The following is a 226,853-nucleotide window of genomic DNA, read 5'->3' as shown; positions in this document are numbered from 1 at the left end:
ATGTTAAATAAACTGGCCATTGAAACAGAAAAATCTTACAATTGATTACAGTAAACCAGTTATTAATGTAGTATAGACATAAGCAATCTAAAGGTTGGTCTGATATTATACCTGACTGCTTTACTGTAGAAAATTCCTTTAGAATCTGGAACACAACATACTAGAGCAGAGCTATGAGAAATAATTCCAATTAAAGGCAGGTTGCTTTTATTAAGGAAGGGATTAATAATCCCTCAATGTATTTTAAAGAGAGAAGGAAGAGCTAGCGTTTCCTCGATATTTACGTCCTGCTGCTTATACATCAGCTGTGTTATCAGAGGGGTTTTTTTTCTTCACTGCAAATTTTTTACTTTCCAGATGTAGAAGAAAATCATTCTTGGGAGACTGGTGGCATGCAAATTTGATTATTTAATATATTTGATGACAAAGGATTCCTAAGCTTTAACTGGGTATTTTCATCTCAGTAGAGTATGTAAATATGTTTTGGTTACTGTGCTGAACAGAATCTTTAGATTCTTTTCCTAACTTCATTTTCCACTTTTATTATTTTCCCCTCATGAGGCCAGTCCCTGGCTGAATTCTTAAGTTTGGAATTCTGTTGTCTGAAAGAATGCTCATTAGAGATTTCAGCACATCTCTCTAATTGGCCACTATAGGCCTAATAAATTAAAATGTTACATTTTCTCTACAGCTGTCAGGCCAGTTAGAAAAAGCATGTCTCTATGTATGAAGTAAAATAAGTTTCTTCTTGAAACCATTTGCTAGATAATAGAACCTCAGTGAAATACTTAAGTAGCGCCTGAACCATTTTTACATTCTGTCCCTTTCTTGTATATGCTCTCCCACCCTCAGCACACACACACACTGCACAGTGGTGAAACTGCTTTTCTTACATTTGGTGCTCTGACCTGCAGATGGTATTTTTCTAAGCTTAATTGAATTGCACATTAATGATTAATCATTAATAAGCAGGTCTTTAGCAAATAAAACCTTTACCCTCCCAATTTTCAAATCTCCAGGAAGCCCAGCATGTCAGTAGCTTGACTGATAAAGGTAGTGTACAAGAGGCACAGCAACTTCAGCTGCCACTTCATCATTTTGAGCATACTCTTTGTACATTCAAAGAAATTGGCTGTAGCATATATTGGTGACCTGTTCCATCTACTGAGTGAAATAATAATCCTTTTAGGTTGCAAAGCACATTGAGGGCAAAATGAACTCAAATTCCCTAATAAACGATGCAGGTATTGGGAACAGGTATTGAAATGCAAATATTAAGATATAAGTATTGCTCTGCTTGAATAGTAATGGAGGACTGTTTAGTTTTGATTTTTCCTGTAATTTCATACCTTTAAAATAGCTTGTGTTTTGTCTCTACACAGCTGAATAGTCAGGTGATTAGATGTGGTCAAATACTGCAATTGTAATTTTTGGAAATTGTTGCAATAGCTGGCCTTTGTTATTATTTGATTTGATATCTTGTGTCCAGAAGCAACTCCTGAATATGGCCATGACCAAGCTTCATGAAATAGAAATCTGAATAAGCACAATCTGTAAGGTACGTGTATAACATAGATGTTCTGAAAGACCAGTGGTTTTCTTTTTTTTCTTTTCAAATTCTCTAGAAACGTATATGTTGGTGAAGTCAACATGAAAAACAGATTCTCATTTAAATAAGAAAAGCAACAAATTTTTTATTGAATGAGTAGTATTAACCAGATTTATAGCTGAACTTTGCTTGCATGCAGATATTACAGATGTATCAGTTCTGGATACAAAAAAGCATGGTAGGTTTATGAGTCTTATCTACAAACTGAAATTTCATGTAAGTAGGAGAAAGTGTTTTCTGAAGGAAATTTAAGCAGTCTAGTAACTTGTAAAGAGGAGATGTCAACTGTTATGAGAGGATTCAGGATTCAGAGTTATTTCCATACAGTTGATGCTGGTTATAGTACTAAATGTTGATTAGAACTCCAGGGACTGAAATCCCACTAGCTCCTGGAACTGGAAACATCATGTAAAACAGCGTGTCAGATAAACAGCTCGGGGCATAGGAGAGGAACAGCCAAAAGAACTTTGCATCCTATCCAGCTCCGTATCGTGTCCTGGGGTACTTTGCTAGCAGGGCATGTTCCATGCATTTTATGACCTTAGAAATATCGGAGTTGCACAGTCTTTTCACTGATCTTTGAGCTTTTCTATCTACAAAGAAGAAAACAAACTGGAAGTATTTGTGCAACATTCTGTGTGAAAGGATTCTTTTCATTTACAGGTTTTTCTACAGCTTCTGTAGATTTATAATAAGGGTTGTCTTAAACTGCCGGCTCAAGTACTGCAAGTGGTATAGCTGCAGCAGAGCAGAGACAAACAAGTGCTGCGGAATCCAAAGAACCAGGTAAAGAGAAATCTGGCCTACATTCTGAGCCAGATCTTTTCTACTATATGTGCAGCAGAACTTTTCAGCTATCATTAAGCCATAAACATAGGGCATGATCACAGCCCTAAACCTCCTGTGCCTAGATATTCTGCCTCTTAAGTACATAGAAAATAAGGATGGTGGGGCACCATCACATGTCACTGATTTCCCAGGGGAACCAATAGAACTGGTCTCATCTACCATACCCTACCATACACATTGATGAACATCAATGAACTCCTAACTAAAGCTTATGAAATCCTACAAACATTCACAGAATCATAGAGTGGTTGAGGTCAGAAGGGATCTACAAAGGTCATCGTGTCTGAAGCCCTGCTCAAGCTGGACTGCTTAGGGCAGGTTGCTCAGAATCGTGTCCAGGCGGCTTTTGAAGATCTCCAAGGAGGGAGATTCCACAATCAGGGTGACTTGTTCCAGCACTCAGTATTTCCTGATGTTCAGACAGAACCTCTTGTATTCCAATTTTCCTGCCTTGTCCTGTCACTGGGCACCACTGAAGAGTCAAGCTTCCATTATCTCTGTACTCCCCCTTTCTGGTAATTAGAATCATTAATGATATCCTTCCCTGAGCCTTCATACATTCTTTTTCCTACTTACATTCAGAAAAGTATTTTTCTCCATAGGAATCTCTGATCTCATTAGGCAGTCTGTTCCAAAGTCTTAAGAGGTCTCTCCCCATGATACCTGAATTAACGTTTGTGTTGAAGAAACTGTGCCCAATAATGCTTACTTTCACTCCAAAGTGCTGAATATCTCTCCTAGAAGAAAAACAACCAAAACAAAACCCAGAAAGCTGTCTCTGAACACCCAAACATGGCATAGCCATTAAACATACGTAAGTTGAAAGTCTGTCACATTAATTAGTATTTGAGAGTTTCTTGTCTTCAAATGTTAGAATAATTTTATGAGATGTTCAAATTAGCATCACAGTGCTGTACCTATCACTGTAAAAGTGCACAACACAACTAACAAAGCGACATCAGGTAGATTTGCAGCTTTTCTGTGTGATCTGTTTTGGACTGGTGTAAAGAATGTGATACCCACCTCTATCTGTTTAAACTACTCTGGTAGCACATCAGCTTTTAGGAGAAACAGATCATTAAGGTGCTTAGTGAAAAGTCAAAGCGAGAAAAAATTTCCAATTGGGTTAGGACTTTATTTTGCACCTTACGGTGAAATGGCTATGGTTAAATGATTAAGCATTAGTGCAGTAAAGGTCAGAGTGCTTTCTGGCAGCGTGGTTCCCTCTATGAAATTTGAGTTGCAATGCAACACCCTCAGAATGAAAATCATCATTGTTCTATCAGATAGCTTCAAAGACTCAAGCAGCTGGATTCCAAAGCATGCGAAGAAGTTGACCATGTGTACACTAGCCACTAGTTTTTATTATATTGCCTTGGAATATATGCTTCTCTGTATAAGCATTCATAATTGTTTGCAACCAACATTCGTGGACCTTGTGAAGACTTGGCTTGTTGGTCTGCTCCTCAGCCAACCTGAGGCAGTACATCACAATTAGTATCAGTGAAGGCTGCTCACTTTAATTTTCTGAAGTAATGAGTACCTTTGATAATCTGATTGCTGTTTGTAATCACCTAGCTCGGACTGCTGTGAAGCATCAGTGCAAAATGAAATAGATTGTAAACTGGTAACAGAGGAGATTAATAGTTTGGCATAAGTCCTTCATAATTCTGTTGTGAACACACAGTATTTTACTTGCTGGAGAAGTTTTACATAGATGTTTTTTACTGTTATTGCATAGACAAATAATGAGTAAGGGGTATGATAAAACTTTATTCAGTGAGAGGGAAGAGTACTCTGTTACTGAACCCATGTGAAGATAAGGCTTTCTGCTCACCATTGTTCTGCAAAAATACCGGCATTAAGTTTAATAATACTGAAGGTTTTGAAACAGTAGCAGGGGAAAGGGAACTGAAATGCCAACTCTGCACAAACACCTTTAGCAGTGCATGTGTTGAGACAAAAAGTCATTTTCTCTAATTGCTGCATGAGCATACTTGGTGAATTAATAGTCTTTACGGTGGAGAATGTAATAATGCTATGATAAGACATTAGTAAGCCAAATGCAAGGTGACTTTAGTTTGTAGACTTGGATGAACTCCCTAGTAGGAGAACTGTAACCTGGTGCCAGAGTGACTTTTTCTGGTGTGCTTGTTTCAGAAACTATTTGGCAGGGACAGTCTGCAGAAATGGAAGAGGGGCAGAGAGCAATCACTGATCTCTGAGAGCTTAAAAAGGCAACTCAGGGCCTTTGAGATAGAACCAGCAGAAAAGGATATACACTGAAGGCTTAAGTGTCTGAGAATCAGACCCCTGCTGTGAAGTCAAATGTCTTCTCCAAGGCATCTGGCCTTGCCAGATGGAATACACCTAGCACACCTGTACTTTGATTGTGGTCTCTGAAGAACCTGCAGAAGAACCTCAGCAGCTTATTAAGAGCTCAGGGATCTGAGCGTGCTTATCAGAATCACAACACCAGGCTGCTAATAATTACCTTGATTGTATGCTACTAAACGTATTATAGTTGTACACTGCTGTTTGTCACACACAACCTACCAAATGTAAACAACCGTAACTGACATAATTGTATCTGTACTGCTGTGCTTAAGCTATCATGCTTCTATGTGTTGCAGTCAGTACAAACCATTCGAAATCACTGTGTATCTGTATGCTTCAGGTAGGTAATTTCTTTCCTCTTGGTTAACGATAATGAATGAGACATAATTTTGTTTGTAATTTCCATACTATCAAAAGGGAATTCAGACAGGCTCCAGCTGGAAGTACATGCATGTACACTTTCGTAATTCTTATGAGGCAAATGCAACATGTCTAAGGTCCTCATGTTTCATGTACCTACGTCTGGTAATTTGGTACATACCAAACAGCATGTGAACCTTATATACAACGTGTCCAGGAAGCATCTGACCTGGCTAGGCTGTACTGTTGATTCCCTTGTATATATGCAGCAGATTAATGTGCTCTGTAGCTGCGTGCTAGCCATAGGCAAATGTTTCCCATGCAGTTTCCTGGTGGCTGTGTTCATAGTATCCAAAACAGGTGACCATCACCCTTTTCATTTCCTTTTGCTCCTTAGGCAAAATTAACAGAGACAAAATGGAAGAGGCAAACATATAGGCATCTTTCCCTCAGCACATCTAGAATCTGTTCTTGGATTCATGCATGTATTTCTAACTACTCACTGTAACATGTCGGAGAAAGATTCTATGCCCCATTTGGACAAGTTGTAGCCACCCCCTACAAATGCCATGAAGCCGTTAGAATTGATTAGATTGACTACTCTTCCCTCGGCTTTTTTCAGAAGTGGTAGAAGTTTGAGCGTGATTTCAATCAATCCCAGTAGATTAACGTTCAGAGCTGAGTGGAAGTCATCAATTCTCAGCCAGTCAGTTGGTGCTGCAGATGTTCCTTCAGCAGCGTTCACAAAGCCAAAAAGCCCTAGGAAGATTCCAAAATCATTTATTTCTGTATGTGACAATATCTTACCGTTGGGTTTCTTATGTAGCATTGGGATCCAAACAGCCTTGGCAAAAGCTTCAGTAGGATGAAGTCTAGAGCCTCTGCTACAGAGCCTACTCTGTACACCTGTGCTGAAGATCCTAGGCAATTATTCTAAAATAAGATAGGAAAATATTTTCAGTTGGAGAAATGGGATGCGATAGTGACCTTTATTACTTACTCAGGTATGCGGGTTCCTAATGTGCACTTATCTTTTTGTGAAAACTAAGCTCTGTGTGAAAGTGGAAAGGTTGTTTTACTTGAGCTGGGGTCTAAAGGTCTAAACTAAACATAAAGAATTAGTCAATGCTTCTAAAAATGTTAGCTTAACCCTGTGTATTGATTATACTGCTTTACTACCTTATAAATTACTTGAAGAGCTTTAGATAAATAGTGACGCTTCTGGAAGGACAGCCTGTGCCTGGAGGGAGAGGCCGAAGGTTCAGCGCTGCTTCTGTAAAGAGTTGCTCAGAAGAAGGTGACAGCAGTGGTTACCCTGATCAGGAGCATGCTGCTTTCTACAGCCTGGAGGCAGAGGCCTGTGTGAGATCAGCCTCTCTGAGAAGGTAAGCTCTAATAATTATTTTGATTTTGCTCTCATTTTTTGCATTCAAGGATGGTCTGAAACTTTGCATAATGAAGGAAGAAAGTTCCCTTGAGGTAGAAGATATTGTATTTTGCTTTTCTAGATACTAAATTAATTTATCAGCCTACTGAATATTTGATACAACTATGTAGTACAGCTGGTAGTTACAGTGCCTTGATCCCATTTGGCTGCTATTAACAATGCCCTGTCTAAGTGGTTGGCATCAGGAAAGAAACACGTATGTTGTCACAGGTCAATATATTTACCACCCTGTGCTAAAAACAACACTTCAGCCATGCCTTTTTAATTCAACTTACAGGTATCCAAGGACAAACTCTTCTTTGTTCTAGACAAGTGCTTAGAGGTGAATGAGTGATATTAAGTGCTCAGAGAGATGTTAAGAGCTACCTGTGTAACAACTCTAAGAAAACTGGCTGAAAAGGCAAGAATTTAGATATTACAGTCATTACAGTTGTTACTGAGTGCATTACAAAAATCAGACTTGTTCAGCCATGCAAAAACACTCTTCTGGTTACTGTAGGAGCCCTGCATCAGCCATTTTTAACTGTCTGGGCTGGCTTTACTGACAAGAAAGCTTTCTGGTACTGGTTAGCACCCTCCCCCTGCTGAGACTTTCCAACTGCACCAAAAAGTCTGAAAAACACATCAGGGAATGATCTGGTTTGAACAGCTGTAGTTCTAGGCACTCTGCTGGCAAAATTGCCCAAAAGCTGGAGAAAATCTTTCTGAGCTGAGAAGTGGCAGAACTGGAAAGGGAATGTGTTTCATCAGTAAGAGGAAAAACTCATCTGTAGATAGCAGAGAGGCTCCAGAACTCTTAGCTGGACCACATTTGGTTGTACTGAATTATTTTTCTGCGAGCTGACTTTTCCACTTACCTTTGCCTGCTGTTTCCTCTGTGACAAATTCTACAGCCCTGGTGATGCTGCTGGAGTCAGCCAAGTTCAGATTCACTGTCTTCAGGGAGAGTGAGGAGCAGGACCATAATTCTTGGCTGTCTTGTTCAGTGGCACATGCAGCGATAACACAGAATCCTCTTTTGTCAAGCCACTTGGCCAGTGCATTTCCAAGTATGGTGTCACAGCCTGTTATGAAGACATACTTTCCACTCAGGTTTCTAACTCTGTGACGGTCTCTGATGAGCCAGTAAATGATGAGAGAAAGTATGGAAGCCAAAATCACTATGTGCAGTGAGTCTGAAAATGAGAGCTATTAGGGAATGTGTTAGTGATCTGGAAATGCAACAAAGTAAACATGTTAGGCCAATCCCCCAACTTCCTAAGACCCAGTTGCCATGAGGGGCTTTGTTTCTGGTTGCACCCCATCCAGCTCACTGTAAGAGAGCATGGGTGGAGCTTTTACACAATGTGATTGTGATCCATGACTAATGCTTGACTTGGCAAAACATTCTCCTGACCTCCTTTTCAACAGTTTTTCACAGTTCTCAAATTTTACTTGCCTGTCTTCCTAGTCAGCCCCATCTTCTCAGGATATTTCAGGCTGAAAGGAATGACTGCATGGTTTCTCACAGTAGTGTCTGATGGTGACTTTTTGTAGGAAGGAAACTGGCAATTATTTGTGCTAATACTGGAAAGAGAGGGGTTTTTCTGGGAAGAAGGATAATCCTCTTTGACTGTCTACATGATGCCAAACAGTCTGCTCTTCTAATATCTAGCGTGGAAGCAGAGAGAGCCTAGGAATGTCCAGAGAAATCCAAGCTGTAGTGGTGGGTGCTCTAATTTGTTCTGTGATTTGTGCTGCATCATAGTAAGCTACTTACTCTCCATTCCTAAGACAAGAAAGACCTTATGGCAATGTCTGGGCTTTCTGACTCCTTCCTCACTGCCTGTCTAGCACTGATACAGAGTGAACTAAGATGTATTATATGGGAACTTTGTTTGCATCGATAAATGGGGGTGTTCATGGTGCTGTGCTGCTCTCAAAAAAGATGGAGGGAATACAAAGTTCCCTAACGCAGGAGTGAGGATACTCTTTATTTATTACAAATATTTTTTTAATGAGTGTAGCATGCAGTTCTCGACATCTGAAAGTCTTCACAATTGGTTACTGTGTTTGTATTTTCTTTGTGCGATGAAGTATTTAATTAAACTCACATTTATGGGAAAGATGGTCAGCATTTTCTGGATGTCTTGCTAAAAAGAAACTTTTTTACAAGTACTGAACAGTCACTTAGGCTCTATCTGCCTACATTTGGGTCCGGGTGCAGACAAGTGATTATATTCAAAGAAGGAACATGTGATTGTATTCAAATAATTAACAGTTATGTTAAAATGAAGGAGTTTATTATTTTTAAATCCTGGAAGTACTTGAAGAGAAAGCCGGTCTGTGTTTTTTATGTTCTGTAACTCACAGCTGTCTGAAGTTAGGAGTTCGGCTAATTTTCGTGTGAAATCTATGTTACCTTAAAACACTAATGGTAAAGGAAGACCTGGTTGCTAGAGTGGTGTTCTTGTTCTTCTGGTGCTTTTGTTTCTACTGACTTTAGGAATTATTTGGATTTATTTTAATCAAGTCATCGTCTAATCAAGTAGGAGTGGACAAAGTCTCAAACTGTAAGTGAATATTGGACTCATTGAATAATGACATCAGTCACGTAGCTGATGAATGATGAGGTTGGAGGTTTAGGTTGGACATAAGGAAGAACTATTTCTCTCAGAGAGTGGTCAGGCACTGGAATGGCCTGCCCAGGGAGGTGGTGGAGTCGCCATCCCTGGCAGTGTTCAAGAGGTGTCTGGTGTCCAACGTGCTGCGTGATGTGGTTTAGTGCTTGTGGTGGCAATGGTGATGAGAAGATGGTTGGACTAGATGATCTTACAGGTCATTTCCAACCTTGTGATTCTGTGATTCTAGGAGTAACAATGTTCCACTCAATGATATTACTTTAAATAGTTGGATGCTTCTGTAGCCATGGATATGGACCTCTGAGTTAATGTGATGTGCCAGGCAATGACTGCTGGATTAGAATGGAAGCTGGAAACATAGAGAAGCTGCTACCAGCAGACTTTTGTAACCCCAAGTCCATAAATCAAACAGCTACCCAGCAATCTAGTCCTGTGATGCATCATTTTAGGACTTAATTAATCTTTTTCCCAATACTAAATAAAATGACCTAATTAAAAATTTAGGGAAAATATTCTTTTAATTGGAAACAAGAGTAGTAGATTACATCTTCGTTGGCTGTGCTGCAAATGGGAAATGGTGGGCAAAGAGCTTGCACTGCTGGAAAGCAGCTTTAGTTTGCAACAGGGTCTCTGTGGAGACATCTGGCTAGGCTGGGCTCTTGGCTACACATTTACTCCTTGGAGAGAAATGCATGGAACTGTTCTGGTTAGCATCAGTCCCTAAGTTTTGCTAGCAGCAGCTGGAAGAGAGGAGCTGTAAGACTGAGACAGCAGTGCTGTGTGTGGAACCTCATGGCTCATCCATCCCATAGGTGCTGGGCTGTGTGCACATCTGCACCAGGTGGCTCCCTACAGGCTCTCAGTGTCCAAAAGCATGTGGACATCTGCTGCTGGGCACCACAAAGGGCTCCTCTCTGTAGGAATATTGTGCTGGAATTTATTCTGCTGGATGATGTCATATCTGGTAAAAGAAGTCTGGAGTCAGAATCAGAGGAAATAATTTCAGTTAAGATTTTCTTCAGAGAAAATTGTCTGTTTCTGTGAATGTGCAGTGTTGCAAGAAATAGTTTTTGTCTGATAATTGTGTAGCACTAAATGCTGCTTCTCTGCCAGCAGCACATCAATTTTGAAGTAGCTCTTGCAGTAGCAAAGAGTGTGCTTCTAGGGAAAATGTCAGCATGATATTTCAAGAGCTTTGATATAATTCCAAAAATATTGAATTTTTATTACCAGTGTAGCCAGTAAATAGCTAAAGGCAAGTTTTACCTTCCATTAAAATGCTGATATTTGCCTGGCAGATTGAGAACTCTTGGAATAGAGCTTGGCTTTTTGTGCACACACAAGTGCCATTATAAAAGCAATTGGTTTTAAAGAAAAGCAGTGTGACTACACTGTTAGAGTCCTTTAAGGTACTCAGATGACTGCAAATAGCAGCATCCCTCTGTTTCTCTGCAGAGGGGAAGCTGAAGCACCCTGCTTCAGGGAGTGAGACTGTTCTGCTCCCACAGCAGGCAATGCTGGCAGTTGTGCCAGAGAACCTCAGGCTGGAGGAGGTTTGGGGTCTGGATATGTTTTGGATTCCTTCCTCTGGCACTGTGCTCACAGTGCAAACCTTGCAGAAGTCAGTGCTCTGCAGTGGGGTGGCCTGGCCCACCGTCGACACAGAGGAAGAGCTGGCAAAGGAAGTGCAGGGCCTCTGTTCTTCAGGAGCAGCCTCGTGGAACACATGGGGAAGGTTCCACTGTCAGGCTGTGCCCTGTTCAGTACAGTACAGTTCAATACAGACTTTAATAATCAGTCACCCTGCCTGTGCTACAAACTGCCTCGTTTTCAATTAACAAACTGAACATGTACTCAGGCACAAAAGCGTCACACCTCCCACTCTTACATGAGCTATTCCTGTGTGTGCAGGGCTTTGTACTTGTGTTTCATGGGAAAGGGCTGCTTTCCTATCAGCTGTGTAAAGAGGACAACGGCAGTTCAGAGGTCAGCAGATAACGATCTTCCTTAATCTTTCATCTTAAAAGAAATACATATCCAAACTCTCTTGAGTGTTTTGCAGGGACGTGAAGTCAGTCTGGTTAAATGAGGGCTGATTTCTCAGTATCTTTACTTGTAGTGCTCGCAGTTCAGATTTTTTACCATGCCAGGGCAAATAAAGCCTTCTAAACCCTTTGGTGACCAAACCAGTAATTAATAAAGGAGTTGAGAAAGATTCCAGGTTCTAGATGTCCAGATGTTCTAAAGAACATTACTGAGTTAGCATTTTATTCAGACACTGCAGGTGCTTAATAAGCAATAATTGGTTAAAATCCTTACTGGAAAGGAAGAGACTGCATGTTCTCTCATCTGTGCACTCAAAACCAAATGCTTAATTTGTCCTCTTAAACACTCTGCAAATGCATATAATGAATCCTGCACACTGTTAGATACCATTTCTGCTCTTGTGCTGGTACTCACGTTCTGGGGAGACATCTGCAAGCTCACCATGTACCTCCAGGTTCTCATGAGTGGCCTTCACCGGTTATTTCGGTGTCAGAACGTAGAAACTGCTTGAGGCTAACTCATCAGCTTGTGCACCGACAGTTGCACGATGATATAGTTTTCACAAAAACCTGTAAATTCAGCATGATGGTTTTATGGCTGTCGAGCACAGTCGTTCTCCTCGCTATTTATAATGACTTGTGTTGTGGTGCTTCTATCTTAGGGAATTAGTTGTTGTTAATCCTCCACCTAAGCTCCATCTCAGCATATCCTCCCTTTGCTGCATAAGCTTTCCTGGCTATATATAGTCATCTGTAGAGCCTAGGGGACTGCTAAGACTCATTAGGGAATACTAAACTACTGTGCGTTGTGTTGAAATGAGCAGGAATCTTTCCATTGATTTAACTGGGCTTATTTCAGACCTCTCTCTTTACTCCTGCACATGGAATGAGCTGTTATTGATAGGACTTGGTTTTTTTGGAACAAAGGCTGAAGAAAATACCTTGTGTTTAACAACTTGCAGGAACAAAATTCTTTGTTCTAGTCCAAGGGCAGCCTTATGGTACATGAAACAAATAAATTGTGTTTCAAATAAAAGTTCAAATTCTAGAAGCTCTCTGCTCTACAGTTTTTATGAAAAAAGCCTCTGACATATGATGACTGCTAAGAATGCTAACATATGACTGGCCCAAAGTCTGCTGGGCTCTTCTGATCCCTCTGCTCTTTGTCTGAATGTATAAGCAGAGCTCTTTTCCCCCACTCTTCATGCATACAAGTAAATGAGATGTCTGGTTGCAGAGGAGAGTATGCCACCAGAATGTGGCTGTTTGTAAAAAGAGAGATACTTTGGGAGTACATTAAGCAATTGATATTTTTTCTGCATTCCTAATCTAAATAATATACTTAGAGCGGGTGTGCCTTGCTCCAAATTCTTTTTGAACTTTACTTCAGATGTTAATCGCTGCAGTGCTGTAGTCTTGCAGCAGCTGACAGTGGACCTGTGGTCTGACAAGGGCTGATGTAAGTCAACCAAACTTCAGTCCCTAAACCTGATAGAGATCAGAGCAGCCGCTGCCATTCTATACTTTATTTTCCTATTCAATGTCAGTTGTGTAACCTTGATGGAAAAATATACTTTAACTTCTGGAGAGAGAAAGAGACTGTGAGAATGACACCAAGTTCTCTGCTAAGTTCACATAATGAGGGCCTGATGCTGCTGCTTCTGCAGGAGCCACGAATTTCAGTCATAGGGATACCCTGAGCTCTACCTGGAAAGCTAATGGCTCGTGTGAATTGGGTCAGGTGAGCCAGTAACACCCTAGACAGCTATGGCAGCTCTGACTTACACTGATTTTCTATTACTTTTCTTTATAGAAAAACATCTTATTTATTTATTTGTCTCGGTAGGAATAGTTAGTTCAGGGCTATTTACCTTAAATCTGCTTTGGAAAGAATGACTTTTTCAGATAACAGTTATAAATGAGATGACCGCACTGAGTATAAGCTGCACTGAGAAAAACAGAAAAAGTATTTTAGAAGCTTTAAAAAATCTAAATTGAAAACCAGCAATATTAGGATAGCCACTGGGTAGCTTGCTCTTCAGCTTGGCTGTGTTAATGCGAATTGATCAGCGTTGGGAAAATGTTTTTTTTTTTTTTTGTCATTGGCCAATTTGCATGGGAGTAAGAAACAACTCCTGAGCAATGTGCAGCTGCAGACTTGAGATTAGACCTCTGCATTCTGTGGCGACTTTGTCATGATGAATTGCAGCAGTGCCAGATCATAGCAGGCACTTGTGTCAGGAGCTGAGCAAGAAAAGAGCTGCTTTGCACCTCACAAAACACAGGGCCATTGTTGTTAAGCTGAAATATACTATGTTTCAGACTTGAAGTCTGAATAAAAAAAAAACAACAAAAAACAAACCTCAACAAAATACGTAGTTCTTAGTTACCTAAACTGCAGGTATTGGATTCCTGTAGTCATATCTATGATGTACTTTTGTATCTATGGATCCTTTTGCAACACGGAGAAGACCTGGACATGAGAGATCCTAAGGATTTAGCATGCTGTACTACAAAAACAAAAAAGAAAGAAGTAAGGGTGGTTTTTATTTGTTTGTTTTGTTTTTAATAGTAGCAAATTTTGGAGAAGTAGCTGTATTTCTTACATTTATAGGACATGAGGGTGCATTTCAGGTATGGTTTGTACCATGTTAATATAAAAGACAGGTCGTGTGAAATCAGCCCTGTATGCAACAGGGAATATATGGACAAAGGTTTAATTTCTATGGGAAACTGCAGGCTTTTCTCTGTTTCTCAGAAGTAAGAAGTCTTGTACATCTGCAGGCATTCTTGAAAGAGGAGTCCAAAACCACTTGGCATCCTGGCCAACTACATAATGGGCACATGGATGGAGGCTTGTTAGAGCATGCTCCATGCACTCAACGACCAGTGAGATGTCATTGTTAAGGCAGGCATCTGAGAGCTTTTCTTTCTTTGCTGCATCTGTAAAACTCAAACAAAAGATCAGTGACAGCCAGGAAAAGTGACTTTTAACTCTCTATCCCACGTTGATTTGTGAAATTTCACTAAGGAGTTGGTATTTCTTGTTTCTTGTTTTAGAAGAATTCATAGTAATTTCTGAAGATCAACTACCCTGTCCATAATGACCTGTGATACAGTTTACCCCAAGAGCAGTCTAGGTTCTCTTCACTGTGAAACAGCAATGGCAAAATCGCGTAGGTATTCCCCAAGTAACTAGCAGTGATAGTATCTCAGAATAAACCTAACTGTGTAAGAGGCAAATGGAAATAGAAACGCTGTGGTGCTAAGTCTCTTGTAATAAGGTAATTGCTTTGCAGAAATCTGTGAAATGCAACTGTACTAAAGAAACTTGAGGAACAAAAAGCCCAAAGACAAGTAGCTTCTGTTCAAGAAGGTGTTAGCAGGCACCTCAGGAACTATCTGTCAGACAATTTCTGCATGGCATAACTACTGTTGGGGATAGTAGAAGCAAAAGGAAGTTACTCCTATTTGATTACTAAATAAATAATAGTAACAGAAAAACACTGCAAGCACATTAGTTACATCATTAGATGAATGTTTTTTTGCCTTGGAGTTTGCTCAAAAGCTACATGCCAACGCAAATAATTAATCTTTAACTGAGATCTGAATAAAGTTTCATTGCACAAGTTTTTGTGTGAATAGCCATATTGTGATGCAGATGCATTTGAAGAGTAACTGTTAACATGCAGTCTTTTCAAAAAGTCATAGTGATTAGAAGATATAAAGCTACTTTGAAGGCTTTCTCAGTGAGAAATACATTGCTGCTTTTAGTAAAATGCCTGGAAATTACTTCACCTTTCTGAAAATAGTCCTCTCCATATTGCTTTTTAGTGTCGGGGGAAAGCCGATTCCAAATAACCTCCTTCTCTTTCCGAATCTTTGCTGGATCCGTTAGCGGTGTTTTGAACAGCCCAGGTTGAATGCAGGAAACTTTAACTCCAAAAGCTTTCATATCTCTTCTGCAAAGACAGCCCAGCAATTTAATTGCATTAGAAATTCTTATCGATATGGTGGGATGTTTTTTCTGTACTGTTATTTCTGTCTTTACATTGCATGTCAACATCTAAGTACTGTGTGGAAAGCACAGGTGTGAACTTTCAGCCTATTATCCCTAAATGAGAGAAGGATGAACTCTCCTAACTGCTTCACTGAGTGTGAACATGTATGGACAATGACTGGCATATTGTATTTCATATCCCAGTTCCCCTTCCAGTAGTTTGTAATTTGTCAGACTTGCTTGTAAGACCATCTGACTGCCTAAATGTAAGTATCCAGAACCATTTTACATGTCTTAATGAACCCCTCTTGATCTCCATCTAATTCTCCGAACTGGTACAGATTCTTCTGGCCACATCTCATAATTGTCTGCTGTGTGCGTGTCTTATAAACATTTAGAAATAGGACATGCATACATAGGATATCATATGTAGGAGATACGTAGGTTTTTCCTGCAGAGACATCTCAATTCCCTTGAGTGGAATCTCCTCTCCAATAAGGCCCCCATGAGTAACTAAATTACGAGAAGTTACGTATAAATATACAAAAATACCATCCTTATGTGTCTAACAGGATTTGTATCTTAGATTTCAAAAGTGACATAATCTATGCTGAAAAAAAGGTACTTTCAAGAAGACTTATCCCAAACTGTATAATATATTTAAGTTTTATATTAAGTGTCAGACATGTAAATCAGCTTCTATTCTGCATGTGCAGGTTTTCAGTCATCTTTTAGCCTTAGAAAATGAAGAGTGGTCTTTTTCTTGCAGGTGAGTGTTATACCTTAAGCTATCATTAAATCCTTCTACCCCAAACTTTGAAGGGCAGTAGCCTCCACCACAGAATGCTAGCCGACCTCCAGTACTGGATACATTTACTATCCTTCCCTTTGCTTGCTTTATCAAGGGAAGCATATTTAATGTCACATTTATGAGCCCAATTAAATTAACTTCAATTGGCTCTCTAAAATGCTCAATATCCAACCAGTCTGTAGGAGCAGTTGGCCCCATAATTCCAGCATTATTAACAAGTCCCCAGAGACCTGCAAGGAAAAAAAGAAGAAAGTTAGGAAGCAATTTTTACCTAATGTGGTAGATTAATTGAACTGTGTGTGACTTTACAGGAGCAGTGATGGACCAAAATGGCAGTGAATCTATTCCGACTACTAATTGTTTTTTGTGGGCAGAAAAAAATTCTTTTGGCTGAAAACTTGGCACAGTTTTGAGAAAACACAATTCAAACAAATTGTAAGTCATTTTACAAAGAGAGGAAAGGTCACGTGGAAGTTGGAATTTAGGATTAAGTACTGTGGTATGTCATAATAGACCAGATTTAAGGCTCAAAGTTAGCAGTAATTAAACAGTGAACATATCACACTAATTTGGGGAAAACTCACTTATTTTATGTAAAATTTTTTTATGAAGGCAAATGGCCAGGCACTTACCTTCTGACTGGACTTCAGCTTTGATCCACGCTGCTGCTTTCTTAATGCTGTTGGAATCTCTCACATCCAGCAGCACTGTCTGAAGCTGATTGGAAGTTGCAGCTTGTAGCTCCTTGGCTCCAGTTTCAGTCAGGCAGCTGGCTAGAACACGGAATCCCTTTTTATCGAAAGTCTTTGCTGCAATATTTCCAAATCCTGTGTCACATCCAGTGATGAATATATATTTGCCAGTGAGGTTTGCAACTTTTGCCCCATTTCTTGCCTTCCAGTACCACCACAGAGAGCTGATGCTGAGAAAGAGTAGTATATAGAAAAACATTTTTACTGAAGTCTTCTGGACTCGCTCTTCTGAAATGAAAAAGAAAAGCTGATAGTTTTAAAGGTATAATTGGTTGTTGTTTTTTCTTTTCCTCGAGTTGGATAACTGCAGCTGTTCAGAGAAGTGGGCACAACACAGAAGTTGCATCTAGTTTGTGCTAGAAATACAACTAAAAATCCTTGAGCAAAAATGAGAACTTGCGATATGTTGTAAGAGAGTTACACAGCATAATGTATATTATTAGGTGCTACTGTGTCAGTCAGCTCCCATCAAACATACCTGGCAGAAACACCCTCTAGAGAAGAGTAGCAAAAATGAAACATTTGCATCGAAACCTACAGAAATGTTTGCATTTAGTGTCAGTTCACAGAAAAAGACTGGGACAGCTGATAACAAAAGGTAAATCAAGATCAGCAGCACACAGAATCATCCTTTTCTATGGATACTTCAGTAAGGTTAGGCAGGAAAAGTGATTTACTTTCTTTTACTAAAATCCTCTGTTGTCAGTGCCAGACTCTTGAGAAGCAGTGCATCTGTATTTGTTTCAGGAGCATCAGCACTGCAAACCATGTTTGGGAAGAGCTCCCTACCTATGGTTGTGCTCCAACTGACTTAATAGTAAAGCTGTAAGTAGCAGCTGGTGATGGATGAAATTCCACTTAGAGAAAGCAATTCAGTTACATGTCTTCATAAACGCTTATGCCCAGAAAGCAGGAGACACCTAGTGCAATCTGCTAAAAAAATGATTTGAAATTGATGTAAGAGACTGCAGATCTTTACAAAGCTTACCTACCAGCAGTCCATCTCTGCAGGGCAAGGTGCAAAGAAGTTTGCATTTACAATGGCCAAATTCTCCTCTGGCAAAAAAAATTTAAAAGGAAATTGCAAACGTCTGTCATGTTTTTAAGCACTCTGATAGGAACAGGGACATTGATGTTATTTTCTGCAGATAGAGCTGCTTTCTGCTCTGACACACAAGATTTTTATTTTATATGTTTCTTCTAAAAATATTTTGAAACACATTTTTTAATATTTTTATTTTAAAAATAATTTATTATTCACTGTTTCAAAAGTGTTGAAGTTGAATACAGTATCACATTATTTTCCCTTGCAAGCACTGTGGCTTCTCGTGGTGCTTGCTTGCACCAGCAGGTGTAAGCTCTGTGTGCGGGCTGGAAGTGACCCACAGTGTTGCAAAAGCTGCAGTGCACAGTTGCTGGGTTTCGTTGCTTAACTTCCTTTGCAGCATCAGTCTAGCAGAAAGCGTGGTGAGGTAATTAGGCAGCTGCTCTCCCTGTGTGGTGTTTCACTGTTGCTTTGTTAGGACAAGACCCAGCAGAGCGACTGGTTTCCATCCCTTTCTTTCCTCTTTACTTTTGCAGCTCCTGCCAGCCCTGCCTGCACAGCCTCAGCCCTGCCGTGTGCCCACGCACCCTGTTCTGAGCAGTGAGGCGGGAAGCTGGGGCCGCAGCGGGGACAGCCCGAGGGAGCAGCGGGACACAGGGCTGCATTTCCTCACGTGCTGCTTCAGCTGTGACACAGGTGCTAAGTAAAGGGAGAGCAGGTTAGCGTAAGAAAAGCACAGTTTGGACCTGTGATCTGGTCAGTAAATAGAAGTAACGTCCAATCCAGCTAGGCTGCTGGAAGACAAAGCTCAGCCAGGCGTTGTTTTTTTTTCCACAGAATCAGGCACATCTGCTAACATGGGACAACTGGCGGAGCAGTGTGAGGCTAAATTCTGGTCTTATGGTTCGTCGGTGGGCTGATAAGACTTTTTATCAGATTAACAAAGTGCTGTAATGACAGTGCTTTAAGAGTGCTGTGTACAGGCTGTGTTTCCAACTCCAGCTTACAGGTGAGACTGAGAGGTGCAGTGCTGGCCCTCGGGCAGCAGATCTAAGATCTGCAGAAGTAAGCAAAAAATCTGTGTTTGTTTCAGGAGCCACAAACAAAAGGAGCACAAAAACAAAAGGCTAAATCAAGAAAAATTATATTTTCCTTTAGTTTTCTGGAGGCACTGGGTCAGAAGCCCCCAGAACGTTCCAGAAGCATTTAGGAGAGCTGAGGTGCTGAGGACAGGCAAGCCCATGTGAGATGCTATCCTGTGAGAAGAACAGCTGAGGTAACCAACAACTTTCTGAAAGGTTTTTGTTTTACTTTCACTGCATTGAATTGATAAAATTTACAGGTTTTGTTGTTTTGCTTCTTGAAGTCTTGAACCTGCCTTTGCTATTTTTATTTGCACAAAGGTTTGAAATGGCAAAAACACCAGCTGCCAAATTTTGATTAGGTCAAAGGGACAAGCAAATGCATGTCCTGCTTCAAGTATATTTCAATAGCAGGTGGCGAGAGTAACTATAGAAATAGAGTAAGTAACTAGAGGTAATTGCCTTGCTGCCTGCCTCCTAACCTACTTGAGGGAACAGCTCTAGACGTTGTTTTGCAATTCCACGATACTGTGTTTTTGTGACTAAGACATAAACACAGTATGACTTAGTGAGGCTAAACAGACTTAACCATGGAAGAAGAAATGTTTCTTTAATTGTGTGCTAGCTTCCCACCTGAAAGCATCCACCGGATAATCACCAGTTTGGACTTTATACTTTCCATAGCAAGGGAAAATCACACTCACATAAACAAACCCATTTACCCAGAGGTACTTTCCTTGTTTCACTGTAAGAAAAGTGTCAACAATTTGCCATTTCATTATGAAGAAATGTAATCTGTTTACAAAACAGGAAAATGGTTTCTTGCCAACAAAGATCTTTTTGTTTGCAGCAAAAATGATAAAACCCATTGAAAGAGGAAGTCTTACTTTTGTCTTAGGTGCAGAAAGCAGGTTTGTACGTAGAATACTTGTTAAAGATCTTCTTTGGAAAAGGTAGTAACTTTTTCAAAAGATTTACGTAATTTCCTTTTTAATAGCATAAATCTCAAATCAGCAAGCTCCATGTAAAATTCATTCTGCTTTGTACAAAGTGAATGCTATGTTGTGTTTGTATAAATGCTGTGTGCCAAGAAAAGGATGAAGACATGGAATGTGGGTACTTTCCAACCTGACCAGCTTTGTGCCTATATTGATTGTTCCTACAGCTTCTTAAATCCTCTAGGTTTTGCCCTGATCAGAGTCTGAGAGAAGGCTGTTCTCTTTTGGCCTGATTTTGTTGTCTCTGTCTTCTGAATATCTTTATTACTGACATTTCTTTTTTTCAAATGAATTTTGTAAACAATGTGTAACTATGGATGCTCCAGTAACAGGTGTTGAAGTCTTCTGACTAATGTTTCAATCTGCAAACTGTATCAAAACTGCATTTTAACTAAAATTTCCCTTAGTTCAGGGTACCAGAAGAAAGATTGAGAGTTCGCTTCAACTTAATATTATTTAGGTTAAAAAAAAAAAGTGGAGCGAAAAACAATAAGAAATAAGTTCAAACACCTGGAGAAATAAAGATGACAACAAATTGGTTTGCTTTGTTTTTAAAGGATCAGAAGAAGGGAAGATAAAGCACAGTGCAGAAGCAGAAGCATACTATAAGATTGAGGTCTGCTTTGTACTTCTCACCATCTGAAGTGCTATATCAGTGTGGCACAGTTCAGATGGGGATATTATACACAGGAGAAAGTCATCTCATGTTTGGCTCCTCGACCTGGGGACTACTGTATGCTAGCTGTAAAAATTAATTTGGTTGTGAATGCCTACCAAATAAATTAATGAAGCGTAAAAAGCTATTTGCTCCATGCTTTCTGTCCAGCAGACTAGTCCAGACTGCTTTATTTGCATACGTACCTCAATCACAAAACACTGAAAGAAGCTGAACAAACATCTGACACCTCAGTCTGCAGTGGCAGATTGAATCTATTTGCCTGGTAGAAAAGTATAGTCACCTGCTACTGTGAGCATACAGTGCTAAATTTCTGACTATCTTTATGAAGCTTTGGAAGTGTTTTTTATTCAATTGCTAGCTGTGTTCTACTAGCTCTGTTCAGTACTGTGATAAAAATCAGTATGTTGTAGACTGCAGCTTGAAGTTGAGGAGTCAAAGTGCCAAAAGAGCACTTTGACTTTAATTTCTTACAGAAATTATCTGCTCAGGAATAAATTAGAGTCATTTTTATTCACTTTTCCCTGTGCATTGCTGGAAAATATCCTGAAAAGAGGGTAGCTCTGATAGTATACTGGCATAAACATCTACTCAAAGAAGAAGCAGTTATTTTACTGCAGTTGGCTCAATGAATTGTAATCTTTTTCTTCCTGCGTAAGGAAGTGTAAGAATGTGTGAACTGTAATCAGAATGTTTCCCCTTCAACTCAGGGCAGGACGAGGGGACTTAGCCTGACACTACTGCTTATGTTTCATGAAGTAAATATCCATTGCCTATTTTGGTTTGGAGATCCTGCATGTGTTCCCTATCAGAATGCAAGAATGGGAGCATCTGTTCTCTGTTCCTTCTGTTGCTTTCATCTTTCAGTGAAGCATCTGTAGGACTGAATTTAGCAATAGAGAGTTTTCTCTTCCCAGAACATCAGAAGGTGGCAAAATGCAAGAAAGATGGAGGGGACTGCAGTTTTTCCACTTGTAGTTGTAAATCAGGAAGGTGACTCTGTATTACCAAAACTGAATGCTTTGTGTTCTCTACCTTCCATGCACAGGTGGATGATTTTTCAGCATGCATTCATTTTTTTCTGGCCCGTGTCATAAAGTCAGGTTAGAATTTATTAATCTTCAGGACTTTCTATGTTAACAAGTTGAGAAAAGTGGGGATTTAGCGGAGCCCTTTGTAAGAACTAAGGTAGTCTGTGGTGTTAGCTCCAATCCATCACTGTCTTCATCCACTTCACTAGCAAAGCCTTTAAGTGGAAAGACTGAAGTAATTTGTGTATAGTTTAAACTGTACTCTGTCTCTGTAAAACCAAGACTGAACTGGAGATGCTGGACTGTGTTTAAGTGTGACTTTGGTTGAGTGCTTTGGAAAGGAAAACTGGTGCAACTGTATGACCTTTGGACACAGTGGTCCTGGAGAAATTGCTGGGGGATAATGAAGTGGATGTCTTCTCTGCTGTATCATTTTCCTTCCATCCAATCTACTTGTATGCCCTGCACTGCATGGAATTATTTTTTCTCATGATTCTAGTGTATGGTGGATGAAATAATCAGTTCTGTGATGTTATCTCAGTGTTATTTACCAAGTTATGCAGTATGCATTAGCAAAGATGTAGACTTCTTGTCTACACTTTTTGTTATGAAAGTGGGAGATGACAGCAGGTTTGATAATGCTGTTGCTAAGTGCGTGGGACTGATTCTAAACTAGAAAAATAGAGTTCGGGTGAGCTACGTTAGATCCTGAGGCACTTTTTTGCAGGAGGTTTGTCATGGAAAGTCTGAGGGCACAGACCTGAGGGGAAGCCAACAATGACTAAGATTAAGGTGTTACCTTTCCATCTTATCATATCAAACAAAGATCTCTGTAATGAGAATTGATTTCAGAGGAGAACTAAACCGTACTTGTTATTTCTCTCTAAACCCTGCAGATGTCATTGGTTGGGGCCACAGCATTGTCCTCACCAAAGTCCCTTATTGAAAAATCCACCGAGAGACCATCTCCAATGAGAATTCACTATTGCTAAGTGTTTTCCTTGCTTAAAAATATTCATCTTTTAAAGGAGAAGTTGTAAAAAATTTCATAGCTGTGGAATTGGGGTGAGCTGTGGATTAGAAACCACATAGCTAATACAGTAATTCTATACTGTGATATAGCATAAAATGAAGTTATAATAGTCTCTTTCCATACGTTCGTTGTGAATATTTTTTTTTATTTATTTATTTTTTTTTTGGTAAGAGAATTGTCTGGTCTCTTCATGTATAATTGCTTTCCAAGAGGTCTGACTTGAAGTTGTGAGATTACATTAGTCAAATTTAAACCCGCCGTTAAGTGTCAATGAACTGTAACCAGTGTGACCACAAGGTTATTGACCCAGGTGCAAATAGCCAATGCTCAATTTAAAGATGGGTTAGAGTAATGAAAACACGATGGGAAGTGTTTGGGTGCTTCACTGATTGAACGGGATTCTTCCAATTTTCTTCATGTTCTCTCGCAGCCACGGGTGAGTAACGTATCCATCACACTTAATGTGTCATAGATTACTGATGAAACTTCTTGAACTGAAGGGTGCCTGTATTTTTCCTTCAAAATAATCCAAGTTGAATGCTAAATTTAATCTGTGCAATTAGAGTTTTTTGAATTGGAACTATGATGGATAAATTGTTAAAGTTATATTTTGAAGCAGTGTGTCTTTCTGCATGTATGCTGTCATTAATGTCTGATCAACCAGGATTTAAACAGAAAAGGAAAGACCATAAGGTCAAACGAGGATCTATTCTGCATAAAGATCTGATCTGAAAAAGATTTCAAATGGTTTTGGAGAAGGTCTGAATATAGTTTTATTCTATAGCATTCCTTTGTTTGCGTTTTCAAATGATTTCTCTTTAAAATCTGGATTTTTTCCTTAAATGTAACTGTTTATAAAAACCCCAGCAGTCATAACTTCGCTGGTAGTGGTAAAATGCAAATTCACTTCAAGGGAATTTTCTGACATATTCTCTGTTGCTAGTTTTTATTTAGCACTCTCGGGTAGATTGGATGATGTAATCTTCTGTTATCTCTGATTTTTGTTATCTAAATCACTCTTAATGGAGACATCAGCATCATAATTTTTCAAGGTGTAAATGGTCCCCATATGAACTTGCAGACCCAAAGGAATGTTGTTTCAGTATTCTAATTCAGCATGCTATTGTTCTGTATTAATGTAAGCTAATGAATGATGCCTGCTGGCTGTGGTAGAATATGGATAATATTTTATGTTCTGAACCTCAGGAAGGAAAAAGTGTATTTTCTTTCAGAAATGTGGAACAGTCACTTTTTTTTTTAAATTGACAAATTTTGACCATTCCAGAAAGCTTAGCTCTAGTGAGTGTTTGTAACAAGAATCCCTACTCTAGTCATTCATCTTTTTTCTCCCACTTTTCCTATTTAAGACAGCATCAGAATTCAGACTAAAAAAAAATAAAAAATTGTCATATATGTCATAATGTTAAAATATGGTGTCAAAGCAAGCACTAAAGTGAGACTTCCCAGCATCATGCTCTATGCCAGCATTGAAAGGACAAATTGATTTTTACAGTGTTCCATCACAAAATTTTATATAGATGTTATGATTACAAGGTCAAATAATAAATACTTAAAAGAGGATGAGGCAGAGAATGACGGGGCTTTGCTTTACTTCTGCCATTTTCATCAACCTACAGCATGACATCATCTTTTATCATTCTGAAACAGAAATGCACTTTTATTTATTTTATAATCTGGGTAACAATTTCAGTAACACTGACTTCAGTGTAAAATCAGCTGTTAGATCAACTTTGTACGTTTCCATTACTTGTTTGCTAAACAAAGCAAAGCAGTGCTTACTAGATTTAGGAACAAATTACGGCTTCTGCGTAAGGACAAACTGCTGATAAAATGACCACTGTGATGAACTTTTGTAGTAGAAAACTTCTGTTGTTGATATTTCTATTTGCTGTGCTATTAATTGAGTGAATGATGACTTAATTTTCTGAACAAAAGTCTGTAAGTAATAAAAATAGCCTTTCTCACGCATAATTTTCTTTAAAACTTCTAAATAAGTTTTGTGTTGCTTTTTTTTTTTTTTAAAGATGAACTAAAAACACGTATCCAGGATTGAAAGGCTGACAAGCCATAAGGTCATTGCATATTTAAGCTGTGTTTTCCTTAGAATTACTTCACTGTGAAGTGTTGGCCAGTCTGTGCTACCATTGTCAAACTTGTTATATTTTGTAAGTGGAGCAGAGAGACCATGTCTTGGGATCTCTAGTTCTAACCTCTCACCTGAATTCATGCTTAAAATAAATAGTCTTGACAATGTGATCATTGAGAAAACTGCCAGAAGTGAGCTCACTGAGAATCTTCCTATGTTGTTTTTTTTTTTTCCTCCCCTCAAGGTACTTCTGCATCTTTAGGATTGTTTGAACAAGCAGTTTTTGGAGATCTGTCTAAGACTACTTCAACTGATCAGGTACAGCAAAAGGCAGGGAGGAGAAAGTAGAACAAGTTTTTACTGGAAGACTGAGTTAATATATATTTTTTTCCATTTGGGGAAAATTGTCACTCTCTTCTTCAGTGAAAACTCAAGTGACATTAAACTGCCAGGAACATATGCTCACTCTTTATGGGAAGCTATGTTTATTTCAATATTAACTGAATGGTCTTATCTGGAAATTAATTCTTTGCTAAATCCTTTCCCATGTGCTCAACACAGCTGAGTGAAATGCAGATGATGTCTCATGTGAAACAGCAATATGTGTGTGATGCTTTCCTTTCTAGTTGGAAGCAGGTTGTGTGTGTTTTCTGTCATATAAAACAGCAAAATGTGAACTTGGCAGTGCAGACATGCTTGAGACTTTAACTAAGGAAGTAACATAGCCTTGTTTGACCCAGTTACCATCTGTTTGGGGGAACAGGAAAAAAAAAATTATTAAGATTATAAATTATTTCATTGTGTGTGGAGATGAATAATTAAAAAAAATCCCAGTAATTTTACTTTGTGAGTGACTGTTGTAGTCCTGATCAGATTTTTTGCTGTTACAGTGGTGATTTGGCTTTATCCATTTCCTTAAAGAGAGAATTTGGTTCACAGAGCAGGGCATCGTGTAGTGTGAGGGGATCAGGATTTACTGACATCAGTCAACAAACATGGATCAACAAATTCTGCTCATCAGATACTTTCAGGCCAGAAAACTACATCCACAGAGCAGCAATCAATGATTTAATGTCTGAATTAAGAGATGTATTGATTGCAGTTCTGCAGGTGCCTGTCTTGCTTCTGGTATAGTTCCGTAATATTGACAAAAGCAAGGATGGCATGGTGGATAATATATTCACTAAGTTTGAGCATGATGTAAAAGTAGGATAAGCTGCAGATATGCTGAAAAACAGGACTAGAATCCAAACTTGTCTAAGCAAACAGAAAAAATGGGCTGAAGAATGTGAGATGTTATTAAATGCTGATAAAAGCAGACAGGAGTAATCAACTGTGAAAATACAGTTTGGAAAACAGCTGGCTCTGAAACAAATTGCTTGCAAAACAAGAGTTTTTTTGTGGAACACGGACTGAATCAACAACGTGATACTTTTGTTAAAAAAAAAAAAGCCATATATATATATATCATACTGTGTTGTGTAAACAAGAGTATAATCTGTGAGACATGAAACAGTCTTTCTCCTTTGCTCACTGTTGGTAAGACTCAGTACTGTTATACACTCATCACTTCAAGAAAGAATCTGGAGAAGACCAGTGAGGGTTATCATAGGTTTGGGAGATACAGCCAACAAAGGGAAATTGAGTTGAATAGCTTTATTCATATCAACAGGGAGACTTCCTATCCTTCAAATAAATAACAACCTATTTGCAAAGTAGAAGAGAACTGTTTTTTCCCTATTGCACAAGAAGCAATGGGCTTAAATTCTGACATGTAAAATTCAAATTCGACATTAGGAAGAGTTTATTTTAGCAATAAGGATAGTGGAGCACTGTAATGCTCCTGGACGTCATTGGGCATCTTTGATAAATATCCGTTAAAATGACAGAAGAATAATTAAATTCTGCCCTGGATGCTTAGAATTAACCAGAAGAATTAGGCCTTTACATCCTGTCTTCCTGATCATTCCTGTGCTAGAGATATACGTGTAAAATTTAGGAACAGATGATAAATAAGGAGGGTTTCCCGTGTCATGGTCTTAGTGATCAGCAGCAGCTGGGCCGGGCTGGGACAAAGCAGAGCAGGTCTCTGCCCACTGCTCCCTTGTAACGGAGCAAGATCTGTTATTAATATCTTGGGCTGTAATCCATGGATGGCATCTACAGAAAACCAATGGTTGATTTTAAGATGGCCATTGATGGCGAGAGGGCTGTTTGCATCAAACTGCAAAGCCCATTGGGGCAGCTCATTTAAGGCAGAGGTGGTACTGAAGCTTTTTAAAGGAGTTGCACTTTGGGCTGGCTTGGACATACTTCTCTGATGTGTTTTTCTACTCTAGTTCCACTTTTAGAATTTGCACTGCAATCAGTGGCATTGCCTTGGGATGATGGCAAAACTTGAGTTAAACAGGAGTCTAATGTAATATAGTTATACTTTCAAGGACTAATGTTTGCTAATGCTATTTTTCTCCACCCCCTTCTCTTAAGGATTTTTGATTTGATCATCTAATCATCATGTCTGATCCTGTTATTCTGCGTAGCATGAAGAAATTGGGAGAAGATAACTATGCTTTTGACTTGGACGGTAAAAGTAAGATGTTTATTCTTCAGTCGCCTGATTTTGTCAAGCATAGAAGAGGTGGTGGGTGGTCTAAGTGGAGCTAATAGTCATATAGAATAGAAAGGTAATAGTCTGTGGAATAAATACAGTTATGTGGTACCCGCTGCTGTTCTGTGAACCTACAGGTGTGCTGTCTGCAGAGCCTTTCTGAAAAAGCTGTTTATAACAATTTCTCCCTTTGGATGATATTTTCTTATCACATATTCAAAATGTCTACCTAAGTTCTTAGGTATCCTTAGGTACCAAGGCACTGCCTACTCAGTGTCTTGGCGTACAAGTAAATGGATAGAAAATCAGAAACTTGTCTTCCCTGGTTTTTAGAGGTTCTTTCAATAAATGTGTATGTGCAGCCATACCTCTTTAGGCAGAATACTGAAGAGATATTGCTCTGTGTACATCTCATTTCAAGAATCTGCATTCTTTTTCTTCATCAGAGTTTTTCCTCTTTTCTTCCATTTTTCTCTGGTAATGTGCCTTTTTCCAGTTTGTATATGCAAATGTAGCAAGAGTAAGGTAGGAGAAAAAATGAAGAGAAATTGCTACATAAATATTTTGAATTCTGTTTGTAAGACTTGAGAAGAGCAGACAAAGGGAGAGGCATTGCAATTTTATGTTAAATGCATAATGCGTAGCAAAGGCAAGCAATAGCACATTAGGGAAAATAAAGTGCAGTACAATTCAATGTACATCTGTATCTGCACACTACATAGAGTAAAAAGGGTCTGCAAGAAGATTCTGTAACTCAAGTATCACCAGATTGCCTAAGTAAGCATCTAAGCCTGTATTTTCAAAATCCCTGCCAGCTGTGCCTAACTCTGGATTTCTTTGAGCTTTCATTAAAAATCTTCTCCCAGGGAATAACAAAATGCTTGAGGTCATGCAAAAATAGGCCCTGTAATAACGTGGGCCTTTTTGGGATTTACAAATATGGCATTCACTCCCAGTTACACCTGCTTCATCAAAAAAATAGGTGGTTTGGGCAGGCTCTGAACAAAACAGATTGATGAGTAACTTTTTATCTTGGGTTCTCTTTTTCCTTTTACTTCATCAGCTTTTTAGAGCAGTCAGATGGGATAGTGATGAAGACCGTAGGGATTTTATTTTGTGAGAGATTACTGAGAAAAAATTGAACTGTGTTCAGACTAACATTCAAAGGCAGACCTTCTTGGAGGTATTTTTCATTAACAAAAATATCAGAAGAGAAGTCGCACTAATTTGCGTTATGTTAAATATTTTCTCCCCAGCTTAGATGACATCTTATGTTTATGGTCCTCCTTCAGCAATTTTAGTTCTGTGAGAACTTTACAGTGATGTTTTGTAGACTAAAATTGTGGCTTGCAGAAGAATTTATCACATAACAACGTATATCATGAAATTGCAGCCAATAATTGAACTTTTTCAAGACTTACTTTTTTTTTTTAATAACACACTTCCTCAAGCCTCTTTCCCTGCTGTATGGCAGTAGAGTGTACCAGCAGTGATCAGTGATCTGTCTTCACTTTAAAATACCTAGTAGTTGCTTGTTAGTGCCAAGTCTGGATTTCTAATCTACTATAATTCACTGTTTGAGTTTTGCTCTCAATCTTTATCTGAAATATGACATATTATAGAACTGTGAGTGTGATGGTAGCATCTGAAGACATTTGGAGTATTCGGTCTGGCTCTGGGCTTGATTGCATTGATTTTTGTTTTGTAGAGTTTGTCAAAATCTTCAAGTATAAAAGCAGCTGTTCCATTAGTAGATGGTACATGTGATTTTTTTGGTCTTTATGTGCAAAAGGTGCTATGTTCCCACCTTCTATCTGCCTGTACTAGTCAGATAATTCTTTGGTTTTAACCATCCTTGTCAAATGCTTTGCACTTTGCAGAAATTATTGTTCCTGTGCTAGCTAATCTCCTTCCAACAGAGTCAAGTGTATGCTTTTGCTGGGAACTTCAAATCTGTTGTAACTGCTTCCAAGAAGACAGTGTGGGAAATTATTCTCTTAGTAGTTTGAATGTATTCCTAAAATCAAGACTGGTATGGCAGATTATGCAGCTGATTTTAAAATTTGCAATAGAGCAGCAGAAACCACAGCTCTATGATTGTGACAGAAATAGACGTGAACGTATTCTGGAAGTCCGATCTCTTCCCCAGCTATTGCTACCCCAGCATGCTGCCCTGCATCCTGCTGAAATGAGCAGCTATTTGTGTGCTGAAGCTGTACAGACTTCCCACTCCCTTTCCCTGCAGTGTTTTGAATGTTTAACTGAGGCTGCTGGCGGAAGGCAGTTTCAGTTCTTGGAGTACTTTGAACTCTAGTATTTATTGAGAGGGGAGAGAAGTGAAAAGGGAGTGAACAGGTGAAGGGGTATATCCTTCTTCTTCAGGGACAGAAAACTTTTTGCCTGTTCTAGCTTCTCAGAAATTTTCCCAGGTAGCTAATATTTATCCAGTTGTGCTGGAACAGTTGTTCCTTGTCTATTAACTTGTCTAATGTAGTTGCTGCTTTTACTTCTTCTGGGACTTCAACAAAAGACTTTCTATTGGGACCAAACCTCTTCTTTTTACAGCCGGGATTTTTTTTGTCTTATAAAGTGTTGTCTCTGGTTTCTCAATTTCCTTGGAAATGCATTCTTCTGCTGAATGTAGCGAGCAGTTCATTGAATTGTTAGAGCACCTTTCCAAAAGCAAACATTGGTGCTTTAAAATGCTCCTGGCAACCTGCTGACTGATCTCTTCTGCTCTATAATCTCCAGCAAGGTTTGTTTCAATAACTGTCTCTTGTACATATTACTAAGTATTAGATCTTTCTGGATCAACAGCAGAACACTGCAACTGTAGGTATAGTTAATAGCCAGCTTTACTTGGGAGCCCTTTGGGGGTGCTTTTTCATTTGATTTAAGTATCAGATTTCCTCAGGCTTACTTTTTACCATGTTCACATAACTGCAGTAAAGCCTCAAATTCTTGACCACCTTCTGCAGCTTTCCCTAGATTCTGTGCTTCTTTCAAGCTGAAAATTTTCCTAAAGCATTCAAACATTACCGTTGCTTTTTCCCTAGGGTTAATATGTTGTTTAATTGTCCCTACGTATTTTTTGCTTGCTATGAAAATCATACTTTGTTCTATTTTTCTTATTTTGCAATTGTAACAGTGAACTATTACATATGTTTCTTTCCTTCAATTTAAGTACAGATAATGTATTTAAATTGAACTTACCAATTGTACTTCCAGATTTTCTTCCTGCATAGAAACTGTTGGCAAATGAAAGCTGTACCATATTTCCTTGTTCTCTTGAATAGCATTGCTACGCTCTTGTTTCCCTCTTCAAGTTTATAGGTTAAGATTTCTTCACCTTTAAAGCATGCTTATTTTGCTCTCTAAATCAGTTTCTATTTCAGCAGATCTTTTGTTTTCTCTTTAAAATCCCTCCCAGCAGCCAGCTTGTTCTTTGTGTGTTTGTGTGTGTAATACACTTGGCATTACCAACCTGCAGAGGAAACTTCCTCTAAGGCTTTTCTTATTCTGTAAATCCTCAAGGAAAGGTTTCAAACCATTACAGCTGTCACCAGCTGCCAAACTCTAACAAAATGAGAACAGCAATTTTTCTTTCTTTTCTAATACCAAATTATGCTTTCTAATAATAGTTTTACGAGTATGAATCCTTCTTTGAAATGTCTGGGATTCATAGGATATACTTATGTAACAAACAGAGCAGAATGGAACCATTATTTGCTAAAGCCAAATAAAGTTACTAACCCCTAAAAGGAGTTGTAATTAGATGTTCCTTCAATCCCAAACTCAGACCACTTATTTCTAGCATTGCTACCTTGGAAAATGCAAAACCATTTAGAAACTAAGGAGCTGCCATACAGCACAACTGTATCTTGTAATATAATTCAATTTCTCTAAGTTATGGTTTTTCAGAATGTATCCCAGTGTCTATTCTTACTCTCTAGGGGCACAACTGCCCCTTTTCTGCAGGATCTGCCGTCTCTAAGTTGTTGGAAGGCAAGAGCTACAGCTCTTCCTCTCAGAGAATGCACATGGGCAATGAGGCAGTGTCCAAGTGAGCTACATAGCTGCATACTGGCAAACAGTTTGCAATGAAAATATGTTGACTTGTGGCAAATGTTTAATTGGTGATGAATAATGTATTTAATGAAACACACTCTGTCATCTTGGGAATCGAACTCTTGAGACTATTTCTTCAAGAGAAAATAGGCATAAATAGGTATTAACTTGCCAGGGCATTTTTAGACTTCTGTCGATTCTTGTCCCTGATTGGATATATTAGAGGGAATAAAATGCTTTATAACTTAGGAGCAGTCAGATCCCATGGGGTTCTAGGACTTGTTTTTCATACCTACGGAAGATGGTATTTGTGAATGATAATTATTATTAACCGGACTGTGCGTTTATTTTCCCTAACAGGTAACAGCTTCAAGAAATCAGAGTAAGTCGTATACACAAGTGCAACAATCAATATTTCTAGGAAAACTCAATAAAGTTAATGTCATCCAATCAAATTGACACACTTATAGAGTATAGGGTATTTAATAAGAAGCTGTTCTCTAGGAGGAAATCTGCCTTAATTAAGGAATATGAATTAGCCTTCTTTGCTTTCTCTTCAGGCTTAACTTTTAGACCGTAAGTGTGAACAAATTTCTGACATAATTAAGATATTAAGATTTAAACCATAAACTTCTAAGCAGTTAATGACTTAGAGATCTTGATCTTCAACTATGATCTGAGATGTGAATGGGGATAAGAGGAAGGCCTCTTCCTAGATCCTGGGACAACTCTGTAGCTGACTGGAAATGCTAGTGGGTATGTAATTCATGCCAGCTATTTCTGGCACACTGTATGCAAATAGAGAGCTACTGTTGACACAGGGAAGGGAGACCATCTCTTAATTTTTGTCCTTGCCATGTTGCCCATACCAGAGAGCACTCACCCAGAATTCAAAATCTACTATGGTCCTTTCATTTCGATGGCCCTTTATTTCGAAACCCAAGCTCTCTCGGAATGTTATAGAAACAATGGAATCACAGAGCTGTAGGGGCTGGAAGGGACCTCTAGAGATCCTTGAGTCCACCCGCACTGCAAAGCAGGCTCCCTAGGCCAGGTTGCACAGGTAGGCATCCAGGTGGGTCTTGAACGTCTCGAGGCAAAGAGACTCTACAACTTCTCTGGGCACATGGAGTTCTAACGTACACGTATGAAGCTTCCTTCAGGCTTTCCAGGTTCTGGTTTCTGAAAAATGTGCACAGCAAATACTACTGGAATTCATCTTTCTAATAAAAAAATATCTAAATACAAAATTCCCTACTTCTTCATAAATGATGGTGATAGTTATTATAGTATGGATGCTGTCCATTATAGTACAAGTAGACATTTAGAGTTTTATGGATCATACAGAGCAGCAGCAGATAATGCTAGCACTTGAAGAGAAGCTGTGTAGTGGTGTGAGAGATTCTGCTGCTACTAGGGGAATATGGATGTTCAGATAGTGTAAGAGGGAAATGGAAGAAGGATTCTCTGTCTTAAATAAGGACTTAAATAAGCCAAAAATAAATAGTGTTTTAAGGAGCTGATTATGAAACAGTGCATAAAGCTTTAAATCATTTTAACCTAACCTCTGTTCAACTCGCTAACTAAACTTTAAAATTACCATAAAATCACTGATTCCAAAGAAATCTGAAAGAAACAGCTTGTCTCTTTAAAACTTCTTGGCAAAATGTCTCAAATAAAATGTAATTTCAGAGAACTAACCAAGAGAATAGAGGAATTAATGTGAAAACTTATCCTTTCTTTGCCAGAAATTTCTATGCATATGAAGAATCTTCTGTTAAGAAGAAAAATGATAAGTGAGTTAAGTTCAATTCTGTGTACTATCTTTCCATATAGAACAGAATCTGTACTAAATGCAATTTTGTAATTGTATGTTTTCTGTTCTTGAAGGTCATCCAAAAAGAAAGAAAATGTCGTTCGCGTTGGCTTCTTTCAGCTGGTAATGAAAGCAATGGATATAAGTGGCTGTATGGTTTTGAAGAATAAATGATAGTAATGTATGCGGTGTTTTGGAGAATAGGTGTGAATAAGTCGAACTTGTAAGAAATTAAACCACTTGGCATGAAATTCTACTATTCAGTAGGAATTTAATAGAACTATTTCTTTGTTAGCTGAGTATTAATTACCAGTATCTGTGTAATAATCATCTGTTAAACATGTTATATAGAACCTGCAGGTTACTATAGAAAACTTGGAAATGCACAATGCTGTGTGGTATATGTAGCCATAGGTCGTATATTTGATCTGTCCTGGAGAGCCATAGAGCGTGTCACAATTTCGAAATGAACATAGTAGAGAGACAATCAACCCAACAGCATGCAGCAAAGAGATTTTTAGCATTTTTTATCACACGTTGTTTATGCAAGTAGCCTGTAATGCGTCCAAACTAAAATGATCCTGAATAATATTGGACACAAGCAGTGGCATCCTGCTTGTACTTTACCTGACTAGGTATCTCAGATCTTAGCTTGAGAGAACAGTCTGTTCATGCTTGCCATTGTGGATGTTCCCCAGGTCCCCAGGGGGAGAACTGTGGCGTTCCTTTCTGCCTTATGGCTGTTGCAGGATGAATCACAAGTCTTTCCATCTCTAGGAACTAGCTTTCTGGTTTGCGAAACAGTGCTTCCTTTTTTTCTTTTTTTTTTTTCTTTTTTTTTTTTTTTTTAAGAAAGACCATTTGTTAATTTCTCTTATATGTTGACTTGTTTTTCCTTTTATCGTTTTTCTGTCCCAATAACCCTTTTGATATGTGTTCCAAATTCCTGCCCCTTCTTCTCTCAAACACATTATAACACCTACAGAACCTAGACTGGTTCTTTAGCTGGCCAATAGCATTTGATATTAATATTCTGTAAGTACAGTTTAGTCTATGTATTTATGCCTGATTTTAACCCGAGAATCAGGCTTCACATAATCATGACCAAAGTAATTTAGGTCACTGTAACTTAGCTGAGTAACCAGCTGTGTGTGTGCATGCACTTGGCCTGTGTAAGCAGTAGTGATTAGCTCAGTCCCTTTTTTTACTGCATGCTAAGTCATATTTCTATATATTTCTCCTAGATTAAGAGTCAGTGCACAATTACCCAGTTCAACCAATGCAATTTAGGCCATTAACTATGAGAATTTGTTCTGAGATTTTGAAATGGATTTCTACCACAGCACCCAGTTTTGAGAAACTGGATAGTTCTGTTCAGAGTCTCTGCAAAATGTCCTGAGGCTTTTTCATTCCTTCCTTCTCCCTCTCTCCTTTCTCACAGGAAAACTGCAGAGGTGACTACATATGTGGATTATAATTACTGTTCTTAAGATAGTCTGGAATGATGATAATGTGGAGTGATATTGCCTTATTAATATTGTATGATAATACTATGATTCTATACATTCATTCACATGATCAGATTCTACTGTCAAATACTTAAAGGGAATTCATCATAATTTATGAGACGGTAATTACAGGTACAATTCTATTAGAGTGGAGAGAGATATTTCTCTTCTCTCTATATTGAAGAAATGATGACTCTTAAGAAGAAAGGTTTTGTATCTGATCCACCTGATTAATGATTTATCAGCATACAAGCAGCATGAGACCATTTTTTTTTTCCTGTCTCTTTAGTTTCGATTTTCTTCACCTCTGGAAATTTTAATGATGGTTGTTGGTAGCTTCTGTGCTATTCTTCATGGAGCAGCCCAGCCAGGCATGTTGCTCGTGTTTGGTGCAATGGCAGACACGTTCATTGAATATGACGTTGAAATGCAAGAGCTTAAAAATCCAAATAAAACATGTGTAAATAACACCATAGTGTGGATTAATGGTACTGTTCATCAGAATGAAAGGAACACCACAATAAGATGTGGGTAAGTAGTAGAAATGCTTGTTTCTTTTACTGTGTTATTGTGGTTTGTTTAGAATGTATTCTTACAAAAGACCTGGCTCAGCCTTTGAAGTTTACATGGGTAAAGGAGGGATGGTTCTTGCTACAGAGCCTTGCTTCAGAGCTGAAGGGAGAGAAGTCCAGCTTGGGTCTTGATCTTTCAGCTATAGATGTCAGCAAGGATATTCTTTGATAGTGATGATAATGTATGTCTGCGTGCCTCTGAAATCATTGATATGTTTTCTTTGATGACCCAATAGGTAACAATGACTTCTGAACATTTTGGTTAGCACTAAGGTGTCTATCTTACAGGTGCCAGCTGGCATCTGAGCAAGTCAACTAAACTTTAGTCATTGAAATGTGCATTTCTGGAATGCAATTCGTCTTGGCTTATCGGAGATGTCTAAGGCAGGTCTGATGAACTGTCCTTTAAGACTGCCTTTTTCTTTCTGTTTATTATAATAAAGACAGTCCAGATGAATCATTCATGTATACATACCTGTCGACAAATCTGAACCTGTTAACTGTTCTTAGGGCTTGGTTTTCAGTACATTGTTCCAAAAGTTCTCTAGTCATTGAGTAATAGTAGATTAGGTGTGTAATTGGAATTAAAGCTTACTTCTTTAATGATCTCTGAAATTCAGAGTGTATGGGAAGTGATCTGCATTCCAAAATGTAGGTGGCTGGAGCCAAATTATTTGATCCAAGCTGTCCAAGCCAAACCCTGAAAAGGGACTGGTAAATATAATACAGAATTTGCTACAGACCTCTGCTCCTCTGAAGCACCAACTAGCTATCAGGCAGGATACATAAAAACATTTAAAATGGTGCTAAGTATTTATGTTAAACACCTGAGTTATTTTCATGATTGTATTTTGCTGGAAATCAAGTCAGGTACATACTTTCCCTTCTGGCTTAAAATGGGAGAGTACCAAATTCTGGGCCTACGGAATAAACTTGCTCTCTGCAGAATGTTTAAAAAATATCTAAAAGAATATCCAGTAACTAACCAAAATGTTTGTTTCAAACAAACAATAGTCAAAGTGTAATACCAGCAATTCAGTGCACTTTACAGATATTAGGAGTTATTTGATAGAACTATTTCTGCTAAAAGAGATGATCACTTGAGGTAAGCAGGAAAGTAATATGTGAATATGCTTCAACCGCCCTCATTTCTCCCTGTAGAACACTGCTTAAATTTGAGTGTTATTCATTGGTATAATGGTACAAAATAAGGTAATTCAACATCTAATGAAAATTTGCTGGACAGGTGCTGCCTAAAACACCTTTCTTACCTGTGCTGCTACCAAACACACAGACCTGTGGGGCTTCTCATCTGGCCCTTTCACACTGTAGGGCCGTTGCAGGATGCAAGATTTCCTGGTACCTGCCAGCTCCCAGCCCTGTGCCACAGGAGTATCAAGCAAACCAGCACCTGCTAACAATAGCCTCAGGACCAGGAAATTGCTTCTGGTAGCAAAACAAACTGACTCGCCAGCTGACTTGACTCTAAATTTGAAGACACACCACATTAGAAATATGTGAGAAACTAAAAACTGTATTGCTAATTCTTTTTTTTTTTTCTATTTTTTTTAGACTGCTTGACATTGAAAAAGAAATGACCGCTTTTGCAGGTTACTATGGAGGAATTGGTTGTGTCGTACTTCTGTTAGGATATTTCCAAGTCAGTATTTTCCTCTCTATTTTGATTTCAAGGTTTAAATCACTAAATAATTAAGTTTGCTATAACTGTATTCCCTTTAACTGCTTAGTCAACATCGTATTTTAGCAGGATAGACAAGCCCAGTTCTGAACCTATTGGATGAAATATTTTAGATCTGATTATCTGAGACTTAGGATTTGTTCATGCAAACCTTAGTACACAGATGCATTTAACCCAGTGAGATGACTGCGTGCTGCTGCTTTCACACCAGAAGAAATATTTGCTTGAATGTGGTTACTATGGAAGCCACATGCTCTCCTGCAAATAGCTAAAGGGCATGCAGTTTCCCAAGTAGGCTAATTGAGCTCTGTGTTTCTGTAAGGGAGATATTACAGAGTAATAGAGTAAAATTGGTGTTGGAATAGAATCACACTCTATATGTTCTGTGTACTGATTCAAACCGTATGACTGAGATAAGCTACAAGCTTGGACAATTCCAGTACAATCTGCTTGAATTCACTGCTTTTGAATCTTTTTATAATCACAAGAAGCACTTGTCGTTCTTTTTTCTAAAAGCTATGTGAGTGCTTTGCTGAGGTAGAATGGCTGCCGTACCTCTATTATTTACAGCAAATGGACAGCTGTTTTCCTATGACATTTATGTAACAGTGCAGACTAACTGACCTTGCATGTTCTGTCAAAACTGAGATAAAAACTTCATCCAGAGGCTTTAAGAAATGTTGGATTATTTAAAGATCGAGATCATAAAATTGCCCAATGTCTGTGTGTGTAGCTAGTATGTATTTTACCTGATGCTGAGCTTATTGATAGTCAAATTGCTTTTTTTTCTTTTTTTCCATGTTAGCCAAATTGCTTTTTCCTGTTTGTAGAAACTAGAAAGACTTTTCACTGCAATTTGTTAACTGCATTATATTCTTCCTAGATCTGCTTTTGGGTTATGGCTGCAGCTCGTCAGATACAGAAAATCAGGAAAGCTTATTTCAGGAATGTTATGAGAATGGATATAGGCTGGTTCGACTGCACGTCTGTAGGAGAACTGAACACAAGAATTTCTGAGTAAGTAATCTGGAAAAAATATACTACATAGAACATTTTTGCACTTCCAGACACCAGAGTGCCAATTTAGGCATTTAACAAACACCTTCTAGTACAAAATAGAGAGCAGGGACGAGGCTAATTGTCTCCCACGTGTTGGAAGTAAATGCTATGCTACAGTTATGTTTCTTTATTTTATTTCTTTTTTTTTTTGTTTCTTTTGCTACCTCCTCCTTTGTCTTTTCCTGTACCCAGCCCTTTCTGAGTCTCCCATTAGGCTGCCAGCACGTATTCCTCTGAGGTTCGAGTTAAGGGTTTCAGCCTTCTCACTTAATGGAAAGGAAAACTGCACACAAACTATGCTCTTGGCTTTTGAAAGAAAAGAGTGAGACTTGCTTAATCTTCTGCTAAAGCAGCAGTTACAGGCACTTACCTTCAAAAATCCAGGATCCAGGGTAGATGGAGAAAACGTCTGGGTAAACGTTTAGCTCTGAGAAAAGCTGAGTTTAAGGCTTGCTTCTTTGCTTTGTAGTTCCTGTTTACTTAAAGAAGCTGCAAGATGAATATGCTGACTCTAGGTGGCTCCCTGTGCTCTGTCATGCCTGCATAATAATAGGGACAGCTGCAAAAGATTTTCTGTAGTTGAAGGGAATATTTTGTCTTTACTGACAAGTAGTAACTATGACTTTCTGTGTTGTTTTTCTTGTTTTTCAATGAAGAAGAAATACAAAATGTAATCGGCTGTGAGGAATATGACTAAAAAGGTGAAACAGGCACGTATTTCTTGAATAAATAACACCTGGTTCACTGATTGTTAGGATAACACTGTCTTGAGCCTTCTAAAAGCTTCCTGAATGCAAAAAAAAAGTTCTTAAGAAAATGTAAGCATGTTATTGAACTCAGCACTCTCACATTTCAAGTAGAGGACTGTACTAATAAATCTGCACCTTAAACATCAGTGCCACTTGCTCCTTTTTGTTCCAAGAGCTCCCGGTTCGCCTGTTCTCAGGGGTGAGAGTAGCCAAGAGCAGCAGAAGTGTAATGACTATTTTGTTTTGAGATGCTTTTTCTGTAATGGCAATGGATAAATGAGACCAAATGAACTCTGCATCTGCATGGGGTTTGAATTATGTTAACCATTGCACCGCTCTCCCACGTGACACAGCTGTCATGTTTTCACAATACTTCCAGCCATACTGTATCCCTCTATTTTTCCACTCTCTCATATTCAGAGAACAAACTGCCTGGTGTAAGGTTGAATGATGAAGAGAGTTAAAGCCTTCCTCCTACCTCCTCAGCAAGGCTGCAGTTAGTGCTGTACAATGGGGATATGCCATATCAGTTATACTATCAAATGGCTGCATCCAGCTGAGATGTCTCTGCTCCTTTTGCATCAGCTGGGGCACAGCGGTGAGCGAGACTGCTGGCAGGATGGCTTTTCCTGGGAAAAGGCAGAATTTTCTCCGTAGTATTCATGTGTAAAATAAATGCCGTTTGCCATTGTAAAGGTTCCAGGTTTTCTTACTGTAGCTGAGCATTTTTGGAAAAGCCTTCTGCAAGGGAAAGCAAAATGTGGCAATACAAAGGAAAGATATGCAGATACACTCTCACTGACCTTTCTATTTTTTTTTCCCCTACTCTCACAGTGATGTTAACAAAATTAATGAGGCTATTGCTGATCAAGTAGCAGTCTTCATCCAGCGCTTAACCACCTTTGTGTTTGGATTCCTACTGGGATTTGTCAGTGGGTGGAAATTGACTCTCGTTATCATTGCAGCCAGTCCCCTCATTGGGATTGGAGCAGCTGTCTATGGCTTGGTAAGTGCATAGTATGAGGTTCACTCTCATGAGGTGCTGTTGTGTTTTAAGCCTGCAGGTGGTTAAGCACCACACAGTTGTTTGCTCGTTCTCCCGCTGCCCAGTGGGATGGAGGAGAGAATCAGGGAAAAAAAAGAAAAAAGAACTTGTGGGTTGAGGTTGAACTATTTACTAAGATAGACAAAAGGAAAAGGATAATAATTATGACTGTATATATGTATGTGAGTGTAAATAACAAGTGATGCACAAGCAGTGCTCACCACCCCCTGACTGAGGCCCTCCTCACCCTCTGAGCAGCAGAAGAGAGATGAATTCCCACACCATTCAAAACTCCTTCCACTTGATGTCATATGGTATGGAATATCCCTTTGGCCAGTTTGAGTCTGTTGTCCTAATTCTGTGCTCTCCCAGCTCCTTGGGCCCTTTGCTGAGAATGGCCTTGGTTCTGTACAACACTGCTTAGCAGCAGCTACAAACACCAGTGTGTTGTTTTTCTCCTAGAACAAAAACATAGCATCATACCAGACACTCTGAGGAAAAAAATTACATCCCAGATGAAACTAAGACAGGTACATTGAACAGGGAAGGTCATGCCATAGAGCTAGGGGGAATGCTGGTACTTTTTAAAGTCAAGAGAGTCAGATTCTGGCCACGGCAGAACTGATCAGTTCTATGATTTTGTGATGTGTGTGTGCTAAGGAGGAGCTTCACTCCTACTTCACTTATTCTCATTCCCAGAATCTAATATCCAGCATCTAAGACAGGAACATAAGCATTGTTTCTGTGGGGGCATGTGCAGGGATAGTGGGGTTGCTGGTATTAGAACAGGCCTGCAGCATCTGTCTATTACTCCATGCTGGATTTAAATGGTTATTAGACTTGGGACTTAGTTTTTCCACCTAAGGTTTTAGAGATGACCCAGTCTTGGAGCTCTAAAACAGTTCAAAACAGCTGCTCAGACTCACCTCAAGATATCCCTACTCCTGGCAACTGCTGTGTCTTTTCCCGGTCATTCTGGTTCTGCTTCTCCGCCCACACCCTGCACCTCCCTGTGACTGTGTAGAGGAGCCAGGTGGAAGAGGGGAATCACAGGATCCTATGCCTTATCATCTCCTTTCCCTTCCTCAGCAGTTCCTGCTCCTCGTGCACATTCTCATGCTCTTCAGTTTGTTTCAGCCCCCTGTCTAGCTATCTCTCTTCTTCCACATAGGAACAGTTGCTGTCATTTTGCTATCAGCATTCTGGCCTAACTATGACAAATTTTGTTTCTTCCTGCTCTCCTTTTGCTGTCTGCTGGCTGCAAAGAAGATGATATGAATGATGACTCAGTATAAAGTGGAAGAGCAATGTTCTGGCAGGGAAAAAAATCAACTCCAGAATGCATCTTTCCTTTGTTTGCAATTTATTTCTGACCTCATTCCCTTTATGCTTTGTCATTTTCCCCATTTCAATTCTTTCTCTGTCCCCATGTCTTTCACGTACCCACACTTAAGTCTTTCCTCTTTGTGAACCTTAGCTCAAGTTTTAGTTTTTATCACGAAGCAAACAGACTTAACGTCAGTTTAGCATGGTTTCATCTCAGAAAGTGACTAACAGATGCTTAGGGTAGAGTATTTGAAGAACAAAAGCAAATAATGACATTACAATTTCCAGGAACATTTAATTCTTGAACTAATATGGTATGTTTACATATAACACTCAAGGTGAGCACTTTTTGAGCCCAAGTAAGCTTTCAGCATCCAGTGTGCTCTAAGGTGCTGTGCCCAAGAGACAAAGCATAGTGATGGGCTACATGTATTTTCTTTCTCCCCCATTAGTACCATTACCTGTTCTTCCTGAATCTAGCTCTGCTACGCTGGCTAAACTCCCCTGCTGCTCTTCCTGCTGATCCTACTCCTCCTGCCATGATGGACACACGCATGATCATTCAATGATCTGCTAAAATGCAGCTAGCAAGAGAGAGAGAGAGGAAGGGAGGGACAGCATTTGTTGTCTGCTGCTCTTTCTAGGTATTTGAAGCAGAGCTGTTGGGATAATTGTTAGACAAAACGCATGCTACAGAAATATATGTCCTAACACTAGAAGACAAACTTTTGAATGAGCAGTGAGCCCGGTGGCAGGAACAGGGGAGGTGACCTCATGCAGCACTGTGTGATGGTCAGAGCTGCTTATCATGGTCAGGTGTAATTTCCTGTGGTTTTACAGGCTGTGGCAAAACTGACAGGCCGAGAACTGAAGGCTTATGCAAAAGCTGGGGCTGTGGCTGATGAAGTGCTCTCATCCATCAGAACAGTAGCTGCTTTTGGTGGCGAGAAGAAAGAAGTTGAGAGGTTTGTTCAGACAAATTGTCAAGAGTCTCTGCATTCTTTCTTCTGTAGAAACGTGACCGTAGCAATTAATCTTAGAGTTTTGAAACAACGGCCATCTGTTAGTTTTGAGAATTATATGCATTTATGTTGCAGAAATGTAGTTTTCAAGTAACATTCTTATGCAAAATCTGTTCATAATGCAATTGGTGAAGTAGAACATAAGTGATACTATCTTCAAGCCATTCTCCTTTGTAGGAACTTATTGTTGAACTTTGCTGCACATCTGAAAATCTTGTGTACTTTCAAGATAAGTAAGAATAGTATTTACAGAGTACCATAGCTCCCACAAAGACCTCAATTTATTGTGCCCGCTGTAAATTAGGAATGTTAGCATGATTAAAAAAACGGTTGGATTGGGAAAGAGAACTTTAATTTCATTTTCTTGCTGTTTGTTCATATTAATTCTGCTGTCAAGTTCATTTCATTCAGTTTTATTTTTATGTCTTTTTACAGATATGATAAGAATTTAGTGTATGCTCAACATTGGGGAATCAGAAAAGGAATAATAATGGGATTATTCACTGGTTACATGTGGTTTGTAGTGTTCCTGTGTTATGCATTAGCCTTTTGGTATGGCTCTAAACTTGTCCTTGAAGATGATGAATATTCACCCGGCACTCTTCTACAGGTACCCATGCAACTTTTTTCTTGACTGTTTCTTAAAGGATTAATTCTGGGACGTAGTATTTTCATATCTGTTTACTTATAAATAAAGTCATTACTCATTATATGCATGAAAGTAGATGATATACCAGAATAAGATTTTTAAAAATCTGTATTTACTTAAAATGCCTCCTAGTGTGCTCTGATCAGAATAATGTGCCTGATGCACCATGGCCTGAAACTAGCTTTCCCATAGCGTGGGCTGGCATGTGGCTTCTACGGTAGTGCCATCTCAGGAGAGCTTTTATTTTGTTGATAAAGGTCAAAACATTGTGATAACGAAGAACCCAACCAAAGAAAATTTTATCAAATCTAACCTCTCTCTCATGGTTCCAGGTCTTTTGAAGCACCATTTCTTTTGTAGATTTCCCATACAGTGCCATAGATAAGCAACTTGTAAATACGTACGCTATCAAGACACATGTAGCTACGCCTCCTGTATTTTAATACAAAAAAAAAAAAAAAAAAAGGCAGCATATTAATCTCCTGGTGGTCTTTTGCACAGTTGCTGTTTAACACATCGATGACATAAATGCAATAAAGCCAGCATCTATAGATGTCTCGGTTGTTCACTTAAAACCAAGGCTGCCCAAGTATCAAGCTCTGGTCCAGAACCAGAGTAATTTTCTTCTGAACCTTGATATGTCCTGAGTGTTCTGATCAGACATCTGTTTCTGGTTCTTCTCTACCAATTGCCCAACATAAGAGCTCTCTACCACCAGCAGCCTACATGCAAAACTTCCTGTTAAGTGAAGCTTGGTAATTTATTTTGAGGACATAGTAAAATTGAGTCATTCTGTTCAAGGAAGATGTCCCTCACAGGAAATCATTTGCAACTCCTCTTGACACCAGTGATGATACAACGTAGTGCTGTAAAAAAGATATTTCCTTGCCTTGTACACAACCATAGTTCAGTGCTTTCTAATGAAAAATAGCAAAGAGAGGGGAGCTGCCCAGTAGCTGAAAAATGGAAGCTGTAAACTGAGAGGTTATTTATTATCCTCCCCTTTCTCTTTCTTGCCAGTCATCTTTCTTCTACTTCATGTTTTCAACCATACCCTGGAGGTCTGGAGTGAGGGAGATATATGTAGAAAATATTTAAAGATTATTTTCCTAGTCCCTTAAAAAAGCGTTGTGCACCAACGATTCTGGTGCCTTTAGATACACTAAGAAAGTCCTTGCCTTTTTCTTCTAATCAAAGCTACAGAACCTGTTCTCCTGTTCTTGATGGATTCTGACATGCATGTAATCTACTTCCCTTGGGACTCATCCACACTAAGAAGTTATTTTGCAGTATGAATTTATAGCATGATCTGCATACCACCATATAGATGTTTGCAGAGTACAGCCTTTATACAGTAGATTCTTTCATTTCAGCCAGTCTAGTAAACACCAGTGTGCTTCAAAGTAGGACTGAGTCCTGTGTGATTTTATTTCTTTCTTAACAGTAGTGTTGTTTTATATAACTTCTGCTTGTATCTTGGCTACTGTCTGTTGAATTCAAAAGACTAGCTGAGTTATAACCTGGACAGGTGTGAAAAGGGGGTCCACAAGGCCGTAATGAGATTCAACAAGGCCAAGAGCAAGGTACTGCACTTTGGTCATGGCAATCCTGGATAAGTGTACTGACTGGGAGGGAGAAAAACTCATTGAGAGCAGCCTTGCAGAGATGGACCTGATGGTCCTCCTTGGGTGCATGAAAAGATTGATGCGAGCCAACAGTGTGCACTTGCAGCCTAAAAGGCAAACTGGGTGGGGCCAGCAGGACAGGAGAGGCAGTTATCACCCTCTACTCTGCCCTTGTGAAATCCCACCTGGAATACTGTGTCCAGGCCTTGGGACTCCCAGTATAAGAAAGATGTAGAGCTTTTGAAGAGAATCCAGAGGAGGGGCCACAAGGATACTCAGAAGGCTGAGCACCTCTCCTACAAAGACTGGCTGAGGCAGCTGGACTTGTTTAGTCTGGAGAAGAGAAGGCTGTGGGGAGACCTCTTTGTGGTCTTCCAGTATTTAAAAGGAGATTCTAAGATGTATTTGTTTGCCTTTTTTTGTGTGCTAATTATAGTCGTGGTGAATCACTGTAGATCAGTTGATGCACAAGAACTCATTAATCCATTTTAGTTTGATTTGCCTGCCTAAGTTCTGGATTGTAATAAAAACCTGATGTCAGATTTTCTTAAGTTCTTCTTCCACTTCTACAGGTTTTCTTTGGTGTTTTAGTAGGAGCTTTAAATCTCGGTCAAGCATCTCCCTGCCTGGAAGCCTTTGCCACTGGACGCGGGGCTGCAGCAAACATTTTTGAGACAATAGATAGAGTAAGTAATACATTCCTAAGCTGTGTCACTGGTGGAAAGAAAAATAAGTAAGTCTCAAACAGAAGTAGTTTGTCTGCAGTGTAGACTAGGAAAAATGAGAGCAATTAAAGAAAAATTAGATGTGGGATAGAAAGGTTGATTGGCATGCACACATCCTTAGAGAGGGTGTTGAACAGATTCCTTAACTATCCTCTTTCTCAGAAATGAAGCTTTACCTCAGCTACTGCTGTTTCTCACTTCCATACCTCCTTGCACACAGTTATTGATCGGTGCTGGAGCACACAAAGTGTACAGGCAGGAAGCAACAGTTGCCTTACAGTCAGATTTTCAGCAGGTACCTACCTCACTGTCACCACATAGTGTGAAATGTGATCCATTTGACATTTGCCAGTAGGAGTCTCTGTCACTCTGGGTCACCCATCCTAGAGCTACCCAAAATCAAAATGGCACCCAGTGAGCACAGGGAGAGGTCTCACAGCATTCAGAAATGTTAATTGCAGTATTCTCTGTACGGATGTGTATTTGAAATACATATCTGTACATTTGAAGATGTAATGTATGATTGTATGTATGACATACATAGCTACATTTCTATGTCAGAAAGGTCTGAGAGCTGCCGGTGTTTATTCATAAAGATTCCTTTCTGTATCTGCATTTATTTAATGGCTGGCAAAACTGTAGATTTCTTAATGGTACTTAATGAATCTGGTCATTGATGGGAGTTATTGTGCTGAAAGTGTGTAAACACATTAAAATGCTGCCTGTCTTTTACAGATCACATAAATGTATATAAATAAGGCTAAAATAACTATGGTAACACTGATAGACTTTTTTGTAACCTTTCAGTGTTCTATAATAATGATAACGCATATGTCTTATAGATGCACTTAATTATCTAAAGATTTTCCTTTAAGATAATTGAAAAAGAGATGAATAAGAAGTGTTTTTTAGAGAAAAAAATTAAAAGCACAGAAGATGTGCAACAGTAAGGATTAATCGCAACGTTCAAGATAGTCAGATAACTGCAGGGTAAAAAGAAAACAGAAATGAGATTTTTTTCTCATCTAGAGAAGGGTGATAAATTAGATCGTCTGCTTGCTGCATTTGTAGATTTGTAACTGGATACTAACATCTCACCTCTGCAGTGATGAATGTTCTCTCTGGCACTTAACTTTAGTGTGATCATACTGATGTTCTCATTTGCAGGGTCAGTGAAACTCTTTTCTTCATAGCTTAATATCAGAATTTAAGTAGAACGTATTCATAAAAGAAAGCTTTTAGCCACTCTTAACATCTTAGAACACATTTCTAATATTAAAATTCTCTTCTATCTGCTAGGCTCCATTTAAAAAAAAGTGTTTGTCCGTTATCAAATACTGATATTATAGTTTTAATCATAGTTTTATTGAATTTTCTTTATTCTGTGGTTAAGATTTTCCATAAATTTCCTTGTAAAGCTATCCTTAAAAAAAATGATTTCTTTGGGATTCCTCAAATTTCTCTTACTTTTCTGCTCATGTTGTACAGTCCACAACATCTGAGCCTGGCCAAAAGTATATGTGACCCAAAGCACATCATAGAAAAGCTTCAGGATTCCTTCTCCTAGGATGGGGCATTCAGGGATGAACGTTTGAAATGCAAAATGACGAAGTGTGCAGTATTTCAGCAAGTTATTGTTTCCTCAGTGGTTTAAGAGAGAGTTTATACGTGCAAAGTGCTGTCATTTCAGTCCCAAGGGCTGCCTGAATTGACTTAGTTAAAATGCTTAATTCATGCAGCTATTCTGTTCCGGGAAAAATAAGCTGAGTGGTAGGCTTTGCAAATGCAGTAAAGAGGGTGCATTCATCTTGCCTGCACTACTTAGTGGGGACAATTCCCTGGTTATTTTAGCCTATAACATCATGTCCCTTACCTGTTAGCCCTGGGGCGGATTCTGCTGCTAGCTCAATTCAACCAACTGCTTTTCAGAGATGTTCTGGCTTTGTACGGTGTTGAAAACATTTATCTACTACTGCAACAGTGTTGGCTGTTCAGGAACAAGTAAATAACACAATAAATTTTACCCTAGAAACCCACAATTGACAGCATGTCTGAAGAAGGCTACAAGCTGGATAAAGTAAGAGGTGAAATTGAATTTCATAACGTAACATTCCATTATCCCTCCAGACCTGATGTAAAGGTAATTATTTATCATCCCTTTTGTGAATACATTTACTGAAAACAAACAAAATAACCTGCCAGCAGCTTCTAGATTTTCAATAGGGTTCTCTTTCTGCAATTTTAGACTCCCTGTTTAAAAGTAAACTAAGTAATTCATCTATCAATTGTGTTCCTCTATTTACCATTGTTTGTTTTACCATTCTGAAATATCGTCATATATATTCCTTGCTGCAGAACATAAACTTGCTGGGTTTGGACGATTTTATCTGCACATAGTTTTATGCACATGTATCAACATTAGCTATAATAGGGCACAAAGTAGTCAGCTGGACAGAGTAAGGAGATTTTATAGAAATCTTCCATTACCCCAGGAATGCATTATATGACAGTTAACATCTGGGAAAAGGTATAGGAACCCCGGCTGTACACCCCACTATTTGCTGCTGTGTTTGAATTGATAAATCCTCCAAAAGAAAGAAAGAAAGAAAGGAAAGAAAGAAAGAAAGGAAGGAAGAAAGAAAGAAAGAAAGGAAGAAAGAAAGAAAGAAAGAAAGAAAGAAAGAAAGAAAGAAAGAAAGAAAGAAAGAAAGAAAGAAAGGAAGGAAGAAAGGAAGGAAGAAAGGAAGGAAGAAAGGAAGGAAGAAAGGAAGGAAGAAAGGAAGGAAGAAAGGAAGAAAGAAAGGAAGAAAGAAAGAAAGGAAGAAAGAAAAAAGCATAATATTGGGTAGACCCAGAAGCATGAAGAATTACTGGAATATTCTGTATAATTTCACTTCTATATTCTTAACATTTGTCCTTGGACAGGCATTCTTAATTCATATAGACCCTTCCTTAAAGTGGATTTATTGCCAGGCTCTCCAGTGGTATTGACTTGTTCTTATTGATGAACAGCAAGAACAAACAAAGATCAAAATGTGATGCCTGTCATAGAAAACAGCAGTCTGTATTTATAAGGTCTTCAAACAATGTAAATATACTTAGTTTTGTTTTTCTTCTTAGTTTTTTTATTTTTTAATTTTGTACATTTGCTTAGAATCTGCATTTTCAAAGAAAGAACATAGAGTGGATTTCCTCCTGCTGCTTAGCTATATTGCTATGAGAGAGAATGGATGGATTCTTTTTCTTTCTTTTTTCCCTCCAGATTTTGGACAACCTTAGCATAGTTATTAAAACAGGGGAGACAACAGCTTTTGTTGGAGCTAGTGGAGCTGGAAAGAGTACAATAATACAGCTCATCCAGCGTTTTTATGACCCTACTGATGGCATGGTGAGTGTCTCATTCTGGCAGGGGTTCCTGTATTACTGGGACTTGAAAGAGTTTCTTCTCTGAGAGGGAAAGGAAGACTCTGACTCCTAATGTTTATTTTAATCATTCAAAAAAAAAAAAAAAAAAAAAAAGAGTGAAAGGGGGTGCTGAATAAATATTATCAAGAGTAATTATGTGAAAGAAAAAAACCGTTAGGGTGAAATAAAAATTCAGTGCTAACTTGAATGAAGACAGTACCTATGGATAATCCATCTTATGTTCTGGGAAACACAGTATTGAACATTTAATCATTATTGGACAGTACTTCCAATGTGCTTCTGCATGTGTCATTACCATTGAATAATGGATTGGCTAAGAGTATGAGCTACATTTGTTAATAGGCTCCATTCTGTTTTTATTTCTCTAAATGGCACAAATCACATACGTAGTTACCTGTATTTAAGTGTGTAAGAGAAAAAGAACCAATTTAATGTAGCATAGTATGCCAATCTCATGCATATAGAGCTCAGATTCATTAGTGTGTTCTGTGATTTCTGTGATTTCTTCTTGTGTTGTTCATGCCAAAAGACTAAAGTTTCAATATTCATAAAGAACGCGTCACTGTATAACCTAATGGGGACGAGGAAATGTATGGAAAATACAGTGGCACTGCTCACTGAAACCTTTATTTTTCTTAGGAATATTTTTGTAAAATTTTGCTTGCTATGTTTTACAATAAGGTCTCTTCATCATTAGTTTCTTCCCCAGCACAGAAACAATGGAATAAATTTGTCTAAAAGTATTCTTTTCCATAAATGAGAGGGAGGGACTAGAAAATAAGGTGCATGGACATCTTCTGGGGCTCTGTGAGTAGACTGATCTAGAAAATAGAAATCCCTCCCCCTCAGAATAACACCTGTCTTAAAAAGTGTCTGCAGGGAGATGGTGGAGGATGAGGATGGATGATTTTTCTGCCTTGCATTCCATGGAGCTTTTAATTCAGATTTACTGATGAAAAGCTTTATCTGTGTATGTTCAAATTAGTTAGTCCTTTTAAAGAGAGTGATTTTGATGAGTACTTTCCACTTGGTTTTATTTGTGAGATGAAGAAAAGTGAGATACAGGGAAATGAATCAAGGGCACAATGCCTAGGCACAAGAACTATCAAACACTTCTGCCACTGCACTGCAGCTTTTCAAGTATGAAAGGCATTTTTTATACTGGGCATAGAAAAACAGCACCACGGGTCTTTTATTCTTATTGTGTTTCTTTGTCTCTGAACTGAAGGGAATATGTCCCTGAATTTTATTTTATTTGCTTGCCTTTGCTTTATTTGGATTCTGCAGATTACTCTGGATGGCCATGACATTCGTTCCCTTAATATCCAGTGGCTGCGCTCACAGATTGGTGTTGTTGAGCAAGAGCCAGTGCTGTTTGCTACCACGATTGCAGAGAATATTCGCTACGGTCGGGATGATGCTACCATGGAAGACATAATCAGAGCAGCCAAACAGGCCAATGCTTACAAGTTCATCATGGACTTGCCACAGGTATACTGTGCCTTGAAAGTAAAACTTGACGTAAAATAGAAGAGTCCTTTCTCCTTCCCCTCAATACAACCATCTGTGAAAGGCAGATTAAAAGGGAGAGTAGGCAGCAACCTGCTCTCTTATATGAGAGTTAATTAGGTCTTACTACATGGATTTCACCAAGTTAATTAATATAATGCATGATTATACATTTATACTGGCTCTCTTGACCCTAGGCTGTGTGTTCATCTAATTCTCTAGCTGAGCCTGGTACTATTAGCGTATGATCATGATCAGAGAGACAGTGTTCTTGAGTCACATGCCATCAGCAGACATGTCCAGCTTCGTGGCAAGTTGGTTAGTGAGTCATCTGATGGAGAGTGAGCAGATGTTTCCTCTCCATTGCAGCTCTTGCTGATATAGTTGTTCTGAGCACAACCAGAATGTTTTACTTTTTTATCAATGCATGCTTTTGATTTGGGGGTTGGTACCCCAGTTCAGGCAAAACAATATTATTCATTATGAAAAATGTTATTTTGTGTTTGTCTGATATACTAGTGAGATTTTTTCTGTTTCAAAAATGGAAGATTTTTATATTTTCTCTTAGGACAAGTCTGACAATGTTTATGTTGATTCTTAATAGAAGACTTTGTTATGCAGTGTTTTTTTTTTTTCTTTTCCCAGAAATTTGACACTCATGTTGGAGAGGGTGGAAGTCAGATGAGCGGAGGTCAGAAGCAGAGGATAGCTATTGCTCGAGCCCTTGTGAGAAACCCTAAAATCCTGCTACTGGATATGGCTACTTCAGCACTTGATAATGAAAGTGAAGCAGTTGTCCAGGAAGCACTTCAAAAGGTCTGCTATATTATAGCATAAATCATACCTATAAGAGCGGAAATTATTTTGAATGCACTTTGCAGGCAGTGCTGATGAATTTTGACAATGTAGTGAAAAGCTTTTAATGATAGCTTTTATATGCAGCACTAGAATTTTTGCATTATTAACAAGACATGAACGTTACAATGGGACGTTGGCGGGGATCAGTAGTTCCTGTTGTCCAGAGATAGCTGCTTGTCCTGGGAGATTGTCTAGGCTCCATCTTGTTCAGTGTAAATTATGATCTGGTCCATGTTTTCTTGGTCCAACAATAAACTCCTTATGGCTTTTGGCATGAAGTAAGTAATAAGATGCTAAGGACTGTCAAAATTTTGCCAGCTGCATCCCTGTCAAGAAGGACACTTTTCTCTATTGTGTGTAACACTTGTCTGATTACAACTAAATTTTTGCAGCACAGAGGCCCACTATAAGCTGTGGACTTTGCAGATGTCTGGTTTTGTCTCCTTTTTGGTGGGTAATACATGGACTGTGGATAGAATTCAAGCCAGAGTCAGATAAAACCACTTGAAAGACTCCTTTCAGTTTGGAGAAACTTTATTTTATATAGCATTGATTCCAATTGGTTTCCCTTTGCTCTCCTGGCACTGGGGCTGGTTTTGTTTCCTGTCAGGCTCACCTTGGCCGCACAGCAATCTCGATAGCTCACCGCCTGTCTGCTGTCAAAGCTGCTGATGTCATCATTGGGTTCGAGCACGGAAGGGCTGTGGAGAGAGGAACTCATGAAGAACTCTTGAAGAGAAAAGGGGTTTATTTCATGTTGGTGACCTTGCAAAGCAAAGGAGAGACAGCACTTGCTAGAGCAGCAACAGGATGTAAGTGTCTTGCTTTCTCTTATAAAATTATATAAAACTATATACAATTCCAGAGAATGTAGATTACTGTTATTTTTTCGTAGCGTCTAGTTGTTTTTCCCACTCTCCCTGGATATTTTTATGGCTGAAATTTAGCATTCATCAAAATAATACATTGACAGCTCTATCCAAAGTTTTTAAGGCATATGCACTGAATTGCCTTCCTGATACAGATCTGCCCTGAAACAATAATCCTGATCTGCAATACCCTGCCATTTTATATCTTGATTTTGTGCTGACAGTCCAGACATGCTGCATTTGCAATGCAAGTATTTATTTTACTGGAAGCAAATTTGAATCAAAGCTTTTGGAAATAAAGGTCTAAGAGAATGACTTGTTTTAATTTTGTAAACATCATATCTTGGTGATGATTGTCTTAAAAGAAGAGAGCAATCGCAGTACTGAAATAGGGCAGTAGCCTTCAGGAGTCACAACTCAAGTGAGACAGCCCAATATTTAATTATCTTCATGAGATATACTGCAGATATAAAATTTACAGTATATGCAGGTCGAGCATCAACATTGTATTATATTCCTCACTTTCTACAAAGTATTTCAGTTATGATTTGGAGATTGCACTTTTTAAATAGGAGTTAGGTTGTATGCAAATTTAGCACAAACTGAAGAACTGTATGTACTGTATTCTAAAGCAGCAGAAAATAAAGTGGTTGAGCCAAATCTTGAGGAAGTCCAGTCATTCAGAAGAGGAAGCTATCGTGCCAGTTTGCGGTGAGTCTTAAAAGTCACTGAGTCTCAGTATGTTTTCAGATCTGTCTATATTTTTTCCACCATTCAAAAATCCCAATAGCAGTAATTATTTGCTGGGTTGCATGTTGGTTAATAAGGGGTGAAGGGGCTGCAATCATTTTACTAAGACAAAGTCAACTTGGAAAGAAAGGGCTTAGGTAATCTGTTAATGATTGAAAGCCCATGGATAAATAGACTTTTTTTATTCCACTTTCTAGACAAAGTACCTTTCCCTTGTCAGTTTTGGCTTTCTGTTTCAATGTTCCATTTTTAATATTACAGTCATGTAGCCATGTATTTATTTTACCTAATGCACTTTCAGTCAGTTCACTTGAGGAAAAAAAAAAAAAGACTTGCTGTGTAATTACTTGAAAAATCAATGCAACATATGAGGACATTTATATTATGGTTTTTTTTTGGTAAAAATGAAAGCATTTTACAAGCCAGACTATCTTATACCTAGATGTTAATTACTTCTTTCAGGCAAGCTTGTGTTAGACATTCAAGTGAATACATCTCCTACATTGTAGGGTCACGTTTCATCAGGGAGTGGTGGATTGTTTCTGGACTTTATTACTTGATAGTAATAATGGTGAAGTGACTTGGTGTCTTAACAGTTTTTGTGAACAGAGTAGGATATAGCATGATCTTGGACAGTGAAGGTCACGTATAAGACAGTGTCTGAGCAGAGTAGGTTTTTGAACAGTATTTATTCCCACTGAGATAGTTTCATCTCAAATGTTGAGACAGCATGGAATAAGAAAAAAGTCAGTGGGATTCCCGTAAGTTGCGTCAATGAATCCTGATGTTGTTATGAAAACTACATTTGCTTTGAAAGCAAGAATCGTGTTACTGAGCTGTGAGTAACTGACCATATTTGTCCTCTTTCACAGAGCTTCACTTCGGCAGCGGTCTAGATCTCAGCTCTCTAATGTGGTTCCTGACCCTCCATTATCCATTGTAGGAGATCAGGCAGAGTCTGTGTATCTTAAGTCTTATGAGGAAGATGATGGACAAGCAAAAAAGGTTAAGCCTAATACTTCATTATTAAATTGCAACCAAAAGGGATATATTTTATATTACTTGGTAATGAGAACCTACAGATATGTGCCTCTGTTATAGGCAGATATGAATTTTTGGATTGATGCTTTCTTATACCTGAAGTCACAGCTTCAGGTCTTATCCTCTGTATCTTCTAGGCTGCATTTTGATGGTCCTTATGTTGATTGGTCCAGATAAAATTTCTTGCAGACTAGGAGCTTTTGTGAATTATTAAATGGGCTGTAGATTAAGTTGAAAAAGACATATTCAGAAAAGCTGACTTACCAACAAAAAACAAAATGTTATCAGTGAAGTGTAATAGCCACTTAGCAATAGAAATGCTGTTGCTTCTCATTTAATGTAGTGAGTTCCTTTTCCTCTCAACATCATTTGGAAGCGTGTGAGTCAAAAGAGACCCTCATTGCAGTCTTGCCCATAATTCATTCAGTGGCAGTGCCTTGTGCAGTTAAGTGGAGTAGAAAATAAAGATGGCATGCATTAAAGTTATGTAGAATAGAACCAGTTCTTTAGGAGTACACACAGTGGGTTTCTGAAATGTTTAAGAAACTCCCTGCACCAATTTGCAGGGCCTCAGTTGTTTAGTGCAGAAAGCAGCAGTTTGAAGTCACTGTTATTGCTATTGTTGGGCCTGTTCTGTGGCTAAAAAGAGAGCTTCAGTGCTGTCACTCTGGCACTGGCTTAGAAGGAAGAGAAAAACAAAATGTTCCCACTCATTCACCCTCGCACATTTCCAGCAGATAGGTCTTTACAGGGTCAGTTTTGTCTGGGCATTTCCAGCCGTGTGAACTAAGGGAGATGAACAGGGCTCAGCACACTGAGTGTTACAGAAAAACTGCACAATCAAACTGCAGGGTAAGTTGTAATTTGATGATGAATGTTCTGCTGTTATTGGGAGTAATTATGGGAATTCTGTCTGTAGCCTGAGGATGTTTCACAAAAGGGAGACATAATTAGCATGTATAAAACTTGACTCTAGATATCTGTGAGGTCTCTTTTGTTCTAGTTCTATTGCATACCTATTAATTTGATGCAGAGCCTGATCAGTGTGTCCACCCATAATGCTTAAAAATAATATTTAAGAACATTCCAGGAGAGATTAAAAGGCCCTTGTGAGGAAAAAGCTTAAGTTTTGATACTGAGTGTTGCATCGTACGTCATCTGGAAGCAGCAAAATGGGAACAGTCTGAATTTCAGTAGCAGAAAGTCTGCTCATAATTAACCTTTTAATTTGGAATCCGTTGAGCTGAACAAGGCATACCTAGCCCTGCGAAAGAGCTCCAGTCAGCAGCCAAGGCCCATCGTTGCCCCTTTCCATATAATGCTAGAGCAGCTATTTGAGTAACTGGAGGCAGCCATTTAACAGACTAGGCTAATTACTGTATCTCACTGCCATATGGAGAGCATCACCAGGATAATGCATTTATTTCATAAATCCAATCTTTTTTTCAGGAACTTGTTGAGGAGGAGGAGGAGGAAGTCAAACCTGTCCCATTTGCCCGGATTTTGAAGTATAATGCCTCTGAATGGCCATACATGGTGATAGGATCTCTGGGAGCAGCTGTGAATGGAGCGCTCAGTCCACTCTACGCTTTGCTATTCAGTCAGATTCTTGGGGTATGTTAAGCTGACATCTGAAAGTGTATTGGAGTGCTTAAGCAGAATGTAGGACCCTGCAGCACAGTACTTGGCATGTTGTGGGCAAATCTTTAGGTCCTGTCAAGTAAACAGAGTTAGCCTCCTTATCTATGAAAAGTTATTTGGTAGAGATATGCAACTGCCATTCTGTTATCATTTGGGCTTTCTCTTGAAGGTGCAGGTTTATTAGTGTTTTTCATGTGTGCTTCATCATCTGTCTTCCTTGCTTTCCATGAACTGTTGGGAGCACATTTCTGCACACATGCAGTTTATTTTAAATTAAACAAGATATACCTCAGATCCAGATACAGTGAGGAGGGAAACGTGCAGAGGTCCCTCCACGCGAAATTTTATTCTAAAGTCTTGGCCAGGCTTTTAGGAAAGCCGTGGATCAAACCCAAAAAATATCTCACATTTTTCTTCACATATTTCATTTCTGGAACATCCATCTCTTTGCTGCGTTTTCCCTGCACAATTCCCAGGGAGAGGTAAATTGTTGTAACAGATTGCACACCTGCCAGCAGAAAGCAGACTTGAATGAACAAGTTTGAAAGACAAGCAGGAAACAGGAATGTGTTTTAAACCTTGTCATCTGCTAAGGGATGCATTACCATCACATTCTACAGTCTCACCTGAAACTTTTTAAGAGTTCAGCTGTGACTTTTCTTTCAAAAACTTGTTGGAGTAGAGAGGATGCTTGCTCCTTTTGTAAAATAGTTTTTCGGGGAAAACCTTTGTCAAGTTAGTTGGAAACTGGAGGGCTGCCTAAGGAAATTCAGTACTGCTCTAACTGGTGCCCAGATAAGTGCCCTAAACTTTCAATAATCAGGAGGATTTATGCTGTTTCTTACTGAGTAAACTAATGACGCATTCGCTGGGAAGAAAATGGGAATACTACTATAGTTTTGGGGTTTAGGTAATAATCTGAGATAGGGCAAAACTTGTGTTGTAATCCCCACTTATTCATCTAGGTCATATTAAGTACCTTTGGGTGCAAAGAATGTATGATACAAAGGGTAGAAACACACCTAGGGAGTAGAGGATTAAATCCTTTCAGGTAGGAAAGAAGTGAATGAATGCTCCAGCATCTGAGCTATTGATTAGAAAAGGGCTGAGAAAATGCTCCTAATAAGTCAACAGTCTATGGAAAAAATGAATGACTTTTTGCTTTGGTTTGGCAGGTCTACCCCTGCCAGGAAGGGGCAGAGCAGGAGACGTTCCTGTCCCTGATAATCCACTAAGGTTCACTAGAGAGCAGGGGAGCACTGCTTTGTATAGTCTGCAATCAGTCTAACTTTTAATTCCTTTTGAGAGTTGGGTTTTCCTAATACTGCGAAGTCAAGACCTGAGTCATCCTATGGGATGCTGAATTCCTTTATTGTGGATGAATTCCTTCTCTTGAATGTCTGAGTTCATGAAAAGAAAGAGATTGCAAGAAAAAAAAGAAGCCATAGCCAACATGAGCAAAGTTCAATATCTGTGTTTTATTATTCATAAATTTAAGAAATTTCTGCCTGCTGCCAAGGAAGGCAGGCAGATGGAACAGGCATCTGCCTTCCAAACTGCTTGACTGTCTGCAGTGATGTTGTGCCAGGTATGTGGGCTCATGCTGTGGGAATAATAGACTAGAGAAACAATGGGAAAAGTCTTTACAACTGCAGAATGAAAGAGTGAATTTAGCAAAGTCTGCCTTGAAGGTGCTAAAAAATTAGTCTTAAGAAGTCAGTGAAGAGCTGGATAATACTGCATGTCTCTCTTTAGTTGTTCTGTTCAAATCAGAAGCTTACAACGGGGAACACTTTGCTTGGTTGTTTCTTCTCAGCTGTTCTGTGGTTCTCATTGTGAAACTGTCCAAGCATGGGAAATTAATCATTTTCCAGTGAAATTCAATTGGAAATATGTTTGAACTGTTTGCAGTACAGAGATCTCTTTCCAACCACTGTTGCTTCTTAATTGCAGGACAATTACCGCTCTCAGTTTAGGGTGAGCGTAGGCGTGTACTTCAGTACATGGCTTTTCTGGCTGCGCAGAGGATGGGCTGAGAAGGCGAGAGATTAAGCAATTTATAGCAAGAGAGAAATCCAATTAGAATGAATTTAACATTAGTGGAGAAGTACAGCCACGAGCTGTGGCTTATCCCTGCAAGTAGCATAAGCAGTTCAGCAGTTCAGGTAGGTTAACTGACATAAACATCAACTGTTGTGAGGGAAAGTAATTGGTAAAAATGGCTTCTTAGACGTGTTCCACTGCTTCAGCAGCAGCCAGTAACGCCAGCAGTTGTTGGAAAAGATGAGATAGATATAAAGAACAACAGATAAAAGGAAAATATAATGGAGATTGGAGTGGATGAGGATGGAGGGGCTCTGCTTTAAGTTCTAAAGCTCTTCCTCAAGTAGCCATCAGTGAGCAAATAGCTTGTATCCACGCACCTTCAGTAAAAGACACTGGCTTCTCTTGAAGCCTACTTAGAGCAATTATGGCATCGATTAGTGTTATGCAAGGAGCCATCCTAAGGTGTAATTACTTATGAGTACTTTGTATGGCTCAATAAGGTTGCAGTTGTCATAGATTAGAGAGGAGGTATGGAGGCTGCTGCAGTTGCTTTGTCTCTATGCCATTAATGTTATTGCCCTTCTGGTTATTGACCTTTGGTGTGTGTGTGATTAATTATAACTATGCATGGACAGAAAATAATCAGTATATGCAAACAGAGACTGTAACAAACTTGTTTAAGAGGAGTAAAAAAATCAATATTCTGTACCCAGGTGTAGCCTAGAGAAATATGGAAGTTGGCATTTGTGAGGGGGGAGCCCTGTGTGGTAACTGTGATTCTTGGGGGAGCAGTAGAGTCATGAACAAATGGTTTTGGAAACAGCAATGAACATACAGATGTTTGACCTCCTAGGAACAAACATCTGCCCAAAGGCAGCAGAATAAGCCTTCCTTTTGTCCCCTCTCCTCCTGGCCAGAACTCAGAGGAGAGCAGTAAGTTCCTAGGTCACCAGAACTTGTCCTTGAGCCAATAAGACCAAATGTCCTCTCCCTTGGGCTCAGCTTGTAACTTCCTTTGGTGGTGGTCTTATAAAAACAGGCTCTTCTAATATTATGTTATCCTTATTTTTTTCTTTTTTTTTTTCCCCTGAAGACCTTCTCCATTCTTGATGAGGAAGAACAAAAAGTCCAGATCAATGGTGTCTGCCTGCTGTTTGTCTTGGTTGGAATTGTTTCATTTTTTACACAGTTTTTACAGGTAATAACAGTGCAATGTAAGTAAATTTTGTTTCTGATCCCATTTTCTGTGTGTATCTCTTTCTGTACAATCCTTTTTGTTTACTGTTTGTGCTCCAGGGATATAACTTTGCCAAGTCTGGTGAGCTGCTTACGAGACGGTTAAGGAAAATTGGTTTCCAGGCTATGCTAGGGCAAGAAATCGGCTGGTTTGATGACCGGAGGAACAGCCCTGGGGCACTGACTACGAGGCTTGCAACGGATGCATCACAGGTCCAAGGGGTAAGACCTTCATAATTCTTTTAATATAAGCACAGATTGAAGGCTTATTTTGACACATCATCACAGAAATTAACGAGCATGAGAACAGCAAAGTCAGCGTAGGCCAGTCCTTGATCAGTCAATTAAGCTTTTGCCGTTTATCATAGACTGTGAACTTGGAACTATTACCACTGTGTTTACCTGAAAGCATAACTAGGATCACAGTTCATTGACCGCTATTGGTGTCTGTATTACCTGAAAATTACACAGAAATAAATTGAATTAATATCAGCCATCAGTGAAACTGGAATTAGCATCAAGGAGCTTTCTTTGTTTTCCTTCTGAAGATGAGTTAGCTCTTTGCCACAGTGCTTATGTGTTTATTTCAAAAGCATGTCAGGCTGGTATTGTCACAAGGTTCACCAGTCTTGTGTACAGGATGATACTGTTCATGCTGTATCAAAGCTGTTCCTTGCTGCTTTGATTTAAAGCGACAGCCCACATAAAGAACCAATTGACAGGACTGGCTGGTGCACCAGCTGGGGATTCAGGCAGCCAGTTTCAGTGTGAGTTCCAGTTTGGGAAAGGGGCCCACTCAACCCACGTGCTGAATTCCTTAGGAGATGAGGATTAAATTATGCTGAGCTATTAGTATACTTCACTGAATGGATGCTTTGTTAGAAGTGAACCGTTTCACTTGATTCCAAAGCAAGTGGTTTTCTAGAAAAAAAGAAGGAAACAGACAGATGTTTCTATTACAAGTAATTGTTCTGATTCATCTTGACTGAAGATAATGGATTAGTTTTTAAAAACTACTATTTCTGGAGGTTCTAAGAATTTAAAGATTAATGAGAGAAGAGGTTCCCAAAAACCCTGTCAGCAGCAGTTTCCAGAGGACCAGAAAAAGGAGCTGCAAACCCCTTCTGTTTGTACAGCCTCTTTCAGGGCACATTTTAATGGAAATAAGCAGATTTATTAAGCACTGCTGACTGAACTGTAGGATAGCATCCTAAAGGAACTTTAAGTTCTAATACATGTAGAGCAATGGGGCAAAGCTGTCCATCCACAGCTCCAAGGGAGAAAAGGGAGATACCTGGTTAGCAGTGTCTTCTGCCTCTCGCTGGTACCTGACACAGAATGCAGTCCATTGCTCCTATTGCGGATAGAGCAGCTCAGCCTTCCTCAGAGGTGTTTCTTAATGATTTAAACGCAGCTAAGACTTTGTTGTGTTAATATTTAAGTTACAAAAGGTTCTGCTTATTATTTAATTCTAGATGTATAAATGGTGGGAGCTGAAAAGAGTACTTAGATGAGGAATCAAGGGGACTCACTTTAATACATTATCTTTCTCACAGTCATCAGAAAGCATTTTCTCAGTTCTTATTGGAAACTTTGGTGATGAGAAGAATGCTAGAGATTTGCAGTCTTGTTAGTACAATTCATAGGAGGCCATATGTCTGAACTGGCTAAATTCCAGTGCAGTCAGCAGCCAGTGAATGCCTTACAGTATTTTAATATCATTCAGAGTTTTCTAAGCTTTTACAGGAAAAATTATTTAAAAATAATTGAAATTACAATTGGAGTACAGGTCAGCCATCTCCTTTTCTTTTCTTTGAAGGCAACTGGATCGCAGATAGGAATGATTGTCAACTCCTTCACCAACATTGGGGTGGCCATCATTATCGCTTTCTACTTCAGCTGGAAACTGAGTTTGGTCATAATGTGTTTCCTGCCGTTTTTGGCCCTGTCTGGAGCTGTGCAAGCTAAAATGTTGACAGGATTTGCTGCTCAGGACAAGAAAGCTCTGGAAGCTACTGGGCAGGTAACATTACTGAAAAACTAACTTATATTTGCAGTTGTGGGCAGTTGAAAACCAGACATTTGAGACCATCAGTAATTCAAATGCATTGAAACTAGCAACTTTTTGCAAATAAGTTGCAATGTTTTAGCTTGTAAAACTACTGAAACACCATTGGGAACTCTGATCTCAAAAGCACTTAGAGCACATGACTTTCCAAATGTTGTTGGATGGTAGACACAACTCTCTCATTTGTCTGTTCCACTTTTATCAGGTTTTATGTAAATGCCCGTTTGCTGATCTCTGGCTAAAGCTCTCTTCCCTGTTACTCTGACTCCAGTATCAGTTAGCAGCATCCCATGCCCTGTTAGCTGCAAGGCCCTGAGGACTGCCCCATCTCCTAGGCTGAGAATAGGTTTATTTAATTTTGCTCTAGCTGAGCAGGCTCCCAGCTCATGTACCAAATAAGGAGAGGGTGAGTATGGAAGGTAAAAGAACATCATATTCTCACAGAGTTCACTCCTAACCACAGAGAGCAGTGGGCTGCTCTGTTGACTTGAAACACAGAAGTTCCTTTGACTTTAGTTCTGAGTCAGTAAGTTCTGGCACATCGCCCAGAATCCGATCCTTCTTAAATACATTTACCCTAGTTCAACATGCAGAAACTGAACTGTATCAGAAACACAGATTTAGAGGACAGGCAACATGAGGAAGACCATGTCAGATATTAGCTCTCTGAGTAATACACTAGCCTTCTCCCTGCTCTTTAGGCTCTCATATTTCTAGCATCAAAAGTGTGCTTTATAAGCTCTCCCAAAACCTCAGAGCTCCTTCCACGGAGCTCCCAGACAATTCTTTATCCTGTCTAGAAATGATTCTTGCATATCTCTCACTCCTGCCAACCCTCCCCATTCCTCCATTCAAATTCTGACCATCAAATGTCTTACCCAGCCCACCTCCCACCCTGCCCCACCTGAACCTTCCTACCCTGCTAAGCTCTCAGAGATGTGTCTTCAGCGTCCTCTTGTCCATATCTGTGCAGCAAATGGGTGGATGGGGCCCTTGCCCTGTTCAGCTCTGCAAGTAGCTCAGGGTGTCCCTTAGAATTCTAGAATTCAAAAAAAAAAAAAATAATAATAATAATAATGCTCACAGGGCACACATGTGGTCCTTTGGTGAGGGCTGTTAGGAACTATCATCAGTTCTAGAAAGCCAAGGAAGAATTATGGCCAGACCAGTGTTTCACAGTCAGAATGGCTTAATTACAAAAAGTAATAAAATGTTATATTGGAACTGATTTGGGGATTTAAACAGAGAGACTTTACTGCTGAGTCAAGCTTTAAGCTTGTATTCAATAGAACAACTCAGAGGCTGGGATGAAAAGGGCATTCAGTGCTTCAGCAGTTTTGGCAATGACTGATTATATCTGGTGCTATTGTCTAATTTATTTCCCAGCATTGCATCCAAATAAAAAGCTTCTCCACTGTGACTGTTCCCCAGCCACATAAAATATAGAAAAGCAGCCTGGAGAAATGCATTGTACCTAATTATTTTCTGCTTCAAGTTGTGTAATAATGCAACAGATGTGACCCTTAATTTTGACCATAAGAAATACCCTGAAATTGAATGGCATACTTTGTAATGGTTTATATATTGAGATCTCTTTCTGTTTGATAAAAACATCCGTGTGCTGAAAACACAGGAAATGTCATACCATGAAACTACTTATGAACTCCAGGCAAACGACAGCATTGTTAAACCAATTTCCAAATAAAATTACTTGAGATAAGCAGGGATAAGCATTTTACTATTCTTTTTTTTTTTCTCCTCCAGATTTCCAGTGAAGCTCTCTCTAACATCAGAACTGTGGCTGGGATAGGGAAAGAAAAAAAGTTTATTGATGCTTTTGAGAAGAACCTGGATATACCGTACAGAGCTGCAATCAAAAAAGCAAATGTTTATGGAATCTGCTTTGGCTTCGCCCAGAGCATAGTGTTCATAGCCAACTCCGTATCTTACAGATATGGAGGCTTTCTGGTTCAAACTGAGGGGCTCCATTACAGCTTTGTGTTCAGGTAAGAGCCTGCATGGGGCCAGGCACAGGCTCCTCTCCTGGTGCTGGTTTGGGCAGAGTGCACAGCTTCCTGATGGCTGCCCAAGAGTAACCATGTTCACTTTTCCTACAGAGTGATCTCTGCAATCGTGACCAGTGGGACTGCTTTGGGAAGAGCTTCTTCCTACACCCCGAACTATGCCAAAGCCAAAACATCTGCTGCACGCTTGTTTCAACTCATCGATCGGCTTCCTAAAATCAGTGTTTATAGCAAAAAAGGAGAAAAATGGGTAAGTGTGAAGGTAGATGAGTGGTATGAGATGTCACTCAGCTCAAAATAAGCACTGAAGTTGCAATAACACTTTAAAAAACACTGGGGATCGCTACTTTACAGTAAGGTTCTTCTATCCAAATAATTGATACATCTGCTCTTTTGGAAGCAATGAGCTCTGTAGTAGGCAGCAAGAGTAACATAAAGCATGGCTATTAGGAATTTATGTGAAACTCCTGTGGATTGCAATAGCAGTAATTTGAATGATTCACCAAACAGTGTGCTTTTGCTTTCTGAGAGTTATTACAGCCGCCTTGTAATGCTTTTTTTTTTTAGTTCATATAGAAGTTGGAAGTGTTCGTGAGAAGGAAAAAAAATTCTGAATAGGACAAAATGAAAATATTTTCGGTCAGTGGAAATCTCAGACGTAGCAAATTAAAAATATGTATTTTTCATTTAGCTTTCTTTCAGCTTTAAAGGAATTCTTGAAATATTTGTCCCAAATACATTAAATTGACCAGAATTCACATATTGTTTTAACATCACAAAGTTTAGTAGATCTAAAACAAAAACGAAAAATTTTCACACAAATATCTTTATACAGTCACCAAATTTGTACTTACACAGTATCTGTATTAAAATGAGTAACTTACTAGTTGGCAAGGTAATCCCACTTCCAGTTGTTCCTTCGGGCCGGTGTAGTACAGGGATGTGTCAGTAGAGCTTCGGTTTAATGACTAATGACTTCACCTTGTAGAACAGCTGTGCCAGTAAGTTTAGAATGACTCTTTCTATGCTAATTTCACGAGCACTGCTATAACATTTTGAATAACAGATGCAAGAAATGAATTTGAGGAGGAGTTGTTTTCTACTTTATGACTCAGTTTTGAGCTTGAGATCATTGCAGTGTTTCTCATTTTTTCACTAGGATGATTTTAAGGGGAGCATTGAATTTCTTAACTGTAAATTCACATACCCCTCGCGGCCTGATATTCAGGTCCTGAAAGGACTGACTGTAGCTGTTAAGCCTGGACAGACATTGGCATTTGTTGGCAGTAGCGGCTGTGGTAAGAGCACCAGTGTCCAGCTTCTGGAGCGTTTCTATGATCCTGAGAAAGGAAGTGTGGTAAGCAAAGAAAACGTGATTTGTTTACTGTTGTCTTCAGCAATGCTACATGGACTCTTCTGACTGTGTCCAAACGTGGAACCTAGCACTGTGTCTCTACACATGCAGCTTGGGTTTTCAGCTCCTTTTCAAAGGAGGACTGTTCAAACTCTGGGCATCATCTCAGATGTACTGAGGAAAAATAAGAACACTACTCACCTCCTGCATTATAAAGGCCTCAGGAAATCACGTTGGTAGCTCCAGTATGAATCATACAATGTGTGGCTGATGTTGCGAGAACACAAACAAGAATCAAGCTTGGCTGAAGCAATGGAATCTGGAACATCACTAACTAATATATAGTTTTAACGTGCAGCTTCTTTGCAGATTATAGTTATCTAGCTTTTATAACTCTTCCTTATAAAAACTTAATCATCCAGTCAGAATCTCATCCTTTGACAAAAATAAGGGTGGTGATCATTAAGCCTGGCAAGGCAACAAAACATGTGCCTAACCTGAGGCAGTAAAAGTTCAGTTGGAGTTAAGAGTAATCAGATGGTATAGAGTTTGGCTGGATCACAGACACAGCTGGAAAGTATTCGTCATGTATAAAGAGGTCAAATGTAAGAGAGACTTCAAATTACCTCATGTCAGTCTTGCTTGTAGTTTATTAACAAATCATTTACTTATACTGTAAACTAACTGGCTTTGCAGGTCATTTTGGAATGACGTTTTATGTTTTCTCCTATTTCCTGGTAGTTAATAGATGGACATGACACCAAGAAAGTAAATGTACAGTTTCTCAGATCAAAAATTGGAGTAGTGTCTCAGGAACCTGTGCTATTCGACTGCAGCATTGCTGACAACATTAAGTATGGCAGTAACACTACGGACACGACAATGGAAAAAGTCATAGAAGCAGCCAAGAAGGCTCAGCTGCATGATTTTGTCATGTCACTTCCTGAAGTAAGTACACCTGAGGCTTGGCTGCGGGACACACTGTTCAGCTGGTCATTGCAGAGGGTTGCACCAAAACCAGTTGAAATTGCTGCAGTAAATATTTTATGTCTTTCCTTTACAACTAGAATGGTAGGAGAAAAGACCACTCTTTGTTTCCGAGAGCTTGGGTGTGAGTTGTTCTGTTTTCTTACACAGTAGGCAAATGTTTCTAAGACTAAAAATAATATGATTCTAAATTAGGAGAAAAGGGAAGATTCTCAAAGCAATTGATAAGAAAAAAGAGGAGGTATTGTTCAGCAGTCAAAGCATTATACAGCATTATTGGTAAGCATTATACAGGAAATACAGATCCTGTTCTCAGCTGTGGGACTGCTGCCCTGCAATTAGGGTACAATACCTCAGTCAAAACACTTGAAGCTGGCTGCTTATGCACACAGGGGAGGTATTTAAATGCACTGAAATCATACAGACATAAATCATAAGAACATGAAAGATACGTATATAATTTATGCACGCAAACAAAGCTCTTGTCCAGTGAGCCCCACAGTCTCTTTTAGCCTCTTCTCCCAAATCTAGGTCAGGGATTTCTTTTGCTTCACACAAATCAATCATCATCTTGCCATCAAATTTTTCAGGCCTGTTACCATACTACGAAACATGGTTCAAAGATATCTCCCTGAACATCTGTATCGCTCTTAAAGTATTTCTGTCTTCCCAGATTCTTTAAGGAGGAGACAGCAATGGTCAGAACTCCCGCCTCTCTCCTCCGCTGCTCCTTGAGCTTGTGCACTTGTTTACAGCTAGATAAAGATCTTCCTTTGGCATATTTTTCAGAAATATGAAACTAATGTTGGCGCTCAAGGATCTCAGCTGTCTCGTGGGCAAAAACAACGTATTGCTATAGCAAGGGCCATCATACGAGATCCTAAAATTTTATTATTGGATGAAGCTACATCTGCCTTAGACACAGAAAGTGAAAAGGTAAGTTTGCAATGATAAGAAATAAGGGAAAATTAATGCAATGGCTTACAAAGTACAATGCCACCTTCTGATCTGTGGAGACATCCTGCTGTACAAAGATCACATTACCACAGCGTAATGGTCATTACATGACCACTGCTAATTCAGCACTTACACTTTTAATGATCTTTTTGAAAGATCTAGGAAGTATGGCTATAAAGTCAATAGCCAGCTACAGAGACTCTTAAACTGTCATTAAGAAGCAGTACTTTCTGTCTACTGTGCATACTAATTCCCTGGGTTTCACAGCATTCAGTGGGAATCTGTCATAAATACAGCTTTTGCACATAAAAACAAACTAAACCACCACAGAAGTGTCTGATGATGAGTCTGAATATCCAATAAAAACAGCAGTGCAGGGAGCTGGAGAGCTGGACAATAAATTCCTTGGCTTGGTCACACTTGGATATTAGAGAATTGGTAGAAATTTAGAAGCACATCCAAGCTGAGCATGTCAGCTGAAAAAAAGACTTTCCTTACAGTTTGATTCTTACTGTATTTTTACCTTTCCCTTTTTAGTACAAATATTGCACAATATAGTTAATTAGTCTGAAGCAATCGGATCTCTCCAGCTCTGAGCCCCAATTTGATTTGCCCATTTTCACTCTGATGCTTTCTTTGTTGCTCTTAGACTGTGCAAGCAGCACTGGATAAGGCCAGAGAAGGGCGCACCTGCATCGTCATTGCCCACCGCCTGTCCACAATCGAGAATGCCGACATCATTGCTGTGATGTCACAAGGAATCATCATTGAAAGGGGCACTCATGATGAACTGATGGCAATGGAAGGAGCATACTATAAGCTCGTTACCACTGGAGCCCCAATTAGCTGAATTGCTGCGATGCTACATTTCAAAGACTGTTTATCTGAATGAGTACTTTGAAGTAGGTATGTGTATGTTGGTACCCCTCTGTGCTAAAAAGTGCTCTGCAGTACTGTGAGTTACACAGTAACTTAAATCTATGTAGCTTTCTGGTTAAGCAGTTGATCGGGCACATGGAGGGGGTTAAGCACAGGCTAATGCATTCAGGAAATAGTTCTCAGCCAACTGCAAAGGGAAGGAAAACCTGAAAATAGGAAGATGTTCACTGGTGAGCTGGGAAATTGGCACCGCCTGCAGTCAGACTGTACAGTTCAGTCCCTCCCTTAATTAGCAGTCAAGGAAGAATCCATTCTGATGTCCTGGAAACTGCCACTTCTTGAGGTAAGCTGTATGAATTAAAAAACAACCCCAAGCACAAAAGTGTATTACTGAAGGGTTCAAATTCCTCCTGATGTTCTGCTCTAGTGAGGATTATCATAGATACCCTCCTCCTGGGTACAAAGCCTTGACCCTTTGCACGCCTTCATTCCATGCCTACTTCAGCTGTGATGCTGGAAGAGGCCAGGTTGCCCCTGGGTACAGAGCGAACACATGGAGCCCTCAGCTTGACGTAGCAGTACCCTTCCAGTAAAACCAGTGCTCACAAAGAAGGCAGCTTCACAACAGTAAGGAAATAAATAACTCAGATGAGGAATATAGCCTGGTAAGTCTCAGTTCTCCTACACGCTGCTTTGACCAAAGCTGCCAAATAGATTTTGAATATCAACAAACGCTTTAGATAAATCAATGTAAAATCCTACAGATAATTGATTGGCACAGTTATTTAAATCACTTCTATTGAGACAATGATAGATAATGTGTTGGTTTTTTTTTCTTCAGAAGGCACAGCAATGCCTTTGGAAATTATTTTTTACAGAAATGGTAAAAGTGAAAAAAAATATGAATTTTTAGCCATAATTAACTAGCTGTTTGTATGAAGCAGATCTAAGAAATAGAACAACAGAGATCAGGAAGTATCTTCCTCTGCCAGAGACTTGTATCTGTAAAAGTTTTTTAAATAAGTACTACTACTTGTTTTCCTGGAATATGTTTACTAAGTATTGGTTGGGAATACTGAGACAAATTACAGTATTAAAATTTAAATCTTGATTTGGAAAGGTAGAGTATTAACTGGAAAAGTAATTCTCAACATCCTGATATCTGCAGTTCACGCGTGTAGATTTCCCCCACTTTGTAACAAGTCACCCCATAAAACTATATATTATAAAACTATGGAATAGTACAACTGCTAAAACGTAAATAAAGGTGGAAGGTTGAAAACTTCAGTAGGATCCATGTCTTAATTCCATGCAGCAAAAAATAATTTCCAGATTTATGCAATTCCACTTACAGAATGCCTTCATCAGAATCTTGTGAAACCACATAATTGACTTTAAAGTGCTATTTGTCCCAAAGAAATTTGTGTTCTGGTCACTAACTGCAAATGAACAAGGAAGTTCATTATTAACCTTCTGTTTTAATTATCATAGCCTTTTTATGTTTCAAAGCAGTAATTAGGTGCGGGGACTATCTACAGAAACTATCTACAGAATGACTGGCATTTCTTACTGCCTTGTGCTTTAGCATCTCTTACCCTTCAGTATCCATAGCAGACAGCAAATATTTGAATGTATTTAGCTAATGTCTGTAGCAAAGATCTGCTCTGCAGTGCAGAACTGTTGAGAAGGCCAATGAAGCTATGCTAGCCTGGGCCCAGCTGGGTGGTACAATTGCTAATTAAGCTGCTCTTCTCAGTGAGGTAACTATTTTTAGGTGACTAATACATATTGGGAGTTATGTATTATACAGACATACTTGCTAACAGAAGGTACTCACAGTATACAAAAGTTGCATTGCTCCTGCCCGTTCTTGGTTGCCACCTCCTGCCATTTTGTAGCTGTGTGCAATTGAAACCAGTTGATTGTAAATTCCTTTAGTACCTGTGTGAAGGGACTAGGGTGCAGTCAGAGTGACATGTCTGAGCAGAGGGAAGGATGTTTAGGCAGGAAGGAGGAGAGGGAGGAAGAGAAAAGCTGCTTATTGGTGAAAATAAGCATTGTGAACTGGATGCAGTGCCAGCTTGAGAGCTAGTTTGTAGGAGGAGTGAGGATCACTTGCCTTTTCAACTGCTACTTCACATAATTCAGCTACAGGTTAGTAAGAATCTTTCAAGATCTTTCTGCAGAGGGACTTTTGGCACTGCATTATCCCAGTTAGAAGATCTCTAAGTCAAGAATAAAAGATTAACTTTCTCCTGGGACCCCATTACTGAGAGCAAGAGAATCAGGTAAGCGCTTTCTCGTTATACAGAAAGTTAATTTAAAACAGCTACAAAAGCCTGATGAAGTTATACTTTAAATGTTTAACAACTTGAAAGTTCCTAGTTAAATTGCCACAGCCTTATTAAAGAAGGCTTGAGGTGTAATTTTCAACTGTGATAAATTCACTAAAGCCTAAGGGACACATAGACTTATTTTGCTGTATCAATGAAATGGCCAACTCCTCATTTACTAATTCTGTCAAAATCTCAAGATTGATCTGACATTTGTTTATCCCACCACTCTAGAAAGAGCTAGCCAATCTGAAGTTTTGGGAGCCCTCTATTGAGATTCTTTAAGGCAGAAGCGCAAAATTCTGTAGCCCAACACACTACAGCTGCTCAGAAAATGCCTATTCTACTGCCATATCAACAGTTTAACTTATGAAGTTATCGGTAAAATGAAACTAACTGCATTTATTCATTTTTCCCATCATGCTTAGTTTTAGTAATATTTCAATAGTTTCAGAAAAAAATAAGAGATGGTTCAGACAGGAAGCTGGTCCCTTTCCCTGAAGCACTGTGGTTGCAGGCTGAATTAATAGGAAGCTCCAAGAAGACAAGTGAGCTTGTTTTCATCTTATGCATCTACATGCTGTATAAAAGAATACTGCAGAACTGTTAGTTGTCATTCTACACATGTGGTTGTCTATGATAATACTGGTTCCAAGAATCTTTGTCAGTACCACAAAGTGCAGACCCTCACATAGCATGAAATGTGTCTACTCGTAATTCCTCTCTTAAAACTGCACACATTGTCAATAGGCCCAAACATTGCTGCAGTAGCCAGATTGCTATGTATAGAGCATCTCCTACTGCTGGCCAGGATAGACAGACAGAAGGACAGCTAGACCAACCTTCTAGCGCTTTGTATGTTACATTCTACTAGGGAATAACCAAGCACTGAAGAGCAAACTGAATGTAGGAGAAATCTTTGCCAGAGCTGTCTTTTAGTTCTTCATTATTTGTTTCCAGTCCCATTAGCTTAGTCATACTTGCTTAAATTTTAAAGACTCGTAATTATAGATAAGGTTGGTTTCAAGCCACATGCTGTGAGAGAAGAGTTCAGAGAATCATTAAAGACAACAATGGCAGTTATGTAAAGCAGAGCACTCTTCAGACTGTTAAAAACTTTTTACATGTCAAAGTAGTCTTAGAAGGCTTTTAAGAAAGAATGTCCCTGAAATTTGTATCATGTGAACTCCTAAGGGACAAATAAAATTTGCCTCGTTTTCCTAATTAAATAAGATTATTTACATCCCACTACTAACTGGAAGTTCAAAGCAATACCACGCTAAGTACAAAGCTATACCATCTTCTAAGCTGTACTGCTATCAGATCACACACACACAGCCCTCATTACCTATTTTATAGCCTTACGCTGCATGCATACTCAGTATTGTAAGGATGATATTGCTTAGAGGTTGGGCAGTGAAAGTAAATACGCAACAGTAGGTGACAAATAGTGAACAAAAAAGGAAAGAAGGGAAAGCATGTGGCTTTCCATTTATAGAATGCCAGTTCTACGTAATAAATTTACATTTAGCATATTAGTAACTTCTGTGCATAAGCCAAGCTTACTCTTCAATCCCATTTTCACGATTTTCAGAAGCAGTAACTGATTCTGACGTGTGACTCTTGAAATGACAGAATTAAACTAATTTACACTTGCAATACAGGAGCATGAACAACATTCTTGAGGGAGTATGCTGAGCTAGTTTAGTGATTGACAGCTTTCTATATTTGTTGCTCTGTGTAGACGTACAGCACTACAATATTTACTACATCAAACTCATGTATTTTCAACATCAAAAGCGTAATCATTATCATTCATGATTTATATGATCATTTTTAAAAGTAAAAATTTCAAAAGTCACAGTAATGCAACAATATATTCTACAGAGTCTAATTGGAACAAATTTTCTTTTATTTTTTTTTTTTTTGCATCTGGCTTAAGCAGAAGCTGTTAGCTCGGGAAGCGCAAGAAGACAGACCTATAGAAATCTTCCTGATAACTGCATTGGTTTTTTTCGCAGTGCTCAGGGACAGTTGTACAGTTGCAGGTGGTGTAATACTGTCACTCCATTAGCTAGCAGTTTAGCACACATCTACACGTTAAAAAATTAAATATTGTGTACCACTATATACCACTGAGGCCCAAAGCACCATCTAGTTGGCAATGGACAGAACTAAAAGGTGACCAAGTAGCTGAATAAAGCTAGCCAATTATACTTTACTTTAAAACTTCATCATGACTCAGAGTATTGTTAGAAAACCATACTGCAGCATCCTTCATTGCAATGCTTCTAGGAATAAAGTCAGCAACTACTTAATATTTCTGAGCTGCCAAAACCATTCTTGAACGCACTGATTTGGGATACACAGGCTACTTACCAGGAGCACATCAAAGGTGCAGTGGCATCCCCCTTGGTTAACATGAGTTAGAACTGCCTTTGTGGAGGGCTCTTGAACAGTTCATATCCTTGCACTTGCAACCATTTGGAAACCTTATCTAATTACTTTTCTTATCAGTTGTCCTCATTAACGTGTGGACACAGTATGGAACCAAGGCAACTACAGTCAGAGGCATAGCTGCACTCTTACAAAAAGAGAGAATGTAGAACAAATACTCAGTGTGAGTAGGTATCTTAACAAAATTATACAGCTGTAGTGTAGCTAAAGAAGCAGCTATACACAATACGCGGAAACTTATCTTACAGCTGTTTTTACCCTTGCAGCTGGTGATGAACATTTCTGAATTAATACCAATACCTAAGCCAAAGAATGCACCTAAATTTCTCACCAGTCCAGCAAAGGGAGTTGTGTCAATGTTTATCCAGTCTGGATTGGCACACCATTTCTTGGCCTTTGGGACAGACCACAGCAAGTCAATATCAAGAAGCTTGAGGACTAGGTAAAAACCAAGGGCAAAGATGAAAAGAAACAAGTTTGTCTTGATGTACATTCTCAAGCTTGCTGTCTGAATAGCAGGAGTGTGCTCAAATGCTTCTGCCACAACAATTCCTGTGGATAAGAAAGTCAGTGTTACAGGGAACAACACACTAATGTTGAGAAAGTACTTCTTACAGTGCCCCTGTAGGAGTTGACTTTTGAAGACAGAATATACATATGTATCCACATGCATTTATATAAATACACATAGATACAAATGTATTCACATACACACAATTTACCACTTCTGTGGTAGATGGAAAGACTTTTCTCTCAAAACTGCTAGGTTTGGAAAAAAAGTGTTAAATGCCAAGCACCAGGTGTTTTTTTTTTCTATAGAAGACATGCGTTAGGCCAGACTGCATCACCCACATGACAACCTTTGCAAAACTAGAGGTAAACTTGAACATTCCTTTTCTAGAAGAAAATTTCAAAGGCTGGTACAGCAATGCAGATTTCAACAGCAGTTCTTACACAGGTTGTGACTACAAAGACAGCAGACACATACTGCCTTACACAGTTTGCAAATTTCACAATTAGACTGTTATCTTCCAGAGACTGCAGAGTACCATGACAAATGCACGTTGAGTAGCATTACTCAAAATCTCTTGCCTTTTCTCATATTTCAGAATTTTCGGATTTTGCATATGTGAAGGAAAGAAAAATTAGCAACATTACCAGCAAATACTCCAAGAATAACTTGATGAGGGAAATGTGTTGCTATGAATACTCTTGAGATGCACACACTGATCTGGATAATCCAAAAAATAGTCCAGAGTAATGACCATGTCAGTCTAGGAGGAAGAAGAAAGATGCTTAAAAATGCTGATATTTCATTTCATAATTTACATCAGGTGCATTTGTGTCAGGCTCTTATTTTAACCAAGCAGAGATTTACAAGTAGAGAAGTTTAGAATCATAGGATTAAAGACTGGAAGTCAGTACTAAAATACTAGCAAGAGGTAGTTAGTTAACTTGCAGCCACATCCAGGGCTGCAAGAATTGACTTCAGTAGTTTCAGATTTTGACACTATCATATTGTAGTGATGAAAGGCAAGTTAAATTAGAACTATTGCTTTGAACATTTTTAGCATCATAAAGGCACATTCAAACACAAAATATCATTAATTTAGTTTAATACAGGGACAGCCTTGCCAAACTTGGAAAGCACAGACACCAAAGTTTACTTTACAGGGCTTCCCCATCGTGCTGAAGAGCTAGCAGTGTGTGTTTGCTTTCAAATAAGGTAAGAATGACTACCATGGAAGCAGTATATTTACTCAGTATTAAAAAGAAGAAGAAAAAAAAATCCAATGTAAAAAACTGACAGAATTTAACATTTCTGACACTAAAGACCTGATGCAGTCTTTAATAGGAGGCTGATTCAGGGAGACCATGATGTAATGTGTGTAAGTTATTAAATACCAACCTATAGAAATGCATAACTTTTCTTAATATTCTTTGTCTTCAGTTGAAGTACATTGCAGTGTTTTGCTTTGGTTTGTGTTTGTTTTTTTTTAAACAAACTGGATAAAACCTACTGTGAATATTTGGTTAGAATAAGTCCGTTAAAAGCATAACATGATAACAAAAATCAGTAAGAGTTACCATAATGGAAAGATACTGACCTGTGAAGGGTAACTGCTGATTTCTCTTTCCACCTCACTGTGTAGCTAAGTGCTGCTGTTACCATTACATACCAGACGCAGGAAGATCCCATGGCATGTCCAGATGGGCTCCCTAATAAAAACAAAAAGGAAAAGTTTAAGCTTAGAAATGATGACTGTAACAGGCATACAGAAAATGTCTACTGGCAGTTACTCAGGCATCTGATGATTCAGGAAAAACCAAAGGCAGAAAGAATATTAACTACTTTTCAAGTTTGTTTTCTCAATATAATTTTTTTAGCAGATTGATCTATTTCTAATCTAGAATATTTGCCAGTAATCAAGCAGGTAACAGCTTACCCATTCTATACCAGCATGAGCCAGTATCTTGATCAGAAAGCATAGCGTTTTTCCATCACTTGGACTGTGGTTAAAAAATAGAGCATTTATTTGCTAGTGGAATACTAATGTCTTTACAAAATTGTCATATTTTTACAGTACTCAATATTATTTTTCCCCAAAGAGTCACGGCAATATAAAGAACATGAGATAACAAGTTCAAGTAATATTTATCTTTTTCTGCAGCAACACACTTACATGGAACGTGCCAAACTGCTGTATTTCTTTAATATACATCAAGTTATGGCATACCTGAGCTAGTTGAAGACACCTGTGTAAATCTGAGTAGCCAGTGGCCTAATTCAACAAATATTCATGCTGAAACTTGAACTGTTATCTTGCTGTTATGAACACTAGAACTCCTCCCAGGGTTGCAGCATATACTCTAGAAATTAAGTATCCATAGGCTACTTCATATTTTTAATACCATACAAAATCATCTTAAGTCACATCCTCTACTTACCCCCAAAGCCACCATACATATTAAATGTTTCAGTGCAATCTCCAACATTTCTTACCTGGTCCAGTTTCACATGTTATAGGAAACTGTTCAAGGCATGGGCTTGACTGATTGGGATAAATCATTGTTTCATGCACCCACCAGTAGGGACGATGGCCAAATAAAATCCTAACGGAAAATAAAATAAAATAAAATGAAGAAGAAATGCAATAAAAAGATTTTTATCTAAGAATCTTAGATAAATAGATATTAGATAGCTTAGATAACCTCAGCAAAGCATGATCAATAACATGACAGCGAACACAAAGGACTATACTGCCAAAATTGTTGTATAACAGTGCTATAGGTTCTTGTCCTAGCAAAATTTCATTTCAAACTTCCATTAAAAATCTTCATCGTGAAACCTTATTTTAAATTATGAGGAAAAGTCTACCCCTACACCATCCACAGAACACTTTCCAAACTTGAGGAACATATGCTAACCATATAGAAACCATAGAGATAGCAAATTTTAGAATAAATACAACTTCTTACCATTTAAATATCAGGTTGAACCAATCACCAATGACTGCCACCCATATCATTTTAGTACCAACCACTTGGTTGAGCTGAAACCAAAGAGGAAAATAAAATGAGAATATATTCCGAGGATCTCCAACATGTGACATAAAATTAAGGAAATCCTGATAAGCCCTGTAGTCTCTCTGTAAATGCTGAATGATAAGCACTCCATTGCTATGAAGGAGATCCATGATTAAACTGATTAAACTGTATTTGAAATATAATAAAGTTCTTTTAATCTTAAGTCTCTACTGAGGGAGAATGAGAACCATAGAAGGGAGCTATTAAAAAGTGAGAGAGAAGGTGATTAACGTTGCCTTTATATTGCATCGGTGTGGCGTGCCCAGCCATTCCTGAAACACGTGGCTCCGAATCTCTGTTAGCACTGGAAAGCTGGTCTGTTTGCAAATTTTAATTGGAGGAAAGTAACCGAAGTACATGCTGATCAGCAGCAAATTGTGGGGAAAGTTTTGTGGAAACACAATGCGTGACTTATGCAATCCTTTGTATGAACAGTTGGAACATGTTTGCTTGAATTTTTTCACAGCTCATTTCTCTGCAGGATGGACATTAGTAATGTGTATACTTTATTAAGTGTTGCCTGTATAAAGAATACACAGTGATTGGCCCTTGCAGAACTGTCACTAAAACTGTACATCACAGTTTGAAGTAGAATTTGGCTACCATACTGCACCTAATACGTTGCACAGCTCATTTTTAATCAAAGTAAAAAGCAACAAGCATCCATACATTAATGATTTTGTTGGACACCAGATTCATTTTTTAAAAGGCAATTTTCTCAGAGCAGTGAAAATAATTATTTCCTTGATGAGGGAGGCCATGTTACCCCCCGTGCTGCAGACGATGCTTAGCCTCCATACCACCTCCTTCCGTATTGCCGTTCACACACCTTGTTTATGACACAAGTGCTACACACCTGTGCCACAGGGAGCTGAACCTGCGCTATTGCAGCCCCCGGCCTGCTCCCCAGCCCAGCAGAAATGCTCCACACTGCCTCACAATCCAGTGTACTTCCAAGAGAAGCACTTGGGTCCACCATGATGAACAGCCAAAAGGAGATCCACTGAGATCCTGCCAGACAGTCCGATTTTAAATACACGGAACAAATAATACAGTAGCACACATCAGACCAATCAACATTAGTATTACTAAATTTAGCATAGGTAAAGATCATGCTTATTTATAAGGTGACTGCATGACAAATGCTCTTCCCCAGCGATAACATGGATACCAAGCATCTGATGATAGCATCATCTCATATGCAAACTGTACACAGCATGTAATTCTGTGCATTCATTGAGCACCTTCACTGCTTTAAGGCTAACCCACACAAGCTGTGAGGCAGATAGTCACTGCTCCCCTGGTTTTGCTGCGAGGAGAATGAAGCTCAACAGGGCTTTATGATGATGTCAGGGAAGTCACACGGAATCATTAAGTAGATTCAACAAACAAGGCATGATCACTAAATGGACTTAGAAGACCTCTCTTCCTGACACAGACTCACCTTTACTTAGCCATTAATAGTTTGCTTTTAGAAACATTTTACCAGATGTAAAACCTATACCACTTACTGCTACCAGTTGCACTGAGCCACACAGAAACCCATAAGTTTAAAAAAGAGAATGAAAATTATATGAACTGTACAGAAAAGTACTTTTCTGTACATTGACTAAATTATTCACTTGATTTCAAGGAAAACTCTTTGAAAAACAAAATTCCAAGATATTTCAACACAAGTATTTCCTAGCCTGATCACTGCAAATATATGGGAGGGTTTGTTTCTTCTTAACCCTATGGCTTGCAGCTCGTCAGGGTGTCAGAGAAGGGAAAGCCATGCAAGTAACCTGGTGAGAACTAACATTCTGACCTCTCCCAGATCCTTCCCAAGAAATGATCAGTTCAGAAACATCTTTTTCAAATAACTTTTTACAAGTTATCACTAGAGGAAATGCCTTTTCACTGCAAATTTAAAGCATCTCTCCTTTAAAGGTAAGTAGGACTTGCAACAATAGCAACAATCACTCTTTTGTACAGGCGTGGGTGTAGCACATAAAAAATACAGAGAAACTGAGGTTTCACCTGTTTTTCAGTCTAGTTCATATAGAATAACTAGCTTTAAGTATAAATCTAACAGCAACTGTAATGAGGTAAGTCTAAAAAAGTACTGTTCTGTTAAGAACAATGTTTTGCACTAAGTTCCAATCAGGATACAGTTTAGCATTCTCAGGAGAGACCAAGCAATAAAATAGTTCACCTTCCAGTTTCTCTGGAATGTCATCATTACATAATGGATCAGAAGAATAGCTTCTCTGACACGAGACATGCAAGACCTTTCCATTAACTTTTTGCATGCTTGTACTACTTCTGGATACCACTTGGATACAAAAATACACCAGGACAGAACCCTTCTGCTCAGGCAGAACCCTGCCTCCTCCGCTCAGATCTGCTCAGGCACTCCTTTGGCTCTCCAGATGCTCCATTGACACAGAGCCTGAAGGAGCTTGTCTCAGCAGCCTCACTTCAGTGAGGTACCCTCCTCAGGTACAAATGCTAGAGCCCTGACATCCATTTTCACTGTAAATATTTTGCTGCTGATTCATATGTCGATAATTATCTTTCTGCTTAGATAGACAACCCATTACAATTACTGAATACACCATTATGCTGTTAACAGTTAACAGCAAACATATAAATAAACTTTAGTTTTCTCCTACATTCCTTCTGACTGTTTCAGCAGCTCCTACATTCAGATCTAGGATATACAGGAGATGTCATGTTTATAAAAGTATTTTATAGACATTATAATTTATAAGCATTTTTTGTTTTCAAAAAAAACCAACCCAACAAGTCCACATCTGACAAACAAAAAGCAGGAGGGGTTGGGAAGAAGTAAGCAGATTTCTGTGAGATAGACAGCTCAGGTGATGTTTTTGTGGTGCCTGGAAGCTCTCATGATCCTGCCTTGTCCAGCAGGCATGGACAGCTGATGTGTGGGTCACTGCTGACCTGCACGTGGCATCTAGCAACCCACAAAGGGCTGAGATATCCAAGGCTTTCTTAATTCCTGTAACCAGCAGAGACAAGACAGAGAAACACCTATTGTAATACTGCATTTAACAACAACTTTGAACACCAGCAATGAAGAGCTACTTCCTCAATAGGCTTTTCCTTCCTGTTCTGTGTAGTGCTCCCAGTCTTCTGAATCGCTTGAGATAATACATAAAATAGAACTATTTGCTGTATTTTAGCAAGTGGAAATGCAAGGAAAACTAATGATCTGCATAGAAAGGAAAAAAAATAATTCAAAACATGTTCTGACATCAAAGCTTTTGACATGAAAAACCCTTTAAAATCGTTTCTGCTCACATAAAAAGATTGCAACTTGCTTCATTTTTCCAAGATATGGAAAAACAGAGATAATCAAAGATGTTCTATATTATTGGTAGTAACACAGAAACAAAATCACGTTGATGAACCACAGGAGGATGAACAAAATGTTTACAGCTACTTTACACCTACACATGAGAGCAAACATTACATAACCAATGTCAGACGTTGCAAAGCAAATGTTTGCAAGGGAAAGAAAAGCCGTCAAAGCAAACATCTTCTAAATCACTGTTAATGGGAGCCTATGTACTGGGCCTAAATTTCTGCTCCATTATGTTTAGTTAATGGAACAATAACATTAATTTCCACGTCAGTGTTTTCATTGGCACTGGACCAGCTACAAGGATTAACTAGAAAACCCTCCATACAACAGTGGACAGCTATTTTCTTGGGTATGGATATTCTCCAAATGGAGCCACCGAGAAGATGCATGTTAATTTCAGATATCAGAACAGAAGAGTCTTTCAAGAAGCTCTTACTTTTCTTTCACATTTCATGCCCTCAAGCACTCTTTGTTGGACCAAGGACCCATGCTGCCCTGGTGAACATTGGACTCCTGTGGGCTGGACTAACCAGTGGAGAGTTAGCAAAAGCTAGCACAAACTACTTTCTCCTGGTTCTGATCTGATCTTAATCTGATCTTTCCTAGCCACTGCAATTCTTCTTTCCTTGGTATAAACTATGCAAATAGGGGAAACTACAGGAACTCCATTTCCAACAATAACTGCCAGACTTTAATATTGTATATATTCCTGTTTGCTTGTACATGTAATGATGTAAATGATACAAACAAAACACAAAATACACTTCTGGCATGTTCCTGAAACAGTCAAAGCTAAGGGATGTTATTATAGTTTCAAGTATGAGAAAGTACGTTTTTGGTACCACAAGCAATCAAGAGTTTAAGAGCGAGTAAAAGGTATAACTCAGCCTTCAAGTTTCATAAACTGAAGGAAGCCATGGAGTCTGGACCCATTAGGGCAACAACCTCCACTATAATTTTTTTTCCCTTTCCAATAAGATCACTCTGCCTTATTTATTGCTATTCTCTAGCCTCTGAAACTAACCCTATCAACATTAGCCCACTGAGATTAGAGGCCTGCCACGCTGAGTCTGCTTACGAGCACCAGCTCCTCAATTTTATGTAACCGGAGCAGTTTCCATCCAAGCTGCAGCAGCTTCTTGACCTTGAGCTGGAACTCTCACCTAACCTTGTCTTCAGCACCACAATATCAGGTAAGGACTTGCAGCTAGCAATACAATAAAGCTACAGACTTTTTTGTTAGGAGAAGCATGCCTCTCAGCCTGGTTGCAAGCATCTGTCACCTGCTGTTGCCATCACCACAAGTTTAACCACATTTCACACACATACACCCAAAAAGAACTAAAAAGTACAGAAAGGGGGAAATCACAACAATTGCATTGCCTACAGCAAATCTCACAGAGATACAAACAGGGTAAATCACTGTCAAAACTTTCTTCCATGCATTACTGCATGGCTTGAGTACATCAAACATTTAGAAAATAACACATCTGAGAACAAATTCCTGGTCCAGAGTTAGGTTGGGTTAGTTTTTGATGGAATCGGACTGTCAAAAGACATTAGAGGTTAGCGTTTGTTTAGATTAGTTGAATTTGTATTTGCTTAACAACTAGATTTAGGAAAATAGCATATTCAGACAGTTAGGAGCCCAAAGAAGAAAGGCAGTTGTGTCAGGGGCAACATTTAAATGTTATACTGACAGTTTTCACTCAGTTCACTCAGTTAGGTCTAAGGTTGGGTTGGGAAAAGAACAGAATCACAGAAAGCTTGGGTTGGAAGAGACCTCAAAGATCATCTAGTTCCAGCCCCCTCCCGTGGGCAGGGTTGCCAACCAGTAAATGCAGCATGAGGCGCTAGATAAGGCTGCCAAGGGCCACAACCAACCTGGCCCTGAAGAACAGCAATGGTCCTACTTTAAAAAGCCATGTGTTGTGCCCAAATCAATACATGGCTTGATACTCATAATAACCAGCCCAACCCTAATGCATACAAGCCTCAAGAATATAGGGAACACCAGTCTAATGTTAGTTTTGGGACTGCTGGTGCTAGGAAACTGGAGAACAGGTGTCCAAGTCAACTGAGACAGAAACACAACGGGGTTTACAAATACTATCCACCAGCAGTAACTTTGTCCAAGAATAACACAACCACCAGTGCCTTCAGCTGAGATTGCGCTTAGTGCTTCATAATTAACAGCTTCAGATAGCAATCCTCAAAACAGTAATATTTACATTATTTTGAGATCATACAAACGGCACTAAATTAAGTAAAAGGCAGGAAGTCATTAGCCACGGCTTCAAGCTGATTGCTAAGAAAGTCCCACGACAAACAAAGGCTGGTACCTGGGTCACAAGCAGTACTCAGCCAGAGCCCAGAGGGAGCACTGGCACTGGAAAGTGGTCTGTGGTGTCAGTGGGCACTGGTGGTGCCAAAACGTGACTGAGCACAGGCAGCACAAAGAACTCTGCTTCTGCTGCTACCAAGGACTGCCCGGTCCTCGGTCTGTCTCTCTTTAGGTAACAGATGAGTAGCTCCCCACCTACGGGATAACCTGGGTTTGGAGAATTAAAAAGTGATTGGGGTACCACCAAACACCAGCGGGCTGCCCAAGCATGTTCTCGGAACTCTCTAACTGGATACCGAACGAGTTCTGGCTTCGGCGGCGCATTAAGGCGCCGTCCTGTTCCACTGCTGACACTGACTTCGCTCGCCACTGCCCCGCAAGTGGGCGTGCGTAAGCACTGCAGGGGGCGAGCCCCACACGGTTTGGCACCGCGAGCCGCCGGCTCGAACCCGCAGCAACATCACAGCCGCCCGTTCGGCAGCCCCCGCCTCCACAGGCTCTCATCAGCGATAGGCGAAGAGCACGGGGACCGCCCCCGCCCCACGAAAACTCCCAGAGCGCCCCGCGGCTCCGGCCGCCAGCAGGAAGGACGCCGGGCCAATCGACGGCGCGCTTGTTGCGGAGCGGCGTGCGGTGAGCGCGCAGCCGTTAGAGAGGCGGGAAGGCGCCCGAGGTTTGAAAGCTGCGGGTGCGGCCGCTGCCAGCAGCTCCGCGCGGGGGGCGCCCGGCTCGAGCCGCAGGAGCGCGGAGGCAGCAGTACCGCGGGAACTGCCGGTACTGTTCCGCGCGGAGCCTTCTGGCCAGGATAGCCGCCGCTGCGAAGTAAAGGAAAAGGTTATTGGCAACTCACGCGGGACCCTGGAGCTCTCCCGTTAACGTTGGGTACAGTTGCTACGGTTGGCTTGCGTCTCGGCACAGTGTTTGCTTATGCATTGAAGCATCATGTCTGCTGTAAAGACAGAAGATGAAATAACAGTCGTTGAGCGGGAAATGAAAGAATTTTGGACTGAATTAAAAAGCGTTTATGGCACCGAACAGATCAATCAGACTTTAGCACTGAGAGACTCGTGCAAGGAGTCCATACAGGTGCTGTCAGGTAAGAACGCCTGCGTTCATGGCGTCTCGTGTTCTCCGCGTTACTGTCAGAGTTCATCAGGTAACTGCAGTTTCTTCCCTACAGAGAGATGGGCCAAGAAGCTGAAAGAAGGGGACCTGATGATTGATAAAATTCAGGAGTACAGAAATGGTACAGTATGGTGTTTTACTTATTGTCTCACTTTTCTGAAATTGAGTACAGCTGGATGACATACTTCAAGTTTTAAAAGGTAACTTGCAAAGTCACAGTGAAGATAGAATCAAAGCCAATTGCATTCAGACACGGGGTGTAAACTGCAAGTCAGGAGCTATTTGCTGCAGAACTTAATTGCTCATTCAGAAAAGATAAAGGCTGATTAAAAGTTTTCTATACAGTGTTTTCATTGCTGAAGGATGAACAGGGGATTACACTTAAAACCAGAAAGTAGAGTTAAATACTGTGAGGCTACTTGTGCCTCTTAATAAAATGCAGTTGACGGTCTAGGAGTATTAGTTCAAAATATTGTAACTGAATTTCAGAATCTCAGAAAAAAATAGTTGCAATGTAATATCAGGGAGTGTTTCCTTACCTTAGGGGTTTCTGTTGAGTAGTTTATCTGTGAAGATCCATCATCCTCATGTTTTGAAGATGTAACCAGTTCTGGCACCAGAAACCTTCTCTATGTCACTGAAGCATCAGAGGAGCTTGCTTCTCTGTTGCTTTTTTTCTGAACAACTTTTACTTTATGACGATGTTTGATGCTCTCAGTCATGCTGACTTTTCTATCCGGCTGAGGTAGCATGCATTTCACTAGATTTTATTCGAATAAATAATCACAAACTATATAGATAATTACTAAATAGTGGAGACCTACTTAATCAGCCGTAAATGTTCATATTTTCTTGTTTCCTGTCAGAGATTCTCCAGCAGAACAAACACATATCAGAAAATGAAATACATTTGACGGAAATAAAATCTAATCTAAACCACGAAGAAGAGCAAAAGAAGGAGTTGACTGACAGTATACAAAAGCTTAAAGAAGAATTGATGAAGAAAAAGGAAAGTAAGTAGAGTTTCTTAATCAGAGGAGGAATTGTTTTCAGTGCTAGCACTTGACTTTTCTGCTGTTCACAGTGTTGGTGTGTTTTGCTAACCTTTACTTTCATATTTTTGGCGGTTTTTAAAATTCTAGTAATATCATCTAAAAACAAAGCCACTAAGGAGAGAGTGGAACGACTGTGCAAATCTAAAGAGCTGTTTGAAGAGCGGCTTGGATTGGAAATACGCAGAATTCATAGTAAGTTATGTTAGTTTCTTTGTTTTCCAAATTCTCTGATATAATCTGGTTAACACTGGATTATGCAGAGAAGTTGCAGCTGGCACAACTGAAGAATTGCCTGATATATGCTTCCTTGGGCTTCTCTAGTGGGTTATATTGAGTCATTTTCCTTTCTTTCATTACATTTGTATACACCACTTATCACTGACAACGTGCACTGATTGATTAGCAGGCATAGTCTGGGCCTGTGTCTGTGTCACTGTCGCAGTTGCTTTTGTTATGTAAGAGCAGTTTGAATGTCTTTGTAAAGATAAAGTAAAGCTAAGGAAGCAATGTTTAGTAACTGCCAACTCCAAATAAGTCTCTCAAAAGACAAAAGATGGTATATTAAAATACATTTGTCTTGCAAAGAGACTAGGTTTATTGAATTTGCAAGTATTCTAACTGTATCTTAATACTATGTTTTGATTCATCACTTAGGCTCTCCATCCAAAGTTAGTGGTGTTAATGAGTTGTTTGTTTGCTTTAGATGAGCAGTTACAGTTTATATTCAGACATATTGACCACAAAGATCCCGACAAGCCGTATGTGTTTACCCTTTCCATAAATGAACAGGGAGATTATGAAGGTATGTGAATTTTAAGTTCTTAAATTTGAGGACAGAATCTGATGTGTATATATGAAAAAAGGGAGAAACAACTATAAGTACAGTTTACTTGTAACTTTTATCTTCTAACAGAATCACAGAATCACAGAATCACCCGGGTTGGAAGGGACCTCAAGGATCATGTAGTTCCAACCCCCCTGCCTAGCAGGGCCACCAAACATACACATTTAGATCAGGTTGCCCAGGACCCCGTCCAACCTGGCCTTGAACACGTCCATGGACGGGGCATCCACAACCTCCCTGGGCAGCCCGTTCCAGGGCCTAACCACTCTCCTCGTAAAGAACTTCCCCCTAACATCCAACCTAAATCTTCCCTCCTTCAACTTGGATCCATTTCCCCTAGTCCTGCTATTGTCAGCCCTTATGAAGAGTTTACTCCCCTCCTGGGTGTAGGTTCCCTTCAGGTATTGATAGGCTGCAATGAGGTCGCCCCGCAGCCTTCTCTTCTCCAGGCTGAACAAGCCCAACTCCCTCAGCCTGTCCTCATAGGGGAGGTGCTCTAGCCCCCTGATCATCTTAGTCGCCCTCCTCTGGACCCTTTCCAAAATCTCCATGTCTTTCTTGTACTGAGGGCTCCACACCTGGACACAGTACTCCAGATGGGGCCTCACAAGAGCCGAGTAGAGAGGGACAATCACTTCCCTGTCCCTGCTGACCACCCCTCTCCTGATGGAGCCCAGGATCCCATTTGCCTTTCGAGCTGCCAGAGCGCACTGCTGGCTCATGTTGAGTCTCTCGTCCATCAGGACCCCCAGGTCCTTCTCTGCCGAGCTGCTCTCAAGGACCACTCCTCCCAGCTTGTACGGGTGCCTGGGGTTCTTCCGGCCCAAATGCAAAACCTTGCACTTTGCCGTGTTGAACCTCATTAGGTTCACCCGAGCCCAGCTTTCCAGCCTGTCGAGGTCCCTCTGAATGGCATCCCTTCCTTCCACCGTATCAACCGCACCACTCAGCTTGGTGTCGTCAGCAAACTTGCTGAGGGTGCACTCAATTCCCTCATCGATGTCATTGATAAAGATGTTAAAGAGCACCGGTCCCAAGACAGACCCTTGGGGGACACCACTTGTTACCGGCCTCCACCTGGACATAGAGCCATTGACCATCACCCTCTGTCTGCGGCCTTTCAACCAATTGCTTATCCATCGGGTCGTCCACCCATCAAATCCACTTCCCTCCAATTTGGAGATGAGGATGTGGTGGGGGACCATGTCAAAGGCCTTGCTCAGGTCCAGGAAAATGACATCGGTCGCCTTCCCTTCGTCCACCAATGCCGTCACTCCATCATAGAAGGCCACAAGATTAGTTAGGCATGACCTTCCTTTGGTGAAGCCGTGCTGGCTGTCTCGGATCACATGCTCATTCTTTATGTGATCGAGCATGTTGTCCAGGAGGATCTGTTCCATGATTTTCCCAGGCACGGAGGTGAGACTCACCGGCCTGTAGTTCCCCGGGTCCTCCCTGCTCCCCTTCTTGTATATGGGAGTGACGTGACCCTTCCTCCAGTCGTCCGGGACCTCACCTGACAGCCACGACTTCTCAAATATGATGGAGAGCGGCTCGGCAACCACCTCAGCCAGCTCCTTCAGGACCCTGGGATGCACGCCATCCGGCCCCATAGACTTATATTCATTCAGTCTAAGGAGGCACTGTCGGACTTGCTCTGCCCTTACAGTGGGGAGGGATTTACCTCCTTGGTCCCCACATAGAGGTTTGGGGATGCAGGGCTCAGGGACGTGAAAAAGACTAGAATCCTGGCCACCAGTGAAGACCGAGGTGAAGAATTCATTCAGCACCTCAGCTTTTTCTTCATCTGTTGAAGCCAGTTCTCCTTTTAAATTTACCAAAGTAGGTACACCCGTTTTGGCCTGTCTCTTCTGGCCAATGTACCTGTAGAAGGTTTTCTTATTGTTTTTCACATCCCTTGCCAAGTTCAGTTCTGCCTGCGCCTTGGCTTCCCTGATCCCACGTCTGCAAGTCCGGACAGCATCCCTGTACTCTTCCCAGGTGACACAGCCTTGTTTCCAGAGCTTGTACACCCCTTTCTTCGCCCTCAGTTCTCTCAGCAGGTCCTTGCTGAGCCATGCCGGTTTCCTACCTCGCCTGCCCACTTTCTTATTCAGAGGAATGGAGACCTCTTGTGCTTCCAGGAGGGCATCCTTGAAGAGCAGCCAGCTCTCCTCAACATCTTTGTCTTTGAGGGCGGCGCGCCAGGGGATCTTGGCCAGCAATCCATTGAGTAGCTTGAAACTTAAGAGTGAAAAACTTAATAAACTTAACTTAAGAGTGAAAAAAAAATGCAGCACTAATATGTTCTTAATGAAGTTACCCTTGCTTATAAAGAAAACTTAACTGCTTACCTGCACTGTCCTTCATTTGTGAAGTTGCTGTTTACTTTGTATCAAGCAAAGCAGGAGGGAGATGCAGGGACAGGTGGATGCAGCAGTCTTTCTGTGCCTCTGGGTACAGACGGAATAGACTTCATTTTTCATTAACTTAAGTCCAAACTGTGTTGAAGTGAAGAGGTTATCACTTGCTGGGCTACATCAGTTTTCAATATGCCCACCTGCAGAGCAACAAAAATGTTTAGGAATGCATTTCAGTCTTTGAGGCAGGATGCAAATTGCTACAATTGAAATAGGAGCACAGCACCAAGCAGGAGGTCTGGAGATAAAAAAAAAAAAAATAATAGAAATTGTGTGTTCATTGGAAGCTTTGTCTTCACTGAAAGAAAATAATTTAATAGATTCCTCAAAAATAATAATAAGGGAAGGTAAAACAGAACACAGTCTGCAATCTATATAATTCACAAGTCTGGAAAAAGCACATATACTTTTAATAAAAGTGTTCTAATTTTTCTAATCTTTCTTGTTTTAGTGACTTCGTGTACTCCTCCTCTGGATTGTATATCAGAGTTCCAGCTGAAAGTGAGAGAAACTAACAATTTTTCTGCATTTATTGCCAACATCAGAAAAGCCTTCACTGCTTTGTCTTTTAAACAGTCTACTTAAAATTAACTTATAACTGCTTCTAGCTATAAAGCACTTTTATTTTTCCTTCCTGTGCTGTGAAAATATGTATTTATCCATGTCTTACTCTAATTCTCTAATTTCTAAATAAAGAAAAATAATTAAAACAGTATTTTAGTCCACTGTGATAACAGAACATTTTAGATCATTTTTGGAACAACATTATAATCAACTGCTTCCTTAACTAAGTGTTTTCAGACTTCTAAATACGGATATGAAGCAAACAGCTAAGTTTTCATTTAAGAGGTTTACAAAAGATGAGTAATGTATTATTTCTATTTGCTTTCTGAGATTGTCATCCCAAAAGGAAAGTGGAAACCAAATGAGCAGAGGGTGTGAGGTGGGCAGTCATAACAAAAGTCCCAAGCAAACAAAAAACATTTGTGCTAGCTGTTACTATTAACAAAAAACAACTTTTTCTGAAACAGAAAGTTATACTTTCAGTTGGGTTAATAGACCAGCCAGTATTTTTTTTTAAAGGCATTCCACTAGCTCTGTAATTCTTACTTGTCTTCTCTCATAGGAGCTGTGACTACTGTATTACTCATGTGTTGCTGGTACTCCTCCTACCACCTTTCTCATATAGAATCCCTCATCCTCCATGTTACAAATTCCTATCTCTTCGACTTCTCACTAACTGTGTCATCCCTCTAATTCAGAATGCCTGAATTCATTTTCAGGCATGTTCCTACCCTTCTGCATCTGCCTGTGCCAAGCAATTCTTAGTTGCACCGGTAAGAAATATTTAAGAGCTCTTGAGTGCAAGCAAAAAGGCACTATGCAGCCACCTTACTGCCATGCTTTCAAATAGAACTTTCCCACTAGAAGCTTACATATTGCTTAGGTGCACTCTGAAGCATTCGTCTTCACAGGGTGAAAAAAAAATCACTGAAAAAGGCTCTAACAAAGACAAGCACTCAGACTTACTGCTGTTTTCCTTCCATCTGCCATCATTTCTTCTTTTCATGTTCATTCCAGGCATGAGTAGTTTGTTTATGGCTTCTAATGAAATTACTTTGCCAAGATTGCTCTGTACAGAACATAAAATAAATGATAAATGCTTCCTAGGCATGTAAATTCCAGTGCAATATCGGCTAGAAGAGATGTGCCTGGTTGTAAATATTCTGTGCGTACCCCTAAAGCAAGCACTACAGTTTAAAATGTTTATTGTGTGTAATTTAAACCTTTGCAACTCCTTTTGGAATTTGAATAATGAATGTTTGTATTTTCCAAGGCAAATTAGATGTAGATTTTGCTTCCTCTAGAAAAAAGCTAGGCATTCCAAAGGTGGGTAAAGGCTAGAAAGGAATTATATGCAGTATATTTGTTATTATGAAACACAAAGTAGTGTGTGTCACACTTGTGACATCTCAAACAGCCTACATGCTAGTTGAATATTTGTCATAAATGCTTAAAAGTTTTGTGCCTTTAGCAATTGCACTTAAAAATCTTCACACACTGGAATGTGTCAATTTGGAATTTCATGTTTGTTATGAAGTCGCACAACACATCTTTATCCAATAATAGCAGGGCCAACTAGGAATAATAATATATATTGACTCAATGAATGTGATTATTGGGACCCCAGAATACTGAATAGCACACAGACTGAAGTGTCTTAAAGAGCTTATGGGACAAGCTCTTGAGCTTAAAAGCAAAATGCAGCTCAGAGACTATGACACAATCGTCCATCTCCCTCCAGCTGGGAGTGTTCTATCTTTTAATAGGATCACAGCTATCTTGATCAGAGAGATTCTATTTTTGCCAAAGTCAGAGAAGGGTTGTTTTGTTTTTTTTTTTTAATTTCAAATAAATAATTTGCACGGCCCTTGAATATTGCCTTCTCTTTCAAATTATCTACCTGTATTCAGCTACTGAGGCTCAAGCTGAAATTCACTGACCAGCTACTACTACTGACTACAGAGAAAACTGCTAGTACTCATCAAGTATGCTCAGAGCCTCATCAAATTTATCTCATAACAATGCAAAAAATCTAGGAAAAAGTATTGGATTTAAGATATATTAACTGTGAATCATTGTAAATTTGAGGGCAGAATTTGAGACAAAATGAATAAGTATTAGCTACACTCATGATAATTAAGGACACAGAAGTTATGCTGTGCTTCCATCATGTTTCAACTGTTTATATTACTTACTATCTTCCCTGATGCTTCAGTAAACTTTATGAATTTATTCAATACCCTGAAATTGTCTAAATTAGTCCCACTGTTATAATTCTCTAAAATCACTATGCACTCATTTGTGAGTGATTTAAATTCCTGCTGAACTTGATATAACAAACCTATGCATACGTAAGTCATTTAGTCCCACAGGCAGATTACAGTATATGTTCTATCCTTACGAATAAACTATACTAAATAAGTTATTGTAATACTCTCTTACCTTTTTGAAAGAAACAGTTGCAACCCAATTATATATTAGGCTTTACTGCTGAAACAGGATTTTATGGCTGAAATATTTTGGGAAACAGCTTTGATTGCCAGACAGAATTGGTTCTTCTTATTATCTCTAATCAATCTAAAAATTATCCACAAAAAGCACTTCAGAATCTTGAGCTTTATAAGCTCAAGATGTTCCAAGCAAGTTGTTCCAGATGAAGCCTGGCTTCCCACAGATCTGTTTTTGTCCTAAAACAGTGCAATTTCTCTTCACAGCAATATCTCATCTTTTCTTTACAATCTTCCTAGTGAATGTGAGCTTGCCCCAGTCCTCAGTTATGCTATTTTGTTGTCTCGTTGGCTGCTGCTAAATCAGTAGTAGGATAACAGTTGTGCTCTGCTCACCCTTCCTTCAGTGTGGGGCATGGATCTGTGGCTCTCCCCTTTACCTGGCTGCTGATTTCTAATGCAGCTATTGGTGTTTCAACACTATTTGATATGTCATATTTCAGTTGAGCATTAGATTCCTACATTTTTAGGGATACTATGTTATAATGTTTAATCATGTAAGTGCACACTGTTTTTCATATGGCCTTATGTATATTTTAAAGTGTCTGTGCACCGAAATGATGAATTGAAATAAGATGCAATTAGTGTTAATCCAATTTCCCTTTTCTCAGATCACAGTGTGTTGAACAATGCTAATTGCTATTCACTCACTTTTTGGTAACATGCACTTTGGCTGACTTGGCTCAACAAATTCTTTTGCACTAAGTACTGCATCATGGGCCCAGTTCTTCAGTATCCTGTATCTTCTGCACCAGAGCTTCAGCTGGAATAACTGTCTTAGCAGAGAAAGAGGCCTGTTAAACAAATACCAATTATTTGTTGCTATTGCTTTGACTTACTTAGAAGTGTGTTCCATTTACTTAAAACCAAAGGCCGTTACCAAAAAGATTTCAGGCATTTAAGACCAGACTGCATACATCAACTTTTTGACTAAGCAAGCAGAACATAGAAGTGATAGAGAGGAGACCTTGTGAGTGGTGTACTACCTATTAAATAAGTGATTATGTCATCTATTAAAAATAAGAACAGACATGTAACTAATACTTGCTCTTCCAAATGAAGCTAACAAGCTTGCATGTCTAATTCCAAGTCCGACACAGACCCATTAATGCAAAGACAAGGCAGCAAATTGATTATTCTATTATTTTAACATTAGCCACCATTAGCATGACTTACCAGCCTGTATTATCCTATACTTTGCGCATAGACAGACAAGCCATCTGATAAAATCCTGCTTCTACAGGAAAGGTAAATCGCTTCTGACACGCAGTCCTCAATGCTGTCATCTGCAACTCTGCAGCAATTATCTGTCATTTTAGGCTCCAGACTTCTCAGGAGTTAGCCCATGGTTCTGACAGTCTGTTTGGGACTGCAGGCACCACCTTCACTAAGTACTCTACTAGTGGCACTGCAACAAATCAAGAATACCGAATTTGCAGTCAATGTTCATGCAATTTATCTAAGAATATTAGTTTTTCTGCCTCAGCTGGTCCTGCTGAAATTTCCTTCAACTGAAATTTCTCAACCGTACTGTTTGGTACAAAACAGGAAATCCATATATAAGGAAGGAAAACTGAATAAAGAAAGAAGAAAGGGGAGTGATTATAGCACAGAAGGCACCAAAGGAACCTTAACTGAATTAATGGATCTTTGTTTTGTGAAAACAATTCAAAAGTCCTAGTAGCAAACACTGCTGATCTTATTTCTCTGATCAGAGAGTGCACAGCATGTAATCCAAGATGCTTCGATGTTGGCAGCTATAGCAGGGTCAGTATTTGGCTGAATTAAATTAGATTAAAATTACACAGATGAGAGATTAGGCCAATACAACCAGAAAATAGCAAACCCTTCTGCAGCTCTTTCAAAGATACCTTAAGAGAGCAGCAGTAATTAACATGACTGTCACTTGGAGTTAAAAGGGGACGTAATCTTCCAAATGAACCCAGAAATTGGACTGAAAAGTATTAGTTTGGTAGACACAGAAGAGTGCTGATGCAATTTTGATTAGGAAAGATCAGAATTTCTCTCCTGATTTCAGGGTTTCTTAATTATTGATATTTAAGTGGGAAGACTGCAAAAATTGGCTTAAATACAGCACAAAAGCTCTGTTTTGTGCTGGTTGCAAGAGTAGCACACAGACATTTTAAAGATTTAACTGTCAGCAATCTCAGTGGCCACAGGCAGACGCCCTGGGAATTTCTGCAAGGCAGGCATCTGTTTTTCCTGGACCTCTCCTATTTATGGGGTTTTTGACTTCCTGGGTCATCACCTCTCACAAGCAGAGCCCCCAGATGAATAATCAGTCTAAGGAGGTGGTCAGATCTGGTTGTCATTTCTGTGCAGATTGCTATGGAATATAATACTCCAAGAAACAGGAATGTCAACTCTATTTTATGTCTACATTGATTACAGTTTCAGCTGCACAACTTTTCAGTGACATCAAGGCAACTGAAATGTGTCTATATGACTACTAATCAGGGAGGAGGTTAGCTGTGTGCTTAGATGCCTCACTGAACTGAACTGAGGAAGCTGACTCCCAGTAATGGGGTGTGTGGAGGAATCTCTTCTATTTTTAAGGCATTTTGAACAATTCATTTATGCTAAAATACTGTAGACTCAAAACTCTAACTTTGAGAAAATTATTATTTATTTGAACACTCATTTGAGTGCAGATAATCCTTACTTTCAGGCCTAATGCAACTCAAGAGTCTGCTACAATGCCTCTGTTTTTTGATTTTGCATATAAAATGCAGTGTTCGAAGCATTACCTATTTTAAAATATATTAATCAGTCTTTTGATGGCTGCTCTGATATCTCTGAATCAAGAAGGCTACTGAGACCATCAGCACTCAAGCTGTACAGAGGAGACAGTCACCTTTCCTGCTGAACGTTACCTTTTCAGATTGTCTCACAACTGCACTGGCAGCTTTTTCCCCTGACATCTAACAATACAAGCTCTAGTCCAATTTGCTGTGCTTAATGTTCCAAAATTTTTGTCAGCTCTATTTATTTTCAATTTTTTCTCCCACTGTCTCTGCACCTGTAGGGTTACTCTTCCCTCAGAACACTTTACCTCCATCTGTTTATTTTGCCAGCGTACCTAATCTTAGGGGTTTCTGCAGTCTGTTTTATGTGGAAATCCATAGCGTCTCACACTGAACATTAACTCTGAATTTCATGAAAGTAGGACCTTCCAACAAAATCTTTCTGTGCTTTTCTTCTATTAGCATATTACTAGCATACTACTTTCTATAGCATATTTTCACAATGTTCTTCAATGGTTTCCACAAGCACGGGCTGCCTCCTACAGCCAGCCTCACTTGTTTCCTTTGTGCAAAGCAAAGCAAATATTGTGACTCCTCCAACGGACCAGCAGCAACTAACTAGGGAAAGCCAGCTATTCTCTAGTGCTAAGCCTCTGCCCCTCTAACATATGCATAGCTAAGCTTCACAGAACACGTGTAAAAATAAAATAATCTCGTTTGCAGAATTAATTTGCATTTGCCTTGCACAGAAAGGTTTAGTATTATCAAACTTAAAGGCAGCTGCTTAGCACTTAAGTTTTCACTGGGCAATGGCTTTGAGAGTGCAGAGGGAATGTTCAATCACTAGTAAGAATTCTGACACCTAAATTAGCCCAACATGCATTCTAATTTCATTCTCACTACTCATACAATTATTCATTTGATATGTCTTACACTTTTTAATAAAGGGTGTGTTTATACTTTAAAATTCCCCAATAAAATAAACATAGAATCTCTAAAAAAATAACCTGTGATAATCACATTAAAATCATCCAGGGCTCCTCCATACCTGAGCACAAATTGGCATTCTCTTTTGTGAAATACACTTCAGAAGGCAACATACTGACAAAGGTAAACAGTGTAAAATAAGATAAAGGGGTGCAAATAACATCATGCAGAACAACAAAAGAGCACCAAAAAAACATCAGCATGAGTTAGGGAAAGAGCAACCCTCCACTTGCACTAGAAAAGCCTCAACTGATGGTGCAGAGCAGAAAATCCCTCTATGCATGCTCCCAGGTTCTGCCCATCACAGTGTGATGAACTACTGAGTCACATTGAAATTTGACCACATTTACATATCTGGATTCCTTCCACTCACCTCCTGTCCTGCAGGAAACTCACGAACAGCAACCTCTGTGGGCAGCCACTGTTTTAGCTCTTCTGAAGCAGCACAGACCTCCTGCATTCTTCTGAGAACCACCACACTGCTTTTGCAGATTTTTACAGACTTGAAGGCAGAACACCAATAAATTCTTGTTGTTTTCTTTCTTGCTTGCTTTTTAATATGCTATTCTGAACCATTTTCTGTACACACTTGCTGTTACCTGTGCTATGTAAGTTGAGTGGTACATATGGAACAGGAAGAAAAAGACATTAAGCATATAACTGGATAAATTCCCAAATAACTAAATCTTCCAGTACATCTCTTAAATTAACAAGAATTTAAATGATATACTAAATCTGCAAGAATTTTTTTCTACATATTACCATGGTGACATATTAACAACTGCAGTAATTAGTTCTTGAAATACAGTGTAAATCTCTAGACTTAATTGTCTTCCAGAAGAAAAACTTCCACCTGATGTGTGAATATTCCTATATAACTGGTACTTCTGTTTTGCAAAAACGTTACCTAATTTTTCTTCTGAAGTTGTATGAGTGTTTCTATGCATCTCATCATTCAAGTAGTTCCTCATAGTGTTCTAGTGCTGCACCACAGGCTGCCTGATGGTGGTATCTTGTAAACTCTACAACTGTGAGCATAGGAAAGAAATTCCAACTAAGTACACTAGAGTTGCTGCTTTACCAACTGACCGTCTAACCTGAAACATACAAAAGAACATCCATTTTTATAAAACTCCATCTATGAAGTCCATCTAGACTGAGAAAAAGACAGCTCTTCTGAAGCGAGTAAAGCTGGACATTCAGAAATGATAACTTCCAGGATTTTATATTTGAAATCCTAGCAAAATGTCTCTTTTTCAGAGAGAACTTGCTCTTCTAACACTTATTGATATAAACGATCTCAACCAAGAAATACCAGACAATACCACAGTGACAAGCGCTGCAAAGACACATTTGGTTTGTCCTAAAAATGCTGGCATCTGCAGTGGGGATACCAGACTATGAGTCAAAACAAAGGAAAACTTGTTTGCATTTCATGCGAAAGAAGGCAACTGACAGTATATTCCTAATATTTATGTTTATTATGAAAGTGTCTCCAAATTAAAATAACCCACAATATTAATTGGTTCCAGAGACTTCATGAGGAATACTTATTGTCCATAATATAAAAAGAAACAACAAAAAAACCAAACTGAGTCAAACACAAAATAACTCCCAAAGTTCTATGCAACAGCTGTACATAAAATGACTTTCAGCTAGCTAGCACATCATTGTGTCTGGGACTGTGGAGTTCCTACATATCATTGCATTTCTGAAAGAGTTCCTCAAGCACCAGATTGTAATGAAAACACAGCTGAAGTAGTGTCATCTGCCTCACTCTAACCCTGACTTGCAACAGGCAGTCAACATGCACAGTACAACATGAGAGCTTATCTATGAAACTTAAATCCTGGGACTACCAGAAGATGAAGTTCAACAGAAGCTATAAAATGTCTTTAATTACATAGATCATTTTAGGTTAGATAAGAATCTTTTTTTTTCTTTTTTCTTTTTTTTTTTTTCCATCTCATATATAATCACTGTAATCACTGTCAGCTGCAAAACATCATTTCATAGCCTTTTCATCTATTTTTCAAATTGAAAGCAATTTCAAAAACAGAATTCTGTACAGACACATTCAAACACTGTGTTTTCATTGCAACTACAGTCAGAAATCTTTTACAATTTAAAGGCTACACACATATGTCACTTTTCCAAACTTCCATAAATGTTTTCCAAAAAGAAAAGAAATAAAGAATAAGGTTGTCTTCCTGAAGTTCCCATTAGATCCCTACTCCAAATCAAACCCATCAAAACAAGTAATACAAATTGTTTTTTCTTTATGGTTTAAAGGCAATTGTAGTTTGCAGAACACTGAAGTTAGGCCTAACAGGTTTTACATTACAGGAAGGATAAAAAGTATTCAACAGCTTCTCTTACAACAAATGTCACAAGTAGTAGACAAGTAGGAGACATACAAAAATGGGTTGTAGCAAATAGATTAAAAAAATACCAAAGCATCAACTATAGAAAACCAATGTTAGCCCATATTTATCTGAGAATACGGAAGGCTGAGCTAATGAAAAGATGAACATAACAGGCATTATGCTTCTTAGTAGAATAGGCTGCGTAAAACACGCGGTGTCTAAATCACCTCAAGTTGATCACTGACATTTGCTGCAGGGTAACAGCATTTGCCATCATGGTCCATTCAGAACTGTGAAGTGATTTTCATTCAAAACAGACACAGATTTAAGACAAGAATTATTTTACTGTAAGCAAAGCTTTAGTGCATGTACTTGGATCTCAAAAAAGGATTTGGCATCAGCAAACATACAGAATGGTCCCAATCTGAAACAGGAGCTGAACACATCTGAAGCTGTGACACCTGTTTCAGCTCTGCTGGAATTAAATAACGCATAGAAAAAATACAAAATGGCAACAAGGAAACAGCATGGGACACTTTGGTATTATAGAACTAGCACTATTTAACAACAATCAAGACCCAAGTTACTCCAGCGTTCACCATTGTTGTTTCATTAGATATTTCTTCCATTTTCTGCAATGTTTAAGTGTTTGCGTTTGTTTTGTTTTCTTAAGAAAAAAACACAATATATTTATTTTTTTCTGGCACAAAACATGACAATATGAAAAGCAGTAAGCAAAGGGAGACCTGAATTTATTTTAATATACTCTGGACTGGCTAAGAAAAGAAGAAAAATTCCTACCAATTTACTAACAAACTCTACACATCACTTCCTCATTTTTCTACTTCAACATCTTAACCACTGTGTCGTGTACTGTACTATAGAAAGAGAGCATAAAGGTTGAAGACAAAAAGGTTACAGAATACAAACCCTCATTTCTAAATTCTACAGAAGGTATGAATATACATAACCTTTTAAGATATCGCATTTACCATGAGCCATGCGAATCACTTTAATACATTTTCAGGAATATGTGTGATCATCCTTTACATATGTAACAGCCTTCAAAAGCACCTTACAAACCTCTCCAGCAAAGAAGCAAACAAATTCAACTGAAAAGGAAACAAGTGTGTAATATTGTCTGGAAGATGAGGCCAAAGTTTTGACATCCATTGGCCAAAGCAATGAATCAAAGCATGCTGCCAAGTATGATCACTAAAACACCTGGTCATTTTCAGTTAGGACAGATAAAAAATTATATGAATCTCCATCAAAAACTGTTTAGCAAAGTTTAGTTAAGTACTTGAAGCTTCTTTGCTCTCACCCCATTTTCACAAACATGCCTTTTGACCCTGTTACTCTGCCTATTTTCTAGATATATTTATACTTATTCTAAGCTGCTATGAATAGAATTCAAAAAGTCTGTTTTATAGGAGATAAGTTACTGGAGGTCAGATGAACCACAGTAAGTATTTACATGCTTTAGTGCATAACAGATACAACTTATTTTAGAATTCAAACCAATTTCAATCCAAGTTACATTATTTAACAATGGGGATACACTAAGCCAGAGGCAGCTAGTCAACTGCGTTTGTAACACTGACTGTACCACCACTGACTCAATACTATACAAAAGAGCTGGTGAGGATCAACAGGGACCAACGTTACCTGCCTCTTGTTTGGAGATTGTTAATGGGAACTGTTTTCTGTCCAGATACCAAAGATGTTACAATAATATAGGTGTACACTGACAATTTAGAGCAACATTCTGCCCCCATATAAGACAAAATATTTGCCAGAATGCCAGTTTTGTAACTATCTTTGCAAAAGGGAAATCCAGTAGAGATAGAAATGAACATCATGAAGGAAGCATATTCAGGCCTATTCACCAGAAGCTGGTTGGCACTGGAACAATCTCCCGTGGAGCAGTGGTCACAATCTCATGTGGCCGGAATTCAAGGAACATTTAGTCAAGATTCTTAGACATAGGGATCGAATTGTGGGTGGTCCTGTGTGGAGCCAGGAGCTGGACTAAATGATCCTTGTGGGTCTATTCTAACTCTGGTTATTCTATGATACTGTTATTCTCAATGACCAGGTCAATTAGCAAGTCAGATTTCAGAACTAATAACACTTATTCAATAAATCCCAAGATCATTTTGTTTTAAAACCTTAGCATAATCTTAACAGTAATTCTTAAACAGTGGCCATTCAAATACTGTGGATGGGATAGCTTCTATTGCAATCACGGTATCTTCATCTGTATTACATGCTATCTTCATATGTGTTACTTGCATTAAAATCAGAGGCACAGAAGACAGATGAAAAAAAAATTAGAGGCAAAGAAGCTTTTAGAGGAGAGGGAGATTTAAATAAGACTTCCTTTCTCCTTCAGATATGCTCAGGGACATACAAACTACAAGCTGAATAATAAAGGATGCTGTATAAGTAGCAAAACTGACATTTTTTCTCCCATGATTTAGAACTTTTTTGTTTTCTTACCTTTGTTTTCTACTAAGAGGTGGTACGATTTTCATTCATACTATTCTGTCCTTACTTTCAGCGTGTCTTTTGCTAATGTGCAAACGGTGCCTATGAGTAATAGAAGTTTCAGAAGTTTTCAAGACTCACAGGTGGAATAGAACAAAGCTTCCAACCCCCCCCCCCCCCCCCCCAAAAAAAAAGAGAGAAGTGGCAACTAAACTTTCTTCAGTGGACTCTGTATACAATAGAGTCTTTAAACATGTATTATGATGCCAGAAACCATCTTTATTTTACCATTTTGCATAGGTAGAAGGAATAAAAATAATATTTCCCGGACTAGACTTTCTGCTGAAAGCAGCATTCCAGTCCCTTTCAATACAGAAGACATGCCATTAGATTTTTTTTCCTGATTTATTCCTTCCTTCCATATTTTTTTCTTTTTTTTCTTTTATATATATATGTCTTTGGTCTATAAGCACATTGGTTCTATGTGCACATACACAATACTGTTGAACAGTAGGTTGCATAGAGTCTGTTGCCCAAGAACCTTGCCTACTTTTGGCACTGCTATCACAAATCACAGAAAAATGTCCTGCAAGAGTTTTATGATCCTTAGCATCCTATATCAAACTCTGATCTAGGAAGAAGTGAGTATATCATGTTAAAATAATACCTATTTGGGGTATTATTTTGTCTTCTTCAGGACACAGTTTATATATCTTTGATGAAACAGGAGAGCAAAATTATTTTGCAGACAGTCTTAATTTTATTTATAAAAGTGATAGAATAGTGCTGAACCTTCAAAGTTTTATGTTAAGAATTATATTATGTGAATTTTGCTGAAGTTTGCATGCATTTAAACTACTTCTAGTAATGTATGGCATTCTGTCTTTTCTCTCTTCAGCCTACTAAAAAAGTGGCAATGTCTCTAAGAACGATACCTAGAATAAACTGTGTCCAAGGAAGCAATGACTTCATCTGCTGCTTTTTTTCATTCTCTGCTCTCATCTTTATGAACTTGGAAGAATAGTTTCAGGAGTGAGTTCTGGATTCACAATGGTGCACTTTCAACATGGAATCTGTGTAAAAAGCTGATTGTCATAACAGATGTCAAAAATTGCAAGGAAAAATAAAAGGCAAGAATGAGTGCATCCTAACTGCTGACATCAATGCTTCTGGACATTTGCACAACTAATCAAATCTACTTCTAATGCAATTAACCACCAATTCTGAATTTTAGGTTATTCTAAAGTAACATTTCCACAATCACAATGGTTCTTTTTTCCCTAATTGCTAATTGATCATATTACCTAGCATTCAACATATAAATCCAGTCTTTTAAAACTTTATATTGGAGGAATGGCCAGTGTGATTCGATAGGCAGTTTCAAAACCAGCACTTTAAAACACAAAGTAACAAAAATATCTGAAGCAGAACTAGAATCTGCAAAGCTATGTTCTATCTTTTGTAAGTAACAAATAAAGCAGCTATTATTTATAGCAGACTCAGCAAAAGCAACAGGAATGGACAGAAGAGATCAGAGCGTGATACTCTCCACCATTGAGAATCCCAAGAGATAAAGTTTGAGAATAGATGTTCCCTTTTGTCCAGAAGTTCCCAGAAAGAATACAGAATAAATAATATTTCAAATATGGTACAAGTGAAAATACTGCTCCCATTGTGTCAATTACATACACATACAGCATGCCTACCTACGTATACAGAATGAGGTGTCGTCTTCATTCACAAACAGGGAGTATGGCAGTGCACTATCAGAATGCTTCGATACTCCTAATTTTTTTTATGCTGAGATATATGAAGAAACAGCATTCGCAACTTCTAATTTACTTACAGTAGCAAACAGTTCATCCTGTTTATGTCTTGTGACACTCAAAGATTAATGCTCCTCTGAGCATGTGCTACCAGTAAGATAACCATTTGTCCCATTGGCACCACCAGTCCCATTAGTGGTGATAGTACTGTGCAGGGTCTTTGAACGAGGTACTGTTTCTTCCTCATCTGAGCTTGACTCAATGTCACTTCGATCATCCTTTGTTACCTGTAGAATTTGAGAAAAAACAAGCAGTAGACAATTTTAAGGAAAGAACAGAGCTTTTTGATGCAAGCTGGAATCAGAGAACTCAAACAGTTTTCAATTGGAGATTTGAAAGTGGTATCAGATCTGGCACATTTCTCCTCCTGCCTAGAACTCCCTTCAAACACAGCTGCTAGTACATACACTCTTTGTGAGCAGAGGCAAGGTAAGAACTTTGCACTGATGCATTCAAGGTAATATCTCGAGGGAAGAGCACAGTGATCAAGGCAAAGGCTGGTACCTACTAAAGGAAGCAACAATTCAAACTCCCTAGTTCAGCCTAGTCCCCTTCTCTTTGCCCTCCCACTACAACCTTATTTTCTATGTCTTCAATACATTGGTAAGCTCATCACTGGTACAGGGATTCCTATCCTTCCCTTGGGGTACTTCTCTTTGACTTGATAATGTCAGGATAAAGGCAAAATATTCACACTAACCTCTTTCCCTTCACTTCCTAAGTCATTCTCTAGAAACTATACAGCTCACAAGAAATGTGCTGTGGGCTGGCAGTAGAAGGTAGAAGTATTAGCCTAAACATAGCTCACTGAACCAGGTAACTGCAGTCTGATCTTAGAGAAATGATGAGAATGGTGGTTGGAAACACAGGACAGTCGAGTTCCTATCACAGGAACCACACAAGCAATTGAGCAAGTTCAATCATATGCAAAATTTTTCCATTTGAAAGCTGCTTCAAAAACATACTGGCTTTAATTGCTAATGATTTTCTGCTAATTCCCAGCTGAACTTAATTCCTGTCAATTTATACTTATTTACTTTATGAATTCTACTCCATAGGCTAAAGGGTCTACTCTTCTCTTCAGTAGAGCTCGTTGAGGGTCATAAGTGAAGATCATTAAGTTTGAGAGCTGAACACTAGGTCCCTTCAGAATCCCTGAGTTGACTTTGCACCCGAAACAAGTAAAAGAAGTGGGACAAGAAGTGGAGAAGAAAACAACAGGCATGATAAGGAGGAAAAAGGAGAACAGAAAAGAAAATCCTGCAAAGAAAAAGCCCTGCCTGCTCAATTCTTAAGGGTTTGGGGTTTTTTAGTTTTTCTTTTTTTCCCCCAGGTGGCAACAATGGCACAGCCAGTGTCTCATATAATTCCCAATAATTGCCCATAATTCAGGTCAGAAGAGACCTTGGGAAGTCTATGCCTAAACTCCTGCTCAAAGCAGTGTTACAAATAAGGTAAGAGTTTATCACAGATCTCTATCCAGTGTGGGCTTGAAAATCTATAAAAATGGTAAAATTATATCAGATGAACAGAAAGAGGCATGAAGTTGAAGTTGCCTGCAAGCTTAAATATGCAGCTTTCCACTCCTGTTTGTATCCCTGTTTGTATAGCGGTGATTCCTAATTCTGTCAGCATCTACCAATACTGTATAGATCACCACATCTGACAGTTACAGTAGACTTTACAACAGTGAATGGACACAAGAGTTAGAAAACACATGGCAAGATTTTTCCCCGAAGAAATCAAAACAACCACATAGCAGGGAATATCACTTAACATAATTTTTAATTACAGTAATTCTCCTCTATTCCAGAAAGCCCTGGAGGCAATTCTTTTGTCTAGTTGTTGCTTCAGAAATGACTGTTTCCCTTTGGGGTTCCCAGCGCTGCTACTGACCTTATATCATAAACCTGAGCAACACCACTGTTTGCCAGCGGAGGAAAAGAGAAAACACACACCTACTGACACTAAAATCCAGCTATACAGTATATGGAATATATATATACCAGCTACATATGGTATATATACAGGTGTATATATATATTTCCTTATACCTGTATATTCTGGCATCTGTGAAATTGGACTTCAGCTGTGCTTGGAAATTCCACGCCATACTACACAGCTTCAATTAACAGACTACTTTAGTCTCTCTCATATACAGTGACTTTTATATTACAGCTGTTGCAGATATAGAAATACACTTAGAATTACACCTTTATCAGACAAAAGAGAATTGGCTCAACGAGATGTACCTTAGATCAATGTGAGGGGAGATTGATCACCTGAAAATTCTACCATCATTTGAGTTCTCTTAATATAGTAGATTTGCTGTTAAATATTCTGGTAGGGTATACTCAAAAGCCAGTTAATCAAAAGAAAATCCTATGATGTAGCCACTTAAAAAAAATGTAGAAAGTAACATACCAAGGTCTTTGCACTTAAACCTTGGTATGAATCTATATTGAATCAGTACTTAATTCTCTTTATTTATCTCCAAAATAATCAACTGGAGTAATTCCTGAAGAGGGTGTTTTAAAAAAATATATATCTAGGTTTAAAAAACTCTGAAGCATAAAAGAGAGTAAGAAACAGATTATCAGGAGTACTTACAAATTTAGTGATAATAAATCGCTGGGCTGTTTCAAAGGTGGGTAACAGTAATACATTATGCACTGTGATAGCACTGCTTATTTTACTGTAGAAACTGAGAGGATGTGGTTGCAAATGAATAAGAATGTTAAGATCTAGAGAAAGAGTCCTAGATTAATGTATAGGCAGTTTTAACATGGTCACTATCTTGCTGCAAGTGACTGACTCTGCTTTTGTACAACCTAAATTTCCTTGGTTGAACTACAAGGCAGAGGACGTATATTCTCATGTATGCCTTCTGAATGGTACCAGAGTAGCTGTTATCCTGCCAATATTTATGTACAAAAATGGTTGTAACACCAAGATACTATGAATATTAGGTGATGCACAGACAAGATGTAAAAACAGCCTTAAAAGACAGCCTTCCTTCAAATATCTAAATACAAGCAATGAATAAAAATAAATAAATAAATAAATAAATAAATAAATAAATCAGACAGAAACTGCAGAACAAAAACAAAAGCAACAACAAACACTCCAGTATTTTGCAGAATGTATCTTTTGCATAGTAAATGTAAAGAAACTTACATGCAAGGGGTTCCACTTTCCAGCCTTCCAATGCAGCACAAGGGACAGGATAGACAAGCAGAGTAAGAGAGGGTGCAAAACAACAGGCCAAGTTCTGAAGTACATTCAAAGAAAGCAGTTATCTACAGAACAGTTCCTATTCCATTTGGGGGTGGTTACACATCTAAAATAATTACTTATGAGCTCTAGTCCTTAAGGGCAGAGTACACTGTATTTTAGACAATCCTTAGGCATAACATTCATAGTCTAAATACAAGTGTTGTTTCTGCAGACAAAGTGCACACAAAGTGGAATGAGGTTAGCATTTTTTCTGAATTACATCTCCCCATCAAATGTAACAATGCTAACAAGATGTTACATTTTATCTCAAGCAGTCTTGCTGGGGGGGATCCTCTGGTCCTTCCCAGAGTCTCATAAATACTAAAAAACAAAAGAGGTTGTGGTTTGTAACCTTGCCACAAGCAAAAGCAGAAGAATTTCAGTTTGTATTATTATTATTATCACTGTCAGCTGGGAAGCCAACAGTTTTCTAACTAGCATGAAGACGAAAAACAGAACTGGCATGTTTAGTAATGTATTAGGGTTCAAAAAGAAAAAGTACCCCAAAAGTGACCACGTACTGACACTGAAACAGTTAAAATAGTAACAGAAGTCTATCAGTGCTGTCTTACCTTGCCTTTTGAAATAGCTTTGTAGGCTGCCTTTATTATTAGATAAGACCAAAAACAGTGCAGAATTTGAAGAACCACAAGCAGCACGTTGAAGACCCACAAGGCAGGAAAATTGCCCAGAGCTTCATACAGTTCAAATAATGTAGTGTTTAATATCCTAGAAGAGAAAGGGACAGAAAAATCATTACACTTTTTTAAAGCCAGCAATCTCAAAGGATGCGCTTTCTAAATCAAGATGACAAATACGGATTAGATGGGATCTATCCATATAGTTGCATCTTACAGCAGCAGTGACTCGGTGTCTCTAGAGAGAATCACCACCAAAATTTGGCTTTTAGTGCTTAATGTCACTTAAGAGACATTACATACAGGAAAGAAAGATTCTCAGCATGCATTTCTTCTTTTATAAAGCTGGCAGGTGTCAGCTGTCTTAAATAACCAAAATGCTCATTAATAACAATGATTGCTTAATTCCTTAAAGTTTTTTTCATCTCGACTTCCTCCAGACATGATTTGGTACCTGTGTACTACCAACATGAAAGAAGCGGCATATATGGAGACTGTTACTTTGCATGCAACTTCCAAGCACTAGTACCATGTTCTTCAAAACACATTCCCAGGCTGCGATAGGGATCTGCAACCTCTCCAGGGAATAGCTGTATGAATTAGCTGCCAGCCTACAGTCACTAGATGGCAACCGACATGCTTTGTCCGAATGCAAAAGGGACGTAACTGAGGTCCTGCAAGGATTCAGGACAGCAGAGCTCACTTTTGAAATGCTAGGGACACCAAGCTCTACTTTTTAAATAATCACATTTGCCACAGCTACAGTCCGTTCCAAAAACATTAAAATCAGTCCAAGCAATAATAAGTATGTATACACACATTTAAGTTAGAGTACAGCATAATGATTTATATATATACGAATAGCATTGACCACAAATCAGGTAGCGATTTCTAACACTCTGGCCTTGTCGTATGTAAGGCATTTCATAATAAATATTTTAGCTTTTTATTTTTGCTTTATTACGTTAAGATACATGTATGATTCATGATTTAATAAAAGGATCTTATAACCTTATATACAGTTGTGTTTTCAGAATGCTTTATGTTTATGGAGTAGACATTGGAAAAATGTCTTGTAGCTGAAGCAAAACAGTTCTGCATTTACTGTACTGCTCTAATTTAATGCTCAGAACAAAATTAACATATTTTCAGAAACAACTAAACAATCACCATCTAACTTCTCTAGCTGAATAAGCGGTACTCAGGAGGCTATCAGCAAAAGGCTCACATTGCTTATCTGCTGACTCAGACAAGATGACACTCCCTCCCAGCAACTTAATGGGCACAAGTCTTGGATAGCAGAAAATAATTCTTGGTAAGTTGATCACCTGTCGTAAACTTGGGATGAAACAAGGAAAGGGAGGTGAAGGAAGAAGAGATAAAGAAAGAGTTGGAGAGGTGGAAGAGTAAAATGCATGTTTAAATTCATCTGAGAATTGGCAAAATCTGCTGTTTGCTTCCGAAAGGATTTTAGACAAATAAGAGAAGACAAGAAAGAAGGCCATGTGAAAAGAGTAGTTCCAGGCAGGTGGAAAATTCATGATAAACACTGCAGAATGAAGCATAGCAGGGTTACTGCCACGCTGGGCATTATTATCATGTTCAAAAGAAGCAGAAACTGTGCAGCTGAAACGAATGCTAGTACAAGTTGCCTTAACTTCTGCAACATTGCCCAGTGCCCGGCAGACTGCACATGGAATGAGCAGAATGAAAGGCATGCTGCTACTATAGTGGAAAAGGTATAACAAATGTATTAGCTTATTCTGCATTATACATACTAAATAGTGACTAAGACCAGAGATCAAAGAGTTAGAGGCATAGATTCTGTATTTCTATTAACTTACTGTATGATCCAAGAAATTCTCAAGTTCCTTCACCCAGTTTACGTATTGTTAAGGATGTATATAAAGTATCAATGCTTGTCTGTCTCACAAAGATGATGGAGCATGTTAATTAACTTAAATTAATAGGCTTGTTTATAAACCACTATGGGCTACACTGTAACACTAAGAGCATGAAAGTACACACACGCACATGTTGGCCAGCCACAGGATATACTGTCTACAGTTCATCAGTAGTCAAGGTTTATCACTGTTATTTAGACCTTCATAGAAATACAATAGGCCTTCAAATCCCAGGCTGCCCCAGTTACTTGCACTAACAATGCTAAGCTAACTTTACACACAATAGGTGATCTAATAGGTGTTTCTGCATGCATGACCTTAAACAAGCTACCCAACATTTTACCCAAGAAGGGTATAAAATGACAAGTAAAACAGCCATTACGTTCAAGAAAAACTGGACTACAGCAACTGCATATCCCAGAGTTCTCAAGCTGCAGTACAGCTAAATATTTAATTATAGCAAATCCAGTATGTAAAGGTTGTACCACCAACTTCTCACTCTTCTGAGTTTCAGCTTGGCAGAGAGTTGGAACTAGATAATCTGAGCTCCCTTACAACCCAAGCCATTCTATGATCCTACGATCATGCGGAGTTCTGTTCATCCATTCCAGTGTCACACCAGAAAACATTCAAGTCAGCTGAGGTCTGACTGCTCATACAAGCTCAGATGCAGTGCAGACAGGTGGCTTCTGCTCTGACACTAAGCAGCAATAGTACCTCTTTGCAGAAATCACATCCCCAACCCTGAGATCATATTATTTTAAATCCTGTGTAGATCAATAAGATTTCCAATTACTTAAAAAAAAATGCTGCTACAGACAGGAAATTATTCATGTTTGACATACTGTACAAGATACCATTCTGATCAAGCTGTCACTGTCCTATGTTCAGCTGTGCTTTTCTCTTTACTCAATATCTTCTCATCAACAGCTATTGCCCATTAACTGATCTTGCACTAGCGTGAAAATTAGTATTTCTATCCTTGTGGATAGAAGAAAAAAGAAAAGAATACAAGGTCAGAGACATCTTCACAATCCAAGCTCAAACCTCAGGACAGTCTTTCAGTAGACATTATGATATGAAAAGAATTCGAATTTCCTAGCTGAACATGATTATACTCAGCAAAATGTTTTACCAGTACCATATCCTGGCAAAATGCTTGCATGAAGACCTGTGGATTACAGCACACAGCAGAGGGAAATGACTTTTGCTAAGAATGAAACTTCCAAATCTGAGAAATTTCAAGCACATAAAATTTTTATACAAGCAACAGAAAATATATTTCAAGATCCCTTTGCCTGGAGTTCATAGTATTCTCTAAATAGAAAGGCTCTTAATGTAACTACGTAGGACTGTTTCCTATTTTTGCAGCACAAGCTATCAGAAAATAAAAGCCTTTCTGATGCCTCTTTCAGTTAAGTAAATGCAGTACCTGTGTGGGAGGAATATTCTTACTTTTGGAGCACAGACACACTGTGTTGAGTTCAGCTATGTGGCACAGCAAACATTTCAGGAGAAAAGATGATCCAAACTTTCTTCAATGCAGGAACTAAATAGGACTTGTTCAAAACTCATAAAACAGCCACAGCTGCCCCTCTGCCAGACACCTATTACCCTTCAAGTGGCTTACATACCATCAGTAGTAGGAGTACTGCACTCTGAATTCCTTATTTTATTTTTTTACTGAGAACCTGTCCCTGTAGCAACAGTATCATTTTTAAATCCATGCTTCAAAAAGTGTGATGGTAGCATTTATCAGTGACTTATCTTTCAAATAAATGGTGAAAACATCATGGATTATATTTAAAAATTATAATATCATTAAGGTTGGAAAAGACCACTAGGATCATCTAGTCCAACATCAACGCATCACCATCACCCCCACTAATCCACATTGCTCAGTGCCTTTTTCTGAAAACTTCTAGGGACACTGACACCACCACTTCCCTGGGCAGCCTGTTCCAATGCTTCACTCTAGGAACAAGTTTTTTTCTAATATCCAACCTGAACATTACCTGGTGCAACATACAGCTATTCCTTCTTATCCTATCACTGTTACCTGGGAGAAGAGAATGACTCCCACCTCACCATAACCTTCTTTCCAGTTGTTGTAGAGAGCAATAAGGTCTGCCCTGAGCCTCCTCTTCTCCATACTAAATAATCTCAGTTTCCTCAGTTGTTTCTCATAAGACTCGTGTTACAGACCGTTCATAGCTTTGTTGCCTTTCTTCGGACATGCTGCAGAGTCTCAATGTCTTTCTTGAAGAAAGCAGCCCAAAAACTGGGTCAAATTTTTATCTCATCTGTCTCCAGATAAAAATCATGGCCAGCCTCTTTTCCCCTCCTTCCTGCAAACAACGCAATTTTGGAGGACTTCAGATGACTGCCGTCGCTGAGTCACCCTTCAGTTCAGACTCCTCAGCTCAGCCACTGTGCTCTTCAGTCACTGTGCCTTGAGGAGGCTGACTTGAAAGCAGCTAAAACATATAAGAAAGTGCCTAGACACAGTAACATCACCAACACTGCTTCCCTTCTCTTGAGACATTTACACTCATGAGAATAATTTTGAACAGAAGTGCCCCAGCACTTGTTTCTGTCCTGTTTGCAATCAGGTTTTAGAAAGGAAAGTTAGAACACTGACTGAACAGCCTGCCCCAACAACAGAAGTCATTATTACTAGCACAGGGCACAGACTACAAAAACTAAAAATAAGAACTGACTTTGGAAGACCTGATAAAATCCTTTTTCATCTCATTTTTTTCCAATTGCAATCACACATAATTCTTAAAAACTGAAATACTGAACAAATGCCACTTCTTGTTATTTATGCTGCAAAGCTGCAGTGGTGAATGACATACACAGCCTTTCAATTTCTTACAGCCTTCCTGTAAACTCATCACTATTAACCCAGCATTCCAAAGACTTCAGTTTTGCTTCACATAATCCTGAGTTCACAAGTGCTGTAAACAACTTGAGGAAATAAAATTGGCATTATTTGGCATTATTAAGGACATCATCAAGTAGCACTTTGTCAAAAGCAGATGGGATGACATTATACATATTCTGCTACAGAGCTAAGAGTTGAAGTCAGTGCTTTCTTCAAATGTTGTTTAGTTAGCTTGCAAAAACTCTTTATTAAATGCTGCTAAGTGCATAGGCTGTAAGTTGCCTGCTGAAACTACAGGGCACCTGAATTACAAGGATATTATGTAATTTTTGCTGTTACTTCTGCAGCATCCACTCACTGACACCATGAATAACATCAGTAATCAAATACGTTGGATTAAAATAAGAATTTATTCTTTCAATATCTGCTACCCACAATCTAGGTTGTGCATTATTTTGGACAACGTTATGAGCAAAATGAGGTCAAAACAGTGTCAACAATATACTTTCATAATAAGAAAGTAATTCATTTTACTGCAGAGCAATTAGAGATGCTTGTCCAGCTCTATACATAATATCGGTCAGGATAGAAACGTTTTCCCTGGCTTTAGGATCCAGTAAGAATCAGTAAGGCCATCATAAGTAAGATATTGATCATTCAGAATCTAGATGAGGTTTGGGCAGATGGGATTTATCTGGTTACCTAGATTTTCACCATGCCTAGTAAATAACCAGAACTCTTGCTTTAGCTAGTGCCCACGTCTTGTTTTGATGCAGTAGGATGCTTGTGGGTTTGAGCTTTCTGTTTTGCCAATATGTTCAGAGGAAAGAAGCAGGGTGCCTCTGTCAGGGTCCGCATGCTGCCTTCCCACCATACACATGCTCAAAGGGCCAAACAATAGAAAATCTGCTGGGAAAGAAAAACAGATCAAAGACAATGATTCAAATTCCCTGCATGTTAGGAAATGCACAGAAACAGTCAAAATCAGCGAGAAAAAAAGACAAGGCCAGAAAAAAACAGAGGTTCAGCAAATCTCTTCAGCAGCTGCTACTGATGGGGGCTCTGTGCTGCCCTATTAATAACTCAAGCTGTAATTTCACTCAGAGAGAAACAGATTGCATAATAAAAGGAAAGAGACAGAACAGTGCAAACTGGCAATACTGGATCACTGTTTGGAGACCCACTGTGTGCATTAATAACATGGCTGTATCCCACACTGTTGTTTAATGATGAAATTCAGGAAGGGCTAGTCAGCCGGTCATGCAGAGATAAGAGAGATAGTAATAAGTAACTAGAGTTTGTTGCAGCACACCATGGTGAACAGAAGTTAATTCTAACTCAGCAAGGATCATTCTATGCCTGTCTGGCTCATGGATAATCACTGCCATGAAAAGGCAATTACAAATCAGCCATGAACCAGACTGTATTTTCATGAACTTTAAAAATGAAAGAATAACAAGAAAACAAGTAGTTATTCTGAGCACTGGCAGACCTGTGATAATATAGCTTTTGTTGTCATAAGGAGAAAAAAAAAAAAAACACAACTATTTAGTAACTGCACTTTTGAGTCAATGAAAAGACAGGTTGAAACAGTGAGAATTATTATCATTATTATTGACAGAATCTTTCCAAACAGATGCACAAACAGGAGATTCAGTTAGATGCACCAACTAATATTAAACAAGACAACCACGTAGCCAAAGCAGTTTTCTTATCTGTGTTCACAGCTTCTAATGTTTTGGAGGCATCAAGGGTGTCTGAAGAGGCCAACAACAGGGCACCTGGGTAACACCAAATCTACCTAGATGAGATTTTGGGGGACATGAGGAAGATGTCTGTATTCTTTATAATTAGCTTGAATCAAGCTTTCACTTACATTTGTACAGTTAAGTTACTGGTGTTTTACAACATTTGCCAATGAATTTACACTGTGTGACACTGACACTTCACAGACCTAATGAATGCAAACCCCATTACCCTGCTCCCTTTACTTTCGATTGTGGCACCTTCCTGCAACTCGGTTTGTTCTAGTTTTCCTATAACTAATCAAAAGTGGTGAAAAATAACCTCATACTAGTACTATTCTGAGAATCATGAAGGAATCTGAATTTACACAACTTAGCACTGTCCACATGGTAAGCATCAGCCTTGCTTTCATTGGAGCCTTCCCTTCCTTCTTTCAATTGAAAAGTTACACCTTTCTGTAGCTACTTCAACATGTTGTAAAACAGTAAATGAGTATAGGAGCCTCATGTCTCTCTTCACACCAACTGCTTTCCACTCAAGCTCTTTAAAATACCCTGTCACCTTGTGAAACCAGTTTCAGATACTGAACTCTTCACAGCATTATTCAAACTGCTCTGTCAGAAAAAGAAAACACAACGCATATATTCTGGAAGGATAAGCACAGTAAGAGAGTAGTTCTGGGACTCCTCTTCAGCCCAAACTTCATGAATTTCACAGTTCTCAGAGCAAGGATTCTGCAACAAGCAAAGAAAGACTGGAAGTCTTGGCTGCTGTAACGCATTACTTTCTTCAGACCCACATCTCCTGTAATGTAAGAGCCCGTTTGTTCTCTGTACACTTCAAAAAATGATTAATAAATATTACAGCCCCTTAGAGTTTTCCTTTCAGGCTACTGAAATAAAAACAAAATGACATTAAATAGCAAACCATTCCTTTATCAACAGAGAGAAAACTGCACATGCGCAACTGCATCAAAACAAAGTGTTTGAGAATTAGGGAAAAGAACATGCAAGGCTTAATGGAATGAAGAAAAGCATGAGGCAACAGCTTTGCACAGTATGACCACAGTATTAGACCAACCAGGACCTCGACGTCACTTCTGTCAAGTCTTCAGTTTGTGGTTGCCTTCATTCTCTTTACAACTGTATCATTTGAGAAGGCATCATATTCCCTCAACTTACATAGAGTTATGTTTTACGTTGTAATTTGCTAGAACAGAGATTATGCGCAAGTGGGAGAATTTCACAAGCAAAATGTCTTGTCAGTGAAAATAGCAGCTTTACTCCTACATTCACTTAGTGGCAGGAGGAAGAAAGTGTCCTGGGGTTTTTGAATTATTGCTGAAATGAACTCCAGATGTCTGTAGAAAGACTGCTAAATATATACCTAATTGCCTGTTTCTTTTGTCTTAGCCATGCTGCTAAACAACCTTCAGACAACAGCATTTGATACATTCTGAATTCTTTATTAGCACCTTTATGCAGAATTAAATGGCACTTGTGCAAAGCTGGAGCACAAGCTCATGCCTGCGCTTCATAAGCAGCGTTGTTGGAACCCTGCCTTGGATATTCGCCTTCCTGTGTGGGGGAGGTTTTCTTATAAATTACAGCCTTCCTTTCACATTATATGATCACCAATTATTTATTTTATTTTTTACCTCTTAGTTTTTATGCTAGAGGAATTTGCATATTTATGTAATATTAATCAAGCACCAAATTTTGCTGCTTTGAATATTCAGCAACAAGGAAAAGGAGAGCAAAACTATGTATTCTGGCTTGCTGCCACTCCAGTGACTCAAATTTGCCAACATGCAAGTTAATGGGGATGAAGAGATAGCACTACAGCTTCATAGAAAAAGGGGATAGAAAAAGGAGATACAAGCTCATGCATCCCATACTTAATTTCTACTAACCGTGGCTCCCATGTGCAATGCTCCCACTAAGCTAAGAACTAGGAAACTGCGTCCAAACTCTGTGATTACAGATGTTTGTAAGGATAAGCATTAAGTGTATGTAAACTGATACTTTGGTTTGGAGAAATGATAATGTCACTCTCTTCCCTATAACTGAGGCATCCTTGCAACTAGCACTCCAGCAAGAGAACCCTCTGAAGATACCTTTCCATTTATTCCTTTCTGTTAGAAGGTATTTTAGGGCTAACTTGTGATTCATAGTTTAATAAGATTTCAAAAGAGCCTGATACTCTTATTTCTTAGTCATGCAGGTAAGCATATTAAAGACTGCATGAGCTTCAAAGCAAGGACTTTTTTTTGTTAGGAAAAAAAAATACCATCACCACTGTCCATTTATTAAATAGACAAATTTCCTAAGCTGAAATGCTGGATTTTTGTTGTTGTTGTTTTATTTATTTTTTTTTTTAACTGAAAGGGTATAAAAATCAGGTAAATGATAATTTCAAGACATAGACAGAAATGTCAAACACTGTTATGAACAGCATCAGGTTCCAGGTGGAACTCAGAGTGATACAATGCTAACAGTTCCATTTCATATTCACAAGGACTAGGTGAATGGCTAAACTGTTCACAGATTCAAATGAGATAATCATGGCTTTGGTCAGCTAAGCAGGAGGAAAGGCAAAGGGATCGCTAGTGTAATCATTCTATTTGTGAAACAAGAGTACATTGTCTGCTGCTAGCTACATGCAATCCTTCTGCCTTCTCTGATTTTATGAGTCTTTTCTGAATGATACCGCCTAACCACTCCAGTGTTATGATGCATTCTTCTACCACAGGAACAAAATATGGGTATTACACAGGCAGTATGTCAAACAAATTTTACTCTTGTAAAAATAAGTTTGTTGTCTATACCACCTAGCAACTAACTTTGCCCATAGCTGTAATCTGATGTTCTCGTTAAGCCAGTATTCAGTACCAAGGGAGTCAACAACAATACCCAAAGCTACCACACAATGCTCTTTCCTGTCCCTCTTTCCCAGATCTACTCACCACAATTTTCATCCTGCTTTCAGTACACTGGGCCACTGCTACTCTTTAGAGAAGAATTCAGACAGTGTTCAATCAGAAGTGTTATAGAACTGCTGCTTGTACCAAGTATATACAGGAATGGATGGACTTGTCCCAGATGAACAGCACAAAGCGTCATGCCTGTAAAGCAGCGCTCAAATCTCTATGCTTGCTCTGTAACTTAATGCTGTGCTGGTAGTCTCTTCCAGGACTGCAAGTCTGACAGCATTAGGTGTGCATTACAGGGTATGAATCTCAGTTCTGGTTACAAATGCAGTGTTATTTTCAGTGTCTCAGGTTAAAAGTTAAAGTGTGGATTTTCAAAAACTTGACTACCACAGTAGAGATGTAAAGGATGGGAAAATCTTGACCTTGATGATTTTAAGATATCTCAAGAGAAAAAGCATATTGGCCAGATGCTTCTAGTTAAACGTGTACAAGATCAATGTCCTCCTTCAAAATCATGCACCCTGGGAAGATTAATCCAGTCTTCATTGTTCAAATTGTCTTCAAAGCAAGCACAAAGCAGTGATCTGGTAAAGTTTGTGTCTAAATAACAATATTTAAAGTCAGCAGTTCTCTCTTTGCAATTTCAAATAACACAGAGAGTGGTTTAACTGCTCTGCTAGTGCTACAGATAAACACATAAGGCACCTTGTAGAACCACACAAAGAACTGAGGTTGGAGGGGATCCCCGCAGATTATCTGGTCCAACATTCCTGTTCAGGCAAGGTCATCTAGAGCAGGCTGGCCAAGACTTGGACTTTTTCTGTGTCACCACAGGCATCCTTTTTGTCATCTCTGCATTTACATAAGACCTCTTCATTGCCTTTGACATCCCTTGCCAGATTAAATTCTAGCTGAGTTTCCTCTTTCCTAACCTCATCCCTTCATGCTCTGCATTCCTCTCAGGTTAGCTGTATAAAAAATCCCACCTCAAAGCATGCAGAAAAAACTAAATTTATTACTGTTTTTAAATCATCAAAGGAGAGAGAAGTAAGCAGTGGCACTTCTATTTCAAGCTGCCATAATCAGACTGAGCCTTTCCTGCATTTCCCAATATAAAGCAGTGTGCGATGGTTAGATTAAATCCTATGATCAGAAATGCTATTGTTTTTCCTATTTGAGATCATACAGATAAAAAAAGTTAACTTAATTCATCTAGCGAAATTCAATGAATGGCCAAGTTAACTTCAAGGAAGTAATGAGGAAAAGGAAGAGAAGATGCTTAAGAAACAAATCATTGCTCCTTGGAATAAAATAACATGCATTTAAAAAATGCAGTTTGTGTGTCTAACCATTTTCTCCTTCTGTTATGGGGCTGTACAAATAGCACAGTAGGGGTCAGGCATTATCATATTATTTTTGGGGGGTCATTAACCACTAAATGAGACTTCTACATTCTAGTGTTAATCAGAACTGATAAAACACCTTAAGGGCTCCTTAGGCTTATCCTGTTTGCAGTAAACAAAGCCATAAAGAGATACCATCATATAGGATTTGAGAAGAAATTGTAAGAGAGGTTGATACTGGTATCCGTACATCCTCTGCTTAAATAAAGAATTTGGTTGTAATCTTTCTAAATAAACCTCTGCAAAGGGTAACATTTCTGATGCTTCCCAAAACCAAAACTACTGCCATTATCTTCTGACATGATAATGGATCCTTCCTGGCCTCACAGAGATGTGGAAATTTCAGTTAGTTCTGTTCGCACTAGAGAAAGGAAGGATCATGAACATAAAAGAGTAAGGTCAGTGCCTTCTCCCAGCCCTGCTCATATATAGGGCACATGCACCTATAGCAGAGCATTTCCTTTTTTGGCAAAGCTAACTCATACTATAGTTACAGGAAAACTTCAATGAATTTCTCCACCAGTATGGAACAAGTCTGCAGCCTTCTGGATATTGAAGATCCCAGCTAAAGAATCAAATATCTGTGTGTATTTGTATGTGTTCAGGTGTATGTACCTAAGAGAATGTGTGTGCACACGCAAGGAGCTACCTTTGTCTGGGAAAAGGTGAGATTACGTTAACACCAATACAATTACCTTAAAGATGCATGTCCTACAGAGCTTTCCCACTACCTCCAGCAAAAAGGGTAGAAGGGATAGAAGGGTAGAAAATGAACAGCCTGCAGTACTGCAGATCTCCACAACAATAACATCCTTACACTGATTTCAGCAGGGCTGGACTTAGCTCACTGTGCTTTCTTTAAGCTGAACATGTTCATAAAGCACGAGCTGTAAGCTAATGTAAAGATCAAGCTTAGCATCTGTTCAGTGCATTCAGCGACTAATATTTTATTTTCTCTCCTACTTTTTGCCAACACAAGAAACTACGTGCTAAGCCATGCGATTTCCAATTCACTTCTAACTTAAAACCAGCAGAAGCCCCACATTTCTTGTCTAGCACACTGTAAATCCAATGGCAGTCTAGCAAATAGGCAACTACAACACCTGGTTATATCTGAAACACTGTTTGATGCTTTGGGAAACAGAGTAACATCAACGAATCATGTTCAATTACAACACGGTTATTTTCAAATCTGTTTGATGCTTAGCATTTGGTGGAAATGATGTACTTACTCACCATAAAGGATATATGCCAAGCCTACTGACAATGAAGACAATTGCAAACGTAAGGAACAGAAGGTCACTCAGTTTTTGACACTTGCAATAGTTTGCCATTTTGGCAGCCTGTAAAAGAAAGAAATGTCTGTTTACTTCCGTGAGGACAACTGAATTCTCTTGAATTGTGTATAAGTTGTAAAAAAATAAAAATAAATCAAATTTTGATTAAATGACCAACATTTTCATTGGGCCGCCTCACAGAAACCTCAGAACTCCTCTCTACCAAGCAGTTGGAATTTTTTCTTTTCCTGAAAAAAAGTGCACAAAACCAGAATATTTCCTTCACTTCATTCATCTCCATTCCATTTCCTATTTGAAATCCTACAAATCCTACAGTTTCAAATTTACAAAACTCTTAAAAAGATTGTACTGAGCCCCACTATGCTTACGCTATCCTTGTCAGCAGCCTTTTAACCTACTTTCTCTCATTTTTCCACAGTGCTGCAATCCAAGTCTTTCCCACTGGGCTGCATTTTCATTTTTGGCAACTACATATCTTTCAGCTGTCCCATACTTCTGTCTTCCAGTTTTTTGCTATATATAACATTTCTGTTTCAAATGCTCAATTGTGCCCCACAGCCTCTATTCTCCTACAGTATCTCTCCTGCCTTTCTAGCTTATACAGAGCAGTTGCTGTCTTTAAGTTTGTATTCCTCTCTCCAAATCTTTTCCCAAGGTTGTATTGCTCCTATGTTCTCCTCCTCCATCTATAAAACTCTTTTGCTCTCCTAACCTTTTGCCATAAGCCTATGCTCCAGTCATTTGTCTTCATGCAATCTTTTGACTCCTTCCTTGGTCAAGGAGTCAACCAGATACACTTCACTCAAACTCTTTAAAACTCTGATCTTACCTGAAGTTTCCCTGTCCTCTTCTTCCTGAAGAAAACAGCATGCACATACAAACTTGTTTTAAGGCACTTATGCTGCTTCCAGAGTGTTCATATCTTTCTTATGCTTTGTGTCAAAAGTGTACAGAGCCACTGCACCATGCAGTATATCAAGAGATTAATTTAGTGTCCACTGGATGCCTCCTTGAAAAGGGACATGTATCCAGCTCCCCTATCTAAAAAATGCTTGATTGTGAAGACTTTCAGAGGCTAGGAGGGAGAAAAATAACCACAATGCATAGAGAATACTATTCTGAGTGCAGAATTCAAACTAAAGAACTATCTAAAATGGTCAGAGGCAGTCCTGCATTGTTTGATTCTATTGGTATGAACACAATGAACCTGAAAACGCTCAATGCTCACATCAGACAATCCACATGCCAAAACCAACCAGCACTTCTTGATGTTACATAAATATTTCTATTCAAATATTCTGAAATATTTCTATTCAAAATCTGAACATAAAGGATATTCTTACAAACAGAAAACAAATTAGGAAGGTTATGAAATATTTGGAAAGCTTCAAGTGCTGCAAAGAAATCATTAGCATCCTGAATCAACCCTATATTCTTAAAGCCTTCTCAATCAGTCCTGTATTCTACTGGACACGAATGTGTTTCCTAGCAATTTGTACTTTGGCTGTTTTAAGGAAAAGATAACACTTTGGATGCCAACATGTAAGGGAGAGGAGTTACTAACATAATGATTTTCAGATAACTGGAAATTCAGTATTCCCACGATGGCAGCCTAAAAAAGATGGTTTTACAGAGTGTGAAGCTGGTATTGCCACAGCAGCTTGTAGTAGTATTTCTCAAAAACAGTACAGGTGATGGGTTATCAATACTTAAAACACAGATCTACAAACAACATTGATAAGGAAGGTCTAGAAAAAAGTGGTAAAGTGCATGTCATTGGATAGAATTTGACCACCTAAGATAATGTAACACAAAGTAACATAGCGTTCATTAAGTAGGAAGGGAATTGAGTCTGGAAGGTCTCAAGGTCCCACATAAGAGCAGTTTTACACACTTAAGCACATTATTTCCAAGTGTTTTTAACCCGCAAGCTGTACTACATTGCAAAGATAGCCCAAGCCTCTCAAAGAGCTGAACTTAGAAGGGATGCTGAAATTTTCTCTCAGTAGGCTGGATTTCAGCTAAAGATTATATTATGGCTTCCTATGCAAGCCAATGATTCTATGCTTAGTCTATCCTGGCATAGCTAGGCTGCTTTGAGCATCCAAGATAAACTAAACTGAGGTACAGATTTGTGAGTATCACAGAATCTTAAAATGGCTAAGGTTGGAAAGGACCTCTGGAGGTCACCCAGTCCAATCCCCCTGCTCAAGATGTAACACCCAGAGCCCATCGTGCCCTCAACCGTGTTCAGAATCCTTTTGAGAATCTCCAGGGGGAGACTCCCCAGTCTCTGCGTAGCCTGTGCCAGCCTTCTGTAACCCATACTATAAAAAAAGTGCTTCCTGATGCTTAGACAGAACTCCTATGTTCCTATGTGTGCCTACTGCCTCTTGTCCTGGCACTAGGCACCAATAAGAAGAGCTGGGCTCCATTCTCTTTGCATTCTCCCTGAGCCTCCTCTTCTCCAGGCTGAACAGACCTAGCACTCTCAGCCTCTCCTTACAGCAGAAGTGCTCCTGTCCTTTGATTATCCCGGTGGCCCTTCACTGGACTCTTATGTCTCTCTTGCGCTGAGAGGCCCAGAATTAGGCAGAGGACTCCAGGCATGGCGTCACCAATGCTGAGTAGAAGGTAAGGATCACCTCTCTTGTACTGCTGGTAATACTTTGCCTAAGACAGTCAAGAATGTTGCTAGCCTTCTTAGCAGCAAGGGCACATTACTCACTAATGATCGTATGCCTTCCAGAACTCCTGGGACTTTTTTTCTGCAGTGCTGCTTTCCAGTTGGGTGGCCTCCAGTATATACTGATTACTTGGGTTTTTCCTCCCCAGGTGCCAGTCTCTGCACATCACGCTGTTGAAATTCATGAGATTTTTGTCAGCTCACTTCTCCAGCCTGTCAAGGTCCCTCTAGATGTCAGAGTCAGCACTCCCTCCCATTTTGTATCACCTTAAATCATCCAGATAGTTAATGAAGATGTTAAACAGGACTGGATACAGTACTGGCTCTTGAGGTACTCCACTGCTTACTGGCCTCCAATTAGACTTTCTACCACTTGCTACTTCAGGGCTGGCTGTTCAGCCTGTTTTTCATCCACTTTATTTTCTGATCATCCAACACATGATTTGACAGCTTCCCTACAGGAACTCTGAGAATTTTAAGAGGTCAGTGTCAAAAGTCCTGAAGCCCAGGATGACAATAGGAATAGCTTTCCCTTCATCCAGTCCCACCATGAATCTTTTACACATGTAAATGCCTTAAAGTCTATGGAAAAAAACTCACCTCCACTATTTCCACCAATACATACTGCTTTCTGCAATAAGAACAGCAAAACTAATGCATCCCCAATCAGCTTTCCACTGTATATGTTTCATCAAGAAGTGGTAGGTGGAAACAGTTTAATGGCTTCTAGAAGCAGCTTTCCATTTGTACCAGTATGTATCATATAAAACAGGGCAGGTACACAACTGATCCATCACAGTAAGAAATTCTATCAGCTTCTTTTGCAGCTACATATTTATTTTCCTCTGCATTAACAATCCCTAAATAATATCAGAGTTCATTTTGTCTCATATGGCACAGGGGCTGTGACTTACTGTCTTAGCAGAAGAGAGCATGTTGAGTGAGTTCTAACAACCCCCTTAGTAAATGTTTCTCAAGGGTTTTGGTTATGATTGTTATACTTCATAAGCAGCTTTAGTATTTCCAGGTAAAACAAGCTGAAAAAACTGACCAGGAAGACTGCAAAAGGCTGTCTCACATAACAAAATAGACTTTGCTTTATGTTTTCGAATCGTGAGAATAGCAATCTCTCTTTGCCTTAGGGGGACAGAGGAATTGATCAAAAATATATATCCCAGTGTGTTCAAACTAAGATTTTAGCTAGCCTACCACAGCTACTCTTCATTGTTTTCCAGTTCCACAGGCACTGGTCTGATCTGAAATGAACAACATCAAGTATGCCCTTCTGTTGGCAAGAAAATAGGAATGAAGAAGGTTTGGGTGAATTCATAGCCAGCAGAATAGATCTACACACGTTGCTAAAACAGGAAAAAAGCTTGCAAAGATGTAATTATTTCTAATTAGAGAAAAGCAGATTCTTTCTTGCCTTCATTCTCAGGCAGTTGTGTGACTTCTAGATTAAAAATAAATTCAAAAATAAAAACAGGGTTAAAGCACAATCAAACCAGAATGGCAGGACTTCAAGACTGAGAAAAGTGAATAATGCAGTGAAGCTATGTTCTTGCATAAAAGGATCCTTGAAAATACTTAAAAAAAAAAAAAAAAAAAACAAAAAACAAAAAAACACCTTCTAGACAAAAACAATTATTATCTGATCCTGACGGAGAGTCCACATCACAATCTCAGCATTACTAATGAGAAAAATCTCTAAATTGCTGCTAAAGAAGTTACAGATCATCTTTTTACAGATCATCTTGTCTTAAAAGAGTGTAAATCATCTCCCTCTTCTCCAAAGCCATCTGCTTATTACTGGCATCTATATGAGGTGTGGGGACAGGAATTTGGAAGTTGTCCAGAGAAGCAGGTAAGTTCACTGCCTTTGCACAGGATGAGCACATTGTTTCATGCCCTCTGCTCAGCAAAGAACAGCAGAACCAAATCACAACCCCTTGATTCTTCCAGAGGCAGGATTCTCCCTTAGCTCATCACTTCACAGAGGTCAAGCCAGGAGTTTCTATCCCACACAGCAGCCACTTTCCATTTTTCATAATCTTTAGTTTTTGATTTTTTCACGCTATATTTAAAATCTGCAACTCTTCCTGGCAGTGCATCATCAGACTGTTCTATACAAGCAGCTTATCAAAGAATAAATCAGCCTAAAGTCACAAACATGGACTGCTACAAGCGTAATACATTTCAGTAAGGAAATACACTATATTAATCAACACTACCATCTTGAACTGGCCTCTTTGCTTAGGGAATACATGTTCTGCATAGCAAATAGATTCTACCCACTGACACGTGAGCTCTCAGAATAGTAAATATCACGTACATTGATGACACAGGTATTGTCTCACCTCTAGGACAACATCAGCAGCATCATGGAGACATAAGGTCAGGGTTCCCACTCGTGTCAAATTGGTTACATATGAGAAGGTTATCAGGGTGACAGTTACAATGTGATGTGTAAACATGATGCCAAAATCCTAGAGCAGCGAGAAGCAGAAAAAAATAAAAGAAAAAAACAACAATGAAATAAACAGTGAGATTCAGTATACCCACATAAAAATGGATGAATGTTTTTAAATCCAGCATTATGGTTACGTTGCAGGAAGATTCTGCTACTTAAGTACCTACCCCGCGATATTTTTTCCTTTGACTAAATAAAATAGCCACTGTATGATAACAAAAGGAGAAAAGATTACCAAAAGCTAGAAAATAGCTATGTCTCTCAGTTTGTAATAATGTAATTTCATAGACATCCAGACTGCAGTTACTTTGAAAAAACTTATGTACATACAAATCAAATTACACCTTACTTCTAATATACTGAGTAATACACAATCTGCAAAATAGTGCATCATTTACAAGAGTTCAAACAGCTGCAGAGGTACAAGCAACACATTTCCTCAGTGCTATTAGCAATTATTGACAGTCACCTGCCAAGTGCAACAGAGCAGTCTCACAGAGCTGAGAATCCCAAGTTTCTGTTTTCATTTGTTTCTTTCTAATGCTTTGTCTTCACACTATAGCAGGGTCAGAAAAGTCTTCAAATGAGCTAGTGCAGTTCCTCCTACTAAGATCTAAGCTGCTATCTTCCAAATGATGCACATTGCCCAGTCTTCAAACTTCAAACAGAGTCAGCAAGTAACTGTTACTATTGAAAAATATGGGCAGTAGTAAAACTCCTGGAATATCAAAATCCCTGATGCATCCTTAGGAGTGGGCAAAGCAAAGGGAACAACTAGTGCACCTGGCCTACACTCCTAGGCTGATTACAGGGAGAACAGGATACACTGGCATGAGACTCTTTTCTGTAAGGCATAAAATCAGTTTAAAAATAATTAAGTCTTACTGGAGGCTGGAGTTTGCTTAACTACGTTCAAATCTGTGAGAAAGTATTATCAAAACCCTGAAGAAAAGGTCACGGGACCATTTGACTGGGGAGTTCCTCCAGGCATTGGGTGCCCAGGTAGCAAAGCAGCTCTCATACAAGGCTGTTGCTAAAACAGGAAAAAAGCTTGCAAAGATGTAATTATTTCTAATTAGAGAAAAGCAGATTCTTTCTTGCCTTCATTCTCAGGCAGTTGTGTGACTTCTAGATTAAAAATAAATTCAAAAATAAAAACAGGGTTAAAGCACAATCAAACCAGAATGGCAGGACTTCAAGACTGAGAAAAGTGAATAATGCAGAGAGAAAAGATCCAGACAGCCACAAGGAACAGCTCCTCCAGGAAGGCTCATCTCCTCACCAAGTGCTTTGGGAGGTAGCATTTGTGTTTCTTGCAGCAGTTGATTCCAACTAAGCTGTCACCAGCTGATAAGCTCACTGCAGAGAAACAGCAGGGAAACTGAATCTGAGCAGCTGCAGCCTTTTGAGGGACAGAGCCTGGAGGGAAGGTCTGAGGGCCTGCAGGAAAAGTGTTGGTGAGCTCCCAGTAACACAGGGATAGCTCTGGCTATAGCTGCCCATTGCTTGCTCTCTCTAGTGTTTGCAGGTGACTGTTCAGTGCCACCTTGCCTGTCTGTGGTAACGGAGAGGGGCCTGCTGTGCATGGGAATGCACTGCCACTTCTAGGACCAGCCCTTGCATGCACAGCACTGCATACTTGGAGTCTGTGAAAAAACTTGCAGCTTGAGCTGACTCATTAACTACAAAGGGAAGGAACTCTTAACCTACCACTCCATGTTTAATGCTGTCTACTACAGGCTCCTCTGTCCTGCAAATCCGCAACACGAAGAAGAATTGACTAAAAGCTGAAAATTGTATCCTATTTTGACATAGTCAGATTTGGTTTCCAGCAGTCTGGAGCACGATCAAACACATGCAGCAATCATCTCAAACCATTGTTTACATTCCATTTCCTTAAAGAGAACTGAATACAAGGAAAATTAAAGTCTATTTCTCTTTCTGAGGGTCTTAAGTGAGAGCAAAAACATGGCATCTTGGTCAATTCAGTAACCACAAACCCACCCATGGGGACTCTGCCATATTCAAAAAAGCAAAGCATCTACCCTTTTCCCCAGGGCTAGCATTCCCACATGGCCATATTGCAGCCTAGCTCTCTTACCTGCTTCAGTTGCAAATGCTATAGCACTTCTTCATTTTCCTGCTAACTGTAATTACATTTGCACATAGGCAGTCCAAATGAGGCAAGTCTTAAGCCAAATAATTCCTCTGTTTTTATAGATGCCACATTCACGTTCTACAAAGACTAGAATTCCATTCCCTCCTGGGAACTCTTCAAGGCATTCCTGACAGTACAGATTACTCCTAAGCAGACCTAATACCTATGGGCAGCAGTCTTCTGCATCTCCACATGAGACTACTTACAGAAATGCTGTCCAAGGAACTCCTTCTCTGATGTTTGTTGGAAAAGACAGTTAACTGACTCTGTCAGCTCTGAAACAGAGATACTGGTCCAACATACTGAGAACTGCTAGAATAAAGTAGTAGTGATATAAATAAGAAGGCTTTTGTTATTCTAGTCCTTTCTTTCCTGCTATTTCCTTATCTCAGTAATTATTACTATGCTTGAAGAAGCTATGTGTTACATTTTAATTACACATAAGGGTAATGAATACACAGAAACTAATGTTGCAAGGCTACATAATGTCAAGTGGTACTTTCGTTCCAAGCTTACTCAAGTAGTTTTATCCATACACAATAGAATTATAGACATAAAGAATGGCTTCTTTCTTTAGTGTATTTTGAACCATACACGTTTGTGCAAGACACAAACAGCACAGTTTACAGCAGTTATATTATAACCTTAGTTTGTGACTTCAGAAAGATAACGTGCCTTTACATGAAAATATGTTTCTAAGAATAAGAAAAAGACCCTACTCATGAAACACCATCAATGGAAGAATATGGTGCGGACAACAGAAAATCCCATGGGTCTCAATCTTGACACAAACCCTCCAGAAACAAGATTTCTGTTACATAGGGTAGTTTGACAATTCTATCAACAAATACTTCAGGTAACCAGAAAATGTTAAGTAAGCCTGATTACTTTTAAAACTTATCAGAGGCTTGTTAGCCAATCCAATCTTCTTTCTGTGTGTTTTACAAAAGAGGAGTACAGGAAACTGGAGAAAAAATTGAAAAAACAAACACAATAAAACACCAAAACAAATGACAGTAGATCGTAGTATTTGAAAATACAAAACCCTTAAGGGTAGAATATAATTACAGCTACACAGTATATGTTTATGAAGCAAATAACATAACACAAATTATAAAAGTTAACCTATTCAAATCATTGCCTTAACTTAGAGCTTAATATTTTGTTTGTATCTATTCAGTCAGGCAGAGATAATCTGGTAGAAGTTATAACATCTGAAAAAAAAGATAAACAGCTATTTAAAAATCAGTGTAACCATTTGAAATAATGAATTTATTGTTAGGAAAGAAAAAAAAAAAAAAAAAGACTGAAAACCAGAAGTTCATTTATCTTGAGCTGCACAAAAAGACTGGAGCTACGCCAGTGATCAGTGCTGGCACTTTCAGTAAGGACCTACAGCACCTTGCCTTGGGAAAGCTGGATGCATAATAGTGGGTTGGCTGAAATCCTGTAGTGCTCATGTCTGCCAGGGCACTTTTGATCATTCCAGACAACAAAACAGACCTTGTTGTACTTAAAAGTATCTAAAATGATAAGAACAACATACACAACAGTATTCCTCTCACACTAGCAAGAAAACTTCAACGTGTTTCTCAGACTGAGAACCGTTAATCTGTTCTGCATAAACTGTCATGAAGTATTACCATAATGTCTGATACTAGCTGGCGAATTTCCTGCTTCCTTCAGCTACGGTGTCACTGTATCACACATTATATAGCAGATTAAGAAGTTTCCACATTTTTAAAATTAAACATGCTCTTTAAAAGAGAACTACAACAGTGCTGCAAGAGCTGATGTCTCTGTCAAGCTTGTACTCCACTAGGTGGGGGGTTTTTTGTTTGTTTTTCAGAGAAGTTGCTTTTGCACTTTTACACCCTGACCTATTGAAGTCAGAATTTGGTGACGTGCAGAGCACTTCAGGAAACTGGCTTTGAGACCAGTCTTTTGTCTCAAAATCTTTGAAGTGCATGAGTTTGAACCAACATCATGCTTCTCACCTCTGCCTTCCTTTACAGGTTGAGCACTTGTAAAACTTCTAGCCTTTCCTTATTGGTACATATGTCCATGTATTTGATGCTCCTGAGTGTCTGATAGGAGTTCACCTCAGAGCTGAGGCTTGCTTCATGTTTTCCTAGCAACATCTATATTTCCACTAGCTTAGCACATTGTCTGTATGATATCGCTCTACATCCTGAGCTGTCTCGTCAGAGAAGACATTCTGGCATTGTGTTGTGATCCAGCTGACGGCTGCCACTGCCTTGATGCCCAGCAGCATGTGCTACTACTTGTTGTCAACTACTGTAAGCTCTCAGTGTTAACACTATTCAACTCATGGGTTTTCTTGTCAGCTTGCAATTGCTCCTGACCACAGAGCAGTTTTACTGTCTGACACCAGCACACAGCAGCATTTTTCCAGTCCGGTTATCCTAGTTACCAATTTTGTTTAAGCTACAAAAAGAATTAGCTCCACTGTAAATCTGTGACAGTGGTGTAATCTAGCTGCAACCAGACTAATTCACTCCATTTTCTAATTCATCTCCATTCACTAATTCATCTCCATTTTCCTTCCATTTCCAAAACAGTATGCTGAGAAGCCTTTTGTGTGTGTGCGTGCATATATCTATATTTATCTATAAATCATTTATAAGTAAATGAGAGACATACAAAAGACTCTTTGTTTGTATCTACGTATGGACAGTATCAGACTCTCTGTGCTCAGCTCAACAATGGAAACAAACTCTCCAAGTCACAAGGGCAAACGCTATAGCTTTTTCCCAGGAGACATATCAAGATGAAAAATGAAAGCCTACCACAATGGCTCTTTTCAGAACTGTACTTCAGCATACCTAGATGCTGACTGAGTACCTCCAATTACCTTTCACATAAGGAAAGCAACTAGTCAGGAATCTATTAAATATTCTTTAAAAATATAATGTTGCAAATGCAATGCTGTTGAATTTTGCTCTCTCAAGAAGTACACAAAGAAAGGGAAATACAATCAACAGCAGTGCAGAGAGATGAAATGGATACATGGGTACTGATTAGATAAACACAGTCCTGCAGCAGTAATCTGAACAATTCTGTAGCATTGCTGCAGAGGTTTGGTTTTGTTTTATAACCAAGGGTTATATGTAGTATCACTCTTTATTATTAAATACATTTCAGTTTTTACCCTGTCTGTGCAGGAAAATAAATTCAGTGCCTTCACAGATCTTACCAAACGGTACTGTGAATTTATGAGGCAGCCTTGCTCCATCACTGATATCTAATCATTTAGCTCTAAGTAGAAATAATATATATATTTGATCAATTGCATTCAAGTCATTTTATAAGGGCAGCAGATTTCAACTGATGCAATTTCCCTTTGAATATTTGATTACATCAGGCTCTTCATCCCACGTGCAGAAAAAATACGCCCATCACAGTAACAAGGAACAGTGTAAAACAAGCCCTTCAGCATCAGTTTTTCAGCGATGAATATCAAAGCCTTCAGTGTTTTCAGTCTCACTGTTCTTACCTTTCTTTTGATGTCAATGAACTGAGAAAACATTAAGGACCAGTAGAATGATAATTCAGCAATGTAGTAATAATGAAGGTCAGGCATCAGTGGCTGAAAGATGGAGATGAGAAAAGGTTAATAGAGAGTCTGATACGATGGGCACCTGAGGTCTATACAAGAGATGTTTAATCACAGATGGATTACTGTATTATACGTAAGGATCCTATGTAAGAAAAACGATGATGTTTCCTCTTTCAAACTTTGATGGTTCTGGAAAAATATACTCCCAGCCTACCCTCTTTTAAATCTTCACAGTAGTACAATACCAAAAAATCAGGATGCCCATTGGAAACCCAGAACAAACTAAACTCTTCCCACTTATATCACTGTTACAAAAGATTACTTGAAACATCTTGCTGTACATCATTAATGTATGTTTAAAGCACAGCAAAAGAAACAATGTTAGAGTAAATTAAAGTAACACTCGTATATAACCTCATCTGTTTATGATAAAAACCTTGTGAGTTTTAAACAGATTTAACTCTTTCTAATACAAAGACAACTTTTAAAGAATATGACCATTATCTGGTAACACACTAACATCTGTGAAAAAGAAAATAAATAAATTTACCCAAGCATCTTGTTCGATATACAACATGGTTACACAGATGTTTAAAAGCAAAAATATAAATAAAGCAAAATAATAATAAACAATAAAGCAAAAATATAAATAACAATACACAGGAACCTATTCATAACCAAAATTAACTTCAAAGGGGGTAACTATTTAGATCCTAAATAGAGCCTAAGTGAGACAGTCCTAGGAGCTATTCTAATTTCCTCATGACTGTGCTTCCCTGCTAGCCATATCTTCTGTAACAGTGACAATGTTCATTAGCACAGGAGAAGTTCTGCGGGCATGTCCAAAGGGATTAGATGAACCATCTTTTGAACACTCTGCACTGGCTCAACCACACACCCGAGCAGAGTAAGAGCTATTTCAATCAGAAAGAGGCAATTCATTTGTCTCTTCTATTCCCATTCTTTTTTGCAGACCAATACTTTGTAGCCAAACAGTTTTCAGATGCAGACTGAACATCCTATATGGGTTGTTTAAATGTAGATACATATTTATCCTTTATGAGAACTGTGCACACTCAAAATCAGTCTACTAAAGTCATCGCTTGTGCCAATATAATCATTCTCTGGTTTAGTGACACTGTCAGTATGCTTTTAATTAGGTGTAAGGAAAAAAAAGAAGAGAATAAGAGCTAACAGTGGTAGTAATAGGATGCAACTATTACATTCATTTTGCATGAGAACTCACCAGTGAAAAATTGGAGTAAGATTAGCAGATACTTTATTAACAATAACATTAATATTTCTAAGCCCACATACAATGGTAATAGGAGAAGGGGGGATTTTAATGGCATCATAGCTTTCTTCCATGAGAAGATAAATAGTGTGTTTAACTTAGCTGACATATTGGATTTCAGTTCCCTGAAGACTTGAATAGGGCAGTTCTGCTCTTACGTGTAAGTTGTCTTCCAAATGGTTCATTTGACTACACCTACTGTAAGTCCACTTGGATTTCTGCAATTTTGTGCTGAGTAACTTACGAAAGGATTGTAACAAACAACAGGTTAGAACTTTTACCTATTTAAGAAGAAGAACCAAAAAACAAATGAAAAACCCAATGCATAAGGATCCGCACTCAGTACTACTTGATCTGCCCTACTTGATCAGCACTCAGTAGATGTCTTTGTTTCTGGGACAAAGATTTTGAAAATGATTTTTATTAGATGGTCTCATTTCTGATGGACTCTCTTCTCTTCTAGCATAAGTTTAAATACAGCAAGTGTAAGTGCCCCATTTAAGACTAGTAACTAAGTTTCTGAATTTGCCACTCTGCTAGATCTCTGGCTTTGCTAAAACTTCCAGCATCTTCAGAACTATGGCTACTTCTCCACTGTGGCAGATGTTAAAGGTAGATTTCCCAGATTTGTTTTCGGATCATGTGTTTCATGTCAAAACAGGTGTGATAGTTAAATTCCCATTTCACTTCTTGAACACAGGAAGACAAGGAGCATCTAGCAACATTTGAAGCACCAAGTAGTTCGTACTAACATACTGACATAAAGCTCTATCATAATAAAAGCAGAGCTCTTCAGAGATGCCATTCTTGGTTTTAGGCAGTACTTTTACCTGATATGGGTAACCATTCCAGCACTGTCTGGTATTCCAAAGCCAGGGTGTCTGAGAGAGGAAGGAAAATAAAACAAAAAAGTCTGTATGTATAATTTTGGTCAATGTAAGTGTTTATGGTTAAAACAAGTGAGGGACAAAACTATAGATACAGCATAATATTTGCACTTGTGGATAAAGGATCTGAGAACTCAGAACAAGCAGTAGATTCTTTAAAGTTTCACACATATATTAGGGCAAAATACCCATCCACAGAGAATTTCATTTAGTGCACTATGACCTTACACAAATAGCTTTTACAGGAGTGCAGACTGAATACAATCAGCCTGTGCACAGATGGTCAGATCTCACATTACCTTCTCAGCAACACAGGAAATCTTAACCTCAGACTGCAAGAACTTCCCTTATGTATAAGCATCCTTTCACACAATACTTAATCTGAGCCATATATCCACTCCAGAGAGTGAATCATGCCTTTTGCTTTGCTGGCTGACAAGATGACCATCCAGAGACTATAGATTTTGTTGCCATATGGAAAATACTGATATCTTAGGGCAACATAAAAAGTGCCTCAGACAAATTTATTGTCACAAGAAACCACACTCTTCCATTACAAAAGGCAGGACGAACTAAAAAACTTGAGTTAGAGACATGCAACCCTTTTGCGTCTTCTTTTTTTTTCTTCTTCTTTTTTCTCCTGACCGCACAAGATTTACACAATGCTTCTTCTTCAGTGTCACACAAGATAAAGCCATGTAAGTACATGTTATTTAGCTTTTCTCTCTTTTCCTGTGCAACCATGGGACTGTAGATAGAAATTATCATGTGAACAAACTCTTCTACCCAACATTTTCAGCTGCTAAATATTTTCACAATAGGCAATAAGAACACGGCCAAACCAACAGTAACCAAATAACTCCTTTTCAATGTGCATGTCTTGCAAAGCATGGCTGCGTCTCAGGTTATCTCATTAGAAACATGAAAGAAAGATGTGGATTCAGGATATTTGTATCATTAGCTGTTCTACATCCAAGTATAAAGGTTGCAGAACATTGTTAGGTCTCCTGGATTAAAACACACATGCTGTTACAGCACTAAGTACTACTGACACCATGTTTTTTCACACAAACCCCTTGTGCATGAAACAGAGCACTTTCTTGTTTTCACCATTAGGCGGAGCAGTACCGTTCAAGCAAAGCATAACAACACACACACAAAATGCAGTGTTTGTAAGGAGCGTCAAACCAAATAAAAGAAACACTAAAAAGAATGCTGTTCTGGAGTTTAATGCCCTATGATGAAAATCAAGCTGGTAGAGTCTTTATAAATAGGAAGGATTTGTACCATATCAAAAGACTGTACAAATTACAGTCAGAATTGTAGCCCAATTCCCAACTGATGCATAAGTTCTAGTTATGATTTGTCTTCCAGAATATCCTCAGAACCTTTCCTGATTATGAGTGATGTAAATTTGACTATTAGAGGTTCTTCCTACTTTTTTGAATATGTCCAGAGGAAAGAAGGGAAGAGGAGGAGAGAAGAAATTTGTACGTACCCCCCCCTTTTTGCTCCTCAAGTGGAAATGAATAATTCTTACAATAGCTTGAGCAGAATACCAACACTTACAAATAAAAGATCTCTTACGAGTTTCTGATGCATCTCTTACAAGGAGGAGGCTGTGAGAATGGTGAAAGTCCATTCAAACCTCTCCACCCCTCTATTTGGAATAATAATTTAATGTAAGCAATTCATTGGTTTAAACACCTCCTCAATAGTTATTGCAATATGAGTTCCTCCCATTTCACACAACAAAAAAGGTATCTTGAAAGAGATACAGCCCCTCTACCTACAACTCTTCATAATACATCGAATCTCAAATATTTTTTCTGACAGCTGCTTAAAGTAGAGCCATCCAAATATTGTAGGATAACTCAAGTTTAACCAGGCTGTGACTGTCTTTCATATCATATTCAACTAGAAATAAGATATGCTTCCTACCCAATTATTTTACTACCTAAATTACAGGTGCTAGTAAAAAAAAATCCATATTTTTCTCCTTTACTATGACATCTTAAGGCTTCTTAGGAGAGATGCCTGCTATAGGAGCTGCAGATGTAGAGATTACGTTCAATTAAAATACCGAATGCTAAATAAAAGAGGTTTCACTGTAAGAATCCATCAAGACTTTACCACAAATCCTGAAAGGATACCACAAATTGAGAAACAATATAATAAATGCATTATTATTAAGTCTCAGAGACAATACGCTACAAAACATCTGCTTCTGAGCCAAAGGCAACTCAGAAAGTCATGCTACCCTCTCATAAAAAATGCTTCCGATCTGCTGTTTGAAAACCTAATTAGATTCTAAGTGGGCAACAGGCAGGCAACAGTGGCTAAGACTGCAGGGTATCTATACTACTTTCCTACCTCTGTTTCCTTCCCAGTCTCTCCTCCACTTGCCTAAGCTTCTCATAGTCAACTCTAACTGTTGTTCTAGAATAGGACTTGGGTTATGGTTGCCCTGGTGTGCTTTAGTGAAGAGCACAGAGAAAGCACTTAATTTATGCTCAGCCTTCCCCTCTGACCACTACAATGAACCTAGCCGTAGACTGAATTTAACTTCTCCTTAAAGACATAGTATTAGTAGGAGCTATAAGCACCTTGCCTAGTACTCTGTGAACCTTACGACTCTAGGATACTCAGGGCAGGTTCAGCTGGAAGGAGAGAATCCTGAAAGGATCTGTGATGTAACACTTGGACACAATGATGAAGGGTGAGCTAACCAGAAAAGACTTAATGCTGCCTTTCTCAGGACTCAGCTGAACCGCATGCTCAGAGGATATACCTTTAAGTTGTCCCACACAAGACAAACTCACTATTGAGCAAAGCCCAGCTCTCCCTGCAAAGTCTCATGACAGACAGGAAGAAAAGCGCTATCACTTGACTCTGCAACAGATCTTTTCTGGGCAAACATAATGAATGTGCTATCAAATACCAAGAATAAGAAAAATGGAAATATAATGCCTAGGAAAGAGTTGAAGTGCAAGCAGCCTGATAACAAAAGGGCATCCTGAAGTTGAAAACTGCTAAAAGCTTCAGTAACTAATATGCAGGACAAAGGAAGGGCAATTGATGTCATCTTCCTGGACTTGTACAGAGCCTTTAATACAGTCCTGCACCACGTTCTTAACTATAAATTGGAGAGATACAGATTTGAAGGCTGGACTATTCAGTGGATACAGAATTAGTTGGATGGTCACAGCCAAATGGTTGTAGACCAATGGATCCATGTCCAGGTGGAAGGTGGTCACGAGTGGTGTCCCGCAGGTGTCTTGGATCAGTGCTCTTTAACAGTTTTGTCAATGACATAGTGGGATTGAGTGCACCCTCAACAAGTTTGCTGATCACACCAAGCTGAGTGGTGCAGCTGATACAATAGAAGAAAGAGAAGCCATCCAGATGAACCTGGATAAGCTTGAAAAGTGGGTCCATGTGAATCGAATGAGGTTCAACCAAGGCCAAGTGTGAGGTGTTGCAGTTGGACTGAGGTGATCACAGATATATATACAGACAGAGAAGAACTTATTGAGTACAGCCCTGTAGAGAAGGACTTAGGGGTCTCGGTAGGTGAAAAGCTGGACATGAGCCAGCACAGTGTACTTGTAGCCCAGAAGGCCAACAGTATCCTGGGCTGTATCAAAAGAGATGTGGACAGCAGGGAGAGGAAGGTGATTGACCCTTTCTGCTCTGCCCCTGTGAGGTCTCATCTGCAGTATTGCATTCATGCCTTGGGACCCCAGCACAAGAGACATGGAGACTTTAGAATGCCTCCAGAGGAAGGCCATGAAGATGATCAGAGGGGTGGAGCTATCTTATGAAGAAAGATTAAGGCAGCTGGGCTTGTTTAGCTTGGAGAAGAGAAGGCTGCGGGAAGACCTCATTTGGCCTTCCAGTACCGGAGGGGAGCTTATAAGCAGGAGGAAAGCCAACTTTTTACAAAGCCTGATAGTGATAGGACAAGGGTGAATGCCTTTAAACTAAAATAGGGAAGAATTAAGTAAGATGTCAGGAGAAAATTCTTTACTCAGAGGGTGATGAAGCACAGGAATAACTTGCCCAGATAAGCTGTGGATTCCCCATCTATGGAGGCCTTCAAGCTCAGGTTGGACAGTGTCTCGGCCAGCCTGATCTAGTGGGTGGCAAACCTGCTCAAAGCAGAGAGGATAGAACAAGATTATTTGATTATTGGATCCCTTCCACCCTAAGCATGATTCTATGTCACAAAGCACCAGCCCTACAACACTGAAATCTTCCCTTATGTAACATAAAATGCCCAATCAGTACAGTATCAATGACAGTGAAGGATGACAAGCTGCTGTTAAAACCGCTGTCATTTACAGCATTAAGGAAAAAATTTCTTTTATGTTACAGTCCTTACAGGAATACCTGTCAAAAGCTCCAACAAACCTCTCTACAAACTCTGTGATTAAAAGGAATAATTTTCAAGAATTCTTCCAGAAAAAAAAAAAAAAAAGAAACAAAAGAAAAAAAATCCTCTCGAGACAAGGGAAAAACTGAGATGCTTGCATGCTAAGCAGAAGCCTCTAGCTGCCTTTACTTATCTGTAAAGAAAGCTTCTAATTGGGTCCTGGCTTTCACTAGCCCCAAAGTAATGAAAAACTGTACGCCTCGCTCAAAACGCTGCTAGAATCTTCAATGTGAAAGGATAGTTTTTAAAGTAGATGAATAAAAAATAAAAATAAAAAGGTAGCACAATAAACCTCTTCTCATTGTGATCTATTCTCCATACAGTCCATAGTTGATTTGATTGAAAGGCATTACTGTGTGTATTTTATCAGAGAGACAATAAGTACCTGATGAAGTATTATTTTAAAATAACAAATTAAATTCTAGTTCATCACACAGTAATACAAACAACCATGAATATGCCTCTCATTCATATGTGCCCAGCAGAATCCACTGAATACAGGAAACACACAGAGGTCATGGGCTGGATTCTCCAAAACACAGAAGCTCTCCGTGTCTTCCCCACACTGCTGGCAAGTCAGGCATCAAATGTGTATATTTAAGGTAAGTGAATTGCATGCATGTTTTTTATGAACAGCTTGTGTTTTTAAAGATGAACATACTTACATGTGGGTCACACAATTTTGCACAATGATTGTTAGTGTTAGTAGAGCTGAAGTTACTTTCACAGTTCACCTCACTCCACATTGCTCTGTCACTCACTAAACTATCTGTACTTGTGCTGAGCACAATTAGGATCCAAGCAGGCAAGTTGTGCCCACATGTATTGGTGTTGCTTTGCCCAGTAATTCAGTTTCATCCTTTTCATCCTTGGAAGCATGAGTCTATAGATAAATAAGACACGTGTGAAAAAGATGAATAGTGTTGCTGGCACTCATTTTTTCCTTTTCTGCAGCCTATAAAGTTGAAACGAGCAACATGCTAAGGAAACACTTCCAGAGGCACATCTTTTAGCCTAGTGACATCAAACCCCAATTCTCTACAAAACAGCGTCTAGCTGACAGTTTCAAGTATCAGACAGCTGTTATGCACCTGATTCACTCTTGATCATATGGGCACGTTGTAATTCCCAAAGGAGTTCTTCCTCAATTCCCTGGTAAGTAAGAAAAATCTCCCAGCTTTTCCCATGGATGAATAAAGGCAGTGGGCCAGCTGTTTTTGCCTGAATAGAGCATGCAAAAATCCAAGCATGCCATAACAGAATCCCCGCACCTCAGGAAAGCCTACTTATACACAATACCGTATTTCAAACAAAAGCAAGACATTCTCAGTCTGAAAAGATGCCTTTGTTGCCTTTGAAATTAGAATATTTTTGTTCCTATAAAGACAAAAAGAGTACAACACAGAAATTTTGAGCATTCAATGCACACGTAGTCCCTACTCCAAAATCTGAAAAGGCCAAGATTTTATCATGCTTAATACATTTGGATACAGCTTTACAAAATTTTGTCCCTTACAGCTATCCATGATTCTATTTAATGCAACAGAAATTGGCACTATTAATTAAAGTCAGGATAATACATCAAATTTCTACCCACCTTACTCTGGTGCAAACATGAATGTGTCACAGCACTCATACATCTACTTGCATCAAATTAAAGCAGGCCGTTGGTCTTCAAATAACTAAGTACTTCAGCTGAGGCCAGAAGCTTTTCTCTTCGTTAGCATTTATTTGCTGAGCCCCCAAGATACTGTGCATAGCTTGTTCTCATCCCTAGACCTAAACATTTGTCATCTTGTACATGTGTAACTTCCTCTTTTCCTCAGTAGTAGCTGTGTGCTCTCACTGTATTCTGCCTGCAATCTCTTGTTTGTGGGGATGGACACTCCACCATATTCCAAGCTTTACAGCTTATCTACAATTGCAACAGCAGGGGAGGGGAGACTTCAAATCTTCATTTTAAATTTTCCACTTACAGTCTTTATTTAACAGCACCTTTCATAACATCAGTGGAAGTTACTCATAATTAACTTTATTTATTTGACCTTCAACATACTAAAATTAAATAGTATCTCACTCTTCACTTTTTTTACAATTAAAGTTAAGAAACCTACCAATTTTATTCTTATTCAATATGTTAATAAACATTCCTCTTGCACATAATTTAGTTGAATAAGTGCTCACTTAAAGCGATTTACTTGAATTACTTTTTTTTTTTTCTTCCTCTACAATGCATGCAGCCTTTTGGCATGATAAGCTGAATGGCTGTTGACATTAGAAAGTCAGATCACCTTGTTAGCAACCCAAAGTATCCTTCTGTGGTTTCCCACTCTAGAGACACCATACTGCTGTGCGAAAATGACTGCTCCACTATGCTAAAGCCGAGAGACTTGTCAATAAGTGAGTCTCTCAGATTCAAATTTCACAGTGGCCCTATGTTCCTTTGGCCTTTCCCCTTCTTCTTTCGTGGCTCAACAGAGATCAGTGTAAATATAGATTACAGCAATCATTCTTTCTTAAGGAAAATACATACCAACAAAAACCCTTGCTCCTGTGCACAACATACAAACAAATACAGTGTGTTTCTTTTTCTTAGCTACAGAAGAAACTCCTACATATTTATTGCTGTAAAACAAGTCATAGCTGAGTAGATACATGCTGTTTCAAAGGAAAAGCAATAAAGGAAAACAATGAGAAGCTCTTCCTTGGTAACATAATTCATAAATAGTGTATTGACATGTTATTAAAATAAGCAAAATGCATTGAATTGTAACTAGCATCCTTTACTCATTCAGCCTCTTTATTAGCTCTCTGAATGTATTCCAAGCATTGCTTCAACTAAAAAATACCCAAGAAATGCTGAGTAGATACTCTGCCATTACTTTATATAAGCAAAATGAAATTAGAATCCTTGTTTAAATAGCCTCACTGGGGTAAAACAGTTACAAACAGGAGCAAAGCTTGTAGATTCTACTAACCACACAAAAACTGGACTAGCACTAGCCTGTGTTTCCATCCACATACAGGTAGCTAGCTGCATTACTGAAATCAATTATCCTAGTCATACAGTTAATGTAGCTTCTGAGACTTCTGATGGCAAGTTTATTCGACAAAGTACTGGGCAGCTGAGAGACACTTATCAAAACTGCTCCACATCTTATTCATTGCACTCAGCAATAGATCTTACTGGGTTAGCAGTATAAAGTGACAAAGCTGAAAACAAGACCTCCACCATGTGTCATTACTTTAGGCAGGACAGTGACTGCGGAATACAAGGTTTCAAACCCTCACTCTGTGTCAGATTTCTGGAAAGGCTCTCTCAACCAAAAACTCATTTGATATCCTGGCGATGAGACACACACATTCCTGTAAAACATTTTTGAGCCATCCAAACTGATTACTCAGAGAAATTATGCAGCTGGAAACACCCAGCACATATCAGCAGTATCATTTTCAGTTTCAACTGGACAACTAACTTGTATTTTGAACTTCTGGGCAGATCCATGGCTTCATTATGACAATTCAAGCATTAGCTGCACGTTCATGATCATTCGGAGGTTGACAACAGGCTCAATATTCTGACCATAACTCTTTCAGTTTGTTTACTTATTAATTTTCTACAAGGATGTGAAGTTCGTTGTTTTTTTTTTTTAAGCAAGTATCAGCATTTTGCAGCAACTTTATCTCCAACAAAAAGAAAATTCAACTTTGCCTTGATATTTAGAAGATTTGCAGAGGAACAACCAAAGTGCTCTGTGTCAACTTTTGATTGCCTTCCACTAAATTTGCCCAGCCTCCAAGGACTTCATATTTAACATGTCTCAGAAACATTATCTACTCACCTAGAAATGTGTTTTTCTCATCATGCTTCAAAAACCAACGTCAGTAAGATAGAATATGAATCACAGTAATATCACCTGTTGCTATGATTGTATTTATTTTGCTACTAAGGTATTTATCATACCACTTAAAAATTCTCTCGCCCATTTAAAAATTCTATCAGACAGCTTCCAGCCTCCAGTGGCTGCTGTGACAGGTATTTTATGCACAATCGTAGCAGCTGATGGCACTGGCTGGTTTTGTTTATGGCAGGATGAACCACGGAGTCATCAGAAAAGTCTCTCCGCGGGGACCAGTATTTAAATACCTATAGATCAAAATGAGACACATTTCCCCCTACCCACAAAATCAGCAAGAACTGACAATGGAAAACAGAAGAATCTAGAATATTTTGTATCAAGCTGCATTCTCTTCTTTCTAGTGATGCGTGGTTTTGTTTTCTTCTCACAACAGGAATAGCATTTTCATCATTCTTTAACGACCCAAGCAATCATTCATATTTCTTGGCACCATTCACAACATAACTGAAGCCAACATGACACACTGCCAGTGAATCTCCTAAGGTTCTCTTTTCATATGTTATGACTAAGCAAACTGTCATAAGTTTTTATGGAACTTTTATTGTTCTTGAGTATAGTGCTTTATGTCTGCAAAAACAAGGTATCAGAAAAATGCACTTCTGTAATGCAGAAAATTCAGCCCTTCCCCTCAGCAATCTACAGGGCTGACTTCCAAATATAATTAAAAATGATACTTCTATGAACTCAAAATAATAAAATATACAGAAGGACACGCTCCAAGGCCAAGATTAACAACAATCATTGAATGATGCTCTTGACATTTCAGATGCAAATGTATGAGTGCACAAAATTATTTTTAGAAAAATATGAATACAAATCTGAATTTATTTACATAAGTTATATCTGGAAAGGCAGAGTAAACTCAGTGTACCACATACATCCACTTTCCCCTTTAAAAATATAATGTACGTTGGTCTTGTGCTGATAATCCCAATTTCAACTTAGAAATTATGTGGAAAATTACTCCCCAGTATTTTAAAATGAAAACAGCAAAAGGAATAGGTAGTTGTAGAAAAGGGCTCTAATATCTACATAAGGGTAGAGGTGATGGGAGAAAAGAAGCCTGCACCATTTCTTGCAGGTGACACTCAGAGGTCCTAGAATGAAATTTTGCACACTTTAAACAGAACCAAGGAATTCTGCAGCTGGAGAGAAGCTGGTAGCTACAGCATTTCCTCTCTTTGCTCTCATCAGCCAGCCAACAGTCCTACTAGTAAGTCTGGCCATCAACTAATTTGTTTTCATTTGAGTACCTTCTTGTTCCAGCACTTCCTCTTCTGCTTGCTTTTTAGTAAGCAAAATTTCTTTTGTCATGAAGTTGGGCAATCAGTGGTGCTCTGATGGTTTACTGCAGCTGAAGGCCTACGTAAATTTTGTAGAAGCTGGGCTAAAGTCCCAATTCATTTGTGTATAACAGGTTTCCTAGTGACACAACTCATATTTTGTAGTCACTATGTGCACAGTAAGAAGAATGCATAAAATGTAATAGAGCCATTCAGCAGAGCACTCCAGATGCCTTTGGTGAAACAAAGCAGTTGTAAATCTGTTAGCTTTACAGCTGCCTTGAGTTTTTTGATTGCAGAGCCAGACCACATCAATTAACCTAGAATTTGCATCTAAAAGGACGTCTGAATTTATTAAGATAGGCAACATGCAACTGTGGTCCTGGAATCACTTTGAAAAAAGATTGTGTAAACTGCCTAAGTTTACACTTGGTAAACCATAGCTTGCCATGGGAGTGAACTGCAAAGACTTATCATACACTTAAGTAACTAGTAAAAATCCTAAGAAGGAATTATTAAAGCAGATAATTGGTCAGTTCACTCCTAGTAGCTGTGTAATGCTCCAAGATCAGTACTGAATTGTAGTATCTCAGAATGCTCCTTGCTTTCCTGCACGATGCAGCTTCTACAGAGCTCCTGGATTTTCAGAGCACTGGGCTCTGATACTTCAGTTATCCAAAGGCAATTAAACTTACCATTACACATCTACTTTCTGTAATTGGAGTTACTATCTGTGGCTGCTCTGCCGTAAAAGTACCTCTGGCTGATGCTGACCAGCTGCTGACTTCCATGCTATTTGTAGAAGGGAAACATTTATCCCTTCCTACATTTCTCCTACTGACACTGACTTTTAGGAATCCCCTGTGAGCTTCTTTTCTTCCCAGGACTCACTGCGTGCCATAAAGGAGCCATGGCCCAAAATGAGAAGTCTATCTCAAATAACAAAACAATTCTTCCTGAGAGTAGCTCCTTTCACTCCCATTCCTGATACCTTCTGCCTTTTTTTGACGTCACTGAGGTATGATTCCAAGCACAAACCCAGATAGTTAAGGTAGTTGCATGGAAAAAAAAACAGAACACAACACCCTCCACTTTCTGCTCCTGCAATTGCAGTGTTTTTCTGTAGTTTAGCATCAGCACATTGTAGCAAGGTCTCAGATCCCTGACAGTCTGAAAGTCAGCAAGATACGGCAATGGCTAATTTTAAATTTTTTTAAAATAGAAATAGAACTTCTCTAGTTTACAGGGTCAAGATTTAAACCCTGAGGATACAAGAGCATTTGTTGCCATCACAGGCAGCTGGTGAGGAAATCTTTTGGCAGAGATCTCCCCACATTGCTGCCACTAAAGCCTTGACATAACAAGCAGCCTACTCACAGACACACAATCAAGTCTCACATGATGGCTGTGGCAGTAGAGCTTCATCCAGACAGCTTTCTGCAGTGGACAGGTTAAAAGCCCCCATCTTCGCCTACACCAAAGGCAGTCTCTAGAAAGGGAGCAGTTTCTGAGCAATTTCATCCATGGAAACAGCTAAAACAAGGCATAATCTAAGCAACAAAGGAAAGGATTGACTAAAACAGCTCCTTTCACTCCAATTCCTGATACCTGCTGCCTATTTTTGACGTCACATTGACTGGATCAGGGCAATTCACACTTAAGGTGCTGGTGTCCTTTGTAGTGAATTATTTCTTGGTGTATTTGATTTTATGCCATAAGCACTCAGTAGTGCCTGGGAAAAAGCCCAGTGAAGAGAATCTCTCATTGCAATTTTCTCTAACATAACAGAAGCATAGGGGAAAATGCTAATGTAAAAATAAGAATGCCATTTGAAGGAAATTCTTTCCTGCTTTGTTCCGAGTCAGTGTCTGTGAGAACATTTACTTCACTTGAGCAAAGAAAGATGGACATCTTTACAGATTTGGGAAACTATTTTGGCTAAGTCTACACGATCTTTTATGTTAATTTCCTCCTCAATTTTCCCTTTCTCCTCCTGTTAGGTTGTGCATTAAATACAAACTTTCTGGTGTTTCCATTTTTCATCTTCAGATCTATTTGATCCATTTGTATTTTTTTGCTCTTAAATGAAACTCATTATGCTAAAAAAAGTAACAGGAAGAGTGACTGGTAGAGATGAGAGCAGAGGAACTATGCTGGTGCTAAACTTAATTAAATTTTGGATTAACATGAACACTAAGTTTTGTGCACAACAAACAGTAACTGGGTAAGAGAACTGGCTGCCTTTCTTGCTTTCCTAAATTTGTAAATCTGTGGGGAAAAAAAAATACATATAATCCCTGGTGAAAGTGTATTTAAGACAGCAGCAGTTAAAAAAAACAGAAGCAATACTCTGAATTAGATTTGAACCCAAAGGAATATTTTCCCGTGCTAAAGTCTGTCATTTTTAATTGCCAGAAACTGAGACCATCAACAGTCAGGAACGATGTGAACGCCTTAAGATAAAATGATGAGGTAACACAGAAAGGAAATATGAACCAAACAAACAAAAAAAAAGCTTACTGAACTACCAATAATGTATTTGTTTAACTAGCAAGCTTCCTTTTCCTTGTACTTAAAAGGTAAAACAGCAGTTTTATGACTCAAAGCTCTTATACGTAGTGATCTAAAGGCCCACTAACTTAAATGTGGATAAGGATATTCTGCTTCAAGGCACTGCCTCTATAGTGAGTTCAAGTTAATAACGGCAATTCAAAGCACCAGTTGGGTTATTAATAACCCGTTCTAATATAAGATGTCTACTCTTTCCTCAAGTGCAATTAGCTGTGGAAAAAAGGATTGCTTCATTCATCGGAACAGCAAAACAGGAAAAGCCCCTGGCAATAGCAGAGTACTGTTCTAAATGCTTTGCTATAGGTATGAATGAACCATCTGAGTTTCCAAATGAATTTAAATTATTTTAATCCTAAGGTTGCCTAACTAAATCACTTCCAGAAATATTCTATCTGGATCTGCTATTTTTATAAACGGAACATGGAAAAATCCTTATCTTTTAGGAAGTCAGGCTGCTTATGCAGTAGCATAAGGTACGAGCACTGATGAGACTGGGCATGACTCCCTATCAGCTTTACTTTCCAAACTCCTGATTACAGAGCATTCATTTATTACTCTGATGTCAGTGGTAGTTAAATATTGCCAGCTGAATTCCAAACAAAATGAAATTCAATTCTAGATATATTTTTAAATTAGTGTGTTGTTCTCCCTTCCCTTGCTTTTGTAGAATCGCTCATCATTATCTGCATTTGAAAGTCTCAATGCCAGCAGTGCCCTACTGCTGGAATAGGAGCATCACTGATATTCTCATTTTGCCTGTTTCACTCAAAAAGCCTTCTACTTTCTTTCAGCCCTGCTCCTGTTAGCACTTCAGAAATTGTGGTGTACCAAAATAAAACTCCTCAGATTATCTTCCTATTTCTGAGAAATTAAGGGAAAAAATAACTCCTGGAAGGATGAGAAATCTGGTGCATTTCTGCTAGGGCAGAAATGACTACTGACCAAGATCATTAAATCAAGGCCATGTACTGCTATCAGCTTCTTTGGGAAAATTTGTAGATAATACAGAACGGTGATGGTACAAAGATGGCAATGGAAAAGGAAGGAAACAAAGCAGACCTCTTGTTGTCCATAGGACCACATCAAACCTGCAGTCTTCCCAGCATCCCAAATCCATTCCTCATACTAATTAAGGCAGTTGAGGAAGGGCTGAGAAGCAGTGCAGTGATCTGACAACGAAATGTAAGAGAAATATATTGAAATAAGAGTTAGCTGAGAAATATATGGGAAAAGAAAGAGGAGAGTCTTTATAAAATGAAGTTTTGCCCCAGAATGGTCCTGCTGTCTCCAGTGCCAACAAACTCTGGGCCGCACTATACAGAAAAACTGAGCATGGGGGAAGAGGGCTCTTATAACAAGCCAGCCTTTCCAAGAGAATTGCAAGGTGCCTTCCTTCAGCCACTCATCGTCAGATAATCCATGAGATTTCCATGGTCAGTGTTCAAATAAAGAGACTAGAAAACAAATGTTGCATTGCAGGTAGAATCTATCAGAGGTCTCAAACATGTCAAACTTTCCAAGGTCAGGTTATTCTTTCCAAAACTTCATAAGCCAGACCAGAAAGAGAGAGAAACAAGTAAACAATCAAATCCGTACCTTCCATGGCTTCACAGAGGTACAATTAAGCTTCACAGCTTATTGTTTGCAGGAACAATCAATGAAAAAGAACACCAGTGTCAAAGAATAGCCTCACGTACTGCTTGTTTTTTAGGCAAAATAATTTGTGGCATAATTAAATTGCTTTACTGAGTCAGCACAGGGCAGCATTTATATTGTATGCTGTGCAACTCACTAACCTGCTGAGACACTACACAGCTAAAACAGAAACAGGTGAACTGAGTACATTGAAATCTCCCTTTCACATTAATAAAAACACGCGCTTGCTCTTTAAAATAGGAAGAGTGACTCAATTAAGTCTAAGTTTCACAGTATTGCAGATGACTTTGTAATAATACGGCCAGAATGCAATATTCTTTTCTTTGTCATCTAAGAGCACTTTCCATTTAAAGGAAAATTAAATGATAAAAATGCACAGAACAATACAGTAGTAATTTTACAGTAATAATAACTCCTCATTTTTCAGAGAGCACGTGAGCTATACCATTACTCTGGTCAGAAGTCTTTAAAGTATCAGCAAACAGCCCTGATGTACAGATGAGCAGGATACAGAGAGAACAATGCCTGGCAATCCTGTCTTAAAGAAGTTTCTTTTTTCCCTAAAGGCCAAAGAGATCAGATGACTTTGAAATACTTCCTTGGGAAGGAATGGAATGTTTGAAATTAATTCAAAAGCAAATCTGAACATAAGTTCTCTCTATAGTAAGACTATAGAAGAACTCCCTAAAAGTAAAATAAATTATCTACACGGGTGGCAAGTGTATGGGGACTGCTGAATCACAGCCTGAACCTCTGATTGATCACCTAAGGCAAGCACTGAGTCAGCCACGGAGCACAGGTGAAGGCAATTCACCTGTGCTGCAGGAAGGGGTGGAGCCTGGCTGCACCTCTCCTAGACCCATATAAGAGCTGACTAGCAGTGGGGAAGGGTCTCTTCTGGAGATCCCCTCCTCTAGAGTTTCTTAGCAAGCCCAGGATATGGGTAAGCATTTTATCTATTCTGTTTTGGTGTAATAACTGCTTAGCTAAACTCTCTGATATATTTTCATAACTATAACATCTGTATATTCATTGATTATACAGCAAGAATCTAAAGAAAACTGAAGGTGAAACATCAGTGATAAATTGATGCAAGACAGCATACATGGAAGGTACTAAGTAGTTTGATGACAAATTTTAGAATAGCTGCAAAACTGCTAAACAGAAGAAAATTTCCAAAACCAGAATGGTAAATGAGACACTATTCCAATTAAATATTCCATGTCCCCATCTTCTCTTACTTCCCACAGGATATGAACTCAATTTCCAGAGATACCTCTTTCCCCAAATATAAATCCTACAGAGTTGATTGCTGCTGTGGGAATCAATAGCTACTTACTTTTCAGAGGTTAACAATCTCTAAGGTCAAGAGATAAAGATATAACAGTAAACAAATTATTAGTCACCACATTAAGAAGTAACAAATTCTCTTTTGCATTTCAAACACAGGTGGTCTGACATTAGGTCTAAGGTTCTCATTTACAAGCAATCTAAAGTGGCATTTTCAATGGTTTTACAAATCTCCCAGGACCAAAATGCCTATGTGCAGTGTTGTTGCTATGCTGTTCCAGGAAAACAAAGAACACACCAATTCACCTCAGCAGTGGAATGGGCCATCCTTTCTCAAAAAAAAAAAAAAAAAAAAAAAAAAAGCTTTAGAAAGCCAAGTCCTCTCTAAGTGCACACAGAAACATTAGGGTAGTAACAGGCCACATCCTATTTAGCACACAGGTAAGAATAAGCACTTCATAGTCTTCTTTTCAAACACCTAAGAGCTTCAAGAAAAAAGTTCTAGAAGGTCTGAAGTGGAGCTCTTCTCCCATCTTCCACCTTTAACAGTGGAAAATGACATAACAAGAGAACAGTTTGATAAGAAGACGGCTTTCAGTGATTAGGAAGTTCCAATACTTCCAGCAACGTACTCAGCAATTACAGCATGGCAAAAGAATTCATACATCATATCACTTGCAGTTGCTACTACCAGGAGTTGCAAGTTGCTTTACTGGGTGCAGTAAATCATCAGATCTCTTTTTATCCAGATCAGCCATTAACTGCAGAAATGAAGAGTAATGCAAACAAGCTTGCAATGGCATTTTGAAGAGATATACAGCTGCTCTAAATTGCAGCTTTATTAGCTTTCATGTGCCGGGGGGTAGGGAAGTGAGGAGCAAAGCAGAAATCTGATGCATATTTCTTCACATTAGATGCTTAACCAAGTCAGATATAAAACTTCCATTCTAAAAATAAATTAATGTCAGCATGTGCGCCATTAGATAAGTTCGTTATCTAATTACTGCTTATTAAACATCAGCATATCTTCCCAAATAAACTAAATAAGCTTGTCAGCTGTATAAAGCCACCGAAGACATAGTAACACTTTTTGCAAGAATGGTGGTTTGGCACCATATCCTTAGTGTTTCCTCAAGTGATTTGATGGTACACAAGGAAATACAAGTCTATTCTTTTGCTGACATTGCACTGATGCAGTAATATTACCTAATGTAGCTAAAAGGGATGGTGACAGCAGAAGACAAAGTAGTAATGATTCATGTCCTGTGGGCATTATAAGAAATGTGTTTTCAGGAAGAGTCCATCCAGAAAGTGAAATTAGCCTCTGGGCAAGGGGCCAGCACATTGGAAAGGTCCTCAAAACTTGCAATGCTTAAGTAATTGACAGTCTCCATACCAGTCTTGCATGAAAAGATTAACGTCACCTTCAAACCAAGGAAAGTCAATTGTGAATAAAGGCAACCAGTAGGTTAGCAACAGCATAAGCAGCAAAGCAAAGGAGCAACAGGTTAAAAGAAGACCACGACAGGTCAGAAGGGAAGGACAAGAATACAGAGGTCAGAGTATTTCATAGCTTGGTAATCCAAGAGCCAACAGAGAAACTATAAAAGAGACACTGGAATTTGTGTTTTAGGGACAGCCTTTTGTACACGAGCTGATTCACATTTCAAAAACCTCTAGGAAACACTAGGTCCCCCTAAGTCGCCAGATGCCTTTGCATAGGCTTTCACATAGTTTTTCCTTCACCAGCTGAGACCAGTGGCTTTATCATCAGCAATTTATCACAGAAGCATAAAATATCCTGAGTTGGAAGGGATGAGGCACAAGGCTCATTGAGTCCAGTTCCTAGCTCCACACAGGACTGCCCAAAACACAAACCATAGTTCTGAGAGCATTGTCAAAATGCTCCTTGAACTGGATCCAGCTTGGTGCCATGACCACTGTTCTGGGAAGCCTGTTCCAGTGCTCAGTTACTGGTGATAAACATTTTCCTAATTTCCTTGACACAACCCATGCCGTTCCCTCCGATCCTGTTGCTTTAACCAGAGTGCATAAAACAGCACCCGTCCCTCCGCTCATCTGTGAAGAAGCTGTAGACCACCATGGGGCCTCCTCTCAGACTCCTCTCTAGGCAAAAATTATAAAACAGTAGATGAAAGTGCTACAAAAAAAGAAGCAATATTCCAGAAATCAGGAATGAAATGCAGTCACAGCATCTCTGAAATTCCATTACAATCTCCCAGGCACTCTGTAAATCAATTCATCAGTTGAGAGAAGGTTGCACCAACTTGCTAAACAAGACTTTTCAACAAGATCCTGTATTTCCAAGCAATATATTCTTTGTAAAGAAAAAAAAAAATTGTGACAGGATTACTAGAAGGAGGACCTTGAAAACCAGTGTGGCAAATTGGCTTGCTTGGTTTGGATTTTAATTCTTGCAAATCTAGATTTCCCCCCTAAGTGGATCCAGTGAACTCTTTGGTGTCTGATGCGCAGCAAAAAGCCTCTATTTTCTTTTACTTACACAATGTTACTATGAAGATGAGGCAAACTATATATATATATATATATATATATATATATATATATATATATATATGTATGGTCATAATTTTGTTAATTTGTGTACAGTCCTATGTAGGACTGTAAGAAGAAGTAGGACTGTAAGGAAGAAATAAGTATATGTGGCAGAAGACTGAAATAATGACAATGGCATAAAATGATGCGAGACTCATTTACAATACTGGGTAAAAATGAATAATTAAAATATACACAATTACATGGTAAACAAGCTGTTCGTGTAATATCCATCTAATGCTGCAGCAATATACTGAACTGGAAGACACAATCTTTGTGTCATCTCAAGCTGTAGACACTGCTCACAATGATTTGTAACTAAATATGTATTCACTGTATTCTTTTCAGTCTTTAAAAGTGTTAATATGCAGGCTTTTCCAAGAGCAGATACTTTCAAGGAAGCTGCTGCCTCACTACTGTAAGGCTTCAGTTTATTTAGCACATTCCGAGAGTATTGCCTTCATTTTTTTAAATTCAAAGTTGACTAATATAAAAATATTACTCATTGTCTTTCTCATTCCCCAAGGTAGTGGGAAAGAACAAAACTAAGAGAAGTTGCTGGAAAAAAAAAAAAAAAAATCAGTAATTCTGAAACCATGAGGGACGTGAGGTCATCCTCTCAAAAGATGTTAAGCAGTTGGATAGTTTTGGAAGAGTTCTGGTCTATGGCCACTGCAATCACTGAAGCATCTTTTACGTTTATATGAAAACTATTCTTAAGAAATATACTTTTTCCTCACGTTTCAAGACATTTACAACATATTTAACAAAATAAAACACTTTGAGTTTGAAAGAAAAATAAGAAAAGGGCTGCTTTACTTAAAAGAGGATTCTTTGTTTGCTGGATGAAATACTATCAAGAGTAAAATATTTAAATAATTTTGATTTAAAGAAATCACACTGCTCCCTAAAATTCTATTGTGAGCTGAAAAACATTACATCATACATACTACTGTGCCTATGCCAACAAGCCAGAAAAAAAATATACACAATACAGGCATAGGAAAAAATAAAAACTTTTAAGAATTCTTTTGCACCACAGTCACTCTTCCTTTCAAACACTGTTAGAATAATATGACTGTCTAGTAACTGTTCTGCATTGAGCATAAGCATCCTAATAAGTCAGAAGCCAACTGTGAAGTGTACAGCATTCACCATGGTGGCAACATCCAATTAATTGCTTATCATTAAGACTATTTTTGGATTTCCCACAATCACGGGAAAAACTGAAAGCAGAAAACAGAACATTAGGATCATGGAGCATGAGTGAAATACAGAGAGTGGAAGTATTCAAGACGAGGTTGTGCATAGCACGTGGCTTGGGTCCACACAGAAGGCAAGCACGCACACTGCATCTGAGGCCAACCACTGTTAAGTGACTGAGAACAGCTCCAGTGTCCCTTCCCTGCACAGAGGCATAATTAGTCCTGCTGGCACTAAATTTAATCATCTGAGATAATCTCAAGAATCTCAACTGTAAAAATGATGTGTTCCTCTCTCTCACCTAACCCCAGGTTATACTTCTGTTTACAGATCACCAGAAGCACGTAGGATACATCCTACTGAGTCAATTTTTTTGCACAAAACAAATAGTCAAAATTACATAAACACACTGAGACCACACATTCCCCTAAATTCAATCTCTCAGGTTTACACACATATTGCTTGACTTGTACAAAATCTCAGGGAACTAGCAACGCCGTAAAAATCTGCACCATAGATACAGATAACAACAAATGGTTAGGTTAATGGACCTATGGTAAGGGCAATTAGAGGCTATTAATGTCCTTCTCTGTTTTAAATCACCAGAAACATACCATTGATAGGAAACCCCATGATACATCTTTCCAAAGTACACCAGACAAAGAACAAGCAAAACTAGTATAATTAAAATCACTAATAGATTTGGCTTGTTATTAAAAATCAACTTCTGCCAGAGGAATTTAAGTAAGAATGATGCAAAAGCCGAGCTGAATACTTTAGTAAGTCTTACTACCTGTTTAATGTCAATAAAGAAAAGTAATAAAGTGAACTAGGCATCTTGCAATATCCATGGATTTTTTTGTTCCATTAATTTATTGTTAAGCAGTTAGTGCCAATGGCAACTCGTTTTATGAATGCAAATTAAATTTTAATTTTTTGTTCCTGGTGGATGTCAATTTTATGCCTGTGCTCTACATTATATCTACGTAAGGTTGCAGAAGAGTCTGTGACGTGTTATGAAAGCATAATAACGCAAGTGCCTACCTTTTTCAGGAACCGTACTCCATAGGTAAATATATAAAGGTAAAATGTAAATCTCCACCTGCAAAAGGTACAATAGATTAACTCTAGGATACCAGCTTTACACAATTCAACAAACCATTACTTACAGCACCACCAACCCAACACATCCTGGTCACATTAACAGAAATAGAAGCAAAATTCTGGGCTGTTTTTCTACAACTTTCATTATCGAACATTCTGCTCATCTGCCAGCTTTTTCCCAGCTTCCCGCCCACCCTATGAAAATATTATTTAATTTCAAATCAGGAGAAAAATCTTTCAAGGATAATTAAGTTCTGGAAAGTTTTGTAAAAACTACTAATAGAGAACAAAGGACAATTCACAGGTCTGTTGCAGGGAAGTCCACATGTTATTAAATACTAAAAAACCTACAAGCTTATGGAAAACAGAAGAATCCAAGACAGTGCTCATCACTTCTAAGTGGGAAGAACTGTAATGTTATTACTAAGCAGAGAATTCAAATATGAAAGAGATCTGTAACAAGCTGGGATTCATTAATTCCACTCTAATAACACTGTTTCTTTTGAAAACTGCACTCTAGTTCACTAGAATACTTCTGTGTATAATTAGAACTTATTTCAGTAGGTGACAATTCAGTACTTGTTTAAATTAAACATTTGTTCCATACTTCCCAGTTCCATTGTTACTCTGTTTCAGAGGTCTTTAGTGTTATACTTGGTTCTGTGGAGATTCATTTTGAAGGCCTCTTATTTGGGAGAGCAGCATTAACATTAAGCCACTTGTGTGCAAAGAACTTTGATTTTCACATAAAAAATTAATGTCTAGGATTGCTATCACTTCTCATACTCCAGAGTTAATGAGCAATCAGATAAAAAGAAAGATTTACTGCAATTATTCTACAGGACCTGACCTCCTATTTAGCACAACAATAATAAGAAATTGTATTCAGCTCTCAACAGGCAATGTAGACTGCTGCACACAAAATATGGTCTTCAGTGATGAAAAGCATAACACACAGCAAGGAGGAACTGAGCAGAGCAGATTCCAGAAATTCACTCTTAGTTTCAGCAAAAGCATTTGCATCAGATAGGTATGCTGAACATAGGTACATATCTGTAATTTATGTCTGCTTCCAGAAAGATTCCTAGCTACACATTTTCTAGAGAGCTTCCTATTCCAAAGCACACATGAAATAACTGCTGGGCTTCTAAGTCTCCTTTCAGAGACAAACTAAAAGTAAAGAGAACAATGACACAGAAGGAGAGAATTCAGCAAATGACCTAAGAACTCATCCTTGCTACTATGGCTGTCTCCCTTTTACAATAAAAGGCAGCATACTGAGCATTTACCTACCTTCTGACCAGTTACTGGTTTAGGAAAGAAAGGTCAGTGGAAGTATAAGAAAGTAAAAGAAAAGCCTTATGCAATGCAAATTCTTACAGGAATCCCTGTGTGGTTTTTTTTTGTTTGTTTTTTTGTTTTTTTTTCCCCATCCCATTGAATTATCATAGAATGACCTGGGTTGAAAAGTACTTCAAAGATCATTTAGTTTCAACCTCCCTGCCATGGGCAGGGTCGCCAACCACTAGACCAGGTGCCCAGAGCCATATCCAGCCTGGCCTTGAAGGCCCCCCGGGATGGGGCATCCACAGCCTCCTTGGGCAATTTGTTCCAGTGTGTCACCATCCTCTGAGTGAAAAACTTCCTCCTAATATCTAACCTAAACCTCCCGTCTCAGTTTAAAACCATTCCCCCTTGTCCTTTTCCAGAGGGTTGGAGCAATCACACAAATATGCTTGAAGTAAATACCAGTGACTTACTATTCATAACACTCACAGCAAAATGAAATTTAGCTTCATTAGTGAGGCAATACTGTTGAGTGAATCATTCTCAATTATCTATTTTACAGGATAACTTTCTGTCCACATGCAAAACTATTAGCTTACAGCTAATTGCCACCAAAGTGCATTCAGACATTACTGGAATGGTTTCAAACCTGAAAACACTCCTAAGGAAAAAAAAAAAAAAAAAGGTTAATTCAAATCTTACTCTTCAAAGCTACTTTTACAAGTGTTTAGAAGGAAACTTATCAGACATAAATAGCTTTATGACAAGCTGATACAAGAGTGCGTAAGAATATCAGTGAGATTTAAAGTGTGATACTTCAGCTGCACAGAAATTGTCTCTTATCCTGTAACCTCCAGAGCATTGCAGAGATTATTTATTCATTTGGTATTATATAAATACCAATCCCTTGAAGGGTTCAATATCACCAGCAACACAGCTCACAGCCTACATGATGGCAATTTCATTAAGAACTGCAAAAAGAGAGTACTCTGCGGGGTGAAGGGGAGGTAGAGGTGAGAGTAGGTCTCCTGGTAGAAATCTTCATACTACATGGATAGCAGCACGAAGCAAGGTTTTATTTGGGTAACATCTTTCTCATTAGACCAGTTCTATGGCTAGGAAACCTGCAGTTTAAATTCAAAGTCATCTACTTCCTCCAGTGAAAGCTTCAAGACTGCCACTGGAAAAAAAAGAAAAAAAGAAAAAAAAAATATATATATATATAATATATATATATATATATACACACACATATATATATACACATATATATATATATACACACATATATATATATACACATATATATGTATATGTATCACAGAATCACAGAATTGTAGGGGTTGGAAGGGACCTCCTGAGATCATCGAGTCCAACCCCCCTGCCAAAGCAGGTTCCCTACAGCAGGTCGCACAGGTAGGCATCCAGGCAGGTCTTGAACATCTCCAGAGAAGGAGACTCCACCACCTCCCTGGGCAGCCTGTTCCAGTGCTCCATCACCTCACTGTAAAGAAGTTCTTGCGCATGTTTGTGCGGAACTTCCTATGCTGCAGTTTCCAGCCGTTTCCCCTTGTCCTGTCTCCACTCACCACTGAAAACAGTCTGGCCTCGCCATTCTGCCCCCCACACCTTAGATATTTATAGACCTGGATCAGGTCCCCTCTCAGTCTTCTTTTCTCAAGGCTGAACAGACCCAGTTCACTCAGCCTTTCCTCATAGGAGAGATGCTCCAGGCCCTTCACCATCTTTGTGGCCCTCCGCTAGACTCTCCAAGAGATCCTTGTCTTTTTTGTACTGGGGAGCCCAGAACTGGACGCAGTACTCCAGATGAGGCCTCACCAGGGCAGAGTAGAGGGGGAGGACCACCTCCCTTGACCTGCTGGACACACTCTTTTTAATGCACCCCAGTAAGCCATTGGCCTTTTTGGCTACAAGGGCACACTGCTGGCTCATGGCCAACCTGTCATCCACCAGGACACCCAGGTCCCTTTCCGCAGAGCTCCCCTCCAGCAGGTCATCCCCCAACCTGTACTGGTGCATGGAATTATTCCTCCGCAGATGCAAGACTCTACACTTGCTTTTGTTAAACCTCATCCGAGGTTTTATCACATATATGTATGATAGATCCCTCACACAGGGGATTTGGTATGTTACATTTAAAATCCCTTCAATATCACCTTTATTTCACAATTTTCCTACTGCAGCTAGCATCTCAGAGGAATGAGGAGACCTCTTCTTAAGTCTTGCAAATTCAAAAACAATGATTTTCCATTCCACTCACAATCCAAAGTACTGCCACAGCCACAGATCTAAGCTAAAATCCTGGACTACCTCACCAAAGAATTTCTGGAGCTTAGAAGCTTTTGGAGCCAAAAGGTGGGTTTGCCAAAGACCATCAGCTTGCTCCAACTATTTGAGTGCTCCACAGGTGATATACACATACAATATATGATAACGTGCTGTTGGTCTTCTTTCCTATTATTTTTTTCCCCTCAACCCTCCCAAAAAATTGTGTGAGCTAGTTATCAGAATAAAGCAAGGCTCGGAATTAGGTCATAGAAAAAGCAGGTCTGTATGGGAACCATTGAATCATGGCCTGAAACTCTGATTGATCACCTGAGGCAAGCACTGACTCAGCCATGGGACACAGGTGAAAGCAATTCAGCTGTGTGACCGGAAGGGCTGGAGCCTGGCTGCACTTCCCTTAAACCCCACATAAGGGCTGACTGCCACCATGGAAGGATCTCTTCCTGGAGATCGCTCCCTTTGGAGTTTTCCTCTGAGCCCAGGACATGGGTGAGCATTTTCACTCATTTTTTTATTATCCCTTTCCACTGTGATAATCTTTCTAGCTAAACGATCTGTAGATAACAACCTAACCACTCTCAATGCTTGTTGATTATACACAGGTCAAACTTAAATAATTAAAAAAATAAAAGCAAAACATTCATTCCTAGTAAACAACATCTGCAGAAACTAGAGAACCAACAGTTGGCTCGATCAAACTGTTAAGTCAGAATTGGCCCCCAGCTTTTTTGCCATTATTAATCAGCTAGCTCTGGCAGAAGCAGTGCAACAAGGATTTGAGGACTTTCTTTCCTTTGCTTTGTATCAGTCAGCTTGCTGCCTTTTCATGGGCTTCAAAGAAAAACTTTGCCTGAGTCAATACCCACACAGAAGTTCCACGTAGTTTCACATCTTGTTTACCTCTACTTGTAGTTAGTTTCTTGCTGCAATTTATAATTAAACATCCACCGCCCAAGGTCAAATAGATTCATAAGTCTTGGTTTCAGCTGGGATAGAGTTAATTTTCTTCAGGTCAGCTAGCCCCATGGTTTTGATTTAGGATAAGAATACCACCATCAACACACTGATGCTCTAGTTGTTGATGAGCAATGCTTACATCGAGCCAAGGACTTCTCTGCCTTTCATGCTGCCCTGATATCGAGGAGGACAAGGAGTGCATAGAGGAAGTGACACAGCCAAGACACCGGTCCAAACTGGTCAAAGGGATATTCAATACCATATGGCATCAAGCTCAATCATAAAGATTTGGGAGAAGATTAGTTTTAAGTTACTACAGTGTTTTTTATTATGAAGTCAATATACCTGATTTAAGTAGCTAAGAAACTATGTTCAAAACTGGAGTAAATGTTACACGTTAACTATTGCTAATGGCCTTAGCAACATGCTTTATACATAACTGTCTTTTTAAACCTAAAAGTTAGATCCGAGTTATCTACAAATCAACATGCACTGAAATCTATAAAATCCACATTAAATTAAGCCAACAGGTAAAATCATTCACAGAACAAATGCCACTCATAAGGCATTATAATCAGAAGAGATATACATACAGCAAATAGACAAAAATCAATGGCTGTCACTTCCTTCAGCTTCAGTTACAGAATCAAAAAAGATACAAATCTACATCTTTAACTGGTAGATGTACCAATAACAATTTACACAAGATCACAGAGATCACTTCGCTTTAGAATCACACCAGGAATTATCAGGTATTTCTTTACCTGCTTTCCTACCGTGGTGCAGAGCCAGTAATCTAGAACTATCTTGATGCTTTTACTGGTATATGAGCAGTCCTAGTTTTCCCTCAAACTCTCTTTTTCAGTAGCCCAACAGTAAGAAAATCTGCCAGGCTTTGTAAAATCTAGGTTCATTTTTGTCTTGTTACATCTCACATGCCTCTGAATTGTTTGTTAGCCATAAAACTATAATGTATAGGACCATCTCTTCTAATGAAGCTGTTTTATATGGCAGAAAATATTCTATGACTTGAGAGGAAGGACAGGGACTGGAATTTTGTTGTAAAGCTCTACAATTGCCTCAAAAAAATCACAGAGACAAGTCCAGAAGAGGAAAGATAAATGAGGAAAGATAAACACATAATGCAAAAGATATTTGTCCAAGGTGAGCTCTCAGTTCAATTCCTTCACACCAATTACTCTATTTAAATCTATTATTCACAATCTGCAGTATATATCTCTTTTTCCCTCTGTTCAGGTCTCACTGCAACCCACTGATATAGGAAAGTGGAAGGAAAGTTATGAATAGGAAACACATCCACTGTTTCTTTGCTGTACGTAACAAAAGTTAAGAAGCACCAGTAGCAGAGCTCAGCTAACTAAGGAAAAGCACCACAAGGTTTATTTTAAGATACCTTTTGTTCCCCTTCTCCCCCAGCAATACTCACTGGCCCAGTAACACAAAACAGTGGAGGACACTTGGTGAAGCACCCCATTGTGGGTGACTATTGCATCAATTAACATTTAATTGAGAGGGCAGCTGAAACTGCTCTGTTTTGTGAGGATTGCTCTGGCCCCCAGACTTCAAACACTTCAGTCAGTTTTGCACAGACAGAAAATTTGAATAACTCAAATACACTCAAAGCATACTCCTTGAAAAGACTCTTAGGTTAATTTAAATCCAACAAACCCAGATGCAAGCACTCAATGGGCCAGTGTTCTGGAAGACTTGATCTGTCTGCTTGAAATAGAGTTTACAAGGTTCACTCTAGCCCTGCACTATCACATCCTCAAAACTACCCGAGTGAACCAGGTTTGTGCTTGGTCTGCTTGAACCTAGTCATCAAGTCTGCATCCTACCTCTTAGGGTAACTCTTCAAGGTGGGCTGGTGCTCATTAGGCCAGGTGTTCCCAAGTATGGATGTGACACACTACAGCGAAGAGTCATGGTAGAACATGCTTCTTCCATTAGAATAATTTTTGTTTTCCAATGTGGTCTAAAAATGAATACTCTAAATCATTTGGAGAGCACAGCAACAGATCTCACAGTGCTTGTTCAACACATAAGTGCATTCTTGATCCAGAATACAGTTTCAAAACCCCTCAACTCTTTAACGTTGAGCCACTAATGAAATTTTAAATATGCTTCAGCATGTTACAAACACTAAGGCAATGGAAAAGTTGAAGAGCCTCTGCCAATTAAGCTGGTATATCCAGTCATGCTCAATTCAGCAAAAACTATTTAAGTGCACATCTAACTAAGCACTTCACAGATTTCAAGCGTACTTCAGATGAGGTTACCTTTGCCATGCTGCTGTGTCCTTAAAATTTCATAGAATCATAGAATCACCAAGGTTTGAAAAGAGAAAATCAACCCAGCCCAACCATCTGCCTATCAGCAATAGTTCTCATGAAACCATGTCCCTCAACACAGTGTTTAAATGTTCCTTGAACACCTCCAGGGTTGGTGAATCCACCATCTCCCCAGGGAGCAACAGGGTCTCCCCTGAGCCTCCTCTTCTCCAGATGAAACAATCCCAGCTCCCTCAGTTGCTCTTCATAAGGCCTGTGCTCCAGACCCCTCAGCAGCTTCGTTGCCCTTCTCTGTGCTTGCTCCAGGGCCTCGATGGCTGAAGGGCTGGACCTGGCACTTAGTCTTGCTGAGCCTCATTGAATTGGCTTCAGCCCAGTGATCTAGCCTGTCCAGATCCCTCTGTAGGGCCTCGCTACCCCCAGCCAGATTGACACTTCCTGCCAACTCTGGGTCACCTGCAAACTTACTGAGGGTGTACTCAATGCCATCATCTGGATCATCAATAAAGACACTGAAAAGGACAGGCCCCAGCATCAATACCTGGGGCACACCACTGGAGAATAGTTTCAGCTCCAAAAAGTAAAATTAAACTTCAGCTAATAAAAATGAATTGTTTGAGCAATGAACTACAGCAATTTCCCCCAAACACACATTTTGCAGAGCCCAGCACAGCAGGTTCATGCTCTGTCTCAGAAAGATGCCATTTTCACCATAATAAGCCATCCAGCGGAGTGAGCTCAGCACAGCTACTTTACGAGAAAAAGACTGAAAATTGACAACTGTCAACTAAATATATAGCCCCCAAACACAACAAGCATGCTGCAAAACACAATGTCTCTCTACCTCTGTAGATTACACAAGACCTCCCTTGTCAAGAAAGCATGCAAATTTTCAGAGATTTGGAATTGCTATTCCTAGTTGCAATCAGTTTCTTACACCTACTGAAGATATTTAAAATAAACAGCTTTAATAAATCCTACATTTGTTTGTGCTTGAAATGACAAACATATACGTGGAAAACCAAAACACAGAGCAGACTGGAAATACAATTAGAGCATAGCTCTGCCCCACGGCATGCCTTCCACTGATTCAGAATTCAGGCAGTGGAACTCTTCTTCAGTTTGTACTCCCCAGGAAATCCATACTTATCTTGAATGTTGATAACTAATCTCATATGAAGCTATGTAACAGCGTATTTGATGGCAGCAGCCTCACTGTTCCACTATTCTGCCTCCCAACATCTCTTCTAATGGTAATTTCCTGCACTTTCTTAAAGCCTGATGAATGTAATTGGAATTATACAGTTTAATTAAAATTTTTTAAAAAGTGCTCTTGCCCTTCTTGAGTTTAACTGAAGCAACCATGTGAAAAGCAAGCACTGTGGTTAAGAAGTTATTTGAGGAAGGAGAAAGTTATACATAGCTCATTAAGATATTCAAAATAGCAGGTATGATGAATTGAGAAGTTTTCATTGCTTTCCTCTTCAATTTTATGGCTTAAGATTTGGCTGTCATCTGATTTTCCTCTTTGCTGCAATCTGAAACAGTTGTTTAATATTTAATGTTACAGTACCACTTGAGACAAGTGCTGTCCTAAATCTGCATGCTCAAAAAACAGCTCTGAAAGTCTTAAGAGCAAAATTTAGTAGTGCAGAAAAAAAAAGAAACACAGTGATGCAGTTTTATAAATAATAGAACATATTTATATAATTACACCAGAAAATGTGCACGATGTAATAGGTGTTTTGGTAATTCCTTCTAGGTTATGTAGCTTCTGTTTCATGGTTATGCAACTGCATCCAAAAGAGAACAACGTGAAATAAAGCTCTGATAAGACCTCAGAGATCTGTTAGCCCTGCCAAGTTGTCTTACTATCATCTGGAAAGCTCGTGGGAAGAGCACAGAGAAAACTGACTTCACTGCCATACATTCTCTCTCCAACTGACAAAATTGCTTTCCCCAAAAGTGACATTCAACGTACACAGCTGACACAAACCTATGAGAGAACAGATCCAAGGTCCTTATACTTCAAACTTCTAGTCTCCATTCATACTGGTAATTTCACATGCCACTTGTGTTTCTGAACATGGCCCTTCAGCTTTTCTGTGGCAATCACAACAGCTGCTTTGTCCCACACTCTTCCAGTTTTAAAGTAACAAAAACTTCCAAATTACATTTGCTTCTCACCTAGTAATTAGCCTTACTAATCACCTAGTAAAGCTGTGATGGCCACTGTATATGCGTAAGACAACTTTACTGACAGATAACTATCATCTTAGACAAACCAATACTAGCTATTTCCACTTTTTTCTCAGGTTACTTTCTTGCAGCATTATTTCATTTGCTTCAGAGTAGTTTTTAGCCCACAAAAGCAGATACTGGACTTACTAGTGCGGATCTTCCAAGAAGTAGGTAAGGTAAAAGGGTTATTTCTCCACTTTCCTCAAGAAGCCATCCAGCTGTGCAGCTAATTCCAACAGTACAGCAAGTGCTATGTCTGCACAGCAACCATACATCCTTAATATTACACCAGTCTAGATCAGACTTCTGGAGAGGGTTTGTTACTCCTTCACACGCAGTACTGCATTTCAGCTGATAAACCTTGCTGAGTAGCAGTGTTGTCATAGGTCAGACAGAAGGATTAACAAAGTCTGTAAACATTATATTCAAACCTCACACTGTCCTTCATTTTATTGTCCCATTTACATCCTGAAGTGCATTTAGTCTTGTGTTCTCCTATTTCACTATCTCCTTCTTGTGACTTGTTGCATCACTAAAACATTAGAAAAAAAGTCACGATGCTCATTGTAATGAGCAAAGACTTTTTTTGTTGTTGTATTTTTACTGTATGGGGCTGTTTGCTTTTTTGTTTTTGTTTAAGATCAGTACATTATCCTTCAGTATTCTGAGCTCATAATAAAGAAACAAGGACAGGACATTTTAATATGTTTAGTGTAAATGTGCTGTCATAAGAGTACAACTTAAACAGCCAAAATGCCAGTAAATTTAAGAAGTATTATCCAACCAAACTATATCTGGTAGTCTAAAACTTTTTAGATAACTAATATATGGGATAGCATTTGATATTTCAGGGCATGGTTTTTACAGTACCTTTGCACTCTTTCCTGTCTGATAGTCTCTACTTCAGCTGGTTTTGAGGCCTCACCCTAGAAGCTTTATGGGAAGAAAATTTCTCGTGTTCAACCTGCACTCTATGAGCCTTCTTACTGAGACCAGTGCTAGCATACATTCACAGCCTACTGCTTAACTTTTTTTCAGGGTAACAGTATTCCTGTGTCACCTGCCTTACAGTTCTGGACATAATTGGGATGTGCTGTTCACATGTCACAAAAAAAACAACAAAACAACCACCAATAGTCTACTAATTTTTTTTTTTTTTTTTTTGCCTTGTAAGGAAAATTTTTATGGAAAACGTTTGATTGACAGCAGTACAAATGCAGCATTAAGCAGGCATTTTCTTGCCCTAAGACAGTCAACAGCTTTCAGCTTTTAGTTAAAAAACAAAACAAAACAAAAAAGAACAATATATCATAAGCTGCCACACTGGCTTACAAACTATTTACATTTTAAGCAAATAATCAGTTCAGCTTTCTCTAAAGAGCATGAAAGTACATTATCAGACAACTTACTAACACAAAAAGCAATGTAATTAAATGCCTCTAAGGAAAAAATATTAAACATTTGGAAGCTAATTCTCCTCTATAATCACATCTCTGTGAACAGATGCATATAGTACACGTATCTATGAAATGAAAAGCAATTAAATGCATCATAAAACTGTGAGACAACTTAAATAAGAGGGAGAAGAGAGAAGTAAAAGACTCGAATGCCAATTCACTGACTGCTGCACATAAAACAAGAACTTATTGTCACTATTCTTCAGAATGCATATTATTTTTACACGTTGACTGTGATTAGTGATCAGTAGAGAAATCATCCTACTCAAATTTCTATCTTGTGAGGGAGACTGAAACAAAAACATACCAAGTATATTTGGACAACTGAGTCTGTGCTGTTCGTAATCTCACATGGAAGACAACAATTTGCTACAAAATACATCCCTGGGGAGCTCCAGTTGGACGAAACCTGTGTGGATTCAATGTAAAGCTGGCCAATAACGTTTGCTCTATCTACACATGCAGAACAGCAAACAGAAGAAATGCAGTAAAAATAGTATCCTAAATTGTCTGTCTACAAGATTAAAGACATCAAAAGAGGAGAATATTGTGAATTGGGGAGAAGAAGAGAGTGTTCTCTTCTTCCACACAGCTGTTGTACTTTTAAAGGAAATACCACAGATTTAATAAAGAACATTACAGATTTGAGAAATGAAATGTCTTCATTTAATTGATAAGAACCATTTTGCACTACTTGTTATTCTACTTTGGCAATAATGTTTGTGTTACTGAAAATTACTTTTCAGGGAAATAAAAAGCCCTTGAAGTTTAGCAGTAATAAAATATTTTAACATCCCATCTGTATTCCAACTAACAAGTAAAAAATAAAAAAACAAACAAATAAAAAAACAAGCCAACAAGTCAGAGCTGACAGTAATTTAAGAGCAGGAGAAATTGGTACGGAAAACTAGCAGTCAGAAGAAATAAATGTTTCAGACACGCACACTGACATACACTGAAGAAAAATGCCTAAAGTTTCAAATGCGTCAAGACAGAGAAACTCGAGAAGTCCTGATGCTGAATTCACAGATCCTTCACAAATCTTCAAGAGTCAGTTTTTAAACCCTGTGAATCCCATCTGCAGGTGGGAAAATAAAAAGCCCAGAATGAGACTTGAAGCCTGTAGTATCCTAGACTGAGCACTTGCTCAACCTTGATCACTACTGATCACAGAAAAATCCCAGATCTACACATTCTTTCACTTTGAGCTACCATCTGAGACACTTGACAACTTAGTTTCAAAACTGAGACTAACTGAAGAGTCAGCTTCATTCACCGTCAAGGGCTGCACAATTCAAAGGCAAATGGAATGTAAGAAACAAGCAGCTACTGCAGCCTGTGCAGTTTTCCTCTAGTTGGCTTTATCTGCTATATTTAAGCTGTGATTTTAAACAAGTACACGCATTAACTACAATTTAGGGAAGAGTTATTTAATTTCCATAACATAAAATAATGATGAGCATACACAAACCACAAGAGGAAGGAAATCTATTGAATTCATTATAGCCTTGCTTAATGTGCAGTGGTAATGTTAAGCGATGGCATCTTTTTTGCAGGTCTAGTATCTGAGTTAATTTGAAATTATTAATTACATTAAAAATTGTGTCACAGAAGGCAGTAAGAGCAGGGAATTCAAAGCTTTAAGTAATCCAATTTGAGGGAAAAGGGGAATTCCATAGGATGCAAAACAAAAAGTGCTTACAGCAAAGTCTAAAAATACAGTGAGCATCACCTGACGCCACAGCATGGACATTTGCCTGCTTGCTCCAGCAGAACAGCAAAGGAAGAAATCTGGTAATTCCCGACACCTAACAACTCAACTGTCTGTGCACAGAGATGTCCTGAGATTCATCCCACAAAGGTTAAATAAAGATCATAAATGAGATTCACATATAAGAATGGCAGATAGAGCAGGAAAGAAATCATCAGCAAAACTGCCAATGTGGCCCAATTATAGGCTCTGCTTTATGTGTCCCTAAATAACTAGAACATCTGAAGCAGCAGACTAACGAGTAACAAGAAGGCTACCTCTATCTCACCTTTCACACAACAGTTCAGCTTTCTAATGTAGTGGGATAGCAGGGCAGCAAAAGCAGAGGCAGACTCACAATTTTTCTATTGAAAAATTGAGAAATAAGGATAGGAATGCTAGACAGAGAGTATAAACATATTCATAGGAGCAGCTGTTCAAAAGAAAAGCATTGATTCTCTTAGCCATTGTTAATCTAAGCACTTTGGAGATAACAGCATTGGCAGCACTCATGGCATGCCCTGTGCCCATGGCATGCCTTGCCCTGCTCCACCACACTGTATCTTTCCTTCTGACTGTGCCGGAAGGGACACTGTGGATGAGGAAATGCAGCAATGCCTCCTTCTCCCCCCCCCCAACTACTCTGCTGCACCAATACCTAAGAGTTTCTGTCTGACGCCTCCATATCTTCCTTTCTGTGCTCAGGTGCATGTATGTATAACCCCCTCTACCACAAGAAATGACTCTCCAGAATGTTTATATTAGTACCTCATGACCCACACAAGGAAAATCTGACCAAGAAACATACTCTGTTTTTATGCAGGTTGACATAGCTGTCAGCTACGACAAAACTATGCAGCCAGCTGCCTGCTACAGCACAGAGCAACAACAGGTTGAGGACCAGGCCAGGAGGGTCCTTTACAGTTGATGGGAGCAGCAACAGCAGCCTGTGCTGCTAAATGGCAATCTGAGTCAGCCTCAGCAACTACTCTATGAGCCACTGAGAGACAGCAACACCACAAAAGAACACAACAAGTTAATTAAAAAAAATACATAATTAAGCTACTCCTGCCAGTCTGGCCAGCAAAGAGGTGTGAACAGTCCAAAGCCTGAGAATACAAATGCTCCCAGAGGTAAAGCTGGAGGCATAGACTCATTGCAAATCAGATTGTAACTGCAGGGTGTGACACCCAGCCCACTCCAGGCATCTGGAGCCACCAGTGCTGAGCAAGCTGTGCAGCAGAAAGAAGGCACAGATATAATATTCAGTCCTGATTCATCAGACAGTGTTACGGCAGAATTAGAATTTCTCTCAGCAGCTGCACTGTGTGCTTATGATTTTAAAAATCAGGATCACTTGTTTTGCCAGCCATTAACTTATTCATGTATGTGGGGCCTTATGTTGGGTTTACATGGCAAGAATGTGGTAGCAGGGGGCTGCAGGAGTGGCCTCTGTGAACAACACTTCGCAGCTGCCCCATGTCAGATCAGACACAGCTCCAGCTGCTCCAGAGGGACCCACTGCTGCCAGAAGCACGCTATGAGCGAATCTAGGAAAGGAGATTTAAGGAAGGGAAAAAACAATGTGCAACAGCAACCAGGAGAGAGAAAATACAAGAGAAGTAGCCCTGCAGCCACCAACATCAGTGCAGAAGTAGGGCAGGAGGTAGCCCAGGTACAGTGTGCCCCTCCAGACCCCGTGCTCCATGCAGAGCAGATCCCCATCATCCAGATGTAAATCTTACAGATAAAATAGCACTACTTTACAAGCCTACAAGAGACCACAATTGCTTTACTTCTTTCCATATGGTAGTTGCCTATTGCTAGACAACTTCAATTTGACTCCCATTTTTGAGAATTATGACTCAACATCCCTGCTACCTACAGCATTGCAAACTTCCTGCACGCTGAAGGTCACATCTTCCTTGTTCCAGAACAATTTTACAGACTCCAGCTCCCTCCACATTCCGCTGAAGGCCTGCATCTTCCCTCACCTACCTGCCTCACAAACCCAACTCCACCAACACCTCAACCCATACTAACTGCTATGGTCTACAACTCAAACACCGTTTGTTTTCATGGCTCTTCTCTCCCTTACCTCCACACTCTGGTTTTAGCAATCTGATGCTCTGCAATTAAAAATAATGGTCTTTGCAACTGTTTCCTATGCAAGCTATAAATAGCTTGCATAGGAAACAGTTGCAAAGACCATTATTTATATCATATTATAATAATTATATAATATATAATATATATAAATATATATATATGTATACATATAATATATATAATATATAATATATATATAATAATAATTATAATGATATAATATTGCATATTATATCATATATACCATATATTTATCAGCACAATTCTGAATTGTCTTGTTGTTGAAGTAAACAAAACAATCTCTAATTACAAATTACTGCTGAATTATTGCCTTAGGAGAGCAATGAAAGAAACATGAAATCCTGATTAATCACTCAGGGTGTGAAAAATTGTTTTCAGTACTCAATTTTGAGTATGCTTCTTTTCCATTACCCATCTCCTAGTTCTTTCCACTATGCAATAGGCTGTTGACATTTTTCTCTTTGTTCTCTTTATACATATCATTATTTCCATATGCTTCTATCTTTTATTAAGGCAACACTTGCTCTTCGTCCACTGTCTCTGATCTCCAGCATAATCCTTTTAGTAGCTACACAGTTACTGCCCTGAAATTTGTATCAGCAAAGCATTGTACTTTCATGTTCCATCTAATGAAAATTTTAATTTAAAAAAATGGCAATGGAACAATTTGTTCCACTCAAACCAGTCTAGCAGTACACTTGGGGAATGGTGACAAGGAACTTCTCTCAATAGACTTTACAAGCAACAATTATATTTCCTTCAAAGACAGCTTTTCTAGAGAGCTAGCCTCTGCTGCTAACTCCAATACTACTTTCCCATCACCTCACACATAAATCCTTTCACAGACATTTCACAGAGTTGAAGGTTGCAGGAGACCAACTAGGTTGGACTGGTTTATATCCACAGCACTCTGCACTGGAACACTGGGTAGCAGATGCCCAGGATTTATTTTACATTCATGTGAAATATAGCTCTAAAACATTGGGATGACGTGTAGTTGATTTTTTTTCCTACTTCTCCCCCATCATAGTTTCTCAAATACAGAGACTGATGTATACACCCTGCCAGAATAGTGCTTTTATAGTCTCATATCAAGCATGTGCTGCATACCCTGTGGCACAACATGGACACACTAGTCCTGCCTGGACAACAAGACTATCGCAGCTGGAAGAGTCAGATTGGGCATGTTTTATATACCTATCATCTGTTTAGAGTAAAGCCTGTAATGAATTATCTTTTCAGAGAATTATTCTTTCAGTAATGCTTGCATTGCCTTTTGGCAAGGGATAGCAGCATCACTACAGAAGTGATCAGTAGCAGATCAGTATCTGTAAAGTGCAGACCATAGGAGATGGGACCACTGGGCAAGAGCACTGCAGTGAAAGCATACCCTAATTTTCTAGCTTTGTTTTCACTGAGGGTGAAAAAAAGCAGCAACCACCAGAGCTGACTTTCAAGCTGCTATTTTTAGGAAGACAATTAACATCACAAAAAACAACAACAACCCACAACTATAGTAAGAGAACATTACAAGAACATAAGACTATTTGTTATTTAATTAATTCCTCTTCCCCTAGCATTTCCACATTACAAATCACACAGCATGTTTCTTTACTTCCTTCTAACTGTTAAAAGAGTTATCAGTTCCTGCTTTAAGGGCATTTTATGGCTGTTTTAGAGCCACCAATTCACTGTTAGGAGCCCCTGATATGAAGTTCCCATATATTTTAATGGGAAGATATAAGTTACTTAGTTATAAGATATTCAGTAAAAGATGGATAGACAAATAAATAAATAGTGACATTCGGGAAACACCATTAAAGTGGTCTTTATTTGTAAAGGCTGTCAAACTAAACCTTTAAATGGCTTGTCAGGCAATGCTGCAAAAAAGATGATGGCCCAGTTCCTTCTTATTTTGGGTGTACGCTTTGTATTCACATATAGGAGGCAGAACAACAGCAACTCGCCCCACAGGAGCAGCTCTGCTTTCCAGACTTCCCTTGCTCTCTTTTACAGCTGTGAAACAATGGTCAGTTCTCTGCTGCAAGCAGCACTGAAACAGCTGAAAATCTGTATTGACAACTCAGAAGTAAACAGACTCATAATACCATTTACCAGATATTTCTGCTTGCATCTCAAAGATCACTGAATTCAGCAGTGTTTTTTAGCTGACTCAAGTGGGCCTGAGGCTACTCAAAATACGGAGCTAGAAGCTTTTTGATGCCCATTTGTTTTCTAGTGCTTTTTTGCTACACACAGAGCACAGACTGATGAATTCTTTTATGCTCTTTGTTCAGATTTTTATCAGCACTGTTCAGAATTCCAACAACTAAGCAGCTGTCTCAATTTCTTTTCTTCGCATAGTTATTTTTCTTGTACAATTCTGTAGAAGAGTTACTCTGCTGCTGAAGAAAAAAGGCAAGACCAAGAAGCTGCAAACTGCCCATAAAGTTTCCACAAAAACATGCACAAGTGGAAAAAATGTTCTATGCTTATATATATATATATCTATGCACGTGCACACATATAAGAGTAGATATATACAGCAATCTCCCCCAAAGCAGCATTCTTAAACACTGTCATTTCCTTAAGAAAAAAAGTATGTTGTCTAGATTTCACTCCTCAGTATGTGAATATCCATGTTTTCAACACAGACTGTTGCAAAAAAACTCCAAAAACACTCTTGTCCACACATATCTGCCAGCTACTCCTTGGAAACCATGAAAATCTCTCTCATAACCAGCTTACTTCTACCTACGTAGCTGAAGGACAGACAAATCATGTATCTGATGGTATTTCAAAATCCCAGTCTGATAACTTAGGGCAGAGATGTTTTTTCCCTTTGCTTGGACATGGAAGGGGAGCAAGATGCTTGTTTGTTCAATACTGTCCCCCTTTGAGAATAGTAGAGGTGCCTGCTGCCTCATGTGAAGCAGAAGCACAGTACACTGAAATGGGAAAGAACCTGGTAGTCATTTGGAATCACCACTGCATTGTCTTTCAGATATAGTAACAAAGACATTGTGTGTCCTGCATTCTGTTTGGCAGTCAGTAAAACCATCATTCAAGGCCTTCCAGGCATTACATCTTCTCAAATAATCCCCAGCACACCTTGAAGATCCCTTTCCACTAGCTTAATTCATGCCATGAATTCTCATCCTGCTATTTTCAGATATAACGTTCCCCCTTAAGACATATCTGGGATTTTGTTTTCTATTAATGGCCAGACACTTTAAAAATATATATATATTTCTGTGCCAGAACTATGCTCCAGTAGAGTCTTTTGAGCATCTGGTCCAATTTATATCATTGTCTATAAAGACTGACAGCCCTATGTAGAAACAACTGTTATTCTTGTAAAGTACTGCAGATATTCAACATGAATAACATAGAAATTACACAAGCTTCAGAAAAGCTTTGTGTATTCTCATGTGCTGCACATTTAAAGAGCAGAACACAAGGACCTTCCCCTACTCTTCAGGAGAAAGCTTGTTTTTCCTTTATCTTTGGCTGCACCCTGGGCACAGAATAAAAGGAATAAAAAGCAGCAGAAATTCACAGCAGTAGAAAAGTCCACTGTGCACACAGATCACCAATTTTTCTTCTCCTTTATGCTCCTTGGATCTTTAACATGGAGAAAGAAGAAAAACTGCCCGTGGTCCCACGAGAGAAAAAGTAATGCATGACATACCCCTGCAGCTAGTACCTGAGCATTACAAACAGAAGTTGCATGACTTTCCAGCAACTACAAACATTGCATTATTAGCTCCAAGTCTCATTTCAAAATCATCAAACCGTTGAAAAACAACTCAACTTGCTAATAAAATAAATCTCTGCGCTGCATTTATTACTGTCTTTGGAGTAACACTCGATAATGAATCATTACCTGGCGATAACAACAATTCCATTTTTTATATACATACTTAGAACCATAACATCTGAAATCTAAAACAAGTACATGATGCCACTTGAAGCCTCACCCCGAGTGGATTCCACAGCTCCAATAATTGAATGGCACTTTCTCTTTCAGATAGAGACACAAAACTCTCAGAAGTGACTGCTGTTAAGGGTCTCTCAAAAGTAATTTATTTTCATTATGAGACTGTTGCACAGGCAGTGTGTATAAACAGTAATAAAAATCTCCATTTTCATTTAATTTCCATCTGCTTATTCCTTGGATGTGTAATGAAGACAAGCAAGAAAGGATCTATTCAATTTTTTGGAGAAGAAAAATGTAGATTTTGGAATTGCTCAGCACTGTGCTTAGAATCAGAATTTAAATACTTCTGAGGGTGTAGGAAGGAAGGGATAGAGAAACTGAGAAATACATGGTCAGAGAAACATAGAGAATAAGTTACTGTTTCAATATGCTGGGGCCTGGCTCTTGTGTGTCATTCATGACAACCCAAGTGTGTTTCCACACCCAGTCTTCGTCCTACCAAATCTATTCTGCCTTTCACAGTAACCAAGACATTCATTAAAAAGAAAGATTAGGTGCTCAGAAATGGTCCCTTCTGAACAACTGTCTTCTCCACAGGACGGAAAAGTAATTCTGGGCCCAAGAACACTTTCACTAGCTGTAAATTGAACTGACTCCGTATAATACAGTTGGAGTTGTTCTTAAGCAGCTCCACATTTACTGTGGGTTCTGTCACTTTCATCCCCAAGTCACAGCCAATGAAGTCTGTTGCCAGAAAAACTGCAATCTCCTCTAGAAGGACAACAGAAGCTCCACAGCTGAAGGTGTGGGTGGGGATCACTGTTGCTTCACTCACACTGTGCCCACAGATTACTCAAGGGGAGGTTTCACCCTCTGGCAGGCTACTAACCACCCTTCAGCACTGTGTTACTGGAGGACTGGAGTGCTACTGTTCCCACGGCTGCCACAGGAACACACGCTTCTTACAGCTCACAGCTCCAAGATGCCACCCACACAAGGATTCTTCAGACAAAAAAAAAAAAAAAAAAAAAAAAAAAGGCATCCCTGACTTTCCAGTGCTGTGTGGACTGACTGCTGATGACTCTATCCAGTGTGACAAGGGACAGTTGGCAGCATGTGGCACTACTGCAAATGCTCCCACAGGAACACTCCCGTGGCCAGGTAACAGCTTGCTCTCACAGCAGCACGTACACATGGAGCTGCAGAGGCAGCTCGCACCCTCTGCAAACCACGAGCTGAGAGAATCTGAACTGTTCGTGTATGATTTACATCAATCTGCTTCTTCTTGGAAATGCAACTATGTCATTATTGTTAAGTATGCCCATGGAACTAACAGCCAACATCTCTCTCTAAATGAAGCTGGCATATAATTATGGCTACATAAGTTAAGGCGCTCAGAGCTTGATCTCACCTTTCAATTTGCATTCCCAGCTCTTATCCACACACTTTTTCCATAACTTATGCCACAAAGGAGCAAGTTCAGCACCGGTAACTTTCGTAGGCATTACATGAGACTCAGCCAGTGATAAGCGTTTCTCACAACTGATTTCTGCATGCAGTTTCCTGCAAACAGAAAAGCTCTCCACTACTGCTCTGCTGCTCTCAGAAAGGTCAGGCTAGTTCAGCCCTCTAAGTCAGCCCAAACACACTGCCACTCAGGCAAGAGCGAAATCTTTGGCCCCAGTTACAGAAGCTATCAAATAAACCCCCTAGATATACAAGACCTATCAGCAATAAAGTTATTTTTTCTATTCCAGATTCCACAACCTCTCCTGCAAGTTACACAAGACAAGCGCATAATTTACAGACACCATCCTTGTAGAAAAGGGTTGTCCTTCAGTGATCTCAAAAGTTAGCTACTCTAAGACCATCAGCTGTTGGGTAACACATTCACTATTCACCCATAATCTCACTCTGCCTGGCTTTTCTTTGGCTAAGTAGTGTGGCTTTTAGCTGTAAATACCACAGAAATTAATTAAGAATTCTGACAGTTATATTCATCTGTTCATTAAAGAACTATCATCTTCAGACAATTTTTTCTTCTAAAATAGAAAAAATGAAATTCCCTCAGCTAGAGAGACAATGTGCTTCAAGAGTAGCACTTCTAATTTCTCTCCTAATGAATCCTTACTTGGAAAACGATAACATTTGCTACTGAAATAATATTTCATCTGTGACTTGGCTTTGGAAAAAAATGCCTTAACACATTATATATTCAGGATCATGTTATGAACTTTCCTGTCATCTCCACAGAAAAATAAAGTTTAAGTAAAACACTTGAGAGAGTGGAATGTTTTACACTCCTCACATGAGAGAGTACAAAATAATATAACAGCATACTTCACAAGGAAAGTACAAAATCACTGCAGACTACCATACACATAAATATATGCCGCAACACATTTTTTATGATTTCTTTACATGCAATTTTTTAATGAAATCATAGAATCATAAAATCATTTGAGTTGGTACAGATGCCTAAAGGTCACCTAGTCCAATTCCCCTGCAATGAACAGGGACACCACAGCTAGATCGGGTTGCTCAGAGCCTGGTCCAGCCTGACTTTAAATGTTTCTAAAGATAGGGCATACATCACCTCCTCTGGGCAAGCTGTTCCTGTGCCTCACCACCTGAATTGTGAAAAAAAAGTCCCTCCTTATATTCAATATAAATCTCCCATCTTTTGGTTTGAAACTGTTTTCCCTAGTCCTGTTACAACAGACCCTGCTAAGGAGTCTTTCCCCTTCTTTCTTACAGACTCCCTTTATTTACCGAAAGGCTGAAATTTTTTGGAATTAAAATAAGCTTGGGAAAAAAAAGATTAAAACTAATAGGATTCACTTTCTAATTCACACAGGCTTTCTTGGTTGCTGCTGACATTTTTACCTAAAACTTCCTTCCCAACTGGCAAAAAGCATAACTAGCTTTAAGCCAGCTATAACTCATCTGCTTGACCAATAGGGTGTGATAAACCTGATGTTTGTTTATGGTAACATTTGCCAAGTGTCTTGATTTGAAACATATAAACTTGCCTTAGATGTGTGACTTTCTACATTGAATGAGTGATATTACACCAGTGCTGGAGAGTTCAGCCTTGTAATTAATCAACTTTTTCAAAGAAACTGGTATTCTTTGGTTTTTTTTTTTTTGTTTTTTTTTTTGTTTTGCAAGTTCAATGTCTATCATTTCTCTTTTAAGAAAAACATGTAAATGAATTCAGTTGATTTAGGTTTTTGTGCTCTTTCCATGCAGATTAAGTATTACTATGCTAAATCCAGCTAGCATAAAAATATGACTCAGATACTAGAAACAATAGAGAAAAAGAAACCTATGTAGATAATCAGTTTGAAGAGCAATTGGATTCTGAGAAATAATCCTTAGAAGCAAACTTTTGAAGGTAAAAAAATAACTTCAAGAAACCATAGGAATCTTTAGCTTCCAATGATTAAGCATACTCAAGAAAATGCACTAGTGAAATGGACCACCCCAGAATGAGAAATGCAAGGAAAATGGTTTAAGTACTCAATTGGCTTTTGTCTTTATCCCTCCATTTCTGATCTCTGTCAAGCTATATAGCTAAAGACTGTGCCGTAAAGACAGTTTCCTTACATGCTCTCACAGAACTTTGTAAGAGTACTGGGCTTCTCCTGGTTGCGTCTTTGTCGAAACCAACGCTGAATGCTGCGTACGTCCCAGTCCAGCTGCTTGGAGAGGCCCTCCAGCCTCTTCTCATCCGGATGCTATACAACAGAGATGGATAAAAATTATTTTCCCCAATTACAGTAACTTCAAGTTTAAAGCTGGTTTAACTTCCTTCCAATCACTTAGAGGCCATCTGTAAGACGCATGGATACGTAGAAATAAAATGCCCATGATAGAAATCTCTGCTGACTCATCCGCATCAAAATATGCTTACAGTGACTATTATTAATATAGAAGGCTGACATATGCTATAATATTGTATGTGGTTTCTTACTAAAGAATTTACAGAGGGTAGCAGAATGAAAACTTGCATGAAACTTGGAAAATAGTGATAAGCAGGGATAACGTGATATATACTTCTGGAGCAGCGGGGATTACAAACACTCCCTTGCCTTCCATATGCTTTGTCTGTTCCATTTTCTGTCCTGTTGACAGTTACAGGAGTGAAGATTGTTTGACTGACATGTAAAGAAGAGGATATAACCCATGTTTTTCACATAACAACGTTTAAAAAATGAAATCATGAAAGTGACAAATTCAGATGGAATATCACCTTGGAAACAGAGAGAGGGTGTTTTTTTTTTCCCTGTAAAACGAGCTACACAGTTATTCTCCAAAGTAGCAAACATGAAACTTGACTTCCATTTGAATGGTAATGGCTCTGCAAACCAAGGCAGAGGCAAGACAAATAAAATTGGTCTGTCTTTGACTACTCTACAGAAAAGAGTAGTACAAGCCATGTTTCAGTTTTCTAGCTTTTCCCTCCAAGTTCAAAAGACAAAAAACACAATGCAAACAGCTACAAGACCAGAAAACCACCAGCACCCTGCACTCAAGCAGTTGCCCTGGAAGGATTAGCTTTAAAATTTCATAGAAAACACAGAAAGGCATCTCATCATCTGCTATTTATTCAAATAAATAAATAAATATTTGTGGAAATTTCTAAAATGAAAAAAGGGAGGAAGCAAAACAAAAAAGTAAGTGGCTATATGGCACCTGAGAAGTACTTCTATAACTTTTTTTAATTAAAAGCTCACAAAGATGCACAACTGCTCAAGCTGGCATACTAACAACCGCACAGCAGTTAGTGTCATTTTGTTCAGATATATTTTACAGTGGCATATCCTCCTTTCTTACATAAATACTATACCTTTGTAATGGCTGTGAAAACTTTTTCCAGGATAGCATTAGGTTGAGCTTTCTGTGGTCCGTTGGCTTGGACTTTAAGGCCTAAGGCACATGGTTTAGCAACGAACCTACAAGAAACAGAAGAGTGAAAAAAGAAAGTAAGTGAAACCCTTCAATTATCTATTTAATTACTGTTACCAATCACTCATACATGATAAATGTGCAAATATTATAAACCTGCAAAAATAAAACCAACCCAAAACAATTGTTAGCCTAATAGCTTAAAAGAAAGTTCACAAGTGATTGCATGACAAGTAACAAGACTTTGAAGGATGAACTGAATTCCACCAGAGCGCATGATAGAGATTTTCTTTAGATAGATAGATTTTCATTCACATTGGAGAAAACAAAAAAGCACACAAAGAAAGCATGAGAGAAATGCCTTCCAGACAAGCACCACTACAAAAAAGAGCAGGGTAGCTTGCAGAAACAAGGAGAATGTAGTGTTCTCCTCCTTCAAACAGGGTCTTTTTCAGATTAGTTTCCAGAGCAGCTATTGCCTCACAACTTGTTTTGCACAGAGGAAATTCAAACAAATTTCTTAGAGGCAATAAGCATGAAGCTACCCAGTCAATACAATTTTCTGAACCATAAAGTTCAAATGACATAGAGCTCATGCCTCACAGATTTTGCTCACGAAATACATCTCCCCAGCTCTTCTGCTATAGCACAAAGCCGTTGCAGATCCAAACTCCAATCCATAAAATCATCCAGTTTCTAAATGTCTATATTAGAGACACCGAGTTTATAGAGACTTAATTACAAAATTTACAAAGCTCAACATTAGGTTTAAGAAGTAAACCGTTTGTAACTATGAGTCCCATTCTTGAATCCCCCCTAAGAACTACAAAGTCTTTGTATATCGAAATAGTAGAAGACTCAGAAACACCACTTCAACAGCACAAAAGATGGCAGCCATGGCATCACAGCAAAGCATGTGCAGATATATTGAATCTAACAATTTCTTTGAAAAGAAAGGGGAAGATACTCTCAGAGAAAACATGTCAGTATTTATTCCTATTCTTTGCTCACAAGCAGAGAATACTGTAAGACTGTGAGACTATAAAAAGTCTCCCCGTTAGAAAAATATACAGGAAAACTTGAATTGGAATAATTCAGGATGCTACTTAAATAAATCATATTGAAATATTACATGCCTGCTTACGTATAAACTCCTCAGGCACATTGTTTTGTTCTATATTTCTGTAGTGCCCCAATCCATACAGCTGAAAGAGAACTCTAGGGTAAAATAAGGTTTGCTGATTTCTAACAAGTGGTGGCAGCTGCAGTGGTAACTGAAGTGAGAACTGGATCCCACTGTCCTCTGAAATCATCAGATTCCTAAACACCTTTGTATTCAGTAATTCTTGATTTTATTCTAAAGGCTCCATTTTCAGGCTCCATTTGCCACAGAGAAAAAAATAAATACAAGTAGTTCAGAAGTAGGTCTACATTCACGCACCTGAATATGACCACAAGCTCTTTAAAACTGTGATATTCTTACATTCAAGCACCACTGTATGCACTGTTCTGAACTAAAATTGCTGCCTCTGCACACATAAGACAGCAAGCTGATTAAAAAGAAACCTCAGCTCTGCACTTGTACATAAACACAGAATTTGTATAATAGCTAAATAAGAAACATGAAGATTGTGTCCTTTGTACTTCAATATACTTTTATTAAAATCAAAGGGACAGTTTTTGTCTAAAACAAAAGAGCCAGCAAGAATTGTACTCTCTAGTTCAGCGTGATATAATCAAATCAAATCAGTGCTGGCCACTGTTACCACATAACCATAAAGGTGCAGCTGAACAATCTAATGAAACGCACAGAGTTTGATATCAGAAATTCACTTTTTAATTTTAATTTTTAATTCCTCCAACCATGTAATAGTTACCAAGATTCCCAGTCTTTTTATGTCCATGTTTTGTACAAAAAAAAAATCTTATAAAACAAGAAACAAGTTTAAGACAGACTGTAAAGAGAACATCACTCAGTGTTCAAGCTAATTTCACAAAGTTCCACAAGAAAATGTGTACTAGTAGAGACAAGGTAGAGAAGTGATGTAGGTGGAACAAAAACAAGTAAAGAACTTCATCAGCTTCACATATTCAATAAGGAATCCAATTTTGACTGTCAATATCAATGGCAATGTCAAAAAACATTCACTAAATAAGTACAAATAAAGGTTTACAAATTATTTCAGATGGTTTTTGTGGGCACTTGAAAAGTCAGTCTCCTCCAAAATGAGATGGTGTAGATAAGTGTGCGCATATCTGTGTGTAAAAAAAAAAAAAAAAAAAAAAAAAAAAAAAAGCAAGCCTCTCAACTCTTCTAGTGAAAGAAGTGAGAGAAATGACAGAACTCCAACAGAAAGGCAGTTCCCTACAGATGGTAATTTAAAAGGAAAAAAGTTTTAAATTTGCTCTAGTCAAAAGCAGGTAAGAGTTCCCACTAGAAAAACTCTCCTGGAAGCAATTTCAACAAGCTTCACACTGAGCTGATGTTCATTTAAATCTAAACCCTGCTGCTGGATTTGCTTAAACGCCATTCTTAAAACATGCCTGGCTATTGACTACTCTGAATAAACATAGGACAAAGACAAATATGAGATTTTTTAGTTTTTTTGAAAACTTATTTTCAAACTTAGCAATATTAACAGTTTCATTTTAACTCTGAAAAACAAGTTAGAATTCAATCAATAGAATCTCTAATTTCCTATCGTAATCATCATTCTCACTAATCACTTTCTATAACTATTCAAGTTAGCTCATAACAAAACAAAAGCAGTGCTTGATACGTGCAGAAACTGTTTTGTCAAATGCTGTCCTCCTTAACAGCATTATTCACTTTTTCCATTTCTGCATTACTGCGGTCTTCAATTCCCTAAGCAGAAATCTATGGGACATTTATTGCATAAGGTATTGCAATTAAAAGAGAAGAAGTATTGTGGAAGAGTAAGAAGAGCAGAACTGAACAATGCCTGCTTTCCTCTTCACACATAAATCCAAGAAAACACTTCAGCAATCTCTCAACTTATTGAAGTAAAGCTGAATTGAAAGCTGGTATTCAATTACACAGAAACCAAAAGGAAAAGCGTTTTTTGCCAAATGCAGTCCCATCTACTCTGGATCTACAAATGAAATAACACAAATAAGGAAATTAAACTCAGAATTCAAGAACCTTTTCAAAGGCAGCCTCCTCATCCATTTTTTAAACCCATATTTAAAAGCAAACCAAATCCAAAAAGAACCATTCAGATAACATAGGTTACTACAGAGTACCCAGGCAGAAAACGCTCAGCCCTTGCTGGCCAATAAATACCATGCTGTTGTGATATGACAGGCACCATATGTATTTGTATTTGTAATTGATATTTGTAAGCACCATGTAGCTCCCAAAAGCAGCCGCTGGTTTCCATTTTGGATTCTGCATTTTTCAATTCAAATATTCTCATCAGTGACAGCAAGGCCTCATGACCCATGCAAAATACATGTAAATTTGATCAAGTACCACACTAGTTTTTCCATTTGTCTCTTTAGCAAATGTCCTTTTTACAAACCCAGCTGCTGTTAAGACAGATGAACAAGCGGACAAACTGAAAAAACTAACAAACAAACAAAAAAACCCCCACAACCAGAACACAGACCTGTTGGAGTGTGCCTAGAGAAGAGCCACAAAAACAATGCACGGAATGGCACGCCCCTCCTACAAGTACAGGCTGAGAGAGCCAGGGATTTTCAAAGAGAAGGCTTTGAGTTGACCTGAGAGTGGCCCCTTTTAGGTACTGGAAGAACTACAGGAAAGAAGGGGACAGAACCTTTAGCAGGGTCTGTAGTGACACAAAAAGGGGAAATGGTTTCAAGTTCAAAGAGATTTAGGCTAGACATAAAAAAAAAATCCTATACAGTGAGGGTGGTGAAGCGCTGGAACAGGTTGCCCAGTGATGTGGTTGATGCGCCATCCCTAGAGACTTTCAAGGCGAGGCTGGATAAGGCCCTGGGCAGCCTAATGTAGCTGTGGTGTCCCTGTTCACTGCAGTGGAGTTAGGCAATGTGGCCTTCAGTGCTCCCTTCCAACTCAATGTATTCTATGACTCTAAAAAGCCTAACATCAAACGAACTTTGCTCTGGTGGAGGAAGTTATAGCTACTGCTTGCAGTAGTTATAGCAGGCACGATACCGTGTAAGAAAAGGTCAGAAATTCCACCCATCCTTCAGTCCCAGATAAAACGAAAGCCCAAACATTCACACTCTTCAGAAACTGTTCTGAGCGTTCTACACGAGAGTACAATTTCTCACATTCAAAAAGTCACAGCTCAGTAATATGCTGGTTCCACCCTCTGCACCCTTCACATCCTGTGAAAACTTTAGAAATATGAACAAGACAGATTCTTGATAAACACAAATCTTCCTGGACACACAAACTGGAAATAATGTGAGCATCATAGATCAAATAACCTGAATAAAAGAGTAAGGGAAATGCTTCCAATGATTCACAGTTGCTTCTATGCTCCTTAACTGCACATTTCAGCCTTATTAATTAATTACCACAACCCTTTTAGCTCACTGCTGTTCATCTTGACAAATCACAACATTTTAAACTCAGAATTAACCAGACATTTTAGAGTTGGCCTTTATAGCACTATAACACAATGGAAAGCACAGTAGCAGAGTAGCAGAGTAGCAAAGTCCTAGGGTGCAGCGAGGATTTGCTCAAATATAGCAGCCACGGGCACAGAAATAAAGGAAAGGAGCTGCTTACCTTCACAGGGCCTCAGCGAGGCAGGGTTGTCCAGGAAGATACCCTTACCTCCACTGCCGACCCTTAAGCGAGGTCCGGAAAGGGTGGAGTTCAGGGGCATTACGTGCACCTGAGCTGCCCTGTGTTGGCCCTGCCTTCCCACCAGGTGCTCAATCACTGGTTCAAGCTGTGACTTAGCATTTCTGCTTTGGCCTTCATTATCCTTTGAGGCTGATATTTATCAGCACAAACAAAGTTTGCATTGCACAATAGATTTTAAAAGCATCACAGGAAGTAGTAGAGTAAATCCCCTTCCTTTGCAGAGGCGACATCTTCATGGACAAATTTGGAAAAACAGCGGTGAATTAAAGCTATGCAGAACATCTCTGAGCCATCTCCAAGGAGAATGAACTCTAGTTTGAGTTAAGTGGTAAACTCTGCCAACCTGCATATAGCATCTCTATGAATCTAGAAAAAAACTCACTTGAGCACAGGCACAGTTCAAGTGGTGCTAGCATAAAAGACTGCTGATGCTGCTAACACAAGCCAACCGTAATCTCCATAACAAAAAAAAGAAGCTATTCCTACAATTTAAAGACATACATCAAATCATTTTTTTCCTATTAGTATATTTATAAATATCCAAGAATGCAGCTGTAACATGCAAAAATTCCTCTGTACTAAATATGTGCCCAACTTAGTTTTGAAGAGTTAGGCACTCCTTTTGAAAGTGATGTGGAACAGATTTTCCCAGCTCATCTTCATGCTCTCTAAGCACAAATCATTCCAGGGATTTATGATTGCAATTGTCTAACTTGTTAGACATTGCAGTTTTAAAATGGCAATCTAAATCAATTCCAACTACAAGAACTAGTGAGAAAAGAGGCTTGCTTCTGAGCAGACAATGAACAGATTTACTGCTGCAACATACCAACAACAGCTGAGTTTTTGTTCTTTTTGTACAGCTGACCTATTTAATTCAGAAGTTACCTGTGTTAGTAATTAAAACAAACACACAAACACAAAATGTAGAAAATCTTAATAGTCCTTGGATAAATTCTTTGGCTACGCCACAGAATCACAGGATCATAGGGGTTGAAAAGGAACTCTGGAGATCAAGCCCAAGCCCCCTGCTGAAGGTTTCTTTCAGTAGGTTGCACAGGAAAGCATCCAGGCAGACCTTGGATATCTCCAGAGAAGGAGATATACACAACACCTCCGGGCAGCCTGTTCCAGTGCTCTGTCACCCTCAAAGTAAAGAAGTATTTCCTCATGTTCAGATGAAAGCTCCGAGCTTCCAATCTGTGCCTGTTGCCCTTTGTCCCGTTGCTGCCAGCCACTGAAAAGAGCTTGGTCCCAGTCTGAGGAGTCACTTTAATATATCATGCTCAGAATTGAATTTTGTTTATGTTTCTCAACGCACTCTGCTACAGAAGCATCACTAGGATGCAGGGCCTGCAGCAGAGGTAAGAGTTCTGAACCAGTTAGCTTCTCTGTTTAGCTCACGGGAGCCAACTCTTTCAAAGATCTATTCCCAAGCCTCCTGAAGTGACTTCAGAACAGATGTATATGTATGCCTTTCATCTAAGAGATGTGATGCAGTTTCTTCTCCTCATGTTAGAGATGCATTACCCATTAGTGATGCAGCAGCATCATTATTCCATCTCTCCCATCAAATTATATAAAGCACTGCACTGTGGAATCCACATATGCTTCTAAAAAAATAAACACTAAATAGCTTGCAGGAACATTCAGATTACTGAATGATTTAGGTTTTGTCTCTCTTTGGCTCAAATTACTAGAAAGCATTTATGCTTATTAAAGGGAAAAACATGATTAATGGATAATATTTTTTTCCTCCCAAGTTCTGAAAAATTTTTGTTGATGTTTCTACCTGAGAAACTTTCTCAACAAGCATGCATGCTTTCAGCCTTAGCATTTCTAATAAGTATGGTAAAATTCATTTTAAAAAGCTTAGAAAACAAAACAAAACACAAAGAAAACCATCAATGACAAATGTCCTTTTACTTCTCAACTATGGAGCTGGGAAGCCATTTGTTCATCCCTCATAACAAGAACCAAAGTTCAAACAAGCTCACCCCTCATAACAAGAGCCAAAGCCAACATCCTGCTGGCAGCAGCAAAGGCACCTGTACATCCCTTGGATGCTAGGGAGTGCTGGTAGCAGACCAGCAGGCTGATGAGGGCCAGTGGAGCTAATGGCATAGAATGAGAAACAGCTTATCTAAAATAAGGAAGCACAATCAAAACTTCTCAAGTGCAGGTCTTTGCTAGTATCTAGCAGAGAGGGCTAGAAGCAGATGAATTACTGTGTGTGTGCGCCGTGTCAGGCTTCCTCTGCTAGCTGGACACCTCTCCACAATGCCAGCTGCTAGGACTGCTGCACTGTGACCACATCAGTTAAGCTACAGTACCACTTCTGTGAGTTCTGCTTTTTTGAAAGAAAAGACTGACATGGTCAAACTCACAACTACAACTTGATTTCTTCTTTAATATACAGTTGTAGATACAGCTACCATAAATAGGAGAGCAGCCATATACTGGAGTACTGGGTTGGTTTGGAGGCGAGCTAGGGATAACCAACTAGGATCTTTCACAGAAACTATTAAAAAACAGTAAATTAGTGTGAAAATTCCATTCCAGATTGGTAAATTTCCCATTAAATCCTTCTAGAAGAGTCAGAGCAAACCAGAGAAATGCTTTAGTTAAAGTTGAAAGCACCATTCCTGCTCAAAACCACGCTGACCAGGGCTGGGCTTGCTGGGATTCACTGCCCCAGTGAGGATGCAGCCAAGGTCGCTCCTGGTGCCACAGGAGGGTGAGCAGCCTGGGAAATTCTTCCTGACTGTTTTCTGCCACCCAGTTTTATCCATTTCTGCCACTGAAGGGGTTACTTTAATACTGGAGATGAGAGCTCAGAAATATAGCTAGGGCAGCAGCTCTGGAAAGACGCTGTCAATTTATTTCCCCATGGCTCTGTACCTGCAGCAGCCAACCTCACTCAGTGCAGTGGGCAGCGCTGGCTGCAGTTGGGGCTTTGGCAAGTTGTCCTGCAGACACCTCCCATCCCACCCACCCTTACGTGCGTGGGTCTGGGACTGAATACAAAATTTCAATTAACATTAGAGGCAATTAGACATGAATGCCAGAATTAAGAATATTCTTCTTAGTTTAAAGATGGATTAAAAAGACAGGCTTAAGAAGAACTGTCTGCCTGTAACACTTGAGGCTACATTAACAGATACATCAAGTGGTTGAGTAAAACTGCATCTCTGCTTGCAGGAGCAACTCTTCACCTTCAAAAAACACCCGGGTAATTTTTCAGAAGCCAAGTGCCCTATAAATTCAGCATTCCATCCTAGGAAAACAGCATTCAGTATTTTTCATACTTTGGATGCTATATATTCATTTATACACACATATGTGTGTAAAAAATAGGTTTGTATAGAACAGTTTTAGAGAATTTGGTCACAGTAATCTGGTTGGGGGCAACAAGGGACTCAAAGTCTGCAGTCCAAGTGCACTTCTACAGAAGAAAAAGTGGGACATTTTTCAACAGTTTTGGGGAAAAATAGTTGTATTGAGAAATGACAAAAATAATAAAAAGGAGTAGCTGCATTTCAGCTTGCAAGTCTACTGTTTTTTGTTTTGCAGTGCTATGACATTATTTTAAATAAATAAAACAAGTTATTGTCATCACTCAACAACTCAACAACTTTTTTTTTTTTTTTGAGCACACATTTGAATTTTCTGGCTTCATTTTTTGACTGAACAGAAATGTCTAAAAATCATCTCTCCACACTGCACAACATAAAAAAAAAAATTACCCTTTTTTTTTTTTTTTGCTCCAATCTCAAAAAGCCCTGAGCAGTAAAATCAATGTGGGTTTGCACTCCTCCTAGCTCCCATCCCAACCTCCCAGCCAGACCCTGCTGGTCACAGTCCTCCTGCTACTCTCTGTTCACACACACTATTATTTTTCCATTCCACTGAGCCACCAAACTAATTTAATCACTTTTCCAGTGTCTGAAAAGGCTCAGGAAAACTCTACCTCAACATTTGGGTTAGCTCATCAACAAGCCTGACTAGAGCAGAGTTCTCAGTCACAGACATGGGTAAGTTCCAGTACCACCTCTATCAGCAGTGTAATAGTTGCTTGTCCAGTTAGTAACTAATAACAGAGACAAACCTCATCCAACAGCTCACAAATAGAATTAGCCTCAGCCCATGTTTTCCAAACATGGAAGCATTAAAAAAAAATGTTATTTGCATATACATGCATAAAGCTCAAAGCATTTTAGTTTCTTCTACAGCTGTGAGATTAAAAGACTGAATTGTAGAGAAAGTGCGCACTCCAAAATAATGGAAATCTCTCAAGAAAGCAAGAACCATACAAATGTAGAGAAAGGTCACAAATAAATATTTTTCCAGCCAGCTGTCAATTGCCTGCAATATCTGAAAATGAAGACTTTTGTCACTGTAACTTTCCAAGCGTGGATTAGGCAGAGGGAGAAGAGAGGGCAAGGGAAGACGCGCTGCAGTCCCATACACTACTTAGAGACAGGGCCGCCTCTCAGCAGACCTCAGCAGGCACTACCAAGGCTCTAAATGGTACAGATGATACAATTCCTGAATATATCACTCCAACCCTTCTTGCATATGTTAAAATAAGGACACAAAAGTCAAGGTCAGTGTTAAAATTCAAGTCTGGAATTCTAGCCCACTGCTAGAGGTCAATGGAGAAAAAAACCCATTCTCCAAATATTTGAAGCAATGGACATAGAAAATGGAAGGGAGAAATACAGTAGAAAGGGAACATGGCTATTTTATTTTTAATAGTCACAGTAGGTTACCATAATTGAATTAGGTTATTAGGGTAACCTACTCTTCTTAAGTTGCAAGACCCTGCAACATCACTTTATCTTTTACTCGGGCCACATTGTCAACATGTGAATGAGAAAGACAATCCAAAATCTGTGAGCAATCTGTGGCGTCTACATAGAAGCTGCAGCCAAGGCATACCATCCACCAGCCTCCTGACATGTGAACATACTCAGTGCAGCTTCCCTTCATCCTCCAAGGCAACTTTTAAGATGCGTAAAGAAGGTGCAGTTACCTACATCTTGGAAATGACCAAAAAGTTACTAAGTGTCTCAGAGCGACTGTCTGAAGAAAAAGCCTCAGTACTCATTTTGGTAAACAACAAAACTGCCCACTAGAAAGCCAGTGCTACTCTCCCAGATTCCTCCATGGTAGCACCTAGCCCGGACATAAAATGATACCACTGTCCCCTTATATTATTGTATTCATTTGTTTTCCTTATTCCAATCTACTTTCTACCAGGAGAGAAAACAATAAAAAGTATAGTTAAGAATCACCAGTGACAACTCTAACATAAATTAATTCATCTAATTTTGTTCCTAAAGCCTGCAGCAAGCCATAGAACAAAAATGAGCTTACAGACATATTTTGTTCCTGAACATTGTTGTTGTGCTATCTAGGACAGGCACAAACTTTAAGTCTAGAGAGAAGCACACACCACATAGCCTTTAAATATTTGTGAAGTTCCTCTTTGTTCTCTCGGGAGTCTGACTGGCTCTCTTCCTGGGGGGTGCCCTCCTGGGTCTGCCACAGAGTACGGCAGAGAGGATTTCAATTTATGACTCACTCTTAGTAACAAACCAGTAACTGTGGTGCAAATCCTGTTTCTCCCTCCATCTGGAAGCATGATGTGTTTCAGGAACTTTCCTACTCTGAGATGAAAGCTCAGACTAAATCATTTTTCTGGTGAGTGAAGACTGTTCCCTTTGAAGAGGGAATAGGTCACGGATGCCTCACAGCAGGATGGCTGCATCTCTGTCAGCACCTGAAGTAGGCATGGTTGGTTTGGCTTAGAAGTTAAGCTTTCATTCTAAGAGCGAGGTCACAAAATCATCAAACCTTTTGAAAGTACTTAGAGAAGAACCAATTTTTATCCTGGCTGGCAGGTATTAGCCACACAAGGTGATCAAAGGTACTCATTTACATACATTTTTTTTGTGCACATGTGCATATACATGTATCCACACACACACGCGCACGCACCAAGTGTAAGATAATCAAATCAAAAAGTCATCTTTAACACATCTACATATGAAAAGACACATGGCCCAAATGAGATTAAAAGATAAGAAAAGAACAGGAAGAATAGATATGATACACCTTTATATTCAATCACTGAAACGTCTAAACATAAAAAAACCATCATGACACACATATGAAATAGATGCACACATATTCATGCGTATTCAAATATATACAAAATCTGAGTATACACAAAATCAAACTTTTACATATTGCCTGACTATCAGCAGCAAGAATTAGAGCTTCATTTCTGTCCAGATTTTTTATACAACACTGGAACAAGATCTCATTTCCAACTAGGATAAAAATTTCATTGTTCAACTTATTTCTAATTAACTTCTAACACACACACACACACACACTAATACAAATATGTTCAAGTGTTCATAAATCGTATTTCTGAAGAAGCATACAGTCAAACTATACAATAAATATTTTTGCCTGTTTTATCCTTAAACTGTGATGACCTGAAAAGATAACACCACAGATTGAACCAGGCCAGGAGAGGACAGGCTCAAATGAAGCCATTACAGAACCTCACTCATACTGTCCTTTAGCAACTTGATTTTAATATTTTAAACAAAAGTATCGCCTTCTGATAGAACAGATAAAATAACAGATAAAAAGTACATCAAAGTATCTATAACTCAAAAGAATTATTACAGATTAGTCATCGTGGAAGAAGTACTTCAACAAAGAAGTATATACAAAAAAATGGTAATTACACAAAACATTCATAGCTGAAACAGCTGTTCTCTGAAACAGCTCAGACCGACACCTTCAGCAATCTGCTTACAAAGTAGCTTCTATCTGCATCACGTCACCATTAAATACAATGCAGACTGTTCATTCATACATTCAAACAAAACCAATTCACATCTGCTTCAAGGTGCCCTATACATTTTTCAGCTCCATCTTTTCATTCCATTTCAAATTATGCATGAATTTTCTTAGTGCCCTCCTGGCTCATTTGCCACCTCACTGAGGCACTCTCCAGGACGAGCAGGGAAGCAGCGGTGGAGTGCAGGGCCCACAGCCCTCTGGATGAAGTTGCTGAGTTTCTATTAGCTTCACCACCTCCAAGGAGCAGGTGGGTGCCAGAATCACAGCGATCCTTGCAAGGATGCAAGTTCTAAGCCTCCACTTTCTGTCTTCCATGCTGAGGCTTTCCAAAGCAAAACCCACCATTGCAAATGCTCAGCAAATCTTTCACACAAAATGCTCGTAACAAAGCTTACAGGCATCTCATTGTACTCCTAATGCATGATAAACAATTAGTGATTGGACAAAACAGTGCAAGATCAAATCCTATTAACAAATAATAGGATTTGCTTGTGGATCACCAAAACACTACTTTGGCAATTACTCCCTTGGCGGCTGCAGCTATCAGCACCAGGCAGGGAGCCCTGGTGACACACACATCCCATGAGCCCCACACAGAGCTCCCAGCCAGCTTTGGGGCTCCCAGCACAGAGCAGCTGCTTGCTAACTAAGAGAAACTGAAATTGCTGCGGCATGGGGCAATCAAAAGTAATCTCCTGTCTGAGGTGTTTTTCAAACCATTTACTCTTTGTATCCCTTTGCAAGCATATTTAGTACAGCAAAACAGGCCAGAAAAGAAACAGTCACATTTTTATTTATTTTCAGCTCAGCACAAGGGTTTTCACAGAAATGTACTGGTAAGACAACATTTATTTCCAACTTTAAAAGCGGCAAGTGTTTGTTACCCATGTTCAGCGGTGCCATTCCTTCTCATCTCCTTGTGATCAATAGAATTGTCTTATTTGATTTAACAAGCCACAGTGCATGCTGCTTGGGATTAAAGCAACTTCTTCCACACCACATTACAAAGGAACTTGACCTTCTGCCCCTCTTGTTAGAAAATAGAAATGGAAACTAATAACCAAAATTAGGAGCCCGTAACAGTTGTAATTATGTAATAATAATATTTTAGAACAGAATTAGGAAAAAAAAGTAAAACCAGTAGTAGATCGTGAATTTTATTTTTTAACTAAAAGTTCTGATTATAAGTGCATTTTTATTTAGAAGTATTACTAAAAGGTCAAAAGGAAAAACAACCTGTCCTTTAACTAAGCTTTGACCAGACAAGCCAAGGCTACAGTAAAACAGAAACTTGGGTAAAGGTTAACTTAGTCCTAATATCAAAGCCCACCCAGCTACACTGAGAAAAATACATCCTGTCTCATTAGGTATTATTAGCTCTTCCATAGGTGTTGAATATTTATCCCCTTGCTCTAGGTAATTAAGTAAATTGAGCATTTTGCTGCAAATGAATGAAACAGTCTGGAGGAACAAGAACTAAGGCTATTTGGATGATCTGCTAGTTTGCCAGCTAAAGCAACACCCTATCTATAGCCCAGCTGCAGTAGAGATTCCAGTTTGGCTGTGCGCACTACTGCCAAATTGGAACTGCCTTGTGCTATAATGCTTGGCTACAAGAGAAAGAAGAGAGATGGAACCAAGTGGGAGAATGTCTAGGTAAAATTGCTGCAAGGCTGATTGCAAAGACTTCCCCATACAGACTGCTTGCTCAGGCAAAAAAGAAAAAGCATTTACAGATCTCACAGACACCCAAACAGTTTTGGCACTTGCACCTCAATGTTACTTATATCCCAAACCATTCAGAATACTTATCAATTCAGTGTCTGCATAGTGTTTGAACTAAACAAGGCTTTGGAAGCAAAGAGCACTTGATGTTTACCAACTTTGCATAGGATTATAGATCATGCTTGGCTTTTCCTTGACAACAAATCAGATGTGATGTTTCCATCCAGGATACATGAAGAAGTACCACATCCCAAGACTGTATAGTACATATAGATCTGGAAATGAGGTGTCAGATCATCAGCTACAATGCTTCAAAGGGTGCTTACAGCAGCTTACAGTGAGTGGACACCTCTTCTCAGCACCCTGGCTGACAATCACTTTCTTGACAAGCATGCTAGTCACTGTCCTCTAGAGAAACCTTACTGATGCAGCCTGGCTCCTGAGCAGTGTAACCACTGCCTCCATACCTACGTCAAGGATCACAAAGAAAAGCTAAACTCTGCAGAACAGCTGAAATGATGGCATAATCACAAGTTTAGAGCAACTTCAATAACAGACTGATTTTCAAGAGGGTATGGACTTCTTGTGACAGATGTAAATGGATCAAGAACAAAACCAGTTATCGCAAATGCACCGAACAGGTAAAACTCTGGTCAGTCTGAGACACTTCAGTTAACAAACAGCTCTGAAAGGAATGCGACTGAATGACAGAAGACAAACATACATGCGTGTTCTCAGTAAATGACTATCCTCCTTCAGAAGTCTGTTGTAATGCTTATCATCCAAAGCATCTGGATGGTCAAAGCACTGGGCATCAGCCTGTCAGAGACAGCTTGCTGTTACATTACCAGTTCTAAATCTCTGGTCTTCCGCTGCTGAGTAATAGAATTAAAACAAACAAACATCCCAACCAAGCAGAGCCTTCAATCACTTGATACAAATAGAAATAAGAAGGCAAAATGATGAGCTTAGAGACATTATGAAAAACTGATTTAAAAATATCTCTTTCAGCCTTGTTTACTTTGCATGCAAAGAAGAGTTGCACCAACTCTTGCACAAAGGTAAAAATATGGGCTTCACACACCTTGAAATACTGCAGATAGGATGAAAAATTAAGCGTTTCATGTCACACAGCTATCAAACACAGGGAGAATAGTGATGGGGGACTGAGGGAGAAGAGCAGAAAGCAGCAAAACCCACATCAAACCAGCAGACGTGCATTCCTTTCCTCTCTTTCTCCCCATATGCATGTATTTCCATTTCACTATACAGTAACAACAAAATTTTACATTTTAATCCACCACAATTGAACATTCAAAATAAAAACAAATAAATAAATGTTCTTCTACAGAGGCGGGTTTAGAGCTGAATCTGCCTGCAGAGCCATGCAGATTGGAAAAACTAGGTCAAATCTTTTGCTAGCCAATCTCACTGCTATTCCTCCCCACACCCCCTTCTCTTTAGCTTTCAGTAGTTACTGAATAAATCAATTAACAAGATCTGCCATACAGGTCTCAAATTACTTATGCCATGTACATATCAGGTGAGGAAGGGAAGGAGCAGAGAAAGGCTAGAAAAAGACAGAGATGGGGGAATTGCTGTGCTTGTGGGGAAAACATTATAGCATCTACTGGGTTTTTGTCTTTTTTTTTTTAAAGCTTAGCATTCTTAAATGAACTCTTTCTAGTCTATCTCCTACACTTTGCAAGTGAACAGTTTTAGAAACCTAACAAATATCTCATTTTGACACTGAATTTTCGGAGTGTAACTGTAATATTAGTTTTTATATTTACTATTCATTCTGTACATGTTTTATATAATTTTCTTGTAGGGAAAAAAACCACCTCATATATTCACTGTCACAGAGGCATTAAGTTTTATCAGCCTTCATAAAACGCAGGGACCAAATCAGTTCAGCATACTTATTTTTAATCATTTCTCTCCTTCTGCCACCCAAGGCAGAAGCACTCAGTTTCATTATTAAAAAAAAAAAACAAAAACAGAAATGCAGTTCTGTATCAGCTGAATCCTAGAACAAATCACTGTCAAACTCCATCTCTCCACATGCAATATGCTGCCTGACAAAATACTGCAAGAACGCAAAGATGGCCAACCTAACTGGCTTGACAGGCCACGTGCCCAAACCTTCACTTGGATAAGTGCCACAGAACGTGACGTTGCCAGACAGAGGGAGGGGGAATACCAGTGAGCTGCACTGCTGGGAAATGCGCAGAACTAGCTGGCAAAATGCATGACTACTTCCAAGCCATTTTAGCCTGAATTAATAGAAATAATCATAATTTCTCTCCCTGCACAGGTGCTCAGTGGAGTTTCTACTGTGATAGCAAGGTCTTTTTCCCTCACCAGTAATCCCAGGTCTACCACACACCACCTGCAAGAGCTATTTGGAGCAGCAGGTATAGCTGAGCGGCAGACTACAGCAGAATGCATCCTAATTGCAAGAATGCACACAGACACTTTTGTCTCTGATGTTTCTTCAAGTTTAGCCATCCTGCCTTTGACTAAATTCCTCTGAAACCAAGGCCATACTACACACAACTCATCTAAGTCAGCCCATCTGGCCTTTGTTACCAAGGTGGACCTTACCTATAACAGTCACTGTTAAGCTTTTACAGACTTTTACAGTTTTTCACCCTCAGGAAGCCATAATTGAGTACCATAGACAAACTGCTATGGAAATCCTGAGGAAAACGTTGTGGGTTTCTTTGTTGTTGTTATTTTGTTAGATTTTGGGTTATTTTTTGTTGGTGGTTTGTTTTGACAGTGACATATAAGAGGAGTGGACTCTCAAACCTGAACCCAGGAGCACCCTTGGAGTCTGGACTTGGATGTTAAATGCAATCTAACAAACACTGCTTAATGTTCTGGTACAGAAACAGCAGTGCTGGAATTATATTCAAGGAGACAGACCAAGGAAGGTGTCAAAAATGAACATCTGTGAGAAAACTGCCAAACTAAAACCATTCTGGAACCACTGCATGGTCCAATAGCAACTTCCATCATACTGTGACTCACTCCAAGTAAATTACTCAGTTTTGAAGTCTGTATATTAATACACAGTGCTTCTCCTCAAGCAGTGCTCATGCATGATGGCCTAATAAAGATCTTTTGCTTCTATAAAAATTAGAAGATTCATTTTCTCTTATTCCTTTTAATGAAGGTTGGACAGAACACTTGGATTTATCTAAATGACATTTCCTTTATTTATCTTTCATTTTTAAATTCCCAACTGGGATAAGAAATGTGGTCTGAGATCCAAATTTTTTCTATCCCATTCAACAGATAAACAAAATGGTTATTCGATCAGTTTTGTTCACAGAAAGGTAATTTCATTAGCCACAACACAACTAAAAACTGTTCCCTAAAGATATCTGCAGAACAGCAAATTTCATTTTTCTTTTAAGATACCACCTAAAATTAAAGTGCACACAAAAAATGAAGCTGGAAATTCCTTCACTTATTTAAAAAGAAATTCTAATCACTGTTCTATTTAATTCAGCAGAAACTTGTAAGCACAATTTTTCAATTGTTTAAATTTCTTCTTTTGAATCACTAAAGCACCTTGTGACTAATTTCCTAACTACAAACTTAACAGAAGATCTCCCTAACTTGGTGTTTCTCTAAAAAGGAATTAAAGTTTGTGGATTTCTTGCTCAAGCCTTGGTTATTTTGAAAATACACAGCCAATCTTTCAGAAATCAGCTCTTTTCCTTAATTGGGTTCTTGCCACACCTGGAAAGTCTATAAATTACTGAAAACATCTTGTCTTTCTGGATGACCCCGACAATCAGAGCTGTTCTGGATTGCTAGGAAACATCACCATATTCCTCTCATACAGACACACATGCATCTCTCCTAAAAATACAACATAAAGCAAGAACAATTATTTCACATTATATTTAACGCTACAAAATACCCTTTAGTGCTAATCAAGCCATCAGAAAAACACACTAATTTCCCAGGGTGACTTAAGAAGTAGTTTTTGTACTGTGATAGCTATGGATCTGAATAAAAATTCACGTGGCTGATTTAAAAAGCTTTCTTACAGCTAGGGCTTTTTAAAAAATGAATAATTATCAGGAATTTTCAGAGCTGATCCCTCAATAACTTGAAGAATTCACACACACAAAATCTTTTCCCAGGATACAAGTGTTCTCATGTTCGTTTGAATTTAGAAGCATACCTCACATTGTTTCTGGTGTGAATGAACAAACTGGTAAGACTACATTGCTTTGCTCCTACATGCAGACACACACATGGGTCATGCTTTCCCCTTTCTCTTGCTCCCAGTCCACATCTTTACTCACTTTCAGCTTCTCTCCCTACTCCTACACACTAGAAACCATGGCCTTGTTCTCCTTTCAGTTCCACATTCTTGCCCCGTTCCACTTCTGGTCTTCAGCCTCTGTTAACTATTCTTATCGAGATAGAAGAAAAAGAATTTAGAGAGTAATGGACTCCCTAAACTTCAAATTTCAAGTGAGAAACAGAATTGTCAGAATGCTGAAGAGCAGCAGATTGTCACACCATAAGCCATGTGGTTGCTGCACTGTATCTCAACAAGAATTTTTTGCATTACTCACACATGAGGGGGTTGACTTGTCATGATCAGTCATTCAAGTTGGAAATATTTATTTATGGTGCAGAGATATTCCAACTTTTGTTTTTATTATTCATTATTTTAATACCATTATTTAACAGGCTTTGGAATATTAAAATTCCTCAGCCTGTACCACAGTAGGACTGAAAGAACTTACATATAATCACTATTTCATTTATACAAGAAATAACCTAGCTGAAGAATCGAGACCTACCCTAAAAACATAAGCTGAGAGCCAAAGTACGCTGCACTATGTTTACCACATCATAAATAATGCCTAAGAGCAAACTAAGTCCTTCACTAAATTTACAACTTGGTAACTCAGTTAGCTGGTCAAAAGGAATATTTTTTCAAGAATTCGGCAGAACAGGTCACCCTGCAGTAAAGTACTGAAAGCTTTTCATTATTCGTGATGGTTCTCACTAAGCAATATGAAAACATTTCAGAAGTGTTGAGCTTGAGCTGGGAAGACTCTGGTGCATGCAGAGTTCACTCCTGTATTTAATCTTTGAGGTTAACTTCTGTTTACCTGTGAAGTGATCATGGTTGTGGGGTGGCATTTGTCAAGAGAAAAGAGAGCCTGAAAATAATCTGGTTAAAGTGAAATGTGAGAAAATTCAAGGTGGATCGAGACAAAAATGGATCTAGGTGCTCCATTTTTTCCCTTCATCGTGCAAATATATTCATTCAGAAGACTTTTTGTGTCATTTAACATACCTGCAACAGTAGCAGACAAGACAAAAAGAGCACCTTGGTGTGAGGAGTGCAAGATTTGTTGAGACGGTTTTGGAAGTCATAATTATAACTTATTTAATAATCCTTAATTAAAATTAATTAATTAAAATTAATATGCACACGAAGTTTACTCTCTAAATAACAACACTGCCACATGTGAAACACACATCATGATTAAGGAGGGCACTTTTTGTGTGTACCCAGTAAAGCTCTTAATAGGTCCTTATATCATCACTTTGGCAGCATGATGCAGTTGCAACATGGTTTCCAGTGCAGTTCAGAACAAGCTGCAAACACCCTGCAGGACTGCCAGTTCCTGTTTGGGGAACACTGGGATATTCTTTTCAGGGAACTCCGAATGCGTTGATAGGAATTACAACCACTGCTACCACTACAGTTGTATCTGACACTCATCTGTGAAGCAGCCTTGTGCAAGAGCAGACCTGGGGCAGGGCTTGTGGAAAGCCGTTGACAAGGTACCATCTCACAGCCAGTCATCAAATTGCAGACTTGAAGCCTACTGTCAGTATTAGTGAAGCTCTTCAAAGGGGCAAGGCGAAGAAAAGGAGGCCTATCACATGATCCTGTTGACTGACCAGTCATTTAATGCTATGCAAGAGCAGAGACTCACAGAAAAGAGAGAGGGGGGAGTGGATGAGAAATCATGACACTACCAAGTTATTGTCAACTAAATGAATCTTCAGCAGGTGAGGTCTGCAGACAGAACAATGCTCTGGCAGTGCACACAAATTATCAGTACCGAAAAAATGGTGGGCAGAGGGAGTGAAGCAACTGGTCAAAAAAGAGAGAAAAAAAAAGCCTTCAAAAAACCCGACACACAATAACAACAAAAAGAACAAACGTGATTGCTTTGATTTCCATCTGGCTGTAGAGCTTAAGCAGCTTTCACTTCAAAATTTCTAAAACAATAATCAAACAGCTATGCAGATCTATATATATAATAACACAATTTCTGATCTTCCACAGAAGTTTTATACCAACGTAACATCTGAACACCATGGAAGCTAATTCCTAAATTATATTGGCAGAAGATTGTATTCAGGATCTTTGTGAGTAAATAAATCATACGCAAGAGTAATATGCATCCCCAACTGGCATAAATCAATCTGACCATTCTTGAACAAACTGTAATTTCTACCACCAGCCAATCTACCCAATACACAAACAATCAAATAAGGCTGTATGACAAAGCTCCTCTCGCACACAAAGTTCAGGTTTACAAAATTAATGAACTCTTTATATTAACAGTGATATAAGAAAGCAAATAATAATAATATAAGAGAGTCGGCTAATCTTATATGCAGATTCTGGGATGTTTTGTGAAATTACAGTTCCTTACTGTAGGAATCCATTGGGCAGGCAGCATGAAAAACTCTGACTGTTGTAATCTCAATTCTCTGTGCACGGTTCAGGATTTAGTGGCCCATGTTCAGTGTGCAGGCCTGAACCTTTGGAAGAGATTCACAGAAGCTCCAGGTGAAATTAATACAAGTCGTTAAGGGAGGAGCAGGTAGAAGTGGTAACACCTGGATTCCAAAGACCATTTTTACAAATGAAGATAATTTCATCTAGCTTTTTACTTGGAATCTCTACAAGAGACAATACCAGCAGCAACCAAAAAAGTTAAGACATTGGAAACTGCTGATATGACTCCTCTTTCCAGTAGGACTTCCAATTATATATATATAAAAGAAAAAAGCATCAAGAATAGATGTTTCTGAGTTGCAAAGACCTAATACAGGGTGGACTGCAAAACCACCGCAAAGCCAGAAGGGATTTGGAGGCTGTTCAACTGAGGCTTCTTTCATGTTGGTTTATTTTAGAAATGCCAGGGTTGTATTCTTTGTGACATGGTCCCATTCTGGTTGAGGTCTAAAGTAACCCACGACTCTTCAAGGGAAGCAGGAGTCCTTTGGAAATTACTCACAGAGCACTTGACATTAAGCACCAAAATCAAAGCTACCTTCTCTCTACTCTGTGAATCACTTTATGGACCACATAGCAAGCATCCTCTTTGCTTTGACAGTTACTTCCTTCTCTGCATTTGAGTTCTCATTCTACCATGCTCTGGTCTGAGATGTGGGAGATGAAAGCTGATTATTTTTCAGATATTTTCTCCATCCAATACCACTTCCAAATCACCCTTCAAAGAATATTATCTGGTACTGATAGATGACATTACAGAGAGAAAACAGGAAAGAAGTTACGATATTTCCTAATAAACACTTGGAGGATTTTGCAACAAAATTGATGAACATATTCTTACTCTAGCAAGCTAGAGTAAGACAGACCCTTGACAAAATTAACATCTGCTTGAAGTCCTCTCTCAATCCAAACCTGTCTTCCTACACACCACTGCACTCGCTCTGTCTTTTATAATTAAAAGCCATTTTAGAACGAAACTTAGGAGTCTTCAATGCTCTTAATGCTCTTCCATCAAGGTGTAGTGGAAACTGAATAAGATTGATATGTACTCTAACAGCACAAAAGGCAGAGGTAGACAGCTTTTGTTCAAAGAAAGAGAAAAATCAACAAGAGGACGATGAATAAGAAGAAAGAATAAGAAGGGAGCAGTTGCAGAATAGAGAACATTTAAGAGGCCTTAAGAAGAGGAGAAAAAGATAGAAAAATGCAAAACAAGAAATACTGGGATAAACCTTAATTTTAAGATAACAGGGAAAAGTGAGGGAAATTTGTTCTGAGACTGGAGATACATTTATAAGAGGAGAAGTGCAAGAGACTGTTAAAAGGTGTAAGGAATCATATGTTTTGTCCTCAAATAATGCATTCTTATTGAACCCTTAACATTCAGCTTCCATAGAAGATCTGAAAGAATAAAAATCCTAAATTCTATTGCTATATTAATACAGCCGTAACGCTTTAAAGTTGCAATGGCTGTTCGGAGATATATGTCACTAAACACTAGCCTAGAAAATGGCAAAAGATTTAACTACAATGCATTTAAAAACATAAAAAGCCAGTATCACTGCAGTTTTCTTTCAGCCACATTGCTCTGAGAGATCTGCTATTAGTATTCAAAGCTCTTTATCTCTCTCCGGCTATACCTAAACTATTCCAATCAGGAAAGAAAACAAAACACAAATTATTGTGATGGATACAAATGCTATTTTCTCTTCACACCTCGAAGCCACCTCTCATTGGAAGAGTATGCAATACAAAGAGATGTTCCTCCATTTCTACTAGTGGACTTTTCATCTTGACAATGGAAGACAAAATATCAGGATAGGGCCCACTTTCAACAAAATCAATCTGTTAAGAGGTTTGCTTTTACCTTTATTTATTTATTTTTATTTTCTAGGTAGCATTCATACATGTGCAGGCTGAATAAGTCTAAAATTGGGAATTGGTCAAGAACACGTTTCCAGAGGCTAGCAATGCTATAAAGATCTCATTTTTTGTACTATATAATCGTCTTGTAAGCAGACTTATTAATAATCTGTGCTGGCTGAAAGTCAGGACATCTGTTCCTGAGGAAATTTTCACATTTCTAAATTTCCTTTTCATTCCAAACTGGAAGAAAATGAAAGATGTGTCATATTTTCCATAAATGCTCTAGAAATTAATAATTCCAGGTTCATGCTCTCACACAAAAGTAATGCTCCATTAATTAACTAGGATATAGAGTATGTTCTTCTATCAGATAGAGTTCTTCTATCAACTGTCAAACTGCTTCATTATAACCCCAGAGAATCACATTTTGGAATATCTAGTTTTCTAGACCAGCCAACATTCCTTATCTGCTTTTTTTTGTTGTTGTTGTTTGGTTTTTTTTTTTTGTTTTGTTTTGTTTTTTGTTTTGTTTTAATTTAGTGATTTTTAAATGAAGTAGGAAAAATGTATTAAATCAGAGTGACACAGTGCCAATACAGTTTATACATCCTTTTACGTTGTACACAAACATATTTACAAGTATACATATATTGCCTATATGCACAACTAGCAGTGTGGAACTAAAGACTAATTTCTCCCAGTTTTTGTTTAAAGCTGATTTAATACTATTTTCCAGAAAACAAAAGCAGTAAGAGCTTTTCCAGCAGACATGACCACCATTCCTCTTAACAGGGGACATAAGAATACTCTGTCTCTTAAAGTATCCCTTTCTTTAAATTTTTTGAGAACAAAATTATCCTGGAGACATTATGATGTGGAGAAGAATCAACTTAGGAGGAACAAAACTGAAATTATCCTCAAAATTGCCTGCTATAATCACATTTAGTGCTATAGGAAACACAAAGTTTTGATCCTAGAAGAGAACAGAATGTGTTTATAACACAGCAACTCAGACTTCATTTTAGGGCACCCACAAGTTAATTGCTGTCTTCGAGAACATGCAAATACATTTCTTGATTTACTTCGTGTCTGCTCACATGCCAGACTACAATAGAAGCAATCAAAAAAGCCATTCCGCGGCAAGCAGAAAATCCACACCTATCAAATCCTGTGTGCTCCACCTAAATTAATTTTCCTTTGTAGAATTACAGTGAACTTCAACCTAACCCTCACCTTCAGACTTCCACTACAGTTTATCAATTTCATACATACTTGGACTCCCATGTGACTCGAGTCCTGCATTGTGAAAACATGCCATTTAGCACAGTAGTGATCTCAAAGTATTTGCTACAGACAGAAGGGACTTCTGGAGATCACCAAGTTGACTGCCCACAGCAAGGTGAACTAGAGTGGGTTGCTCAGAGTTTTGTGCAGTTGTTTGAGTACCTTCAAAGACGGAAGCTCTGCAACTTCTGTCCCAGTGTTTGACTACCATCCAAGGAACAAAATTGTTCTTATGTTTAAACAGAATCTCCTGCACCTCAGTTGCATGTTGCCCCAGTAAATAGTCTGGCTCTGCTTTCTTTACTCTCCCTATCAAGTATTTGTACAAACTGATACAATCCATCTAAAGCATCTCTTCTCCAGGCTAAACAGTTGCAGCTCTCCCAGTCTTTTCTGATACATCAGATGCTCCAGTGGACCTTTGTTGGCCTTACTGCATTACGTTCATGTCTTACACAGGGAAACCAAAACTGAACTCAGCGCTTCAGATATGACCTCACCAGTGCTGAATAACAGGGGGATCATTACTTTCCTCACTCTCCTGGTTATGCTCTTCCCAATGCAACCCAGAAATCTGTTGGTACATTTCTGGCTCACATTCAACTTATTACTCCCAAGACTCCATTTGCAGATCAACTTGTCATAATCATGTCAATGCAATCACTGCAAAATTAATTTAGTACAATTGGTGTTGTAATCCCAGGCAGCATTTGGCTTTGGAAATTTTCATATTTTCAGAATATTATGTTACCATACCAGTTATCTCCCTTTTCTCATATTAGGTGTGTGGGAAAAGTTGACAGATAAGTATCAACCGCACAATTACCACCCAATTCTTGCTTCAATACATACAAAACATCTTCCCACCTACAGTCTAACCACTTACCTTTCTTTTTCCCAAAGGCTTCTTTCCAACAAACACTGTCCGTAAGGGGAATAAATACACCCAATTGGACCTGATAATCTTCTTCAGCTGCATGCTTTGGACAATTAGTGGTAAACAGCAGGAAGTCCAAGAAAATCTAGTGGACAACTACAGAAAAGCTTGTCAACAGGCACATTCCTACTTATGACCTTTATATGAAGTTGTGAATCTTCTCATTACACACCTTTAGCTTAAACTCTGTTTACAGCAGAAGACTCTGGTCTTGATGACTCACTGTACAGTAATGCCCTGAGTCAGCACAAGAGGCTGGAGCCCTCCAGCTCCCCTGCTGAGATCATTTCTTCCCTACAGAGCAGTGAGTCAGAGGAGCCCACTGCCATCTGAGTTTATGCTGCTAGAGCTATCCTAATCATTTCTCAATTCAATTGCTTTTCATGTAGATTTGATTTCCTCTGCTTTGTTTTACTTTAACCTCCATAGGTGTAGACTAGCATTCAATGTTTATACAGCCCATCTACAGAGGTGCCATATAAAGGCTAAATTTTATCTTTCTTAAGGAGCCTATCTTGTTCAGGCTTTAATGACAGCACAACAGTTGACAGTTTGTCTACAGCTATGTGGACAGTGCAAATGCATCTTTCAAATGCATTCATAATGCCAAACACCATAGCAAATGAGAAGAACAGAGCCCTCACTTCCACCTTCTTCTCAGTGAAGGCGAGAGTCCCAAGGACATGGTAAGCAACAGATCCAGTGAAAGTTATGTATACAAGTCTCTCAGAATTGAAAACCATCAGCATCAGAAGGAAGAAAAGACTGGAAATTCCAAAGTAAGGATTTTAGCCTCGTTTCTATTGCTTTATTTTTCTGTTTGTTTTATTTTCCCATCCTTCTGCTTACACAAGTAAATATTCTCTCAGGGGATGGGAAATGAGCAGGTGTGATCACACCAAATATAAAAAAATAAAAGCCACTTCTTTCTCCAGGTCACTTTACTGATGTTAAAAATATAGCAACTTGCTTGTTATGAAGGATACACAAATAATACTGCATGCATAAATGCAGAAACAGCCTCAGAAATCTAAAAATCTTATACTAGTGAATGCCTTCCTGGCATGGTTTTTTTAATTTCAATTTTAATTTTATTTTATTTTGCACTAGAGTAACTATGTCAGTGAGACCGATATATCTAATTTTACTGTACTGTAGGTTACTCCCTTCTGTCCCCATTCTCTGCAAGAGAAACCAAGACAGAGTAGGTGCTGTTAAGAAGTAAGTTTTTACTAAGCTTGCACTGAGAGAAAATGCAAGTGATTTAGATATATTCCTTTATCCATCCTAGTGTGACCTCTGAGTGCAAAGATGGCTTTTCATCATTTCAGACCAAGTGTTAAGGCACATCATTTATAATATTAAAATTAAGTTTAGACTAAAGAACCTGAAAGGTACTTCATTAATACAGGGTAATTAGGAGAATTTCAGCATTCTGTTCTTTCTTATTCAAAGTGTAATTTGGATTAATAGCTGGTATATAAATATGTATGTATCTTGTACACTACATAACATACAACAGATCTAACGGGATATTATGCTTCTTTACAGCTCTTAGATTTTCTTAGTTATACAGACAAGTAACTCAAGAGTTAAAAGTCAATTATGTGATATCAGTAACAGCTGCAGGAGGCTTCACTACTGCTCAGCACTATGAAGTTTACCTAAGGAAAAACTTGGAACTGTGAGATATATTAACTGTGCAGAAAAAAATAATCATTACATTTCACTCTCTGCTTCTAGTACAGAAGTCATAGCTTTGTATTACAGACCCACCAGCACTATGAAAATCACCTCTAAGATGACAGCTGGCTGTGATCAATACTTCAACTCTCCCACCTCTGTCACCATTTCACTACTCAGAATAATAACAGGAAAGGTATCATCCCTGTGAGAAATCAGTGACTGCCAGATGATCCGTACTGAAGACTGCAACTTGACATCATGTACCGAAGAGACTTCCTTGCAGAGGAAACCCACATATTCCTCTTCCTTTCCCTCATTTGGATGCCTATCCCTGCTGGCTTTCCCACATCTAATAATTCTTTAAACAAGTGAAGGGAGTCACTGGTACAAGAGGTTACAAAGAGATCACAATGTTAGATGAACAGTTCCAAAGAACTCTTGATACACATCGCGTGCATTTGATTATTTGTAAGGTGCCAGTTACAGGCTTACGCCTACTATTGAGTGTTATCTCAGGTTACTCTGCTCATGAAAGCCATGTGTTCTGTAAATCTAACATCCTTGCGAAAACCTCAAGTTAAACTTGAGACAGACACAGAAACCCCCAAAATGTCAAAACCGCTGTAAACATGGAATAATTTTTGACTGTTATAAAAAAAAATAATAATAACACAAAAAATGGTCAAGTAAGCATTGGTCAATTCTGGCACCCCCATTTTCTTCATCTTGCTGACAAGTAGCAGAGATAATCAAGGGAACAGATTTCCCCAAATGTTAATATACTACATCATTTCTATGGACTAAATAAGAAACTAGTACACAGACATAGAATCACAGAATATTTGAGTTGGAAGAGACCCTTAAAGGTCACGTCCAGCCTGGTCCAGACTTTGAATGCCTCCATGGACAGGGCTTCCACCACATCTCTGGGCAAGCTGCTCCAGTGCCTTACTGCACTACATTCCAACCTAAATCTCCCATCTCCTGGTTTGAAACTGTTTCCCCTTGTCCTCTCACAACAGACCCTGATGAAGAGTCAGCCCTCTTCTTTCTTATAGCCCCGCTTTAGATACTGAAAGGCTGCCATCAGGTATTTCTAGAGCCTTCTCTTCTCCAGGCTGAAAAAGCACAGAATATTAGAAACTCCTCTTTTTGCAAGAAGAAATTCTTAGCAAATGTCTGTTAATCAGTAATAGAGGCATAAATATTAGCAACAGAAAGAGCCACGGCAATTTGGATCAAAAAGCACTGTTACAAGAATCCAGGTGAGAAGCGAAAGGAAGTTGCTAACAGTAGCGGGAATCTGCACTCTGACAGAACACCACTAATAGCAGCTCTGCACAAGTAATAAGCTCCCAGTATCCTCTAGTAACTTGTCATTGAAACCCTTCCCATAGATGAACCGTGGCTTGGCTGTCATACTTCTGTCACCTGGACACTTTAGAAATCGGTTTTAATGGTGTTTTCTCCAGGAGCTCAACACATATCTCCAATTTAATTCCTAATTTTGAGATTGGCACGAATGTTCACCTATAAATAGCCCTTTATAAAATACATTCAAACTGTAACTATTTTCTATACTCTGCTTTCTTTTAAAGGAATATCCCCAGCTTAAGTGTAAACACAAGCCTATATTTCCTTCCAAGCAACAGAGGAGCACACCAGCCAACAGTTACCCATGAGGAGGGTGAGTATACACCATGTTGGTCACAGCTGGCAAGGCAGAGCTCCATCCATGCCAAGACAGACTGATACTTCCTCTCCAGTTAGAAGCAATCATTTTCCTTTGTGATATCTACTTGTTTTAGCGACCAAAGCCCAAACACCAACTGTATGAAATAAAAACAAAAATACATGGCAGAAGCTTAACAACTAAACTGAGAGAAGCACAGAGAAATGGATGAACACTGTACAGTACACATTTATTTGGAATGTATTTATTATTAATGCTATAGTGCTATAATTTTAAAAGGAAATTCAGTTGAAGTATGAAATAAATTGCTTTTCAGTTATTTTCTATGTCTTTTCATAAGGAAGTTATCAATGTCCAATTCAGTTTCAACTGAATTAACTATCCAAGCAAAAAAAGTCCCAGATTCTCTTATTAAAAAAGAAATCATAAAGATTAAAAAAAAAAAAAAAGAGAGAGAAAGAAAGAAAAAAAAAAAAAGGAGAAAGTTACTGTCAGTGAACATCTGCATCCACTTGCACACTGGTGAATGACAACTGAACAGTAAGATCATGTCTACTACACAGGGAACTACGCAAGAAATCTAATAATATTGCAGCCTATAAACAGGATGGGCAGAAATAACAGTCACTGCCTCACTCAACCAGCCAAGAGGAGGTTTTGGGTTGCTGGAAATGCACAACGTCCATACTTATCCTTCCAAATGCAGTATCCTCTCTAACCTCCCTGTAATCATAATAAATCACCACTACTGGATGATTTAGGGATTATGAAGATCAAACGTCCACACACAGCCCGTATACCAGAGACACTGACAATGCTTTAATGTATTGCCACTTGAATTAATTTTGACAGTTTGCCATACATACAGACACACACGCTCACACACCTGCTCATTGCATCATGTCACCCTGACTCACTAGGAATTATACAGCACTGAACTAAAAACGAGTCAGTTGAGGTTAGCTTTGAGGCTGAACTATCATTATAAAAGTAAAATTTCAAACAAAAGTCATGAATTTCTATACGCTTAATGTCTAGAGTGTATTGACCTGACTGATCATGAACCATGAGGCTGGATCAGCTTAAATCAGTGCTGCTGGAAGACTGCTGTTCCTTATAGTCAAGCTATACCTGACCACATCAAGCTATTCCATCAGCTGAGGAAGATCAGCTTCACCTTTAAGAAACAATCCATAGACATAGATACCAGAGAACAAGAAAGGAATTGTAAGATCAGATTGGTGAATTAGGCAGCTATCCCATCTGATCTGAGCTCAAGCTGTTGCTTGTAAGGCAAGAAAGCATATTACAACTACTGTGCAAACATGAGACACAAGTATCTAGAGAACATGAGCCAGGTATACAGAAAGCACTGAAAAACATTACTTGACTCAGACATAAGATTGTTGGACCACATCAGAAACGTGTTTAGCACATCTTCTGGAGAATTCAGCCAACCTCAATCCGTTGAGATGGCTCTAAAAGGGAGGAGTGTTACCCTCTCATTTTGTGCCAGATAAGCACACTGACAAACCTTATTTTCATATGTTCCTCTCACAGAGGACAGTCTTGGAGGGATAGGCAGAGCTGCTGCTTCTTAGCAGAAAATGTATGGAATCACATAAAATAAAGACGAAAAATTATATTTTGCTCAGAACAACAGATGGCACTTTATCTTTTTAGGCCAACCAAAACTACAGCACTATGCTATTAGTAAGATCGGCTTCAATTCAGCTTTAACCTGTCTTGCTTGCTTTAGAACTAGAGAGAATTGAGAGAGTAGTATCAATAAGCACTTACATTACGTCCTTAGAGCTGAAGGCGTTAGATAACTCAAGAGGGGATCCTTAATTGCTAACATGCCTTAGCAAAAGCAAACAAACAAACAAAAAAACAGCAAACAAGCAAACAACACAACAACACAAAATTGATGGATGCTATGAAGAAATATGTTTCCATTGCAATGCCAAACTAAAGTCATCTTCTAAATTACTAGGTAACATTATCATTGTGCTCAGTTACAGTTTCTAAAATCAACTTGATGTTTAATGAAAGGGATAAATGAGAAGGAAGGGAAAAAAGAAAAGGCTGTTAAGGTATTTTAGCACCTCATCCATAACTATGATGGCCTCATCAGGTAAAGCCGCTAAATCTTACAGTTGTGAGATTACCTCAGAGAGCAAAGCTTATTTCTAAAGCACTCATCATCATCAGATCCAACTGTTAGAGGATATATTTAACGTTCTAATCTATTTTTTTTCTTTCATACGTGAGTGTAGGTCAAGGATAGGGAAATCAGGAAAAATGGTTTCTTTGAAAGGGAAACAATATATATAACTTCAGAACGATCTAGATTCTTTTCCTGACTTTGCTAGTTGATTCATCAAACAAACCAAAAACCACACCAAACAACCAGTAGGTTAATTCTGTTAACAATAGGTGAATATATATAGAACAAAATTTTCAAATTCTGTATTCTCAGTTGCACACAAAAATATGTAACCAAAATGTACATGTATAATATACGTACACCTTAAATCAAGTCAACTTTTAACCTTTAGCATGACAGGTATTATCCCCCCAGACATAAAGAACTTTGTAAGACATGCAAAGTCCAAATCATAGCTCCCCCTGAAGTGTGTTTCTTACTGCTTTAAGACCTGGCAAGTTGGTCATCCTTTACACAGCAAGGGAAGTAAAACCACACTGCTCAAGCAGCCAGCTACTGTGAAACAGTTTGAAATAATAGGTGTAAAATGCTTAATGAGATTCTCAGCACCACATTGTTGCTTGCCTATCAGTATCAAGAGTTACCGGAGCACCTATACTAAGTATAAGAAAGAAAGAAAGAAGAAAGATAAGAAAGAAAGAAGAAGATGCACTCATGTTAGAAGTATTTCGGTACAGCTGTGAATTGAAAGTACGCACAGAACTTGTTAAGATGTATCACAGCATCTATTTTGATTTGTTCGTTAAGTGATTTTGTTGCAAAATCAGTGAACAGACCTGCAGAAACCTGCTCCAGGATGTAGCGTATGCAACATCAGTTATCAACTGATGAATTTCAGAAAAACAAACGAAAAAAAAAAGCAGATGTTATATTACACAGAACAATGAAAAATTATCAATTCATTTCAGATATCCCTCTCTTGTCCTTTCCAGTTCTCAGAAAGCTTTATCAACCAAAGTAACTGCAAGCCTCTCACTAATGACGAGCACAAGGCATTGTGACTATTCTCCACAAGCAAAACACGGAGGTCTGGTAAAATAGACTGCCAAGCAACCATAAGCAACAATCCATCATTCAGAGACAGTCCTCCTGCTCCGAGCAGTGGGAGCAGGTCCCGCCGCTTCTGCTCAGCCTGCTTCACTGCAGCGCTCTGCACTAAAGTCGCACCACACCGCATGGAGAGCCCGAGCCTACTCTCACATCGAAGCCTTAAAGCTGACGTGAAATTAAAAAGATGCAAACACTTTCTCAAATAATTGCTAAGAAAACCTCCCTGGATGAGAAGTACACGTTGTACAGGCAGCAAAAGAAAAAAGCAAATGATTTGGCATTGTCTAAATGATTCCTGGTGCTCAAAGGGTAATTCTACCTCAGCGTTAGGATAAATGTTAAATCAGCTCAGCCAGGCTACAAGTTTTGATGTCTTTTCAATCTGCAGAAGCCACACGGAAGTTAAGGACAGCGGGAGGCAGCTTGTTGCTCCTACTGTCCTCTCACCTGAGCGATGAAAGCAGCCGCGTTTGTCACCGACCAGAAAACTCGGCAACAGAACCCGACAAGAGCAGGGGAACGCTCGGCAGACAGCGCTCTCTCACGGACCGGCTCTTTCACAGCGGCTAACGCACCGCGACAGCCTTCCGTGGGACGCTGCAACCGCCGCCACGGGGAACGGAGCGCGCGGCCGCCCCCGCTCCTCGCCTCAGGCGCGCGCTGACCGTTACACCGCGCGGCCGCACCTGGCGCCCAGGTTTAAACCGCCGCGCGTGCAGAGCCTGGGGCAGCGGAGCCGAGGGCGAGCCTGGCTCCGGAGCGACTCCGCGGCGCCCGCAGGGCTGCGAGCGGCTCGTTCCCACAGCCCAGCCCTTCCGCGGGAGCCCTCCGGCGAAGCCGCGGGGGAACTCCGCTTTCGGGACGGCTTCCCGCTCGGCCTAGGACGCGAGGCGGGGGACACGGCCGGTGGGCGGCAGCCCGCAGGCCCGGCCCGCGCAGGTAGCCGAGGGCCCTTCTCCCGCCACCGGCGCGGGGCTGCAGGTGGAGGGCTGGGCCCGTCCCTGGGGCGACCTCGCCTCCTAGCGCCGGGCCGCGGCGCGGGCTCTGGACCCCGCCGATCGGCCCCTAGACCTGTTCTCACCGGGCCGCTACGTGACCGAGCGACGGGGAAGGGAGCGCGGAGCGGCGCAGCGAGGCCGGGGGAGGAGGACCCGAAGCGGCCCCGCGGCCAGCGGCCGCCCGGGACGCCGCGTTACCTTTCGAAGAGCAGCCGGATCATGAAGATGCAGAAGGCCAGCGGGAAGGCGAGGTAGAGGTCCTCCGCCTGCGGGAAGGAGGCTTCCTCCGTGCTCTGCAGGTCGGCCCAGGTGACGTTGTGCGGCAGCCAGAACCGCTCGTTCCAGAACCAGGCGAGGATCCCTGCCATCTTTGCTTTGTCTGTCGCGGCGCCCCCCGCTCCGTTCTGCTCCGCCGGCCGGCCTCTCCCGCCGCGGCTGCCAGGGGAGAGAAGAGGATGCGGGCGCGTGTCAACCCCGCGGATGCTGCTGCTGAGAGACGATGCCGGCTCCCCGCCCCGACTGCCCGGCTGGGGTAGCGGCCGCCCCGCCTGTCACTCGGCCACGCCGGCCCCCATTGGCTCCCGCCCGCTCCCCGCCAGCCGCCGTTGCGCGGTGTGCGGCTGCCTGAGGCTGCTCGGGGCCGGCCCCGCCGGCTGCCCGCGGCCGACTTTCCCCCTCCCCTCCCCTGTCGCGGAGAGCCTGGGGGGCAGCGCAAAAAGCCCTTCCGAACCCGGAGCATCCGTGTCGTCTGAGGGAGCCCCCGCCCTTAGCGGTACCCTCGACTGTTATCCTCGTACTGAGTCGGACTGAAGGCAGGAGCCCTAGCTGAAAGGAGCCACTGAAACGCCTCTCTACTTAAAACCATGCACCAAACAGCAGTAAATGAGGCATGTGTCTCATGCGTCTGGAGCACACCCCTGGGCAGAAGTAAATCTGAGGTGAGGGCTACAGCTTTCTATTCCTAGATAAAAAGTCTCTTGGCATTTATGTAGATCATGACTTTGTTATTTTACAGCCTGGTCCTAGCAGCTACAACCTACAAGAGGAAAATTATAGCTGTATCTGCTACATTTCACAGAAAAGATGTAAAGCAAATTTCAGTGATATTGTGGCTTCTGGCCTATAGACTAAGTGGCTTAGGCATAGACAAACATACTAAAACTCTTAGGTTCACTTCTCCCACACCATCCCCTTTCCTGACCTGCCTCACTTGATTTTTGTTGGCTTCAATTTTCTCCTCTGCATCATCACACCCTCCAGCTGGCTACTGAATTCCAAGAGAAGCTGACTGCTTTGCAGAGCACATTCCAGAATTTTTGTCATCCTGCTTGTAGGTTTGCTGCCAGCTTGCTCTTTATTTTATCTTTTTCCACTAGTTCTACTTGTCTTTCCTGAAAAACTAATTACATAGTTTTTTTACATCTGTGTCCTGACAGTTCTATGCTGAAGAAAATCCTAAGGTAAACACACAGCACAACCATACAGCGAAAAATGCTGCAGTTTTAACAAAACTTGTCATTTTTGTATATGGTGAACATTGCCATGTAGGACATTGTGAGGATGTTTCAGGGAATGCTTTAGCAAGATGGCTGAGGAGTCATGCAGGTGAATCTGCTATTGGATGCTTTTGGCTTATTGCTGTGCCAACAGACAATGTATTTGTGAAGTTTCTGATTCAGTGGTCCCTTCCAGGGCAAAGAGAAAAGAGCTGGTAGCTGGAGGCTACCAGATGGACACCCAGTTGTTCAAACCATCCAAAAAAAAAAAAAGTGTGGACTGTAGCACTGGTCAGAGCTATCTGGTTCTTCACTTCCTTAGCTGTGGAGCTCACCACCAGCGCCCACCTGAGCCCTTCACAAAGTTACAAGCTCTGCTGGCTCCAGCCCCATGCATAATTGTCTCAGGATCCTGCTCAGAGTCCCACCATGAGCAACCTGCTAGAAGGTGGGGCTTTGCTGATTTCAGCTTAGAGTGAAATACATCCTTGCAGTAGGTGTCCCCAGGTTATATCACTTCACAGTCTTCCAATTGTTTTTATCTTGGCAGACAAGCAGGTTTTGATACTTGGGAAGACATGCAATTGTAATTAGTTTGGCTGCTGTGAGATGATGTGTAGACAAGTAGCTTTAGTTGAAAGAATGGTTTATGTGCCTCGGGAGAGTTTGTGCATTGTGCTGGGCTCTAATTCAAGTTGACCCAAAGCAGAATTGCTCTGTGAGAACTGGTGACTGGTCAGAAGGAAAAGAGGAAGCAAGGATTGAGTCACTATATATCCATGCCACATTTTTCCTCTATTGTTCACTTTGGTTTGGCTTCCTGCTCTAGCTTTGAAGAAAGTGTGACAAAGTGTACATTGTAATTATGATACAGTCATAGTTCACAATTTCAGAATTGCTTAACAACATAAGCTTGTGGTAAGCTAATTAGACTCTATGCACACTATGATAAAGTAAGTCAATCTTTCACATCCATTTTGACTGATTTGTCCTGAAAGAAAGTTTCTAATTTTACATGCCAGCTCTTAGCGCAGACAGAAAAAGGGCTGATTTTATCTCATTTGAACTAGTTACAGTGTTACACTTCAATTGGCACTTCAGATAGATTCATTTCAGGCCTATTTGTGTGGTCAGGTTTGGGCTAGAATCTCATCACAATCTACTTAGCATAGTAAAGGAACTTTTCAAACCTTATTGCAGTTCAGGTTATTGCTGCATGGGGTTATATGGCTCTTGTCTCAGCATCTAATGATACTCTGGGGGACTGCAGACTTGAAGTAGTCCAGCCTTATTTACATGTACTGCAAAATCTGGGCACTAACTAACCACATAGCTGTGCCAGACTCTACAATGAGCACATAGCCTGGAGTCTGTGCCAGCTTCACATCAGCTGCAAGGGGACAGACAATACCTGACCAGAGAGCTAATCTGGCGTAAAAAGGCAGCTACTTCAGTGCTAACCCATCAGAATACTTACACTGGTTTTACATTGACAATGCAAGTTTGAGAGATCAGTATTTGCCTCCTAATGGCTGGAAGTTTTGTATCAGTTGTGGCAGCCTGAGTTACCCACTGTGTTACCTAACCACAGTCTTAAGAACTCTAAAACTCACCCTCAGAGTTAAATTCACTTACTGGTCATCTTCAGCCAGCTTCCAAGGTGGTTTTTATATTCTGCCCAGAGGAACACTTACCCAGTTATCTCATTTATTTCTTTTTCCTCACATGCTCTTTTAAATGTAGTTATACGTTAATCGTTAGTCATCTGTTAACACACTTGTGTTTCACACATGAATGAGGCCATTGCTATTTAGCATTTGGTTTAAAGACCCCAGATATAAATTGTTAGCTGCCTCAGTGCTAAATGACAGGCAACTTGCCAGCAATAGATTTTTATTTTCTTATTACGTGGCTTTAAATGTCTTCCTTAGAAATTTGCTGTACTTTCATCACAAGTGTACAGGGAGACCTGTGCATGTTTGGTTTGACTGAAACTATCAATTAATGCCAACTTATCAGATTAACATTTTCATCTCCTCAAATCATAAAATATATTACTGACATTTTTAAGCCAGAGTGTCCATTTTTCTTTGTAACAACATTGCAAGAGTAAGGTTATTTCACTTAAGTGAATTGGAAGCAAAAGTATAAATCAAAGGATTGGTTAAAATTGGGCACATCATGGCTGTGTGATACAAGTGCAGATACAAGTCTAGAGCTTTAAAGCTCTAGATAGTAATCAAAGAGTTCCCTACTTTCACTGCCAAGGTCAGCACTCTCAAGATGGCAAGTCAAACAGATAAGGCAGCTAACTGGCAAAGGTACTAGACAGTTAGACTGGTGACCCAGTGGCCACACTCCCTGCTGGCAGTATTCTAATGCTGTCTCTTCTCTATCCTGAACATAACTTACTGCATCCTGTAAATAGGCTCATAAGCCTGTAAAAGGAAGCTGACATTTTTGTCTCCTGCCTCCATTACCAGAGCACAGCTACAGTGAACATTGGACAGCAAATTATTTAGGTATGGCTTTAAGCATTTTCTCACTGGGTCTTGCAGTATCCAATTTCTCCTTTCTGCCCAGAGTAGTGCAAAGCAGGACAGGCTTCTCAAGCTACATTTCTGCTCTACTGTGTATTTTCACTTTAGCTAGTTCATGCTGGGTAACTAATCAACTGAAAATTGATGTTTTCTTCACCTTGATTATGAGAAAAGGATGGGTTCTATTTCTTTTATCAAAACAAACAAAAAAACCCATTTTGTCAGATGTTATATATAGGTATTATGTTCTAATTATATAAAACAGTTACATACTTTGATGTATTACTTAATCTTTGACAAGTGTCATCATTTTACCCTCCCTAGCAGACTTTTGCCTCCACTTTGACTTAGAGTGGCTGTAGCCAATCTGTGTTCTCTTGAGTCCTTAGTTTCACTTGAAGTCCCATAGCTGCCACACACTGTGCTTGACTGCACCCTGAGAGTAGACAAGGAACTCTTTATGTCAGTAACAGGCACTCCAACAAAATCTCTCTAGTGATTTATCATTCTTCAACTCATTCTCACCCACAATGCCTTCTGGATTAAACAGTGGCTTAACTAACTTTTTTTTTTAAATTAAAAAAATGTAGATATTTATGCATCAAAAAAAGCATCCAGCAGAAAAGGTAAGAGGACTTGTTCACCTACAGAAAGCATTCACCCAAATTTAATATTGGTATAGCCTCACCTTGAATACTGTGTACAGTTCTGCACTCCTCAATTTGAAAAGGATGTTGAGGTCCTCGAAGGCATCCATGAGAGGGCAGTGTAGCTAGTGATAGATTGGGAGGCAAGTCCTTTGAGGAGAGACCAAGGACATTAGGTTGCCCAGCCTGAAGAAGAGAAAATCATTAGGTGGCTTCACTGTTCCCTGCAGATCCCCAAAGAAAGAAAGAGAAGGAAAGCAGAAAAGCAGAGAGGGGCTAGGCTCTGCTTCTGGAAGCCAATAACACAAGACACACAAGAATAGCACAGAGCCATGCTAGGGGACATTCAGATGGGACACAAGGAAAAACTTCTTTAATGCGAGAGTGGTGAAACACTAGAGTATGTTTCCTAGAGAGGCGACTGATACCCCATACCTGTAAGGATTCAAGAAGCATTTGGATAATGCCCTCAGTAGTAGAGCACTTAACTTCTGGTTAGCTGAGCAGTAGTCAGGTAGCTGAACTAATTGATCTTTTGAGGTCTCTTCCAATCAAGAAATTTTATTCTTTCCTATTCTACTCCATCCTAACAGGAATCTTCCCTTAAACAAATAATGTAGTCTAGGCTAAGAGGGAGTACGTCAGCATCTGTATCAGGCCAATGAGCATCCTTATTTCAAAGCAAACACAGAGGAATATAAATGAATTTTACTTAAGCCCTTGCTAATCAAAGAGCAAGTTACCTCAACTCTCTCTCCTATACTCACTGTCTATGACATGGAAGCTGTAGAGTGCCTGCACTGATCTCACAGGAAGAACATAACAATCAGAAAGAGCGACGCAGAAGGCCAGCAATACAGAAGGCATAATAACAAGTGTACTAGCACAAATAAGAAGGTGTCACAAAAGATAAATACTTACTTGTTGCTAAAGAGTTAGACTTACAGGGAAAACTCCACAAGGAAGGAATCCCAAACCAGAAATCCTTCCCCAATGGCAGTCAGCTTTTAAATGCTACCTAGAAGAGGTGCAGCCAGGGTTGCACAGCTGAATTGCCTTCACCTGTGCTTCCAGAACTGACTGGGTTCCTTTCCCAGGTGCTCAATCAGTGCTTCAGACCATGACTTAACAGTAACCACAGAGAATTCTCAGGGAATTTAGCATGATCTCCATAATTAACATTAGATACTCATTAAAAAGTTTGTTCAGTAAATACCATAATAGTTCTTAACATATAAAAAGTACACTAAGGAAGCAAATATGTACAGAAGGCCCTCGGCCTGAAGAACTGATTTGATAGTTTGTTGCTACACTGTAACAATTCACAGCAAATAAGTTACTATATTTATATTGACACTACATGACATTGCTATGGAAATCATATGCCTCTAAAAAAGCTCGAAGAAAAATTCATAGTGCTGTTTTGGAGATATTTACCAGAAGGATAAGGTAAACTTCAAAAAGATTTTCAAAGTTTTTCTGAATGACCCACTGTACTACCAACAAATATACAGTTGATATAACACAATCAAGAGCTTAGCTTACATAACTATTATTCTAGAGCAAAAAAAGAACACTCACCCATCCTAGGCTTGTGTAGGAAAATCCAGTGGAGAGGATCTCCAGAAGAGATCCTTCTCCCCAGCTCTCAGCTCTTAAATGGGTCTAGGAGAGGTGGAGCCAGGCTCTACCACTTCTGGCAGCATGGGTGAATTGCCTTCACCTGTGCTCCTGTGGCTGACTCATTGCTCGCCTGAGGTGATCAATCAGAGGTTCAGGCTGTGATTCAGCAGTCCCCATACACCCACTAAAATTGTTTTACAATAACTTCACTAAGAAAGAATTCATCTGTGAAAGCATACTTATAATATTAGCCTATCAAACATTTTATATGTTAATTTAAAGAAAAGATTTAAAAAGTGGTAACCAACAGTAATGGTTTTGAACCTTGTAGTGGAAGTTCTGAGTCACGGCCTGACCCAGTGATTGAGCACCTGGTGGGAAGGCAGGGCCAACCCGGGGCAGCTCAGGTGCATGCAATGCCCCTGAGTGACTGGAAATGGTGGAGTCAGGATCCACCTCTTCCCAGATCTCATTTAAGTGTTGGCAGGAGAGGTACAGGTTTCTTGCTGAAGGTTCCTACCTACTTGAAGCTTTGTGAGGGTAAGTTTTTTTTTTTTTTTTTTTTTTTTTTTTTTTTTTTTTTTCTCCTTTCTTGTTGTTGTTTCTTGTTTTGTACAGGGAAGATTACTGGTGTGATTATTCCTTCTCCTGCTATGTAAAGCAAGGTAGATTGTAAAGCAGGTACCTCAAAGGTGGTCATCTCTAGAGTGCCGAAGAAAAATGTCAAGTGGGTAAGTTTATCTTAAAGAATCCTTTAAGAAGTACTTGCTAAGACATACAGGTTTAAGCTTATAGTCTATATACTATGATTTAACTTTGTAAGTATTTTATTATCTGGACTAAAAGGGGTTATTAGAAAATTTTTCTATTTATTATCTTTAATGTAACTTTTTGTTGAGATTCTTTTCCTTGTTAAATAAAAGTTTTGAAGTCTATGAGGTGTTTGTGTTATGGCCTAGAATCCATAAGGGATCTAGGACTAGGGTAAGAAAAGGCAACTTGATATTAGAGATTTTGTGACTTTTAAATCATTGTGTACAATTAATCTCTAAAGTAAATTTTATCTCTAACTTCAAAGGAATGTTAGCAAGCTGATAAAAAAGACAATTAGATGAGTTTATTTTCTATTTGCCATCATGTTCTACAGTACGTTTAGGTTTCATACAAATTAGAAGTAATGCAATGAGTAAGGCTATTTTTTGTTAATGCTTACAGTCAAAGAGCTTTCTAAGAATTGGCCAGAACGAATCCAATGTGACAATGAATGTATTTATCAGAAGCAAAACTTATGCAGGGGACTTCAATGCATTAGACACAAAAGGGATGTTGTAATTCGTTCATTTCCCAGTCAACAGCTGATACCGTTGAGGTTGGTGATCTTGAGCGTTGTATGGGAACTGAGTTGCAATATTAAGCTATGTGCTGTGAAGTGTTCTTTCGCTAGTGCTGCTTGCTGCCATTCCAGCTTCTGTTATGATGGAGAGGAAACCTTCTGCACAATGAAAGGGGCTAAGCTGTAATTTAGGAAATTTCACAAACAGAAATTGTACTGGAAAACACTTTTTGTTAGCTAACTAAGTTCATAAAAGACAATGATAAATACAGCTGTAAAAGCTCAGGAGCTTCCCTGGTAAGCAAGCTCTGTATCCAGACAGCGAAATTAGATAGGAGAACTCCAAACCAAGCAAGCGAGAGTAGCTAAATATTATCAATTAACATTGGCAGGCCTTTTTTAATAAAGATTTTTTTTCTGATATTTATTTTCTATCAAAATACTGGGTTTTTTTTTCTTGCAAAGGATTCTCCATGGAAAGAAAATAAAATGGTATAACTTGATGTTAAACACAGTGTTCTAACTAGCAAGTTTATTAGCATCATAGTTTGCTATTGTTTATCGATGAAAGAGGTTTTAATTTACTAAACCCCAAGTAATTAAAACAGGAAGGCAATGCTGATAGAAACAAATGAAATAATGCAAACCACAATGCACTCAATTTCTAACTATGCATCTAGTGTAGTAACAGAAGATGAAAATCAAGCTGGCTGGGGCCCAAAGTGTTGACAGTAGAAGGAGGAAAGGGAGGTAGAGAGAGACAGTTTAAAATAAGGAAAAGATGATCTTTATCCTGTTGCACCTTCCCGTGGATTTGATAACCAAGTACGTATTTTTGTTTCTGCCCTTTGGGGCAAGGTGGAAAATGGAGAGAGATGTTCTGATGTGACTGACTGAATCTGAATGACACAGATGAGGCCAGTTCTCTCCCATCTCATTACAGTAAGTTGAGGTTGTTTGACCCTTTTCTTCAGAGCAGTTTTGGCCACATGTGGGACTGCACCACTCTGGTCCAGAATGGATGGAAAACTACAGCCATTATGAGTGGAAGGCTGAGCTAGGATGGGTCAGCTGCTGCCTGGGTCACAAAGGGAAATTTTCTTGTATCGAAGTGGGATTGTGACAAATGATTTGAGGAAACAATGGAGGCAGGCATTCCACTATAGCAACACATTTTCAAACAGGCAAAAGCTCTTCTCATGGACTGTCATTGAACTGACACATACACACATAGCAGTACTGTATTGCAAAATGCCCCCCTCATAATTTGCCCGTCTTTAAATTAATGCCACCCTTTTAAATCGTGTAAAGTTCCCTATGATATATTATTTTCAAGTCTTCTGGAGTACAGTTCTCAATATGGGAAGGGGGATTCTGCCATTTTTATCGAAATGCTTAGTTTCTAGATCAACCTGCGTGGTTAAATCAATGCTCCCCTGGCATGTTATTTTGCATCGTATACTGTGCCTGCTGTTATGCAGTTTTCTAGATATCACTTGAAATCAGTCAGGTAGTAAAGTCACAATACAGCTGCTATAATCCTCTATTTCTTGCAACACATGCAACTTCTCCTTGTCCTACAATATTGTAGTAAAAAAGTATATCAACTATAATATTTTATAAGTTAGTCAGAAAGTATAGGATTTGAACGAAGTCTTGGGATTAAATCTGTAACCCATCTTGTAAGGCTTTACACTATCATACTTTGACTCAGCCTCTGGGGTATTAGAAAAAGAAAATTCATTTCATAAATACTAATGCATTGTCCTCAATAGAACTGGTCAGCATTTACATACTTAATTGATGACTTTTAAAAATAAAGTTTGGGAAAATACTTTACAACTGTCCTTTTGGTAAACTCTGTCTATTTTGCAAAATCAACTATGCAATATAGAGCAAACCAGGAATTAAAAACTGACACTGGACGTTAAGCAAAGTATAAGCATCTGCAAGAATGGGCTGCTTTGCTAACAGCATAAATAGTTGTCATGTGAGGGAGCAGTTAGTGTCAATTTGTCAACTCCCTTTAGCTGAAGTTGGCAGTGGTGGCTTTCATTTTTCTTTTCCATCAGTCGATTACTGAAAAGACCCACCAGTCAATGCTTTGGAGGTGTTCTTTTGTAAAATGAGAATATTAATTAGGTATTTTAATGAAATTGTTGTTTTTACTTTCTGCATCAATGATTTTTTTTTCTAATGCTTGCCTTTTCCAGATTTCTCACTGTGTTCTAAGCCATTTTTCTTTCTCACCTGACTGCTTATATTCTGCCCTTTCCTGTCTGTGTGGTTATTTTTCCACTCACTCTTCAAACTCAACATTCATTAAATTTAAGTTGTGAGAATGTGTATTTTTATTGCAGTATAATTTGACATAGTTAACAGGTTTGAGTGCACTCCGTTATATTTGGTCTCATGCTGATTTGATTACAAAAAAGCAAGAGGAAAAACAGCATAAACTATACAGGCAGAGGATGTTTCAAACAGGAATTAGCAGGCTACTAAAACACGCTTTCAAATTCACTCACCCACAAATATTGAAGGCAATTGGCGTGTTTACCACAACATTCTCAGCACATTTTGTCATCTAGTAAAACATAGCATGGAATGAAGTGAATGCAAGCATGAGCAAGGATTTTGCCATTGCCAGTTGGTTTTGGAATAACGCTCAAAGATTTTCAACTTTAGGGATGAAAAGGTACCATCTGTAAGTAATGTATATTGCTGAGGAAATAGTTAGAACACAAATAGAATTTGCGTTCTAAGAAGAATCAATTTTTCATTCTTCTATATCAGTGCTGTTTTTTGTGCAAAAGGCTCAGGTACTGGGGGGGAAGCAACTGAAAGGAGCATCGAGAAGCCTATCATGAGCAGTATTTTTTTTCCTGTCTCAGAGGAGCACAAGACAGCAACAGTAGAAAAAAAATTCAAGCTCTGGTGCCATTGATTGGCTCATGGATCATGTGAAGCTGCTAAAAAGGGAACTGCACCTGACAGTGGCTGATCTAACAATATTTGTCATCTGTCTGGCAGGAGCAGGTATTAGCTGATCAGACATCTTGTCCATAGCATTACACCACATTCCTTAGAAAGGGCTATTTCCCATTCTAGTAGCTAAAAGCATCAGAAAAATAACAGTTCCTCACTTGTGAGATTTGCCAATGCAGTGTGACCAATATAGCCATTGGTTGGGTTAGAGAGAATATCAAGACAGTAGTAGCTTGTATGTTCTCAGAAGCGGAGACCCAAACATTCTTGGGGAGGCCGCGGTTAATCTGTTCCCACCTCCACCTCTCTCCTTATGCCAGGGCTACACAGACCAGCAGACACCATGGCTATGTTAGTTGTATGGAAAATATCTTCTTGAGATTATCACTGAGTTCTTCTGTTACTACTTAAATGATAACCCATTTCAGGTGAGTACTGTGGCATTATCTAGCAATTCTAATGCTGTCTGTTAACAGTGAATTCTTGTCCCTCATCTCATCTGTCTCTGATAACACATTGGGATTGGTGTTGAGAAAAAGATTAACAGTCTTGGCTTTCCTTGGCTAGCTATTAAGAACCTTTAAAAATAAAAATCTTTCCAATGCAAAGATTTGTTAAGTGGTTTTAAAAGTAGAACGAATATGTCTCTGTGCATAACTCAACTATTTATCTGCCAATCACATTCCACTTTTATTTCCCTGGCCAAATAACTGATACTGTGGCAGAAGAGACCACCTAGAAGTTTGACTCCTGAGTTTACTGTTCTTTTTAAACTTCAATATTCTTAATCCTTAAATCCAATGACCTCCTACTTTTAATGTGATTTTGTCCTTAAGCTGATAATGCTAATCAACCACACCCTTTTAATCCTATCAATGTTACCCATTAAGTCAGGAAATATATTTCCCTTTGCAGACCTGCTATAATATTGTTAGCTGGGGACACCGAGAGAAGCTTTCATTACCATGACTCATGGCCTTATTTTCCCAGCACATCAATTCTTGTCTATCACTTCCTTTAGCTGAAGGTATCTAATTCACCTTGATGTCAGGACTTCTTAAGGGAGCATTAACAGAGTTTAAGAACCTTCCTGCTTAAAAAGGGAGCAACATTAAAAGAGGTACACAAAGGAGTATACTGTTCTAAGTATCTCAACTACCAGGGAAAGATTTTTAAGCTGAAACACAGCTTAGTCTTCCTGCAACTCTGAGGAGCTTTATTATAAGCATCCTACTCCTGAAATTTTCTTGTTGCCTTAGTGAAACACTACTGCTTCCTTTAAGTTAATTTTTACACAGGGATAGTATACAGCATTTTTCTTTTTGTTGCTGTCTTAAGTACAGATTGAAACTTACATTCCTCTTTATTTCAAAACAAGTGAAGTAATTGCACACAAAAAAAATATCATAATGGCCTTGTATTATTTACAGTATTCTCCACAGGGCTCTAGCACTAGCTCTGAAGTGTCTCAAAGTCTGTTAGCATTCCTTTCTTTCTGATGCTCTCAAGTTGTGTGGTGATGCTGGTAGCCACACCAGGATTTGAGCAATTTCAATTTTCCTCACAGTCAGTTATGGATGTGTATCCAGAGCTCTCCTCATTCTCCTGGCTTCAGGGACAGTTGTTATCTCTGAAATACAAACCAGAAACAAAAGATGCATGAAAATTTGACTGCTGGCAGCAACTCGAGTCAGAACAGTAAACTACTTTCACTTTTTGCCTTTGGAAACAGAGAATGTACCTGAAGCAATTTTTTTCCTATGAAAGTATTTTGGTATTCTATCCTGATCTTCCTCTTTTGCTGCAGGCAAGGCCAGAGTCCTGACCTTCCTTCCTAGCCTCTGCCCCATGTACAAACAGGTATTCCCTATAGTCTTGAAGGGCAGCTGGTAATTCTGGGCCAGCAGGCAGGAAAAAAACAAAAAAAAGCATGGAAGCACTGATGCTCGTGTGTGTGTGGGGTGGGGGGGAAGAGGGGAAGAGATGAAATGCATATTCAGAAATGTGTAATAAAAACAAATGTACAAGTATGAGCTAGAGAGCTGGCTGGTTACTTATTTTTGGATTTTCTGCTTACCTGGAAATTTATTGCATGCCTGCAGGGTAATCTTGTCCTGTCCCCCAGCACCCTGCTTATTGAGCCTGGTTGGAAAGCCCCTGCAAGTCTGAAGTCAGATTCAGAAGAATCAAGGAAACATAAGCTGTCCTAATGGCTAGAGTCACCGAGATCAAAGACACTGGATAAGGGATTAATAAAAAGAGGAAAGGAACTCCAACAGTGAACTTGCATTAATTAAAGGCAAAAGAGATGTGGATACAATTTTCAGGTTGCTGTGTATCTGCTGTTCCTAGCACTCACTGTAGGGACTTAATCCTCATCTACCTTGACTGCACACTACAAGGGTTACTTGGCATTTCTTCATAAGCTGTAAGATATGAAATGGGCTAATAAATTATGAGAGTTCTTTAAAAAGTATTAACTGCTTAGAAAATTAGTAATGTATGAATAACTTAGTTTTGAAAATCCTATACTATGTTTAAGCATTCATTTTAAATCACTCCAAATTTCAGCAGTAAACACCTAAATTCCCACTTTCTAGGGATCAACAAAAAGACAGGCTAGAAGCTAAGAAAGATTAGCAGTTAGAGGAAAATATAATTGTATGACTACTCCCTTATGCCTGAGGTTCTACTCAGAAAGATATCTTTTTTTAATGCTGCTTTTGAATTATTTCTCTTTTGATGCCCTAACTTGAAGAGAGCTGACTGCCACTTACCCAGCAGCCAGAATGGGCAAAAAGCATCTCTTTATTGACTTGTGTCTGATGTTTTTGTGAGGCTTGAGACAGACTCCTGAGGGGGAAAGTTGGTTTACTGCAACTAATTGAGATACATGCACATAACGCGCACAATATTCTCTTGGGACATTCCTACTGGGGTTGTAAAATAGCAGTCAGTTTACTAAGGCATGTACAGCATCTACCACATGTTACAGCTAACCCAAGGGCTATATTTCTAGTTCATTATACAAAATTAAGACTACAGTTAACAACAATAAAAAAAGCAAAACTGTTGTCCCTGGGAAGACTGGCAATCAGATTCTTGGAGGAAAATGGCCGGCTGTAAGTGAATTTGTGATATTGGGTAATTCCCTGAAAGCCTGAAGGATTTGGCTTTATGACACAAACTTTTCCCTCTGGAAACGTGGCCTCCTTGTGCATGCAGTGTAGAGGCTGGAGCTGGAAGCTGTCAGCTTTCTGGCATGTGAGGTGTCAGGCAGTGGTATGTGCTGGCAGCCGGATCCCATCCGTTCTGCCAGGCAGAGAACTGGGAGGAAGGGGGTCTCCACCATGGAAAATCTTTCAGCCCACTTGACAGCTGGTATCCTTGTACACCCTGTGGCTGTGCTTGCTCCACCGAAGTTCTGAGAAAGAACTTAGAGAAAGCTTTATATTAACACACACCGTTTACTAACACCTTTTCAGATCCTAGCATAATCAAGCTGCTAAGAATTTATGGTCATTAGCTGGTTAAAATGAAGCCTAGCATAAAGCCCAAGGTCTAGCTTGACAAGCCTAATGTGATGAAGTGCAGGCTGTCATCACAGGAATGCAAGCAATTACTGGGTGATTGCTCACCATTTAAGTGCCCCATTAGGAGTAATTATACCTGTATTAAGTTTATTTGTTTTTAAATAACCTATATATTATGAAACACTATTATTTACAAAGCTATTTGTATCTTGGCATGTTCAGATGTGAGACTTTGAAAACATAATTAATTTCAAACTACTTCCTTTTACCATCATCTAGCCTGCTCTTCTCTAATATGGGCTGTTGTAACCTCCTGCCTTTGTTACTCACCTGCACAAGGGAAAGAAGCCTGAAAAAGAACTGGTCTCCCCATGAATAAAGTGGAAACATACCTTAGAAATTGAAGTTTCTGCAATTTCAATTTGGCAAGATTTTACACGTGCCTCTCCTGACACTTTGAAGCTTCAAGAAATTTGCTATGCAGTATCTAAATACTGGCAGAGATGCCTTTGACCTTTATGCCTATTGTATTATAGTGCTGTAGGAAGAAACAATGGTGGCTTTGGATCAGAGCTGCAGAAAGCTGAAGCAATGTCTGTTGAGTCAGACTTGCTGAGAATCCAGCCCAGACAGAGGTTTCAGGCAGGTATAGCCACCTTGGGTGGCTTGTAAGAAGGCTGGGCAGCTTTTCTCCTGACGCATAGTGCAGGTCATAGGAAGCAGAACTTGAAGGAGAGTCCCAGCCTTGAAAAGTGATGCCTGAAATTTATCCTCAGACACATGCTACTTCATATTTTGCATATCATTGAAATTGACTGATTGCCAGTTCTTTTGAGGCAGCTAATACTTGCAGAAGGTAAAGCCAAGAACTTAATATTTGTTTGTGTCCCAAAACAAGCCAAGAACTTGCAGTCTGAATCACACCCAGGATGCAATTCATCTGTCAGCGGTCAGTACAAAGTATTTCAGAAGAGTATGCAAGATTTCTGCAGCTGTCAGATGACAAAAATATTTTGTTTTCCATGCTCCGTTTACACATACTTCAGATTTCTTCCTAATCTAATGGAGATTTTATGAATCTCTCAAAAGCTTAACACCCTTTAGACAGTTTTGTCCATAGTTACAACTCCAGATATTTGTTATCTAGTGACATTCTGACTATCATCTGTCAGTCTTCATCATTCTCCTCACATCAGTGAATGCAAAGGTTATATTTGGCATCATTACTTTTGTGCTCTTATCCTTTAATTTAATGCTGCCTTGCTCTTATTTATAGAATTAGTACAGGCAGGAAGCTTTAAGCAAGTTCATAATATATTTTTGTCTACCATGCTCTTACTTATCTTTGCAAGCAATTCTTGGCATTTTAATTTGCTTATGTGGGAGAGTTTTTTCTGTTCCCCTGATTGATCATCTTTTTCTGATTTACCATCTCTTCTTGAAACAACTCTAATGAGTTCTGTTATGTCCTTTCTGACAGAGTTACCAAGACAAACAGCTGATGCTGTATTGTCAGTACAATGACAGATATATTTTTTAATCACAATGTATCTGCTGTTCTTTTCTTTGCCTCTAATGACATATTTGCTCTTTTATCCAAAGTGATTATTAATTTCCAGTTTTAAATTAGTGTGGACTCCTATGATACATGATTAGTTTAATTTTTTTTTTCCAATCTACTGTAGATTGCATTTTTAAGACTGAAAATGTATTTGGTCATGTTTTTCTGTTTAGTCTAGAGAACTTAAGCTGGGATACTTAAAGCATAATTTTTTAAAAATTCTCTCTCTCACTGTGCTTTATTCTCCTGGATAATTTCCTAAAAGAAAGTTTTCTAGATAATGTTAGGTTCTATTTTACTGCTGAAGCAAATTGGGATGATAAAAAATAAACATTAGTCTTTTATTTATTTATTTATTTATTTATTTATTTATTGTTATTTAACCCTACACACTTATTCTATTTTCATGGTACACAAATTAAAATAAAATTATAAGTTTGGGAGGATCACTGGATAAGTTTTTAAAGCAGATTTAATATATTGTTTTCTGGCAACTACAGAAGCCTGTAGTTTCTGTGATTTCTAAAAACCTGATTTAAAATTTATTTATGGTCCCAGCAAGTGAAGCATATTTGATTAACTGGGAATAGTTCAACCTTTCTTTAAATGGAGATGGCAAATATCTCCTCAATACTTACCTGTATTGAACATAATAAAGTTGCTTTAAATAATATATTAATGGCAATATTTTGATGAATTTAGTCTCACCTGATTATCTGCACATACTCTCCTTGTTTTACACTTTCTGGACATAACAGGCTTGGCCAGTCTTCAGTGATGCTTGTGTAAACAATCTGATACAAGAGTTTCTTGAAGTGAAGAATTAAGTGCTTTACACAAAATGAAGAATTCAGAAGCACTTAAGAGCATGAATATACTATGAAATACAGTTGTAAAATTGCATTAGCAGGGCTGCTTAACAACTAACCATATAAATACTTGTGCCAGAGAATGGAATTTCTTCTTTATGTTCATTTTGGTTTACAAGAAATGACATTGTTTTTTATTTCAAGCACGGTCAACTGACCCTCCTGAACTTAAACATAAGTGAATGACATAAATGCTTTGTACAGAGGAAAATCTATAAAACCTTAGAAAAAATGATTACTTAAGATGCAAGGATAAGAATGGGGACCAGAACTAGACTGAGAACCAAAAAATAAGAATTCACATCTGTAGTGGAAATGCTAAGTCACGGCCTGAATCAGTGATTGAGCACCTGCTGGAAAGGCAGGGCCAACCCAGGGGAGCTCAGGTGCATGTGATGCACCCAAGTGGCAGCAAGGGGTGGAGCCAGGATCCACCCCTTCCCAGATCTCATTTAAGGGTTGGCAGTGGAGGTGCAGGCATCTCTTGCAGGAGGTCTTCTAAAGGTGAGTGGCTCTTTTCTTTCATTTTTGCATCTGTGGCTTCTGCACTTGGGCTTATTCTCATTTGCTGTAGCCAAAGACTTTGCTACCCTGTTATTATTATCCCGTTATAGTATTACAGCATTACTATTTTTGCTAAAGAGACACAGCACGGCCTTAGGGAGGTCATTTAATGTTGTTGTAATTCTACTTCCTTTCCAGCTACAAAGCAGGCACAATTTTTTTGTCTGCAGGACAGGAAAAAATCATGAAAATATGGCCATTAACATTTCCACTGCAAATAAATATTGTGTTAGTATATACAAAGCTGGCAGATCATCGCTGGGATTCTTGGTAATTAGTTTTAAACTTCTAATCATCCAAGCCATCTTGGTCTGGACAGAGTTAAGGTGCTGGCTCTAGCTCTAACTCAATTTCTGGCACTTTCAGATGACCTGGCAGCTCAGCTCTTCTACATTCTTAATTTACTCCTGGGTTCCCCCAGGACAGCCCTTAGATGTCCTTATCTAACTGACAGTATGTACCGTAAGTTTGACATTTTTGTAATATTTGCCTCATATGGTAACTAGTGACCTTCAGTTATGGAAGATCCAATAGCAATAGTAACCACCTAGGGTATTTGTTAGAAGCGTTACGTTGAGTGAAGTTGCTGTAAGGTCCTCTTGTTCCTCCAGAAGCACATCTCTGGTAAGTCAGTGCTTACCTTGTAAATCTAATCATTGTCCTAGAGGATCACACTCCTGAGGCTGCTCAGCAGCAATTAACTAGTGAGAAGAACGGTTCCTTGTTATCACCTGCTCTTAATTAGCTTAGAAAGGGAGTTCTAGCTTCCTTCAGCATAGTTGAAGATACTTGTGCATGCTAAAGTGCTCAAACCAAGTATGATACTGTAGCAACTGTGATTCTGAATGCTTCAGTTAACTTAATAGCCACCACTAGCAACTGGAACAGTGATGGCCATATGACTATAAGTAGCATGGGTTGGCCTCATTTTCCTATGCTTCTCTTGCAATTTAGGAGAAAAAAGCTCTGTAGAGATCTCTGGAAAGTGGCATTTGTCTTACTACTGCTGAGCCTTCCACGTGTGCAGTGCATTCTTCTCCACTGGTTGACACTTATCAGAATGAACACCAAACAAAGTGATTTTTGAATCAAAAATAGCTTCTTCAGAAGGAGGTGCTTCACATCCTTCCCTTTTTCCTTCTGCACAGACTTCCCACACCAGCTGCAGGCAATATGATTGGTGGCACTGCTACCTAAAGTCACCCCTGACCTAATCACTGACTTGCAAAACTGATGCTGTTTGATTATAGGATGTCAGATACACATCAACAAGCAGCTGCTTGTGTGTTATGACCAGCACTGTGGCTCTGAGCATCACTCCTACTGGCCTTGGTATAAATAGACTATTATTGAGTTAAAAAGAAGAGTAATGAGGTGAAAATGAAGGAGTTGCTTTTTATAAATTAGACTCCCACATTCCAAGTCTTCTGAATATGAAGAAGGTGTTTAAAGTTCTGACTTTCTTCATGAGGGGAATCATCTTCTTATTAGTTAGGTATGATTTTTTTTTTTTTATGGTGATATGGAGTGTCTGGATGAACAAACTCAACAGCAGTATGATTACAGCCTGTTGCAAACTAAGGTGCCTTGAATAGCCAGCTCCCAGAATTGGCTCCTTTCTGGACATTGATGGGAACAGGGAAGGCTGCCCTTCAGTGTGAGAAGATCTCTAACAACTGGACTACGAAATAAACCTCAGACCATCACACTAAACTTGCATCCGATTAATGATACTTTCTTAAGAGTTTTCTGCTTATCTTGTTTTTTTTTTTTTTTTTTTTTTTTACTTTAAAATGTACTAAAACTGGAAAATATCAGTGAGTTTGACTTCAAATTCTACTTGCCACGCTACCTTTGGCGCATGTTTACTTACACTAAGACTTGTGCATCAAGAAAAAACAGATTAAAACTGAATAGATAACCTTGAATTCCTGAGTCAGATGCCCACTGTGTTTTCAGAAATGTGGATTTCTCCTGTTTAGTGACAAGTTCTTCCGAACACATTGCATCAGCTGTGCAATATACAGGTGAAGTAACTCCAATTGTGATTTTGTTTTTTTACTAGTAACATACTGATACTAAGTTTGTAGCTATATGAATACTTTCCTAAGTATCTTAGAAGGAAGCAAGAATGACTTTGACGCCCTTTAAAATGGGAGATCAATTATCATTCCCCCCCTTTCTTCATATGTTCTGACAGACAATGTCCTTTTGATGACTCTTAGCATCCCTTCAGCTTTCTGTTTGTATTGTTTGTTTGTAGGAACGGTGCTTATTTTCTCACAAGTAATTAAACTATCTTGTATTGCAAAGTCAAGAACTCCTGATATACAATATTGGCCCTGATGCATTATTTGATTGTCATTGATTTGAAAGGAAGTTGCTATTAAAAGTAGGACTTAGGTACAAATTGAGATGGTTTACAGCCAATATCCTTGTGTTTCTATGTAGTGCTTTATGGCGACCTGGACGGTTCTTCACACTTAATAGTACAGAAGACATGTGGACACTAATAATTTAGGACTCTACTAGAATTTTTCACCCAGACACAATGTGCTGCAAATATTAATTAGGTCTCACTGTACCTCCTTAGGATAGCTCCATACTGTGAAATCAATTCCAAGGTAACATAAGCAGCTGTTTACAAGGAAGTACCTTCATTCACTATTGTTTTAATGTTTTGTTCTGTCCGTTAGTACTTGCTCACTGAAGCATTCATGTATTGGCATACATCTGTTTACATTAAGACTCGTACTTATAGATGAAAACAGACTCTAAGATTAAAATTCTTGAGTCAGATGCCTACCATATTTTCAGAAGTGTTAACTTCTCCTATTCAGTGACAAGTTCTTATAAACATATTATTGATCATGTCACCATGCATGTTCAGAGGCTTTTTAAAAATGCACGTTACTGATGATCTAATAAGGTAGCTCATGTGCTTTATTATGCCCATCTTCTGCAAGAGTTAGGGAGTATGTCTGCACTCTCATGGTTGAATATAAATGTTCTTGCAGAGCAGGTTCTTTTATTTGCAATCAGTTATGGGTGCTGGATTGCCATTTTGGCCATACAGTCCATACATAAATATATACCAAGGGCACTGATGGCAATTCATGGCTATTAAATGATGTGTGTTTCTGATAACAAAAACATCTTGTCATCTTCAATAGATACCTTATCAGTGTGTTAAAAATGTAATGATTTTTGCTGAATATGTATCTGAATAAGTTCTTGAACCTGATGCCACTTGGATCAAAGAAAAAAATTCTGACTTGAATATTCAAGGTTATTATGTCTTATAATGGCAAACTGCTATTTAAGAAAAATGACAGTATTTTCCAGTATGAGCTCATTGATCTCAATCTAGATATATAATTTGAGAATTGCTGAACATAATGTAGGGAAATTCTTTGTATCTTCTATGGAATTGCAATAGTTAATCTATATTCCATGTCTGATATTTTTCATTAGTGTCTAATTTCATCAAGATATTAATCCTGTGGGCTGGCATTAGGAACGGAGGGTATCAATTACTACTTGTATAGTATATAATATAAGTAATAATGTTATATATATTATATCTGGTATCAATTATTTCCTCCCAGTCTGTAGTGTTTTCTACAGACTATGTTAGGCACTAAGGCATCTTGCATCCCTCTACTCCATTTTGTAGGAGTTAAGACTTAATAAACCACTCTCTACTTTGTGTAATTATATACATTTTTAATCTAGAAATATTTCCTTGCCAAGATGCATGACTTGACCTTTTCAGAAACATTGTTTAAAGCTTACTGATACAGACTCCTGTATAACATCAGCTTTACAGGTTGGATCTACAGGACAAGGACTGACAGAAGCCTGCTTTTGTTTCTTTGTTGCAGACCGTTGCCATTAGCACTCATCCAGAATTAGCTATCTTTTCATTTCTTGGTATCACTTCATAGCTTGAAAGGTCACCACTGAGATGCTCATGTATCAAGAAATAGGAATCCCTGAAGAAGTAGGTCAAGAAATAATCAGACATAAATTCTTTTGCTCAGAGAAGAATTTTGGTCAGAGAAGATGATGGGAAATACTTGATAGGCAGATGATCACAGGCTGGGCTGCTCTGGAGAACTAGAGAGAGGCTGATAAATCATCTGCATTTAGGACAATTACATGGCTCACTAGAAAGCCTCCTGAAGAAATGTGCCTCACTAAATTAATGATATACAACAGATAAATAACAGTCTACAGCTCAAATGCCATGTCAGGTAGAGGTTTTTCTACTTGATGGTAATTAGTCTCAAGGAGGAGTTCTTCCAAATACAAGAATTAAGTACAATTTGGAGATCTAATAAAAAATCCACAAAATTGCTTTTACCTGAATTTATTCACTGTGAATTCAGTTTTCAGCTATAGATTGGGAAAAAGTTGGAGCCTCCAATTTCTACAAAAACTCATTTAAAAATCGTCAAGAAACTTGCATTCAACTGCACAGTTCCTTGTTCTTTTCAGCCAAATCTGTTCCTTTATAAGGACAAAGCATTGGTCCAAATCGTTGTGTCAGGCTCGGAGGACAGGATTTTCTGCAGTTTTTCTCTCTATAGGTTTTTTTTTCAGTCAGCATTTTGACAACTGACTTGACCTTTTCTGTTGGTTTGAGGCATGTAAAGTGGTCAATAATGGCAGAGGGAGATAAAAGAAATGTATTTAATGAGTAAATCCATTCTCCTTTAAGGACAGACTGCAGTCCTAGTGATGGATGTATCACATTACATTGTCACTACAATTTGATTTTGCCAGGCATCTGCAAAAGTGACTTATTTAGGTAAGGGTTAGTGTGGAAAAGAGTAACAGTTTTTTTTTCTCCTCCCTCCCCCCTCAAAAAAAAAAAAAAGACAAACAAAAAAAAAACCAACCAAAGCAACAAAACTCTGAAAACTATCTTTACTCATGGATGTTTTCATTCTTCACTGAAACAATTAAAATATTTGAAGTGGAACTGCTGAGGCTCAGTGTCATTATATGTCCAACACAAGTACCCAATCATGAACAGAAGGATAAAATAGGAGATGAAAAATAACAGTGCATAGACGGTTAGGATCAAGTAGCACCACATAACTCTTGTAAGTTGATTCTGCATTTCTTACTAAGATGGAAGAAGAAAAAGCCACCTTTTTAAATTTGAATGATGTTATTCAGGAAAAGCAAAAGCTTACTTAATCCATGAATTCATTGCCAGAGACCTGCAGGTTGATCATAGAAGAGAAGGACATTAGAGGCAGT

The 226,853-nt window shown here is 39.1% G+C and overlaps 5 protein-coding genes across 5 annotated transcripts; 2 read left to right on the top strand and 3 right to left on the bottom strand.

Annotated features, from left to right (window-relative positions):
• Window positions 1-1,954: 1,954 nt before the first annotated feature.
• DHRS9 (dehydrogenase/reductase 9) lies at window positions 1,955-17,030 on the bottom strand (the record flags this gene model as incomplete). Its single annotated transcript, XM_079539241.1, is given in 10 exon segments — window positions 1,955-2,083; window positions 2,087-2,198; window positions 3,031-3,195; window positions 5,659-5,914; window positions 7,460-7,790; window positions 11,684-11,698; window positions 14,003-14,211; window positions 15,067-15,230; window positions 16,051-16,309; window positions 16,712-17,030. Coding segments are annotated over 10 exon segments (1,959 nt in total).
• A 10,287-nt stretch (window positions 17,031-27,317) lies between these two features.
• Window positions 27,318-66,890, top strand: ABCB11 (ATP binding cassette subfamily B member 11; the record flags this gene model as incomplete). Its single annotated transcript, XM_079538989.1, has 28 exons — window positions 27,318-27,393; window positions 31,840-31,861; window positions 33,228-33,275; window positions 33,370-33,418; window positions 35,093-35,334; window positions 36,948-37,035; window positions 37,958-38,091; window positions 39,717-39,888; window positions 42,094-42,218; window positions 42,711-42,885; window positions 45,122-45,235; window positions 47,304-47,414; window positions 48,537-48,662; window positions 49,988-50,191; window positions 50,855-51,025; window positions 51,678-51,879; window positions 52,569-52,647; window positions 53,559-53,691; window positions 55,177-55,341; window positions 58,508-58,612; window positions 58,711-58,872; window positions 60,470-60,673; window positions 62,483-62,724; window positions 62,836-62,992; window positions 63,902-64,099; window positions 64,838-65,044; window positions 65,873-66,019; window positions 66,690-66,890. 28 exons carry the CDS (start codon window positions 27,318-27,320, stop codon window positions 66,888-66,890), a joined length of 4,059 nt encoding a protein of 1,352 aa, XP_079395115.1.
• A 4,859-nt stretch (window positions 66,891-71,749) lies between these two features.
• On the bottom strand, window positions 71,750-75,407 carry G6PC2 (glucose-6-phosphatase catalytic subunit 2; the record flags this gene model as incomplete). The annotated part of the gene is made up of 5 exons (XM_079538939.1): window positions 71,750-72,261; window positions 72,868-72,983; window positions 73,818-73,929; window positions 74,714-74,823; window positions 75,190-75,407. The coding sequence occupies 5 exons, from the start codon at window positions 75,405-75,407 to the stop codon at window positions 71,750-71,752; spliced, it is 1,068 nt and encodes a 355-aa protein (XP_079395065.1).
• Window positions 75,408-81,953: 6,546 nt separating this feature from the next.
• On the top strand, window positions 81,954-87,040 carry SPC25 (SPC25 component of NDC80 kinetochore complex; the record flags this gene model as incomplete). The annotated part of the gene is made up of 6 exons (XM_079538966.1): window positions 81,954-82,107; window positions 82,192-82,257; window positions 83,003-83,149; window positions 83,279-83,383; window positions 83,895-83,993; window positions 86,907-87,040. 6 exons carry the CDS (start codon window positions 81,954-81,956, stop codon window positions 87,038-87,040), a joined length of 705 nt encoding a protein of 234 aa, XP_079395092.1.
• Window positions 87,041-100,025: 12,985 nt separating this feature from the next.
• On the bottom strand, window positions 100,026-204,799 carry CERS6 (ceramide synthase 6; the record flags this gene model as incomplete). Its single annotated transcript, XM_079539275.1, has 11 exons — window positions 100,026-100,187; window positions 103,138-103,161; window positions 103,809-103,965; window positions 115,983-116,089; window positions 121,088-121,216; window positions 126,876-126,968; window positions 129,063-129,113; window positions 149,099-149,156; window positions 171,149-171,279; window positions 172,392-172,497; window positions 204,630-204,799. The coding sequence occupies 11 exons, from the start codon at window positions 204,797-204,799 to the stop codon at window positions 100,026-100,028; spliced, it is 1,188 nt and encodes a 395-aa protein (XP_079395401.1).
• Window positions 204,800-226,853: the final 22,054 nt, after the last annotated feature.

The sequence above is a fragment of the Tetrao urogallus genome, assembly GCF_951394365.1.
Source record: "Tetrao urogallus genome assembly, chromosome: 8".
In the NCBI taxonomy this organism is placed as follows: domain Eukaryota; kingdom Metazoa; phylum Chordata; class Aves; order Galliformes; family Phasianidae; genus Tetrao; species Tetrao urogallus.
Note: the sequence above shows the minus strand (reverse complement) of the source record. Positions and strands in the feature narration are given on the sequence as shown.